General features: G+C 46.0%; 5 protein-coding genes across 6 annotated transcripts; 2 read left to right on the forward strand and 3 right to left on the reverse strand.

Moving 5' to 3' along the window:
* Positions 1–14,149: 14,149 nt before the first annotated feature.
* On the reverse strand, positions 14,150–61,785 carry VAPB (VAMP associated protein B and C). The gene is made up of 6 exons (XM_033094749.1): positions 61,420–61,785; positions 35,543–35,695; positions 22,470–22,573; positions 19,065–19,145; positions 16,986–17,162; positions 14,150–14,411 (listed from the first exon to the last, which is right to left on the reverse strand). Exons 1-6 carry the CDS (start codon positions 61,475–61,477, stop codon positions 14,253–14,255), a joined length of 732 nt encoding a protein of 243 aa, XP_032950640.1. The 5' UTR covers positions 61,478–61,785; the 3' UTR covers positions 14,150–14,252.
* A 13,300-nt stretch (positions 61,786–75,085) lies between these two features.
* On the reverse strand, positions 75,086–119,828 carry RAB22A (RAB22A, member RAS oncogene family). Its single transcript, XM_033094529.1, has 7 exons — positions 119,516–119,828; positions 118,401–118,480; positions 95,321–95,402; positions 86,730–86,801; positions 86,535–86,641; positions 85,811–85,920; positions 75,086–81,441 (listed from the first exon to the last, which is right to left on the reverse strand). The coding sequence occupies exons 1-7, from the start codon at positions 119,549–119,551 to the stop codon at positions 81,344–81,346; spliced, it is 585 nt and encodes a 194-aa protein (XP_032950420.1). The 5' UTR covers positions 119,552–119,828; the 3' UTR covers positions 75,086–81,343.
* Positions 119,829–119,932: 104 nt separating this feature from the next.
* LOC117016146 (serine/threonine-protein phosphatase 4 regulatory subunit 1) lies at positions 119,933–190,558 on the forward strand. Of its 2 annotated transcripts, XM_033095259.1 has the most exons (20): positions 119,933–119,984; positions 120,130–120,174; positions 140,064–140,196; positions 151,137–151,243; positions 152,502–152,644; positions 161,472–161,618; positions 169,977–170,084; positions 170,891–170,956; positions 172,881–173,039; positions 173,514–173,698; positions 174,763–175,190; positions 177,178–177,371; positions 180,028–180,123; positions 180,977–181,162; positions 181,417–181,578; positions 182,422–182,522; positions 184,707–184,827; positions 185,628–185,762; positions 188,044–188,185; positions 189,024–190,541. In XM_033095259.1, the coding sequence occupies exons 1-20, from the start codon at positions 119,978–119,980 to the stop codon at positions 189,179–189,181; spliced, it is 2,823 nt and encodes a 940-aa protein (XP_032951150.1). In that variant the 5' UTR covers positions 119,933–119,977; the 3' UTR covers positions 189,182–190,541. The 2 variants fall into 2 exon arrangements, with proteins under 2 accessions (XP_032951150.1, XP_032951151.1); XM_033095260.1 differs by lacking the exon at positions 172,881–173,039 and having other exon boundaries at positions 189,024–190,558.
* A 1,278-nt stretch (positions 190,559–191,836) lies between these two features.
* On the forward strand, positions 191,837–214,059 carry ANKRD60 (ankyrin repeat domain 60). The gene is made up of 6 exons (XM_033095447.1): positions 191,837–191,841; positions 191,993–192,477; positions 197,450–197,580; positions 199,056–199,221; positions 201,481–201,698; positions 214,003–214,059. The coding sequence occupies exons 1-6, from the start codon at positions 191,837–191,839 to the stop codon at positions 214,057–214,059; spliced, it is 1,062 nt and encodes a 353-aa protein (XP_032951338.1).
* Positions 214,060–242,184: 28,125 nt separating this feature from the next.
* C23H20orf85 (chromosome 23 C20orf85 homolog) lies at positions 242,185–248,593 on the reverse strand. Its single transcript, XM_033095009.1, has 4 exons — positions 248,470–248,593; positions 246,495–246,576; positions 245,017–245,118; positions 242,185–242,574 (listed from the first exon to the last, which is right to left on the reverse strand). The coding sequence occupies exons 1-4, from the start codon at positions 248,535–248,537 to the stop codon at positions 242,413–242,415; spliced, it is 414 nt and encodes a 137-aa protein (XP_032950900.1). The 5' UTR covers positions 248,538–248,593; the 3' UTR covers positions 242,185–242,412.
* Between the last annotated feature and the right edge of the window lie 39,765 nt (positions 248,594–288,358).

Below are 288,358 nucleotides of genomic sequence, written 5' to 3' on the forward strand. Positions count from 1 at the left end.
AAGGCTTCCTGGTCACTGTCTGAAATGATTCCTTCACATTTATTCTCTGCCACGCATGTAAAAGGGAAGGACTGACTCAGTCCCAGTGGTCTTTTCAGCAGGCACACGGCACAACCTCAGGAATGATGGTTGAGTGATCCCCGTTAATCCTCGCCCCACAACCTGTAAAGAGGTCACTGCCATGTCAGGTACAGCGTCCCTCACGGTGGGGGCAACAGTGTGGATGGGGGCTGTGACTCCTTTGTGCACATGAGGAGATTGAGGCTCAGAGCACAGAGGGGGCTCGTCCAGGGTCACCAGCAGAGTCTGAGAGCGAGCTCCGTCTCGGGGTGGCTGTTACGGGGCTCAGGTGCCTGGCGGGGTGAATTCCTTGGCTGCACTTGGGGAAAGCAGTTCAGGGCTGCTCTGTGGGACATGGCAGGAGCCACCTCTAATTAGGAGACTATGTTGAGGAAGAGAAGGCCCCTGGCTCACTGATTAAACTGAGGTCCGTCCCCTCTGGCCTTCTTGGCTCTGAAGCATTTGGTGCCCCTAGAAAATATCACTGCTGGAGAAAGGACAACGGGCCCCATTTCCCAGACACTGGGCTGAAACAAGAAGGAGTCAGTTTGGGGGCCAAGGAGACAGGTGAGAGGCCGGCAGACCCGCCTTCTGGCCCCTTTCTTTGCTCCCTGCTGTTAGTCTGGCCCCTCCACGTAAAAGCCGAGATAGCTTTAATCAAAAGAGGCGAAAGTAAAACCCACAGTTCTCGCTCAAAACAAAACAAAACAAAATTAATGTTCTCCATTGTATGTTCAGTCACGTTTAAAAGGGAAAAAAGCCATGCAGTTTATAATTTCACAGCGCAAGCTCCCAGGAGAGTGAATGAGCTTTTTTTTTTTTTTTTTTTAATAAAAAGTTTAAATTGTATACAGCTCTCAGAGGCCCATTAACTAACAGATGCTGGTTATCAAAAGAAGTTATTTCTTTGCTTTTTCTAAGCGAATGTGTTTAATCTCCCGGTGGTGCTGCTGGCCTGAGGAGCCGCTCACAGCGACAGTGACGGCAGTGACGCACTCGTCCTGGCCTCCTGGGGCCCGTGACTCAGGCTGGAGGGAGGCTGCAGGGGAAGGGGGGCAGCAGCTTCCGGATGGAGGGGGGATCAAATTAGGGCTGTGGCGCGGGCCCTCTTCTGGCCGTTAGTGCAGCCCTGCGGGGAGGGGCCGTTCCCACTTCCAGGGGTGAACTTGGGCAGCAGCGAGCAACCTCCAATGCGCTCTTGATGGCCTTCAGTGACTGAAAGCTGGTTCCGTCTCACACATACACAACCCCCATAAGGTGGACGTGAGGATGGGAGTAAATTACCTGCTATTCTGGAGCACTAACCCTCCTCCCACCTCCGTCCCACCTCCATCCTCCACCCCAGCCAGGGGGCCTCCCAGCTGTTCTGAAATCGCCTTGAACCTGACCCTTCTGAGTCTTTGCGTGGGCTGTGCCCTCTGCCTGGAAGGCGCTGCCCACTCCACTCCCACTCGGCCACTTCCCACCTAGGCACCCTTTTTATGTCTGACACAGCATTCGTCAGCATCGCAATGCCCCTATCTGTTCATTTCCTTATTTCTCATCGGCCTCTCTCCTCTAGGAATAGGAGTTCCTCGACAGCTGGCCCATGTCTGTCTTGTTCCCCACTATGCCCCCCAGTGTGTGGAAGGCACACAGTAGGAGCTCAATAAGGACCGGTCAAATGAATAAACACTCAGTACTGGTTGGAGGCCCTGAACTCGAGCATCAAGATGACAACCACATACTCTAAGTACTGGCTTAGAATGGTGATGTTATTGCTATTTTTTTAATAAGATGGGCAGAACAGAACCTGGAACTGTGAACCTGAGGATACCTGTCTTCTGCTAGCCAGGCCCTCTCTAGGAAAGGGACTGGGGACAATCGCTGTCCTAGAACAGAGGGCCACGGGGCCTGACTCGGGGATCCACAACACATTTCTCAAACCTATGAGGTCAGGGAGACTGGGAGACCCTCCATCCCATGCAGGCACCTAAGACTTTCTATCCTTGGCTGTGGAGCCCCCAGCTTCACATTCCTCACCAGTAAAATGAGCTGACACCTGGTGATTCCTGGAGCCATCCAGCCCCAACACCTGGAAAGAGCGTAACGGGACAGTGGTTCAAGGAGGATCAGTGACGTATTCTACGAGGAATGACTTTACACAAGGAAACTCTCAGCGAGGATGGGTCTTTTTTCCAGTGATGTTATATTTATTTCCTAGGGGCCATTAATTAATAACCTACTACTCTTATTCCTACATTTGGTATTTTTTAATCCCTCCAGAGAAAACAATTACAAAAGATTTAGGTGGTCATTACTTCTGTTAAAAATCAACCATGTCAGTTTAATAAGACCTACATGTATTTACTGAGCACCCAACACGTGCCAAGTTTTGAACTGGGTGCCTTGGAAGGAGGGCTTCTACACTTCTGGCTCAAGTGGCCAGTGAAACGTACACATTTGCCTCTACTTCACTACCTCTGAAGCCCCAATAAATTATGGGCAAAAAATAAAAAAGTACAAAAACACATGGATAAACACAAAAGGAGAAGAGAGCATAGCCAACAAGAGATGTCAGCAAAACTCTGGAATCTGGAAAACTGATGTGCAACGTGTCATTGGCAGAGCACAGAAAGCAGAAAAAAAGCGCTTGTCCAGAGGCAGAGATCAGAAGCAAGTCCATTCATGCCCCAAGGCTTAGGTATTGGTGGCCCACAGCCCTTGAAAGGCAAAACAGCAGAGGGGCTGAAAACAGGGGAACTGGTTGAAAGTCTATAGGACTTTTACCCCAAGACCCTGTCCCTAATCCCTGTTAAGAAACTGGACATTTAAACCAGGGGAATCTTTGGACTTGGAAACTGTCAGGGCAAGGTAGCAAGCTAAAAACAGAGGGCGTAAATAAAACTACACATTCCGCAGTGAGGTTGTACAGCATCTTTGTCCTCGAAAGATGATGGTCATGATTCCTCTCCAGAGAAATGAGCCTAAGCTAAACCAACTCCAGATACTGACAGCTAGAACATCCCTAAGTAGGTGTCTATTAGGGCCAGATCCAGTTAGCTTTCATAGAAACCCACCCTTCAACAAACCCCACTACACAGATGCAGCTGCCCATCAGCTTTTCAGTGCTTCCCTCATAAACACACAAGGACATTCAAGGATCACCAGGCACTGGACGAAAGCCTCCAATATGCTAGACACCAGCCTAGTCCAAAGTATCTAGTAGGTAGGAGATAATGCAGGTGACAGAACAACAACTATATACTACCCACAGTGAAAACAATGACCACCTTTTAAAGACCACAACCATTTTCAGTCCCTGTCATAGAATGACAACAAAAAAGAACTTATAGAACAACAAAAGAACTATAATTTCCTCAGTGAAAACTAGTACATCTAGCAAGTGCTGGTTGCTATAAACAAATAGTAACTGGGAAAGAAAGGCTTCTTGAAAATTATAAACATGATAGAAGAAAACTGAAAATTAAAAAACTTCCCCTAGAAATAAAAAAAGGATAAGGATTTAAAATGGTGTTAGACTTAAGGGCGACTCTAGAAGCTGGTGATCCGTGAACAATGCTTTTGAAATCCTCAGAATGATTTCCAACCTTGGTTTTTATACCCAGTACAATTATCAATCCAGTGGGAGGGCAGAATGGAACATTTTCAGACGTGTAAAAGTCTCAGGACAATTACCTCCCACATACTCCTTTGTTAGAAACCTGCTCAAGGATGTGTTCCACCAAAATGAGGTAGTAAAAGGAGAGGAAACCAGAGATCCAGAAACAGGGGATCCAACCCAGAAGAGAACAAAGGGACTTCCCAAGATGATAGTGAAGGAAGGGTCTAGGGAGCAATCAGTCTCGAGAGTAGCAAGAGAATGCAGAGCTCCAGGAGTGAGTGACCTTTCACAGAAAAACAACATAAAAATCACAGATTACCTGATGTGTGAATGTACTGAAGAGATTTACACTTCTGTCAGAGTCTGGGGCTGAATTTATGATAGATCCATAGGAAAGTAAGCAAACAAAACACTGAGATTTAGTAACTCCAGCCTGGGAGTTAGGTTATGTATAAAACCTATGGGGGAAGGGTTATGTATAAAAGGGAAATGTAATCATAGGACACACACGGCAGAGCTGTGAACAATATTTTAAGTAGTCTTGACCATGCAAAAGGCATACTGACATGGCCAAAAATCATGACACCCCACTGTGAGAGGGGAGGGGGGCTGGTTTTGGGTAGGGGTGGGGATTACTAAAGCTAAATCCTTGTCTTCCTTAGAAGGAAATCAACATAGAATTACCTAGAAGTGAAAAATCAAGAGAAATAGCTACATCAGTCAGAAACAGAGGTTGATTCCAGAAGAAACGGTGTTAAAATGGAAGACCAGGGTGATGGGGATTGGCTGGTTTTCATTGTGAATAAAACTACAGTTGACTCTTGAACAACGTGGGTTTGAACTGCGCAGGTCCACTTATTTGCAACTTTTTTTCAATACGTACGGTAAATGTATTTTCTCTTCCTTACGATTTTTCTTATTTTCTTTTGTCTAACGTACTTTACTGTAAGAATGCAGTATATGTGACATACAAAATATGTGCTAATTGATTGTTTACATTAAGTTTTTGTTGAGTTAAATGATGTGCCGATTTTCAAGTGCACAGGGGTCGCTGCCCCTGACCCCCATGTTGTTCAAGGGTCAGCTGGGTTTGGCTCTTTATATTATGCACATGAAATGCTTCGGTGAAACGTAAAATTAAAAATTATAAAACCAAATCCAACAACAAAACCAACAACTTCTCCTCAAATTGCTTTCAATCCAGTAAAGGGCAGACTATCAGTAAGAGAGATTTCAGGACTGGGGGTGCGGGGGCGGGAGGAGGTGGCACAGGGAGAAGGGAGGGTGCACGTGTCAGAGAACAGGCACCGTGTGGCCCATCAGCTCTGATGTGTCTTTTGGAGCAAAAATTTATGTAAGATCCAGTCTTATATAATACCAGGTCTTATAATATTATATAAGACTGGGTCTTGTATTATAGTAAAATAAGACCCGGTCTTGTATTATCTTATCTTATAATTATACCTGGTCTTATATTGTATTATATTATATAAGACCTACCTAGTCTTATAGTAAAATAAGACCTGGTCTTGTATATTACATTAAAATAAGACCGGGTCTTATATTAATTTTTGCTCCAAAAGACGCATTAGAGCTGATTGTCTGGCTAGGTCTTATTTTCAGGGAAACACGGTAGTGCCAGCTAATGGCGCAAGACAGCATTTCAGAGTCTGTACAAACTGGGCTCACTGTCAATGTCTGAGGCTGAGGGTAACACTGGAGAAAATGCCCAAAGTACGACAAGTGCCAGGGCCACAGCTGAAGGCCACCAGCCCCTCCTCACACAAGGACTGGATGGATTCGCTTTGAAGGTTTTATCTTCACTAATGGGAAGATACCATGTTTCCGAGTCACATTTAGGACTAGCGACACGACCGTCGAGGGGGCCACAATATATGATAACTTTGGGTCTTGGCCTGACTTTAGAAAGCCTCCCTCCTGCCTTCTGTTCACATTTTCCTAACATTTCTGAAGAAGCATAAAGGTACAGTTTTCAAAAAAGTCCCTAACACTAATTTTGTGTTTCTCCAAATTTTTACTCTCCCTTTTCTTTTTTGAAATGATTTTGGCAGTCAAACATTGCTAAGAAAACACAAACAAAAGTTGTTCTTTAAAAAAGAGAAAAAAAAGGAAGTCTAGACTCAAAGTGCAATTTCTGAGGGTTTTCAGTTTCTGACGGGGCATGTCACTCCCATTACAGGACTCTGGCAAATTCTCAGGTAGCAGATTTGTCTTCTAATGCACTAACAAAAGATAATGGCACATTGGTCTGGTTCTTTTTCAGAGCGACTCCTTTTGTTGTCCAGAAAACTCCTCCATTTTACAGCTCAGAGTTTAACCCTTTCAAGATTACCACCATTTTCAGGCCGCCTTATTTATAGAAGCTCCCCATGGTCTGCGATGTTGAAATTTGCCACCTCATTTGTGTCCTCTGGGACATGGTCAGAAGGTCAGTCACCCTAGTCAGATGGACCCCAGGGAATGTGAACGTGACACAACGCGCGTACACTAGTGCAATAGTGAAGCTGCTAGTACACGGCAAGAATCAGAACTCCACTGGTTGGTCACAAAGGGTTATTTCCCCCTGCCAGTCCATTTCTGCACCCTTAGCTGCAATTTTCCTATTAGTAAAATAACACAGATCCCCACGTTCACGTTCGTTGTGTATGGCCTTAGAATCTCGGTTTTTGCTGTTGTCATCAGCCTTTGGCGTGGTGAGCCTTCATTTCCATTTTCACTTTGCTCCCCATCTTCACAAGTGTTCAGTTGGCTTTACACACATGAGAAGCTGCTCGACCTCGTGCAAAGAAAGACGGATGAAAACTAAGAAAGCATGTGCACTTTTCAGGTGAGCAAAGATCCGCAAGGTAGGCCAGGCGGCGAGCTAGAAGGAGGCAGTGCTGGGACCGCGAGCTGGAGCGTTCTCCTGAGGTGACGTGAAAGTCCTCTGACACGTTACATGCAGGCACCCTTTGACTCACCCATTCCTCTCCTAAGAGCTGTCCTGCACTCACTCACAGGGCTGTTTGCTGCAGCTGTGTTTGTAGCAACAAGACTAGAAACTACTTAAATGCAGCTCAGTAGAGGGCTGGTTAAGGAAATTATGGGCACATCCCACAGAGGAAAACTACAGGGCCATTAAGAAGATCTGTGGACATGAAATGATCTCCAAGATGCATCACCAAGTCAAAATGCAACAAACACAACAGGGACGGTAAGTGTGTATTGCGGCTTGTGTGTAAGGAATCACAAGGGCTGAACACACACAGAACATGTGCATACAGGATCTGTAGAAAGAGTCAGACAAGAAATAGGGAATTCAGGCCTGTCTGGAGAAGGGAAGGGGTTTTGGTAGAAAGCTGACTTTGTGCTGTCTACCCTTTGGTTTTGTACGAAGCCTTACCACTTGCATGTAACACTTTGCCAAAAGAAACTAACATTTTTTTCATTAATGTTTTAATAAGATAACATCGTATGATGGAGAACAAACAGTCAACCACTGCCAGAGACAGGAGCCATCCCGCCTTGCAGACTTAGAAGCAACTGCCACCAGAGAGTAATCTGTAAAACAATGACGCATTCCTCCCTCAACAGGAAAGCAAGGAATGCAGGCCTGGCCCCCATGCTGCAGCTCCCTGGGCAGAAGTTTCCCATCAGTCAAATGAGGAAGCTGACCGAGTCATCCCTTTAGTCTGTTTTCTGGCACAAAATGTCTATGATTTTTCATTTAAAGCAATTTTATGTTCCTAAGAAGCGTATCTAAATGCTCTTAAGCCATCCATTCAAAATAAGTTTACACCGAAGCGTCCTTTAAATACATTCAGAGCACAGAATTGATTGAAAAAAATATGGAGACTGCCAGAACCAAAGTTGATGCCTTGGCAGGGCAGGTTTCATCAGCCCACGCGGAACGTGTGAGAACATGCTGTGAATGGCGCTTTCGATCTGGACACTGCAGAAATAACATCTCCTTCCCTCTGGGAAATGTAGAGTCAGCCATAAAACCACGAACTGATTACATATCCGATAACCAGAATGCAGTGATGGCAAGGAGTCCTTTCCTCCACCAACTTTTAAATGAACTCCATGTCAAAACAGGAAATGCAACTTAAAATACATCAAAGAAAAATGATGCCAACTAAAGCGCTCTAAGATATCTCTTAAAATACTCAATTCCCCAAATGTTAAGGTACATCGAAGTAAGAATAAAAACACACTGCAGCGATCTTCTTCAAGACAGAAAGATAGATAGATGTAAAGCAGGAACAGCATTCGTTACTAAAACTACTTCTTTACTCCAAGAGGAGAGAGGAGGCGGTAAAGGGAACATTTAAATAGATCATTTTGAGTTTCTTACAGGAAGTACCAAATGGCAGCAGTTTATAAATTGTCTTTAACAAGGAAACGCTAGCAACAGATATGAGAGCCAAATGTATTTTGCATTTTCCTCTCTACGCATAAGCTTGAATCACCTTACTGCTTACGAATGAAAACCACAGAAACACAATCACTCCCGTGGATTCATTTCTCAGCATCTCATACAGTATCTAACGCAGAAAGAGTGAACTGGTAAATGTTGGCTAAATGAGTGAATGAAAAGCAAGAAGCCGTGCTGTACACGTGGTCTCAAAATCACAGGCAATAAATTCCGACCTTCGAATGCAAGTAAGAGTCAGTGGAAGAAAAGTATTTTTAACTGAATGCTGCCTTAGAAGGATAACAGTTTAGTTTACTTCTAACATCCAAAAGACGGGAACGTAGGCAAACAGTTCACGAAAAGGACCAGAGCTCTTGGTATTACATGGAAAAACCCTCAAGTCAACGTGAGAAATAAGCATGATTTATCATCTGTTTCAATCACAGAAAGCGGGGCGGACTTGTTAGCACAAAGCCTTAATGAAATGGTGTTACGGTATCTGATTTGTCTCCCCTCGTTGGTATGTACTGAAAAGAAAAGCAACAAAAAGTGACCTGTTTTGTTTCAGCCAGAGCCGGCCTGGCGTTCCAGCAAAACCAAGCTCTGAGCCGGGCCGGCCTCTGGCCCCTGATCAGAATGCTAGTGGGGGTACAGAGGACAGGGAGCCAGCACGAGGACGGCAGCCACATCCATTAGCCAAATGATTAAATATACATCAAGCCTGTGGCATAATAAAGTAATCGTGATAGGGCATTGTCAGAGGATCAATGTGTCCTGGTTTAAAAACAAACATTAGCATTTATCTAGCAGCAGAAAACTATTATCCCACGGCACTGTTTTATTCAACTGACATCTTTTAATCAAAGCAATCCATATTGTGGCAGCGTTCCAAGGTATCATAATTGCAAATATTTATGGCAAGTTAGATAATAGCTGTGTTTTTGTTGCTCGCTTTTTCTTCCTCTACTACAGATCTGATGCCGACGTTTCCTAATGAATTAACTCTGTTAAGAACAAAATCTGAAGTAATTATATTAATCGGGACAACCTCTCACCCACCTCCCAGTTTCACTTTTAATTATGATACACAACTATTCCTGCGCGTTCATGTCTTCTAAGTTTTTCACAATCCCTCTGTAATGAAAACAAATGAAAACCAAGCCTTATTTGCTAGTGGTGTCGAGCTAAGCACACGCCTCGGAGGCAGGTCTGGGTTCCTGGACACGGACGGGGGTAGGTGGCCTCGCGCACCCCAGCGACATTCTTGGCACTGAGCCTCGTGTGCTGTGAGCGGCTGATGGGATTTGGATGGAGTGAGAGGGGTTGTGAATCGCGCTGGAGATCCATTTTCACAGCCTCCCAAGTCTGCCCGGTGGATGCTCCAGGGTCTGCGATTACTTCCTCCCTTCAATCATTTCCCGGAGAAATGCAACCTAATTGGGGGGAGAGGTCTGAGGCCAGTCCGCCTGTTTTTAAACCTCGGCAGGCCACTGCTGTGAAATCCGTTCTAATGAAGCGCCCTTGGCTCACATTTCATTTACAAGTTCCGTGAGGCCTCCAAAGCGAGCTTTCTCATCCCCACCTTGCTGAGACAGACCGGTAATCTGCTACCTAAAGCCCCTGAATTCACTCCCCAGGTGCAGCAGGCAGAGCTCTACCGGCAACGGGAAAAGCGAACACGCATGTTTCTTCCCTGTCTGAAGTGTATTGTTTCAAAAGGAAAAAGCATCTGAATGAGCATCCTGATTCTAGCCACGTCATCTTTAAAATAACAGCATAAGGTAAGCAGGCAGCGAACAAAGGTACACTGATCAGAGCGACTCAGATTAGTAGTTCACCGTCACCTTTGGGCGGTTTTTGCAGCTGAAACAGGGGCACAGTTCATGACTCTGGCCCGGGCGGCAGCCTTCGCAGGGACAGGTTTCATTCCAAATGAGGTTCTAAAAAGTTGCCCAATTTAACCTCCTGGAGGCTTCATTGCCTCATGTGCACAAGACAGCCCCCTTTCCTCAGCCGCAGTCGTGAAGATTAAGTTCATGAGAGAATGCACAGGGGACAGCGGCAACTGCCACTTTCTCTAAAAGGCTCCTATCAGAGCAGCTCGGTCTGAGGAAGGTTTTTTTAAAAAAGGCCCCGCCAAATGCAACCTGGCCCGCAAACCTGCGGGACCCCGCTTCACATGGGGTCCCCGAGGGCCTGATCAGATGGGCAGGCCATGAACCAGAGTGACCCATCTACTCGTCAGGGGACTTTCCAAATCCAACTCCATTTCTGCTGAGCTTTGAAAGCGCCCACTTTCAGCCACAGCAAACATGGCCCAGGCTTACTTGAAATGGGACCCTTCAGAGAGAACTTTCGATTCATTCCCCAGTTTTACTTGGTTCTTTCTCCTCCTCCTCTAGCTAGGTGGGCTCAACAGGGAAGGGTCGGGGAGGCTGCTCTGGGACCCAAAACCCCAACACACGCCCTTCCGTCAACTGCCGTTGCCAGCAGGGGAAGCAGTGGCCTCTTAACCCGAGAGGTCTCCAACTTTATGTTATTCGAGTGTTCAAGGTGACGATGCAGCCTGAGTCCCATCTCTTCTTTTTTTCTAAACCAAGAATTTCACAAACAAACCAGAACCAAAAACTTGCAAACGGGCCAATTCTTTAGAGAAGGAACTGAAAACGACAAATGGCATTGTATCTTGGCATGGATTCTAAGTTTGCAAATAGAAAGATTTGTGTGCAAAAAATACAGGCACCATTTGAAAAACGTGAAGCTACTTATATATGGTACATATGACACACACTGGTACATATCACACACACACACACACACACACACACACATACACACACACAGCTTGTTTTCAAATTAATTTGAAAGGCTATTTAAGCTCGGCATGATCACGGCATTCAGTTATATCTGCCTCAACACAGCTCCAAGTCCAGCACTGCTATCTTTCAATAGCAGTTCTCTTCCTGGGATTTGTTTGAAAGCGTTTAGGTTTCCACGAATCACTGGAGGTTCTTCATTTTTTTCCCCCTCCTGTTACGTACATATAAGCCATCTCTCTCGGCATAAACTGTCCACTGGTAAAAATCAATTTTGATTTTATCAGTATTTATTATTGCTGGTGCCAGCAGTTTAGGAAACGAAGAGAGGAAAAACATGCAAACTAGGAGGAGGAAAAAACATTAAAGCCGGGTCCTCACACCTACGAAAAAGATAGCCTGCTGTCATTAAGATGTATTTTGTATCGTGCCGAGAAAGCTTAAATTATCAATTTAAAAATTCAATCAATAAAAATTTACGGGACTCTTATTGCTTACATCTCCTAGTTTTTGCCAGGTCAGTGGCGGGTATTTCTAAAACAAGGGCACCACTCCCAGAGGTGCGGGCATGAGGGCAGCCCGACTGCGGCCGCCCAGGCTCACTTCCTGGCTGGCACCCTAACCAGCTTCTGCCTCACCCGTTCTGTGCCAGGTTATTCCAGTTATCTGACTCTCCCTCTCAGGACAGAACAGCCATGTGACAGGATCGCACAATCTCCTCCATCTTACTCATTTTTTCCTTTTCAGTCCTTCCAGAAAAGACCCTCCAAAACGTGCATGCTTCTCCACGTTCCAGATCTTGGCTCTTAAAGTGGCCCCTGAACCTCAGCCCTTGCGCCATACACTGTCTCTTCTGACACATTCTCTATGGACCAGAATGGCTTCCAGAGTAGCCCATCTTCCCGCCATCACCCTTCTTCTCTCCCTGGGGAGTTCCCTTCTTCCACTCAGTCAAAAAGCCCCACGAACTAACATGATCGCCAAGTCCTAACCTCTAAGAGGGACAGAGATTTTACAGGATGTTTGGATAGAAAGAGACAGCTTAGGATTTAGACTTTTGATTTTGAGCTACAAACAAAATGCCCACATCCTCTGAGAATGTACACAAACAGTAAATTACGCTCCAAGACGCAAAGCAGAGGTTTCCCAGGGGCGCTTGTTAAGCTCTCGCTCACCCCCAGGGCAGGAACCAGCACACTTCAGACGCACAGGCCCAAACCACCAGCTGATAGGAGGCTTTATGGGAACACACAGCCACGATCTCTAAGTGTACGGCCCTCCTAACCGTGGTCCTCTCAAGGCCAAGGTAGTGGAAGCTCCATAAAGATTCGTTTACTGAGGGTCCTACACTGGGAGAACAGTGGTCCGCTGACAGAAATGGAAGGACGGAAGACACGTGCCTCACAGCTCAGTGTTTTCACACGCTTCCATAAGTACCCGGATCCACCTGGGAAAAATACTAGAGACGAATTTACAACCGGGCAGCCTCCCATGTCTGCATGCTCTGAGAAATGTGAGCAGTAGGTATGTGGTGAGAACTCAGTCTGTTCGGTATTTACTGCCAAGTACCCAGATGCAGACATCTTTTCCCAAAGACGGGAAGTTACTCACGACACCAGTTGGAGCTCTAAGTCCTGCCCCATCACCAGAGCCGGCAGCCCAGGCCAGGCTGCCCCAGCCAGGCTCAGGCCAACGTGACTCAGGTGTACGACCTCTACGAACGGTCATCCTCGTGGGGAATTTCCTTACCCCACGCACACTGCGGCCGTGCTCCGCACGCCTGTCTCTCGTCCTTTCTGCGCAGCTCCTGGGCCCAGAGGGCAGCTTTCCTTTCAGGGAAGGGCAAGGGTGAGTAGCTGCTTAAGACTGTCAGCAGTTTTATTTACTCTCAGTGGAAGCCGACCCCGCCTCCTCAAAAAATCTTTATATTATTTAAATAATTAAACACACATATTTTCTCATTTATAGGGCGCATTTTAAAATCAACCTTCCAATGACAAAATAATAATGACAATGATAAAAATAACAATTCCCCCATTTACCAAATGTGAGAAAATGACAAAAGAACTCTTAATTAGGGGGCTTTATTTTAATCTTTTTCTTTTTAAGATGCTACATAGTCAAACATAATTGGATTGGCCTTTTACATCATAAAATTAATTCACAGTCAAACTCTCAATTACGACTGGATAGATTATGTGAGGAGTCTCGCGCATCCCCTGCCCACCCCCACCGGCTGGCTCCCTCTCTGACCACTCTGCCATCTGACTCACTCGCCTCGACCCCAAGCTAGGGCCACATGGAAAAGGTCAGGACCAGACTCAGGGCAAATATGCTGGGAGTATGAGTGGTGGCTGGGGGGCGGGCAGTGAAGAAACAATACAAAGGGTAATACAGACTTGACTGTCGCTACTAAAAATGTCCCTCCCTATGGTAGCTGTTATTTATTTACACAGAAAAATGCTTCCTGGCAGCTGTTCTCCAACATTCCAATAAACCTCCGTGTGTATGCAGAGCCCAGAGCCTCCGGGCAGAGGAGCCCGCGGCCCTCCAGCAGCCATGTCAGCCTCGCCCACCGGCCTCAGGTAGCACAGGTGATTTTAGGCCACAGCATTAATTATAATCTTGTGACAGTAAGAAAACATGAGATGAAATACATTAAATAAGTTAAATATGCATTAAACATCTCTGAAAAACAGTTCAGCCTCACTACATGAACCAACAGTAATTTAGCTTGGTCCCTTTAAGAGAACAAAGCATTGACTTTTATTTCCAAAGTGTCGGGTCAGTCAGTCAACATATGCCTCCCCCTCTTGACAAGCACATCTGACGCTGCCACAGCACAATTCTTTTCTGCTTCTGACTCTGATCATCAGTACCAAGGAACTCATGGCCTGGGCAGAACGTGGAAAGCAGCCTGGGGAGTGAGTGAGCAGCTTGGGGGTTACTCCGTGGAGGCGACGGCACTCCCCAGCGCCGAGGGCCAGCACCAACAGGCAAGGAAGAGTGTCGTGTTTTAAGAGAGGTAATCCAGCAACATGTACCGAGGCTACAAATGTTTAAAATGACATTTACAACATGCCATTATCACTTAATCATGGTTCCCCTTGTCATTAACAAAGATCATTCTTCTCCCCCAATCATTGACTACTCATTTGTAACTTTCTAAGAGATCGTTATATTATGTTCTATTCGTGTGCGCGCACCACTCGCACGCGCAGGGAGGGTAATTTAAAGGCAAGACCTGTGAGATGTCATCATACATTAATTTCTTTGTGTACACGGTTATGATAAATTTAAATCCCACGCCATGGCGGGCCGTCACCCGACCGGTTGGCCCGCGTCTTCGCGGCCTCTACAAAGCGATCTTCCCTATGACCACCCCGACGATGAAGAACAGGACCACCAGCGCCAGGAGCCGGCTGCTCAGGCCCTCCTCCTTGCCAGCCATGGCCAGCGCAGGGCCAGGGCTGTTGCTCTGTGCCGCCTTCCTCATCCGGAGTCCATCTTCTTCCTGCGGGGGAAACGCACGTTTCAGAGCCAATCCGAGGCACCAGGAGCGGCGTCACTTACAGCTCAGCAAGGTAGCCTGCACCCCTGAACTCGGATCCCACGATATGGTCCAACCTCCCCATTCTGAAGCCCATTTACAAGGGGACTGGCTTGGGGCCACTAAGAAATACTGCCAGAAGCCCCTCTTGTCTTCCATCCATTCTCCACGAAGCTGCTAGTTACCTTTTTACACCACAATCCTAAGCAGGCATTCCTCGGTTCCCCACGATTTATAAAAAGCGCCCTAGAGGGTCAAGCCTGGCCCACCCACCTTCCTGGCCAAGCCTCCCAGCTGCTCCTCTTCTCCTACATCCAACCCGACCCCTCTGTCCTTCCTCCCTCTGCTCAACAGGCTTCCCGAATCAAGTCACGGATTTCTGAAATGAGAGGCATCCCAAGGCAGGAATATAAAAATCAAAAGAAACTACAAAGTGGGGGATCTGGAAGCTTTCAAATGTAGAACTCTGTACATAGTTGTTATCTGTTGAGTTACATGTAAACTACTGGATAATGTTCAAGTAACATGATATTTGGAATACTGAAATGTGACTTGACTTGATATATGCATCTCAAATATTTTCTACTTATTGCATGGATTTCCCAACAAAGCAACATTCTTTTTCATCTATGTAAAGATACTTGGCCACATTTCCCCACACACACACACACAGGTGTGTAAGGAACAGTACGTTTTTCTTCCTTCACTGCCCCCAAGGCCAAGTCTACATTCCCAAACAGGGCAGGCGGCAAGGCCTTTCTATTCTGGCCCAGACGCACGGAGCAGCTGGCTAATTACCTGTGTGCTCACCCCTATACCCCACACACCAGCTGCACTTTCTTTTCTTTCCCTTCAATTCCTTCACACCCACCAAATGCCTAATAGGTCCTGGAGACCACAGGCAGGCAGCCCACCGAGCTGAGTCTCCATGCACTTGTGGCCCCCTCTGTGGGACCTCTCATCACACCGGCTGTCAGGTCACGTCAGTGTTTGTGTCTGTCTCCCTGGTACCCCTGGAATGGGGGCTCTCGAGGGCAGGACTGCTCGTGTCTGTGCCCACAGTGCTGGGGACATGGTAGGGCCACCAGAAATTTGTTGGCCAGATAAAAGAATGAAACAACACAAAACAAGAAATCAGTGTTTGGCAGGATAAAGAATCTTCTAGTGTCAAGATTGGTCTGATAACATTTTAAAGATATTCTGCTCATGGGGCATGGCCAATATCGCTGCACAGTGATAAATGACTAGTGTTATTCGATTAACTTCAAAAAAAATGGGCACAGCAAAATACAGCATTTATTTTATTGGGCTTATATAAAAGCTATTTCTACCTATTTATCACTTTAAACAGCACAGAACTCTATTTCTGAAGAGAAATACTCCAAGAAGAAGCTTTAGGCGTATCTCTGATTTTTAGCCCAAAAGTGAAGTGTCAGCCTCTTAATTTACTCTATACTAAAACAAGGTACTGAATGAGGCAAATCAGAAGTCCTGTAAAGACAGACAGTGCCATTCCCGGACACTGTCATTCTCCTGTACCGACCACACTGTCAGAACAAAGAGAAGGGCAAGTCAACGGAAATGAATTTGTTACATGTACCTGGCGCTACAGTAGTTAAAGAGCGAAAACCTATTACATGGTTGGGTGGCACCATCAAGATGAAGAGAACAGATCAGCCTCAGAGTTTAAGCTGCTACCCAAGTTCCTAAGATCAGATGATCAGAAATGTTCTCTTCAGTGCCGTGCCTGAAACAGACATACTGTGAAAGCCGGAAGGCGGCTCAGAGGTAGGTCTCTGCCACGGAGGTCCAGGAGACGCAGTTAACTGACAGTCAGAGCTTCTTCAAGTTGGACAGTCATTTCCATACCACCACAGGCCGCCAAGGCCCACAGAAGTGCACCCTGCCTCCCTCCATCACCCAGTGCAAATTGACCCTCCAACACCAATCGGTGCCTCCTCCACAGAGCGGGACACTCGGGCTTCTCCTGTAATCTGCACCTCTCTACTCTGACAATTTCCCATCTCCAGTCTCATTACCATGTTCACAGTCTGATGAGAGCCTTTTGCCCAGACCTATTTAGAATCTTCAAAAATCAGAATTATACCTGTGTTAAAATATAGAGTGTAGGTCAGTCTTTACCCTCTTAAAAAAAAAGATTCTCATCCAGTGGGGATAGAGTGGGGTTGGAAAATGTGAATTCCAGATAACCACTGCCGCTTTACTTTTAGTCTCAAAATTTATTTTCCATTTACACTAATGGAGAATGGGTGGTTGTTGTTGTTTTTCCCTGGAGGGGACAAGAGTTTAAATAGCTAAGACGCTTCTGCTCAAGGGACACAGATTCTCGAGTGGCAGACGGGGGACGGTTCAAGGACCCTTTTGAGAACCTGACGAAAACTGGCATTTCTCCCCAGGAGAAAAATGTGCAAACACCACACAACCCCACAAATTCAGGGGCTCATCAATGCCCCACCCAAGACCCCAGTGAAAAAGGCCCCGTTTTCTGTAGATGACCAGAAAATAAAACGTAGTTACCTTGAAGTGCTTGTTCTCCTCCCGGAGCCTCTGAAGCTCACCTTGCAGCCTCCTACATTCTTCCATCACCTTCTTCACTTCAGTGTCATCCAAAGAAGAACTCAGAGATTTAGACACCGTAGGTGTTTCTGTCTTTGATGCAGTTGTGGATATAATTTTATTTATTTCTACATCATGCTGTTCAGAAATAAATGAAAGCCCAAGTGTCACCAAGTATGTAATAAAGGACTTTTTTTATGCAAAGTAAAGTAGTTCTCAGCAAACACCACACGTGGTAGCGCTTCATCCACACTGTAATATGTCACATTTATTTTAAAAATGGATCACTTTATCTAGTATCTTAATAATCTAAAGCAATTGGGCCCCAGAAATTATGGATAAGGGCAAATAATGAAGTTTGGCTGAGACTAATACTTCAAAGAAAGAGGCCTGTGCATATTGTACTATCCAATTCCTGCCATGCAAAAATTAGCATACTGTAATTGTGCAAGCTCAGGAATTATTAACCACAAATTACTGTCACCACAAAGATCTGAACATCCCCAGGACTGGCGGGGCGGGGGTGGGAAGACAGGGAGGACACAGAGGGCGATTTATTTCACCAACTTAGAATTTGGAAGCTGGGATGAAGGTGAGACAAGCTAAGCGTCTGCAACATTTCAGTCTGAGGAAGCTGCACCCCATTTTCCCTGCCAAGACTGTATTGTGATACCCTCTTGAGATCGCCTGGAGATGAGCCAGTGGGGGTGGGGGGGCACAGGACGTGGAGGTGCTCAGGTGTGCTGGGGGAATAAAATAACTGGGGACCATTGCCCTGGGAGTTCTATGCAGCACACAGAACTACCCATCTACCTCTCTCCACCTACGTAGCTCCACCCCTTGTTTTCCAGAGAAGACAAGTGAGACCTGAGAGGCAAGGATCCAATCTGCAAAGCTAATGTATCAGAGCTAGGACCAGAATACAGGTCTCACAACCTTCAAAACTGACCTTCCCAGGACACAATGTACAACTCGAAGGAACAGAATAACGACAGCGCTCAATTACTGAGCAGAAAGAATACTAAGCAGCAGTTCTGACACAAATCAGCGGCGTTCCTACAGGTCATTACGGATGGTACTAACACTCGCTCAGAGCATCCCTATGTCCTAATCCAGCTATTAACAGCCAGGGCAGTTAATATTCTGCCTGTATTTCAAACTGCGTTTTTAATACAATTTAAGTTTTTCCGACTAGGTTGAAGGGAGGTCTATATTAGCATTCCAGATACAGTCTTCTGTCTTCAACTGGTCACAAGTGAGGCCATGACAAGCGTAGCCCTGGTTTTACACACCGAGAAAAGTGAGCAGGCAGCTTGGAGGGCGTCGCTCCTTGCCCTCAGCCCCTCGGCACAGGAGGCGATTCCCAATGGGCCCCCCCTCCCCCATCACCCCCCCACTGGCCCCCAGCACATCTGCACATCTGGCTGTGTGTAGAGACACTTCTGTGTGTCACACCAGGGGGTGTGTGGAGGCCAGGCATCCTACAAGGCCCAGGACAGCCCCCATGGCAGAGTATTTGGCCCAAACCCCAAATGTTAAGGTGCTGAGGGTGAGAAATCCTACTCTAAAAGCAGGTTTGACAGGAGGAGGAGGTGGGATTTGGGGGAAGGTGGTGCTGCGGGAAAGACAGGGCTGGAAAACCTCCAGGAAGCACTTTATGAAACAAAACCTAAGTGCTTACCACCTGTCTATCAAGCACCATGATAAACGGCAAATTATTCCCTCGTTTAGTCTTAACCCCATTTAACAGTGACCTATAAGTTTGCCAAGTCAAAGACGCTCTTCGGGATTTATGATATTTCCACAGCCAACAGGGTATACTTTGCAGGGGGAAAAACTGTTTAAATAGTTGTCTTTCCACACGTCTTTCAAAGGCTGACTTCACGAGGGCACACTTATTTGCTGACTTCAGCTTATTTTTGTCTTCATACATCAGAAGGAAAATAATTTGCCAACTTCAGTCTTGGTTTTGTAGGAGATGGTATGCAAATAAGTATCAGCTTGTAACATTCAATTATTGTTAACTAGAAACATACTTACTGGTTTATCATTTTCTGCTGGCAATTCAAACACACATCTAAGTTTTGAATCCATAAGGTCTTCCGGTTTTGCCTCCTTCCACTAAAACAATTTAAATTTAATAATCAGGATATTATAAAGCTGCTAGAAGAATCATTTTCTTCCTACAACTGACAATTTCAGAAAAACACTCTTAATGAGAAACCCTGATGTATATCAAATAAAGAACTTAAGTCTGCGAGAATTCCTTATTTTCAACATGACAAGATTAAACACACTCGCTCTCCTGACTATTTCTCACACTTAGCAAATCCGGGTCTTGCACCTGACTCCTTCAAGACCCAAAGATCCTGCTGTCGTTGGTCTGGGGAGCACCCGGAACAGAGAGGACCACCACTGAACAAAGGGGAACTTTCTGAACGATATCCGGATGGCCAGCGATCACTGGCTCTCCTTCAGAAATGGAACCTGCTGGGCGGGCACATCCTTCTGAGAGCGAGTGCACACTGTCTGGGCGCGGTTGGGAACATGGTGCCAAGACCACGCAGCCCAGTAGCGGGAAGCCCCTCCCTGCGGCCGACCAGCCCTCCGGTTAGCCGATGCGGACATCTTCCTGTCTAAATCCATGTCCTGGGAGGATGCGCTTCTGGTTTACTCCTCCTTTTGGCAGTGGAGGACGGGCGTTCAGGGTGTTCTGAGAACTGCAGGCCAGCACAGGAGGAAGGTTACAATACAGAAAAGGAACAAACTCCCCCACCCTTGCCCCAGGACCATGCAGGAGGCAGCTAGAGCAACACACGTACCAAGAGCCAAAAATGGGAAACAACAAATACGTCGAACAGTAGGGGATTGACTGCCAGATAAACCATGGCAGATCCAGCCAAGGGAATAGCATGTCATTCAAATCATCCTGAAGAGCTTTGAATTACACAGGGAGAATCCACAGACTATTCGGTGAAGAAGCTGCAAACACTATTTTAAGTCTGTCCCTCTGCACGCACTCGCGCGCGCATGCGTGTGTACCCACGTGCACACCTGCGTGCATGTGTCAGCACAGCATCAGGCAAGGCTCAGCACTGATGTAGAACCAGTGGTGACAGACTGCTGGTGGGCAGGATATGCCCATGGTCGCCAAGCACCCGATTTCCTCAATGTCACAGATTACCTCTTAACCACAAAGGGCAAATGTGCTTTGACACTGGAGAGTTGGCCGTCACCATGTTAACCAAGTAATCAAACTTAGTGTCACCAACAGAGGGCCAGCCAGCATTAAATGTCTTCCGATATGATGCATACGTGACATCACCTATGGAGTATTCTTGCCAAAAAACATTTAACCTGAATTTAATTAATCATGAGGAAATAATTGGACAAATCCAGAATGGGGGGCATTCTACAAGTCAACTGATCTAGACTCTAAAAGATTCAGTCATGAAAAACAAGAAAGGTTGAGGATATTCTACCAGAACAAGAACTAAAGGTCATTTCTGAAACAATGCTGTCGATGGCTTTCTCGATTAGCTAGTATTATTAAATTAATGGTAATTTCCTCAGCTGTGTAAGAGACTGTCCTTGTTTGGAAGCATTTAGGGGTGAAGTGTCATGAAGTCTGCGTCTCAAGTCAAGTGATTCAGAAAAAAACAAAGTCTGTGACAGAGATAGAGCAAATGTGGCAAAATGGTAAATGGTAAATCTAGGTAAAGGTTTTATGTGAGTAGTCTTGGTACTACCATTTTTTTCAAATTTCTGTATATCAAAATAAAAAAATATTTTAAAATAAAGAAAAAGCACAAAGCTCTCATTTATTAACAGTGGTTAGGTCAAGTATAAAGATATTACAGGTAACTTTTTAATTCTTGCTCATTTTTATATTTCCAAAAATCATACACTGTACATTTCATATAAAAAAAAATTCTTCAACTGTTATAAAAATGATCATACAAGGAAGTAGGAGCTGCCGTTACTGTGCAGAGCACCTGGCCTGCCAACAGCGCAAGTAAAGCCACGGCCCGACACTGGGCCAGGTGTGCTACACCCTGAATCCCACCACAGCCGTGTGCACCAGGTTTTTACCCCCATTGTACAGGTGACCAAACCCTCCAGAGTTAATGAAAACTGCGCAAGGCCAGTTATGAGGAGGAGGAGGCCTCAGCTTCACCCCCAGACACCCAAGCCCCTGCTCTCTTCAGTAAGCCATGCAGCAAAGCCAAACAGGACATTTTCTCGGGTGTTGCACATTTTGTATTTGCCATACGTTTTGTTTTCATACAAATTAACATGAAATGACACATCATGTTCTAGGAAATAAAAGCGAAAGCAGTGGATGCCTCAATAATTGTTCTTAGGAAAAGGAAGATGGCCTATTATCACTGATCTCTCTCAAACCCCAAAAATATCTGGCTTACCCTTCATTCCCTGCCCAAAAGTTCAACACCCATGAAAATGGTCAGTTATACTTTTCCAAGACTAAAAGAAAAGGCTGTGTGGTGACCCTGGGACACAAAGGTGGGCTGTGCGAGAAACAGGCCTTCATGTAAACTCTGAAAGAGAAAAACTGCAGTGCAGTGTGAGTCAGGCCAACTCAGACTCGCAGGCTTTCCTTGGACGACTTCGGTCTCCTAGTCTGGGCTGGCAGGCTGGCAAGCAATGCACAGGCGGAGGCATTCCTGCCCTTCTTTCCCAAACTGGGAGGAGCAGGCAATCACCCCAGCTGGCACTGCGGCCTGGACTGTTGATCCATATACTGTGATTCTCACTCAGCACCAGAATGTCCCCTGATATATTCAAATGTGTTAACAAGCTAACTTTGGAATTTCCATTATCATCTTTTGCCAGAAAAATCAGTAATATAGTATCACTTATTTATTTTATGAAAATAAAGTCATCCTATTTTTGCCAAAATTGGAGACAGAGTTAAACATGTATTTAAGCAGGGGGAAAAAATGAAGAAATCTAAAGGAAAAAAAGAAAGAAAAAGAACCATGCTTATCAGAACCAAGCCAAAAGAACCCAAAAAAAACTCTTAAGGGGTGAAGGCCATTTAGTATTCCACTCTCACATTCCTCTGGGTTCTGGGGGATGGGAAAGACATGGGAAGAAACATTCCCCATAATGAACAGGAGCACGTGATGGGGGATAAAGGGAGAGAATCCTCAAACCATTCAAGACACAACCCATTAGAACAAGCAACGGCTGAAGCAAATTAAGATATGAAAGTCAGAAAAGAACAGTATTCTGGAAAGTTACATAAAATGTTAAAATCAAAGTTTTAGAAAACCATAAAGGCAGTCAGAGCACAAACCTCCTTGAAAACACCATTCCCCTTTGAAAACAATTCTGAAACATTTTGAAATGCATGCACCCACAATTCTGTACCTAACATTTTTCTTAATTACTGAAAAAAAATAAGAAGCATTCAGTACTTACTACTGCTTCCATATCAGAAGTGTCACTTGGAGCAAACATAGACTGAACCATAAACTTGTGTTTACTTTTCTCATTGGGATCATAATCGAAAGGCTGTAACATCACTGAGAAAGAAAATATTTCATTAGGAGGGTCAGAGCTTGGTTACCAGCAGCCATTTATTAACACTTGTATTTTGGTTGTAAAGCAGTTTACCAGGGTTCTCTCATCTAAGCCTCATGATACCCTGGGGGAAGTGAGCAGGGCAAGATACCAGCAACTTCTCCACTTTTCAGGTCTCTAACCTGAGGGCCAGAAAAGCGAGGGGACTTGCCCAAGGTCACACAGCAGGGAGTGGCAGAGCTGGGACCCAGGTCTTCTGAGCCCCCGTCCTCTGATCACAGGTGTCTCTCACGGGCCTTATAGAACAGGTAAACCAGGCAAACACCACATGCCTGTTTTGCTCAAGAAAACATCCCAACGGTCTCTTCAGGGACTAAAGGAGAATAATCTGAGGCATGCAAGGAACTGTTTTTGTTTCTCTCTGTCCCATTTCCCAAGTCAAGGTAAGGCTTAAAATACAATTTTGCCCATGAAATGTTACCAAGTTCTCACAACCAGCACACTCACAGCTTGGAGCAAACTCCAGCAGCTCACACCCCCCTTTTCTCCTGAAGAACCCAGAGGAACCTCACATAAAGGCCCCCCTTGGATGAGTGACACCCACCGCACGGAGTGAGGTGCCCTCCTGTTCTACCGGGCTTCTTAGGCCCCGCCCATTAAACAACGGCTGCTTTCAACTCTGGTATTTGCGACAGGCTTTGGCTACACCATCTATCTAGTTGAGTTCCCTGAGACCTAACATCTTCGCGTGTGGGAAAAGCCTCCTGTGGTCCTGACCGTGAAAAGAGCGAACGTGGACTGAGCATTTCCCACGTACCAGAAACCAGAGGCCTACTATGATCCCATTTAATCCCATTTGAGGGGTAGAAACTGTTGCAGGTGCGCTTTGGATGCCATTTCCAGATGAAAAACCGGAAGCACAGAAAGGTTAAGTACCGTGCTCGCGGTCACAGCCCGGAGCAGGAGCGAGCACTCCAACGTGGCGGTCTGCCGAGGAGCCCTGCTCACAGCGCCAAGGACTCACATGGGGCCCTGCCAGTGTCAGGCTGTCCTCCTCCACCTGCCAGGCCCCCACACCTGCCTCTGACCGCCTCCGGGCGTCCCCGGCCCTCGCTGAAGCCTCACAAGCCACTCGCCCACAGCAGGCGGAGGGGCAGGCGTCCTAAGCCCTAGTTCACACAGGAAGACTCTGCAGCTCAACCAGGTGAAGTGACTTGCTCAGGGTCACCATGTTAGGAAGAGAAGAGCCACGCGCGGCCCGGCGGCCCTCCTGCCCCACCAGTCACTCCCACAGGAAACGGGTTCACATCTCACGTCCCAGGCCCACCGTCACATCTCTTCTAGAACCACACATGATGGAGAGTAAAAATACAAACATCCCCCATCCATCTGGGGGTGCAGGGCTCCTTTCAATCTTGGGGACAGAGGAAGTCGATTAAAATCTCACAGCACCTCAGATGGCAGTGCCCCAGTGTACGCCATCGCCAGGCAGCGCGGCTGCCCACAGCACCCACCTGAACGCTCTGAGCTGCAGGGGTCCCTGCTGGGAGGCTTCTTCAGTACATAAAGTAATCAATGAGAAGCCTTTTTAAGACTCGGGGCTTGTATACACACAACACCGAGTCTAGCTACCAATAAAGGTTACTAAAATTGGGATGTGCGAGATAAGTACCCAAAATCCAGTGTGACCATCCACAGAGAGAAGACAAGGTCCATTGAAAACACAGGGCCACTCCACTTGGAATTTATTTTTGCAGGTGCAAAGGCCTTGCCGGCAGCTCTGGACCCGGAATGCAGATAACTCTTCCTCTGGCACCAGAGTTGGCAAGGGCACTCCCACAGACAGACCGGGACTGGACACATAGCCTCAGCAGCAGATCAAAACCATGAACTCTTCTTCTGAAAGCTAACTCCCACAGTGCTGCAGTAAGGAAGGTATGAACTAAGGAGCCAATAGTCTTCACAGAGGGCACAGCTCAAGTAGCAAAAACGGCCTCATCCTTGAGACTCTTCCAAGCTGTGAAAGGCCCTGAGAGCTGAGGCAGAACCAGGATTATCTGGGAAGGGCCCTGATGCGCAGGAAATGAGAGCAACAAGAGGTCCTGCTAATTGCCAGCGAAGTTGGCTCTTTAGCTCAAACCACACTGGGTCAGACAGAGAGTGGATGGGTGCAGAGAACCTAAGATCTCCCCACAAAACAGCCCAGGAAGCTCTGCAGCCCCCTTTCCACTCTTCTCCCCTCTGCAAGGCAGTGCAAGTGAGAAAGGGCAGCAAGACACCTCTGCCTGGCTAGAGCCTGTATCTCCAGGAGGAAAGGAAAATGGCCCTCCCCAGCACCTACTATGCGCTAAGCACCACAGAAGGCACACTTCATTAGTTCTCCCATTTAGTCCCCACACCAATCCATCAAAGAAGCCCACGTCTTCCTTTCCAGATGAGAAGACCAGGGCTTAGAAAGGCTACTGGTGTCCCTCAGGTCCCATGGCCAGCACATTAAAATGGAGCCAGTCCGCACTCCATACTGGTTTTGTCTCCAGACTCAGAAGTCCACACCGCAGGTTCTCAAAGCATTATCCCCCAACCCCGAGGGACCCCCATCAGGTGGTCCATTAAGTCAAAACTGCGGTCCCGACAACGCCAAGACTCTCCACGCCTCTTCTACTGTGTTGGCACTCAGTGACGCTGGCGTCGAGCTATGTGGGTAAAACTGCTCCCAGCGAGCACGGCCCGGGCAGGGGCACTGCAGTGCTCGTGTCTTTGCCACACGCTCAGTTTTTTTTTAAAAAGGCTGGTTTCACTTAAGAATATCCTAGATGAAGCAATAAAATCAATTATTTTACTGAATTTCAACATGTGACAACACTCCACACAGTGAAACAGGAAGTATACATAAAGCACTTCTACTCTCTTAGGAAAAGCACCTGTGCAATTGTTTGTCTTACAAGCTGAACTTGACACTTCCTCATGGAACACCACTGACTTGCAAGAACCACCAACAGAAAAACCGTGGTTGTTCAGACCCAGGTATGTGGCAGCTGTTTTCTTAAAAAATGAACAAAATGTCTATCAATTCAAGGACCACAGCTTGTTCCTTGGCCGATGATTAAATCCGGGCTTTCAAGCAAAAATTAGCCTCTTGGAAAACATATATCTGCCACCAAAAGAGCTTCACAGTTTCCCAAACACTTAAAGACTTTTCCAATGAGAGCAATGGAAATTGTAACAAATGTGAATTTTCGATACTGTGTAATGAAGTCAGTCAACATTTGGGAGACCTGTATAATAGCAGCTAACAAAATATTACAAAATCCATTCAAAGTGCAAGAGACACCAACGCATTTTAGTGAAACAAAGTTCAAACAGTTCACTGACGTGGTTCCAAATCCACATCACACTAAACTGTCAGACAGTGTCACCTGTCAAGTTTTGGTGTACTATCAAAGAATACTGTCCATAACTATCTGAAAAGGCTACGAAAAATACTCTTTCCTTCTCCAAATACATGCCTGTGGTAAAGGTGGTTTTTCCTTTATACAGATTCACCAAAACAACGCCTTATAGCAGACTAAGTGCAAAGGCAGACAGGAGACTCCAGCCTGTCTTCCAGCAAGCCACACATCAGAGAGAGTTGCAAAACATGTCAAATAACACATCTCACTACATTTTTTTGAAAAGTTATTTTTCATTAAAAATGTTCCCATTAGCATGTAACTGACCTATTAATGCGATTATAAAATGAATACTTTTTGAATTGCTCAGTTTAATTTGCAATATGATAAAATATTGATACAACCCACAAACAAAAGTGTTCTTTGGGTCTTCAATTGTTCTTTGGGTCTTCAATAAGGATCCTGAGACCACAGGTCGGGGTGTATTATGCTCCACCAAGCTGCCTGGCATGCCCACGCGGGAGGAAGACGATCTGGCTACATAATTCAAGTGAAGGCACTGGCAGCTTTGTGTAGTGCCCTGCTTATGAGAAACTGCAGTTTAAGAGAAATAGCAGTTTCACACACACCACGCCTCGGGTTCTGGTGTGCACTGGGGCCTCCTGTGGAATCAGAAGCATGTGTGTCCCTTCCAGGAAGAGGACTGGGGCTCCCTGCGCCCTCTAACCAGCCCACCTTGTAACTGCTTACTTCGTCTCTGTGGGGGGCGCTGTCGGAGGTCCACGACGGCCCTGGACCTTACAGACGTGCTCAGCACAACTCTGGCCGAGACCACCCTGCCTGCCAAGTCACCACAGCGTGGATGTGGAAGAACTGAGAAAAGATGTACCTTACATTTAGACCTTCGAGGAAGACAGGCACGTCAGCACACAAAGAAGTGGGCGACGGTGGAAACTAGTCACCTTAAGGGAGCACTGGAGACAGCCGGGGGCAGGTCAAATATCCTACTGCAAAGGGGCGCACTCGTGAAACCTAAGCAAGGCGCCCAATGCACAGGTGAGGCTGGTGAGAGCTGAACACAGAACTGTGAGTGTCAGTCATGGTCTGCGAGGACTTCCAGAAGCTGGGGGGGGGGCACTAGGCCCTCCCCTCCCCCAACAACTCTCCTTCCACCTTGAGCAGCAAGTGGGAAAGAAGGTGCTGCCATCTCCCAGCTGGGCTCCTTTCCTTCTGGGCTCCCAAATCAGTGAGCAAGAATGAGGATGTCAAGCAGCCACTGGGACCCTACGAAGCTCCCAAACCCTCTCGTGCCTCCTGTTCTACAGGGCCCCCGGCTCACGTCAAAAAGTTTGTATTTCGGCCGGCCCAGTGGCTCAGGCGGTTGGAGCTCCATGCTCCTAACTCAGAAGGCTGCCAGTTCGATTCCCACATGGGCCAGTGGGCTCTCAACCACAAGGTTGCCAGTTCAACTCCTCAAGTCCCGCAAGGGATGGTGGGCAGCGCCCCCTGCAACTAAGATTGAACACGGCACCTTGAGCTGAGCTGCCCCTGAGCTCCCGGATGGCTCAGTTGGTTGGAGCGCGTCCTCTCAACCACAAGGTTGCCGGTTGGACTCCCACCAGGGATGGTGGGCTGCGCCCCCTGCAACTAGCAACGGCAACTGGACCTGGAGCTGAGCTGCGCCCTCCACAACTAAGACTGAAAGGACAACAACTTGACTTGGAAAAAAGGCCTGGAAGTACACACTGTTCCCCAATAAAGTCCTGTTCCCCTTCCCCAATAAAAATCTTAAAAAAAAAAAAAGGGAAGTTTGTATTTCTCAGCCACAATCATTTCATGTCAAATTCAATTTGCTATACCCTATTAGCTGGAACTTTATGAGAACATGACAGAATAAATGTTGTTAATCGTTTGTTCTTTCAGCTCCACACATGCAAATTGTGACAAAAATTATGTACTTTTTCCATGACAGGCTATAAAAGAGCTTCCCTATTAACTTAATTTATTTCACTTGAATACCAGAGACACTGATGATAAAACTCTCTTAAATGAACTATCTATCCTACTTTTAAAATGTATCTGCTGATACTACATTAAAAAGAAGCCTGTAACCAGGAGACGGCCTGGAGCCCTGGTCACCACTCACCAACTTAACGCTTAGTGATACAATGTCTGTTGTATTAGATCGCAAAGTGGGATCCTGTTAAGAAACGGCCTTTGGGGTCATAAAACATTGGATCAGTAAGACCAGACTTTCTTCAAAAGAGAAGAAATGCAGAATATATGTTACCTCTCTCTCCTTTTCTCTCTCCTCTCTCTCTCTCTCTCACACACACTCACACACACACACACACACACACACACAATGACGACTTGATTAAATGCAGCATAAAAGCTTCCGATGAGAACCCAAGCAAGTCACAGATCATTTTCATCTGCATCATAATGGTAACAGAGCTAATGAATAAAAGTCTAACAAGCACCACAGCACACGCTTTATTACTTTTTTTAATCTCAGAATCTTATCTTTCCGTCTCTCTCCTCGTTTTCCATGACCACGACCTCAGCTCAGGCCTCTACTGACATCTAGATCTCAAACGAGATCTTTCCACTTTCTTCCCCAACCCAGTTACCCTGCATAGGCCCTAGAACCCCTACAAATTTAATATCCCCCTAAACACCCTACTCCCCAGCATGATGTTCTTCAGCTCAAAAACCTCCCCCCGAATCGATGCGCTTCCCAGTTCCACTCTTCACAGCCTGGCTCTCCTCAGACGTCCTGGTGGGACCCCGCAGCAGGCCCCCTTGCTTGTCCTACAGTGTGTCACTTGCCGGCTACACCGCCACACCCGGGGATGTTCTCTTGTCATTACTGAAGTCTCCTCTTATCATGGTGACCCCACCTGGCACGTCCCTTTGGGTCCCCCTGCCCTACTCTCATCTCAATACACCACACCTCTCAAGGTTTAACCCAGTGCTCTGACTCTGTCTGGAAGGAGGGGGCTTCAAGCATCAGCATGCATCAGAATCACGTGGCAGGACGGCACCCCCAGAGTCTGGGCTGGGGTTAAGAGCATGGATTTCTAACACGTCCCCAGCAGAAGCTGCTGCAGAGACTGCACTTGGAGACCGCAGCTCTGACAGGGACGCTGTTTCACACCCTCATTCTTCTCGCGGGACCTATTCTACCAGTGGCTGCTGCTTGATACTAAGACGCCTCAGCGCCTTCCTACATGGTGCCTTTTCTACCCAATTAGACCGAGGCCAAGCCTTCAGGTTCTACTAGCTCTCATTCTGGGCACTAATCTGCAGGTTTTCATTGATTGATGGAAGTTGACCTTCTTCTTTCTCTTCCAACAGCCAAAAGCACTCGTGAATCATGCTCCCTCTAGAAAGCTCCTCGGGGTAGCACAAAGAGAGGAAACCCTCTTGAATCCTAAACCAGCCAGGTTCTCTCCTCTCCTACTTCCCAGAGCCACTCACTGTCCTACCCATGGCTTCAGACAGGGTTTCTAACCTAACCTCTCGTCACCACTGTCCTCATTCTCTCTTTCCCTTCAGACAGCCTGTGTATCAAAACACTCTTCTCTACAGAACTACACTTACGGTGTAATAACGAAACCATGCTCCACTGTTTTAAACTAATCAAAGACAAACCAGAGCTCACGATCAGCTTAAGATAACTCGTGTTACCAGAATGACGTAATGTAATTCTCGTCTACAGCAAAGCAGCTCCACATTTTGATTAGACTGTGTGCCCTCATCATGAGTAAATGTATGATCTCCTTCAGGATTCCAAACTGTTGGCTGCACCACTTCCCTGGGCCTCTGCCTACTCAGCGACCCACAAGTGGGACTATGTCTGAGCCTGGTAGGTAGGTAGGTAATTCTATCTAGTTACAAATAAGTTCACATTGAGTCGTCTTTGTGTTCTCTATAGGGTTTTCCAGTTCAGTACAGCCCCTCTTAGATAACAAACTCCTCATAGTCTAATTAATTTGTACAGAGACTGGTACAAACATACCCCATTGTCGCTGGAAGATGGAGTGTGCCATATACAGACACCGGCCAAAGAACAAGGCTCACTCATTCTTTTTTATAAATATCTTTTAAAATCGACATCTTTTCCAGAACTCCAGCGTATGTCCTGTCTCCCCATACTTCCTAATGGAATACAACACAGCCTTTTCCTGATCACTCGTGTTGCATGAACACCCATTCTGTGCCATCTTAGTACGACCTCCAAGCCAGGTCTCTTAGGGATCTGGAGAATGGTCTGCCCTGAGGCTTAAGGCACTCTAGGTCCCTCCTGTGATTTCCAATTCTCCCTGCTTGTTCTCTGTGCTGTTCTGCCCAGTCCCGCACTGGGGCCGCCTATCACAGCTCTTTCCCTTCTTCTGGCCTGTGACTGATTAACAGTGACTCTAAAGTAAGAGTGAACAGGAGAACAAAGACGGGGGCTCAAGTGTGTACGTGTGAAAAGAACATTACGTTGGATGCCCCACAGCTCTGCTTAGCTTTTCCTCCTGAGTCACACTGTAGACCGGAAGTTACCTTTAGCTACGGGGAGGGTACTGAATGTACTTGATTAGTCCTGTTGAGCTTTGAAAATGTAAAGAATAAATAAATGGTGTCATACTCATAAAAAATGAAACACACAATTCTTCTTAAATTTAAATATTACAGTAAACTTTTAAGAAATCTTTAAAAGCACCATTAAGCTGAATTTTTGCTGGTAATTTCCTTTTAAAAAAAAAAAACAGGATCTCATGTGGTGAAAAAGATTAAAGACATCTTTTAAGTATGAATGTGAGTTGTTCTTATCTGAGAGTAATAAACCTGGTTCATGGAAAACATTTATGAAAAGGTTTCACTTATCAGAGACTTCAGTTCCTAAGCAAATGATCAAACAACGCATGTTGCTGTGAAGGTGCCCAAACGCCCTACATCGAGCTCTACACACCAGCACTTGCCAGACAGACGAATGCCCACCTTTCTTCCTCTAAGGGCAGCGCACTTACACTCTGGTGCGAAGCTCCTAAAAGCTGCAGCCCAAGGTTGGCTGGTCCAGGGCAAGCAAGCAGCTCCATTCAACTGAGCCAGCAAAATCTTAAAAGGATTAATTATCCATTGCAATACTACATTAATTGACCAATTACATTAATTGACCGATATTTCCATCCAACAAGAGTTGTCTATATTCATTGTCTCTCCTCAGGATTTTACTGGAAGAAATTTATGCTTTAAATGTGATTGAAATAAGTGCTGAAAAGGGCTGTATGTCAGGAATAAATACTGCTCCTTAATTCTTTGAATTTTAATTTAAAATACAGACTCAGACACTAGAAGACTGGTGTGTGTGTGTGTCTAATCCTTTTCCAGTTCCCGGGTACTTAGTAAAGTTATCTGTACCTATATATTGGTATCTTTAATGACTCTTTCCAATGCCCCCAACACACAGATGTTTTGCATTTCTAATTTGCTTGGTACACAGGCAACCAATGTGCATAATTGAACTGCAAATGGAAGCGTGCTTGCTACTTCAGTGAAATTAGAATTCAGTGAAGGTTATAAAAATATTAAACTTAATATCATATTACAGGAAGCGTAAGTATTTTTGATGGGCCCATAATTTTACCACTTCACCTGCTGTATCCGCTGGCAAACATGGTTTGGAATATTAATGGAAAACTCCCTCATTATTAAACTGCAGTATTGAAAAAAATCCACAACCACTAACAGCTAACCACAAAGACATTTTCAGAAATTATCTACCTTAAAAATATTTTCCCACCAGACAGTTCAGAAAACAGATTTAATTTTGTAAAGCTAGAACAAATGGGGAGACCCCCCACTGCTTCAAACAATTCATTAATTCAAAAAGTTCTATTTTCCTTGCATTTAAAATCTCAGGGGGGAAAAAATCCAATCTCCTCTTCTCCAGTCTCCATTTAAGTGTGCCTATTTTGCTGAGGTCCAGACTTGAATGATTCAAAACCATTTCTAGTAGATGTTGTGGATCAGGGAGCAAGGGGCCAAAAGCATGGCATTCTGGGCCAATTACTGCACACAGAATGTGCCCGGTGTCCCTCACCTACTGCACTGCCTGACTCACAGGCAGGACCCAGAGGGGACAACCATGAGCAGGAGGTAAGATGAGCACCTACGGAAAGGACAGGACAAGAAAGAACTGAAATCACTGACCCGAGTGACCAGATCCTTTAAATGGTAAGTCCCCACATTTCCACTTACTGACACAAGAAGTTTAGTTACGCCAGTTTCCAACTGTTAGTTACTTTTACCACCTAAGTTTATAACATGGAGTTGCTGGGTTTTCTTAGGGACCCAATATGTGATTTGCCATCTTCTGAAGAAAACAACATGAAAGGTCAGAGTCTGGACTTTCGACAAATCACGTCAGGTCCCTTGAATATAAGGTTAATCTAAAAGCTGAGAAGAGCTTCACAGGGTGTGTCTGAAAGACACGTGACAGCTGGAAAGTCTTGCTCCCACATGTTGTGAGCCTTCAAAACCTCAGTCCCTCTCGCCGGCTCCACGGGTGGGCACCATGCTCCCCACCCCTTCTCTCCCTGCCTACCCCCAACCCCCGGTCAGAGAATGATTTATAACCTTCTCTAATAGCTGGCACATCCCAAGGGCTTTCCGAAATGGGAGAGAAATCATGTACTCGTCATGTCCTTTTCAGGTATGCTGTGACATTCTGTGTGGTAGGCAGGGCAATGTTAGCAGTATTTTTAGATTCAACGGCCACATTTTTATAGATTATATCTCAAAATTTATTAGCGGCTTTTCACTATAAAACAAATGCATGTTATAGAAAGAAGAAAAAGCACAAATATCTTCTTAAAATTAGAAAAAGTTGATAAATTAATGAACTATATGAAAGCAGTTTCTTTCTAAAAAGGCAATTCAAATACGTACAGCCCACCTTCAACAAATACTAGCCAGTTTACGTCAAAGCTAGTGGACGAATAATGCAATCCCTCTCTTGTAGCGTTTTCAGTTACACCAGCATCGGTAAATACTTTGTGACGCAGAGACAATTCTCTCCATTTTACAAATGAGAAAACCAGAACCTAGAGAGGTTAATGGCTTGGCCAAAGATCAGCCAACAAGTGAAACAGCAGGGCTGGGCTTCATTCCTGTTCAGGTTTCCAGACCCCAAACCTAGCGGTCTTTGAATACAGCGGATGAGACCCGCTGGCCACGCACACATCTGGGGAGAAGGCAGGCTGGCCTTCGGACAACCCACAATGCCAGTCTGCTGGTGTCCTCCTCTTCCTGAGCATATTCTCTCCCAGGGTCTCAGGACCCTGAGAACGCTACGGACTCACCGAGATGTCATCATGAAGCTGCATTTTAAGAGCACCTTTGGACAAGTGCAGTGCTTCTGACCCGATATGAATGTCTATAAATGTTACCGCGGCCCCTCAGCACACAAACCTGCAACAAACGGGTGCCAGCCTCCTTTGCCAACTGGGGAGGCTGTGCTGGAAAGGCAATGACAAGTAGCTTCACCAGGGTATACCTCAAGCACTGAGATAAATACACACCAACGGAAAACAAAGGAGCCCTTTTTGATGTGCAAACATGATCTTCTCTCATCTAGGAGGACGGTCTGAAGACACAGGGACATTTCATTCTCTGGCTGCTTTCCCCTGAAGTACATGCCACGCTGAGAGCCATGGTACTTTATGCTCTGCCTCTGTCTGTACGTGGACCAGCCCAAACACTGCCAACGCAGGCTGGAGCGAAGACACCCGGCTCCAAAGCCAGCGCTGCCCGATCACCAGGGGACTCGGAAGACCACGCCCGCACTCGTGCCTTACCTTCTCACCTGCGAGAGGAGGCCACACGTGGGCTTCCTTACGCGGTAATCGTCAATCAAAACAAATGCCCAGGGTTAGTTTTTACTTTAAAAAATATTTCTATGAGAGGAATGAATCTTTCTAAAAGAGATCGACACAGCCAGACAGACACATACACACACATCTAATATCAGAACAGAAAGCACATCTACACTGCACAACTGCCTGTTGAATCTATTTTAGTCAGAAAACCATGTGGCTGCTCCCATATTTGCTGTGAAAATTGGTAATTCTCCTTTACTGACAACCTTGCTCCAATTTGATGTGGACCAGGAAATCGAGAGGAAAAAAGTAAAAGAGAATAAAAGATTGCAGCTGCCCTTGATTTCAACAGAAAAAGGGAAACCCATGTGTTAAACCCCGTGCACCCAAGGGATACAGAAACACCGGGGCCCTTTCCGTTCTCCAGGCTGCTGCAGTTCAGAGCCTGGCTGCAGAGCCAGGAAGAAGAACCCACAGCTTGGCTGTGTCACTTGCTAGCTTCGTGAGCCTACGGCCACTGGTCTCCTAACGCTACAGCCCTCCCCGGGCACACCACAGAAATTACATAAGCTAACACGTGTGCAGGTCCAGCACGCAGGAGACCCCCAGTAAACGCTGGTTCCTACCCTCCTGAGTTCTCCCGGATAATAAGCCAATTCAAGAATCCAGCCTGGGTCTTACAGCCTCAGAGACAAGTGCACAGGGGGATAGCGGGCGTAGGCGCGCCATAATGAGAGAGACCAGTGGATGTAGGGAATAAGAGTTTGCAGAAATGATCAGATAATGAAACACCTTATATTTTTCCAAAGAAGTGAATCATTTTCTTTTAGGTATCAAGTGAATAGCCAAATGTATAGCAATCAAAATCTGTGATGGAAAAAGCCAGCCAGGTACTCATTTCAAATGAGTAGTAGCTTCTAACTATGCAGAACCCTCTGTGATCCTCTCCTGACACTTACAGGACAAACTCCCACGCCCCCAGAGCTGCTCCACAAATACAAAGGCGTTCTTGAATCCAGAAGTTGTAATGAGCTACAAGTTTGTTCCATTTCTAAAATACATTTAAACTCACACCCACCACTTACACCACCTTAATTCTGAAATCCCATTCTCAATTTGGGTACTTTACCAGCATCTTTGCAAAAGTTGGACTCTGGAAAATATATGCACTCTCAGACAGAAGGGGAAAAACCCTCAGACAGGCACAGAGCTTACACCCTTGAATATATTCCCATTTCCTCAGCCCTCATCTCCCTTAGCTTTTCACAATCAGTAAAGTCAGTTACCAATCACTGGAAATGACATGAGCTTAATGTCAGAAATCATTAGCTTAAATAAGAAAATAACTCCATTTAGCTTTCTCCCACAAAGTAAAATTAAGTTTGTTTAGCCCTTTTTTATCTATTGCCAAAGGGCAGATTTAACTTCAAGGGAGTGAAAACCAAACTCATCCTCAAGTACAGTCTGAAGTTACCACTTTCATTTTGCTCTAAACACTGATGCACAAAGCTGTAAGCATGGAAGCAAAGAGGTATTACTTCTGGGAAACCAGCAGGTGCGTGGGCCCACTGAGCGTGGAGGCTGGGGAGGGGTCTACAGCTCATGTGGCTACCCTGCAAGCACAGGCTTCAGGACCCCCCCGGCTCAGGGCCTCCCTGCCCCGCTCCCAACCCCCGAGCCCCCGCTCTCAGCCCCCCTGCTCAGCACTCACCGGAGACATTGATGGCAGCCCCTGCATCGATGACCCCGCTGTTGGGCCTCACGCAGTACCTACGCGGTGCCGTGGTCTTCACTTTAAAGCACACGTTGCGGTCTGTCGGGTTGCCAAGCTTCAGGTTGGTGGTGACAACGTCTGTGAAGGGACCTGTGGGAGGACGGAGACTGATTGGGGACCTCGTGAGGAAAGTAGAGAAGGCTGATTTGTGGTCCGGGGGTCGGGAGGGAGATGGAATATGATTCAGGGAAGATTCAAGACCCACCACTATCTCACCATCAGGGATGAAAGCGAGAAGAGCTGAGGTTAGTGCACTGACAGCAACAGTCAAACCCCCCTGTTCTCACCGCGCCGCCGGGCACCTAGGAAGTGTTCTAACACCAGCATCTCACGGAAACCTCACAATCTTGTGATGATCGCTGTTTCACAGGGGAGAAAACTGAGCTCAGGCAGACACGTTACTTGTCTGAGTTTTCATACTAGTTAGTGGTAGTTAGGCTCTGTAACCGACAGCCTGAATCGAAGGCCAGTTCTTAACCTCCGCAAAATGCCGATTTCACAATAACAAGATGCAATCTAACAGGGAGTATGTGAAGGACAAGACCTGGCTCCAAAATGATTATGGACGGCGTGTGCCGAGAGTGGCACATGTAAGAAATAAGAAAGACTGAGGTCTTCGTGGCCCAGAAACACAGAAAAGTGCTGCTGCCAGAGAAGTCGGTATCATCCCAGGTTACGGCAAGTTCATAGCCCTGCTGGGCAGCCCACACCTGAAACGTCACACTCAGTTTTAACTAGCCAGGCTACTGGGAAGATTGAAACAAAGCTCAGTGCCCTGAGGGTATATTTTATTATTATTATTTATTCATTTTCTATTTTATTAGATTTTTTAATTAAAAAAGTAAAGCATGCCTCTTAAAATAAGCCAACAATAAAAGATGTATAAAGAGGAAGTTAATAAGCTTTCCCTTGTCCCCTGAGGTAACAATATGGGACATCTTTCCCCATCATCTATGCTTATACAACAGTACGTACATAACATGTACAGGGAGGGGACTTCACTAAAACGGGAGCACACTATTCACATTACTGGAAACTTGCTTTTCCATGACCAATCTACCAAGGACACCTGACTACTGGGTTTATTAAGGAGTCAGGCGGGAGGGTTGAACTATCAAGATCTCTTAGATCTTTTTCAAATTTACGTCTTTTCACCATGTAAATAAATCACTGCGTGTGTGTTTCCTCCAAGCAAGCTCCTGACTCCTATCTTTACTTTTACAAGGAAGTAGGACATAGGGTGGGAAGGTGTATATGTCTGTGCACACATGTTCACATACTAAGAAATACATAATGTTGCTTCATCCGTTCCCTAAGAAAACCCAACCAACAAAGACATTCTACTCTACGACTTGAAAACTTTTTGACGAGACTCCAAGCTCCCGAGGACAGGGAGGACACCTTCCCAGTTTCTGTGTCTCCAGCACTATGCCTGGCATCTAGAAAAGGTCTAAGAGGGGAGCAGGGCAAGAGGGAGAGGGAGAGAGACTGATTGATTCATTCACCAAGGAGGAAACTACCTCATAGATTACCACCAGCGACATGAAAATCTCAGGCCGCTTTCTGTCCTCTAGAGGTGCTCTGGGTATGAAAAATCAATCTGATATGGGTTTAACTTAAATATAAATTAAGGAATCAATAATGGTGGAAAGGAAAAAAGGAAAAGAAAGTCAATTCCAAAATCAAATAAACTACAGCCAGTTCTACTATAAAGCTTATTTTGAAACTGTGAATTTGTTCCCATGTGATTGATGTGCATATTAGGGGGACAATCTGAGCACAAAACGAATTTCACATTTGCTTATGCGTGCTTTTGTCTGCAAAAATGCTAGAACACAGAAAACTGCGTCCTGCTGAAGCGTGCTGCACGGAAATACACAAAATACACACCTACAACACACCTCAACCAGCTACCAGCTACCTCAGTCCACCTTGTCGGTTAGGAGCCACGCTCATCTCACCTGCTTACAACTTTCCTGTGGATTTCAGGTAACCCTCCTTCCTTCCCTTCAGGGTAACTCACAAACTGCACTCTCCCGATGCCCACTTTACAGGCAAACGTTAGGTCTTTTCCAAGCTAAAGTGCTACATTTAACTGTAGTATTTGTGTCTGTCCTACCTATTTAATGTGTGTAAAACTGCTACTGTTTTATTAGTTTCCTATCTGTGTGTGTGTGTGTGTGTGTGTGTGTGTGTGTCCAACAAAGCTTTGGAGTGCTGTGCACCTAACTTCGTTTCCCCTCGTAAGTCCTGTGGTTTTCATTGTGCTAGTTTGTGTAGGATGGTGCTTTTTAGCAATGCACGTGTCGCATTAACACAAAACCGACTATACTCCTGGATCACCGAGGGTTTGGGGGTGACTTACATGAAAGCTGTTCAGGACACCTACCTGCCTCCCTTTCCAGTCAGTGCTGCCTTTGGCGCTCTGGGGGTCAGGCTGGCAGCCGCAGCCGGCGCGGGGCACGCGGTCCTTGGCAGTGCATGCCACCTACTGACTCCAGCACAAACAAGACCGGCTCTATCCTCTAAAGCATCTCCTCACTGAGAACTACACACGTCCGCCAGAGGGCAGGGGCGCTGTGGCCCCAGAGGATTTTCTGCTCCAGGGAGGGGAAGCCAGATGCTGACAAGGCTCCCTCCCAGTATCAAGTGTGTGGCCTTCGGGAGAAACAGGACACCTGGTGCTGAGGCAGGGTTTGGGGGATTATGGAGGCAGCTCTCTGTGCCGCTCCCTTTCCACGCTCCAATGCACGCGGTCTGATGCATAACGAAGATGGAGAAAGTCTGATCTCCCATGAAGTGTCTGCTTGCTTAGGGTGTAGATCCCTTCGGCCATGGTCACAGTACCACCAAACACAACTCTAGTCTGGGGCAAACACACACACGCACATGCACACACGGCGCACACGTCACGGGCACAGTCCCTACGTGCATCCACTCCCCGGGCCTCACAGGTACATCACCAACCACAAGAACTCCACAGAAGCATACACGGTTGTGAGCAAACATGACGGTGAATGTTTAAATAAAGAAATGTGTTACAGTAAATGACACTGCCATCGAACCCCTCAAAATGCTCCCCCTCGCTTTGAACACACTTATCCCATCATTCTTGCCACTTTCTGAAGCAGTTCTGGAAGTCCTCTTTCCTGAGTGTCTTTAATTGAGAGAGAGAGAGAGAGAGAGAGAGAGAGAGAGAGAGAGAGAGAGAGAGAGAGAGAGAGAGACCTTTCTAAGGTGGTTTGAAGTATACTGCTAATAGCAGACAATAGGAATGCTGGCAAGATCACTGTGATGAAATTAAAAATACTTACTTTCCTTGTTTCCGACTTAATTCCTAGTGTCCTGTCCTCGCCACCCTGCCTCATGTAGTTGGGTGACCCTAGATTTTTAAAGTTCAGTTAAGTCCTCATTTAACAGGTGAATAGGCCCTGTATCTTTAAGCAAAACGACATATAAAGAAACCAATTTTGCCACAGGCTAACTGATATAAACAAGTTAGTTCCTATGTCATCTCATCAACATTACAGCAAAACTACTTGAACAAAAAAGGCATTATCTGAGGACCTGCTGTATTTGTTTATCCCTTGCACTAACCTTTTCTTCTCGGTATTCTACAAAAAAATAAACCAAATTTAACGGTAAACACTAAGTTGTTTTTGGAAATTCCCCTAGTTAATCTATTATACAGCAATCTAAATAGTGTTTCAACCTATGTGAATCATGTAACAGGTAGCCTAAATTACTAAAAGACAATATTTGTACTAATAAGCAGGATAAAATAAATATCCCACATTTCTCAACACTCTAGTCTGGACTTTTGAGTAGTAAGGATTTCTTGGGCTTACATAGGTTTTAATTTATAAAAATCTGGAGGGAAATATACTGAACATATACGCTAATGAATGATGTCAGTGGTAGAATAGCTAAGTCTCATAAGTAGAAATCAAGACATTTTGTACAAACAGGCCTTCTCTCCCTACCCCCAGCAATTTACTCTAAGAATTTTATTGAAAATAAATTCTATTCGATCTGAGTAATTATAGGAAATAAACCATGTTAGTGTTCTCCTTTTCCTAGTGTTAATGAATTAGAATCCACAAAAAACCTCAATAAAAATGATGTAAGGCCTTGCGAGCATCATTCAGATTTTTACTAGTCACTTTCATTTCATAAAACTGCCATTTCCATTAAAACATTATGTAAAAAATGGGATTTTACTATACCAACATGCATATTTATCACCAATGAATTTAAACATTGCTTATAAAGTACAGAGTCCATTTTACAAGTGAAATCTCTTTCAAAAGTGAGACTTTTTTTTTCTTTTAAGAGATGGAAGAAACGATTTGGTTACGTCTAGAACCACAGCACATACTCTTAATTAATCATTTTTCTTTCTAATCTTCTGTTCCTTATTTCAAGATAAAGTTTATACAAAACTAGGAACGAAGCATCTAAAATGTGAACTGGGAGGTCAAAAAAAATTAAGCAACATGATTTTGGAAGAAATTAGGAATATTCTTTAAATTTGTAATTTTTCGCCTTTTTAACAATTTGAATAATGTTCTTTATGCCCTTTATCACGTACACTCCCCTGGGAAAATTCTTGTGAGTTTGACAGATGCTCATGAATAGCATTAACTAACTTGAATATGAATTCCTTGACATGCTTTAAAGGTATTTAGATAAAGCTACCTAAGCACAGTATAAACTACAGCAGGTCCTCGAAAAACATTGTTTCCTCATAACTTTGATGAGATGCCCTAAGAACTTAACTCTTGTTTATATCAATTAGCCTACGGTAAAACTGGTTTTGTTACACATCTTTTCCCTTCAAGTCTCAGGACCTATTGACTTACAGTATTTCCTACACCCAGTTTTGGCTTATTGTTATTTTAAAGTGTGTATTTTAAGACCATTAGAAGATCTAGAATTGACCTCAGAAAGCAAATAATACAATGCCAGCAGAAATATGCATAGCATTAAAAGTGAATGGAGGAATGGTTGATTTTTCAGTCTTTCGTACAAAAATGGAGCCTTAGAATTACAAAGTGCTAGTTTAAAAGTCATGGAAAGAAGGTCAAAATCTAGCAAAGTTCTCAACAGTAAGAGTTCAGGTTCCAGGTGTTGGAAATTTCATCAAAAATGGCTGGATAAACCTATCAATCAGGAAACATGCATGAGAGGATTTTGTGGAAAAAGTATTGCATCAAATCTTTAAACATTTTACAGATCTATGCATGGTTTAAGTACTTCTCTGTAATCATTCAGAGACCTATGCAGGAAAAAACAAAGCTCAAAGTTCAGAGTTAAGATCCCAACAATTGTAGAAGGTAACGGTGAATACTCCAAGTGAACTCAAAACCCAATGTTGGCCTTACTTACCTGTGCATCCTCAAGCATGTCAATATCACCCCATCTGTAAATAGCAGGACAGAATTTTTTAAGGGGTAAATAATACCCTTTTATTTTCAATAATTCAATTCAACTAGAAAATAAAGACATATATATATAAAACACAAAACCATAAAACTTCTAGCAGATAACATAGAAGAAAATCTAGATAACCTTGGGTTTGGCGATGACTTTTCAGACACACCACCATGAAAGAAATAATTGATAAGCTGGACTTCATTAAAATTAAAAACATCTGCTCTGCAATGGATAATGTCAAGAGAAAGAAGAAAGCCACAGACTGGGAGAAGTATTTCCAAAGACACAGTTGGAAAAAAAACCTGTTTGATAAAGGACTGTCACCTAAAATATACAAAGAACTCTTAAAACTCAACAATAAGAAAACAAACCACCCGATTAAAAAATGGGCAAAAGATCTGAAACAACACCTCACCAAAGATACAGAGATGGAGAATACAATAAACCATACAGATGGAAAAAACACACAAATGAAAGATGTTTGTTCAATACAAGTTCTGACAATTAAGTTAGAGAACTTGATGCAACAATGTTGCTATCCTTTTTTGATATCAGAGGGATTATTCATTATGAATTTGTACCAACTGGATAGTTAACCAAGGTTACATTTGGAAGTGCTAAAAAGGTTGCGTGAAAAAGTTAGGCGACCTGAACTTTTTGCCAACAATTCATGGCTCTTGCATCATGACAATGCCCCAGCTCATACATACGGCACTGTCTGTGAGGGAGTTTGTAGCCAGCAAACAAATAACTGTATTGGTACACCCTCCCTATTCACCTGATCTGGCCCCCAATGACTTCTGTCTTTACCGGAAGATAAAGGAAATATTGAAAGGAAGACATTTGGATGACATTCAGGACATCAAGGGTAATATGACGACAGCTCTGATGGCCATTCCAGAAAAAGAGTTCCAAAATGGCTTTGACGGGTGGACTAAGCACTGGCATCGGTGCATAGCTTCCCAAGGGGAGTACTTCGAAGGGGAGTGACTATAGTGATAGCAATGAGGTGTGTGGCACTTTTTCTAGGATGAGTTCGCGAACTTAATTGTCAGACCTCTGTATGTCATTAATAATTGCAAATTAGAACAGTGAAACAATGAGCTACCAATACATGCTTTTTAAAAAAGCCAAAATCTAAAACACTGACCATTCAATGCTGACAAGACCGAGGAGCAACAGCAGCTCTTGTTCATTGCTGTTGGGAATGCAAGATGGTATGGACACTTAGGAAAACAGTTTGGCTGTTTCTTAAAAAAATAAACATTCTTTTACCATACAATCCAGAAATTGCACTCCATGGTATTTACCCAGAGGACCTGAAAACTCATGTCCACACAAAACCTGCACATAGATGTTTATAGCAGCTTTATTTATATTGCCAAAACTTGGAAGCAAATGAAACGTCCTTCAGTAGGTGAGTGGTTAAACTGTGATCCATCCAGACAATGTAGTATCATTCAGTACTGAAATGAGTTATCATGCCATCAAAATTCAGACATGGAGGAATCTTAAATGCATATTACTAAGTAAAGAAGCCAATCTGAAAAGGCTGCATCCTGTATTATCCCAATTATGTAACATTCTGGAAAAGGCAAAGAACAGTGGTTGTCGGGCTGGGAGGCCGGGGGAGGGATACGAAGATGGGCAATGAAACTACTCTGCGTGACACTCTACTGGTGGGTACGTGTCATTCATCATACATTTGTCAAAACCCATGAAATGTACAGCATGGAGATCAAACCCTCAAGCAGACGAGGAATTTGGGGTTAGCATGATGGGGTGTAGGGTCATCAATTGTAACGACTGCATCGGTCTGGCGCTGACTATGGACCCCTGTGGACCATGGAGGGGGCGGTGCACATGTGGGGCCAGAGGTATATATGGGAGCTCTCTGTCCTTTCTGCTCGACCTCCCTGTGAACCTAAAACTGCCCTAAAAATAAAGCTGCTGCTTTTTTTTTTTTTTTAAGAGGAAGAAAAAGAGTATCTGGCCTTTATATTAACTCACCTTTGGTAGCACCCCAACATTTCCAATATTAACTATTATTGAGATTTTTAAATATATATATTTTATATGTACACAAATGAATAAAAATGTATAAAATGAATAAAGATGCTTTGTTTTGCAAAGAGACTGCTTTTCCTCCTTTTTCTGGAGTTCATGAAATTCTGGTGTTAGAAATACATATTCTTTCTTTGTAATATGTCTCCTGATCTAACTACAATACTTTGAAACTCAAACTATATGTGTTACCGAATAAGTTATATACCAATTTGATATATAATCTATCAGGTCTCAGCTTTCCAGATATAAACTTAAAGTTATTAGCTCCACAACAGTTTTTTTTTCACTCTGCATAAAAAAGAGCTGTATTTTATACTCTTGCAAACACAATTTAGGTACAATATCTCTCCTTTCTTCAACCCTTCCAAAAAACAAGTTACCATATTTCACTTCAACTCTGAAAAGATTACCTTCTGGGAAGGTAATAATCTGTCTCCAAAAGCCTAGGACTGATGATGGATTTTGTTAAGACAATAAAATTATGTTCAGGTTTCAATACAATAGACTCTGTGCATGGGAAAAGTATATTAAAATGGGGGAAATGGACAGTATAAAGTAAAATCTGTTGGGTATCTTATAGATGTCTTTAAAATTTATCCTTTGGTAGGCTGTTTTCATTAAAAGTATCCTACTGCTTCCTGCCCTCCATCTGCAATGCACCCAGCCTCACATTACTTATTCCTTCTCGTTTATGTAAGTCTTCCCTTCCAGAATGAAAACTCCATGAACACAGAGGCTTTTCTGTCCCTCTGATTCACTGCTGATGATCAGCACCCAGAACCCTTCCAAACATCGAGCAGATGCTCGGGAATCTGCGGGATGGATGCTGGGGCGGCTGAAGGAATGAACGGCCACTGCCGTCCCAGCCAGGCTCTGGGTGAATAAGCAAGAGACTCCTGTGCTCCCTCCTCAGCACCAGCACCCTGCTCATCTTCAGCATAGGATTTACCATCAACTGATATTTCATTTGTCCCTTTCCTGACTGTTCCCCATCGAGAGTAAACCTCCACTGGAGAGGAGACTGTTCCTATCCCATTTGTTCATAGCTGGATGCCCTGAGCCCAGAACGGTGCAACATATGAAACCAAAGGACTCAATTAAGTGTGTGCAGCATGAATGAACACCCAACTTCCCGAGAAGCAACTCAACCCAGACTCGGGCACGTTTCCTATAAACAGATGCTTACTTGCATCTAAAGTCATGATGAATTTGTCCTGTTCATATATAGGTTGAAGGTATTAAAAATGTTCACTTGTGTCAATAATGCTTTTATCGTTATTATCCTTTGATAATTTTGTTTAAAGTTGCTCCCTCTAAAAAAATGAAAAAAAATATATATCATAGTAACATATTCAAAGACAGTGAACTCTTAAATAACCATGAATTCCAGAGTAAGGACACTGGGAGAAGTTTTTTTAAAAATCTATTTTCTTGATGGAATTGTTAGCTCACACATTAAATCGATGCTTGAGAAACAAAATAAAGCTTTGTAACCAATGTGTTTTTAATGGCAGACATTGGATTCCAATATTTCAGCAGAAAGCCTAATTGTGTGGCTCTTATTTTGAAATAATCACACCTAAAGATCCCTACACATACACACATAACTTTCCTGAAGAAATCTTAGAAGGCGACGTGTTCTAAATTAATAAAGTAACCTCCCTGATATCGTCGGGAAACACCAGCAACTGAGAAACATCACACCCATTATTACAGCAAGAGAAATCAAGGCCAAGAACACTCATTAATGATGCCATCAAAGGCACACGAGAACCAGCTTGATTGAAACAAACTATACCAACCTTCCAGGCTGCTTATTCAAATCACTTAGTTTCCTAGCTCCTTTGGAGCAGAAAGAAATGAAACTCAGTCGGCCACCAACTCCATGGGTGGGAAAACTAGACCGCAAGGCATTCTATTGTAGTGTAAGAACCCAGCAGATAAAAGCACTATGGAAGACCTAAGATCAAACTCAGGAAAGCTACCTGAAAAAGACACAAAATGGGACAGCAAAACAACAAAGAACAGCCAAGGAAACGGAAAGATACTTGTAGCTTATGTTAACAGATAAGCAATTATTATTCAGAATGCATCAAGAGCTGTTAATAATAAATGTGCTAAATTCTAATGAAGGAATAATATACAACAATTAAAAATAATAAAGTAGAGCTGTATTTCACCAAGAGGTGGGTCTCAAAAACATGTTAAGTGACACACACGCCATGACACTGCATTAAGAAATACAGAAAAAAATGGAAATAGTTCAGCCTAAATTCCTCTGGAGAGTCAAGAAGAGAGAGAAGCATGAATGAGCGGATATGGAGGGCAGACACCTTTAAATTTTTAGTGAAGTTTATTTATTAAAGAAAGATTTAAAACAAGGATAACAAATTATTAACATTTAGTTATTCTGTATATGCATGTTTATTATCTGTTTTTCTGTATTTAAATTGTTTCACATAAAGAAAGTTACCTGTAGTTTATGTAAGATCCAGACAATGTTCTTTTGAGAGAATTTTCTTCTTGCCCAGAATGCCTTGTATGTATAAACATAGTGGAATCCTGAATTATGGAGTTGTTGAAAACCAACATACCTACCTTGAATACAGAGTAGCGATGGTCTCATTAATTCAAGACAAAGACCTAAACCTAAAATTTTGACAAAATCTGTTACAAGAACTTTGAAGACTAGAAGCCTTTACCCACCTAGAGACAAACATTTTTTTCTAACTAGAAAACTGGTTAAAGATGTTACATAAGAGCTGTAGCCAGTAACAAGACGGATTATAGTACACAGTTGAAGATTATTTTAATGTAGCAACACACCTGACTGATATGAATTTTATGTATCAGTTCTAAAAGGACCTTAGACTATTTAATAAACTGAATTTTTTCAATGCACAATTTTTACCCCACTAACAAACATCTAGTCATTTTTCTCTATATAGAAGACCAAAATGTGAGATACAAGTGATCATGAAGATAAACAAAAAAGACAAGCAATATTCTACTCCAAATAATTCTATCAAAAGAGAAGAGTGGCAAAACATGACTCATTTTTTTCACACAAAGCAGGAGTCAAGACAGACATTATGCCCAAGTGAGGGATATGGGTGGTAAGAGAGCAAGGGGTCCCAATTTCTCAAGGTTGTAGCTGTGGTTTTAACTTGACTGAGTTATGAAGAACAGTCCCATCGAGTACATCAAGTCAGTACCAGAAAAACACTTCCTGAAGATGTTCCGTCCTCAGTGGAGATGACAGACAGCATGTGAAAGCCTCCACACCAAAACCAACACATCCCAATTCACAGCAGACACACAGAGTGAAGCAAAACACATTTTGCATTCTGCACCTCTATGGTCCAACTTGAATTTTCAATTTGTGAACAATGAGAAACAGCAGAATGTAGTTTATCAGTTAGTATGTAATCTGTTCTGGTTTCCTTCTCAATAGACAACCGAAGTGGCTATACTGTGAAAAGAGATTATCAACCAGGTCAGCAGCTTCTTAAAAAATTAAACAAAAGGCCAAGGGAAAAGACTGTGAGACTGGGATGAAAAATATCTTCTATCTTCCCTATTCTCTGCCTTTCGAAATCATACTCATTCTTTAAAGTTTTGCTCAAGTATCTTCTCTTTTGAAAAGGCTTACCTCATTTCTCAGTCAGAAAAAATGATTCCTTCCTTGACTGTGTTCTAACAGTAAGCTGACTGCCAAATCCGTATCTGCAGCCTGACGCTGTCCCAATCTCCACTTGCTGGTGTCCTAAGCAGCTCAAGCTTATCGTGTCCAAAGGGCACTAGAGTCCCAAGGCCCTCACAAGCCCACTGCTTCCCATCCCCATCTCAGGAAAAGAAACCACCCTTCATTCATCAGAGGCTTGAGCCAACAGCGGTCACCTTGGTTTCCTCTCCCACCCCACACTAACCCCTCAGCAAGTCCTGCCAGTTCCACCGTCAAAACTGATCTGGAATCGGAGCACTTCTTCCCACATTCTCTCCACCGCCATCACCCCGGCGCATGCCAGACTCTCCTCCTCTCAGCCTGGACTGTCGGAGTAGCCTTCCGGCTTCCACGCACACCAGCACCCACAGGCTGCCCACACCAGCCATGGTCTTTGAAAAGCAGGCTCCTGCTCAGAATCCTCCCTGGCCTCCCATCTCACAACCAAGTCCAAAGCTCGCCTCTGGCCTGCCTAGCAGGGACAGTCCTCCTTCCTCTCTGAGCCCCATATCAGGCCACTGCAGGTCTCCACCGTGGGGCCTTGCACTTGCCTTTCCCTCTGCCTGCAATGCTGTTCCCCCAGTGTGGACATGGCTCACACACTCATTTTATAGAGGTCTCAGTTCACATAGCACCTTCTCAGGGACACGGCCTTCCCCAATCACCCACTTGAAAACACAAGCCACTCTGAAACCCCTCTATCCAGCATCCTCCACCCCATCAGGACCTACCAATTACCCAGCATGTATTATATGTATCCCCTTTTTTAGTTAGTCCCCATCTTCCCCACTAAAGAGCTCCAGAAAGCAAAGGTTTTGTCACTCTTTTCCATCCCGGTCTCTCAAGTATCCAGAACAACACTTAGCACATAGTAGGCATTCAGTAAGCATCGATGAGTGAATGTCCCCAGTACTGCGCTAGGCCCTCAAGTGAAAGAGATGACACTGCTGCTCCCACCCAGAACCCCAGGAAGAGAGTAAACAGACGTGGAGGGCCATTCCCGGACCCATGCACAGCTAACGAATAAGGATCTCTGGGATTGAGACTCTGGAATATTTTGTGAAAAACATTACCAATCGACAGTGACCTTAGTTAACATTTAACAGTGCCAGTCCTATTCTAAACACTTTACATTTAACTTATTTGATTCTCCTAACATACCCCATGGGGAAGAATCTGAGGCACAGAGAAGCTAAATACTTTACCCAAGGTCATGTGACTTTTAGGTGGCAGACCCAGGATTCACATCCAAGCAGTCTGGCCCGAGTTCACGCTCTTAACTGCCAGGCTGATAGTACTTACTGCCTTGAATGCTGTATGAAGTTACATCTCTGAGGTTTTATGCAGACGCAGGAGGTGCAGAAGGTGGAGAGCTGAACACTGAGGGAAGGCACATGCATTCCCTCTGAGCTACAGGCAAAGCCCTAGTGTGGTGTGATCCAAGTGCAAAGGGCCTTCCCGGGTGATGCCACACGGGGAGAGCAAATGGAACTGAGTAATGGGGGGACGGGGGGCGGAGAATCATGTCTGCTTATGCTTTATAAAAGCTTATAGCTTAAGTAAAAATAAACTGTAAAAACTGACTAGTGTACAAGTCTGGCGATGAGCTCTGCCTGAGGAAATGGAAGGCAGAGTATTGGAAATGACTCTAGGTATGGTATGAGGAAGGAAAACGGCTTCCCTTTTCTGATCACGGGATCTAAAAAGTACTTATTGCCTGCACCAGCATTCAGTATAAACCCGAGATAAAAATATGTGTACTCATGGTGTGTGGGTAAGTGTGTGTGTATATCTGTTTGTTATTCTAAACAGCTTGTAAATATTATAGTTATTTAAAATAGAAAATACAAGCTGAGATTGTTTTAAAAAAATAGTATGGCTCAATTTTCAAAGGCTTTGATGCTGGCATAAGAATTTTGACAAATAACCTACCTGTAAGATCTAGGAAGCCAATGAATATTTTAAAGTAAATGACATAATCAAATTTCAATTTTAGAAAAATACCTCTGAAAATTGTATACAGGATAGTTTGTAGGGTAAGGGAGGTAGGGAGAAAAGTAAGAGACAGAAAGTTGGGACATAGGGTAATAATCCTGAAGATTATTTAAGGAGAGAGCCTATTATCAGGTATAGCAGTGGGGATACAAAGAAGCCAGAGGGAACAGGAGCCGCTGCTGACTAAAAGAGACCGACTAAACATGAGAGGCGTGGAAGAAGGGGAGTAAGAGATGAGTTGAGGATTTCTGGCTTATCTAACTGGGTGCAAGGGCCATTCCCAAGATATGGAAACCATTCAACAGGAAAGAGAAACTAAATCCCGATTGCAGTATGAACCACGCTGAGTCTGAGGTCGTTTGGTGACAACCAGGTAGGCAGGGGTGTCCAGTAAAGGGTCAGCCTAGAGATCGCGTGGGGACACAGATTTGGAAGCTTTCTGTGTAGGGGAGAGCGCGGAAGGCATTATTAGTGCGATAACATCCAGAGAAAGTTAAATGGAGCAGACTGAGGCCAGAAGCCTGGGAAAGGACAACACCCAGTGAAGGGATGATAAAGAAGTGAGCAGCTCACCAGAAAAGTCAAGACGAATGTCGCAGAGAGAAATCTGCTGAACTGAGAAGGGTTTCAGTGCAAGGACGAAGTCAGAATTGACAGGGGAGTGAGACGCAGATCAGTGATGGAGATTCACTGCGTCTGCAAATGTACTCGCCCTGGGAGACGGGCATGCACCGAAGTGGCGGGGGAAATGTGGAGGAATGTGATTTCTCTTCTTCTCAGGAAGGGAAAACTTAAGCATGTTTATAGGCACCGGGAAAGACTGAAGTGGAAGAGAAATGTGAGGCACCAGAAACAGAGAAGCTGGCTAATGGAGCGAGATTCCTTAAGGATGGAAAGGACGGGTGAAGAACGGGGTGAGAAGGTGGTTCTGAGTCAGGAATAGGAGGGAGGAGGGGTAGGAACATGTTTGCAGAAGAGAAAAGTGCCCAGCGTTGGCAGAAAAGTCTTTAAACATGTCCTGAGTGAAATGCAGGCCTCATTGACAGGCGGCACCATTCCTTAACCGGTAACACAGCTCTCCCCTTCTTTCTCCGTGTGCTCACACCCAGACACCCTTACCCCCCTAAGAACCTGCCATGTGCCATGCACTGTGCTGGCACTGGGACCCGGGCAGAAGACACAGTTCAGAAAAGGCAAAGGTCCTGTTGATTAATGGCGAAGGAAGTCCAGTCACCAAATACTCATTGTGCTGAGTGTGGGGGCACAGGGGAGGCAGTGTGAGCGGAGAGGGTCGGGAAGTGACCTCGAAGAAGTGAAGCTGTGCGGAGCCTTGCCGCGCAGTGGGAGGGGGCAGGTAGTTACACCGGAGGAGGAATGAACTCATCCTGTGTGGCGGAAACAACCATGCACCAGCCCCGGGACCAGGCCGGCCGACAGGACGGAGCGCAGCGCGAGGAAAGAAGCTGCTGGAGAGCAAGGGCAACAGGCACAAGCGCTTTTCTAGATCTTGGTAAAGAGTTTAAACTTATTCTTTTGGCATCGGGGAGACATTAATGATTTTAAGCAAGCAAGAGATAAGCTCAGATTTGCATATTTGAACGTGCCATGAGTATGGAGAGAAGAGAGGGTTCAGCCAGGAAGATCCCTTAAGGGGCTATTACAGTCACCCAGCGGGGGAAGTAAGGAAGAAGGGACAGATTTGGTCCTGGGCTCTCCGAGTCGGTCAATTGTGTGGATGTGGGTACCCTTCAATGAGATGCGTCCAGCAAGAGGAGGTGGGAGAAAAAAGGAAAAGGGAGTGGTAAGGAGTACAGCGTGGGGCATGCTGCATCTGAGGTCCCTGTGGCCCCATATGTGGGCTAGCGGCAGGCCTGCGACCGCCTGTAAGTGATGTTAGAAGCCAAGGGTACTGGCAGAAGAGCTCCCCAAAGGGGAAAAAGGAACAGGGAGGAGAAGAAGGAACAGGGAGGGAGGGAAGGAAACTAAGAGAGAGAGAGGAAAGGAGCAAGAAGAGGGAAGAAGGAAAACCTGTAACCCTCAGCATTACCAAGAGGACTCCAGAGGAGTGGGCAAAAGTGGCAAATGGGTGGGAGAAAGCCAAAAGGGAGTGACTAGGGGAGTGAAAAGCAGGATGACAACAGGTGTCCAATGCTCCAGAACACACAGAAGGTGAAGAAGAAAACTGCAGCAACAGACGTAGCAGTGAAGCAATAGTTAGGCTCCTGGGCAATGACTTTAGGAGTGGATGGTGGTGAGAAAGTGGAGGTTAAGACGACTACTTCCAGAAACTTGCTAGGATAAGAAGGAAGGGGAAGGGAGCAGAGTGCATATAGCAAACACGACTGAGAAAGCAGTTAATCTCTTTCAAAGGTGGAACAGACAACACTCAAACGTTTACTGAAAGTGACTAATATCCAAGCACTGTGCTCATGTTAGGTACACAAAGGAAAAAGAAGGAATAATCTTGCTTTGAGAAGAAAGGCAACAAAGGCACTCATTTAAAAAATAACAACAACATAAACTTAAAAGACCCAAATGAACTAACCCAGTTGGGTCGGGACTTCTCCAGACGGCCTCTCGTGACTCTCCCCCCTCTGCCATCCTTGGAGCGAAACGAGAGGTCAACCAGGTGCCCACAGTCGGCCTCCCGTTCCTAAATTACACGAGAAGTTTTGAATGAGTGCGTCTGCACATTCTCCAAGGAGTCATTCATGGCTTTCCTTCATCCAATTAGTAAAGCAGTGTCTGACTTTAAAAAGGTCAAAAAGCACGAATTTAGATTTTCAGAGCAGTCCATCAGGATACATTTATATGCCAACAAATCAATTCAACCAACAGAATGAGAATTCAAATCAGCCTCCACAAGGACAAACCTTTGGTTTTTCAGCAAATCCCTCTTTTTATTCTTGTGCATGCTTCTATTTCAAATGGTCAGACTAAACACTAAAAAGAGAACCAGGTCCAGGCTTATATCCCTTTCTTTGGGGGTACTATGAGAAGAAAATGATAAGAAAAGAATATATTGTATTAGTCACTACTGGGAAAAACCAAAGAAACAAAATCTGTAAGTCTGTATTCTAGCAGGGAAGACAAAGCAATGAGTAAATGAAGCACTGAGAGTAAGACATACACTAAGCATACAAGTGATACACAAATTGTACAATTTGAGGAGGTGCAGGAAAATGCTGGATGAGAATATCTCCAAGAATACTCAGGAAAGGCTCATGGTGACCTTCAAACAGGAAAAAGAGGGTTTGTTAATTAAATATTCAGGAGCCGGGCCAGCCCGGTGGCTCAGGCGGTTGGAGCTCCATGCTCCTAACTCCGAAGGCTGCCGGTTCAATACCCACATGGGCCAGTGGGCTCTCAACCACAAGGTTGCCAGTTCAACTCCTTGAGTCCCGCAAGGGAGGGTGGGCTGCGCCCCCTGCAACTAAGATTGAACAGGGCACCTTGAGCTGAGCTGCCGCTGAGCTCCCGGATGGCTGTTGGTTGGAGTGCGTCCTCTCAACCACAAGGTTGCCGGTTCGACTCCCACCAGGGATGGTGGGCTGCGCCCCCTGCAACTAGCAATGGCAACTGGACCTGGAGTGCGCCCTCCACAACTAAGATCGAAAGGACAACTTGACTTGGAAAAAAGGCCTGGAAGTACACACTGTTCCCCAATAAAGTCCTGTTCCCCTTCCCCAATAAAATTTAAAAAAAAAAAAAAAATTCAGGAGCCCACGAGTGCAAAGCACTGTACTATGGGAAATGCAAGCCCCAGTTTCTGCCCTCAAGGGGCTTTCCGTCTTTCTTCTTTGGCTAGAATAAACTTTCATCTCTCCTTCTCAAAGCTAGAACTGGCAGGAACACCAAGAGGGGTAGAGTTCAGGCCTCCTCATCCAGCAGAAGAGGAGATCAAAGCTGAGGAGGTCAGCTGAGTACCTCTAAGCAACAGCAGGGGGAGGAGCCTAAGCCCCCTTTGTAGTGCGAAGCACGTGAGCTCAGAGACTGAAAGACCTGGGTGCAAATTACACATTTCGCCAAGCCCCAGGCCTAGGCTCTCTCCTTCCTCAAGTGAGATGATGATAACACTGAGTCCTTAGGACAATTACCAGCCCTCCCCTTCCCTTTTTCCTACTACACTATAAATGTTGAATGATGTCACAAAAAGGTTAAAATAGTACTCAACTGTCCCAGATCATTTGTGAGGCAGACATCAAGGAAATAAGGGACTTCAAGTAGGGAGTGGGGTGGTAAGGGAAGGCGTCATGTTAATATTAGCACATCGTTTTCAACACAAAGAAATGACACAATCAGAAGTGATCAAGTTAGGACACAAGCTCCTGGGGGAAAACAAAATTGGTAGAAAAATATTGTTTGAATCAGTCAGTCACTGTAATGTTCCAGAACAACTCTGCACTTCATGTGAGCAGTGCCAAGGAAGCCACTACCAGATTACAATTACAATTAAGCACCTTTTCTTCTGTTTCTGTTCCTCTTTCGATCTTCTTTCTCCATTCCCACGGTCCTATTTCCAGTCCTTTCACCTTCCTAACAACACAGTAACTAAGCCATCCGAGGGCCTTCCCGTCAGCCACACTCCCACTCACCTTTTAAGGGAGAAGTACAGCCAACGTACTGATAAAGAACACGGGTTCTGCAGCCAGACGGGTCTTGGTTCAAATCCTAGCTCCACCTCTAATTCAGGTTCATAACTTGGGTTATGAACCTGATGATTATAACTGTATCTACTTCCTAGGCTTGTTGTAAGAATTAAATGAGCACTTACAGGAAAATGCCTAGTGCATTTGGCAAGTATAAGCTTGCCAAGTCACAAATCTCAAATGTCACCTTCCCTGTGAGATCCAAACCATGAAGCAAATTAACACCGCTTTTTCTAAGCTCCCCACGAGGGACAGCCCATCACTGTCCCGTCTCCGTATTCTCCTCTCCCCACACCACCTAGAGGCGGAAAACTTTAAGGGCCAGGACTCCTCCCTAGTCCCCAAGCCAGTGCTTTCAGGACAGGGTGACCAAACCACCCCTGTATCCCAATCACGTTCCACTCCACCAGACAAGATGTGGTCATCTGTCCACAAAGGAAATCTCAAAGGAGTTCTGGAAAAGGTCGAAACTCCAAATATTCCCAACTGGACCATCACTTATGCAGTTATTGTACCCACGCATGTCGGCAAACCCTCTCCAATCTGATTCATACGCTTGGGTGTCACCATTTGGGAGAACGATCTATGATTTCCCAAAGTATAGCTCAGACCGAATAAAGCAGCACCTTTTGTTACTCACCTTGAGTTGATCTTTCTCAGCATTTGAGAAATCTCTAGTTACATATTAACTCACCTTTATTCCTCTGCCTAAGGCAGTGGCCTGTCAGGAGCACTCACTTGTGAAGTTTAAGGTGGCAGCTGTAAGGCCATTTACTTTAGACACTCCTAGCTTAATAAGCACCCTTTCAAAGTTCTCTAATTCCCACCTTACAAATCTGCAAACCTGTGAAATCTCTACCACACATGGTGAGTTTCATTCTACTTTCCAAAGACTCAACGGCAGAACTGCAAATTACTCAGAAAGTTAATGTTTTCTAAATAAACAGAATCATAAACACCAACAAAATCTGATATAAAAAGTGAATATTCACAAGGCAAGTCAAAAAGGAATTTGGAGTCATTAATATGAACTTTTAAAAGTATGGTAAGAAATTCCTCCTAAAATATTCCACAAAGTATAATTCTTAATTAATTAATATCCTTAAGAAATTATCCTGACAGCTACTAACATTTCCTTAATGGTTATAAATTCTGTCTCCCTCCCCCAAGAACGAGCCCCTTTATGAGCTCATTCTAAAGAGCTGATAGTGTCACACTGGTACTAGACAAATCTGGGTAAAGTCCTGCCACCACCATTTACCATTTGTGGCCTCATCCAGGGGCAAGCGACCTAACCACAGAGTAACTCACCTCACAGGACTGTAACACAGATTAACTCATAAAGAACATGAAGCATCCACCACAGCCCCTAGAAGATAGGGGACTACCATCTGGAAATTAAGCATTTTAGTCCCTAGAAATGTTCGTTCTTAGTACCTTTTCTTTCCCTTATATTGCAAAATAAATGTCAGCACCACTATGGCCACTGCTTTAAGTCCAGACCCATCCCGCCGGGGGTCTGGGGGAGCATATTCGCTCCTTACAAATATGCCCTCTGCTCCCAGCCCCCTAGGTTCAGTTTTCTATTCCCCTCCGTTCTCTGCGTCCCCTCCAGCCTTTAAAGATAACCCAAGGAACATAAGAGTCATGAAGGTTCCAAGCCTCATCACAAGCAATTCAAATAGAGGTGAACGGTATGGGGTCCATTGCAGTTTTCAAGCGCAATCAAAAGGCACAAACAGGGCCGGCCCGGTGGCTCAGGTGGTTGGAGCTCCATGCTCCTCACTCCGAAGGCTGCCGGTTCGATTCCCACATGGGCCAGTGGGCTCTCAACCACAAGGTTGCCAGTTCGATTCCTCGAGTCCCGCAAGGGATGGTGGGCTGCGCCCCCTGCAACTAGCAACGGCCACTGGACCTGGAGCTAAGCTGTGCCCTCCACAACTAAGACTGAAAGGACAACAACATGATCAAATATATGATGATGGAAGGAGAACTGTTTCTGGGTGGTAAACACACTGTGGGATTTATAGATGTAATACACAACTGTGAACCTGAAATCTATGTAATTTTACTAACAATTGTCACCCCAATAAATTAAAAAAAAAAAAAAGACAACAACTTGAGTTGAAAAAAAAAGGCACAAACAACAGTCTCAACCTAGCTCTCTCCAACCCCCTTTACCGACAGTCTTTGCTTTACAATGGTTAGACTGTGCGATGGCGTGAAAGTGATACACATCCAGCAGAAACTGTACTTTGAATTGTGATCGTTTGCCAGGCCAGCGATACGCAATCCGATCCTCCTGTGATGCCAGGCTGGGCAGCCGCAGCAAGGCGATTTGCCCCCGGTCGGTCGGCCAACATCAGGGTCCGAGCAGGGGTAAGGCGGCGGGGCTGGGCTAAGCGAGGACGGGCAGCAGGTTAGGTATAGTGAATGCGTTGTTTTCCACTTGGGATATTTTCAGCTCACCATGGGTTTAATTGGGAGGTAACCCCATCGTAAGTTGAGGAGCCTACTGAAACGCCACTGTGTACTAATTCAGACACCTTACTGGCATCAGTAAGAATGTCCGCCCACCAGCAATTCTTTAGGTGCCTACATGGGCGTGTACACACACACACACACACACACACACACCAAAAGCCTGACTGAACACATCGCCTGACACAGATGAGGAGAAATACTAACCTGCTAGTCAAAAACTGACACTAACTCCTATGAAAGGATGAAGGAAAACTCTAGGAAGGCATTCTGTAGCTTCACGGTTTTGTGCAATTAATGCTAAAACGTTATTAAAAGAAAGCACTTCAAGATTTTACCCACGGGACTATGCCATTTTCTCAATGATTTTTTTTTCCATGCAAGGGGGAGGGACCCTAAAGCATACTAAGGCATTGTTTCTAGACATCAACAGCTTCTGTTAAAACAACACATTTAACATTTTGAAAAATAAGATATTCCAGAGATACTATTTTGCTACATTGATAATTTTTTAAAATAATCTTAAAATGACTGTCAAGTTCAGTAACTTTGTTTCCACAACAAAGCTCTTTAAATAACTCTTGTTTTTATAAAGCCAACAGTTAAGTTCTGTTAAGTGAAAACTTCAAAGAATGCACAGACTGACTGAGCAAGGACCAAGCAATTCTGGATATGCTATGCTGATGACAGCCTGAAAGGAGCCTAAAGTGACAGAAAAGGAGGATGCAAGCCTGGAAACCATAATGCAACTTTGTTTTTAACACAATCCCCAGTGCAAAGTAACTGTGCAGAAGCCTCTTATTTTATTTTATTAAAGACACTCAATGGCAACCTCGTCTTGACTAATGGAACTCAGCACTTTTTGTGTTCGTCTTTCTTGCCATCTTGCTGAAAGCTGTGCTCATTTGTTCCAAAGCATGGTCATCCTTCAGATGACAAATTTTTCAAATACAAATGGGGGATAGGTGAGGCAATCTTGGAGATAATTCCTTATGTAAAAATTCAAGTTTCAGAGTCTAAAAATTGAGCCTTAAGGTAATATTTCAGTGATGATCAATATAGTTTACTCCCTTGACTCCTCCCCGAATTTTCAACTACTTACTGGTAATATTGTAGGGTCAAAGTTTTCAGTATTTTGCCTTCAGCATTGGAAGGGAAAGATGCTATATAATTTTAATAAATAAAAGACAGTGTTAATAATATTTAAGAGTTCATCTCTTTAATAAGCATCAATTGACACTAATTATTTTAATAAATCCACACGTGGATGCAAAGTTACCAGGTAATTATGAAGATAACTGTGATGCATGTTACAACCACACAGATCAAGGAACTGTCACCAGTTTCCAAACATAGGCACACTACCAAGAACTAGCCTTTTTTTCCCGAAGGAGTTAACTGTGGAGAAAAGAAGTGGATAAAAAATGTGAACTTCTAGTTCACATTTTTCTCCCAGGAACAGAAACTCAGAAGTAAATAGTATAATCTATGAAGATTTAAGTTTGACTAAAGCTTAGTAAGTTTAGTGCCACTTGCTTTTGATGAGCAAGCTGGCTGATAATTAAATAAATGAAGATAATCTATTCGGGATGGATTTAAACCACTATCATAAAGAATCTTAAGCGTACTGCTGACATTTTGTTGTGCTGTAAAATAGTCTGCTCAACGTGGTCATGAAATGTTAAGGAAATCGGTGCTACACTAAAGAATTAAAACGCTGTACTTAGCTTCTGAAAGATAATCACTGCATTGAATGGACTATATCTTCAGGATTTTATATTTTCTAGATTCCTAAACAATATTAAATTACACATCAATTTAAGGGGTGAACTAATGATTCTAAGCATGCTTTTCCTATACAAACCTATCTACCACCTACAGAGTGCCGACATTCCTATTTGCTCCCAAGTGGTAATCACACCAATCCATTGGTGCTATCCCACCTAATAGCCCTAATGACCAACAGCTCAACTATCTGAGATGTGTTAAAGGCCACTGGTTTAGTCTCAGAATAAAGCAAAGGCAAATGGGTCCACAGTGGGTTTAAACCTTAACTAATCAGCTCATAAAGATGGCTAACAGACCATTCTGACAGTGACATTATCATGCGGGTGAGAAGGGGGGAAGGATGTGCTAGGATGTGAAGAAGGATTAAGAGTCTTGGACAATAACCAAGAAAACAGATGACATACTATTTACTATGGATGGAATCTGATGGAAGGGGAGGGAGAGGAGAGAGGAAAAGAAGAGATTACAAAATGCCCTGAAAGTGACTCATTCAGAAAGCTCTCTTTGGCTGGGCAACAAGTGGGACCTCAGAGTGAGGAAATGGAAAAAAAAGGATTCGGTCTTGGAAGAAATGAGATCAACAGAAAGTGCGACAATACACAGCACACATTTCACAGGTTTACCAAAACGCTTAACTCTTTCAGAAAGGTCCCCCGAGTCCAAAAGAGGTTCTACTATTTCACCATGGCTAATGTCATGGGGTCATGCTTCTTTCAGGAGGCCAGCAGTCTTTCTCCTTCTGATACATGACACAATGCAGCATGGCATTTTCTAGAAGACTGACTGAGGTCATATAAGTCTGTGTTCTCTTTTCTTCTGTAATATCCTTAACTTCAACATAATCACACAAAGCGCCCAAGGTGAAAAAGAACCCAACATATACAATCCCTTATCATCTTAGGCTGCACTTAAAGGATGACTAACTGTTTATTTTGGATGATAGACATTTTAATTATGACTTTCTCATGCAAAGTTAGCTTACATGTTTGATTCATCTAAGAGAACCACGGAAGCCAGTCATCACCCTGAGTAACTTGGGAGAGACCTGTTAAATGTGCTCATTCTCATCCTGCAGTGAATGATCTCTACCCAGCAAGCCAGGGTACGGAGCTTCTACCCTCATTTCCTTGTCGTGGTGCTCAGCTTAAAACAAACAAACAAATCTCATAAAGTGGTTTACACATGACTGCACATGCCTCTTCTGAAGTCAGGAGCCAACAGTCTTCAACAGTTTGACACCGTGACTTCTGGCCCACTGCCCTAGCAAAAATATCCAGTGACTTTGGCCATCATTACTTTGGCCAACCCAGAGCCAGAGAGAGCACTCTTTTCTGCCATAATTTTCAAGTAAAAAAGTTGAGATGATGAAACCAGTTGTCTAAATACAACCACCAATCTCAGTATAATATTGTACATTTTACAAAGCAGCTGAAAAACCATTATCACTCCTTCTAAAAGATGCAACTTTCTCCAGAGAGCAAGGCCAGATATGAGGGCCATCCCCATCACCAGGGAGTTGGTCCTACGCTTTGGAGAGGGAAGTGGCCAGTCCCAAGGTCAATACTGGGGGTGGGGGCCTTGAGGTTGAAGGAATCAAAGGACTGGCTGAGGAGAAGCAGCACAATATGACCTTGGACACTGGCATCTGTGCACAGAAGGCCTTAGATCTGACCCGTCTACTAGCCAGCCTTATCCCTACTTTGCCCTGTGACCCCAACAAATGCTCTTTACCCCTGTCATTTCAAGTACTAGTGGCTTCCCAAAGGAGCCCAGTCAGCTCAGCCTTTACAGGCAATTCCTTCGCCTGACACGCTCCCCACCCAGTCCTTTAGGCCTGCTTCCATTCAACCTTTAAACTCTGTCCAAAGACACTTCTTTCGGGAGCTGACCGTATTGCTCTCGGAACACTCTCGATTACCTCGTCATTGCACTGTCCTGACTGGTTCTGTTGTCTGCTTCCTTCCCTAGACAGGAGGGGGTGGAGGGAGAATGGGACCCATCTTCTCCTGGTACCTGACACAGGCCCTCAGAAAACGTCTGTGGACTAAATGAATGAACGTGCCACTTCCTGAGAGCGGCCACACCAGGCTTCCGTGGTAGGAGACTTCAGACAGCCCGAGTGGAAACCATCGCCCTCCACGTCACCTCGGCGAGGTTCCTTTCCCAGCCTTTCCCCTCTAGGAGGCAATGACAGTCACTTAAGCTAAAGCGCGGTCCATGTTAGGTTTGGGCGGTGTTTTTCTCTTTTCCTTTTACTTGCATTTCATTGGAAAACCTTTGGTTCTTTATACATTCGGAGTCATTTCAAATTGTTAACCTGGGAGGCAAAGTGACAGCCATAGATCTGGAGTACTTCCCAGGAGTGTGAGCTCTGAAGTCTGGGTTCAAATGAGCCAATTGACAACGGGTAACTTTGGCCAAGCTACCCTACTCTCCTCCCTGGCAGGACGTGAAAGCTGGGATGCGGCTGCCCGGCGCGCACTGCACCGGTATCAACCGAGCACCTACTGTGGGCAGGTGCTGGCGACAGTGTGGGGACCTGGCCGTCCAATCTCAAGTGTCCGCTCATCACGTCAGCACTGACCACCACCTGAAATTCTGTGCGCTGTCTTGTCTCCCCTGTTGGAAAGTAAGCTCTGTGAGAGCCAGGGCTTGTCTGGCCGGTGCACTCACGGCCTGTCCCGGGCCACGCTCACGCCCACTCCGCAGGTACTCAGCACGTGGGACAAGCAGCAATGGGTAGGTCAGACGAGGTCCCTACGGTGCCCTGGCGCTCACATTTTGGTGAAGGGAGGAGGGGAGTACCATAAGAACCGTAAAGGGTCCCATTGGGAAGGGCCCTGGTGCCGCTTGTATTTCCCACGTGCCGCACGGGGCTTCCTCCGGCTTCAGCTCCAGGCAGCCCTGGGGAGAAACAGGAGGTCCCCGCCCCGGCACCCCCAGCGCTGCACAGACACAGGAAGACAGCGGGCGAGGTGTCCCGCGTTGCGTCCGTCGCACTGCTGCAGGCGCGCCTTTCGTTCCTTCTGTCGACAGACATCGACTGGACTGCCACCACGCGCTGCGCGGCCCGCGGAGGACGACAAGGGCCTGTCCTCCAGGAGCTTCCCCTCTGGTGCAGACAACAGTAACGAGGGGGAGCGGGCCTCTGGGCGGGGAGCGCCGTGCCGACCCCGCACGCGCTGTGACCCTGTGACCCGACCCGCACTGACTGCAGCTGTCCCCGGGACGTGGCTGGTCGGGCAGCCCCTCTGGGGACGTGACACCTGCCCTAAGACGCGAAGACGTCAACCTTGTGGAGAGAAGCGGAAGAACCTTCTGGCAAAGGCTGCCGCCGACGCCTCCACTCGAGCGGCATCGCACCAACTAGACAGTAACTAGACAGTTAAACTGGAACCTGTGCCGAGCGGCTCGAGGGCGAGGCGCGCACGGGAGGCTCTGGGGAGGCAGAGGGGGCGCTGCCTCCCGCACACGGACGCCGGGCCCCGGCAGGCAGGCAGCCGTCCCCGGTTCTGGGGGCGCGCGGGCCGGGAGCGCCGTCGGGGGCGGTGGGGGCCGCGGGGCTGGCGGGGGCCGACGTCACCGCCGCGCCGGACCGGCCCTCCCGAGCGCGGGCGGGGACGCGGGGCGGCCGGGCCTGGCCCGCGGCCGAAGATGGCGGCCCTGCGGCTTACCTCGGAATTTGAGCTCGTGCTGCGGCTCGAGGCTCAGGACCTGCTCCACCTTCGCCATGTTCCTCCGCGGCCGGACACCTCTGGCGGGGAGACCCCTGGGAGGTCACCTGAGGCGGGAGGCGTTAATGCTGCGCCCCCTTTAAATTTGGAAAGGGGGGGCCGGCCGGGGCGCGGGCGGGGGTCGTTGCGGGCGCGCGCGGGGGGGTTGGCCTACGCGGTGCAGGCGCAGGGGCGGAGGGCGAGGGCGAGGCCGCGGTGCCCGGCGAGCGCACGGCACGCACGCACGCACGCAGCGACGCACGCACGCACGCACGCACGCACCAGGCTGGATGGCTCGACCCTGCGCGCGATCCGGCGGCGGGAAGATACGCGCCAGGAACCCCTCCCGGAGCAGTACGCAAGCGCGGCGCTGGCCTCGGGGGCGGGGCTGCCAGGCGGCCGGGGGGCGGGGCGTCGCGCAGGTCCGGAGGAGGGGCGGGTCCGGGACGCCCAGAAATGACAGTCCCTACAGATTGTGTTTTCAGGGCCCATGGGGACCAGCAGTTGTGTTAAGTACTTTATTCAATAATTAATGAAAATAAACTTCCATTTTCCCTTGCTTTTGTAGTGCCAAGCACTTAGGGACTTTGAATAATAATGAAAGTACTGTTATCGTTATAAACATGTTTATGGGTGAATGATGTGTGCTAGGCACTGTGACGTATGGTAAGCAATAAATATAAATAGCTAGCAATTATTGCTTGCTTATTTTGTACCCCTCTGCTGAACACTTTCAATAACAGCAGCAACGGACTAAAGCAAAAGCTAAGCTACATTACATATTTGCTATGTAACAAGCACTGTGCTGAATCCTTTACCACTAGAGAAAACAAATATTTAGAAATTCAGTGATCAGAAAAGTAGACCGGGTTCCTACCTTCTCACTAGAGCCTATTGGAGAGACAGGCTTTGAATAAATAACCCATAAATAAGTTACGTGATTAAAAATTCCTGGGAACCCAGATCAGCTTGGCCTCAAAAGTGAAAACTACATCATTACTGCCATTTAAATTTTATTTCATTATGTAATGTTTACTACACAAAACATGTGTTTTTAATCTCCTAATAGTTAATGTCGACTCTACATGGCAGGCATATGGGTGTTCTTTGTACTGTTCTTCTCACTTTTCTGTATACTACTTGAAATTTTTCATAATAAAAAATGTGGTTGTTTTAAGATAATCTTTGTCTTTTAACTAGATCATTTGGTCCATTTACACTTATTATATTTACTGATATACCTGGATTTATTTCTTCCATCTCACTTTGTGCTGCTTGTCATGCCTATTTTTGTTTTTCTTTTTCCACTCCTTTCTTGCTTCTTTACGGCTGATTATTTTTTTCTCTTCCATTTTTCTTCCTTTTCATTCTGTTTCTGTTGTTTTAATGATTACCCTGGAAATTATAACATGAGTATTTATAACGTCTAATTTTTAAAATCTTTCCTTTGCTGCCTTGAAACATAAGGACTTTGGAGTACTTTAATCACCCATCCTCTCAATTATATGCTTTAATTGTGTAGTATATTTTAAGTTTAATTTTTTCCTGTTTCACCCCATGAGTAATTACTAAATTATTTTAGACAGTCGACATTAGTTTAGAGTCAAACACACAGTTACCAATTTCTTTTCCTTCTTGCAGCTCAGAACTTACAGCTAGGATCCCTTTGCTTGTGCCTGAAGTACATCTTTAAATTCTGTTTCAGTGAGGGTTAGTTGGAACAATTTAAGCAACAACAGTAAACAGCATAGTATTGGATTATAGCCCACAATAGAAAATAAATGTCCATGAGTCCATACTGATCTAAATAAATGATTGGATAAATACAGAGACTAGAAAAGACAGAAGAATTCCAAATAATTTGTGTTAGCTATTCTCCCTCAAGGAGGAGGTACAGAACTCCCTACTCCTTGAATGAGGGCCACACTTAGCGACTTTCTTCCAAAGAGTACAGTCTAAAACAATTACTAAACTGTTGTCTCTCTCTTGGACCTCGACTTCCATTGGAAAGTAAGAAAACAGCAACTTTAGAAGGAGAGACCAGGCAAACAGTACCTCAGCCATGTTGTGGGCACGGACCTTGCTGTGACGTGATAAGAAGGGAACTTCACCTCTGTGGTTCCCTCCCCAAATAAAAGCCCACAGTACCAGTCTCATTATAAGAAAAACATCAGGAAAAAAAAAAAAAAACTGAAGGACATCCTACAAAACACCTGAGCAGTACTCCTCCAAATGCCAAAGTCATCAAAAACGAGGAAAGTCTGAGAAACTGTCACAGCCCAGAGGAGCCTAAGAGACATGATGACTAAATGCCATGTGGTGTCCTGGGTGGGGTCTTGGAACCAAAAAAAAGGGTATCAGAGGAAAACCAAGAAAATCTGTATAAAATATGGACTTCCGTTAAAAGTAGCATGTTAATATATGAACAGTGGTTCGTTCATTGGTTGTGACAAATGTACTAACGTGAGAAGTGAACAGTAGGGGAAACTGGCAGCTGGGTACACAGATAGTCACTTTACTGTGTTTGCAACTTTTCTGTAACTCCCAAACTATTCTAATTTAAAGGTTTATTTAAAAATGTTTTTATTTGATGTTCAACCTCCTACATTGATGTTCTCTGTAGTTCAAACTATGACATTGCTCTCTGGCCCTCAAAGTCTGTGATAACCAGAATGCACAGCGCTGAGCCACAGTGAGGAAACGGATGGCTCTGTTGAATTGGTGTCATCGTCTCACCGTCCTTCGGAAATGCCGCCATCCCTGGCTGTCCTTCATGGCCTCACTCACTCACTCATTCCCTCTTTCATTCATTCACTCATCCAAAGAGCATTTCCTCAGAATCTCCTATGTGAGCATCCTGCAGGAGATGGATTTAGCCTGAGGACAAAGGACCTCACTGTCTAGTGAGCCGAGTTGAAAAAAATCACCAAGATAATTGCAATCTGTGATAAACACTAAAATAGATGAGGAGAAACCTATGAAGAGATAACGAACTTTACTCTGGGGAGCTGGGAGAAAGCATAAAAGCTCAGAGGGTATTAGAGAGTAGTCTTGGAAAAATAGTAAGATCTTGCCAGACAGAAAAGAGAAGGAAGGGTTCTCCAAGTGGAGGAGTAGCATATGCAAAGGTCCTGGGGCACATGCCCTGCCAAGGCCTATTTGGGGAAAGACAAGGAGTGATTAGATAATAGTTTCTCAAATTGCTTTCACTCTTGCTCTGTGTCAGGCAGTATATTAGCATATGTATCAGTTTCCTATGGGGCTGTAACAAATTACCATAAAATTGTGGCTTCAAACAACACAAATTTATTATAGTTCTGGGGGTTAGAAGTCCGCAATTGGGTCTTATGAGGCTGATGTCCATCTGCGTTCCATCTAGAGGCTCCGTGCCCATTCCAGTTTCTGGAGGTTGGCCACATCCCTTGATTCCTGGCCCCTTCCTCCATCTTCAAAGCCATCAGCACGGCATCTTCAGTTTTCTCTCTCCGACCTGTACTTCTATCGTACTGAATGTGTACCTGTGGGCCAGATACCATACAAATTCATGTCAACTTATTCAATCCCTCTCAACGTCAAGACCAATCATGTATCCCCACTTTACAAGAGACCTAGAAACTGAGACGTGCAGCCAGCAAGGGCCAGGGGATGTAGAATCTTCTGTTACACAATAGAGTCCGGGTATTATCCTTAGCTATCGTTGGCTATCCCAATGTCTTTATACTGAGGAATATCATGACCCAATGTATTGGGTTTTTTCTCTAATTCTTCTATTGTTTCTTGTTTTGTTTTTAAATTAAAATTTCAAATGTATTTTTTTTAAATAAGCTCTTCATTTTGCAACAATTTGAGGGTTACAGAGACGTTGCAAAGGTTGTACAAATTTCCCACTACCTCCTCACAGAGTTTCCCCAGTGTCATTTTACACAACCGTGGTAGCTACTCTGGAACAGTATTTTTTAAAAAACTACATTCTGTTCTGGATGTCACCAGTTTTTCCAGGAATGTCCTTTTCCTGTTCCAGGATCCAGTCCAGGATACCACATGGCATTTACCAATGCATTTTTCAGAGAGGTTCTCGGGAAGCGGACCGGAGGCTGGGCTGGAAACAACTGAGCCACCACTGACCGAGGGCCCGTGCCGGGCAGGCAATCTTCTGAAAGCCTCATGTGCATGGCTCGTACATTCTGACCACAATGAGGTGATAACAGAGGAGGGAATGAGGCGCAAGAAGTCTAGATACCTGCCCAAGAGAAGTGAGAAACTAGCGATGGAGGTGAGGACGTGGATGAAATACACCAGAGGGCCAGGCGAGGAGCACATTTTCTCAGACGTGGGGGCAGTGGTGAGGGAGTGAGGGACACCCTGGAGAATCCCAGTGGCCCTGCCACAGGCCCTTTGCACTCACTGTCCCCTCTCCTGCAGTGACCTCCCCTTGGGTACCTCTACGCTATCACCGTCACTGGACAACTTCTTAAACGCCTGCTGTGTGTCAGGCACTGTGCTAGGTGCTGGGGACGTGTGTAGCCCGCTTCTCGGTGGTGGGGGCACATGAGGTACATCTACACAGGTGAAAACAAACCTCGGGAAGGGAGTTCTGTGAAAAGGTGACTGTGGGTAGCTGTGAGCTGGACTAGACGCTGTTCCGGAAGGCTTCCCTCATGCCACTCTCCAACCCGAGCTTCCACGGCAGTCACAATTTCCTTTCCAGCACTTTCGCCAACGTGGAATTACTTATTGGTTTACTTATCTGTTGTCTGTCTTCGTAACAGGAAGCAAGCTTCGTGAGTGGTCCATTCCTGATTTAACACCCTACCGCCAGCACCTAGCAAGGACTGGACACACAACAATCAATAGAGGAGTGACTGAAGGAATGAACGAATGAATGAGCAGATGAATGAATGAATGAAGATTCAGGGTCCCCAGGCATTGAAGTTTCAGGACTACCTCATATACAGAATTTATTAAACCCCACGCAGACCTAGCAGCTCAGAATCAGCCTGGATGTGGATTCTTGGTCCCCATTTCCGTGCCTGGCACGTAAAAGGTGTTCAATAAATGTTTGATGAATTAAGGAAATAATGTAATTAAGAATTTGAGGGGTGGGGCATGGGGGAGAGAGCCTTTTCAATCCTTAGGACTTGTCCCCAAGCACCCAGAAGGCCACATTTGCATACAAATAATTGATATTCTAATTACAAATCATTGGTATTGATTTATTAAGCAGATCCCCAAAGGATCTCTAGAAGATAATTAGATTGCGTGCTCCTTAGGGGTAAGGATGGCATATTTACCTTATCATCCCCCAGGCAGTGTGAGGCAGAGAGCTGCATGCTAAATGTTTGATGAGGCGTCTTACTGTGGGGAGTGCAGAGGGTCCCCACAGATCATCTCTGTGTGTTGGGGGAGGGGGACAAGGGACGCAGCCATTTGTGTATGTAAAATCCACCCACCTCTTCCCCAGGCCCTACGGATGGGCCACTGTGCGGCCTCCATGAGGGCCCAACTGGCTGAGCTCCGGGGACAAAGATACAAAAGACACACAGCCCCCTCTGTCCCTGTCCAGCCAGGAGACAAAGCAAAGCAAGACAGTCTCCAGTGGCCCCACCAGGGAGTGGCTGTGGGCTGGGGGTGTCAGATGCCTCCCCATCATCTGTCAGCGTCTCCCCAAAACAACGCAATTCAATGACATAGTAGGTAAAATTAAAGAACAAAATAGATTATGCAACAAGGGAGGGAAGGCATGAATGGGAAACTGCTATTTTACTGACCTAATGGAAAGAAGGAAGGAAGGAAGGAAGGGAGGAAGGGAGGAAGGGAGGAAGGGAGGAAGGGAGGAAGGAAGGAAGGAAGGAAGGAAGGAAGGAAGGAAGGAAGGAAGGAAGGAAGGAAGGAAGGAAGGAAGGGACTGTGCTTGCTCTGTGAATGCGGTCCTCCCACCTCTGCTGTCTTTCTGACCCATTGGCCAACGCAGAGTCCCTGGGAGAAGGTAAATCGTGCAGCAGCCGCTGGTTGTCAACATCAGAAGAGAAGGAGAACCCCTGAACGCCTGACATGGGGAGCTCAGAGGCTGTGAAAGAGAGAGGGAGTGAGGGAGGGAGAGGAAGGGAGGGAGAGAAGGAGGGAGAGAGAGAGAAAGAGAGATGTGACCGGGTGGTGATAGTTTAGTTTGTTTCTCCGTTTCCATTTTCCTGCACCCCACTCCCAGGAATACTTAGGGCCACAGCTTCTCAAGTGACCGTCCCGACTTTGCTTTTCTAACTGGTGGAAAACAAAAACAAGCGATTACACTGTGCAAAGCAAACGCGGAGTTCTCACCCAAGGTATGTTGCAGTAGGCCCAGCTGGATCCACAGTGCAGCCTGGTCACACCCTGCCCTAGTAGCCGTGATTTACCCGGCCTGTTACCTTGGCAAATTACTGAACTGTTGGCAAAGCCCTCCAGCCCAAGCCCCAGGGCCACAGCTGTAGTTGAACGTGTTGGGGTTATTTTTCAGCGCAGCAAGGAGGAGGAAGAGGGGAGGGGACACAAGTACACCTGGGGAAGTGATTCGGGGAGGGCTTAAGGAGATGGGGCTTTGCTCTGGGTTAGATGCTGCGAGGCCTGGGATTGTCCCGACCTGCGGGACACTACACGAGGGACCCCGAAGCACCTAGAAGGGAGGAAAATGGGAGACACAAAGACCGGAGACAAGACAGGAGTTCTGATCAAGTCTCTCTTTATTGCAGCTCAATCATGGGTTATATACATTTTTGTGCTGGGTGGAGGGGCACTAACGTAAGCAGGGTTGCCGCAGGCTGATGGTCTTAAGCCATCTGGACATACCCTACAGAATGTGGGTGTTATCTAAAGACCCAAGTAACTTCCTCTATCTCATGCTTCTCAGTCATGTGATGGTGCCTTACAGGCACCCGCCCTCTACATGGGATAATTCTCAGGTTGGGTGGGTAGATAGGGAGGGCTGACTACAGGCAGCCCGCAGCTTTACCTGGCGAAGCAGTAGCCTAACCCTCGCTCAGATTAGCTGGGAGAGGGGGCATCTGGTCAATCCGGGGGCTTTGGACCCTGATCTTGTTTGGTCTGGGCTCAGAATGATAACAGAGGGGCCTTATTTTTGTCCTGACACACCAGAGTCACAGAGTGGCCTCGAGTACCGTAGGTGTCCTGTGTGTTTAACAGGAGAGAGACTGACAAGGGCAGTGGTGAGTAGCAGGCCAACTCAGCTCCTGGCTGCCAAGGGCTGCTTTTCTGTTCTCACTGCCTGTGTCTCAGTTTCCTCATCTGTAAGACGGGGAAGTGGTTGGGGAGGATTCAATGAACCAATGCAAGTTATTTTCTTGGTGCTGTGTGCCTAGCAGGGTAAATCCTCGTTTGGTAAAATATTAGCTAGTATGAGGGCAACACTTCAGAGCTCCCCAAATCTCTTGTATTGCATCTGGGAGGGGGAAAGGGTGTGTGAGCGTGGGAACTCTTATGTTTGGCTTCGATACCTGAGAGGAAATGAGCTCCTTACAGAGTGAAATGCCCCTCACCCCAAATATAACACACCCAGGAAACAAGGCATGAAAAACTGGTTCATCAGCCATTTTCCCTGATTTTTAAATGTTATGAAATAAAAACAAGTGATTCTTAATGTGTAGCAATAAGAAAAAGGGACATGGAGAAAATAAATGCTGTTGCTTCCTCCTAGGGGAGCGTTATTACAAACGAACCATCTTCCCCTGCCTTTATCTCTCAGATTAATTCCCCACTGGGGTCCTAATTTATTTGTGTTTTGATACCGCATGGTGTATGAAAGGAGTCCTGGTTTTTCATTTATTCTTTCCTTCATGTCTGAGATGTAGGGTTTTGCAGTGGCAGGAGTTTTAGCATTGGACGGCGCGAATAATAAATGGTGATGGATCACCCTCCGATAGCTGGTACCTGGGAGGGGAGGGGGTGACATTTGTCTCTTGGTGGCTGTCAGCTGCTGGGCCCATCTGCACTGTTTCCAGGCACTCTGCCTTTTCAGCTGTCCTGTCCATCTCCATCTTTGCTTTGGTCCCGGCTCTCAGCCTTGAATTTCTCCTGTTCAACCCCCTCTGATCCTGTGTTATTCTCTGGTCGCTGGGGCTACAAGGAATCTTCTGTCTTTTTCTCATTTTACTTTGCAATTTAACTAATTTGTCTTCTCTTCATTTTGTGTTTGTGTGTGTACTCACAGGCACATGTGGGTGTTATTATTTTTTTTAAACGACAACATTCTGGAAAATAAAGACAAACTTTTATATTGTTATGCTGTAATATAGAAAGAATAAAGAAGCCCCTAATGGATGCAGGTGAAAAGCAGCAGGCCCTCAGTGTGTGAGGTTTTGTCACAGACAGTTAGATGCTAGGGCTAATAACGGAATTTGATGTCTATTATTGGTGTGATCAACAATATTGATGAATACAGCTTGACTAAGTGTCATCATTCGCTATTTGTAGCAGCCCCATAGCGTCTGCAGCATTATCATGTAGCAAATAAAATCACAGCACCCCCCTACCCCCGTCACAGAGGAGCCAAAGTTGAAGCACAGTCACTGAGCCTGCCAAATACTCCATGTCTTCCGGCTGGCCTGGGAGCCCCCTTTTGAAAAATGAGCTCTGAGTCGTTCATTTCCGAGACTACCCCAGGTAAACGCGTTAGTTCTCTTCTTGAAATGCACTCTTGAAGATTTCTGGGTCACCGAAACCTGCATTTCATTTAGGAGCCTTTCCAGGTTGGTGAAATCCTTCTCCCATCTACCCCCCACCCCAAGGTGGCTGAGCTGGTTTTGGAGGGCAGGGGGGAATCTGATATCCATAATAACCAGCTCCATTTACGACTCTAAGAGGCTTCAAAACTTGTTGTCCTTTCAGCACCAACAAGGTCGTTAACAGGCCATTTATAATAACTGCCACTCGCCACCCACGCTCCAGGCTCCCATTACATTCAGGAGATTTGTTTGGGGAGAAGTAATTTAAGAACCGGGAAAGAAACCCCACAGGGAACCAGCTTCTCTAACATGGGGTTATCACATTGGAAGTATGAAAGATAAAAATAAATTCAAGCATTCTTGGTGGGATATTTTATAAGTGGAAGGCTCGGATATTAATAACTGACTAGTGCAGATTGTACATCAGTAAATTGGTCAAAGAGCCCCCATGTCATTGCTGCAGTGTCTGCTTGGTTTTTTTTTTTTTCATTAAAAACAACAAAAAATCAAAACAAAAAAACTGTGATGTGTTCTCATTTACATATCAAGGAGACATGAGCTGACCCCACAGCACCTGCTTGAAATTCTAATGTTGATGATGGTATACCAGTCGGAGCCCTCATCTTGGCGCTACCCTCACATTTACATTCACAGCCGCACTTTTCTTCTGAAAACGCCCTTTCTCTAAAGAGCGGAGCCCTTGCAGCCTTCCCATTTTCTTCTCCATGTACTTTTACTGAAGGTCATGCTCTGCACTGAGGATGAACAGAGAATTCTGATCCTCTTGTCCTGTTTACATCGTCTGGAAGAGTGATATCTGAGGTTCTATCAACTTTATGCAACTTTCCTAAAAAGTGGTCTCTGCATTCTTCCATTGTTTCCTGGAAGATGCCGGAAGGTTGTGCAGAAAAAAAAAAACAAAACAAAAAGCTAATGTCCAGAGGTCTGAATTAAAATCACAATGAACAAAGTGATGCATTTTGACAAGGCATTAGCTGTAGTCTTTTTAACTGTCTTCTGTCTCACGAGCTCCAGCAGCGGTGCTCAGAAAAGGTATAAAGAGCACGGATGATTTAATACTCCTGGAAGGTAAATTCTAGAAGGCTGATGATGCTTGACTTCCCATCCAACATTTTCCGTGGAGAATCATGCTTTTACCTAGTATTACTGTAAGCAAAACAACTGAACATTTTAAAAGGCTTTGCATTTTATTTCATAATTTACCATCTTAATGGAAATCTTGTTCATAAGTCCTAATGGAAAAAAAAAAATCTGCCATCAACATTAAGGTTGCTTAGAAACCTGGGTCCATGATTTAGTTCTTATCTGTTCTAAGGCAAGCAGCCAGTTGCTGGTGGAAAAATAAAGCAACATTGTTTTGTGTATGCATTTAAAACGTCCCTGTTTGTGCTAATTTGTTCCTTCCTTTTTGTGGAGTCATTCTCTTTTTCGTGGTATCTATAAATGAGACTGGCTTCTGCAATAAGTAGTACTATTTTGAGAGGCTATAAACTAATATTCTTTTTCATAACACATATTTATATATACTCCCTCACCCCCTCTAAGAGGATTTGAAAGGGCAACTTGAAAACATACATATCTACTATCAAAATAAAATAAACGTGTACTGTGAAGTTCTATACACTTGCTCCAAATCTGGCTCTAAGCTTTTTACTGACCAAATTGAAGGTATGTGTGTGTGTGTGTGTGTGTGTGTCAAAAAGGAAAAATAAGACAAATGCAACCAGTATATTTATTGAGCCAGTTTCCATTAAGGATCTAAAGATAGGATTAGGGTGTAGGAGTTTCTGATTTTTCTTTTAATAAAAAATCCACACATATATGGGGTTAAAAATATAAATAGTACATACAAAATAGAAAGTGAAAAAAAGTGATGGTTCTGTCATCTGAGACTCTTTTCCTCAGAAATAACTATTGCTAACAGCTTGGAGTACAGATTTCCAGATTTAAAAGCATGAACACATAAATACGTGTATGTGCATGTTTTATATAAATGGAGTCACACTGTGTATACATACTGAAGAGTTCCCTTCTTTTTTCATTCAGCTATATATTGGGCACACCTTTCCACGTAAATATGTATGTGACCGTTTATGTTCCTTTTCCAGAAGTTCTAAACAAGACTGCGATGACTATCCTTGTCCAGACAGGAGTTCTACAGTAGCTCTGGGGGGGGGGGGAGTGGAGGGGGCCCTTTACCTGTGGACCAAGGTGGGGGGTCCTCTCCAAAAGGCTGGATGTGCTCCACTCTCAGCAAAGAGCTTTTAGATACGAGTTCCTTCCCTTCAGTGTCACCAACAGGCCAAAGATGAGTTCTCTGTTGTTTGGATGCACGTTAGTGTACTGTAGCCTCTCTTATTTGTTAATGTACTATCTCTATTTTCTCTTTCGGGAATTGCCTTTTCATGTAATGACTACTTTTATTTCCCCTTTTGAGCGTTGTTCTTTTTGCTTTGCAGACATTCTTAGTAGACTATAGATAGGAATACGTTCTGTTATCTACGTAGCAAACATTCTCCCCCTCCTGACCCCCCATTTTTGGTTCACGTTTCAACTTTGTTTATAGCCTTTTCTGGTTTACCCAATCAAGAGCAGACTGGGAGTGGACCCTGGGTCCGGGGCTCTGCACCACCGCCCCTTCCATCTCCCCACCCACACAGCTCCAGCTGTGGGTATGCGTAATGTCTATAACACCAGAGATGTGCTAAGAAATATATTCCCTTTCAGGCCCCATTAAAAAGCCCTGCAAAACATACATCAAATAGGAAAATGCAAATCCCACTGGAAGATATCACTGGACACCTGCCAGGGCGGCCAAAAAGGAGTATGCATGTTGGCAAGGATGCTGAACAACTCGAGTTCTCGTACACTGCAGGTGGCAGTGAACTTGAGATGCCACTTTAGAAAACTGTTATCTGTAAAAGCAAAAAACCAAGCAACCCACCCACAGATAGAGATCTCCCAAGACCGAGTCGTTCCACTCCCAGCTATATGTCCAATAGAAATCTCTATACGGGTGCCAAAGACGTGTGTAAGAAGCTTCGCTGTGTTACATTCATGACAGCAAAAGTCGGGAGACAGCCCAATGCCCACCAACTCAGAATGGATAAAGGGCAGTTTGTTCCCACAATGGAATACTGTATCGCAGTGAGAGTGAATGCGAACACTGCATGCCATGATGAGTGAGAGACATAACCTAATTCCATAGGGTGTGTATATGTCAAGTTCAAGAGCAGGCAAAACTAACCTGGGATGTTCGCACTATCCTGAGAAAGGATGTGCCAGGGGGAGGCACCCGCCGGGGCTTCTGGGATGCGTGACATTCTGTTTTTCAAACTGAGGGGAGGTTACACGGGTATGTCTCCTCTGTGAACATTCATTGAAGTGCACATAAGATTCATGGCATTTTTCTGTACATGTTATACTTCAAAAAAAAAAAAGCAAAAATAAACGAAATGCCAAATTCATGACAAACGGTTATTTTACCTGAATCAGGTAAGGATTACATGGTTTTTAAAAAACAAATTACATGAGAGTGCTTACTCTTTATCAATGCCGTGCTGAACGCCAGTTATACAGGTATCTGGCCAAACTACACAGCCACGTGTGGCAGCCTCTTATTTTCTTCCCACTTTACAGATGAAAGTAAGGAAACTCAGAGAGCTCAGGACTTCGTCTAGAACCACACAGCCTAGAAAGGGGCAAAGCTGAGACTCAGACCCAAGTCTGTCTGTCTCAAGCCCTCCCTGGTTCCCTCATTTGAACATGTCGGTCCTCTCAGGACAACCACAGGATACAGACAGACGTTCTTCTCCCTAGGAGGGATACCACAGAGAAAATGGGTGTGATGGACCGTTGCAGGCAATGAATGGCACTGAGGGATTCCAGGGGTAAAGGCAACAGCGGGATGGAAATGCTGACATCTTTGATGAAACCCCAATAACGGATGATGGTGTAAAGCTTTTGTCCCACAAACCAAGGCGCTCACTGCTCCTTACCCGGAGGGAAGCAGAACTCCCTCTGACGCTCCTGGAGACATGGCAGGCCTGCCTCCAGCACCATGCCCCATGGCACCTATGGAAGGACTCACAGAAAGATGAGGGGTGTAGAAGGTAAAGTACAGGAAGCTGGGAGGCGTGATCAACACAGACCTACCTACGCCTTGCAGGAGCTATCGGAGTCTGGGTATTTCGGGTTTTAAAAGTTATTTAAGAATGATTTCATAATATCTGGTTACGAAAAACATCTGATGTACTATCACAAAGAGAAACCATTCGAAAGGCCAATACATGTATTTATAAACATAGCATTTTATTAACAAAATGTTTACATCCTTCTTACAACAAATTTTGTAGTGATTTAGCATGTGATACTCTATAAAAGATTATAGAATATTCAAGCTGAAACAATATAGTTTAAAAGAATGTCAAATCAACCACCATTTGCAAACGACTATCAGCGTAAGTTAAAAAAAAAAAAAAGAAAAGTCTTACAACAAAAATCAAAGATCTAGTCTTCTGTCAGCATCTACAAACAATACAGACATCATATGGTTTATCTATAGACTTAGGTCCAGCCCAAGGTTAAGACTGCAAAAATAAAGTCTCCAAACCTCCACAGAAGCTTGGCAAACTGTCATTACAATATTTCATCACAGGTAGACGTGTCATGCAGCGAAGCCACGGCTATAAATCTGGGCTGTTTATAGTGCAACAAAGCGGCCTAAACTGGAAGCAACTGAATTGTATTTTTTTCATAATAGACGCTATTAGAAAAAGGCACAGATATCTTGCTCCTTGCATCAGGTCTTGAAAAGGCATGACATTCTTAGGAGAAATAAGAATTGCTGGTATGAGGGCTTAGCTTTTTTTTTTTTTTTTTTTTTTTTTTTTAATATCTAGGCTCACCAGCATACTCCATAGCTGTTTCTCTCCAAGACTGTGGACTCAGATTGTTACATACTTTAACAAATGTTCTGTTACAGGGGAAGTGAAGTTCGAACACTTAAACTACCTCCTCACCAATGGTAAAAAAACCATCTGTCACTCAGTCATGTTGCCATGGTGAACTAGTGCCCCCCGCCCCCTCTCTGGAGATACTGGAGTTCTTTACCTCAAATCAGCCTTTGCGTTTTCTGACATAGCTCATTGTGTTCACCTCCCTTTGTGGACATGGTCGGCAATACCTACTTCTGTCACCACGAAGGCAGCACAAGGAAATGTCCCATGCACTAAGCAGGTGGCTGATGCCCTGCGTCGTTAAAGGAGAGCCCACTGCAAAGTGAGAAGAATAAGAGAAATACGGCAAGAAGTCTGCTTCGATCACAGAGAAGGCAAGACTTCAATGCTTAAGAAGGTCAGAGGCATGACTAACAATTATGTGAGGGACTCATAAAGTGACAGGAGTGAAAAAATGACTGAGCTGGATGAGAGTTAAAAAAGAAGACATCTCTTCCAGGGCACTACAGCTCTGTCCACACAACACAACAAATGGTTTAAAAATAGAGCCACCAATCAGTTACTCTGACTAGCTAGTGGCCGATCATTTTTCCCCACAGTGAATCGACCGCTCGCTCTGACATCACATACAGGATCCATATTAAGGAAAAGTTTTATAAATTATATAATAACCTCATATGTAAAGTAAGAAGGACGTACACAAATTCAAACCCTGCTTTCAAAATTTTCAGGTGGTAAAACTAATTATTCAAGGATCAATTTAATGACAAAATAACGGGACAAACGTGGTTAGGACTAAGTCCAGAAGGGAAGTCACACGCTGCTGTGTGCTGACCATGTCTGCAAGTGGGAGTGTGCATGCCGCCCACTCCCCGGGTGGCCAGTGGGCTCTGGACTCGCCTTGGGGCAGAAGGCATGCACGGCTTTTCTACAGCATGACGTGGCGTTGTGGGAGTTTCCTGGACAATTTCAGTTCTTAGTCAAGATTATCGGCCCTCTGTGCAAAATGCTATTTGAAAGATGCTTTTCTCCAAAGTAGCACTAACATGAAACAGTTTGCTTCCGGAAACACCGAGAAGTTCCTGAATCAAGAAGTGGCATCCACCCGAGCATGTCCCGTTTCTGTTCAATGATTAAGAACATTAAGGTCGACAGTTTACAACTGCCAATTAAAGAAGGCGCTTTAAAAAAATCACTACTATCTGAGGACTTCCCATTAATCGGCTGAATTCTTGGCATTTGAATTCTTGCTCGTGGAAAGCTCCCCAGAATTTTGTTTGTTTCCATTATGAAGCATTTTGATGGGGCACTGGGCACCGTACAGATCTGAAAATGAACTGACAATAAATTAAAAAATTTTTTTATTAATTGTAAGACTCCATGGTTTTAATTCAGTTATCTACTGATGACACATCCTCATCTTACTATGTGAAATGTTCAATGTAATAAAAGGAAAAAAATGGAAGGTACAGTACTGAACCCTTTAGTTTTGAAGCCCCAAATATTCTAACATATCTGTAACTGATTATACTCTAAAAGGAAAGAACACAGACATTAGTTATTTCTGATGGTACAGACCATCAAATTCAAGTTGATCTATGCTACTGGAAGTCCTTCTAGATTCGGGAAGTAAATCATTTTCCTATATCTATATGCGAAGAGAATCCTGAAAGACAAACTGAGAAATATGGACATTCTTGGTTCTATTTATTCACTTTCTTCATTATGTCTAATGAAACTTCACCACAACGGGTCTGTCACTTATCATTCTCTGGGATCAAAAAGTGGAGGCGCCTGAAAAATGGAATACCCTTCTAGTATTTTTTACTCTTTCATTTGCACATAAAACAGGACAAATGCCCCAGAATTCCATTAATGTCTATTGCAAACCGGATAATCAAATTGCCTGGATTTCTGTTACTGGAAGTCAAACCAAGTAACTCTGCCTTCAGAAGAAATTGGCAGAGGGTCGTTTCTTTCAGGCCTGGGCTAAGACCCACCCCACCCCCACCTCCCTTTTCTAAAACTAGACTGTATGCTTACCTCCTGGATACATTTGTTGCTTGGACTAATTTTTATCTCCTAAACATACAGCTGGAATCATTGTTCAATGTTTGATGGATGAAGCTAATTGAAAGCAGGTATAAAGTAACAATTTGACCCTTAACCATACCTTCCATTTCTGCCTTTAAAAATATTAACTGTGAAGAGGTGCGCTATCTCTTGACCAGTAAACAGAAATCATGCTGCTGGTCCCTCCAAATTTAAATCACAAAGGTCTTTCACAGGTTCACAATGTCTAACTTATCACTGTCATTTAAGTTTCATTGAAGGGTCAGGAGGAGCATTTACAGCCTAGTGAGTTGAGAGAGGAGAGCCAGACTGAGTTTGTGGGCTGTCATTCCCCCCTCAAATGTTCTAAAGCAGGTACCGAGTACAGATCAGAGTTAAGGGACTTGCGATCGTTTTCCCCTACAAGGAACAGATTCTCTCATCACTTACACAGACAGGTTCTTGCAAAGACACCTGAATGTGTAGGGGCTCTGTCATATACATAACATACTGTGCGCCTGTATCTTATACACTGAGGGCCATGAATCACGATCTCAAACAGTGAAAAACGCTTCTAAGAATTAATATAATAACATCTCTTGCAACTCTCAGAATATAAAAGATGCGTATGACAATGAACAAATGCCTTTTCAAGCTCTGAGGCTGACACGCCAATTAGTGCTGTGTAATCTGAATCAAACTTGCCCGTTTTAACACAATGCTCAAAAAGTGCAGGTATTCTGGTGTGACATCTCCAGTGAAGCCATGGAACAGCTAGCTGGCTAAAGGACATTTTCATTTCTTTATCTCCCAGAGTTGAATTCACAAGGTCTCCCAGACCTACTTTCCTTCTGGAGAATACAAAAGCAAACGAGAAGTTCTGAAATGAAACGTGATTTTCTTTCCCTCTTTATATATTTAAAAATGACAATGGATCAGCTCAGGAAGGACACCAAGCCACGCAGAGGAGGAGACGAAGCCTCTGATAAAAAAGGCTCGATCATTTCAGAGATGGGGAGGCATCCAGGCAGTACATGTACACGGGAGGCAGGCACTTCAAACAGAATCATAAATGGACAACAGGAAGCGTGTTATTTGAAAGGAACACTCTCCCCGTTGCTGAGGAGAGCTCAGCCTGACCGTGGCTGAGAAGCAGGTGATGGAGAGCTCCCTTGCAACCTGAAGGGCCCGCCGTAGGGACTTCTCCCTAGTCACTCCTTAAAGAGAAATTCAAGCGAAGGACACTTAATCACACTCTTCCTTTGTTCCTTTAATCACCCAATGACAGTTAATTAGTTATTAGAGAATCAGAAAAACACTTGTGTGAAAGGAGACTTCTGGTGACCAATGAATGGTTACTAGGAGTGGACACCTGCAAAGAGCTTATTTCAATTTCTCTGAGAGGAATCAATATATACTTGCGGTTAATTAATGATTTTTCTTTTCAGTCCCCAAAGTTTTAAAAAGTGGCCCCGTGTGACAAGGGAACCAAACAGAAGATTTTCATGGCTGGGTTATATCTCGATTCCTTTGAAATCTAGCTTTTTCTCCTGAGAAATAAGACTGAAGGATGTATGAAATGTGTGTTAGAGCATTGCTTAGTCAGGTTCATATCCAAACCGTGTTCCAAGTCAAACCCTGCTCCTGACTTTAACATTCACCTTTGCACTTTATAAGCAAACAAAATAAATGAAAACATTTTTCCTGTTTCATCGAGTATGGATCATGGATCTGAGATAGCCATTTGTTGTTTTGAGGATTAAAAAGATATTGCATGAGAAGTAGTGCCATGTCAATTTCTGAGACCGGTGAAAATGAGGGAAGAGGCCCCAGAAACGCACGAAGGATCGTGCCATATGTCATTCTGTTAATAAAACAGGTGGCTATACCTGAAGAGAATCACTCTCTACCTATAGGAAGGCATATGAGAAATCATGAAGGGAGACCAGCTGCAGAGGGCTGAAGGGATGGACCTGTCTGGGGCTAAATCCAGTAAATGTCACAACAGTATCAGAGGCAGGGGAGCCTTTTGCTTTTCCCTGTGCACCCAGACACCATGAAATCATCAACATGGACTGACAGCTTTGGTGGGAATATTGTGAAGGTCACAGATTTGCGTCATCTTTTGGTAAAATAAGAGAGAAAGGGCCACACATGCATCGCCTCTTCGGTAGTGAGTGAAACAACTTTTGTTTTTATTTTGTTGTCGTGGAGATTGAGGCACAGCTGTGGGAAAGCTAGGGATAAACCCCGGCAGTGGCCAGAGGCCCCAATCTATCTGGATGTATATGAAATAAAGTGAAAGCACCTTCAGGGAGAGCCCACCCCTGGAATCACGGCTTTTCTCTTAAAGGTTGCTAATTTCACACTGGGAAGGAAGCAAGATGCTAGGGGTTAGAGAGTCCACATGGATTTTAAACAAAACGACGTTAGAAATTTCACTAACTATATTCCTCCTGTAGGATTTCAGTAAGAAAATAAACAATTTCAAATGCTTAAGATATTCACCAGGGAAAAGGGAATCGTTTTTTACTTAATCTGAGTTATAATTTTCCCATTCAAATCTACCCATATCAAGTGGGGTGCACAAAGAAATAATTATTTTTAAAAGTTTTGACTGTTCAGTTTAAGGATAGCTCTGAAAACACAATTTAGTTTGAAATTCAAGCTGTTTCATTTCCTATTTAATCTTATAAATTTCCTTCCCTTACAATACTCAGGTTGGAAGGGTGCCAAATTAGACCAGGAACAAATTTTCACCAACTTCACTTCAGTGCTTTATTTTTAGATTATATTAAAAACCTCATTAGGCTCCCTGAGGGAAAAGAGTGTTAACCACTAACAGAGGCAGGGGAAAATAAAGGAAACGGAAAGATAAGCTAAATTGTTAACAAGGAAAGCTCTCTTAAAGCAGTCGGTCTGAGGTTGCTCTAAAGCTGAAAGGAACTTATTACCAAGACCAGGTAAATGGCATGCGCTCGGAGCTTCATTTTTTACCCCAAGGCTAGGAAGGGCCACTCAGGCTTGTCAAAGTGCCATATGTCTGTATTATGATTTCCAGATGGGATTTTGGGGGGGAGGGTACAAGGGAAGGCAGCGAAATCTTTAAAGATTGTAAGCGGAGTGTTCCACGCTCTCGCACAGCATCAGTGAGCTTCAAAGAGTCCCCCGTGGACAGGCTGAAAACTGGGCGGGCACACGCCAGACGGTGCAAGATGAAATGGAGTGTTGGATGAAACATAGAATTTATTAATGTATTTACATAATTAATAATTTTTAAGCAATGGTCTCATAAATATAGACTACGACTTTACATACGCTAAGAAACAGATAACTGTTTTCATCACCAAAATATTTGGGTTAAATAAAAAATTGACAGCATTTACACCACGTTCTTCACTTTCTTTTTCCTCCTTTTTAAACCATTGTTAGTCATTTTAAACATATGCAATTCAATTTATTCCAGGCAGCTTCTCTACCACCACCATCCTGATCATGAGAGCTTATTAAAAAAGGTGCCAATAATGAGTTTGGTGACACGTACATGACAGGTCAGAATGCAAACCTAGGGTTAGCCACGATCTGTTCTTGTTAATTTACTGTGTGTATCCTGGGCTAATGTATTCAATGAAAAGTGCTTTGGAGACGGAGGGGATGAAATCATTTCCATCAGTCCTATAAATAACCCATTTTAGCTTCAAATAATAACTGCCATCCCTCCACTTAGCGATATCCTACCACATTTTAAAGGATAACAGTGGTAACGGGAAACCAAAGAAATTATAATCTCCACAAAGTCTTTTTCCCCCTCAAGAACCACGAAAGTGCTAATTTTCTCTTTACAAATGTTACATAAAATCTTGATTACAAAACTACTCCACAATTTAATCCTACCCTCCATACAATTACATGTTCCTTTTCAGCGAGGTCCAAAGCCGACCGTGTAGTCCCTTTGTACACCAGAGAGTCTTTACATAACAGAAGTCCACAAATATTACTGCTCGGTCTTCAGAGAGGAAACAGAACTGGTGGATTTCTGACTTTGTTTTGCGCAAAGGAGACCCAGCCCGGCTAGGTGAAAGCCTGCGGTGCGCTTTCAGGCCCACCCACTCCAGCGCGCTGGAGCCTGAGGGGGCTCGGTCAGCAGCAGCTCCGCTTTGGCTCTGACGGCTGTCTTCGGAGTTTGAAGCCCTTCCCGCCACACGGCGGGTTGGCGTCAGTGGATGGAATTCTTCGACCTAAACCAAGAGGGAAGGGAATGAGCTTTAACTTCCCAAATCTGCTCCTTCTCAGACACAACCGTTCTGTAGATGCAATCTGACAGGTTTCATTAAAATAGAAACAGTTTAATGAACTTTAAATTTTGGAATGACTTTAGATTTACAGAAAAGTTGCCAAGATAACATGGAGTTGCTGTATACCCCTCACCCGGTTTCCCCTAATGTTCGTATCTCATGTCACCACGGGACATTTGTCAAAATGAAGAATTCAACATTGGCACATGGTTATTAACTGAACTCTCGACTTGTTTTCAGATGCCACCAGTTTTTCCATTAATGTTCTGTTTCCATTTCAGGGCCCAAACAAGGATATTACATAGCATTTATACAAACTTTTTTACTACAAAAAAAAAAAAAATGCATGTTAAAAACGTCCTGTTTTTAGTAGGTACATGGGCATAGGCCTGTCCTGTATGTGGCAGAGGCCACCTTGCAGGGACAAGTGTGCATGGACATGCACGGTACACGCACCTGTACCTGTCCCCTTCTGAAGCCCAGGTAGGAGCAAACATGCGCACTGTTCCCACCTCGCTGCTCTCATTCTATGTCCTGGGGACCTGCCGCCGCTGTGCCTGGAGAGCCGCTGCACTCTTCCTAAGAGCTCTAAGAAGATGCATTATATGGATATACCGTGATTTATTTAACCATTCCCCGTCAATGGGGATATTATCGTGTTAGTTTCTAATATTCTGATGCTATTAAACAACGATGCAAAAAGTATCTCCGTGAACCTGAGTGTTTGTGTCACTTAACGGGAGTGGAGGAGCTGGGGCAGCCGTTCTATTCCTGGGTATTTATCTGACACATACACTGGATTCCCAGGGTCTACCTAGCACACATGCAAGAAAGATGCACAGTTTAAATTTTGACAGATGCTGCCCGATTGCTCTCTGAAGAGTCTGTGCCACTTTATTCTGCCGCCAACGACGTATGAGAATGACCAGGTCTCACTTCCCTGCTCCGTAAAGCATAACGTCAGTTTTGAGAAACTGCAGATGACCCACCACATCCCCACCTGGTGACTTCAGGGCTGTTCCCTACACAGGGCTGTCCTGACGCCCCCGCCCCCCTCGGAACTCTCCAACATCTCACACTGCAATCAATCAGGACGGCACAAGCATGCTGTTATGTATTTGTTTACGCGACTATCCCTTCAAATTTGACCCTTAGCTCTTCAAGGAGAGAGCGCCTGTTTCTCCATCTTTCTGTTTCCAGGATTATCTAGCACAGTACCTGGCACTGAGGTATTTTGAAAACACGGAATGAACTGGCATGCGCATTTTGGCAAGAACAAGGCTGAGATGGACTCTGCCAGCTCTCAGATCCTTGGTCGCCAAGCCGAGAGCTTCCAGCATGGAGCAGCTGCAAACCTGCGTGGGCAGGACACGGTACGGTGTCCGCACGACCAGAAAGTGGCCCCCACTATGTCCTAACACCACTTTTCAAATCCTCCCCATGCTGTTGTGAATAAACTGCCAATTCATTTATAAGCTTTAAAGCTTCTGGTCATTACATATTTCTCAACAAATGGATACTGGAAATACAGCTGGGACAACAGAGCCATCTCTGAAACATTTGCAGAAAAAAGCAGAGAACATCTTTATGACCTAGAAACAGGCAATGATTTCTTAAACTGGAGTCAAAAAATGCTCACCATAAAGGAAACTAAGGACAAACAGGATTCTATTAAGATTAAAAACTCCAGTTCATCAAAGGAGTTTTTTCAAAAATCAAAGTCCAGGGGGCCAGCCCCACACCTGTCAGCTGTCAGGGGCACCAGGGCTTTCTGCCGGCCCCCACGCTCCTAACTCCAAAGGCTGCCGGTTCCATTCCCGCATGGGCCAGTGGGCTCTCAACCACAAGGTTGCTGTTCAATTCCTTGAGTCTCGCAGGGGATGGTGGGCTCCGCCCCCTGCAACTAAGATTGAACACGGCACCTTGAACTGAGCTGCCTCACGGACGGCTCAGTTGGTTGGAGCGTATCCTCTCAACCACAAGGTTGCCAGTTTGATTCCTCGAGTCCCGCAAGGGATGGTGGGCAGCGTCCCCTGCAACTGGCAACAGCGGCTGGACCTGGAGCTGAGCTGCACCCTCCACAACTAAGACTGAAAGGACAACAACTTGGGGCTGAACGGCACCCTCCACAACTAAGATTGAAAGGACAACAACGTGACTGGAGGAAGGACCTGGAAGTGCACGCTGTTCCCCAGTGAAGTCCTGTTCCCCTTCCCCAGTAAAAAAAAAACAAACAAAAAACTCCAAGTCCAGCCACACAGTAGATCTTTCCAGCGCACATAACCAACAACTGGCTCACATTCAAAGTAAACTATGAATGTTAAGAAAAAGGCAGGTAACCTGATGGGAAAACAGGCAAAACGTCCCAGGAGAGGCTACCCTGGTGGTACATAAACGTAAATAAACATTGGAAAGGCGCTCAACATCATTTATGCCATGGAGACAGGTCACTACCCCCACGAGAAGAACAGAGACTGGCATCCCCACACCCCACTGGTGCGAGTGCCAACTGGCACCTCCACGGTGAACCATTTGGCAGTGAACGTGCGCTGAACCCCCTGGGTCCCGACGTGAGTGAGGATGATAGCAGTGCACTTAGTGTGACAAGTCCTTGAGCTTTATACTTCTGATAGGAGCGTTTCGATTTCAGTAAAATGCAAGCAGGAAGGCACGGTGCTAACGCAGTTTTACAACAGCCAGTAAACGATACACTCAATTTACATCTCTAAATTTTTCTAATCTTTGTGAACACATATTTTTTATTTTTCAGCTAAAATGAGTACGTACGTGCTCTTTTTGATATATGAATTTTCACTGTTGGTATAGTTCACTACATTCCCGCTTTCAACACTGAAAAGCGGGAGTAATTCTAGCGCACTCATGACACCACACACAGACTTTTTAGCTGGAGCTGTGAAGAATCTGTGACCGGCCTCACTTTGCCTTGCAAGAAAGCACCTGGGTAACTGCTATTTACAGTCCAGGAAGACAGGAAATAGCATGACTGTACCATGGAAGCGAAGGGGCTGGACTGCAGGCTGGAAAGCAGCAGCCCGCTGGCCACACCTGCCGCAGATGGGCTTGGCAGGGCTGTACAGTACTCTGGAAATATCTGAATTACATTTGGCCACATCGAACCAATGGGACATGTTACATAAAATCCATATCTCTACTTCTCTGAACAAACTAAAATCATCAAAAAATAAAAATAAAACAAAAATAACCCCAGCAATTGGGCAACCAGAGGCTTCAAGTCCAGGGTGGCCCCACTGTGGGAGCTGGGCCCACACCTGTCAGCTGTCAGGGGCACCAGGGCTTTCTGCCGGCCCCCATCCCAGGGGCGCTGCAAGTCATGCCCCCTCCTCCACAGGATGGCCAGGCCCACCCGGCTGCAGCAATCTCACACCCACCCAGACGACAAAGCCTAATGAGTGAGTTCACCAGCCCCGACACGTGCCTGGATGGCTCTCTCCTGTTCTCCGCCCGCAGATCCGACACATTCAGTTAACGTGAAGCCCCAGTCTCTGCACGGCCAGCTCAGGCCAATCTCAGCTCCAATATCTCACCTCCAGAGAGGCCTTTTCCCTGGGCACCTGCAGACGCTCTCACTCCGTCCCATATTATTTTCTTCCTCTCACTGCTCATCATCTGAAAGGATCTGACTTATTTTTGTGTTCACTGTCCCTGCAGGAGCATCAGATCCAGGAGCTTAGGGGCCTTGCCTACCTTGCTCAGCTATCTCCCCCGAGCCTGGAGCAGTCCTCAATAAACATTCTGATGAATTTGAATGAAATGAATAAACATAGATACAATCTGTAGAGGATCCCAAAGGTATGCAGCAGTCTCTCTCCCATCCAGTGTCATCATATTAACACTTCTGGAAAGGGAAGGGGGAGGGGGGGAACGAGGTCTTAACCTTTTACTCGCCTAGTATTAATTTTTGAGGGTTTGCTTATAGTGGAATCCCACATGCATTTCATTTCCCCGTATTTATTTTGCTAATTTGCAATGACTTTGGATGGCTAATTGAAACACATCAAGAGAGAAAGAGGGAGAGATGACCTCGGGGCCCTGGGCATTATTTCCTCAGCGGCAGCATTCTTAATAGAAGGGCCACATCCTCAGGCAGCAGCTCGCCAGCAATTACCACACGATGATGGAAAACCGCTGTCCCTCTGACAGTCTCACATCTCGTTCCACTGACAATACCAGAGACTAGACCAGTCTGCGCACGGAGGGAATTTTATCCCGCAGGATAATTCTGTTTCATGTTGCCCTGCACAGAGGAAAGCCGTAAGGCACAGATACTCACTAATTTCTATAAAGAGTTCATTTATGTTTATCGCATTTTTCGCGCTGGTCTCTACGAAAATCGCATGGATGGAGTCGGCGTAATCCTTGGCGTCTCTCTCCAGGACTTCCCTGGAAGGCGACAGTTGCACATCAGAAATGCTACCCGTCAAGAGCTTAAAGTTACCCCCACCCACCCAGTAATTCCCCAGGCTCATGATGACAAAGGGTGTCAGGAATGGCTGGTGAGGCCCTTCCTCGTGATCCTCCCAACCATACCACATCTGGGGCTAAACAAAGCGAAACTGGACTACTGCAATGCCCCCAGTGGGGTGACTGGGGAGTGGCAGGGCTTTCTCTCCCCCCCCAGAAGTAAAGCCCGCACTTTGGGAATTACGGAAGTGGTCCACGGAAATTGCCACTAAGTGCGCTTTCCTAAAAATACGCTTTCCCCATTAACATTTCCAATGTCAAGGGAGCTGGGGGCTATGCTCATCTCAGAAAACATCAAGTTCAAAGCAACCAAAGTTTAAATAAATCACACACCGGTCTATAGACATAATCTAATTAGCTCCAAATGTCCAAACTCTTAATTTTACTTTGCAACTTCAGGACTCCAACTACAAACGGGAAAGGAATTTTTCAATGTCAGAGATAAAATAAAAGCAAGATTCTTATACTGGATATTGCTCAGTAAGGAAAGGAACACAGAACCAGCATTGTAGTCTCCTGGTCTAATAACTTACCTTACATCGATAAGGTCACACTTATTTCCTGCAATGGCAACTACAATATTAGGTGGGCCGTGCTGTCGAAGCTCTTTTACCCAATTCTTTAATGTTGAAAAAGTCTCCTGTAACACAAAGGAGGAGAGCCACTGCAGAGCTAAGCCACCAGGAGAGTTGCCAAGCAGTCTAAAGAACAGGGTACAGAAGGCTTACTTCTTTCGTGATGTCGTAAACAATTATGGCTGCAGCTGACCCTCGATAGTACATTGGTGCTAAGGCACGGAACTGCAGAGAAGGGGAGAAAGAAACAACAAAATGGGGAAAAGTGGTTAAATATGTTTCTTACTAGACTTTTAAGCCCATTATTCCTGCACAAAAGGTAATCTTTCTCTTAACCCAGAGATGACATGATGCTTTCAAGCAAATGAAGCAGTGATTACCAAAGGCACAACTTTTCAAGTAATACTGAAAAATCTCTCAGAAGATACTTCAGAATACAGTTTTACAGGAATTAAATATGGTGCTGTAAACAACTATTTCAGCTAAAAAGGCTTTTTAATTGAACTCGGTATTCTAATTCCCCAATTCATTTGTTCAATAAATAGTCCTTTAAACTTTGGCTTCCCAAACTATTGAGGAGGTGAAAATCACCCCGTAACGAATTCTCCAGAGAAGTGGCTGCATTTGGGTGTCGTGAAGATAACCTGTAACCCAAATGCCACTGTACTACGGAGACGAGCTCATGGTCACGTGCGTCCATGGTCACATTCGCTACTTGGGTGAGTCTGTGACTCGCTTTTTTGAGGTCTCTGTGCAGGTGGCAACACCAAATGAGGGGCGCATCTCATCTCATTTACATGAATTTAACTTTGTATGCAGAGCTGCTTCCCATCCGCCAGCCTTCCCCCCCACCCCCCCCCACACACAGAGGGAGGAAAGGAAGAGGAACAACAATTTGAACAGCGAGGCTGATTTACTGGAATATGAGCCGGAAAGGATCAGCTCTTCCCCCACTTGCTCTCACTTCCTGGGCGTACGGAATGTGTACGGAATGTGCTGGTGTGTCCTGCTCAGGGAGTGTGATGGCAATGTTTAAAGACAAGAATTTTACCTGTATTTGATCTTCGTCTTACGCGCCAACTTTGGCACCTGATCCCCACCTATAATGTGACCCCACTGGACTCTCACCCTGCTCTCGGTTCTGGTGGCTGAGCCCCCAGCACGGGAAGGAGCTGTCCCCAGAAGTGAGCCCCTGGGCGCAGTACAATTCACATACAGAAGGAGCCTGCAACTTCTTATCCAAGGGGCTTAACCGTTGGCTTTGCAACTTCCTCGTGAATTTGAGTTTTAGGGAAGAAAGTGAAATTAAGACTAACTACATGAGGGAAGACAGCCTGCCTGCCTGGTTAGTACACCGTTTTTCTCTGGGGCCAGCACCCGCACACAGTAGGAAAGCAAGCGTGGTGGACAAGTGGATTAGAACTGTTGAAAGCGGGATGATGCCACACCAAAGCCAGACCCAGATGGCCGGCCACACACATGAAGTCTGAGTAGTCTTTGTGAGAAAGATCCTGCCTCGGGGGTAAAGCCTGCTAGCTTCCAATACAATATACTAGTACATCTTAAAGAGGAAAAAGAACAAAAATAAAGGTTGTAAACAAGAAATTACTACAGAAGAGGAAAGTGCACTGCTGGGTGGAAAGACTGGACTGACTTCCATGGGGGAGGATACTGGGCCCACCGGAAACAAAAGCTACGGACGTTAGCTTTCCTTGCAGGTGTTTCATCCTGGCAACATCCTGAACAAGGCGTTTTTGGAAGGTAACATTCATACAGAGAAGTGCAGAGATCTTAAGTTTGGATGAAATGACATGGGTATGTGTCCATCCACGAAGCCCCATCCCAAGGCAGAAAACGTTTCTATCAACATAACATTCCCCAACGCTCCTCTAATCAGACCCTTCTTTAACCCTGATAATAACGCTGGTCTTCAAATCTAATTTATTGCCACTGATAGAACCACAATGGTTTCCTTTTGCTTATGCTTATGCATTGAATATCCTTTTCCATTCTCTTATTTTTCAAGCCACCCCTGTTTTTATTTAAGATAATCCTCTTTTAAGCAGCACATGGTCTAACCCTGATTTTTGATCCAATCTGACATCCTCTGCCTTTTAAGTGGAACGTTCAGTTCCTTTACGTTTAGTGTACTTATTGATACATTTGGTCTTACTGATATTATGTCTACCATGTTGCCATTTGCTTTATATTGTTCCATTAAAAAAAGGGCTCTTCTTCCTTTACTCCCCTCTTTTGCATTAACTGAATTTTTTTAGTATTTCATTTTAGTATATTAGTTTGTCCTTTGGCTTTTTAGCTATACCTTCTTGTATGACTTTTTAAGTGGTTGCTGTTCTAACTACAATATATTTCTCCAGTCTGCTTAGAGTTTAAAATGTGCTACCTCAGGGAAGACATTAAGAGCGTGGTGGAAGTCTAATTCTTTTATCCCACCGTCCTATGTGCTACTGTTGTCAAATATTTTAAATCTCCACACACTAGAAACTATACAATCCAATGTTATAATTTTTGCATGAAACAGCTAGTCGTCTTTTAAAGAAGCTGAGAAGACAAAAAGATAGACTTCTGTATTCCCCATTTCCAGTGGTTACTACTCTCCCTATGGATCTGAATTGCCATCTGGTGTCATCCGCTTCAGCCTGAGAAACCTGCTGCTGCTGCCGCTGCTGACTTCCCAGCCACTAGTTTTCTAAAAGTGCCATTCCTTTGACCCCATATTTGAAAGGTAATTTTGGCATATTGACAGACTGACTCTTTTTGCTTTCAGTACCTTAGAGATACGGTTCCAAGGTCACCTGGCCTCCAATGCTTCCGTGGGAAGTTAGCCACCACTCACACTCGTATTGCTGTCTCCTGTACATCATGTGTCTGTTACCTCTGGCTGCTTTCAAGACTTTTTCTCTTCAGCTTTGGTTTTCAGCAGTTTTATGGTAACATGTTTCTCCGAAAATAAGACCTAGTCAGACAATCAGCTCTAATGCATCTGTTGGAGTAAAAATTAATATAAGACCCAGTCTTATATTAATTTCTGCTACAACAGACGCATTAGAGCTGATGGCCCGGCTAGGACTTATTTGCAGGGAAACAGGGTATAACAAGATGTGGTTTTCTTTGTCCTTATGGCTTTGCTGAACTTCTTGGATTTGTGAGTTGGTATGTTTCATCAGATTTGGTAAATTTTCAGCCATTATTTCTCAAAATATCTTTTTTTCCTGTCCTGGGTCTCCTTTCACTCCTGGGTCTCCAGTTACACAAACGATAGATTGTTTGAATTTGCCCCTACGGTACAGAGACTATGTTCATTGTTTTCCCACTCTTTCTCCGTTCTTCTGATTGGTTAGTTTTTGTCACCCATCCAGTGGATTTTTCATTTCAGATATTACAGTTTCAGCATTTCCATTTGATTATTAGTTTCCATTCTGTGGGAGATTGCGCATCTGTAGTAAGTAGGTAAGACTTCTTTCCCTTCAATCTGTGTGCCCACTTAAACGATCTTTATCTTCTGAGGGCAGGAAGGTCCGGTTCCTGAGTACTCATCCTGAGGGTGGTGTCGCATGTGGTCAGGGCAGGTTGATCTGGGTCTGCCTTTCATCCTCCGCCACGGTCTCTGCTCCTAAGCACAGTCCTCTGAAGTTCCAGTGGAAGCCCAAGGGGTTTACCAATCCCTCCAACATGGCAGGACTGGACTCCACTTAGTGCTGCCATCCCTCTAGCTGCTGCTTCCTGGTGGGTCCTGTCGTGTCGCCCCTGCGCATTCATTCACAATTTGGGAGTCAGGAAAAGACTCGAAGGGAATTTACAAGCAGATTTGAGGGCATCCCTCCTTTTGGATCCATCTTTTCTGGGATTTGCCTCCTCTTTCTTCAGTTGCTCTGGCAGCCTTAGTCTGTCCTCCAACCCCACAAGCTAAAGGGTGGGCTTTCTGCTGGAGTCCTAGTCACCCTGTGCCGCGTGGACTGGGCAGTGCCCTCTGGGGAAAGGCCACAAAACTGTGAGCATCAGCCAACCGAGTTTCCTTTTCAGTCTCTGACTGTATCCGGCGGCTTGGTAAGGCCTTCAGACAGGTGTTTCGAATGTGTACTCCGGAGTTGATACGTACAACCATTGCCTGTGGGAGGGTGAGTCCGTTACAAGGCATTCCACCTTACAGACACTGAAACTCTTTTTGTGTCCTTTTGTGTGAAGAAAGAAGGTGGCAGCTTAAAAGGAAACTCAAGGGACATCAGCACCAAATCTGCTCTAGATCAGGGATCCTCAAACCTTTCCTGGAAAGGGCCAGATAGTAAATATTTTAGGCTTCGTGGGTCATTTGGTCTTTGTTCCAACTACTCAACTCTGCTATTAAACAGTGAAAGCAGCCATAGATACTATGCAAACAAACAAGAGTGGTGGTTGCGTTCCAATAAAACTTTATTTACAAAAACGGGCAGCAGGCTGGATTTGGCCCACAGGCCACAGTGCTGACCTTAGCTCTAGATGACACTAAGCGACTCTACTTATTCCTGATTTTAGACCCGAGAATGATTCCTCACATGACTGCTGTGACAGTCAACGAGGCCATGCCTTCCCGTTGCTCTCACCTCTGGAAACAGTCATCAAGAGAAACCACGTTATGATTCAGGACCATAAATCTTTAAGGACTGGATGCAGTGTCTACTTGACTTTGGTTAAGCAGCTTTCTTTTATATGATCCCAGACCAACTGTTGAAATTGTTGGTGCCACTTTTACGGCGTCTTTATGACATGTATTTGTGATGCCTATTTGTGCACGGTCCCCATACTATTGTAGGAATCCTTGTTAGTGAAGGGTGATTGGTGGGAAAATGTCCCTTAAAATGAATTTATTAAGGGTAGATAATAGGGAAAAAAGGTCTGACAAAGGCTCTATCTTGAGAAAATAAATTTAAAATTATGAAAACAAGTTTCATTTTATCTGGCATTTGAAAAATCTTAGGTTTGTTGTTGCAACCAGGAGCTAGTTTCCTGAAGGAATACTGAATCAAAGCTGATCAAGAATTTGACTGTGATTCTTCTGATAAAACCATATACTAATGAAATACGAGAGCTTTTATTTCACTTCTGACTCTCCTTGTCAAAAAAAGAGTAAGTTTTACAAAACTATTTGAGGACTCCATCAATTTCCTTAGGCCTCTCCATCCTTTGATACACAAATTGGTATCTTCTGCAGCACGTCTACCACCATCCTGATCAGCACTTTTCTCTTCATTTAACAAGATGCCTACCGTCACTGGCTTTGCATGACATCTGCAATGTTCTCCAAAAATCACTTTCACTGATGCAATGAAATCACTTTGCAGTCAGTTACAACCAGCCTATGAGAAAGACAATCCGTCTGTCAAAACTATATGCAGCAACAGGTGCAAGGGTCAAAATGCGGAAGATATTTGAATGGTCAGTTCATTAAAAGGGTTTTCCTTTTATGACGAGTTTCGGTTCCACAGTGAATCTTATTACTACAGAGAACAGACTAATAAATATGCAAATACCAGAAATTTATAATTCGAGGCATGCAATACTCACATGGTAAAAGTACGCAGAGGATCTGTCCTTCTATGTGCCAAAGTAGGGCTGGCAATCAGTTGACATAAATCCACTGGCATCAACATCGTGTGCCAGGGACTGAGAGCACAGACATGAAGACAGTCTCTGCCCCTAAAGAGCTTACAGTCTAACAGCAGATAAACAAGTAAGGGAATAGGTGATGGTTCAGGACACAAAGAAATATGCCAAAGAGTTTATCTGCTGATTGTCCACCCAACATGTGGGCATCAGCTGTAGGGCAGGCACTCTGCAGGCCCCAGAACACAGCTGGAACCAGACACTGTGGTCCCACAGTCTGCGGCGAGGCTGCCAATACAGGTAAGGAGACCAATGTCTACCGACAACGTCGGATGATGGGGCTGAGGAAGATCAGGGCCAGTGGTGGAGAACGAATGGGGCCCTGCCGAGGTATGGATGGGGCTGGGTACACTCTGAAGATGCACCAGGTAGCCTGAGACCAAAGGCTGGTGAGGAACCACGGGCTGTCACCCAGTGGAGGGAAGAGAAAGTTCCAGCAGAAGAAGCGACGTGTATAAAGGCCTGGTGGGCAGAGTCTGAGGAACTGAACTCAGCAAGGGAGAGGGGACGTGGACCAGGACGACACCGAGGAGAGCCAGCAGAGCAGGCCGTCCAGGCTCTGTAGGCCACTGCCGTGGGGGAGGGGAGCCGTGGGCAGTGACTGAGGGCGGTAAGTACGAAGATCATAAAGCAGCGTCTGATTTATGTTGTCAAGAAATTCCTCTCGGTCTGGTAGGGTGGCGGGGCTGGGAAGAGGGACAGCAGGGAGACCGGCTAAAAGGCTAACAGAACACGTGGGCGAGAGCGAGTAGGGGCTGAGAGCAGAGTGCAGCAGTGGAGATGAAGGGAAGGGAACGCATCTGAGAGACACTGGGAAGATGGAGCTGTCAGGAGGTGCTGATGGAGCAAACGTGGGAGCTGTGGGGAGGAAGAATCAAAGGTGACCCTGGATTCGGGTGTGAGCATCGTGGGCGTAAGGCAATGTGGGTACTTACCGGAGAACAGCGGGATGGTTAGGAAAGCCCCCCTTGAGGTGACATCAGAGGAGGGTTTTGAAGGCTGAGTATGAGTTTTCTAGGCTAACAGTGGGCAGGCGGTGTTCCGAGAAGGGGGAGCAACAGCACACGGAAACGAGGGTATGAAACTGTATGCACACTGGGGATGTAGAAGCAGTTTGGTTTTAGAGGATACCTGGTGGGAGGTGATGCAAATGGAGTGTGGCTGAGGCTGGATGGGTAGGATGTCGAAGGCTTTGCCCAGGACCAGCTAGCAGCCAGAGAAGCTCACAGAGCTGTCCTGGATGATGCTCACAGCATTTCAAATGATCTGTGACTACCTGTGAGGTGCTTAGATTCTTTTAAACATGGTGATCTGGCGACCTCGGCATTTATTCTTGTGGGGCAACAGCTGGCTGGAGGGAGTGCTTACCAGCTGGGGCTGCTCGCTGGTCTCCCAGCACAGACGGGTTCTGCTGGCCAGTTCTCTTGAACCCTGCCTGCTCGTCTCATTTACATTCCCTGTATGAGCCCCCGGCTAAGAGAGGGCTAAGAGATCATGCTTCAGGTAGGGGTGAGGCAGATTTGCATCTTAGAACAACTATTCCTGGTTCAGAATCAATCAGAAGTGGGGAAAGGAAGAAGCAGGCAAACCAGCGAATTACAAAACTTAGCAGAATCCTACTATTATGGCAGCAGTAGGGGAGAGGCATAAACCCTTGTGTTCTTTATGGTCTAGAAAAAGATGCTATACATCATTGTGTTACCAGGCCAGGCTCTGACTCAAAGCATAATGGAATCTACATGATTCTTTAGGATGACGGTTTTGCAGTATCGTCAAATACAAGGGAGGGGATAACTGAAATTTGGGATTCTGTGAAAGGGTCCATATATTACGAGCATGAAGAGCCGCATGCATTCTTGGCTCTTAGGACAGACACCTGAGCCATGTCTCTAGATCTATTCGGGAGGCTCTGTGGGAAGCAACACTTGGGAAGGATGGAAGGGTGAGGGCCAGCATGGACTAGCTGCCCTAAACGCTCCCTTCTAAATGCACACCACCAACAAAAGAGAAGATGGGGAAAGAGGAGACTAAGCAGGTATATCTTACACGAGTAATCGGATACAGGGTGTGACATCAAACATTAAAAAAAACCCAGAAGAAACCAAACAGCAAACGTACGACATTAAATCTGTACAAATGTGTGGTGTCTACGTCTAGGCCAACAGAAATAGCTTGTTTTGTTTTCCCCCATTTGTCTGTGGTGATTCTTGTCGGGTTTTATACCGCACACAGTATCTATGCTGTCTTAGGTAAGCCTGATGACAGACAATCCCTCCTGATTACTTCGGGTATACTTTTAAGAGCTTCAGATAGCACTGCGCATCCATCAGATGTTCTGTTCTGATAGTACTGTTTGCAAACAAAATTAAACAGCAGCTGAATAATGGGTGTCTGCCAGACGCACCTTGACAGGGAAATCAGACTCAGGGCCCACCAGCGGGAAAGGGAGGCAGCGGACAGGTGTCGGTGCCCCTCCCCACCTTCCCACTCTTGTCTGATTTAGGCGGGGCCCCCCCAAATCCCACCCTGCACTGGGATACTGCGGGCCAGGCCCCATTCTGGTCCAGGCTCTTCTGTAAGCAGATAACCATCTTGGACAATTTTATCACCAGGCATTTATTAAGTACCTATTGCAAGGCACTGTGTTAGCTCATCCATTTCACTTACGTCTCCAACTTTACATGCTGTCAAGTTCCCTCTTTAGCTTTTAAAAGGCGGCTATAAATGAGATGTGCTTACCTCTCCCTTTCCACCACTAATTCTTTTATATCTTTGCTAGAGGATGGAGCCCCAAATTACACACAAAGCTCTGAGCGGGATTTTACCAGGCCTGTTAGTCAGCATTTCCTTTAAGACACTAAAAAGTATAAAAATGCCCTTCGTGCCCATTATCACTTTCTCCATCAGTGGACTTTGTGGCTCTAATTGAAAAGAAAAAGGCTGGTCTATGTAAATGGAAACAAATGTGTCTCGGCACGCAGAAGAGACGTGAGTAACGTGAAATGACAAGGGACATGGACAGTTCAATTGGAGCTTTAATTTGGGCCTCAGAAAAACACATAGTAAATGAAAGAGCGACTTACTCGTTCTTGTCCAGCTGTATCCCAGATTAGGAATTTATGTAGCTCATTTTGGTACTGGACAGTCTTGGTCATAAAAGATGCCCTATAAAGAGAGACCTAAATGATCAGAACACAATTATTTAAAGCACGTTGCCAGCCCCAGTTGGAAACATCACTTAGACTTAACATTCAAACTCCTGCTCCACACTTTATCCTAATTGTGGTCCTCTCTGGAGTATTTATGACATGCAGATACTGGCTGCATAGTCTGTGTCAAAATAAAGCATTAGGCACATCTGCCCAACAGAAAGAAAGAGTTCTCTGGCTTGTGATTGCCTAAACTCTATACCCAAAGAACCAAGAGATAATTTGGTAATCCAGACATTATCTGCCCTTGTAAAATATAGAAGTTGTTATTTTAATAGATGGTATCACGAGAAAACTTCCTAAAAACAACCTATGTGTCCAGGAAATGGCGCACTAGTAAAACTATTAGGACATTTGGGTCTGTCCTCGCCCACGCCCAAACCACATGGCCACAGACACAGCCCAACAGAGCCGTGTAACACTAGAGTTACTAACGCTAAGATGCCAAACAGGAGCAGGAAGACGGATGGAGAAGCAGCACCCTGATGGCCACCCGCGTTTCCGCAACGAAACAGCCCTCACTGACCTCAGGGGCTGTATCAAACATCAGGGCCTGGCCCAAGCCCTCGGCAAGAAAGGAGTGATGGTGTACAGGCCACGTCGCTCGTTCTGAGGGACCACTCTGCCCAGGGGCCTTTGCAGGCAGGGCTTCCCACTAATTTTGGAGTCTCATACTTTCGGGAGAAGCTCTGAGCAGCCGTGGTCACCCCGAGCACATGCTGGTCACCCTGGGGGCTCCTGGACACAGGTTTAGAAGCCTCGCCCTGGGCTGGGGCCCGGCTCCATTACCGTCTCCTACTTCCCCCCTCACCCAGAGCGTGTCCTCCTGGGAAGTCCTTTGTCTCCCAGGCTCCTCAATGCACCCAAGAGCCCAGAGATGATTCTGTCTTCTTCTCTACTGGACAACAAGCCTTCTGGGGCCAAGGGCCAAGCTGTACTCTTGGAACCACACCTTAATCATCCGAATCCAATGGCTAGGCATCTTTAATATGCTGATGCCTGACATAGCTGAGATTCAAGAAACAGATACATAAACTTCAAGAAACTGCAAGTTGAAATGGATAGAATGACTCTCTAAAGAGTCACTGAGGTTTCCAGTCAAGATGGCATGGAGTGTGTGTGTGTGTGTGTGTGTGTGTGTGTGTGTGTGTGTGAGAGAGAGAGAGAGAGAGAGAGAAAGAGAGAGAGAGACAGACAGAGAGAGAGACAGAGAGAGAGAGAGAGAGAGAGAGAGAGAGAGAGATTAAACATATTTCTTACTGCGGACTTGAAAACAAATAAAATAGTTAAAATCTGAAAAACAAAGAATCACCGAGCTTAGCTCAGTATCAGAATCCTTGGTTTTAAAAACTTAAACTCTGCTACAATCGAATTCCTCGCGATATTTCTGTAAATGTATGGTTAACAAGCAGCCTCCAAAATAGTGACTGTGAGAAGGAGGGAAAGTGAGTCCGGAAGCGAGAGCACACTTTTGGATAGGTGCTGTTCACCGGTATTTATTTACTGGAAATTTACCCCTTGCTAGTCTTAGTAAATGCTTTATGCATAGAAGGTGCTCAATAAATGGTGACTGTATCAAGAACTTTTGGCAACTCACTATGATTAAATCAGGACGTGCAGCATGATTTCTCACTTAGGAGAGATCTAAGCATTCAAACAGCCTTGTTTATTGTGAAGATTAAATAATATGATGTATGTGAAAGTGCTTTGTAAATTGCAAAGCACTACTCCTATACAAGGTATTATTATTATTATTATTAGTATTTAAAGGCAGCTCCAGGAAATGTTTTAGTTTAGACTTTACAATTAGTTCTAAAAGCTTGCAACTCAACTCTCCATCAATTATGGCCCTGGTGTTCCATTTAAGAGTGACGACAGGCATCCAATAGAGGTCTATTTACAGAGCCAATGCATTCAACACATCCATTTTGGCTGCTCAAAGAACAAGAGAAGAAATAAGTATAGTTGGAGTAGACAAAAAGCTGAGAAAGGTATATGTAACAATTAAAAGGAAATGTTTCATTATAGGATTAGAATTCACTGAAGTTCAACCTACCTGCCAACCACTTCCTTTCAGTGAAAGCACAGGTGGGTTACTCAGGCAGGACAGAGACAAAATGGCTGCTGTCACGTCAGGAAAGTACCTGAAGGGATTAAACCCAGCTTCCTGTCTGTGAGCCGAAGCCATCCCTCCAGCTCTCCCACCTCGGCAATCTCAGCACACCCTTCCTGTCTGCACCAGTTTTCTTGTGCTGAAAGCTCTCTAGTTGGATCTTCACCTGTCAGCTTCCTGTCCTTTATCCCCAGCATCACAAGCGCACACTGCTAGTTCTTCAGGAATCTTGTCTGTCCTTCTGTCTCAAGCACCCAGAAAAGCCCCAAGTGACCTCTCCACTTGCTTCCTCTATCCAGTGGTGGCTGCCGTGCTGCAGGCAGTCGCCAAGCCATGCGGCCAGTGTGAAGACCGCCCTATGTGAGCTGGGCCGCCCTCAGACCGCCCCCCACAGCAATCATCCCACGTTCCTCAGGGTCGTTTGCAGCTCCCCGTCACTTCCTGCCACCCTCCTCTTCAGGGCAACAGCTTATTTCAGCCCTCTCAGAGAAAACAGAGATCGGAAACCCTAAGTCCCCCAACATGTCCCCCTGAACCTTCCCGACTTGAGAATAAACACATTTCCATTCCCACTGGCTGTGATTTCCACTTTTCTGACTCTGGCGGAGTCAGAGATATCTTTTCTTGATTCATCATCACCAAGACCCTGGATCAGGACCCAGCACACCCTGCCTGGGCCACTGCAGTCGTACCTCGGTCGCATCATCCCAGTCCCAAATCCGTCAATTGTTCCTGTTTCTGCCTTTATACCAACTGTCCCTTCCCCTTGAATGCTTTTCCACTGGCTCTCCCGTGGCGAGATGCTCCTCACTCTTTAGGTCTTAGGTCCAAGATCACAGGAAGCTGTGTGGTCCACCCAAACCAGGCAGCTTCCCACCCTGACTTTGCTCTGCAACACACACACCATCCGTTTTGTCTTCAGGGCACCGACAACAATATCTGTACAATGTCTGATTAGCTTATTCATGCTGTTTTTTTTTTTTCTTAATTCACCTGTTCAGTGTCTCACTCACCCATGAGAAATGGACACACTCCAGCAGGGTAGGGACCCTGCTGTACTTCTTCCCCTGTAATAGGGGTGTCTTCCTCATCTCCTTCCGGTGCTCTCCTAGAATTCTGACAAAATATTTATCCCATCGTCCATAAGCCATTTTGCTTTCTTTACTTCAACGGTGAGCCAAGCACTTCCCGAAGTGAGAAGTGCTACTCAAGTGCACACAGAGCTGAGATTAGAGACGACCCTGGGCTTTAAGTGGAGCCCGGTGTGTGGCCTCCAGGGTGAGAGGCATGTGGTTCAATCAGCAGAGGGCGGACCGTGCCAGAGGCGTCCTTCCTGTGCCTGTGCACGCAGCCACCAGCTCTAGCCCCTATGCTAGGCGACAGGCAAAATCCAGGCTTGAGGGAAGAGTCACCATGTCCCTCCATCACTCAGACTTCTGAGCAATCTGCTCTGGCTGGCGTTGCATCAGGTGTTGTTCCCCGTGGCTGGCTAAGGGGAGGGGATCACACCTCCCCCACCGCTCCTCCTTGAGCCCCACCCGTGACTCCTCAGAGCAACAGGTATCTGTGTTGAGTTTTGAGAGTCCGAAATCTTGGCCCATCAGACCATCATTTCCTCCTCCTCAGCACTTGGATTTGGTTCGTCTATGGAGTGGTAACACCTGGACACAAGGTCATACAAGAGACAGGGTGTTGCCTGGCGTCTCTCCCACATGGTCCCTAGGGCGTTGTGGGCTAGCTCCGGGGGCAGAGGGCCTCCTGCTGAGCTCCCTTGAATGAATTCCTTCCCCCAGCTTCATGTTTTTATCTGTTGAAAACAGCACTTTTCTAAATCTGAGTGACTTTAGCTTAATTACACAATCTAAACACCATCTCAACAGGGTAAAGACAGGGCTCATTTCCACCCCATCCCAAGAGTCCCAAATTCCAAGTTCTCCATCAGAACATGAGGTCTGCCTTCCAAAGAACTGAAGCTGGTCTGCAACGATAGTCTATGCCCTTTGGTACTTGCAACCAATTTTGTAGAGCTGTCTGGTTCTTCATTTTATATTTAATCTACACTTGAACCTCAACCCCTGGAATCAATTCATACATCGAACCCTAATCTTCAAACGGGACTACTCCAATTTCCCCCCCACTGTCACTTGGCCTCCAGGATCACTTCTTTAACATTCAAGTTAAATGATGCGGAGGGTATGATAACTTCAATATCTTGCTCCTTGAAAAATGGGCAATGGCTTCCTGCCATCCAAATGATACATTTTTATTTCCCAGCCTGCCATTTACTTGTCTGATAACCTTATTTTTCACCACTAAACCACCTCTCTTCACTCTGCCTAGGCAGATCTTATTACCTCTTTAATCTAAAATCCCTACTAGCATTATTTCCTACAGCTAGAATGCCTTTCATATACGTCTCCATTTTTCATGATATTCTAAAACTATGACTGTCATGCACACCAAGCAGTCATGATCTCTGGTCAGAGGACGTGTTCCCAACGAAAATACTCGTTACAAGCTGTTTTAAAATTTCTTTTCTTTAGGGGCAGTGGACATGTTTAGCTCTTGTAGAACACAGTGTGCCCTGCCATCACATTCCAGTACCTCTCTCGACTGCAAGCCCTTTTCTTGAATGGCACGTGGGATGCTGTCATCCCCATAATGATAGATGGCGCCTTTTCAGGATGAACAGCTCAGCACATTTAAAAATTAACGAAGGACCGTAACTTCTAAACAACTCTAAGTCTCACACAAACAATGCTTGGATCTCTAGGTTACATATACTGATAGAAACACCATTGAATACATCAAAATTGAGACATAAAAAGACTAAAGGTACATGAAATCGGGTAGTTCCTCTACTGGACATACCAAGGGGCCTTCAGGAGAGTTTAGGATGGTGCAAGAATCTGTCGGGTTCTCAGTGAGATGAGCTGAATATGCAGGCACGTCTATCTTATGCTGGAGTGGCTTCCAAAAGCCGGAAGTCTTACGAGTATCCATAAATTCAGTTACTGATGTGGGTTCCATCATCATGCATATTTTTAACCCTTCCTTTAAACTCTACCATCTCCTAAGCTGACAAGATCGAAGAGTTACGGGGTCACTCTGCAGGGTGCTTCCTTCTAAGCAGTCACCGCCCACTCCAACCAGAGGGATGCACAACAGGCGTTTGCTCCACAAGCAAATTCTTTAGCATTTCTTACATTTTTTTGTCATTCTAAAACCTTTTAGGAAAATATTTAAAATCACAAAGCATTTCTTGAAGTATAAAGATAACTAAGTTTAATAACAGAGATTAGTCTCCCTTTTCCTAAGTTTGTCAAGAATAAGTTACATCATTTACAACCTTTCACATCCCAAACAATAAAATCAACAGTAACGATGACGAAACGAGCTGTGGCAACTTTGTGCTCATCCCTGTCAGGTCCTCTCCTCCTGCTGGAGCCCCGTTGGGTCCTCACTGCGAGCCTCTGCCTGCGTCTGACTCTTCAGCACCCAGTGCCGCCTTGCCCTGGGCGATCTGCTCCCTCAGACGTGGCCTCCACCTGACAACAGGAAGCCCAGGCAGGCAAGATGAGTACCACTCTGTCCCTGCCCCCAGGGGATCACAGTGGGAGGACCGGTCAGGGGAACAGATAGTCAGTGAGATACCAAAGGATGGACAGAGTTGTCGGAGCACAGAGGGAAGCCCAGCTCTAAGTCCCCAGAAGAGTGCTGATGCCAGGCCGAGGCCAGTGATGCCCCTCCCTCTACAGGGTGTTCACACCCCCACCCACGAGCCTGGGAAGGTACTCCCTTGCACGGCAAAGGGAGCTTGTGACGTTACTAGGTTAAGAATCTTGCAATGGGCAAGGAGTCGAGTACCCAGGTAGTAATCACAAGAGTTCTGATAAGAGAGACCAGGAGCAGTTGGAGCCAGGAAAGAAGGAATGTGCAGATGGAAGTGGAGATGGGAATGATATGCCCTGAAGACGGATGGAAGGGCCACAAGCTGAGGCAGCCATCAGAAACTGAAAACGGTGAGGTCATGCATTCTCCCCTCAGAGCATCTGGAAGGAACCAGCGCTGCCAACACCTTGACTTTAAGCCAGTGAAACTGACTTCAGACTTCTCATTTCTAGAATTATAAAATAATAAATTTGTATTCTTGTGAGCCACTAAGTTTGCTGTAAGTTGTTACAGCAGTGGTAGGAAACGAATACACTCGGGAGGACTTCAGAGAAGAGGTGAAGTTGGAGCTGAACCCAGAAGTTAAGGAGGGAGCAGATAGGGTAGGACCTGGGTGGGGAGGGTGTCATGCAGGGTTAGACTTCTGGGTGGTGCAGGGTGGTGAGTGCAGTTAGACAGCCACAGAAAAGGGTGCCGCGCAGGCCAGGGTCAGACGTCAGCCAGCCACTGCCCTCCAACACCGATGAGCGTCCACTCTCTGTGACGCCCCATTTCCCGTCAGTCAGCATCTTCCCAAGGGCCAGGGCTGCACTGTCACCGTTTCTGCTGGATCTGTATTCCAACTGAATTGTTTACTTTTGCATATTGTAAAAAAAAAAAAAATCACTTTTTAAACACTTAGCCGTGTCTAAGCAACAGCATTGGTACACCAGTTAAAAACCCACAGGTTTCATGGACTAGTTTTATTTTCCCTAACAGACAATAAACTAGTTAGCAATATACATTTAAAACGTTTACCTGAGCACCATCTAACTGTCATCTCACAGATGATGCTTTGGGAAAGACAGCTGAAAGTGAAGGGGAGCCCCTGAGAGGGGGAAGGGAAGGAAAGGACGATGTTATCAGACCTGCTTTAGAGATGAATTCTGGAAACGGGCAACAGACCTTTGGGGTCCTTCTGCCAGATACCAGGCCCTTAACAACCCATGCGTGAGTGACATTGATCTCTACTTTTAAGGAACAGATAGACAAAAGCTGGGGAACACTAAGGATTGTGAGAGAATGGACAATGGCGGTAACTAGACAGAAAAGGGAAGAAAACGGAAACAAGCTCAGAGGCCCTAAAATGATTCTGGAGAAAGATGGGTAGGCTTGATAACAAGAAGGGACATTTTGAGGCTGACACACAAAGTCACAGGGTATCGACTGGTATGAAGGGGAGGGAGAGTTCGGAGAAGTCTGAGGCAGGCTTCTGTCAGCTCAGGCAGCTATGTGTGTGATGAGCTATTCCAGTCATTTCCAAATTATAATTGTATTCATTAATTTTTCGAATAGGTAATACATTCACCTGCTTCATTACTCAAAATGCACAAAATGGGTCTATAGTGAAATGTCTCCCTCCATCCCTTTCGCCCAGCCATTCAATTCTTCTTTCTGGAAACTGACCTTAACAGTTTCCTAGGTCTCCTTTCAGAAACAGTTGAGGTTAATACAGCACAAATTTATACAGCTTGCCCCCACGTCCTCCTTTATTTTTAATACAGATGGTAGCATATACTACATATCTTTGTTTTTTCCCACTATACACTATATTTGAGGTCATCCAATATAAATCTATCAAGTTTTCTCAAGCTGTTTATTTCCTTTACCGTATTATATTGAATGTTTGCACTATAATTTATATAATCAGACCCCTACTAATCAACAATGCTGCAATCGTGAACTTTGTGCAATTATCAACCTTGTTTGGAACGTATGTGAGTTTATCTGTAGGATAAAGTCCTAGAAGTAGAATTGCTGTCATAGGGTATTGAGAAAGCGTGCCGGTTAAGCACGCAGACTTTCAAGCCGACGACTCGACTCTGCTGATTAGTTTTGCCACCAACAGCATATCATTGGACGAGAACTTTGCCTCAGTTCTCTCATTTGAAAACTAGGAATAACTTCAGTACTTATCACAAAGAATTTTAAAAATTACACCTATTTATTGAAGTAAAATTGAAGTATAATAAAATGCAGGGGGTAGGTTTTCAGTTCAGTAAGTTTTGACATTTCATATTCTTGTGTAACTGGCGCCAAACAAGATAAAGAACATTTCTATAACCCCAGAAAGTTTGCTCACGCCCATTTCCAGTGAACTGTTGTGCCTTCCTCAGGCAAACCATTTTTGACTTCAATCTCATAGATTAGTTTTGATTGTCCTTGGATTTCACATAAGTGAAGCTTCCGTCATGTAACAGTGTTTTTGAAATTTATCTATATTATTTGGTAGTTCTCTTTTATTGCTGTGCTGTATTCACTATATGACTCTATCACACTTTGCCCATTCTTATGTTGAGGGATATTTGGGTACTTTTAAGTTTTTGGCTATTATGAATAAGGCTGTAGTAAACATTTTTGCACAAGTCTTTTCAGAAATATGCATTTTTATTTTTCTTAGCTAAATACCTATGGGTGGAATTGCTGGGTCAGTGGGTTAACTGACTATGAAAAGAGTCCTCCAAAGTAGTCATACCATTTTACACTCTCACCAGAAATGTATCGTTTTAGTTATTTCACATTCTCACCAACATTTTGGTTGTTATTCTTTAATTTTAGCCATGTCCTAAGAACAAAGCGTGGATGTCTACCCTCACCACTTCTATTGAACATTGTATTGGACAGTCTAGCCAATACAATGTGGCAGAAAGAAGACGAACAAACAAAAAACACCCACACAAAAAAATCCCTAAAGACACCACGATTGTAAAAACAGGTTTTGGGGAAAGTTGGCAGGAGGTATTAGTAGAGACTAGTAGATACAGACTTAAACTAAGGAAGGTCATTTAGATTTTGTCCCACGAGTGAGCGATAAGGAGTCCGTGTGGTAGTGGGGACTGGATTTGCGTGTCTGGGGGAAACATGCAGAATGGAGTCAGAGAACTTTTTCTGTAAAGGGCCACATAGTAAATATTTTTAGTTTCAGTTTTGCATGCCGTGGTCCCTGTCATCTTGGCTGCCGTTGTGTCAAAGCAGCCACAGACTACACAAAAATAAACTGGTGTGACTGGACTGGGCTCCTGAGATGCAGGTTTGCTGACTCTGATCTACAGCCTCAAGTTATTTATAAAACGTTAACACACAATATACGGAACACAATAAAAAACTAGGCGCACAAGGAGACAAGTCAAAAATCAAGATAAAAGACATACAGTGAAATGTATGTGATCCAGAGAATGGACTGATTATCAGACATCTTTATTGTAACTTTTATTATGAAATTTCTCACACACGAAAGTAGACTCCGTTACCCAACTCTAATCATCATCCACTTTCCACTGTATTTTTGTCATTAGAAGTGGACTTTAAAATAATTATGCCTAATAAGTTTAAAAAAATAAAAACAAAACTAACAATTTCAGCAGAGAAAATGAAACTAAAACAAACAGAACCTATTGGATCCGCTGGCTTTAGAAAAATAGCTGAAATCAAGAACTTAATGGCGAATTAACCAACAACCAGGATGTTTTAAGAGCTGGCGCGGCGCTTTGGGGGGCTGACGATGGCACCCAACACAAACTGAAAAATAACTACTGTCTTGATCCAAGCAGAACCCTATCGTGCGAGGAGCCTGAGGCATCTTTTCCCCTTCAGTGTCCTGGGAGTGAATCCAAAAGTGAAACGGGCATGGCCGGGGCTTGGCTTTTTGGTCTCACCACCACCTCACCGAAAAATGTGATCATCTAAAATTGTCTTAGTTGGATGAAAGGCAGCAAGGACTTCCAGAAGCTGCCTGGCCACTCAAGTAACCGTAAGACAAATATCACAGTCACATAACCACCATGGATCAGGCAAGTGTCAACCTCTCTTAAAACCTTTATCCACAACCTCCTTCACTTTGAGATTCATTACATTTGACTTGCTGCTCTTATTCTTATTGGTTGTCACCAGGACTTGATGTGGCTTTTGCTTTAAAAAAAAAAAAAAAAAAAAAAAGGAGAAAAAGCTTTCTATCAAAAGAAAAATTTGTACTCACTACAGAAAAATTTGAAGAAATATTATTTTGTGGGGAAAAGAAAAATGAAATAAAAACAAAAACCTCACCCATTAAAAAAAAAAAAAAGAACTTAATGGATAGGTTTGCAATCAGGTTAGAATTAGCTGGGGAAAAAAAAATGATTTAAGAACTGGATGAAGGACCAGAAGAAAATACCCAGACTGAAGCATGGAGGAAAAAAATGATGAAAAATACAGAAAGGAGTGTAAGAGACATGGGAAAAAATATGCAAAAATTCTAAACTACAAGTACCAGTAGCCTGAGAATGTGAGGGGAGAAAAATGGAGCAAAAGCAGTATTGATGAGATAATGGTTAAGAATTTTCCACCTTGAAAGACATCAAACCATAGATTCAAGGAATACTATGAGACCAAGCAGGACAAATACAATGAAAACCTCACTCACCCAAAGGCAAGAAATTCTGAACGCCCTCAGAGGAAAAAAATAACACATTAACATCAAGAGAGCAACGCAACTGACACCTGATTTCAATAAAAATAGATGAAGCCACAAGAAAATGGGATATATATTTTTGAAGGTCTGAAAGACAGTAAGTGAAAACCAAGAATACTATATCCAATGAAAATAGACGGCAAAATGATTACAACCTGCCCAGAACAGCTAAAGTTAAAAACAACTGTTGGTGAAGGTGTGGAACAAATGGCCCAGATGTACTGCTGGTGGGAACGGAAAAGAGTAGGCCAGCACCTCTGGAAAACAGCATTGTTTTAGGAAGTGAAACATGCCTTTATAGCTCTCGGAGCTGCCAGCACCCATGATGGCCCTAATGGATCCCCACGGCTGGTTCTCATGTCCTGTGTAGTCTCTTCCCACAGTGAATGGGGCTGACCCCTGGCATCAACAGGTGACTATGGGAATGAAACAGGAGGTCATAAAGACAGTGTGCCTTCTGTCTTGGGCGCTCATGGGTGACTCGTTATGAGGAAGACGGCTCCCAGGTTGTGAGGACACTTAGGCAGCTCAAGCCAGCCACACTGTTCCTCAATTCCTGACCCACGAAACTGTGTGAGATAATACATGTTCACTGTTGTTTTAAGGCAATCTGTTACACAGAAATAAACAACAAAGATGCCTACTAATCAGAAATTCCACCCTCAGGTATATATTCAATAGTAACATGTATATATCCACAAAAATAATTGCATGCAAATGTTCATAGCAACTTTACACACAATATTTCTAAACTGGACTCCATTTAAATGTCCACCCAAAGGAGACTGGATAAACAAATCATGGTCTATTCATACAATGGAATACTGCTACTTAGCATTTAAAAGGAACAAACCACTAGCATACACAAAAACATGGATGAATCTTAAAAACAGTACTTTAATGAGTAAAAGAAGGCAGCAAAAATGAGTACATGTGATTCCATTTCATGAAATTTAGAAACACATATATCTATTCTATGGTGACAGAGTCGTAACGGTGGTTAGGTAGCTGAGGGTGAATATAGCAGGAAGGAGGCTTTCTGGGGTAAGGGGAACGTTCTTTATCTTGATGGCACTTAAACAAGTACAAGGTAAAAATCCAATGAACTACATATACATTTTATTGTATGTAAATAAAAGCTCAATTTAAAAAAAAAGATGAAATTAAGACATTTTCAGATACACAACTGAGCTCTACAGAGTGTATTAAAGGAAATATGAAATGGTTCAGAATGAAGTAAATAATCCCAGATGGAAAGCCAGAAATGCAGGCAGAATGTAAAGCAATGGAAAGAATAAACGTGGAGGAGATCGACAGGAATGTTCATTGTATAACAATAATAAATGGCCATTGAGGTGTAAGTTATGGAATTAAAATACACTAAAAGAGAATAAAAGGCAGGAAGCAGAGAAATCGATTTGAGCTCCTTGCATTGTTGGAACGTGGCATAAGTAATAATAATTTATATTAGACTCAAATAAGTCAAGGATGCATAAGGTAATTTCTAGAGTAAACAATAATGAAAGAATGTATAATTACCAAGATAATAAAGGGGGAAACATAGCATTAAAAGCAAAACAGAGGGTGGCTGGTTAGCTCAGTTGGTTGGAGCATGGTGCTAATAACACCAGTGTTGCTGGTTCGGTCCCCACACGGGCCACTGTGAGCTGTGCCCTCCTTAAAAAAAAAACACAACAAAAACCAAAAACCAAAATTCAATTAAAAAAAAACAGAACAGACAGCATAAGTAAAAAGCAATGTGTAAAATTGTAGGTTTAAACATAAATAGATCACTAATTATATTAAAAGTGAAATAATTAAATATTCAAATTAAAAGTCAAAGTTGGGGATTTATGAGTCCAGTGATGGTGGCTGAGCTTGTACTGGAACAATCCCCACAAATATGACAAGCAGAAAACCTGTCCTACTGGCTGGAGGGAGAGGTGAAATAAGAGAGGATATGTCCCAGAAATGAAGATGTTGCAGAGGGAGCTGCAAATCTATAACATAAACTCCTTGCAAATCCATGGCTGACTCCCAAATGCCACACACAATGGGGGAGATTCCAAGGGCAGGAATAGCTGGAAGTCTGACAAAAGCTGAGCAGGGATTTAAGCTGCTGCCAACTGCAGGAAAGAAAGACCTGGGAGTTTGAATCCTGCCGTGCTCCAGGGGCTCAGTGAACACCATGAATGAAACCTCAGGTAGGATATACCTTAGAAGTAAAGATCCTAGGAATAAGGATTTGCCATAAGGCTAAAGGCAACATTCCAATAAAAGAACCATCCTAACAAAGTGGTTAAAAGCAAGTTTCCACAAGTTCAAAGTTAAACTGACCAGTCCAATTTAACTTTCTGCTAAAACAAAACTCAGCTCTCCTCAGCAGAAGATAAGACAATCTAAAACTCCTGCAACACATCTTCTGCAGTGTCCAGCATACAAGAAAACATCACTAGATATGTAAAGAAATGTGACCCAAGGTGAAGTGAAAAAAGAGTGAATAGCAACAGATCCTGAGCTGATCCCCATGTCGGCACTGGCAGACATGTACTTTAAAAGTACCTATTATAGATATAATTAGGACTTAAAGCAAGATAGTCATATTGAGTGAACAGATGGGGAATCTAAGCATATGAAATATAAAAGAGAACCAAATGAAAATTCTGGACTTAAGGACAGTATCTGAAGTGAAAAAAAATACACTAGATGTGCTGAACAGACAGTAGAAGAAGGGATCAACTGAACTTAAAAACAGATGAATAGAAATAATGTGATCCTAAGAACAGAGAGAAAAAGATGAAAACAAAACGTATCCTCAGTTACCTGTGAGATAATATCTAACAGTTTAACATGTATAACTGGAATCCCATAGACGGAGCAAGAAAATAAGGTAGCCAAATTATTTTAAGAAATAATAGCTGAAAATGTCCCAAATAATAAATTTCTAACTCAAGAAACTCAGTGAAAACAGAAGATATTATGCACCTAGCACATTACAGTAAATTGCTGAAAACAAAAGCTAAAGAGCAGATCTTAAAAGCAGCCAGGTAATAAAAAGGCACATTACATATATGCTAAAGGAGATGACAGGCCACTCAGCAGAAACCATGATACAGAAATTTAATTTGAGATGGCTCAATCAGATGTAAAGCTAAACTGAAAAAAAACAGGAAAATATCTTTGAGACCTTAGGGCAGGCAGAGCTTACTTAGAGAAGACCAAAAAACTATGAACTAAAAAAGACAAAATCGATAACATGGACTTCATTAAAATGAAAGCTCCTCTTCAACAGAAGACATCATTAAGAAAGGAAAAGGCAAGCCATGGAAGAAAACATTCACAATAAACATACCTGCGAAAATATTCGCACTAAATACACCTGACAAAAGAGCTGTGTTTGTAATATATGAAGAATTTCTATATATCTGTAATAAGACAAAAACCCCAAATAAAAATGGGCAAAAGACTTGAATAGTGAATTCATAAAAGATGTATGAATGATAAATAGGCTCATGCAAAGATGCTTAATGTTATCAGTCATCTGGGAAATGCTGATTAAAAGCACAGCGAAGTACCATTTTACGCCCATAGGATAACTAAGGTGACAAAGACAGACACATACTGGGGAGGATGCAGAGCGACTGGACTATTTCTACTCATTGCTGGTGAGAGAGTAATATGATACAACCACTTTGGACAACCGTTTGGCAACTTATTAGGTTATATATGCACCAACCCTATGAACTAGAAATTCTACTCCAACGTAATTATTTACCCAAAGGAAATGAATGGCTATCTATGGCCACAAAAAGAGTTGTAAAAGTATTTTCACAGCATCTATATTCCTAATAGCTCTAAACTGGAAATGACCTGGATGTCCATAACCAGGAGAATGGATAAACCAATTGTTATCTAGTCATATAGGAGAATATTACTCACCAATTAAAAAAAGGACCACGACACATGCAACAACAATACTGAATCTCCAAAACATTGTTTTAGGGAGAAGAAACCGGACACCAAAGAGTACATTCTGTATTATTTCATTTATGTGAAATTCAAGAACAGACAAATTAATCTATAGGGACCGAGATGACTACAGTGGTTGCTTAAGGGAAGTGGGATTCACATAAGGAACTTTCTGAGGTAGTGGAAATTTCTAGATCTTCATTAGGGTGGTGGTTATATGGAGTATACTGTATGGAAATCAAACCATGAGCTTACAAAACCCACCTAAAACATAAAGATTAAAAACAAAAGGATGAGAAAAAGACGCACTGACCAAAGGAAATACTGTTTTTATATCAATAATAGACAAACTAGATTTCAAGGCAAAATGCATTCCTACAGCTAAAGAGTGTGTATTTTAGAATGTCAGAAGGTTTACAGTATAAGTAAGATATAAAATTCTAAATCTGCAGGTATTTAATGTAGCTGCAAAATTGATAAAGCAAAACTGATAGAATGAGAAAGGATAAACAGACAAATACATAAACATAGTGGGAGACTTTATCCCACTTCTCTTAGTGACTGATGGATTCAGGTAGACCAAAAAACCAGCAAGGAAAACAGAAAATATGAACAAGATGATTAATAAACTTGACCTAATTCTAGTCATAAAACACGGCAGCTAATGGTTCAGAGCATCTAATCTTTTCAAACACATATGGATCACTTACCAAAATCAACAGATGCTGGGCCACACAGAAAACGCTGTGATTTTAAAGGCTTTGAATCACATAAACTATGCTCTCTCATCTCAATATATTGTGCTAGTAATCATTAACGAAGTTAACTAGAAAATTTCCCTATGTTTGGAAATTGAGAAACATGCATCTAAATCACACTTGGATCAAAGATGAAATCATAACAGAAATTGGAAAATATTTTAAACTGAATGATAATGAAATTATGATATATAAGAACTTGTTGGATCTAGCAAAAGCCATAGTTAAGGCTTTAAAATATAAGGAATACAACTGAAAACAACAGACAGTGAAAATCAGTGATATAATCATTTATATCAAAAAGTTAGACAAAGAACAACACATTGAATGGTACAGGAACAATAAATTGGAGCAGAAAGTAACATGAAATAGAGAACAGACGTACCCTAGAGTTGATCAAAAGCAAAACTAATGTCAGGAAGGTAAAAGGCATAGCAGTATAGATTCTTAATATCTGTATGCCAATTAATCGGAAAAAGTATATGAAAGAGTCAATTCCAAAACAACCCAAAACAAAACAAAACAAAAAACCACAATCAAAACCAATACAATAGAAAATCTGAATAGGAATAATCTTACAACTATCAGAGAAACTGACAATCTAAATTCTACTACACAAGAACTCGCAGCCCAGATGGCATCACTGATGAATTTTACTAATTATGTAAAAAGACATAAGAGCAATTTTATACGAACTCTTCCATAAAAGTTTCCCAACTAGTATTATAAGGCAAGCATTACCTTGATAGTAAATCTAACACGTACATTATAGAAAGGAGTAGTACACGACAATCTCACTTATAAATACCCCCAAATCCTGAAAGATAATAGCAGACTAAATCCAGTGATATATATAAAAAACATATATCATGATCTAACTGGATTTGTTCCATGAAAATTCAACAATGTAACTTACCACATTAACAGCATAAAAGAGAATAATTATGTGATTAACCTAACAGATGTAGAAAAAAAAATCTTTTGATAAACCAGTAGTTAAATAAAAAAAGTCCCGGCAAATGATGAAAAGGACAGTTGATAAGGGGTATATACCAAAAAACCTACAAATATATTTAATGGTATGATAGTGAAAACTTTCCTGCTAAGATTCGAATAAGAATGCCCAGTACGTCCATTTCTATTCAACATTGTACTGGAGATCCTACATGATTCAATAAAATAAGAAATAAAATTTAAGGATTAGAAATGAAGATATAGCAAAGCAATAATATTTAGCACATTAACAGCATAAAACGATATTACGACATCAAACTCCTTGGAGTACATCTAATGAAAGATGTCCACTACAAGTCCATTACACAGAGAAGTAGGAAAATAATATTAGAGAAAATAAAGAAGCCTAATGAAGGGAAGAATAATCTATGTTTATATACTAGAAAATTCAATATTATGAAGATGTCACTTCTTTCCAAGTCAATTTATAAATTCTGTGGAATGCCAATCAAAACCACAACGGGGATTAGTGGTTGCTGTGTGTGAAAACAGACAAGATGATTTTTAATGTTTATATGGAAATACTACAGGCCCAGAACAAACAAGATACTCTTGAAGAGTAACATAGAAGAGACTCACATCACTGGACGTTAAGACTTATTACAAAGATGCAAAAGTTAAGAAACTGTGATATTGGCACAAGGGCAGAGGAGAAAAAGAGAAATAGTCTGTTTAAAAGATCACTGACTAAGGCAAAAAAAGTGTATTGCGGGTTTATAAGATGCAGAAGTAATAAGATGTATGACAATAATAGCACAAAGGCCAAGAGAAGGGAAATGAAAGTATACTCTTGTAAGGTGCTTACAGTATATGTGAAATTGTACATTACTTGCAAGTGGAGTGATAAAGAAGTATACTGTACATTCCAGTGCAATCACTAAAATAATAAAACAGAGGTAGAGCTAAGAAGCCAATAGTGGAGACAAAACTGAATCATTAACATGTGGCAAACAAAAATATACCAAGATGGTAGATTTAAACCAAACCATATTGATAGTTATAATGAAAAAAAATGGTCTAAATCAGTACTATACAACAGAGCTTTCTACAGTGAGGACTAAAAGGTAGATAGTGTGGCTGAGGAAACAAGTTTCAAATTTTAACTTCAATGTCAATGAAGCCACATGTGTCTACTGACTACTATATTGAACAGTGAAGGTCTTCTAAACACTCCAACGAAAAGGCAGAGACTGTCAGAGTATATAAAAGCAGGACCCATAATGCTGTCTATAAGAAACCCATTTAAAGTATGTAGCTATAAATAGGACAGATGTAAATGGATGGGAAAAGATATGCAACCACTAATCAGCAGAGAGCTGAAGAGTCTGTATTAATAAATATGAGACAAAATAGAATTCAGAATCAGGACTGTAACCAGGGAAAAAGAAGGACATTTCATGATGATGAAGGGGTCAAGTTATCAAGAAAAACAACAATGCTACATGTAGATACACTCAATAATAAGAGCTTCAAAACACAAGAACAAAACTTGATTGAACTAACATGAGAAAGAGACACATCCTCAATTAGGGCTGGATTTCAAACATGTTTTACTGCAAAAATAAGAGGGTTTCAGTAAGGATACAGAAGACATTGAACAGTGCAATTAACCAAGCTGATTTATTTAACATTTATAGAACACACTACACAACAGCAGCAAAACATGCCTTTTTCTAGCAAACATTCATAAGAACCAAATTCAAGGCCATAAAACAAATGTCAAATGTAAAACATTTGAAATAATAGTGAGAACTTCTCTGACCACAATGGACTTAAACTAGAAACCAATCAAAAAATTTCTGGAAAATCCCCGAATAATTGGAAGTTAGAAAACACACTCTTAAAAAACCAACAGGTCAAACAAGTCAGAAGGGAAATAAATACTTTCAACTAAATGAAAATGAAAACACAACATACGAAAATCTGTGGAATTCACTTAAACCAGTACTTACAGGGAAATTTATAGTTCTAAATGCTTATATAGGGGGAAAAAAGCCTGAAAAAAAATCAACATTCTAAACTGACAGCTTAAAAAAACTAAAAGAACAAACTAAGCCAAAATAAGCAAAGGAAAAAATGAAGATAAAAGCAAAAATCAATGAAATAGAAAACAGAGAAATATGAAATCAAAAACCGGTTCTTTGAGACCATTACAACTGATACACTTACAGTCGAACACATCCTAAAGACATTAAAAGGATCTTAACAGAATATTATGATAGCTTTATGCCAGTAAATTAAAAAAAACATAGATACAATGGACAAATTCCTTGAAAGACACAAACCACCAAAGCATACTCATGAAGAAATGAATAGGCCTGTATTTATTAAAGAAACTGAATCTGTAGTAAAATTCTTCTGACAAAGAAAACTCCTTGCTCACCTGGCATCATTGGTGAATTATACCAACTCTTCAAGGGAGAAATAATACCAACTCTATATAAACTCTTCCAAAAAAGTAGCAGAGGAGAAAACACTTCCCAACTTCTTTTATGAGGCCCTGATACCAAAACTAGAGAAAGATATCACAGAAAACTACAGATCAATATTCATCATGAACATGGAGGCAAAAAGCCGTAGTTAAAAATATTTTAGTAAATCAAATCCAATAATGTATTCAAAATGCATAGTAACCAAGTGAAATTTATCCTAGGACTGCAATATTGGTTTAGTATTTTAGTGTCAATTGTTGTAATTCACTATTTTAAGATTAAAAAAGAAAAAGCATAGTTCAAAAGATGTAAATAGTTCAAAAATAGTTCAAAAGAAAAAAAATAGTTCAAAAGATGTAAATAAAAAAGCCCACCTGACAATTCAACACAATCCTTTATAAAAATCTCATCGACTTAGGGATAGACAAGAACATTCTCCACCTGATAGTGGGTACCTATAAAAAACCGAGCCTAGCTATCCCACCTAATGATAAAAGACTGAATGTTTCCCCCACCCCCGAGATCCAGAATAAGTCAAGGAAGTCTTCTTCCCACTTCTCAACAAAGTATTGGAGGTCGTAGCCAACGTGATGAGGTAAGTAAAAAAAATACAAGGCATACAGATCGCAAAGGAAGAACTGTTGGCGTTTCCCGAACATCTGTCCATCCCAGCACACTTGAGAAACCAACGTTCTCATTGGTGACCGCAACTCACTAGTGATTTGAATGGTGGAGGCCACGTCAGCTCCATGCATGTGTACTGTGGGGGGAGGGGCCAAAGCATGTAAACACCCGAAAAAAGCCTCAGCTTTGAAACTCCCTGCTATGGAGGCAATCTGAAGCCATGATATGAATTAGGTCATCAAGCAACAGTATGAACTAGGAGGGGTCTAGTTGGGAATCATACAGGAAGGGAGGATATCAAAGGAGGAGGAAAGAGAGGAGACTGAAGGGAAGCGCCCATGGAGGTAAGAGGATAAGGGGAGGCAGGAAACTGGGGCAGTTCACACCCCTGAGCCTCAGGTTCTTTCATCTGGGCCAGCTCCCTCATTTACAATCTTGCCTGGCTCCTGCCAGCACTGGAGTTTGCAACTTTTAAAGGGGCGAAAAGCAGTACTTGAATCTTAACAGATAAACTCCTGGAACTTATCAAGGGGACAAAGAAGAGAAACGGCCCCTCCTCCCCAGCACGTGCAATGCACACAGGTGTGGAAAGGGTGTTACTTGGTGTGTGTGGGGGTGGAGCAGGGGAGTGAGAACAGCATGGAGGAAGCTGGGACCAGACTGGGAGAGGTGTCCCCTGCCATAGTCTTGAGCCTGGATATCAGACTTGTTTTCAAAGCTCAGACAGAGAACTGGCTGGGAGTGGGAGAGCAGGTGGCACGACAGTCCAGGCCAGGCAGGACGAGGGCTCTGAGCTGCAGGCTGGGAGGAGGGTCCTGGTCCCAGTGACGGGGCAGAACAGACATGACCATCGGGGCTGGGGAGTGGAATGGGAGGGGAGAGGGGTGTGAGGACAGATGGCTAGGATCCCAGGGCTCCTACGAACAGCAGCGCTCACGGCACACTTCCTGTGCCAATCCAGTGCCACCCAATGCTCCCCACAACCCCAGGAGGCATGCATTCCTGTGACCTCCCCACTCCAACAGCGAGGCTCAGTCAATTGCCTAACAATTCTCCCCGCTGGTGCACGGTCCAGGCTCCGGTTTAAGTCCAGGCGGTATGGTTCTCCTGCACCCACACTCTTCCCCCATCGGGCCCATTCGGGAAGGCCGAGTACGGGAGGAGGGAGCGATGCAGGACCGGAGGAGGGATAGACACCGAGTTCTGCAGGCGACGAGGTCCAAATCATGGGTTGGAAACATGGACCTGGCCCTTAGGAGAAAGGCTGCAGAGTCAACCGGGAGTCTCGTAACACAGGTGAAGCTGAGCTGTGGGAGGGCATGAGAGCACGACAGGGACATGTGGAGCAAGACAGAGCGTGGGGAAGACCAACGTGTGCGAAGTAAGCAGGAGGAGAGGCAGGAGGGAACAGTGAGGCAGCACGTCACGGACATAGGGAAAGAACCAGGGAAGACAGGGGAGCTTCCTTCTAAAATATCGTGTGGTGATGTGGGAGCCACTGGATCTCCAGGGCCTGGCACCCCCTCCAACACGCCCAGTCCCCTCTGCTATTCACTGCCAACCAGTGAACTTGCACGCTTCAAAAACTTTTTTTCCTTAAACGTTGTATTGAAGTACAATCCATCTTTCCATATTTAAATGTCAGGGCCTCCAAGTGCTCTGTACCTTCACTGTTTCCTTAGGAGTCAGTCATTCCCTTAGGCCTGGGTTAGGCCCATTATATGCTCTCACTCACTCCAATTCTCCTCTGTAGCACAGAAAACAGTCAAACAAATAATCTCCTGTGCACTAATTATGGAGTATGTGTCTCCTTCTTGTAGGTCAAGTTCATGAAGGCAGAAACCAAGTTTATCTAAATCAGGGGTTGGCAAATATTTTCTGAAAAGGGCCAAACAGTAAATATTTTCAGCTTTGCGGGCCATAGGATCTTAGTCACGACTACTCAATTCTGCCATTGCAGCCCCAGAGCAGTGGAGACGATATATAAATGAATGGGTGTGACTGTGTTTCAATAAAACTTTATTCGCAAAATAGGAGGTGGGCCAAAAGGCCATCATTTGTTGATCCCTGGTCTAAATCACCAGCACCCAGTCTAGCATCTGGCACAGAGTAGGCACTCAATGAGTGAATCAAGGAAAAACAAGCTACTGGTTTTGGCAGGTGGATGGAAACCCGTACCCAGGGAAGGTGGTTTCAGTGGAATGGTGGGGGTGGAATCGAGACAATGGTGGTTTGAGGAGTGTCCAGCAGTTGAGGAAGTAGGAACTTCTTTTTTAAGAGCTCCACAATTTGAGCAGCGGGTTGGGGAATGGTACTCACTTTACGGAGCAGGATAGGAGCATGTTTGCAGGCTATGACAAGAAGGCAGGGCTGGGGAGGAAAAGGGAGACCTGATCAAGAGGGGGTCACCAGAGCCCAGGTGTGTGGAGAGTTGCTCATGAAGGAGGAAGACACCAGCTGAGGTTGAGGAAAAAGAAACAAGGAAAGGCGGAAGGAAACAAGGGGAAAGTCTTGCGTTCCTCTTTCCTGTGAAATGTGAGCGAAGACAACCTGGTGAAGAGAGCGGGGACCCCCCCAGCATCTGTCAGACTGGGGGAGCTGACAAACAAGGAGGCGGGGATGCCCAGGGTAGGGCGTCAGGCCACACCAACCGCCAGAGCTGTACCCTTCACTTTTCTCGCCCCTTTTGGAGACAGCACTTGGGTGCAGAGTTCTTCTCAGCTCTGACTCAGTGTGAAGTGTGTCACTCACTGAGTCACCACTAGCACTCCTTGCTATCACTTCCTGTCACTTCACTTTCCCATGCAGGTAGCAACAGGCAGGCCCTGAGGAAGGTGAGGTCATGCTTTAAACATGTGCACGTACCCAGCAGTTCTTTCTAGAAGGACCTTCAAAGGCATTTTAATTTCACCCAGTTAGTGGTGGTTTTATCTCCATGCCTTCAAACATGCATGTGTACACTGTAAGGTATTTCTCCTTTAGGCAGGACAGACTTTCTCTTCAAATGGAAGAAACCATTTGTTTGGGGGTTTGCAATATAAATAGCGTAAACCCTATTCAGTTTTACAAGCCTAACATAGTATTAAAACCTATGAAACACAACTTTTTGCAGAGCAAGTATTAACATTACAATATTTAAATACCCAGAAAAGTTTTCTCTATAGTCAATGTCACTTGGCCAAAGAATAAGACACCTGAAAAAAAATCTTACATTTCAACATTAACTTATTAATTTCTTACTAGAGCAGGAATGTGTGAGAAAGGTTCAGGCCCCATCCACTTTTCCGGAAGAACTAAAATCATCTAAATACCTTTTGGTTGACATGCCCGAAAAAACTAGTATCCAGACCTGTTTCCATCTGCCTTATTTTAAGGTGTAACTGCTGTTACTATTTATAGATTGAAGATTCTACGTGTAGTCTAATAACCAAAACTTTAATTTGTATTTTCATTTTGAAGTTTTCACTCCTCACAAAAGATAATTTTCTTTTAAAACACAGCACTCCTCACTGAACTCTTTCAAGTCCTTCCTGAGATGATGGGAACCCCTGTCTCTGAATTCACTAGAGTGTACAATGGTGATGCCCACCGTGCAGCACACTTTTTATTTAGAAGTACTTTCAGCACACCTTTAGATGTATACTCAATAAATTTAATCTCTTACCCTATAGTTGGGTTGATGTTCGGATCAAAACTGTCTTCCACGAACCGCCATACAATACTTGATTTACCTACACCCGTATCCTGAAAGAGAAGGAGATGGGTGAGTAAGAAAAAGTTTACCTGTTAGCAGACCCCGAAAACTACCTTGTGCCCTAAGTCCAGGATTTTGGAAAACTCCTCCCAGATAGGTAAACTTTAGTAGAAGTTTAGGGACACAGAAGAGGTTTGCACAAAAATTCAGCGGTAATTAGCGGATTTCAAACTGCACAGGAGGTGTTTTGCAGTTTTCAAGAGACTTTCGGACTTTCTGAAAGACCCCAAGTTTTTGCTTAGTGTGAAAAGTGACAAACTCACTTGCTTTTTAACATAAGCAAACTATGTAACTATGTAAACTACGAACTCCTAGTTTACGTAAGTAAACTATGAACTCCTGAATTACTTCTGAGTAATCCCTGATCAATCCCAGCCCCCACCCTACTTGGAAAGGGGGAAGACTAGTTATTGGGATCCTCTTCAGTCTTTACAACAGCAGCTGAGTGAGGCAAGGGAGCAACTGCAGGAAGCATGCTTTGAAATGACAAAGATGCCCTAAGATAAGACAGGAAACTGAAGCGTCAGTCTTTGGGGCTTCCTGATCTGAACGTGCCCCCAGGAAAGGAACTCTGCGAAAAAAAGTGTTAGGGGTAGTCCACAAGTTCAAAAACACCAAACAGAAGGGAAAGGAGACTAATGCTGCCTGTAAAACCTAATGACCTGTCATTGGTTTTACTTTGGAAGACCTGGCCAACTCCTAACTAGTACCTTGGTAGGAAACTATTTAACAGCTGCTCTTAACCTAGATGCAACGGAGAGACGCGGCTCTTTTCCCTTTAGGGGGCGGGTAGAGACCTTGGGTTCCAGGAGGCAAAAGGGGGAGGGTCTCTCTGGCCAGCAAGCCCTCCTGGAAGGTGCGGTAAAGTGATCAGGCCGGCACCGGGGCTAGACGGAGGGTCCCGGGGCAGGGAGGCGGCGTCCCGCACGCAGGCTGGGGGAAGGGGCGGACGGGACGTGGGCTCGCCTGGCTCCCCGGCCTGCCCGGCCTCCCGCGGCCCTCCCGGCCGGCCCGCCGCCACTCACCCCCAGCAGACACACTTTGAGCTCCCTCAGCGCCATGGCCCGGCAGCCTGGGCGCGGGCCCGCCGCCGCCCTAAGTTGAGGAGGGAGAGGCCAGGCCCAGCACAAGCATTCCACGGCGCCAACGCTGCACGGTCCGGCTGCGGCCGCGGGGCGCGCAGAGGCGGCGGTCGCCCGTTTGCGGGCCCTTGTTCCGGCCTGTCCGCCGCCAGCCGCGCGGGGCCCACCTCAGCAGCCGGGACGGTACCACGGCCTCCCGGGCGCCGCCGCCGCCGCCATCTTGGGACGCCGGCCGGGTCACCTGACCTCCCCGCCCACCTCGGCAGCCACCTTCGCTCTGAGGGCGGGGCCCAGCTGGCGCCGCGAAGCTCGTGGGTCCTGGGGCGGGGCCGGGGGCGCGGGGCGGGGCCCGGGATTAGATGCCCCGCCCCTTCGCGTCGGCCCCGCCTCCAGGCCCATCCCAAGATGGCGGGTAAGTGGGCCCGGACTCCGGGGGTGCAGGGGCGGCCCCTTCCTCCTTAGCCGCGACCACCCAGCGAGATCCGGGGGCCCCCAACCCGCCCTTGAGCCCCCGTGGCACAGCCCCCTCGTAACTCCTTGTGTCTCTTGGTTTTCAGAGATCCCCCTGTACTTTGTGGACTTGCAAGATGACTTAGACGATTGTAAGTAACAGTTGGGGCGCACCCGCCCTCCCCTGGGAACCTCTCACAGAATTCGAGGTGTACAGAACGCGGAGGGGTGCTACAGGTCAGGACCTCTATGTTGGGACCAGAAGAGCGGGACCCCCAACTGCCTTTATCCATTTGTGGCGGTTCCTCCTCATAGGGCGGACGGCTGAGGAAGGGGGAGCCCTCCCCTCGGGGGAAGGATTTTTGTTGTTGGGAAACTTCTGACTTCCTGTCACTTTCTTTCTCTTCTTCCTCATCCTCCTTCTCTAGCGGCGGCGGAGCAGGGACGGGAGGAGGCGCGGCCACTTTGGGGGCGGGGTGAGGGGTTCCACCCACGGTATCCACTTTTTCCCTGGGACTTTTCAGAGTGGGGGGGAGTTGGGAGCTCCCCTCTCCGTGTGGCCGGCCACACCACAGAGTTGCACAGGCTTTTCAAGTGTCCTGGCCACAAGCTCAGCTCCATCACTTCTCCCAAGTTGCTCATTGACGCCTGCATTTCTGCTGTGGGTCTCCTTCACCTGTCCCTCCCTGCCCCTCTCCTTTTCTTTGGAATTACTTTCAGGACTAATGTCTGGGGGAGATACCCTGGAAATGCCCGGTCGCATTTGTGGTGAATGAAGTATTTCCTTTCCGTTCAACAGGCATTCCTTGAGCACCTCCTTGTTCTAGGGCAGGTCACATGGGGAGTCCTGGACCGACACTGATGAATCAGGGGTACTCTCAGGGAGCTCACAGCCGTGGGGAGACCAGACTTGTAAACGGAACATTTGCATACTCCAGGATGCTTGCTGGTGAAGGAGACCTGCACAAACTATCAAAATAGCTACCATTAATTGAAGTCTTAGTATGCTCTTCCCTTCCCCATCTCTAAGTCGCCTAATAGTAAGAGTTGGTGTGTATTGAAAGCTTTACCATAGGTCAGGCATACTTTTAAGCCCTTTACATGCAGTATCTCTTTTAGAGGATGGCAACTTGATTGAAGTAGAATGACCCTTCAAGGCGCCTTAAAGCTGATGGTTAGGAGCAGGAGTTGTGGAAGTCGGATGGCCAGAGGGTGAAGTCCTGTGCCATTCTGTATAGGCTCTGTGATCCTGGCCAGCTCACGGTACCTTCCTGAGCCTCAGTGGCCTCATGCGTAAAGTGGGCATAATAGTGGTCCACTTCAGAAGGCTTTTATTTATTTATTTTTATACTTTTATTTATTTTAACTGTGTTTTTACAGGACCCATCAGCTCCAAGTTAAGTAGTTGTTTCAATCTAGTTGTGGAGGGTGCAGCTCACAGTGGCCCATGTGGGGATTGAACCCGCAATGTTGTTGTTGTGAGCACTGCGCTCTAACCAACTGAGCTAACCAGCTGCCCCTCAAAAGGCTTTTGTGAAGGTGAAATTAATAAAAAGTTTAGCAGGAAGCATTGTATGCAAGAAACTTGGTAAATACCGAAGTGCCAAAAAATGTATACCCGTCACTTACTTGTATTCATCTTTTGTTATCGGTATATATTATTACAATTTTAATAGTTTTTTCCTTTCTTAAAATGTGTATACATTTTTTTGGCGCCCTCTGTAGTAGCTGCCATTGTTACTGTTATTAATGTGATCATTATTCATATTTATTTAACACTGTTGAACCAGGTACAGTGCAGGCCCTGATTTACAGAGTGGAGTGTGTCAGCCAATAGGCACCCTTGAATGGAAGGATGTGGCTTTTCGATGGATAAACAACAGTGAGCTGCTGTTAACGTACCTGTTACTTGTAGATTTGGTATTTGTCCTGGCTGAAAAAGCTGATTTCTGGCTGTTTCAGTTATCTACCAAACCACCCCAAAACAGTGGCTTAGACTAACATCATTTTATTATTTCTAACAATTCTGTGTGTTGACGGGGTGATGTAGAAGCGTCAGACGTTTCAGTTGAAGGTGAGAAGGTTCAGGATGGCTTCACTCCATGGCGTGGGCCAGGAGATCCCTGGGACTCTTGGCCAGACCCTCAGTTCTCTAGGTGCCTTTTCCACTTAGCTGGGTTGGGCTTCTCAAAGCATGGTGGCCGCAGGCAGTTGGACCCCTTTCCTGATGGCTAGCTTCCTTCAGTCTTTTTTGATTATATGTACAAAAAGGAAGTAAGAGATTATATAGGAAAATATCATTATGATTTTACTTTGGCCCTGTTTGGATAAATATTGGGTGTTGGAGATTTGTAATAAAGATCGCCTAAATATACTTTAGCTGATGGCTGAAAACTTGCCCAATAAGGAAGGAAACCACCATTATGGCTCCAAACATACCTACGCCTTGGGTAGGGCAACTCTGGGAGCTTCTTGGGGCTTCCTGTTTGAGCAGGGGTTTGGGCTGTGGGGTGCTGTATCTTACGACTTTATAAATGATCTAATAGCCATAATAGGAGGGGCCTCCCCCCCCAACAATTTATGCTGCCCTTGGTCCCACCTTTATCCCTTACAGTGGTGGTATTTGGGAGTAATTATCCTGCCATGATTGACAGCAAAAACCCTGAGGTCCTGTGACCCTCTTCCTGCCTTTAGTTGTGTCAGCCTGGGCACATCACCAACTCACTCTGTTCATTTTCTTCATCTGCAAAATGACATGAGAATAGGAGATGCCTCATAGGACTGATATGAGGCTTAAATGAAATAGTATATATAAAACATATGTCCAGCATAATGAGTATTCAGTGATTTTTATTATTAGTTTATTCATATTTAGTTTAATCAGCATCATCATTGCTAGGCTTTCATAGAAGATTTTCTGACTCAGTGTTAACATCTGCTACTCTGTGAGGTAGGTGGGGTTATTCCTATTTTACAGATGATAAAACTGAGCCACTTAAACACGGCACAAGTCATAAACGATAGAACGAGCCACCAACCTCTGTTTCTTCTTTGTATTCCACCACACAGACCTCACGGATATGCTTGACCTAATGGTGGGGCGCGATGTTGATTGAGGTGGCCTTCCTGGGGCATTTTTGTCTAAAGGATGCAGTCTCCTCTCCATTTAGGCTGTCAGTCGCTTTGGGCAGAGACACAGGTCATCCTTTTTATAACTCATGTCCTGCATGATCTAGGTGTTCAATTAATGTTGTTACTGGTGACAATAATGGATTAGAAGGCTTGTCTGATTGACTTTGAGATTCTTGATTAAATTTGGCTAACTTCAAAAAGAAGCCATAATGAATGGATACCTTGTTTTTTTAAATCGTTATGAGTCTTGGGGCCATCACAGCACAGAAAAGATTTAATTGTGGGGAATTAGCTTGCTGAAGCAATCTAAGTTCCTTCTCTTGGGAGCGGACAGTGTGGGCTAGCTTGGCATATCCGTCCTCTCGGTGGACCATTTGTGGAAGGTGGAGCTGTATGAGTCAGTGCCTTAAAGCCGTAAAGGCCTATGAGTGTCTGGCTTTGCTTATGGCACGTGGAGGCTGAAGACGTATTACTATCGGTAAGGTGTGCTTGGCCAATTACAATTTAAGAGTATGAGTATGTCAGTGGTGGGTAAAAAAAAGTGAGGGGGGTCTATTGTAGATGTAAAGAGACCTGTCAACAAAATACAATACGTGGTCATATTTAGATCCCTCATTAAACAAAGCAGGTATAAAAAGACACTACTGAGACAGTTGGGGAAAACTGCATTGAGGCTGGGTATTAGATCATGTTTAGAATTATTAGTAATTTTGTTGGATGTGATAACAGTGTCACAGTCTTGTTCAAAGGAGAAGGGGATTATGCAACAGAAATAAACAAGCATTTATGAGTGAAGTGATTTGATGTGTGAGGTCTGCTTTCAAATACTGCAACAAACAAACAGAAAGCTGGGAAGAAGGATAAATGGGGAAAAATAGCAGAATATTGATGTTGAAGCTAGTTGCTGGGAACACGGGGGTTTATTATACTGTTCTATTTTTGCATGCATTTGAAAATTTCCATAATACAAAGTTTTAAAAAATGATACGAAAGTTTCATATGTGATTGAACATCTGCACAAAAAGTTGGAAAGCTCGATTTCAATTCTGAAGTTGGCTGCAAAGTTATTGTCAGATGCATTTAGCTTCAAAAGACAGACTCAGAATATATTAGTATTTGAAGAACAGTATTTCTTTTCAAATGTTTAGTTTTTAAGAGGTTATCTATGAAAGAAGTTGGAAGAGGGCATACTTCTATTGATGAGAAAAGCTAGGTTCAAACAAATGGTATCTGGACCTTTGTTGAAAATAGGATTAGCTATTAGCTATAGGATGAGTCAGAGGAATATAGATAGACTCTGAATCTTAATGTTGGAAAGAGCAGTGTATGTTAGAGCTTGACTAAAAGACAAAAGCCTTTCTGCCCACTTTGTTCCAGGTTTGTAAAAATCTTCTGCTCAAGGACCACAACCAAGCTGTGTGCCCCCAAAGCAGAGAAACTATATTAATTTGAGCCCCAAACCAAACCATTGAACTTCTCTCATGTAAACTTGAACCAAAGATTGTCAATTTAAAACAAAATAAAGACCTTCCTTCCTCTTAAGTGAAATAGAACAGGAACTTGAGGTGAATCTTGGGAAATAGAACAAAATCCAGACATCACAGTATTTTCTAAATCAGAGCTGGGCAAACTAATTTTCTGTGAAGGTTGGGATAGTAAATATTTTAGGTTTTGCTGGCCAGAAGTCCTGATGGAAGTGCTCAAGCCTCCAAAGCCTGGAAGCACGCACAGGCATAACATAAACGGATGGGCTTGGCTGTTTCCTAATAAAACTTTATTTACAAACACAGGCAGTGGGCTGGGTTTGGCCTGCGGGGCACGGTTTGTCAAGCCCTGTTCTAAATCAAGCTTGATTTCATTCTGTCAGTCTGTTAATTAGCTGAGCCCTCCTGGTCGGCTGCCTTTCCCACTAGGCTCAGTTTGACGAGCTGAGCTTTCCCCACAGCCTGGGCTTTGTGGAATAACCCTTGACCAGTTGCTCAAACTTCAAGCCTCGTTTTTCCTGTTGGTGTGTTGAATGTACCTGTCTCCTCCTAGTAGGATGAGAGTGGTGAGGAGCAAAAGAGTCAGAGCCACGTAAGCAGAATCAACTTTGCTTCCCCTCCCATAATCATAATGGATTTTACTTCGGTTGCTCAGTATTTCTCATTTCCTGTGAGACAAACAGATCGTCAGAGATTCCCTGAAATTGTCTCTGTTTAAAAAGAGAGTTTGAAATGGCTTTTTCATCACAAATTAAGAAAATTTGCAACAAAACCCAACTAATGAGACAGAAAGCGGTTTTGACCTTCAGAACACCACTTAGTCTTAACCCTGATGGGGGAAAAAATCCGAGATGAGGGCAAGTGGTTGCTTTCCCCGTGGAAAGTCAGTCATCCATGTAACAAATGTACCTCCAGGTCCTCCACGGTGCCAGCCCATGGGAGGGAGGTACCGGGGATCTAAGATGAGTAAGACTGGGGCTCCACCCCAGAGACCTTCCTGCTTGAAGGGGCAGTGCCTGCATAGAGATGGTGCAGGACGCAGCCTATCCAGGGCTCAGGCAGAAGAGTGAACAGAGCTGCGTGTTAAGACAGTGATTCCCTCTGCCTGGAGTAGGAGGGGAGGTGGGTAGGCAGAGGGACCTGCATGTGCAAAAGTAGAGTTGTAGTGAGAAGGGTAGAGACTGGGGAACCGAGGGAACCAAGGAGTATGGGAGGGGAGGAGTGGGCTGAGACCGGGAGAGAGGCTGGGGGGCCGTCAGCGGAGCATCTGCCTCACCAGCCACGGGGCTTAGACTTGACCCGAGACGGAGGGCGTCCTTGGCTGTGTTGCTGGGATTTCTGCCGTAGGAAGGTAACCAGACAGTGGTACAAAAACCACCATTTATTTAGCACTAGTAACGTGCCAAGCACTGTTTGAGGGCCTCTAGTATTTTCACTTAACTACAAAACCCGATAAAGCAGGTATTTTTCACTCCGTTCTATTGCCAAGCAGGGGGCAGAGAAAGGCTAAGTAACTTGACTAGGACAACACGATTGGTAGAATTCAAACCAGGGAGTATGACTGTACAGTTTGTGCTCTTAGCCAGTACACGTTGGAGGAGTTGCCGTCCAGCCATCCATCCATGTGACTAATGTTTATTAAGGGCCTGTTAAGTCCCAGGGACTGTGCTAGGCCTATGGACACAGAGGTAACAAGCAAAGCTGGCTTCTGCTCGTATGGAGCTTTCAGTCCAGTGGCACAGACAGCCACTGACATGTCCGTATAAACGAGTGAGGCCCACTCAGCTGTGGCCCGTGCAGTGAAGGGCTGCACGCGGGTGAGTGTGAGCGGAAGTGCCAGGACCACGCTGCAGGACGGATGGAGGTGCTGCTTTACCTCCAGAGGCTGGAGGAGGCTTTTCTGGAGCTCTGAGAAGTGCTCTTGGGTTAACATTTGACTAAAGTGCAGATAGCCTCATGAAGAGCCAGAGAAAGCATCCAGGGTGGAGCGAACAGAAAGGGCCAGGTGAGCTCGTCTTTGTCAAGGACTTGTGGGTCTGGAGTGCGGTGAGTGACGGATGGCTGAGTGAGAAGTCGGTGGGGCCGACACACACGGCTGCCTTAAGTCCATCGCAAGATAAGGAGTTTATCTTTTTCAAGGAGTCATGGGGAGCCACTGGAGAATTTTAACCAGGGGAGTGACTAGTGCTGAGTGGTGTTTTAAAGAAAGGACAGACTGGAGACACAAGCCAGAAAGGGGAAGACCAGTGGGTTCGAGGCTGCCAGGCAGGGGCCCTGAGGACACAGTGACAGAGCGGGTGGACAGCAAGGAATGGCTTTGATGAGGGATTTCCGATGGCAAGGGAAGAGTCAACTCAGAGATAGGTCCTGTGGGCAACACCTCTGCTCCCCTCCACCCAGGCTGGCCTTGGCGCCCCCACCCCGACCCCACCCCCCTTCGTGTTCCTGAGCCCTGGATCTCCTGTGGCAGCACGTAACACTGGCGTGGCCAGATGTCCTGTCCATAGACTGGGTCTTACCCATCTTTGCATCACTGTGATCTAGCCCACAGTGTGCGGCAGGCCCATAACTGACACACAGAAGTACATATCCAGGGAATGAAGCAGGCAGTACCGAGGAGCACGCTTTGGGGATGGGGAGTTCAGGTGGGTGGAGTTCATGTTTCCCATCTGAGACAGTTCCTTTTGACGTGCTTACAGGAGATCCCGGTGGCACAACGTAGGAGACCACTGAAAAGTCCCCTTGCGGGGTTCTGCAGCAGAGTGAGGCCTGAGCATTTGATTTGAGTCATTAGTGGGGGATGGTAGCTGGAGCCAGAGGAATGGAGAGAGCAAGCAGCAGGAAGGGAGCGTTGGAGGGAAAGAAGGTAGATGGCAGGAGCCCTGGAGAGCAAACATCCGGGAGAAGCCAGGAGACCTTTGAAGCCAGGGTTTTGTTGGGGGTGATCATTCCTGCCGTTGCCTCAGAGGGGTCGGGTAAGATGAGGGCTGAAGACAGGCTGTGGGCTTCGGTAGTTAGGGGGTCTTCAGTGACCTCAGTGGGAAAGTTTGCCATGAAGCCAACGACCAGAAGCCAGACCCAAGTTGGTTGGGAAGGCACTGGGAGTTGCGGTAAAGGCACCTGTAGTGCGATAGCTCAGTGGTCATTCATTGAGCACCCACTGTATTCTAGGCACTGGTTGGCCATTGGTCACTTTGGGGAATGTCAGCTCTTGGGAGCTGACAGCCTGGTGGGGGCAAACAGACTCTTTCAAGAAGCAGCTGGAGGAGCTGGAAGGCTTGAGGTCAGTTTCTTCTTAGAAGAGTCCAGAACACATTTGCATTACTTATATCTACTCTGAAAACCTTAAAAAAAAGAAAAGAATTTGAATGGCCCAACAATTCCACTCCTGGTTATATGCCCAACAAAATATAAACATGTGTTCTCAAAAAGACATGGTCATAGTAGCACTATTCTTGAGAGTCGAAACTGGAACCCACCCACATGTCATGAGTACAATGGATTATAAATTGTTGTTATGTTTACACAACGGAAAACTATGCAGCTATAAGAGCGAATGATCTAAACTCTACTCAATAATATGGATGGACTTCACAAACATGATGAGTGAAGGAAGCCAGACACAAAAGGGTACAGACTGAATCAATACTTAGAAATGACTCTCTTTGTACAGAGCACAAGACATACAAAGCTAATCTGAGCAGTTAGAAGGTGGGAGAGTGGCCGCCCTGGGTAAGGTGGAGAGTGGGAGGGAGCAGGAGCGGGTTTCGCAGATGCTGGTGAAAGTTTTTCTTGAGCTGAGTGCTGGTTACACAGGCGTGTTCAGTCTGTGAAAATTCATCAAGTGGAATGCTTATTGTTTGCACACTTTTCTGTATGAAAGTTATACTTCAGGTATTAAAAAAGTATTGATTTTTAAAATCAAGGCCCGGGCGGAGCATAACTGTGGACTGAGGGGAAGGCGTCAGTGAAGAGGGGAGAAGGCAGAAGAAAGAGAAGGCAGATGCCTGCGGCGCTTGGATTGTACGAGACAGGAGTAGCTCTCTGTGCCCAGGGAGGCGTTTGCCGCTGTCCAGAGGAGGCAGACCCTCCTAGCAGTTTGGCCACGGTGGTCAGTAGAGAAGTGACTTTACATTGGTCAGCACTGCTCCATTGTTTCAAATATCTTGGACCGTAGGAAAATAGAGAGCCACACGCACATGCAGTCACCCCAAAGATTGCTGGTTTTCTTTTACAACGTTTTTTTCTTTTTGAATCTGCCTCACAGGCTGACTAGAGAAGTCGCTGCATTTTAAGTAATACTGTTCCATCCATTCATACAGTGTAGACTCCTCTACCTTCACCCTCACCTGCTTCAACTCTGTTCCCAACGGGGCGAGTTGGCAGGAAAATTGAGACGTGTGAAATCAAAATGGAGCCCACGAACTGCTTTGAGCTTCACAGCTCTTTCTTAGCAGGTGACCTGAGCAAATGTTTCCCGTTGACCGTCAGTGTAAAAGTCAGAGTCATAAATAATGACAGGTTTGGGAAGCCGTGACTGAAGCCACAAATCAAAGACGAATTTCCATGTATGCGCGGTGTCGGGAGGACGGCTGCTCGTGAACTAAGTTGGTCTTTTCAGCGGCCCATTGCTTCGTGCTATTCGTGAGCATTAGACACTCGCAGAGATTTGCAGTAGGAAGCATCATGCACTGGATGGACCGCTCACACACGAGCTAGTCAGTCAGCGTGGGTCTCGTTAGAGAACGGCGTTTGGATAGAGAAAGTTGGCCCGTGGAACTTGCTGTTGAAATTTAGATAAGTCAACAAGGACCTGCAGTGTGCGGGGGGGGGGGGTCAGTTCCCCCCCAAAAGCCAGTGGAGAATCAGGCATGCTCCTTATCTTCTCGACGGGTCAGGTTTGTCTCGTCTAGCTGTTAGAAATGGTCCCAATTGGGGCATCTGCATTAGTATTTATAAGCCCGTTAGCAAGACCGATGACAGCACTTTAAACCAGACATTAATGGATGGTTTGCTCTAGTTCCCCGCCAGATCATTTCAGGCCATACACAGATGCAGTTATTGTTCACTGAAGGGTGGCTAATGAGAAGCTCTAAAAAGTTATCAATTATGTAAGTTCTACATTAGTACAGGCTCCTGTTTGTTGTTTTTTTTTTTTTTTAAGTACAGATCTGGCAAATAAAGCTAAACCCCCCTTGGCCACCATAGACCAACCTTCTGACATTTTGAGACAGACATAGACGGAGTGGGCCACATCTGTCATGTTCTCCTAACCCATGTCCCCTAGTGCTGTGTCAGAGACAGAATATTGGATCGAACGGATAATTGGGCTGGCCGAGGGTGGCATATCTCACACAGAGTTATAGTGACAGGATGACATGTTGAATGGAGAGTCGTAAATACGGAATGCCTGGAGAACGGATTCTTAATGAAAACAGTTGCCAGGATAGACGCGCTGTATCATTTTGCCTCCGTCTCTAGCTCCATTCACGTCTGGGCCGATAAACGTATCTCACCAGGTAGGTTTCATTGCGTTTCGTTTTTCTCACTTTTCGACTTGAGACCAATTCCAGCGAGGCTTCTCAGGCAGGGCGTGGAGGCTTCCTGGGAAATCTGTGGCTCCTTCGAGCTCGTGAAAGACAGCAGACACTTGGTGCACTTTCCTCTGCCGTGCTCGTCCCTTCATCTGGAAGGTTCTTTTCCCCTGTCCCGGATCTTCTTTCCCTTCCCACGTGGTGGAATTCTTACTTGATCTTCAAGACCGAACTCAGATGTCCTTCTGTGCTCGGAAAGCGTCTCCCGTTTCCTCCTTCCTTTTCCAAGCAGAGCTCTTTTCCTCCCAGGTTTGTTTATACCTGTATCCTTTGGCTCTTGCCACCGGAGTATTGTTGGTTGTTATGTATCTGGCGATCTTTGTTCCTTTGGGAGCTTTTGGAGTCTGGGGACCGTGTCGTTCTCTTCTCTGAATCACCGGTGCTCTGTTGAATATTGAATTATGGTTTACTGTTGTCACCCGAAGTGAACCAGGCAGGAAGAGAGTATGTTGGAGGTGGGTTTGCTGTTAACTTGCCCTCTGTTTTTGTGCTAGATTCTTTTGATCCTTCTCTTGATGCAAAACGACTTACAGGATTTCTTTTCTTTCTCTCTTTTTCTTAGATGAGGTCTACTGCACTTTGAACCTGTAAACACATTCACTTAACATTATACTTAAGACATTAATTCGTACTTAGCCTGTTTTTCTTTTCTCGTAAACCCTTCATTACAAGTCACACTGTTATAGAAGAATGTGTGCACTTCGGTGAATATACTTAGCCTGTGTTAAGACAGATTGGTGTTTTGTGAAAAGCGCTGACACACGGTCAGGTGCGTACAGGTCCACTGTGTGTTTTCCCTAGAGCAGCTTCACCCAATTAATTTTAAAGCAGGCCCCAGCCTGTTTTAAATGCCGCCTGTACTGACAGTGTTCGTTATTTTTGGTAGATAACCCTGGAGTAACGAGTTAGCATACAGGAGGGTAAGTTCCTTTTTATCCCCGAGTTGTAGTTTTCAGAAATATGTTCTGATGGGACTTTTAATCAGGTACCTGTCCCCACCCCCCCCCGCCCCCGCTTAGTCGCCTAGCATCAGGGGCAACGGACAATAGACTATGTTATTCTTTGCAAACTGATCAGGACCTTCCCGAAGACGATTTAATCTTGTCTGTGGTTATGTGAGTTCAGGCGGCTGCTTCAGAACCGCTCTGCTTTGGGTCGGACGGCGGAGGGGAGCTGTATATCTCTCAGCTAGTTAGCTCGGTTTTTTAATGTGGACCGTCCCCCTGGAGGGCAGGTAGCAGCCACAGCTGCTGAGTGGAGTGTTGCAGAGCCGCTGGGACGTTGGCCATGCAGGGAACGTGGTGGCACATGGGTATGCAGCACGGGTGTGAGCATACGGGGTGACAGGAGAGGTCACCCAGCCCTCCGAATCAAACTAGCATTTCTTCTAAACCCTTCTCCTACTGGTCTTTGCTATCTTTCAGTTATTAATCATTATTGGTAAAGGGTTAGGGATGTTCTGTAAACTTGCCAGTAAGCCTAATGTGTGGCAGAAGCTTAGAAAGCAGCTGCCGGTCAAAAGTTCATCATAGTGTAGAAAGCAAATGATGTCAATCACTGTCAATATATATGTTTTTATATTTTAAACTGAGCCAAATAGGCTTGAAGGTATTATTAGAAACTATTTTCTTAAGAAGGCTTTTCTTTTCTGCATGACGTTAAGCCTTCATGAATGGAGTCGGGAACTTTTTTTTCCCCCCGAAAGTGAGAAAATAAAGTGAAAAAATTTGAACAAGGAATTACTTATATGTCACTTCATGTTTCATTTCTAACTTGAGTGCTGAAGGTTCCTGATGCTTCTGTGTGACCTGGACTCATTGGGTCTCAGAATAATTGACTGCTCATGATGTCTCCATGCAGACCCCAACTTGTTCTTGTGAACCCTTGCCAGATGACATGTTCTCTTAGCATCGGCTGGAAATGTAAATTCTGGAAAATTCTTTTTGAGAGCAGGAGTCGTTTTATGTGCTACTGTCAGGAGGAACAGCAGGCTGGCTCGGCAGACCTTCATCGTCATTCATTCATTCAGCCGCTTGTTCTGAGTGTTTACTGTGTGCCAGGCATAGCAGTGAGTCAGTCACAGATTTTTGCCCTGGGTGCCAGGTGGCAGAGCAGGAGTGGACCAGCTGATAAACAGTAAACATAGGAAGTAAACGTTCTGTGCGTTACAAGGTGGTACGTTCTCTGGAAAAATAGAAATGTAGATCAGTTTCAAAGAAAGGTGGTCCGGGAGGACCTCACTGGGACAATGGATGGGGAAAGATTTTAAAGAGGAGAAGGGAGTTATTAGAGAGAAGATCTTGAAGAGGAGAGTTGTAGGCTGAGGGAACCGCCCTGCAGTGCACCGTCCCTTAGCCGGGGAAACACTGGAGTGTTTGGGAAGTAGCAGGGCATCTGGAGACCAGAGGAGAGGGCAGTGAAGGGAGAAGGAGGAGTGGGGTGAGCTCAGAGAGGCAAAGGTGGGTCCGGTCATTCCTGCTGACCTGAAGCTCCTCCCTTAATGGGACCACCCGCTCGCCAGGCATTGCTCAGGTAACAACACCTGCTACTTCTTTCTCTTCTACAGCAGCTCTGAACTGGGGACATGTGGCAATGTCTGGAGATATTTTCGATTGTCACAGCGTGGGGAGAGGGTGCTCTTGGCATCTCGTGAGCTGAACACCCTACGACAGAGCGATCCCATCAGTAGTGCTGAGGCTGAGAAACCCTGTTCTGGTCTACAGTTCACCAGCTCTTGATGGGTTTAGTTTGTCTTTGAAGACTTGGTAAAAGAAAAACATCAAAATGTCATGGGGAAAAGGTATTCATCACGGTCCCCGGTCAGAACGCCTCCACAGTGGAGCTAGTGCTAGCTGTTTTCACTCCCTCTGTGGGAAAGGGGTCCAAGTGTCGCCTGCATGTGCATTTCAGGAAACTGCTGTTTCTATGGAGTGGTGCAAAAAAATCGAATGTATTGTTTAGAGGTAAACAGCAGAAATCTCACACATAATCCGACCCCAGCAGGATTTTCTGATTTTGAAAGGGGCTTGGATGGTGACTCACACAAGAGAAAATGTTTACAACAAACTGATTTTTCGGTAATTGGATTAAAAGGCATGTTATTTGCATTTGAATGTGATGTTATTTATACCAATCCAGTATTTTTCAGAAGTCAGTCATTTGTGTCCTGCGTTTCTTATTTTTGCTTAATCTATATACCACCTGTATTTTTCTTTATATCAAGTAACTTCTTTTATTTAAACACATTTTAGGAAACTGGTATCAGTTGCTGAACATGAAACTTTCACCAAATATCAGAAGACAAAAATAAAATAACATTAAAATCTAGAGAGACACAGCTGCCTTTAAAAGATTCTGAACCTGAGACCTGCTCTGTATTAAAAAGGAAGATTACCGTGTTTCGCCGAAAATAAGACCTAGCTGGACTATCAGCTCTACTGCGTCTTTTGGAGCAAAAATTAATATGAGACGCGGTATTATATTATACCAGTTATTATATTGTATTATATTTATTATGTTATACCTGGTCTCACATTAAAATAAGACTGGGTCTTATATTAATTTTTGCTCCAAAGGATGCATTAGAGCTGATGGTCCTGCTAGGTCTTATTTTCGGGGAAACACAGTAACTAGTTTTAGGTAAGTATTCAAGACATACTAGTGCCAAAAAAAAAAAAAAAAAAAGAAAAAAGAAAAACCTTTCTTTGATTTAATCAGATAATTGAGAAGGAAATAACTTTCCCACTGTGTGATTGCATGGTATGTAATTTACCTTCCCTGTGTCATATTTAGAGAAATGCTGTCCCAAGCTGTCCATATTCTTGAGGCCAGGTGACCGGATGTGGATTTGCAGCCTGGCTGGCTGGCGGGGGTCAGAGCTGCAGTCTGAGAGTGGAACCGACCAGTGATATGGAGGCAGGTTCTCCTTGGCTCTGAATGACCACCAGCAGGCTATTGCTGCATAACTGTCCCCGAGAGGTGCTAATTAGATAGCCGGGTTCTTTGTTCTGTGTAGACGAAAACTGTAATTCCATTTCTTAAAATAAAAGGAAACAGAAATCCCTATAATTCCGATTTCTTACTATGTCAGATGACATAGTAAGAAATGTCATCCTTTCCTTTTTCTGCCCCTCTTTACAAGCATAATATGAATTACCAAAATTTAATTCTCCTATATTCATTATTTGGGTGGTTGAATATTTTTGATTAAGTCGTGCACTTTATATTGAAATGTTAGGATTCATTTATTTTATTTTAGCAGTTATATGACAGTTTTTGACCTGTTTTCTCTCTTTTCTGAAACTAAGATCTCATCTTTGCAAGCAAAAGTGAATTGATGAATGTGTTGGTTGCTTTATAACTCCTGTTGTGGGTGTGCAGCTCCAGGTAGCTTTAGGCTAGTTGCTGCACCTCATATCTGTCTTTGTGGAAACTAGATTTTCTCAGCTTTCTCAAAGGCTGCTAGACTCTCATGAATTGAGTCCTAGTAATCAAAGTCTCAGGAGACCGATTTCTACAGAAACCAATATTTGTTAAGTGTCTGCTGTGTTCCAGGCTTTATATGACATGGTCCCAGTGTCTAACGGACCTCCAAGTTTAGCTGTGCAGATAGAAAGTCTACTTAGAGTTAATGCTTCACTTTATTTATGTACAATGTTGAAACCTGACAACTGTATAGTTCCATTTATTACCCTCCTACTCCATGTTATACTTTTTATTATATAGTACATCTTCATGTGTTCTAAATTCCACAATACAAAGTTACAATTTTTGCATTGTATTGCTTTAAACCATCATATATATTTTTGAAGAAATTAAGAGGAAACATAGGTTTAAAAAATGTATCCACATATTTGCCATTTCCAATGCTCTCGATTCCTTTTGAAGACAGTTTTCAAACGGTATCATTCTTTTTCAGCCTGCAGAACTTCTTTTGGCATTTCTACAGCCAGTGTACATTGGCTGGCTATGCTAAAAATAAATTATTAGTTTTTTTTCTTGTAATCTGTTAATGTCTTTATTTTATCCTCATTCCTGAAGGATATTTCACTGGATATCAAGGTGTGGATTGACAGTTTTTTCGTTCAGTTTGTTGAAGATGTAGTTCTGGGGTCTTTTGTCTCCATTGTTTGTGGTGAGGAGTCAGAGATCATTTGACTCATTACTCCCTGTCTGTAAAGGTTGTTTTTCTCTGCTGCTTACATCAAAGAGTATCATCTTTGGTTATCAGCAGTTTGACTATGATGGGTCTACTGTGGTTTTCTGTGTATTTGTCATGTTGGGGTTTGCTAAGATCCTAGATTCTGGACATTTATTTCTTTCACCAGATTTGGGGAATTTTTGGCCATTATTTTATCATCTTCATTCTGCTAAGTCCGCTCAATGAATTTTTGAGTTTCAGATATTGTTTCAATTTTAGAGTTTTTATTTGGAGTCTTTTTATAGTTACCATTCTTTGCTGAGATTCCTTTCCTTATCACTTATTATAGGCATATTTTCCTGTACATCCATAAGCATTTTATAATAGTTGTTTTAAAATCCTTGTCTGTAATTCCAACATTTGGGTCCTTTTAGAGTCAATCTATTTTGATTTTTTTTTCCCCATTTATTTTAGCTAGTTCATGTTTTCCTGTTTCTTTGTTTATTGAGGAATTTTGGATTGTGACCTGGATATTGTGAATATCATATGTGTTGTAAAATCTCTGGATTCTGCTAGATGCCTTCAAAGAGTGTTGATTCCTTTTGTTTTGTTTTAGTAGGCACTTAAAGTTGAGTGAGGTTAAACTGTCACCTCGTCTCCCCTGTAGTGGGATAGTATCCCAAATCTCAGTCCAGTTCTCTTAGGTATAGCTATGCTGTGGTGTTTGCCACACAAATGCATGGCTTAGGGGTCACATCAGGGTTTGGGCCAAGTTGAACACAGAGGTATCCCCGCTCTGAAGTTTTTCTTTCTCAGAGACCCCCCCCCCCCACTCCACGCCTTTCCCCCACGCATACTTTCTAGTGGCTGTGGTTGCCCTGAACACTGGAAATAGAAATATAAACAGTGTCAATAGTATACTGTGTGCTCAATGATTTAATAATAATACTGGCTGTATTAATAATAATACTTTGCTAATATTTGCAAAGTGCTCGTGTGTGTCAGATGCTGTATAACTCTGTTTGTGTGACTATCTAACTATCTAATATCATTTAATCCACACTACAACAGTCATCTGAGGTAGGTATCCATTTTAGGGTGAGAACACAGACTCAGAGAGGTGGGATTTACCCAGAGTGACCTTATAAGGAGCAGAGCTGGATTTCGGAATCAGGCATTATGGACTCAAAGCCCCACACTCCTACCGATTCTATGTTATGCTTCTAACATCTTTTAAGTGAGAGAGATCTGAGATTTAATCTTTAGTTTTTCTGTTTCCTTTGGTTTTTTTTTTGTTTGTTTGTTTTGGCCATTGGTGTTCTACAATCTAAGTATAAATTCATTACTAATCATTTAGTTCAGGATTTATAATTCTTAAATTGAATATTCATTTTTCCATTCTGGAAAATTGTTAGCTATGATTTCTTTGAATATCGCCTCTTCCTGTTTTTGCCAATCCCTCCCTCCTTTTATAATTCCTATTGATTTTGTCTTAGACTTTAGCATTCCATTCTTCATGAACTTTAATTGCTGTGCCATGGTTTCCAATTCTTCGTTTCTCTGTGCAAAGTTCTGGGTGATTTGTCAGATCAATCTTCCAGCTTAATAACTCTCTCTTGAGCTGTGTCTAAACTGCTACTTAAGCCAGCACACCAAATTTTTAATTAAATTGTCTCTATTTTTCGTTACCACTTGGTTCTTTCTCAAATGTGCCTGCTCCTCCCACGCCTCACATGCCTCTTTTTTCATTATGATATCTATTTTTTAAATCTTACTCATTCTGTGCATAATTATTTGATAGTTTACTTCAGATCTCTCTAATATTTCTAATCTTGGGATGCAAAATCCTCATTTGGTTGTCTGCTAACTCTTCCTCTTGATGATGTGTAACTATGTATGGTTTGAAAATGTATTGCCTATTTATCTTCAGCAGGGATTGTTTTATGAAGTTCCATGTTTATTGGATTGTGAAAGTCTCTGCAGAACAGCTTCTCGTTTACTTCTGCTGGGGTGCCCGGAATCGGACTAAATCTGGGCAGTGATCTTCTCAGTAGCTCAGTAACTCCTGCACTTTGCAGGTGGTGTGTGACTGGCCTCTGCTGTCATAAGTCAAGCAGGCCTGTGGTTCAGATTTTTCAAGAGTGACTACCCCTCCTCCCACTCCCGTCATAATTGTAGTCCTCTTCCCACAACTGTCTCATGTTGGGGGCTTAGTTTCAAATTCCCCACCCATATCTTTTATCACAAGGGGGCATTAGAAGCCTAGTGCCTTTGACCTGTACCTAAGTCTTAAATATTGACCAGAGGGTTTCAACTTCTGCTAACTGCTTTCACTTTGATTTCTAGCTTTCTTTTTGTCACTGGAGATGTCCTTTCTGCCTTCCTATATTTAAAAATATTTTATCTAAATTTCTCTGGGTTTTTGTTTTGTTTTGTTTTAGTGGGAGGGAGTTCGTTTCTTTTCAGCTTCACCATACGTTGTTGCAAATCCCAGTAACAGGGCTTTAGAAGTAGTGGTCCAAAGCACATGCTGCTCTGGTAATCTGTACTGGGTTAGGGTAGTAATAATGGGGATGGGCGAGGGCGGTAATGGTGGGGATGGGAAAGGGGACTGATGTTAGAATGGAAATGAGGGTGTTAGTTTATTATTTGTTATAATGAGATGTCTGTTTGCCTGGAGGGCTAAGATACACCCAGGTTGACACAAGTTCAGTAGCTTCCCACTGGACGGTCTGGAGTAAGAACTTTCAGCCCATTCAGGTGCTTTTTTATATTTCCATTTTTCTCAACATTATCACATCTTTCTGGAATATGGGCATTCTTTGAATTGCTGTTTTAAGATCATTTTTCTATTCCATATCTCTGACATTTTTCAGACCTTTTCTGTTTATTTATTTTTCCTGGTTATGGTCATATTATTTGGCTTCTTTTCATGCTTGGTGATATTTGATTAGATGCCAGGCATTAAGAATTTGGGGTGCTTAGATTTTACTGTACAAATTATATAAATCTAATAATACTGGAGTTTGTTATAATGTGTAGATAACTTTCTTGGATTGGGCTGGACCCCACTAAGGCTTGATTTAAAACTCGAGTTCTCTGATAAACAGAGGTTTTTGAAGAGTGCCTGGGTATTTTCAGTTACTTTAAAACAGCGGCTCTTAACCCATCAAGCACACAGCTACGCCCCGAGAGTCTTCTGACCCCCGGCTCCTGTATGAGAAGTCTTGAGTAGACATGTCTGTGGGCTCCATCAGGCTCCAAACCTGTGTGTGGCCCCAAAGGTTTAGGAGCCGCTGCTTTGAGCTTAACGTTGTAACGTCCATCCAGGCCGGGTGTGCGGTGCCCTGTACACATGTGGGGTGGAGGGTGCAGGTCCCCGGGCCTGGCTCACATGTGGTGACTATGGTCGGGCGTGGCTGTGGCCCAGGGTGGACCCAGTCGTCCCGGGCAGGGACCCTGCCGAGAAAAGACACGTGACTACGTCACACATTTTCTCTACAAATGTATAATTCTTTATTACAATTCTCCGAGTCACTGTTACACAGTGTAAATTTTTAATAGGCTCTAATTACTAGCCTGAAAGAATTAGCTGAGAAAAAATGTGGTTAGTGTTTCAAAGAAAAGCAGGCAGCTAGGCACAAACTTGTCCTCTCTTCTTTTAAACTCGTACCAGTTCCGTTGCCTGAAGTAGCCACGGTTTTCTGCTCTGCCAGGTAGGAAGCCTCTGCTTTTTCACACCAGTAGTGCTTCTCGCCCAGTGATTTCAGTGTGCGGGATAGTAAGGAGGCATTTACACCCCTGAGGCGTGGGTACGTGAAGGCGGGGGGGGGGCAGACCACAAGGGGCCAGCTCCCCTGGGTGTTGACATACATGAGCTCACTTTTTCCAGCATTCTGATGAGGCAAGGGTGGGGTTTTATAGCCACTCTACACATGGAAGCGTAGACAGGTTAGGTCACCTGCTCTGGTCACACAGCTGGTGGGTAGTCGTAGCAGGCGTCATTCCATTCCAGAGCCATGGGCTCAGCCACGCACTACCCTGGAGGGAGGGAGATACCGGCCCTCAGGCAGGGAGGCCGGGGGAGCAGGCTTAGGGCGACGAGTCCGTGTGACTCACAACTCACGGTGGCTCTCTTTGGGCCCGTGTGAGTTGGGGGAACCTGTGAGACATCCCCGTTGGGGGTCTGCTTGTGTGTGGGTGGATGGGGATTGATGTCACCCAGGGGATGAAGCTGCGTGACAAGGACATTTATGACAAGATACGGAGTGAGCTTTCTGTTAGACTCTTGCGTACGCGGTCAGATTTATTTCTTTGTCTTTCGACCCTTTTAAACCTGTTTGCATAGAATTCCATGGCCATTTTCCTAAGGGTGTGCTTCCTTGTCCACTTGTCCCATTACACGGGAGAGGCGCCCAACCATATTGGTTAGAGGTGACTGGCGCATCAGCAGACCACGGCAAAGAGGAGGGCATTCAGCTTTTCTTAAGGACTCTGATAATCTCCCCTTTGGATGATAAACCTGCTCACTTCGTTTTAGGTGACTTGGCAAGTGTGCAGTACTCAGAGGCTGCAGCCGGTAAGGGCTGTGACAGTGGGAAGCACGCTACAAGGCCGTGCCTTTGCCCAAGTGTCATGTGTCACAGTTGATGCACACTCACGAGTGTGTTTTTTCCCCTTCCCCCGTTTAGATGGATTTGAAGACTACGGCCCACATTGTGACAGCATGAGAGTAACAGCGTTCTTGGATATTCCAGGCCAAGATAACCTGCCACCCCTCACTCGCCTGGAAAAGTATGCTTTCAGCGAGAACGTCTTCAACCGGTAAGCTCAGCTAGTCCTTTGCACCTTACAGACCTCTGTTGCGTCTGCTTTAAGCCGACACTGGTGGCCACTTCTCTGTGACAGCTTTGAGGGGACTCATGGATGGGGGTGAAAACAGACTGTCTCCAGGATGCTGGCATTCTGTTTGAATGGCACCATTATATTAGGCTTTCCCATTATTCGTGCTGCTGTTTTAGTGACCACCTGGTAAGCCAGGAAGGAAATGGTGATGAAATTTAATGGTGTTTCAATAATTAGGATTGCTAACTGGTTTCTTTCACATGTGCAAGGCTCAGAAAATAAAGTGCGCTCTGTAATCGAGAAGCCTCCATTAGCACTGCTCGCTCGTTCTGTTTCTTGACTTCACTGTGCTCCCGGGACTTTTATGGAGCTTGTCCTGCCATGTTCTGTTGTCACTCCTTATGGTGCTGGCAGGAAATTACTCCAGGCTCTGAGTATGCCCCTTACTTTCAGCAGATGACCTTGACTCCTGCTTCGTAAGGAAAGCAGAAACGGAGGCATCTTTTTCCATTTATGATGGACCCAAACTTGGATCTGAAAGCATTCTTCGCTCCTGTCTCAGAGACGGAAGTGTCTTCCTGTCCATTCAGGCTTCTTGGCTCCATCCCTCCATCAGCGATGCCATCTGTCTTCTGTATCTTCCTTCTCACCCGCTACACACACCCTGTCCTTCCACTTACAGACCCTTGCATATCTCTTGTCCTCTGGACTTCTCCACCTGTGGCCTTCCATCATACGCCCCCACGTAAACCGTTCTTCTGTAGAGCCTGCATGATACTCATTGGGTCTCTTTTCTTACCTTCCATTTAGTCTTAAAGAAATTCTTATATGCCTTTACATTTATTAAATCATAGCGGGCTCACAGTAATTGCTACTGAGTGAGTCCAGTTATTATCCCAATTTTACAGACAGGGAAAATGATGGCACTCTGAACGGTGGTGTCTTTTGATGAGCAATTTTTAATTTAAATGTAGTTCACGATCTATCTTTTTTTTTTTTTTTTATGGTTAGTGCTTTTCATGTCGTGTATAAGAAACGTTTGCCTCCCCCAAGGCCACCAAGATATTTCCCTATATTGTCTTCTTGCACTTGTATTTGTTTGACCTTTCACATTTGGAATTGCTTTTTCTGTTTGTGTATGATGTGAGGTAGGAGTCGGGTTTCATTTCCTTCCGTATGGTGTGCAAGTGACCCAGTGCCATTTATTGAAAATTCTGTCTTTTATCTGTGCTCTGTGTTGCCACCTCTGTCTTAAATTGAGTGTCCACTTCTGGGCCCGCTAGTCTTGCTCCATTGGTCTGTTTATCTGCCATTGCCCTCGGGCCATACTCTCTTCATCACTGCAACTTTATCATCAAAGTAAGTTCTTCAACTTTGTTCTTTTTCAAGATTGTCCTGGCTGTTCTTGGTCCTTTTCTAGATGCCTTTTAGCACCAGTTCATCCCTTTCCGGAGCAAAACCTGTTGGGATTTTGATGGGAATTGCATTGCATCTATACATCAATTTAGTCTAAAGAATTGAGATAGTTACGATAGTTAGTTTTCTAATCTTTCCATTTTTAAAGATTTTCTTCAATTTCTCTCTCTCTGTATATGTATAATGCACACATCAATCACTGTAAAACTATACTACATAGTTTTCTGTTGTAGAGATCTTCTGTATCTTGTTAGGTTTGTTTAGTTCTAGGTATTTGATCTTTTATGCTAATTTAAATTGTATCATTTCTTAAAATTTATATTCTAATTGTTGCTGATATGTGAAAATCAAATTAATTTTTAGAGTTTGACTGTTGTCTCCATTGATGAGCCAAGTTTACTTGTTAATTTTAATTACTTTCCTGTGGATTCTTTGGGTTTTCTACATGCTTGCAATGGTATCTGAAAAATGATAGTTTTATTTCTTCCTTTTCTATCTTGTTTGATATTTTTAGTAGCTACCTCTTACAAGCTTAAGACAATTTATATTTCTGGTTTATATTTTTTTTTGCTAAGAGATTATTTTTAAACTTTTAGAAATAATTTCACACAGAAAACTTTCAAGAATAGAAAGAATTCTTGTATATCTTTTACTCAGGTTCAGTGTTTTGCCACATTTGATTTATCACTCTCTATCGTTATTTGTGCTTTTTTCTCCAAACCATTGGAGAGTAAGTTGTAGACATCATGTTGTTTTTCCTCTAATTACTTCAGTGTGCATTTTGCTAAGAACAGACATTCACCATTCACTTGTATAATCACAGTCCAGTTATCAACATCAGGAAATTTAACGTTGATACAATACTGTTATCTAATATATAGATTTTAATCAAATTTTGCCAATTGTCCTAATAGTGTCCTTTATGTTAGGATTTTTTTGTTTGTTTTTTAGATCCAGAGTATGTTTCTTTAGTCTCCCTTAATATCTAACAGTTTCTCAACCTTTCTTTGCCTTTCATGATATTGTTGACATTTTTGAAGAATATAGGTCAATTATTTTATAGAATAAACTTACTAAGAGTTTTTAAAAATCCTCAACAAGGTCTGAATTTTATATAATGCTTTTTTTTCACATCTATTGAGATTACCAGATGGATTTTCTTCTTTGAGATCTCTCTTTTTTTTCAACTTTCTGTAAAACTTTTTTCATTGTGATATATAACACATACAGATAATTGGATAAAACATACCTGTAAAGTCTAAGGAATTTTCATGAAGCAAATGCCCAGGTAGCCATTACTAAGGCATCTCAGAAGTCTGCCCTCCACCCATTCCTGTTTACCACTTCTTCTCCACCATCTGAGTTTTATATTCATCACATCTTTAATTTTCCTTCTACTTTTAGCACCTAAGGATCTGCATCCAAGTAATATCATTGTATTGTTTCTGAAATATGTGAAATCATATAGGAGATATTACTTTGTGGTTTTGCAAGTAGTTTGAGTTTGTTCTTTTGTAACAGTGTTCTGTTGTCGAAATACTGACCTTTCTCCATCTACTACTGTTAGAGTAGCTCCGGGATTCTCACTATTATGAACAGTTTTGCTGTGAACAGTCTTGTATGTGTCTGAGTGCACGTAAGTGTGCATTTCTGTGGGGCATATGCCCGGGAGAGAATTACTGTGTGGTGGGGGGCACTTACCTTCTACTTTAGTGACAGTGCCACTTCCAAAGTGGGTGCATGGGTTTACAGTCCTACCTTTGTCCTACAATTTATCTGCCAATTGGTATTGTCAGCTTTAAAATTTTTAGCCAATCTGGTAGTGTGCTCATGTATATAATGATATTGCTTTGTGATTTTAATTTACATTTTCCTTACTTAATGAGTTTAAACACCTTTTCGTACGTTGGTTGGACACCTGGATTTTCTTACCATTTTTCTTTTTGTGCAGTGCCTGTTTAAATCTTTCGCTGGGGTGGGGGAGATAGATTGTCTTTTTCCTATTGATTTATAGGAGTTCTTTGTATATTCTTTATTTCACACCTTTGTCAGTTATGTTTGGTAAACATCTTCCCTTATGCTGTGGTTTGTGTTTTAGCTCTCCTCATGGTGTTCTTTCGGTGACTAGAAGCTACTCATTTTAATGTGGCTAAATTGATCAACATTTGCCTTTACCTTGGTGTATTTTGAAGCTTTTAAAAAATATTTTCTACCCCAAAATCATAAACACGTTCTTCTGTATTGCCTTAAAGGCTTTAGTTTTTGTTTTTCTTTCACATTTAGGCCTGTAAGTTATCTGATTTTAATTTTGGTTCATTGTGTGAGAGAGGGGTCCAGCTTCATTTTTCTAATTGTCCCAATACCACTTATCAACAATACATTCTTTCCCCAGTGCCCTGGGGTGCCACCTGTGTTATAACAGGTATCTGTTGATGGCCGGCAGCCTTTGCTGTCTGCTCCTGCAGTGGTCTGTCTCCCTCTCAAGCCCATACCACATTGTCATGTTTACTTTAGATTTGTAATTAGGTCTTGATATTTGACCGAGCAAGACTTCCCACCTTGTGTTTCTTCTCTGATGTGACTTGTTATTCTTGGTCCTTTGCATTTTCATATACATTTTCCAAATCAACTCATCAGATTCTAATAAGACAAGACAAAACACCTATTAGGAGTTTGATTGGGTTTGCATTGAATCTATAGGTCAATTTGGAGAGAATGGCCCTCTTTACAACATTTAGATTTCTAATCCATAAGCATGGTATATCTTTCCATTTATTTAGGTTTTCTTTAATACCCCAATAAAATATGATCATTTTGTCTGTAGAAGTTTTGTGCTTTTATGCTGGTGTATTATGAAGGAAATCAGAGATGTATCATTTTATCCAGTTAAAGACTGAAATCTAACTGCAGTATCATGATCACACTCAACAAAATTAGCAATAATGCCTTCCGTTTTACCAACCTATGTTCAGTTTTCCCTGGCTGTCTCAAAAATGCCTTTTTATGGTTGGTTTGTATGAGTCATATCCCAGTGAGGTCCACACATTTCATTAGGTAGATGTGTCTCTTAAGTCTTTTCTTGCTTACAGTTTTTTTCCTCTTGATCTTAAATTTCTAATTGACTTTCCCTCTCCTCTTCCCCCTACATCGTTTATTTGTTGAAGGGGTCATTAGTCTTGTAGAATTTTCCACATTCTGGATTTGGTGGTCATTATTCTCATGGTGTCATTTAACATGTTCCTTTGTTTTCTGTATTTTCTGTAAACAGAAAATTACACTTGGAGACTTGATTAGATTCTGTGTCAAATTTTTTTTTTTAAACAATACTTCATATGTTGTTTTGTGTACTTCTTGTTATAAAACATCAGGAAACAATATATGGGTATCCCACTTTTTGAGGCAGGTGTTAAATGCTTTCATTATAAAAATTCCTCACCAGTCTTTCTTCTAATGATTTTGGTTGTCACAAATAATCAGTGTTTACATCTGTTATTTCATTATGTGTTGGAAAATGGTAATTTTCTTCTTATTGTCGGTGAAATCTGTAGTATCGCCCCATTTTCCATCCTGTTATTGTTGCCTGTTCTGTTTTTCCCCTGGATAGTTCTTGACAAAATTTTATTCGTTATTTCAAAGAATCAAGTTTGGCTTTGATATTCTCTACTGTCTGTTTACTTTCTAGTTCAGTAATTTCTGCTCTAACGTGCATTATTTTCTTCCGTGGAGATTTTTTGGGGTAATTTAATTGCTGTTCTTTTTCTTACTTGTGAAAGATACTTACCTCTATTTTTTGGTCTCTCCTTTATAATATCTTCATTTTACATTGTAAGTTCGGTATTAAGTACTATTAAGTACTTAAGTATTATATTAGCTGCATCTTCAAGTTCTGATATGTCATATTTTCATTACCTTTCAGTATAAAGTATTTTTAATGTCCATAATAATTTTTCCTTTGACCAGTGAGTTATTTAGAATTGTTTTGTTTAACTTCCAAATATTCGAGGATTTTCCAGGTATCTTTCTGTTACTTGATTCTTAGTTTAAGTCTTTTTTTTTTTCAGAGAATGTACTTTGTATTATTTTTTCTTTCTAAATTTGTTTTATGGTTCAGAATCTGCTCTAACTTGGTGAACATTCCGTGTGCACTTGAAAAGAATGTGAATCCCAATGTTTTGGAGTAGAGTGTTTTATATCACTTAGAACAAGTTGGTTGAAAACGTTGTTCAGGGCCTCTGTATTCTGAGTCATGTTCTGTCAGTTAACTGAGAAGAATGTTGGAATCTGCAACTATGATTGTGGATATATCTCTTTTTAGTTCTAATAGTTTTTATTTTGTGTATTTGGAAGCCCTGTTCTTGGGCGCGTACATGTTTAGTATTGTTCTGTTTTCCCGAATAAATTGACTTCTTCATCACTGACTAATGTCTCCTTTATCCCTAGAAATACTCCTTTTTCTGATGCCTGCTGTGTTTGATAGGGATACACACACTCCAGCTTGCGTTAGTGTTTGTGTGGTATATTTCTGTCCATTTCTTTTTTTAACCTATCTATGTCTTATATTTTAAATGTGGTTATTGTAGAAGGCATATAGTTGGGTCTTACTCTTTTTTTAAAAGTCTAAGTTAACCATTTCTGCCTTTTAATTTGAATGTTTGTATCATTTACCTGTGATGTTACTCCTGGTATGCCTTGGTTTAAATCTATCATCTTGCTATTTGTTTTCTATTTGCCTCAACTCTCCTTGCTATTTTCCATTTTTCCTGCCTTTTTAAGAAAAACTAATTTAAAAAATATAATTCCAGTTTACCTCCACTATTGGCTTATCAGTCATACCTCTTTTAAAAATTATCACTGGGTGTTCTAGGGTTATAGTACACGTGTTTAACTTATCACAATGTATGTTCAGATAAAATGATACCACTTTGCAGACAGTGCGAGACCCAGAGCCGTGCACTCTTATTTCCTCTCCCCATTTTCTTTTCTGCTAGTGTTTTCCTACATTTTGCTTGTACACATGTTACCAACTCTATAATACCTTGTTCCTACATTTGCTTTAGGTAGTCAGCTATCTTTCAAAACAATTAAAATGAGAAACATGTTTTCTGTCATTATTTTTACCACTTCTGTGGTTTTCATTTCTTTTTGTAAAATGCCCATTTCCATCAGGTATCCTTTTACCTCAAGAACTTTCTTTAACAATTCTTGTTAGTACAAGGCTGCTCTCAATGAATGCTCACAGCTTTTGTTTGTCTGAAAAAGTCTTTATTTCACTTTCCTTTTTTTGTTTGTTCTAAATAAGACTGTATTTTTGTGAGCAGTTTTAGGGTTCCAGAAAAATTGGGCAGGAAGTACAGAGTTCCCGTATTCCTGAACCGTCCCGGCATGTCTGACTCTTGCAGTAGAACTTCAGCCTATTGATCACACTTATTTTAAAGTCCTTGTCTGATTGGTCCGACATGTGGGCCCAGTGTCCTCACCCCTCCTCGTCTCTGCCTGGCCCTGGCTCATTCTCACACTCAGCTCCCGGCTTGCTCCTCCCTGGTTCTTCTGTCTGAAGAATCTTGTCACAGTTCAGCGTCATTGATGTCCTTGCCTGTTTATGGGCCCGGTCTGGGAGTACGTTCAAGGCAGGGCTTGGAACTTGCACATCTCTATACCCCAAGCTTCTTGCCCTGAGTCGAGAACTAGTTGAGCTACACTCATGATTGTAACTGCGTGTTTGGGTGAGGGAGAGAAGGGACAAAGACGGGAAGGGTTACTTCCATGGTTACATTTCCAGGAAACTATGCAAAGCTGAGCCATCCTCTTTCTTTATATTTTAGAAAATCCACAAAAAGAATACCTGCTTGTTGAAACGTTTAGCAAGTTTAGGTGTTAGATAGTGAGAGTCCCCCTACAATCTTTGGTAATGACTACGAGCAATTCAGTGCACATATCCTTCCAGACTTGACCCCTAAATGTATGCATATAAGTGTGCTATGTGTACATGTATTGCACACATATACATAAACATAATTTGTGTTGAGAAACGGGCTCATACTATATGTAAAATTCTTCACCTTGTTTATTCCTGTAATGTATCGTGGGCATCTTTCTAAGTCAGTGCATGTCTACAGGTACCTTTAGAAACGGTTGGATAGCACGCCGGTGTATAGATCATGATTCATTGAAGCCTCCCTCTTTGGATAGACATCTTGATGGCAATTCTTGGCTTATGTGGTAATACATACAAAGGCTGACACACCAAGTCCTGTGCTAGGAGCTTCCCATGTGAGCTCACTTACTCTTCAGAACCCTTTTCCGAGGCACGTGTGCTCGTCCTCTCCTTGTTCATCTCGTTCGCATAGCCACATGGGAACGACTGAGGCCGATGCTGGTCCAGTCTGACCTCTCCAGGTCACACAACATAAAGGAGCGGGGTTTCCAAAGTGTTGGTGCCAACGCACCGATGTGAGGCTGCAACTCTCTCCCGTCTGCACTCACTGCGGTGGATTTGTCCCTGCTTTAGGGCCCTCACTTTCCTTAGGAGGGCAGGTCCCTTGTGACCTCTTGAGGCTGGAGGCAGATCTGTCTATCTGTTCTATAGCCCTGTTAGGAGATTGGGGACCTTATTTGCTTGATTTCCCAGGGGAGGCTGACATGGAGGTGGGCCAGTGAAATGTCATCAGGGACTTTATGGAGTCTGTTTCGACTTTCCCAAACCCCCTTGCTGCCAGATCGCGACCTTTCATCCCAGGGGTGGTGTAAGTCTCTCTATGAACAGGCCTGAGTTGATGGATTCCTTCCTGTAGTATTCTGGGCCAAAAGACTGCCCCTTTGAATTCCACATTGCTAGTCTTCCTTTCCTGAAAACCCACTTGGGTTTTTGACTTCCGCTAATTCTCCAGGTGCATGGCCAGAAATGACATGTATTGTTCCCAGACCGTCAGGCTCTCAGGGGAGCAGACAGACGCAGGCAGGGGCTCAGAGGAAACTTTCTGGAGTGCCACTCCCTGTTCTTGCACATCGAGGCCTCCAGGCCACCACAAGCCACTGCTGATCGCACTGAATTTTTCCCTCCTCAATGTCTTTGTTTAAAATAGCTTTATCGATGGACAGCGTAGTGGTTAGACATCTAATACACCTTATGGAGTGGTCCCCCCATTAGTCTGGTACCCACCTGGCACCGTACGTAGTTATTACAGTAGTGTTCACTATACTCCCTAGGCCGTACTTGACCTCCCCGTGACTATTTCATAACTACCAATTGTAGTTCTTACTCCCTTCACCTTTTTCACCCAGTATCCACCCCTTCCCATCTGGCAACCATCAGTTCTCTGTATCTATGAGTCTGTTGCTGTTTTGTTTGTTCATTTATTTTGTTCTTTAGATTCCACACATAAGTGAAATCATATGGTATTTGTCTTTCCCTGTCTGACTTATTTCACTTAGCATCATTCCCTCTAGGTCCGTTCATGGTGTTGCAAATGGTAAGATTTCATTCTTTTTTATGGCTGAGTAATACTCCGTTGTATATCTGTACCACCTCTTTATCCATTCATCCATTCATGGATACCCAGGCTGCCTCCATATCTTGGCTATTGTGTAATAAATAATGCTGCAACGAACATAGGGATGCATATATCTATGCTGTACACCTGAAACTAATATCAAATAATATTGAATGTGAAAAAAAACACAGCTTTATTGAGGCACATTTTTCATGCATGAAATTCAGCCACTCACAGCCTCCAGTAAGGTGAGTTTGGGTAAATGTATCTGTCACACAAACCATGCCCGGAATTGAGTTGGAACGTCCCCATCACCCCCTCGTTTCCCTGCTTGCCCCTTTGCTGTCAGCATCCCCCCTCACCACCGCTGGCCCACGCAACCACTGATCTGTTTTTTGTGGGTTTTTTTTAAAGATTTTATTGGGGAAGGGGAACAGGACTTTTTATTGGGGAACAGTGTGTACTTCCAGGACTTTTTTCCACGTCAAGTTGTTGTCCTTTCAGTCTTAGTTGTGGAGGGCGCAGCTCAGCTCCAGGTCCAGTTGCCATTGCTAGTTGCAGGGGGCGCAGCCCACCATCCCTTGCGGGAGTCGAACCGGCAACCTTGTGGTTGAGAGGACGCAATCCAACCAACTGAGCCATCCGGGAGCTCAGCGGCAGCTCAGCTCAAGGTGCTGTGTTCAATCTTAGTTGCAGGGGGCAGAGCCCACCATCCCTTGCGGGACTTGAGGAATTGAACCGGCAACCTTGTGGTTAAGAGCCTACTGGCCCATGTGGGAATCGAACCGGCAGCCTTCGGAGTTAGGAGCATGGAGCTCCAACCGCCTGAGCCACCAGGCCAGCCCCCTGATCTGTTTTTTGATGCTCAAGTTTTGCCTTTTTTAGAATCTCATGTAAATGAAATCACGTGATATTTAGTCTTTTCTGTTTGGCTGCTTTTACAAGCAAAGTGCATTTGAAATGTGTGCCCGTTGCTGCCAGGACCTGGTGTGTTCGTTTTCATTGCTGAGTCGAATGCCATTGTGAGGATATCCTGTGTTTTGCGTCCACGGGCAAACACTGGGATTGGCTTCATTTTGTGGGTATTGGAAGAATGCTGATAGGAACATTTGGGTACCAATTTTGTGTGTACATCCTTTTTCATGTCATTTGGGTAGATACCCAAGGGGGAATTGTTGGGTTTAGTGATAAGTGTATACTTAACATTTTGAGAAACTGTCAAATTGCTTTCCATATCACCTGTGCAGTGTGGATTCCCACTGATCATGTCTGTGCATTCCTGTTGCTTTATATTTTTGCCAGCACTAGGTACTCTTTTTATAATCTTTCTTCTAATGGGTTTAGTGTTACCTCCTTGTGGCTTAAAAAAACAAAACAAAACAACTCTGTGTTTTGTTTTGTCTTTAAACTTTATTTTGAAATAATTTTAGATTTACAGAAGAGCTGCAAAGATAGTAGAGTCAGTCCATTCCCTTGTAGCTTTTGCCCAGCTTCCTCTAATGTGGTGGCTCTCAGCTGGGGTGATTTTGCCCCCAGGGGACATTTGCAGTGTCTGGGACAATTTCGGTTGCCACCTCATGGGGCGGGGGCGGGCAGGGGATGCTGCTGGCACCGAGTGGGCAGAGGCCATTTGAGATTGACATGGCCCTGGCTGCCTCTGGGGCCTTTCCTTCTGTGTTCATGGTCACTTAATTCCCTGCCACTGGCATGTACCTCTCCTGCACGTCTGTCTAGGCCTGGAAATCAGTTAGAAAAGGAGAAATGGTTTTCCCTTATCCCAAGCAGACAATGTCGACCTCCTGTGACCTCCAGCCTGGAGGATACAGTCCTGTGCCTGTAGGATGTCGACCCCCATTGCAGTGGTCGCTTTTGGCCATTCCTGGACGCTCGCTCCTCCCTCTGGATGGAGGTCGCTGACTTTCCTTTCTCCCTGCTTGTACGACCTGCTTGTAGCCCTTACCTGGCAGTCCATGTTGCCCATGTAACTGTGTGGGTCATTTCTTGTCTCTACAGTCAGATTATCGCCAGAGGGCTACTTGATATCTTCCGGGACTTCGGTAATGATGAAGAAGACTTCTTAACAGTCATGGCGATCGTGGTCAGATTGTCAGAAGATGCAGGTTTGTACAAGGAGTGTACACCTTTACTTGTTATTTGTGCGTTTCCTATAACCAATGATAGCCAATATAAAAAATTATTCATCAACACATTTTATGCATACATTTTATAAATGGGCTTTGTCATGAAGAGCGGGTGTCTTGTTTGGCGTTAAATGATCCTTATTTTTAGGGGATTAGAATGACGAATGGTGATGAATGCTCTTTGCTCTGGCAGTTACTCCTTTTGTTTTCCATGAGTTTTGCCAGAGTACTGGTTGCTAAGAAATACCAAATCGAAAGGAGTCCTTTGCATTAGAACAATCCCAGTCATTGGTTTCCCTCACCTGTGATCTTTGTAGACTGAGCTTGATTTTTCTTTTCTCTTTCTACCTCTCCATGATTGCTCTCCTGGAAGAAAAACAGTGCTGCAGGGCAGACACTAAGCTGCTACCCCCTCCCCCCAAATAAAATGAGTAAGATGAGTGAGTAGTGGGGTTGCCAGTACCGACAGCAGCTCTGCACCCCCGACCCCTCCCCCCGCATTTATAATGACTGGTGAACAGCCTCAGAAAGTTTCAGAAATCTTAGGCTTGCTTTAGAGTTTGAGGATTTTAACTGAAAATAGAAAAAAATAAGTCTTCCATATAGCTCCCCTATTAGCTTAAAATATTCATAAGAATATGACACAACACTTTTAAAAAGTCCCAAGTGGATGTTTTGAGTCCTTAAATGGATTCTCTTTATAAATGAGTCACCATTTACAGTGCTGAAGCAATTATATATTTGTGTTAAATTTAATGCGGTCTATTGGCCCTAGAGCCGCTCTTTTGTTTAATGCTTTGCCTTAGAAATCATTGGGATGCGTGCATTGCGGGGGAGTGCATTTATGAAAGAATTACTTATAATGTATACATTCTGGCTGGAATTTAAATAAGCACAACCCATAGGTCTGGCGTGTCTGCCATTAGTTGTAATGGCTTTTGGACTCTGGCCCAGCACGCAGGCTTCTCGCTCCCTCCTCGGTTTATATATGGCTTGTTATAATAGAGTCGTCATTCTCTCTTCTTTTTATGTTTTTAAATTGCTGTGTAGCTTATTAGCTTTTTAAGCCTGTCTGTAGCATAAATACTCTAAATGGGAAATGATTTTTAAACTGTATTTGTCTAATTTTTTTTGATGAAGTATTTTAGTAAGAAAAGCTAGAAACTATCAGTATGTACTATATAAGACGCGTGGCTTATTCTTGTATAATTTTTTTCTCTGCTTCTTATCGCTGCAGAGCCCACAGTGCGGACTGAGCTGATGGAGCAGATTCCTCCTATCGCCATTTTTCTACAGGAAAACAGATCAGATTGCCCGGTGGTGCTCTCCGACTATCTCATCCCCATCGTGGTGAGGTACCTCACAGATCCAAACAATCAGGTGTGAAACACTCACCTTGCAGACCTCTGGAGCACATTCTCTGTAGTTTTATTTCACTGCTCTTCGTAATTCAGAAAACAGCTTAGATTTCGGTGATTCAGGAACCGAAGGTCGATTGGTGCCCCGTGCCCCCAATCCCGTAGGAAGAGAGACAGCGCTCATTCTTATTATCAGGGGCCAGTTCTGTTTTTTTCTTCAGCTTTTTATTATGGAAATTTTCATACACACTCAGCAGTAGAGAGAATATTCAAATGAATACCCGTGTACTCTTCCCCCAGCTTCAGCTATCTATCGTTTGACCAGTCTTCTTTTCATTTCTTTTACCGACATAAATCCACCCGAGGTAAAAGCATTTCCCAGACACCATCTCATTTCAGCTGTGAATCCTTTAGTATTGTACTCTAAGAAATATAGACACTTTAAAAACATAATGACAGTACCATTATCACAAGTGTAAGAATGAGCAGTAGTTCCTTAGTATCATCTAATATCTAATCATTGTTCAAATTTTCCCAGTTTTCTCATAAGTGTCTTTCTTCTCAGATGGTCTCTCCCAGTCAGAAGACACACAAGGTCCACACATTGCATTTGGCTGACGGGTCTTTAAATCCCTTCATTTCTGAAGTTCTCCCTCCTTTTCCCCACTGCTATTTATTTGTTGAGGAAATGAGCTCGTTAGTCCTGTTGGGTTTCCTGCATTTGGGACCCGGCTCATGTGTCCCCATAGTGTCGTCTGAGATGGTCCTCCATTCTCAGTATGTCCTACAAACCGGAAGTGAAGTTAGTCTTTGTCGCACTCCGGTTTGTTGGGTAGTACGGTGACAGGATGTTGGAGGTGCTGTGCTATTGCGTTTTCCTGCTGCATCAGATCAGGAAGCAGAAAGCGGTGTGGTCACGGAATCCAGGTTTGGTCAGTCTCGTCTGTGCGTTACGGCGTTTCCCATCAACCGAGTAGCAGCCATGGCGGTCACTGCCTAGATCCCAGCTTTCGTTAGAGACTGCAAAACCACGATGCTCTCATTCCGTCATTCCTTCTTCATTTCAGAGCTGGGATTCTTCTGTGAAGAACTTCCCCTCAGCTGTGGGTAACCCTGAAAATCCGTTTGTCGAGGGAAGACAGGAGAAATGCTTTTTTCACCCCCTTTGTTTACCAGTTTCTAGAATAATTAGTTGGTGTCTTAACAATCTATAGAGGTTACTATAGAGCTTTTTAAAATGTGTTTATTTTGAGTATTAGTATGAACTTGTGAATTTTACACCAGTTAGATGTTTTCATCCTTGGTAATCATTCTTTTTGACGATCAAAGTATCCGAGCTCTGACCAGTGGGAAGCCTTCAAGTGGGCTCCTGAATCCTGACGTGACCCAGGAGACTTTGATGGCTCGCTGCTGCCTGGCACTGGCCATGTCTCCAAGGAGTCCTGGCTCCTATGAGAGAGAGATGATAACAGCAATTCAGAGGGTGGGTCCTGGGGGTGCTCATTGCTGCGAGATTAGTCGTTGCTTCTAGTGACAGAGCAATTGATTTTCTCAAAAAAATAAAAATTCCTCATGAGTGTATACGGGTATTTCCAACTCAAATTTGGGGTTATAGGGCTTTTACTTATTTGATTATATGTATGTATTTTTACTCAGTACAAATGTTGCTGCTTAGCGGCGTTAACGCCTGCGCGCGCGTATGTGTGTGTTCAGAATAAAAATGCCAGTGTTATTACTAACAACATGGCAGAATTACTGGACAGAATTTAAGATTCCTTTGCAGTTCTTTCTGGTTTTAGGCCCCCTCCCCCTAGAGATGCATAGTCACCACATGACCGCGTGTTCGAGTCACTTGCATTAACCTTGTCTTTGTGGATAAGCTGACAACTTAATATGCAGTTAGGCTCATTTGTTTTCGTTTACTTCTTATTTTTAGGAATTACTTTAGCTTTTACATTTTGATTTCATTTAGACTTATAATTATTTAAACTGTTTTTACATGATTTCACAGGCAAACTGTAAAATAGTACATTCAGAGAAATCTGACTTCCTTCCCCATCCGATCCTGTCTCTCCCTCTCCCTCCCATACAGGTTTTTTAGGGGTGCCTAAGACACCACTTTTATTAAGTTTTGGTTTATTCTTACCTTTAGAAAAATACTCACACATGCAAATAACTGAGCACACATGCGTATGTCCTCATTCCTTTCCCAGATGCAAGGTGGCTACTATGCCTGATGGCGTGTCCCTCGCTTTCCCCACTGCCTCGGGTGTCGTGGAGATCGGTCCATAGCAAGCTAAGGAAAGCTGCCACGTTCCTTTTTCCCGGCAGTGTAGTACTCCACCGGGCACATGTAGACTAGACGTTTGGGTTATCTCGACTTCTTTTTGCTGCTTTAAAACTGTTGCAACAAATAGCCCTGCATCGTTTCTACCTGTGTCAGTTTCTTTGGGGGTGGATTTCCACAAAGGCTAACCACATTTGTAACTTTTTATAGTATGCCAAGTTTTTATCACTGTTAGTTTCAAGAACTTCTGCAATTTTAAGGTTTATATTTCTACCTTGATCCAAGAATTTTTAAAAGAGCAAATGCTCACCTTTGAGTGTTAAAGCAGTGTGACAGGATTAAATGTAGTTTTCAAATGAGGAAAAAGTCATCCTGTTTCCACTCTCCTAGTATTTTGATTACTTTTCCGTTTTCTTCTCTAGGTGCTTACATTTCCCCCACGTTGGTCTAATCAGAATGTGATGCCGTTTCTTCCCTTCGTTCCTTTATTCAGACAGGTTAGAGTGCGTGTTGTGAGCCAAGCATGGGGCTTCGTGCTGCAGATAAAGAGATGATAGGACAGATTTTCTACCCCAGAAAGCTCATCCACGTGTCACAGACACTGTCCATCTTCATAATCTTCACATTCCTAATTGTGTTGAACCTTTTTATAGCATGGCTGCAGCGGGCATCATGAAGGATGCCGTTTTATTCTTCTGTGGGCTTTACTCGTTCCTCTGGATACATTCTTGAAAATGAGATTATCCTGGGTCGGGGTTTGACACTCCTTGACCTTTGTCATATATCATCACCATATATTCGATTCTAGGAGGGTAGGGGCCGCACTGTGGCTCGAGCGTGGTGCCTGACGCAGTCTGTTTGCTGAAGAGTTGTATCGGGGGCCAAGAGCAGGCCTCCTGACGGGCAGCCTCGCTGCTTCTGCCCTGTAACAGCCACCCACCACCCGCACTTGTGGTCACTCTTTCTCCTCTGTTATCTCCAGAGCTGCCTTTCCTGTGAAGTCCCAAAGGTGGACTCCCACTCTGTCACCACGCTTGCCCTCCTTTCTCCTCTCCCACCGCCCTGAGCCTTCGTGCCCTGGAGGCCTCTGGCTCCGTCTCCACTGTCCTCCTGCCTTTACTTGCTGTTCTGCCTCAGCTGCTCCCTCTCTCCTCCCACCCTTTCAGGCCTGTGCCCACCATTACCCCATTTTTTTGTCCTTTTGGTAGAGCTCTGGCCACCTGTCTGCCCACCAACCCCCAGTCTGCCTGCTTCCTCCACTCTGGTTGCTGAGCTGGGGGGGAGGGTCCCGTCCTGCACTAATTGGTGCCACTGCAAACTGATGGGTTCCAGTCACAGCTGGACCTGCAGCGTGCTTGGAAATCCTTTCCTTGTCCCTCATCAGCAGCTTTTCACATTATCCTTGGCAGTTCTTTCAGACCTTTGCCACTGTCATCAAGCCTCTGCACCTCGCCCTGCCTGGCACCAAACAGGTGACCTTGCCTTTCACTTTGCAGGGAAAATAGAAGCTTTCCATCTTCTCCCTGTCTCGGTGAATGGAACCACCATCTGCATTACTCAGTCCCCCAGATCCACAGCCTGGGGACCATCGAAATCCTCCTCTGACTTCCTACCTTCAGTGAGACCCATGCCACGTCTCCTTTCTTTCTGTAATAAATACATGACCCCTCAAGTACACGCTCTCTTCTCCATCCCGGTCATCTTTAAACAGAAATACGATGAAGTCACATCTTACTGAACATTCTTCAAGCTCTTTAATGCCCTCAGGCACAGCCCAGACTTCTTTGTGGGCTGTCCCCCTCCTGCCATTGATGCCACAGGTATCCTGCCCAGTCCCTTTCATTTGCTGATGCCGACCTCCTTGCTCCTTCCGGATGCCCCGCCCCCTGACTCCCATCAGTCTCCACCTCCCTGTAACAGAAGCCCACGTTGCGGGTCACTGGTAGTGCCTGAAGGTCCCTGTTGAGTTACGATTCTTACTTGGGCAAAGGCACACACGTTTTCGCACATGGGAGTGAGCGTGCCAGGCCCCACCTGCATCTCAGTCCAGCCTGTCCCTCTGTTCATTGTCAAGTACTTTTCATGGCCACTGAACATGCAGTGACTCATATCAGGTATGAAATGCGCAACGTTGGGCACGATACTAACATTATTCCTTTGGCTGCTGCTGCTGCCGACAGCTGCCATTTCTGGCGCCCTCACTGTGTGACATACCATGCGCCAGGATCAGTGAGGTAAGGACATGCTTGTCACTTCGTCCTTGTCTTAGAGGTGTGGAACCTGAGGTGCAGAGAAGTGTGGTGGTGTGTGCTGGGGAGCAGCCGAGCTGGAGAAGGAGCGCGGGATGTTGGGCCCGGTCTCACAAGGCCCGTCTGGTGTGTGTTTTAGGGTTGTCCAGGTGCTACTGGATGTTGTAAATGGTAGTTTCTCTCCCATTCTAGACTCGGAGCCCCTAACTGTAGGGACTGGTCTTACTTTACTTATCTCTGTGACCTAGCGTGGAGTCTGGTATCTGGTAGATTTTTAGTAACGATATGTAGAATGGATTCATGTGTAAAAGCTCCACATTTCAGTTGTGGTGAGCTCTGTGTCTCAGGCGTGGCCGTCCTATCCCCCTTTTAGGGCAGATGTCTTCATTTCCCTCTTTGGTGCCATCTTCTCGTCTCATAGCTTGCTTGTTTTTCCAATCTCTGCCATTGGCTTTTCTCTTCAGATTATAATTGTGCCTAAGTCTCCCTCGTCTTTCCATGCCCTGGCCTTGACCCTGAGTGCACCCCACTCTTTTCCCTTCTGCCAAGCTTCCCGAAAGCGGCGCCTCGCAGGCTCTACCCCTCACGGGGCTCCCACTTGGGCGGCTGCTCACTGCTGCTGCTGAGGCCCCCGAAAGGTTGAGAGCGATCTTGCCACGGACTCAACTAGTCTCATCGTGAAATCCAGTGTTTTGGTTTTTTCAGAAATAGTCTCAGTGTCTAAAATATCATGAACTATTTTAATCACCCAAGAGAATTGTGTAATAAACACCCATATACCTACTGCTCTTATTCCACAAATGTAAACGTTGTGTAATTTTATTTCCAACCTTTTGATTTGGAGGTTACAGATACAGCTAGAGCTGCTCTGTGCCCCTCCTCCATCCCGTTTTTCTCCCGTCCTGCCCCTTCCGTAGGAAGCTTGGTGTATCCTGCCCCACCCAGAGTTCTGTAGTCACCACTGTGTCAGTGGCCCTGAATAAGATGGTGACTTGTTTGGGTGCTTTAAAGCCTCACTTAAATGACATCAGACTGTACTTTCCATTCTGCTGCTTGCTTTCCTTCCCCTGTTTTTCCGCTCTGTCCACACTAATCCAGAGAGCTCTTGGTCATTCATTTGAACTGTTTTATGGTGTTGCTTTTATATTTTTCCCACAATTGATTTATCCAGTGACTTCTCTTTTCCCTTGGCTTGATCTATTTGCATTGTTTGTCACTCTTAGCTACTTTGGGGTTTTGAAGACCCCTTTCTTGGATGCCCACCTGGCATTTTGTGGAGCCCTACCCGCCAGTGGGATGGACAGGTCACCAGGACACGCTCGCTGCTCCCTGGGGCGCATCAGCAGGCACCTCTGCCCTGGTGTCGTCCTCACACTTCCCTCTCTTGGCTGCTAAGACTGTGATGTCTGTGACCAGCACCCATTGGTCATACTGTGCCCCAGACCGCTGTCCAACCCCCCTGTCTGTTAGGTCATTCGTTCCACAGCCACCCTGCAAGACAGGTACCATTCCCATCCACGTTCACAGAGGCAGAAGCCGAGGTTCCAAGGGGCTAAGTCCCTTGCCCAGGATGGCCCAGCTAATAACTGCAGGACGCAGATTGGGGCGCAGCGTTCAGACCACTTCCGTGCCACCTGTTGGGCTCTCAAGTGTCCTCCCTGCCTCCTCCTTCTTGCTTCTCCCGCAGTCTCTGTCCCCTGCCCTGGTCCTCACCTGCCTTTCAGGGTGTCGTCGCCTTTTTCTCACAGTGCCAGGGTTGCCTTGGGGGGGCTCATCTACTTCCATGGGCCGGGGAGACCCACCTGTATGTGGACACCAGGCTGCTGTCCCTCACCCACGTCCCTGGAGTGCGTGAGTCCCTCCCTCTCCCAGCCCCCGGATGGCTCTCCCTGGAGATCCATTGCACCACACACAGCTCACAACTCCACACCCAAACCTTTCTCTTCACCCTCCGTCCTACTTCTCCATCCATTTTCTCCATTTTGGTTACTGGTGGCCTGAGGCAAGGACCCGAGTCATCTTTGATTTTCTGTGATCATCTTCAGTGATTTGCTCAGCTCTCTTCGGCAATGTCTGTCAAACCCACCCTCCTTTCTGTCCCCCACCCCACCAAATTCATGCCTGAGTCTGAGCCAGAGGCATCTCTGCTCGGGAGCCCCTCGCCTGTTCTCTCAGCCTTCACAACCACTCGAGGTTTCTAAACTGTCATGCTCACTGAAGCTGAATCTGATCTTGTCACTCCTCTGCCAACCGTTGGGGTCCCCCATGGTCCCAAAGGTCTTCGTGGGATACTGAGACCTTTCGTACCCTGCCTTCAGCTGGCCCTTCAGCCTCCCGCTCTGCCACCCCACGCGGGCCACCTCGCTCCTTTCATCAGGACATTCATGCATCAGCAGAGTTCTTCTCTCTTGTACCTCTGAACACGCTGTCCTCTCCCCTGCCCTTGCTTGTCTGGTGTTTCAGTGTCCTGGGCTGGCCGGAACGAAGTACCACAGACTGGGTAGCTTCAAACAACAGAAATTTATTCTCTGGAGACCGGAAGTCCAAAACCAAGCTGTCCCACGGGTTGCGCTCGCTTTGCGGTCTCCAGAGGAGAATCTGTTCCTTGCCTCTTGCAGCTTCTGGGAGCTGCAGCTTCCTCGGCTTCTGGTCACATCCATCCAGTCTCTGCCTCCACCTTTACATGGCCGTCTTCTGTCTTCTGCCTTCTCCTTGTGCCTTTCTCTTGTAAGGACACTTGGGATAGCATTTAGGACCCTCCCTGATAATTCTGGGCATCTCGAGATCCTGAACTTAGCCACATCTGCAAAGAACCTTTCAAAAGTCACATTCAGAGCTTCCAGGGATTTAATGTGGGCATAACTTTTGCGGGCCACCCTTCACTCTCAGCAGGCTTCTAACTGCCTCTGACGTCTGACTTCTCGTCTGCTCAGGGGTCCCCTCACCCTGCTGCCTGGAGCGTCCTGCCAGCTGCTCTCTGGCATCCTGAGGCATCACCTGGAATGAGTCACGTAGTGAGGTGGCCGGCAGGTCTGGCTCGTCTGCTCTGTGGGCCTCATGTTCTGTTCCTGGCATGTGCCAGACACTCAATAAGTGTTTGACACCTCAGAGTTAGTGGGGGCTTTGGCTGCTTCCCGCTTAACACCCAGGCCTGTCACCCAGGCCTGCGATATTGCCTTTCCTCTCTCACCGCCCCACCAGGATTGTGGCAATAGCTCCCTTGCTGATCTTTCTGCCCTCAGTCTTTGATCGTCTCCGATTTCCTCAGTCCCCCACCTTCCATCACACCAGTGCTGGAATGATCTTTCTAAAATATGGTTTTCATCCTGTCTCCTGTTCAGAAGCTTTCATGTTGGACTGCCTCCGGGGTTTCAGGCTCCCAGACTAGCTCTCTTCTATAACGGGCTCTTGCTGCTCTTCTGTGACCCTCTCTACACACTTCTGGTCCCCTTGCTGTTTTCCTGCTTTACCATCGCTGCGATGAGCTGCATATTTTGTGACTTGCTGTATAATTTGGGATTTTCCGTGCTTTCATTTCCCCCAGAATGTTCTCTCTTCAGCGTCCTAGGATCCCTGTAGGTTCTCGTGCGTGCTCGCCCCGGGCGGACTGCGGAGAACAAACAGCCCCCCACCTTCCTCTGCACTGAGGAGTCCATGCTGTCTGTGTCCCGCCACGTAGCGCTCTTCCCTGGGCCCTGCGCTGTGGCCTCCGTCACAGCAGACAGAATTCATGCCCCGGGCATGGTGTGCTGGGGTTTTACAAAATGGGGGCAGGACGGTGCTGTGTGTTCCTGTGCCTTTGCTACGGAGGGGAACGTGCACTCCATGTATCAGCATGCTTCCTGAGGGTGCACTGAAGGACGAAGGACAAGTCACCGTGGTACCCACCCTCCACGTTCACTCTCTGCAACGGGAAAGACAGGCGGCAATGTGTAGTCATGGAGAAAAAGTGTGTATGCATGTGTGTGTGTGCGTGCGTGTGTGCATGTGCGTGTGTGTGTGTGTGTGTGTGTGTGTGTGCAGAGATGTGGGGCACGAGTTGTAAAAGCAGAGTGCCGAGCACTGTTAGGGCACAGATGGGGCCTGACTTGATAGGGCTCAAGGGGCAGGGACATTGGCCCGAGCGCAGAGCAGTGGCAGCGGGAACGTGTATTCTAAGGCCTGGGGAAGGAGGGGTGACCGTGACCGAAGGGCTGCAGCCCTGTGTGGTTCACGCCACGGGGAGGGAGGCGTTCGGCTAGGGATTTTGGCCTTGACCCTAAGAGCTCTTTGGTGTGTTCTGTGTTTAACCTTTTTCCTTCTTCCTCTTCTAGGTTAGAAAATCAAGTCAGGAAGTACTCTTGATTCTTCTGGAACAAGATCTAATTTTCCAGCACGATATTGAAAACAAAGTGTGTCCAATCCTGCTAGCGCTCTCTGCCCCAGACAGTGACAACGAATATAAAGCAGAAGCCGTGAACGTAAGTCTGTCCTGGGACGACAGCCCCACGCCTTGGTGAACTGTCCCGTAACTGGGCGTATGCAGGACTCGAAGGGTCACATGACTTCGATGCTGGCCCATACAACAAGGTAGCTGCTGATTTGGCCCCAGTCACAGAAGTTCACAGTTCAGATCTGAGTATGTTTTAAAAGTGATTGTCCCTACGTCAGCAGTTGTTTTATGAAGGCAAAGCTTGGGCGGAGTTGAGGCAGCTGGTTAGAATTCTGCTGGGCAAGATGCTGAGATTTGTCGGTGGATCATGGCCTTGTTTCCCAAAGTAAGGAACCCAGGAGGTGTGGGAGGCGACCTCAGGCGCTGCTAGGACAACTGAAAGAAAATCTAATAGACGCATGTGTTTTACAGATTTGGACAGACTAAAGTAGGGATGTCAGCAAGTAAGAAAGAGGCACTCTGAAGAACGCAGATGTGGCCAAAACGTTTACAGCAGTTTGGGAAATGCTCTGCTAAAGTATTTTTACTTATATCAGTTAAAGGAATAGTCTAAATACTAAATTTCTTGTGCTTTTAACAGTTAATTTTATGGTATGCTTGGGTTTGTTAGACTCTGGACCCATTTTGAAGCGATTGTACAATCAAGGACTTTCTACTTGGTTCTGGAATCCTTGTTCATAGACTAGTTATGGAGGAGCCAGTGCTGGCTTTTACGTATCGCTCTGAGACCAAGACTCCCCAGCTTGTCCTTTGTGGCTCAGGGGAGGGTCATCCAAGGCCATCGTCTTCTGTAGCTGCTATTCTCATGGGTCTCTACTAACCCTCGTAGGTGGTGCTGGGCAGGTGGTCCTTTCTGTTTGTGTTTTAGAAGTAAACAGCTCCAGGATTATTTCAGCATTTTAGGAAAATGTGTACCTAAGGATATAAAAAATCATAAGCCTTAATTATGAGTACAATGAGATACAGAAGATAGTTGTTTTCTTGGTTGGAAAAGAGTGACGTTACAGAAAGGAATTCTTTTTCGAAGTGTGGAAACATTATACACACACCATGGAGCTAACAATTGTGTTACAGCATCAGAACATTCGGCAATTATTCTTCGTTTATGTAAAAGTTCTCCTCAACTATGAGTTAGAGGTCTGGCTTTTTAAACTAATTTAATATTTTGCATATCCCATGTTTATAAGATGAATCAAGCTGAAGAGTAATTGATTATTAAAATTCAAATTCTCCAGGGTTCTTTTATAAATTCCAAGTGTCTCTGTAAGAAATTAAATTTATTTTGCAAAATGAACCTGGATAATATCATTTAGTTGGGGTGTTTGGCAGTCGAGCAGTGGACTTTGCCAACTAGATCGTCTTTTTTGTTTGAAAGTTGGTTAGGCAAGTTTCCAAGGTTACAACTGACAACCAAATATCTGATCCCTAAAGACTGATAATACCATGAAAAATAATGCTAAAGGCATTTTTGCATGATTTTTATTTTGTTTTGTTTCCAACCACTCCATTCTTGTCAGCAATATTCTTCTTCTTCTTTTTTTTTTTGTGGTGAAAATATTTGGAAAATATAACAAGCCTTCGAAAAGCTATCACCACAAATCACTTGCAGAACAAATTAGTTCACATAAATTGTATTTTTCATTTAAAGTGAGTTGCTGACATCATTCTTCGAATGTATAAGCTTTCAAATGTGGCTGCGGAGAACAAAAGCAGTCTTGAACCCTCCCCAGGCCAAGACGCATCTGGGATTCAGCGTGTTTTTGGAGGAGCCCCACTTCTCTTCCCATGGAGGCCTGACGGAAACAGATCTGGGGTGTCTTGTCTGGCCCATGCCTGCTTTGGCCAGATTCAGAAACTGTTCTGTCTTCCTTCCCTGGAGCCTGAGGCCCAAGGTTTTGGAAGGGACTCTCTTTGGGCACCCAGAGTTGTGGAGCCTGTTGGACACTGTTTTCTTTTTAGCTAGGAGATGACACGTTGAAAACAAAGTGTGTCCAGTCTTTGAACATTTGGGTAGAGAGTAGATTTCATTCTTCAAGGGAAAGAAGGCCGTGGGTGATTCACAGTGCCCCCAAGGAGGGCAGGGCTCCCTGGAGCTGGCCTGTGAGTAACGCCTCCTGCACACTGTGGGCACTGACGTGTGCTTGTGAGGAGCTGAGACGTGAGGGGAGCAGCACATTGGGCTGCTGTCACGCCCTTGTGTTTGGGGCTCTCTTTGCAGCCATATGGTGTTGATGTGGCGTCCACATGTACATAAATATGCATTCTCAGAACAGTGCTCTTCTGAAGGAATTACTTCTCCCTCTGAGGAAACGGCCGGCCTCCGTTCACAAAGTATACTTCTCTGCATTAGACTTGCATTCTCGTCAGAAGTTACAACCAGCTGATTCTGATGCCAGCAACCCCCGTGCGGACACGGGTAGCAACATCAAAGAACCACTGAAACATGTCCTGGGCAGTTTTAAGCGGCTCTGTGCAGAACAAAGCACATCCTGGTTTCTTACATACACACGCATTATGTTTTGTGAAGTCTTTTTAGATGTGCCAGGCAGCGTTAGTGACTCCCTCCTTCCTGCATTCAGGAGGTGTGGTTCATATCTGTCTTCTGCTGTTGAGCAACCGAATTGCGAGCTTCATTTGTTTGTTTGTTTCTCCTTCCAAATGGTGAGCTTCTTAAACACAGGTGTCTTTCCCCCATCAGCACCCAAGCACAGGGCCAGGCCCAGAGCCAGCACTCAATGAATGTTCCCTGTTGATGGCATGGATCGGCAGAAACTAGAGGCGCCGTATCTTGTAATTACATCCAGACGGCATGAACAGGCCACCGGGGACCAATTCCAGCTCCTCCTGCTTGCAGGAGGGCCGTGCGCATTCTGAGATTACAACTAATTGTCAGAAGCCCATTTTTCTCTCCCAACATGTTTTCACATTAAGGCTTCCTCATTTTTTTGTCGTCATTCCTGTTTTTCAGCTCATTTTTTATCTGTGCATTTCTTTAAAAAGAATGTTGGGGTTTCGTGCTATGAAGAATAGTTGGCTCCAAGCAACTTAGTGAAGATCGTCATTCCATACAAGTGGTTCCCAGGGCCACGGGAATACCATTTCTTGTCACTTGGTATGCTGACTTTTAATGGTTCTGGATTTGTTTTATACCGGTGGCAATAAGGTCATGTGGATGTGGCAGATGGCAAGGGGTGGGTGGACATGCTTGGTCCCCTTGCCCGTTACTCTGGACACAGAAGCCTGGCTGCCACTCGGTGCGTCTCTGCCGAGCATCAGATCAGAAGTTATGTCTCCTCTGAGTTTGGATGACACAAGCCTTTTCCTCACTCGTGTGGTGGGGACAGCTCTCCACACTCTCCTGTCTGCTGTGTGCAGACTGCAAGACGAATGAATAGTGGCTGGGCTGCTAAGCCAGGACCTTTTCATGAAGCAGGAAGAGTAGGCTTCAGAGACAGGAAGTCCTCCCCCTTTCTCCCTTCCTTCCTGCCTTCTTCCCTTCCTTCTCCTTTTTCTTGGGAGAGTGGGAATGTTCTTAAAAATTTGGGGGGAGTCATTTTTCATTTTGTTTTAATTTCAAACTTGTACAAAACTTGCAGGAATGAACTCCTGTATACCGTTGCTCCTTAGTTTATATTTAGTGCCATTTGTTTTATCACGTTCTCTCTCTTCACACACGTGCACATGTGCATACACACACGTGAATATATACAGACACATGTATGTGTGTTTTTTGGCACTATTTGAGAGTAAGTGGGAGACATTGTGCCCTTTACTCGTAAATGCTTCAGTGCATTTTTCCTAAACACAAGGAAATTCTCTCTTAAACAACCATAGCACATTGATGAAAATCAGGAAATTTAGCACTGAAGCTATGCCACTGTCCCATCCACAGTTCACGTTCAAATGTTGTCATTTCTCCAGGACCCTGTCCAGGATCACACTTGGCACTGAATTGTCACATTTCTTTGGTCTCCTTTAGTCTGGAACAGATCCTGAGTCTGTCTTTGAATTTTGTAACGCTAACATGTGGGAGGATTACAGGCTAGTTCTTTGGTAGAAAGTCTCCCCGTTTGTGTTTGTCTGATGTTTCCTCATGATTAAGATTCAGGCCCCGCAGGTCTGGCAGGATGTCACAGAAGTGACGTTGTGTTCTCGTGCCACGTCAGGAGGCCCGAGACTTCAGAGCACCCTGGTATTGGTGATATTAACTCTGGTGACTTGGTCCATCGAGGTGACATCTGCCAAGCTTTGCCAATGTACTGCTTTCCACTCTGGAAGTAATAAGGGGGGTTACTTTCAAAATGTGTAAGTGTGCTTTTCATCACACTGGCACCCACTAGGATTAGCGTCTGTTGATGGTTCTAGTTGACATTCTATTCTGAAGAGTGTTCCTTTCTCCATTATTTGCTAACGTTTTGTTGAGGATTTTCCCATCTATATTCAAGAAGACTATTGTAGGCAATTTTCTTTTTCTATTATGTTTTTGTCAAGTTTTAGAATCAGGGTTATTGTGGCCTCAAAAATTGAGTTGGGAAGTATTCCTTGTTTTTCTATTTTCTGAAAGATTTTGTTTAAGATTGATGTTATTTTTCCCTTAAATATTTGTTTGAATTCACCAGTAAAACTTCTGGTTCTAGGGTTTTCTTTGTGAGATGGTTTTTGATAACAAATTCAATTCATACATGGGACTATTGAGATTTGTTATTTCATCTGTGTATTGGGTTAAGTTGTGCATTTTAGAGAATTTATTAATTTCATTAAGTTATTAAATTTATTGGGATAAAGTTGTTGACAGTATTCCTTTTTCCCTTTAATGCCTGTAAGGTTTGTAGTGTTACTCCTTTCATTTATATTGGTAATTTGAGTTTTTTCTCTTAATTCTTTTTTTCTTTCTTGATCAGTCTTGCTAGGGATTTATCAATTTTATTAATATTTTCAAAGAACCAATGTTTGGCTTTGTCAATTTTCTTATTGCTTGTTTTGTTTTCAGTTGGTTTCTACTGTTTATTTCCTTCCTTCTAATTACTTGAGGTCAATTTGCTTGTGTTTTTGTAGCTTCTTAAGGAGGAAACAGTATTTTTAAGTCTACCTTCTTTTCCATTTTAAGCATTTAAAGCTACACATTTAATGTTTAAATCTTTGTGAGGTATTGACCCTTTTATTAAGAAATGACTTTTTAAAAATCTCTCATAGTAGCCTGTATCTTGTAGTCTGCTGTGATACTACGATCCCCTGTCCAGCATTCTTACGCTTAACCGTTTGTCATAGTATACTTGTTTATATTGTTTTACTCTCAACCTTGCATAGTTTACATTTAAAGTATTCCTGTTTTCGTTAGCATATAGTTGGGTCTTGCTTTTATATTCAGTCTGACAGTTTCTGTCTTCTCATTGGAGTGTTTAGTCCATTTATGTTTAATGTAATTATTGATTATATTTGGATTTAATTTTGCAATTTGTTATTTGTTTTCTATTTATCTCATCTGTTTTTGTTCCTTTGTTAATTCTTTTCTGCCTTCTTTTGGGCTAATTGAGTATTTTTGTAGTACTGCATTTTAATTCCTCTACTGAGGATTTTCAAAAAACATCACACCTTGTAATAATGTAGTTCCACTCACCCCCTCTCCTCCTTTTGCTATTGTTTTCATATATATTATGACACATACATTATATTATGAACCTGGTAATATGGTGTTATAATTTTTGATTTAAACAATTGTGTCTTTTGAAGAAATTACAAAAAGAGAAAATACATATATCCTTTTTTACCCACATTTTTACCATTTTTTGGTGCTCTTTCTTCCTTTTCTGGACCTGAGTTTCCATCTGGTATCATTTCCCTTCAGCCTAAAGAACTTCCCCCAGTACATTTTTTTCAGTTTGGTTGGCTGTTGATGAGATCTCTCCATTTTTATCTGGAAATGTCTTTATTTTCCTTCATATTTGAACAATAGTTTTAATGGGTATAGAGTTGTGGGTTGACGGGGTTTTTTTTTTTTATTGTTTTTTCTTACAACACTTTAAAGATATGCTGTTCTCTTCTGGAGAAGTCAGCTGTCATTCAAACTATATTCTTATATATGAAGTATCCTTTTTTCTCTGGCTGCTCAGATTTTTCTCTTTCTCTACATAGATAAAGAGTGAATGTAGAATGAATGCTCATCCTGCTTTGTGTTTATTGAACTCCTTAGATTTGTGTGTTGATACCCTTCACCTAATTTGGGAAGTTTTTGACTATTGTTCCTTCAAGTACTTTTTTCCTGTGCCATTTGCATGTTCTCCTTTCAGTCTGGGGTTTAGATTACACAAAGTTGGGTGCTTGATATTGTCCCACAGATCTTTAAGGTTCTAGGTTTTTTGTTATTGTTGTTTCGTTTTGTTTTTTAAGTCATTTTTCTGCCTGATGTTCAGATTTGATCATTTTTCTTGATCTGTCTTTAAATTTAGTGACTCTTTTTGTCATCTCCAATCTGCTGTTAGGCCATCTATTAATTTTTTTATTTCAGTTATTGTGCTTTTCAGCTCTAGAATCTCCATTTTGACCTTTTTTTCTAGTTTCTAATTCTATGTGATATAGCGATTTTTATATGTTCTTCTTTATACATGTATTTTCCTTTTAATCTTTGAATATATTATAATAGCTCCTTTAAAGTCCTTGTCTGGTAGTTGTGACATTTGGATAATCTTGATGTTGATTTCCATTGACTGCTTTTTAAAAAAATTATGGGTCATTTTTTTTCTGTCAACACATAGGTAGTTATTTTTAAATTGAAAACCAAACATTATAAATGATACTCTGCAGAGACTTTGGATTCTGTTTTACTTCTCTAAAGTGATTTTTAATGTAGCAGGCAGTTATCATGTCTAATTCCAATTCCCAACTGTCTCCTTTGCGGTGAGCAGCCGAACTCTGCTCAGTTTGTTTAGTTTCTGGCTGCTGCTTTTCTGCTGGGTCCTCTGTGAGCTCCCCCCACACATGTTTTAGTTTAGCAGTTAGCCAAAGATCTCCACAAATTGTATACACAGATTTTGGACCATACTTGTAAGTCTATCTCATTGCAGTTCACCTTTTATGAATAGCCTCCCCTCCATTTTCTGCCTTTTGTTTGCTCTCCAGTGGTTGTTTATTATGTTTTTTCAAGATTCTGTAATTGTTATCTGCAAGAGGGGTAAGTCTGATCAAGCTACTCTGTTATGACCAGAAATCTTGATTCCTTTTTATTGTTTCCATTTCTTGGATGAGACTTCCTATCTGTTCGTTCATTATGGCCATACTTTCCTTTTAGTCTGTGCACAAATATTCAATAGCTGTTTTAAAGACCCTTTGAAGTCTGCTAGTTCTAACACCTGTGTCTTCCTCGGATTTGTTTCTACTGATATTTATCTTGAATACAGGTCACATTTTCCTATTTCTTCTCATATCTGTGAATTTTTTATTGTCTACTATATCTTCTTGATGAAACATTATAGAAACTCTGGGTTTTGTTATTTTCCTTGAAGAATGTTTGGCTTTGTTCTGGCAGATTCTGTTTTCCCCTGCAGTAGTCAGCAACTGAAACCACTCAGTTCCTTTTACCTTCAAGCTGTTACATTTCTGTATGAACCTCATCATCTCCTCTGTACATGCATGATTTTGAGATCAGCCAAGGATTAGAATAGGATTTAATCATAGACTTGGGGGCTCTCCCTTTTTTATCTCCCTCATTCCTTCCTTCCCAGGAAGGAATCTCTACCCTCACTTGCCAGCTGCTCTGGCAACCTGTGTCTTAAAGCAGTAATATCGTATGTAAACTTTGCCTGATGTCCAGCTACCCTGCATAGCCATGCAGAATGGAGGGTGCCCCCAGGCAGAAAAGAAATAGCAACCCAGTGTCGTTCCTTTAGTTTGGGTCTGTTCTCCTTTAGTTTCCACCAGCATTTGATCACTCTCCAGTGCCTACAAGTCAGTTTTTATACTTTGTCCAGCTATTACTGTATGTCTCACCTCACTACTATTTGGTTTGGGCCAGATTACTTAACCTTTTTGAATGTTAGTTTCCTCATATGGAAAAATGAGGATAAATAATATGCATGTCGTAGGGTTTGGGGAAGGCAAAATGAGTTAATGCATGTAAATTGTTCATTTGTGCATTGGGTCCATGGTGGGTACCTGGCAAATGATAACCCTTGAGCCTCAGACAAAATCCTTATCTGAGTAAAACTTGAGAAATATTTGGCCTTGTAATGATCATATAACTTGACAAAACTCAAAAGAAAGTGTTCTCTGTTTTTGTTTCTTGGATATCTTGGCAATCTTTTGAATATTAGCTTTTGGAATCTAGTTAGTGATACGTGAGACACATAAGCGTTGGTATGTCAGGTGACCCTACTTTTCTTCTTATTTGCAGATCATCTGCAAACTGGCTTCCATGCTGAGCAAGAACACAGTTGAACGCCTGCTGCTCCCGCGATTCTGTGAATTGTGTGGTGATGGGAAGCTCTTTCAAGTTCGGAAGGTGGGAACATATAGTTTCAAAACTCAAAAAATTCAAAATCGATTCCTGTCAAGTTTTCGGACTTCCTCAGTAGACACAGTCTGGAAGGAAAATGTGGCCAGTGTGAACTGTGTTAGGAAAACCTCTGAACAGTGTTGCCAGTTTTTACTGCAATTAGGGACTGCGTAGGTAGGACCTGGAGATGAGATTGTGTGGGAGTTAACCTGTTGCTCTCAGGCCCGGGGGCGGGTGAGGGGGCCTTGCTGGCTGTGGTTAGGTGCCATTACCCAGACGCCAAGGTCTGTCATTCTCTGGGGTGATTTGCTCCAGAACCCACTTATCTTTTCTGTAGCTCCTGACTCCAGCCCCGCCCCCTTCCCTTTTAGTCGCTTGTCACTTAGTTGTCAAATTCTTCCTTTTGAAGGCCGTGCTGCCCCTTCCTGAACAGCCTCACCTCCCACCTGCTGCATAAGGGGCCATGTCCCTCTGACCTGTCCTCACGGTGTGTCAGCAAGAAGAGAGCTGTCATTTACCATGCAGAAAGCATGAAGGGTCTTTCTTGCTCTATCACTAACCAGATGCATTATGTGCTGAGATCAGTTAGGAGCCAGAAAGTCCTGGAATTGGGTCCTCTGTTGTAAATCTGCTGTTTCCGTGCGTCAGAGGCACCTGGGGGGTGCTGTGTGGGCGCTGGGATTGGGAATGGGATTCTTAGCTGCCTGACGAGAGGAGTGATCGCCCTCAAGGCTCCTGCTTGTTAGTTTTCACCATTTGCGAAGACAAAAAGCAAGCTGAGAATAATGGGTATGCCTTTTGCCTTTTTTAAGGTATGTGCTACAAATTTCGGTGATATTTGCCACGCCGTTGGACAAGAAGCCACAGAGAAGTTTTTGGTATGTGAAGTTTTGCCACTTGTAATTGCTGATGCCCTTGTTGGGGCACTTTTGAAATCAGTTGTAAAGTTTTGTGTTCACGAGTCTGTTGCTTTGGAATGGCAGCTCAATTTCGCATTCATCACTTTCAAATTTCTTGGCTTCTGAAGCTAATGTTTCTCATAAACATGAGGCAGCTGGTCTGTGGAACGGAGCAGAAGCCACCCAGTCCTCCTTCCTGGGGACTTTTGCTGTTGCTTCCCCACTGCTCACTTTCCCCCAGTCTCTTCTGTCTAAGCCACTCTCTCTAACCCTTCTCAACTGCTTTTTCTAGAACCCTGTCCTGCCACCTCACTCCTGGGCTTCAAAACCGATGGGATTGTTCCCTGGTTTCCAGGGTAACACCCAGACCCTATGGGCCGTTCGGGTCCCTTCAGAAGTAGCCTTCCTGCCTCACCTCCAGTCACCTTCCTCAAGCCTGAGCCTTCACTGCCCTGGCCTGAGCGGGTCTGCCCTTTGGCCATGTATCTGAATGATGGGGCGGGCAGGAGGGGGCAGGGTCCAGGAGCCTGCATTTATGGTACATTTCCTCGAGATTCAGAGGCATAGCAGGGAGGGCACCACCTCCTCGCCAGCAGGTGACTCTTAGCTCCCTTGAGGCTCTCTGCTCCCTCACCTCCACGCCTCTGCTCACGACTGCCCCTCCCTCCAGTGTCGACCCTACTCACATGTCAGACCCAGCTTGTCTAGACTCAACATACCCACCGTGTCAGCGCACATTCGGTTCTTCCTTTTTAGCACGCCCACGACAGTTGTTCAGAGTGCTTGGATGTCCCTTATCACACCTTATTCTTTTCTGGCTGATGTGGGCTTTTCGTGCCATTATGTTCACCTTACCTGCCCGTTACCTGGCACCTACAGAATGATGCTCACAGTCCATGCCTGCAGCTTTCATTTGACGGGATGTACTACCTAAGTGGTTGGAACTTAACCTCAGAAAGTACAATCGTTAAATTGATTTTTAAATTTAAGTTCAGAAGCTCATTTTATTTTATTTCAAGTATAAGCCATGTCAACATAGTTCTAACCCCAAAATAATTTTTGGTGGACTGTCGCTTTTAATATACAGTCAGTGTTATCTTCCACTTAATGTATATGAATGAAGAACAGCAGTGGCCAACATACTAATCTTTCTGTAGCTGGATATACCCATGGTCACATATTCCCATTTGTGGGGCATTTTGGCTGATTATTTTACATTAGGATATTAAAAACAAGGCCTTATGTTTAAAGGATACATTTTAAAAGAGGATATAGCCATGACCTTTATACAGATATGAAATGAAGATGTGTGAACGATTTTATTTAACTCATTTATTAATGAGGGAACCAGTAAGATAAGATAGTCGGTTTAACGGAGAGATCTGAGTATCACATTTATGGTCAGACCAAGGAATCCTGAAGTGAGCTTACAAACAGGTTCAAAGCTGGTGGTATCCAGGGTGGTAATGTTTGCATTTCTGTGGACAGGAATTATTTGCATTACTGTCAGTTTTGAACAGTTTACCTTCTATCACTAAAATACCCTATTCAGAGACCATGACCTGGGTGGGTGAGCTCACAGGGATATCCACTAAATTTTAAACTCATTCACAATATTTTTCTATAATCACAGCAACAAGTTCCAGTCATTCTGCCTTTTGGGTGTTTTCCTCTGTTATCTTGTTCAATTTAACGAAGTCATTTACTAGAATTAAGGTAAAGGAAATGTTGCTTTATTCTACTTGTCATAATTTCTATTTGTTTCAAATGATTCCTTTTAGGTTAGTGTATATTTCTCTTTTCTTTGTCATTTATGGGTACGCCTTAACTACATCATTGAACAGGCTCTGCCCTTCCTCAGGGTAAGCAGATGTGAGTAGCACGATTTTATTTGCTTTGGTAGATCCCAAAGTTTTTTGAGCTTTGCTCGGATAACGTCTGGGGGATGCGAAAAGCCTGTGCAGAGTGCTTCATGGCGGTGTCGTACAACACGTCCCCCGAGGTCCGCAGAAGCACGCTCTCCCCGCTCTTCATCAGACTGGTCAGCGATCCCTGTCGGTGGGTAAGTGCAGGCAGCCCGGCCCCACGAGTCACGCCCTGCGTGGGCTCCTGAGCTTGGGCCTCGGTTTTGTCTTTTCAGTAAGACAGTGGCACACACCTTAACGTTTGTAGTGAGAATAGCATAGAAATGGGAATTGAGAAGGAGAAAAGCATAACTGAATTTTTACATTTTCTGTTACCATCATACACATGCCAGGAATGATCCGTGAGGTCTGTTCAGAGGCCTTGGAAAGTCGGCAATTATTTGATGTGGAATTAATACTCCGGAAGACTGAAAACTGCATGATGGTGCTAAATTTTTCCTTATTTTCTGTTGAAAAATAGTTTCTTTGGAATTGAGGGAATGACTTAGCAGGAAATCTGCTTAGACGTAATTTGATGGACAGTGACGGGCGTGCGGAGCCGCCATCTGTTGAGCCTGGGGTCAGGCCTGGCAGACGCCGCGTTCACCGGGCTGTTCTCTCTCTGGTTTCAGGTGCGCCAGGCTGCCTTCCAGTCCCTGGGCCCCTTCATTTCCACCTTTGCAAACCCCTCCAGGGCTGGCCTGTACATTCGAGAAGATGGCACCCTCAGCATCCGGCCTCCGGCTCAGGACGCAGAGTCCGATTTCACCTGCGGGTCACCCGGTGCTGGCAGCTGCGGTAACACTTCCGTAGCCCGGTAAGCTCCGACCAGGATAATTACCAGGATCCCCGCCTCACCTCGAGCGTCCACCTGAAAGTCTAGCAATTATCTTGTCTGGTGTTTTAGTAACAGTGACCTGCTGGGCAAGATGGAATATTAGAGCTTTAATTATGTAAAGAAGCAAAAAGTAATTGCAATAATGATTTTGAAACATGACTACTGGGTTATAAATAATGAAGCTACTGTGTCTCCTAAATTTAGATAAAATATTCATTGAGAGTAGTGATTAAATAACCGATAAAAAAATTTTTCTCTTACTTTTTGATTAATGAAGTTCTTTGGATAATTGACATAGGAAAAATGTGAAGTCTCCCAAACATACTTTTGTGCCATAGGGTAGTCTGCATGTACACATAACAGTGACATTCCTGAGCCACCATTGGTAGACCGTACACTGGTTTTCTAGCAAGTTCTAGAGATTGATCTTGGGTTTTTTATATCTTCTCTCTGAGGATGATGGGTACGCAATAACCAGACCATTTGAGGTAGTTCACAAGCGTCTCCCCATTGTTAATATTCTACGGGAGCGTGAGAGTTGGTCATTCACAGCCCACACAGTGCCGGTCCTTTCTGAGGTTGGTGCGTCCTTCTCTCCATCCTTCGCCACCAAGACTCACTGAGTTCCTGCTAGATGTCAGGCCCATGTGTAGCGTCTTCCTCACCAAGACTTTCTGACTGGTTAACTACTAGCCCACACCTCCCAGCTCCCGCCCCTTTTATTTTCTAGTGGCTGCCCCTTGATGGAGATGCTAAGGGGCCGCTGCTGAAGGTGTATCAGCAAAGCCAGGGCTCATTCACCACCTGAGCATAATGGAGGGATTGGCTGAACTTCCGTGTGGCGCTTTCACAGCACATCATACTCCCAGGGGGGCACAGGGGACCTCTTCTACTCTCGTGAGGTTACTACCTCTGGCACAGCAGGCCAGGTGGCCCAGTGGTGGGGGAGGAGCGGGCCTGTGAGGACGTGAAGCTCATGTTTTCCCGTTTGACTCCAGTCTATTATACGGTGCTAACAGTGTGCTTCCCTCCATTTAACCTAGTTCAACAAAGCCGGTGCAGATAGAGCCAGCTCTGCCCACGGAAACCAGCAGTCTCCTGTGTGTCAGGAGCTCCTCTCATGGCCCAATGGAAAACCCAATGGAAGACTCCGTCTTTGCTGGAGCTGAGTTGGCCAGGCTTTCTCCAGAGGCCGGTGATATTCACACCCTTCCCATCAACAGCGACCCTGGACCCGGATCCTGGGCCTGCTCAGGGAATCCCGACGATGTATTCAGTCATTTCCTTTACTGGCGAACTCCCCTCCCCGACATCAGCAAGGACATAGAGCTGCTTCTGAGTGAGGCGGGGCCGCAGGAAGAAGACAGCAGCAGACCTGAGACTGTGCACAATGGCTGTGTGGCCCGCAGCGACATTCAGAAAGTCCTGGACAGTTTGCAGGAGCATCTGATGAGTGACCCTGATGTTCAAGGTAAGTGCTGTCATCGTAGCTACAGAGCACACGGGTGTCCCTGGGTGTGCGTCTGCCAGGCCGGCCGTGCTGCATACGTGCACATGTGCTCTCGCACGTGCTTCCCGTGGTTTGCCCCGTGCACACGTTGTGCCAGACCCTCAGGATCTCTCTGTGCAGGTACCTGCAAGGGTTTTGCCTCCTTGTTTTGCAGCCGAGCAGGTGTGAAGTCAGTTCTGATACAAAAGCAGACCGCTCTTGGGCTTCTGTGTCACAGTGGAAATTTCATTAGCTCCTCGGACAGTTTGAAACCCTCTGGCCCGTTGTAACGCCTTTCTAGTTAGGAACTGCTGAGGACTGCTACTTGTGGAGCCTATTAACTCGGCCCTGAGCTGAACTTCAAGGTTTTGGTCTTTCCGCAGCCAGGAAAAAAAGTCCATCTTCTTCTTGGGGGTATTTTTCATTTTCTGACTAGTGAGCCCTCCGAGCGTCTGATCTGGGAGCCAGGCCCTGCAATCCGTACCCGTTATTACGCCTCTTCTTTCTCTACACAGCGCTCTATTTGTCGTCTTCCTTGAGTTGGGGAAATGGGAAAAAGCAAAACAAAACACTTTCTTCTGTTGTGGGGTAAAGATTTGTGAAGCTTTCAGGAAAGGAAATGTGAAAATCCAGTTAGCCCTGTGATTCTTCTCTGTCTTTAAATGTATAAAGGAAATTAAGTCACTGTTTGCTGAAGGAATGAGCCCAGGTTACATACATATCGCTTCTAATACCTACAGACGAAGGTCCACTTTGGGAAAACGTATTTCTGAAGCTGCATTCATTTCCATGCTGGGACCCAGGCTGGGTGCTGGGGCCGCACGTGAGGCTTTGTGGTCTGGTGGTGGGGATTGTGTGGACAGCTGCGCGGCCTGGAGTGTGACGGGCTGGGTCAGGAGTGGGCGTGCATGCTGTGGAAGTACAGGGCAGGACGCCAGTCATTCCTGGGGACAGGAAGTGTCTGCGAGGAGACCTTGGAGAGCAGGTGACATGTGATGTGGGCTTCAAAGGACAGCTGGGAATCTACTGTCTAGAGAAGTTGAGGGATGAGTCTCAGAGGTTCTTTCAGTTTGCAAAATCTTGCGTGTATCTGCGTTACTTCATTTCTTTATAAGAAAGGACCCACAGCTTACATTAGCGCTCGGGGGATCTGTGACCCCAAGAGGTTCAGAAATAAATGACGCCTTAGGTATTTGTGAGCTGGAAATGTTGCTTAGGCTGTTGGGAAGGGCCTGGTGGTCTGCACTGAGATCCTTACCCCGGGCACAGTGGGGAGCTGGCTCCAAGCTCCAAGCATTTTAATCAATCTTGGGGGTCTCAGATTCAACCAATAGAAAATAGAATGCAGGAAGGGGTGTGTGCATATGTGTGTGTGTGTGTGTGTGTGTGTGTGTGTGTGTTTGGAGGTTGGGGACATGGAAACATGTCTGGTTTTGTAGAAAGGTATGTGAAGTATGTCTTCTTTACTGTTTGGAGGGTCTCAAACAGAAAGCGTGAGCGGTCCTGGAGGATGTGTTGAGCGAGCCCTTTACTCACTTGTGTGTATGTAGCTGCATTGATTTGTGTGTGTGTGTGTGTATGGTGGAGATGGCAGTCACCCTGCTTTATCACTGAGTCGGTGGAGCTCCTGGACATCAGCGTTCAGTAACATTGTGTTGTCTTTCTGTGAAAAATGATGGCGTTGAACTCTGATTTTCCCACCTGAGGCGTTTCTAGCTCAGCTCTGAGGCACTGTGCGTGGCCGGCATTGAGTCCGAATGGTTAAGGTTAGTGGCCGTAAGCGTCACCACCTCACTGAGAGCTCGCTTTGGAAGCCCAGAGCACAGCTGCTGTGGGGACGGCCGTGGGCAAGGTGACAGCTTCCGCAGTGCACCCACATGCAGGTCACCTTGTTGTGAAGGCTCCTCTGAAGCGAATCCCTGCAAACCAGATAAAGTGATTACAATTCTCGAAACTTCTCTTCCTGCAGCTCAAGTTCAGGTCTTATCCGCTGCACTCAGAGTCGTGCAGCTTGAGTCTGTGAGCGAGCCTGAGCACAAGGCGACAGAGGGGCTGAGTGAAGTGTCCGTCTCAGCCCCCAGTGCTGCCTGTGACAGCCAGCAGGCTCTGTCAGCCGTGTCACCGCAGAGGCAGCTGTCCGTGGCCGGGATATTACACAGCACAGTAAGTATCTACCCTCCCCACAGCCATGAGGGTGTGACAGAAATCACAAAGCTGCATTCTCTCTTATTAATATATCCTGGCAGAGATGATAAATGGCAAATTTAATTTCATTCTTAAGGTCATGTTTTGGATAACCAGACAACCAATCAATCAGGTGATTGATAACCCTGACTGTTCTCCACAAACACAAGGGTGGGAGACCCAAAGGTACCTTCCCTCTTCTCCAGAAACGAAAGACCTGCTTCTTTGGGGGCTTAACCAAATGCTAAGTGACGTTTGCATCTCTGAATAACAGTGGAAGGTGGATTCATGCAGCTCCTAGAGTTTCAAGTTGACTGACGCCTTGGCGACTCACCCTCACTTCCAGCCTTCGTCTTATAGGCGCCTTGTTAACACACGGTGCCCCTGTAGTGGTGCCGGCATTGTTTCTGGGGAGAGGTGGTGGATCACCGACAGCTCCCCACGTTCCCCCTGTAGCCTGGAACCAGCTCTGGGAGGCTGGGACTCCACATCCTGGGTGCGGGGGAGCCCGTGGCTTGTTTCTGACTTCGAGTCTCCAGAAGCGTTCTAGCTCACTTGTGGTTGGAGGCCCTGATGACTTCCTATTTCCTGCTAAACTTGCACTTGGACCACTTGAGCTGGGGTCCTTCACAGGCCGTGAAAACAGGGAGGGCTCTGTGATCACAGTCATGGGTATGTTGGCACCTTCTCATTTTCATGTGCCTGACAGGTAATCTCTTCCAACTCATGGTCTCCTGGGGCCAGAATACCAACTTTTTCCCATTCACACAGTTTGTACTTTGATTTTAGCGATTCAACTAACTTACCTCCCTTATCCCCTAGTTCTGCTCCAGTAAAGCAAAACAAGACAAATTTAAAAAGCCTGAATATAAAATATTTAAGAATTTGTTAAGGTTACCTTTGATTAGTAAGAAATGAGGTGACACCCGAGTTTTACTGGTTTGTTTTGAAAAATAGACTAGAAAATTCATGTTGTTAGCCTTGTTAAAATCCCACATGTGAAGTAGAAAGGTGCGGCCCCATTTACCTCGGTGGGAGTTGTGAGAGTGTTCAGTTTTCTCTGTCATACACAGAAATGCAAAACAAAGAACAGGACAGATTCCTCCGGCTCGGCCTACTGAGTGAGGTTTTAAAGAGCCTGTCCGATCAGGCCTTGGTTTGTGGTGTGGGACGTCAGGGCTCCTGAATTTGCAGCTTGGCGCTTAGGTTCCAGTGGGATCAGCTGGGATGCTTCCAGTTGTAAAAGAAGGAAAAGGAAATGAAAAACGCCAAAAGCTCAAACAGTGAGGAGAATATTCTCTCGCACAGATGACACAAGAGGTGCTGAGGCTGGGGGCTCATCACCTCCCCTCCTTGACGGTGACCCCATTCTATGCGTCCACTCTGCCATCTTAGCTCGCCAGCTTCGTCCCGAAATGCCCAGCGGGAGGAGCGGGCCTCGTTTGTCTCACTTGTCTCTTTTAACAGCCAGGTGGTTGTCTGGGGAAATGACCTCACAGTACCTTTGGGGCTTGCCTTGACTGGGGGTGCTTTACTGAAACCTTAGCCTGGTTCCGGGACTAAGTATATCTAATAATTGCAGTGAAGACCCTGGAATAAAATTAACTCCTGAAAGAAGAATAATGATTTATTATTTATTAATATATGTGAGTTTATTAACTTGAAGAAATTGAGGTCTTAGGTTATCACACCATGGTGTTTCTGTTTTATCATGCCCTCTATTAAAGTAAGCAGTACATTTCACTGGAAACTTTGGAAATTGAAAGTTCTGGTAGCATGCCTCAGAGCCAACGAAGCATCTATCGGTGTATTAATCGACTTTCCTGGATCATATATTGAGCTGATTTGTCAGAACGCATTAAGCTGGTAGACAGTATGACATTTCAAGTACAAGTAGGAAATCCATGTTACGGTTGGAGGAGAAGGTCAGGTCCATCTCAGTTAATGCTAATCAATGATCAGAGACCAATATGTCACTGCTGAATGTTCTTGCTCATTTTAATTGTTAACCTAATGTAAAGGTTCGTCAGCAAACATTAGAAGTGTTTGTACATGTGCAAATCGAGAACAGTTTTCTAAGTAAATACTCCTCTATCAGCCACATCTTTTCACTCAAATGCAATGACTCCTTCCCCTCGTCTCTGCAGCCTTTCTGTCCGGCGTTGCTGCAATCTCCAGTTGCCAGGAAACGCTGGACGTGCGTGCTTCACCATTTGTTGCAAACCTCAGCCTTCCTTCTGGAGAGGCCCATGCCTTCAACATGGGACTCTTACTGGGGGGGGCCTTAACCACACTGGGGACCCTGGGGCTGGAAGCGCAGTGAATGCAGGCTCAGGCTGTTGGGACTCGCCAGCGTGAGTCTGTCTTCTGGAAGCACCTCAAACAGTCTTGACATTTAAACGCATTTGAAATCCATCTGCCTTGGCACTTAAAATAACTGGCCGGTACACTATCAAACATAACTGCGCAAAAGTACTTTGTAACATCTGGAGAGGTACCACCGAGCTGAAGAGAAGCTCTGGTCTTGGTTTGCGGACGTTTTTTCTGTCATTGAAAGAGGGTTCTTTGAAGGGGGAGTGATAGGACAGCTTTCCCCTGTAGACTAAGATGATAACATGCCCAATCCACTCTGCAGAATCCAGGCGGACCCTGCAAGGGAACCAGTGACCGACCAGAGCCCGAGCGGAGGCAGGACCCCATCCCACTTGAGGAGAATAAATCTAAATTACAGGTTTGTTCCTTGAAAAGAAAAGCAGCTCAAAACTTTACATTTTCTGGAAGTCAAATTTATGAATGGCCACTGGAAGCAAATATTTTTCTTCCATCAATATTAATGACATATCTTAGTTTACAATCTATGGTGCTAATATTTCCTCTCTAACTTAAAAAAAGTAAATTCTAAAATAGTGTTTAAAGTCTTCTGAACAATCTAGAATAGTATTTTAATAATACGAGAAAAAATTTAACATCTATACACTAATAGTTGGTGTCTATTTATATAAGTCATGTTGCTTTTGTGTGTGTGTGTGTGTGTGTATGTGTGTGTGTGTGTGTCTGAGAAGCTTTCCTTGGCTTCTTTTGTTGAATCATTTTTGCCTTTGTTGTGTCTCGTGGATTGGCTTCTTGTGCTATGTAAGTTTTCTCTTAAATGCTTCTAAGTTTTGTATCTCATTGCCCTTCCAGGGATAAAGGTAAGTGGGTGATGTCTCGTGAGAGCAGTGTCCCATCATTTGGAATAAATTAGGGGTGCAGGCCCTAGGTGCGGGGGGCACTTAGAAGGCAAGAGAAGATGGTTTCCATCCTCAGGAGCCCTGTGCACCAGACTTAGCCGGCACTGGTGTCTACACCGTTCTCTACGATAGCAAATGTTGGATGAGTTTAGAAAAGATGAGTGTGGGTGCTGCCTTCACCCTAGTCCGAGTTGGAAATTCGCTGCCTGCACAGGTTTGCCTGAGGAAGTCCTCTTGTGCCTCTCAAACCTCTGCTTTTCTGTTTTCACCTCCAGATTCCAAACTTCTTGTTTTTCACGTGTTTTCTCCTTCTCTCCCGCAAGAGTGATGGCTTCCTTTCTCTCTCCTTCCCAGGATATAATTCCTCAGCCCCTGCTAGACGAGTACGTGTCGATGACAGACCCAGCGCGAGCCCAGACTGTTGACACCGATATAGCCAAGCACTGTGCCTACAGCCTCCCAGGGGTGGCGCTCACCCTGGGCAGACAGAATTGGCACTGCCTGAAGGACACGTACGAAGCACTGGCTTCCGACATGCAGGTAAAAGTCCCTTTTCAGAGACACTCATGAAAACGGGGGAGGGGCGTCATCTAATGAGGAGGAGAAGGGAGGCTCCAGCAGGGCCTGTGTTTACATGGCTGCACTTGGCATGTCTGCTGGTCTCTGATGAAATAAAGCTTTAAGTGGCGCACACCTGGCAGTATCAGTTTTGCTCCAGAAATGCCACTTATGCTCTTGATCACATGGAACTGTGCTTGCTTTTTGTGGCTTGTGTGTCTGCTGTGCACCCCCAGTGGAAGGTACGTCGGACCCTGGCCTTCTCCATTCATGAGCTGGCTGTGATTCTTGGGGATCAGCTAACGGCAGCTGACCTGGTACCCATCTTCAATGGATTTTTAAAAGACCTGGATGAAGTACGAATAGGAGTTCTGAAACACCTGTATGATTTTCTAAAGGTAGGAAGGAGGATTAAAAACAAAAAAGAAACTTCCCTTCTCCAAAACAGTTTTTCAAACCCTAGATATATATAATTAAAGTATCAGTGGAAAAAAACAAATCTAGGTTTTTTTCAGTTGAAACATACCATCCAAAATCTTAAAAAGTGGGCAGTCTTTCCGTGATGGGCAGATGTGTTTATACCTTTCCTCCTGATCTCCTGGCCCTGGGAGTCTCATTCTGTAGGGGATGCTAGCTAGACACAGCCCAACGCGTTCCCTGAGCAAGAAGGAGTGCAGGCCCGGCGAAGGGCGAGCTTGCCCGGCTCTGAGCCCAGCTGAAACCCCATCTCACGTCTGCACGAAGGGCTTTGCCAGCAAGATGCTGCTGCTTCCCTTCATGCCTAAAGGAATGATGACTAGAAATAAGAGCTTAAGAATGAGCCAGAGAGACGAATCACTCGCAGCCGCCCGAGCGCGAGCTGCCCTTGCCGGGTGGTGCACACGACGCCCAGCCTAGTCTCCCGTCGTGGTTGCAGGAGCAGGGGAGCGCTGCGCTGCCCGGAAACAGCAGTGGGTCACCTTCTGAACATACACGGGGTTCTCTAGGCAGGAAATTATGACAGGAGGAAGAGCGAGGGCCTCTGAGAAACACACGAGCATGGCCACAGGCCCTGCGGGAGGCTGGGAGCAGTAAGGGGTGCGCATGTGAGTCCGTTCACAGCGACCCTGGGTCCGGGGGCGGCAGGGTGCATAATTCTTGCCGGTGACAAATGTAGAATCTGAAGTGTAATAAGACAGTACGTTGGGGGTCATTGGGAGGGATTATATAGTTTTATTTATATATACATTTTTAAAAACTAGTTGCTTCATGAAGACAAGAGGAGAGAATATCTTTATCAGCTTCAAGAATTTGTGGTGACCGATAACAGCAGAAATTGGAGGTTTCGATATGAACTAGCAGAGTAAGTAAAACCTGTTTGGGGCTCCGAAAGGCAAATGCAATGGAAGAATTCTTCATTTTCCTACCTTATAATTGATTTCTACACTCGCAGTAATAGGGTTCTTTTGGGTAAGGAGATTATGTTTTTATTAAGGGATAAACTGAACTCCAACGCTCTGAGTTAGAAATCCCACAGTCTCTGGGGAGACATTCATTTTCAGATGAAGACATGGCTCGAGTCACTTTGGAATTAGAGTGTTCTGCTGTTCTATAAAGCAATTTATTCGAACCAAATAAAAGATGAATCACCCACTCTTCAATATTTTCCTATTAATCGGAGCAGTTTTTTGCTAAAGCTTTCTTGAACATTCTGAGTGTAGCCCTCTCTGCAGGGCACAGCGTGGTTTATGCACTTCCGTCGCTGAAGAGAATCATGCTACAGTGAGAGCTATGAAAAGGTCTAACCCAGATGAGACAATTATTAAATAAAAATGTCCCCCAAGGTGGCTCCTATCTGTACATCATCGTGTGTGTGAAGGAGTTACTTAATTTCATCTGTGCCGGCAAGAGGGATGGTAAAGGTGTTAGCGATTCTAAAAGTGAACGCCTCACTTTAAATAATTACCCTTCCCAAGGTGTATAGTGTGCCTTCCGCAGTCTGGAATGGATTTGTTTGTGGTGGTGGTGGTTTGGGTTTTAGTTTTCACCTTGTCGAGATTTATTTCAGTATCTTTAGTTTTCATTTTTCCTACACTCAACTAGAAATCTCTCAGGTAATCGTCTTCCTTGTAGAAATCCATCAAGCTTTTGCAGCAGTTGAGGATATGATTTGGCCGATGCCAGGGGCAAACTAAAAGATTTTCTCTTTGCTGTGATCTTTAATCATTATGCTTAATTTGAGAGATTGAGGTTTTAGTCATTATGCCATGTTCCCAGCGTATATACATTCTAAGAGAACAGAGAAAAACAGGCCCACGTTTTCCATGAAAGCATTGCGCCCTCTAGCGGCAGTGTGCGGGAACTCGGTCAGGTCCGTCTCGGGGCCGGGCTGACCGGCTTTCCCGGGCTGGGGATGGGGCCCGGGCCGGGGGAGCGGGGACCGGGGATGGAGATGGGGATGGGGCCTGGGATGAGAACGGGACTGGGGAAGGGGACGGGGACGAGATCACTTGCTGCCCAGGGACGGGGCCGGGGTCAAGGGACTTGGGACGAGCTGACCAGCTTCCCGGGGATCGGAGCTGGGGACGGGGACAGGGACCAGTTTGGGGACGGAGCCGGAGACCGGCCGGCTCGGCTAGCATCGCCCGACAGCGTTATCTCCGAGCGCTGGCTATCTCCCATCTCTGCCGTGGTTATTGAAGCCAAAGCCACTGATATGAATTCTGTGCTCCCGTGCCCATGATATTGGCATCATTTTTTCTGCAAACAGTGCTTTTTGATATGAGAGTATTCACCGGCACTCCTGGCTTCTGGTTCTAACTTCCTTCCCATCTCGTTTTCATTTCCTTTCCTTGCCAGTGTGGAAAGAATGCCATTTATTTTCATGCCCTTCTCCCCATCCCCATGTAGAAAACTGTGAAAGCTTCGGTAGTAGGTTTTCCCAACCAGCCAGCGTATGAATTTTCCTCCTTGGAGTAAAGAGCCACCGCTCCCACTTCTCTCCAAGCGGACCTGGCTGGATTTGAAAAGCTCATGCACGGTGCCCTGAGCCGGCCAGCAAAAGCGGAAAATTTAATTTGCAGCTTCAGGAACACTGCAGAGGCAGGGAAATCTCATTTGAGTGTTCCCTTGATCTGTTGATCTTTGGGAACTTCAACGTTCTGGCTATTTTTATGTTATCTGATTTTTAAAGTTTTATGTGCTTTCCAACTGATAACCTAAAATTAAAATATTAAATCCCTCTTCATAAATTTCTCAGCCTCTGTTTTACAAAGTTTAATTTATTTCCTTTTTGCTTGATTTATTTGTGTGTGAGATGAAGAATTACATTTTTTTTCTCCTTTTTTTTTTTCTATTTTTCTTTGAGTGGCCATTTTCACTCAGCTTTCTGCTTCTGGCATTTCCCCGACTGCAAGCCTCTCTAGGTCTTCAGAAGGCTGATTTCCCAGCCTGGTTATTTTTATCTGTAAGGTGAAATGAGAATAAAGAGAAATGAATAAGATGTTTTTCACCCCCAAAAACAATTTCTTTTTTTTTTTAATTTCAGACAGCTGATACTGATTTTGGAACTGTACAGCCCCAGTGATGTTTATGATTATTTGATGCACATTGCCTTAAAGTTGTGTGCAGACAGAGTCTCGGAAGTTCGATGGATCTCCTTCAAACTAGTAAGGCAGCATGGCCTTTCCTGCTTATGGTTTTTGGAAATAGGAATATTTATGTTTCTTCCCTTTTTAACTCCTTAATTTTTCTGGGCTTAATTCTTCAGTTTACCGATGAAACCAGCTTTTATAGTTTGGAATGAGGACCTGTGTGGTAGTTTTATCAATATGTAAGATAGCTTTTTATGTTAAGCCTTATGCTTCAGTGATGGAAATTGTGGGTAAATCATTTTACAGATGAAACCCTTCAAACAATGGCTTAGTGTTTTTTTTTTTAAACACGGGTTGGGTTTCTCTGCAGCATGGTTTTATAGAAAAGTAGTTAGTGAGCAAAAACTCCAGCATTGAAAAGCCGATCCTGTTCTCTGTGGGCTTATACGAGCTGAATACGGAGGGGGAAAAAAATCTCATTTGAAAATATAAATTTACTAAGGTACTCTGATGGTATTAAATTTTATAAAAATGACATGTTCTGAAAGGTAATGATTTAGTTATTATGCAAGGGACATTTTCTCAAATTTGGAGTCTTAAGATTAATAACGTATTTTTTCAATGTCAGTCCCTTGTTACATTTCATTTTAATGAGGGGTTTTGTGAGTGTGTGCGGATGCGTCCTGCCATATATGTAACAGCTTTTTCCTCTGTGTTCTAATGATTACCATGACAGAAATTATTTTCTCCTGTGCTTATACATTCATTTTAAAGGTGGAAGGGTGCATAAAAATGTCTAGTTTCTATGTAGAGTAGTAGTCATAATTCAAATAGATGGCAGCATTTTAAATTTGCTCTTCTGATATTTTTCACAGGTTGTGGCAATTCTGCAGAAGTTCTATTCGAGCAGTGAAAGTGCACTGGGGTTAAATTTCATCAATGAGCTCATCGTAAGATTCCGGCACTGTTCTAAGTGGGTCGGAAGGCAAGCTTTCGCTTTCATTTGTCAGGTTAGCATGGCCTGCAGGGAGTCTCCCCTGGGCACACGTGTGCCATGTGTTGATATCGGTACCCCAGATGAAGAATCCAGCCCTGGAGAACTAGCCAGTAACTTGGGGGTCAGTGGACCAAACCCCCTCATCCCACAGGAGATAGTAAGCTACCTAGTCAGACAGAGTGACTTGCCCAGGGTTACCCAGCCTGTACCTGCATTCATCCTATGTTGATTGAGCGCCTGCTGTATGCCAGGCATACTCTCAGATGCTAGGGACAGAGAGGAAACAAGCTCCTGCCCTGCCAGCACCTTCCATGTGTGAGGTGCGGGCCAGGCCCAGAGCCCTGCTTCTGTCACATCCATCCAGGGCTGTGTTCGTCACTGCCCCTCACCTTAGCCTGCTGCCGTGGACAGAACAGCGCGGGGGTGGGTGGGTGGGTGGGCGGTGAAGAACAGAGCACAAGATTAGGGTAGAGGCTTTCATCTCTATAAAGTGCAATTCATGTCCACCTGTCCAGCTCCTCAGGTCACCCTCTCTCCTTAGCATCTTGGAAATGAAGGTACAGTATGTGTTGGGCTGTGGAGGATGGCTGCCAGTTCTTGAACACCTCCATGTGTCAGGCGAGTCCTGGATGATGAGATCTCCATGTGTTGAGCATGGTGTACCTGTATACTTTTAGACCAGGTTTTCTAGATGAAGCTGTTGAAGCCCAGAGAGGTTAAGTAACTTGTGCAAGATCACACAGTAGGTGTAAAGCCTTAATTTTTTTTTTTGCTAAAGTGCTATTTTAAGTCTTAACTTTTCCTCATGCACATTTTCAAGCATATACAAGGGTAGAGGGAATAGTGTAATGAATCTCGTGACCTTATCACCCAGCTTTGTCAATAGTACAATAAAGCCATGACTTTATTGTACCTGACCCCAGACCTCAAAGCCCCTTTTCTCTCTCTCATAACCCCCACCCCGAAGGACTCAACAGGGCCCCCTGTTGGGCCGGAGGGGCATGACAGCGGTGCTTTGGCTATCCTTTTTGACAAGTGCAGTGGGTGGAAGAGAAAGTGCCAAACTCACAAACCACAGGCCTGACACCACAGGCTTTTGCAAACAAGTCTGTGCCCCAAGTCGTTTTGTGACTAAAGGGTAAATGAGATCTTTTTGCATTTATTTTTATATTCTTTGTCTCAGATTTAGAAAACACATGATGAAGCGAAAGGAAAAGATACCAACCACTTTCGTTCAAGAACAATTGAATGTTTTGTGCTCTCGCTAATTAATGATTAAAGGTTTAGAAGACCCACAGTTACACCAAGAGAGGGAATGGGCTCTCAGCCCAGACCCCCCTAAGGGTCATACTGATTGTTACTTAAATGCAGCCCTAGAGACAGGGCACCACTGCAGGTCGTGAGGGCCGAAGCTGACGAGTCCTCGGCCAAGCACCCTGTCAGCACTGCCTTTTCACCTGGGAGGTGGGGCCAGCAGTGCCTACCTGCCTGCCTTGTGGTCCTCAGGCTTCCGAGTTACCTACACGATGCCTGGCGCCTGGAGAACACTTAGCGGTTACTCTGTAGTGGGAAGTTCTGTAGGACTGAGAATCCACATGCCTGTTGCTGTCTGTGGGTCATGAGACCTCTGGGTGTCAGCACCACATTGGACCCGCGTTTTCTCACCTGTGAAGCTAGGCTGGTTCTGACTTGCAAGCTGGCTGGGAGACTTACATGAGGCAGTACCCGTAAGACTTTGGAAGGAGAGAAGCAGGGAGCAGAGGCTGGTCTTACCACAGGCGCAGTGGTTCTCAGAGGGCCGGGCCCTGGATTGGGGTTCGGGGGTTGCCTTTCACTTGGCAGGCGTGGCCCCTGCCCTCGAGAGCCGGGGTCCTGTGAGCAGCAGAGGTGAGGGTTCTTAACCCTTGTTGGCAGGCACTACACTAGACTCTGCAAACATGATCTGCTCTCCCCACCACCTGTCCATTGTACAGATGAGGAAACAGGCTTAGGAAGGTAAAGCCAGTAAGTGCTCAAGTCAGGGTTTAAACGTAGACCTGTGTGACTCAGAAGCCTTTGTTTTCACCAAATGTTGTACCACTTGTAACCCAATGCTTAGGGATGAATCATGAAATGTGCACTGTGTTTCTAGCCGAATTCAGTGGTTGAGTACTTTACATTCAGACACACGCATACCCCCTCAGCCCAACAGAAATGACTTCTTTGCGATTACAGAAGTGTATGTTGTTAGAAGAACCATGCTGATCTGTCCTGACACATAACAGTGCTTTGGCCGTGGCTTTCCTTTATCACAGGCGGTGGTGAGCGCAGAGTGTGTCCCCGTGGACCAGTTTGTGGAGCACTTACTCCCCAGCCTGTTAAGCCTTGCATCGGATCCTGTGCCCAACGTAAGGGTTTTGCTGGCCAAAGCTCTAAGGCAGACGCTGTTGGAAAAGGGTGTGTGGACCATTTTTCTGAACTTGTCCATTTTCAACGTCATTGGGCAGCAGCTAGATGTCCACCATAGGAAACTGTAGCCATTATGTGATAGCATGCTTCAGATTTATTATCTAAATTCATGTATTAACTTTTATGTATATTTTATGGTATGTATAAAGTACGGAAATCAATGTGGTTCAGTTTTTACATTTGATAAACGTATGCTGAGATGCAAAATATTATATCGTCTTCTAGAAGTGGGGGAACTTTTGCCAATTTTGAGTTGTGATATAGAGATTATGGAAGGTAGCAAATGTAAGCCTTAAGTACAATTAGGTTTTAATGCTATGATTTTGTGGTCAATAAGAAAAAATACACTGTCCAACCTAGTCAGTTATTTTTAACCTGAACAGGACTTAATGTAAGATGGAGTCCCTTGGATAGTTCGCTTCTATACCACACATACAGGAGAGTGTCTCTAACCTGCCCTGCCACTTCCCTCCCGTCCCCCACCGTCTGTATCCCCACCCCACCCTGCCAGCAACCTTCTTCTCTTCCTGCATTCCACACATTGCTAATTCTTTTGTATTGGAAGGAAGGAAAGATAATATATTAAAACTTTTTTAGTTATAATTTTTTTAAATATGCCTATTCTTGGGAGTCCACCTTTAAAATTTAGGAAAAACATTTTAATTAAAGCCATGTTATCATTTTAATGGACTTACATGTATGATGATTCTTTGAAAACTGATTTATTGTCTTGTGATGTGGTTTAAAAGACCCCCAAAACGAGTGTGTTTTAGAACACAGTTCATGGCACACGCGATTCGAACTCATGTTCTCTCTCTCTCTCTAGCGTACTTTAGAAATGCCGGTCACCCTCATCTTGAAGTCGTGGAAGAGACTGTGTTAGCTTTGCAGTCAGACCAGGACCAGGATGTCTCCTTTTTTGCCACCCAAGCACCAAAGCGGCGGAATCTTACCGACACTACCACGCTGGAGAAACAGAACTGACCACTGTGGTCACTCACAACCTGGTCATTTCATGCTTGGCACATACTGCTCCCCATAATCGTACCTGTTAAGGGAGGGTAGGCTTCTCCAACTTGGAGACCAGGCACTCAAATGACCCCTTTCCCACCTGCACTTTCCACCCAAGGGACTGCACTGGGGATGGGCGCTAGTTGCAGGCAGCACTTCTTCGCCCTACCTGCCTCGTGTGGAGTCTGAAAAGGTTGTAGAACCAGGGGGCTAACTGGGTGTGGGGGCTTCCATAGCATCAGACTACCTGCGAGTGGTTTGTTTTCTCTGTTACAGACTGTATTATTGAAAGCCCCCCCGAATAGTTTATTAGAAGCTTTTCAGTCTTAAAAGACTTGCACATTCGGCTTCCCTTATGCTTTTCTATAAAATATAGTTTATAGCATTATATTTTATTTTTAACTGAAATACTGTACATATGTGAATAACTTGACAGGAAGAAAATATATTAATGTAATATTAGCCTCCTATCAGTGAACAGAAGAAATACGTCATTTAAATTTATGCTCCACTTTGAGTTGCTGCAAATATAGCCCAATTTGTTTACTTTGAAAAATGTGATAAAGAAATCTACTAAAGAATGATTTATGGCAGTCTTTCTAATGTACGTTCGTTAAAAAATCTCCTTGGAACTTTTCCTCAAGCCCTCATCCCCTCCCCTTCTTGCAGGAACTGTAGCCATAAAGATAGGTGTTGGCCTTTGATAGAGGCATAAAGCAGAAAGAGTTTTCGTTGTTATGTGGATGTATTATCATATGCTTAAGAACTCGGGAGGGAAATTGATCCTTGAGATACATGGATATTGATTTTATAGCTAATGCTCTAGAATCTTAACAAAAAGCAGGAAACAGCCATAGTCCTGATCAGTCCATATACTTGCCCACAAATACCAGTGATTCAGAGTATTAAATTATGATACTTCTTGAAACTGACTTACGTATACAGAACTTAAATCTCATGCTTTTAAATGTTAGACTAAGAACAAGATGCTATGGAATTTAAACAGATTTTTCATTAATAATTCAAGGTTTTATATACATTGATTAAATTCTGCATACATGTCTACTCATGTTATTTTTCTTGTTCTGTATTTATCTTGTCCAAGGTTAGCGTAAGGGAAGGAAGGAATGGTCCTTTGGGCTCCAAGATCTGCTGCCAAGGGCATGTCAGCTGTTTCCATTCTTCCCTTGCATCTTTTCCTTGCCTTGTCTTTTCTTTCTTTTGGTTTAAATAAAATTTCTGGAGCTATGTAATCAATTTCCACTCAGTTCTGTCCCCTAAATTCCATGGAGCTGCTGCTTTAAACAGAAAGGAAGGCAGTCTACCATGGCAAAAAAAATAAGGTGTATGTATGAGAGTTTCAGAGTATGACCCAGTTCAGGGTCACATTTTGACAACTTCAGCAAAGAATGAGTTAATACATTGGAGGCTACATATTAAGAAAAAAAGAAAACTCAGTCCTCTTGTTTTCAGTACTTCACTGTAGTAAGAGACGGGGGTGGTGTTTTGCCTCAGTAACAAGCAATTAAAAATTTTTTTTATTGCCTAGAAATTAAGATTGTCATGTTGTTAAAATCTGTTGATTCAGCAGCACAAGTAGAATTTTTCAACTGCAATCTTGTATTCTGTGCAGAGCTTAATCTTCCATTAAGAAAAAAAGATTAGCTTCTGTTCATGTTGTGATAGGTAGCATTTGCGCGCCCAATCAAACGTACTTGCAGACATTCTAAAGACTGGTAAATAACCTTTAGAGTTCCCGTTTATACATTGAAAGTGTTCTATGCTATGAATGCCTTTCCAATGCAAAGATTTTTTTTTTTTTACACTAAAGATTTTTTTACAACTGTAATTTCTCTGCAAAAGTTATGTTTAATATCACATTTTATTCTCCTTCATGGTAACAATGGAGGTTTTTCTAAGACTGTTTTTCATGGGAACCAGGCTGAGTGTTCACGATTTGACCATCACATTTGACCATCTGACAGAGCTTCCTGTTTTATTCCAACACCCTCCTCTTGGGTGGATTAATGCAAAAGCACCAGATGGGTTGTTTCTCGTGGTTGAAGCTCCCGTGGAGGGTATCTTAACAGTAGAACCCTCCCAGCCGGTCACCATGGGACAGGCCCCCTTGTTAAGTGTTTTTATGGCATCTTTCTCACTCTAAGAATTCGAGAGCATTTTCAAAATCGATGGACTTTTATACAGCTTTGCAAATTTTCAAGGTCTGTCTGTCTCCCACTTGCCGAGTGGCCAAGTGCAACTGCCGAGGTTTTTTTCACCAGGTCGGCCCAGATCTGCTGAAAGGAGTAATATTTTTGCAATGTTTTTTTTTTTTTTTTTTTCATTCATGCTAGAAATGCGATTTTTAAACATGACTAAAGACTGCACTTTACAACTCTGCAGTCGAAGCTTGCAGTGATGATTTAGAGCGTTATTCACGCATAATTCCTCCAGGTAGTTGGCTCCGAATTATACAAAGATTGTATTTTAAACAGACAGGGAGAAGAGGTCAGTGTTACTTAACAGTGGCCAGAAGGCACCTCGTTTTCCAGGTTAAAGGAACTAACGTTATGAGTAGTTTGGAAGCTGCGAGGTGGGACGTGGTGGGAGCTGGGCCAGCGGAGCGCAATGGGGTACGGGGTGGGGCGCGAGGCGCGCAGCCTCTAGATGACCCCTCTGTATTGATCTCAATAAAGCTTCCGATTATTTTAGGAAGCGCCTGTGTCCTTTCCCCCAATTTAAGACCCTTCCTTTGTTAATTGTGGGGCCTCTCCGCCCCCTTAGGGGCTCGGCCGGCCGTCTGGGAGGGGGCGCCGAAGGCGGGGGCGGTGATGACGCGCGGCCACCGCGTGTAGCAGGGATGACGCGCGCCGGGGACCGGCGGTGGGCCATGCGGCAGGCGGTGGAGGATGCGGCGGGCGCCGGCGGGGGGCGGGCGGCGAGGTCGCCCGCGGGAGCCCTTCGTCCGGACCCCGCGGCTGGGCGGCGGGGCGGGCGTGGGGCGGGTTCGGCGGGCCCGCGGCCGCTTGCCGCGCAGCCCTCGGCCCGCACCCACAGCCGGCCCCGCGTCGGGGACCCGCAGTCCGCGAGCTTAGCGCTCGACTTGGCCCCAGACGTCTTCGTCATGCGGGTGTTGCTGGAGGAGACCAGTGAGGTGTTCCGAGTGACAAACTGCCGCGGCGACATGACTGTGCTCGAGCTCAAAGAGGAGTTGGACCTGATAGCCGGCATCCCCTTGAACCTCCAGCGGCTCCAGTACCTGGACCAAGGTGGCCCCTGCCCTACCCTTCCTTCGCCATGTGTACTCCGTCGCGCTAGGGCGCCCAGTCTCCTTCTGAGCCTGCGTCCCCGAAGGGGACCTTGCCCCATGAGGACCCCAGATGTCAAAACAAACTCCAAGCCCCCTGGGGACCCCAGAGGGAAAAGCAAACCCTGGCCACGTAGGTACTTCCTGGTCCTAGACTGATGGGTTCACATCAGGCCTCAAGTCTCAAGACAGAACCCCACTCCACAACCAACCCTGCCTGCATTAGGGCTCCAATCCCAAAGCAGCTGTCTAGTCTGACCTGCCAACCTGAGCAAATCCCGCTCATGTCAGGACCTCGGACTCCAAAACAGATGCTGCCACAGCAGGACCCCTCGAAGCCCAGACCCTCAAGCACCCCATGTCTCCACCAGGGCCCCGAGTCCCAAAGCCAAGAGTGTCCACACAAGACTGTAAGCCTGAAACAGAGCCTGTCCTTACTGGGACCCCACAACCCAGGGCAAACCTGCTCCCACCAGGACCCCAAACTCAAAGCAAACTTCAGGTCCCCACGCTGGACATGTGGACATCAAAACCCCCAATGCTCTGGCCAGCCACATCCACACAAGGGCACCAAAGACAGAAACAAACCTGCCCACTTCAGAACCCCAAACCCAGAACAAACCTTCCCAAGGCTGAACTCCAAATCTCCAGGGTAACCATGACTGTCTCAGAACCCCAAATCCTCTGGTGACTGTGTCCATACAAGGACGCTAAAGCTCAGAACAAATTGTGCCCACTTAAGGACCCCCAAACCCAGAACATACCTGCCCAAGATTGAACCCCAAATCTCCACGGTAACCACAACTATCTCAGAACCCTGAATCTTTTGGCAATAGTCCATGCAAGGACGCTAAAGACCGAAACAAACCCTGCTCACGTCAGGACCCCCAAACCCAGAACAAACCTGCCCAAGACTGAACCCCAAATCTCCAGGGTAACCATGACTACCTCAGAACCCCAAATCCTCTGGTAACTGTCCACACAAGGATGCTAAAGCTCAGAACAAACCGTGCCTACATAAGGACCCCCAAATCCAGAACATACCTGCCCAAGACTGAACCCCAACTCTCCAGGGTAACCATGACCACTTCAGAACCCCGAATCTTCCGGCAACTCTGTCCATGCAAGAGGCTAAAGCTCAGAACAAACCCTGCCCACCTCAGGACCCCCAAAACCAAGAATAAACTTGGCCAAGACTGAACCCCAGATCCCTATGCTATCCATATGACCATCAGAACCCCGAATCCCCCAGCAAACGTTTCCACCGATGAACACTAAAGCCTGAGACAAACTGAAGACCCCGTATTTCTATGCAAACCATGCCCGCATTTGAACCTCAAAACCCCCAAGCTACTCCTGCCTACAACAGAAACCTGAATCCCAGAGCAGACTCTACCCAGATCGTGACCCTAAATCCAGAGCAGACGCGCCCAGTTCTGAGCCTTCCAATCTCTAAATAACCACTTGTGCATCCGAACCCCAAACCATCAGCTATCTGTGTACATAAGGATGCCAGAGACCAAGCCGAACTCTGCCCACATGTGAAAGCCAGACTGCAAGCTCACCATGACCACCTCCACCAGAACCCCAACCCCAAGCAGAGGGTCCTCATAAGGGCTCCAAAGCATGAGACAAACTGCCCACAACAGGACCCTAAAACTCAGACCTACCCACATCTGCACCCCAAATCTCCATGGAAACCATGTCTACAACAGCACTCCAAGGTTTAAGCCAACCCTAACTATGTAAGGAAGCCAAAGTTCAAAACAAGCCTTGCCTACATGAGGACCCCAAAACTCAGAGCAAACTCTGCTTCTATTTGAAACCCAAACTCCTCAGTCAACCATATCCCCATCAGAACCCCAAATTCTAGACCAAACCCTGTCTAAGCTAGGATCCCAAATTTCAAAGCAGAACCTGTCGCCATCAAGACCCCCACATTCCGGGGCAGGCCTATCTGATTCCTCACCCCCAGTTACCACAGTACTCAGGTTTACATCAGAGCCCCAAATCTTGAAAGAAGTCCTGTCCACGCAAGGACTCCACATCCCAGAACAGACCCTTCCCATAGCAGGACTCCCAAACAGAAAGTAAACCTTGCCTTCATCAGACCCCAAATCCATAGCAAACTCTGCCCTCGTCAGGACCCCAAATTTCAAAGCAAACTCTGTCCACGTTTGAACCCAAATTCTGGCACTAACCCAAGTCCGTATCAGAACCCCGAATCCACATCAGGAGCTCAAAACTAGCCCAACCGGAATCGGAACCCAGCACCCAAAGCTCACTGGCTAACTCAAGACCCCAAGGCCCCCTATCCAGATGAACCCCATGTGGGAGGCACTCAGTGGGGTCAAGGACCCTAGAGCCCAGTTTCTCCCTCCATCAATCTTCTTCCATCAGCCTGAGGACCTGGCCATCCCTGTCCCGATCCCTACAATATTTAGGATATGAGAACAGGGTCAAATACCCTGGGCTCCATCATCTCCCCACCCGATTGAAATCAACGCAAAAACACTTCAAGAAAATGAAGATGTAAAAACCTGTGTGGGCTGCTGCACAGAGAATGTGAACAGCCGATACTGCAGACTCACTGCAGTTATACTGCAGGGGCAGGAGCGATGGAGATAGACCGGAAAGCAGCCTGTCTCCACAGCTCCGCGCTCCCAGACGCTGCCCTTTGGGGGCTCAGTTTCCTAATCTGTAAGGCTGAGCCCTTTGAGCTCGAGAATTCTCAGTGCCTTTTCCTCCCTAGACAGAAATGACTAGGGAAACTCAAAATGTATACGGAAGGCCGAAGTACTTTCCTTTCCTCTCTTTGACCCAGACGAAGCGTTTTTCGCGACGTATTTATTTTGCTAGAGGATTATTTGGAAGATGCTTTGGGGACATTTCTGGGGCTTTATTTGGAAAGACATAGATCTCAAACCCAGTCTGTATTTAATACGTTAAAAATGGTGTGAGCTCTTGAAGGACTCAGAGTCCCAAAACAAGTCATTTGAAAGTTACGTATCCTGAACTACAAATGTCTGGCACCCTTTCTGTTCATTTATTTTCGCTGGTGAGCTATGCCGAGCTATAAATTCAAGAAAGCTACGAAGGAATGAAAGCGATGGAGTGACTTAACACTGATGTCACAATCCTGTCAGTCAGCAAGCACTTAGCAACTGTTAGAAGCTTGACCTCCTTGCTGTTGGAATCCTTACTGTTTGATGTCCAACGAGAGAGAGAGAAGGTGTAACTCTGATGAAGGAAGAAATTTGGGCTTCTGCCTATAAATAATGGGCTGATGCCTCTGTACCCACCTCAGAGGTTGCCGGGGGAGATCAAATGAGATAATGTGTGTGAAAACCTTGAGAGAGACAAATCTAAAAGGAGTGAGCAAATTCATGGGGGCGGTCGCCCTCACACGTCTGTTGTCAACTCTAATAATTTATTTAGCTGGTGATAATTAGTATTTGTCTAAGCCCAAGGCGGTGGCTGCCTGCCTGTTAAAAAAGAATGCTCTGATTTCTCTAAGAGCTGTTCAGTATGTGTGAATCACGCTCTTGTCTTTCTCAGGGAAACACAGCTTTACTCAATTTTTTCCAAGTTGAGAGGAAGACAAGTTGTCTTGCTTAGACTAATTACTCATTATCCTCTGTGTTGGAACCACAAATAAACCCTAATTAACAGATTTGCTAGTCACTACTTCCTGTTTACATCTACCATCTGGAGTTTCTGGTAACCAAAGGTGCCAATGGAGCCTAGAGTGACAAGCGACGGCCTGGCCATTTACTAGGGGACCTGAGATTGCTCATCAGCAAATGGAGATGACAGACCTCGCTTGTCACGAGGATTAAAGAATGTAGGTAATTAGTACAGGCACTTAGTAATCGCTTGATCATGGAACCAAAAAAACCTCATGAATTCCACTCAGAATAAATGATCATCCAACCTGGGCAGAGGGGAGATTTGACATTTGTGGCATTGCTTATGACAAAATCAAATTATTCTATTACGCAAGATTATAGGTAGCCATGTAAGAAAATGTGTATTTAAAAAGGTAAACTAAATACAACTCTCCTTTCTTATAATGTTCTTCAATCCTCTGCTACTTCTGATGGTCTTCCCCAGAGTCTGAATTTATGAAGTGTGAGTCGCTCCACCCCATTCTTTCACGAGCGGGGGGCTGTTCCGGGTGAAACCACAGAGTTCTAACGTCCCCGATCCGAATTATGGGGAATGTCACCATTACGATTCTTACGTAACCATAGGTTCTCAGCTGGGCCATTTTGTCCCCCGGGGGCCATTTGGCAATGTCTGGAGACATTTGTTGATGGTCACGACTAGGTGATTGTGGGTAGAGCCCAGGGATGCTGCTAAACACCCTGCGAGGCACAGATGGCCCCACAACAGAGAAGGACGCAGCCCAACACGTCTGAGGTTGACAAATGCTACTGTAGACTATCATTTGAAAGACCCAACAAGTTTTTGTCGTTACTTCTTTAGCCAACGAATGATGCTAACCCGAGTATTTCAGCTTAACATCTGTAACTTGTGTCACTACATCGGGCCGTGTCTGTGCACAGTTACTTCAACTTGTAACTGTGCACAGTTACTTGCAAGTTGTTCTGTTTGTAGAGTTTGCCTCATAAAAAGACTTTACTAACTCATGTGTTTTTTCCGCAATAGAATGAGTTATAATTACAGAATTTTATAAATTGTTACCTTTTTTTTTTTTTTTTGGCTTCTCTTTGAGCTGAGCCACATTAATTTGCTAAAAGATTAACGACCACAAACAGATGCATGTGGAGTCATCAAATGAGATTAGTGCTCAAGCTTCTAAAATGATCTTTGTGATACCGGAGGTCAGATAATCTCTTAACTTAACCGACGTAATAGTTTATTTTTAATACCCAATTTCTTTTTAAAAAGAAAAAAATGATTCCCTGTAGGCATTTTGATGGATGACACCACACTGAAGTTCCATGATGTCGTTCCCGGTGGAATTATTTCATTACATGTCTGGCCTTATGATGGATGGACGGAACTGGTTTTGGCAGCTGCAGAAGGGGATCCCAGTAAGGTGTTTTCATGATTCTTTAAATGGATTTCATACCTCATGAAGCAATTGTGTGTGTGTGTGTGTGTGTGTGTGTTAGGGGGTAGGGGCAGAGGATCACTGCATCTTCAATGGGAATATCTGAGGAAAAGTTTCAGAGTAGGGAAGGACAACAGGACTTATGCCCTAGTGACCAAATACTGTATTGAGTGTTTTACTCGCTGGGGTTGTGACTTCACTGTGCTCCTTTCTTTGTGATTGATAACCTGCTCCTGCCCCCAAAAGGAATCAGGGCATCACATTTTCTAGTCACGTGTGTATTTTGTCAAGTTGAAAACCTAATTTAACCCTGAGTGAAGCATGCCAGGTACACTCAGAGATGTGCGCCCCACCAATGGGACAGTGCAACCATCCCAGCTGGGGTCGGCTCCCCACCGGGGTTCAAGATCACGCACTGCTTGGGTACACAGCAGGTGCCTACTTTTTGCCTTGCAGACCTTGCACTCTGTTGCCAGTTGGGCTCTGTGCTGGGCAGTGGCGGGGGTAAGAGGGAGGAAACCAGGTTTTCTACCCAACAGTGAAGATGAACCACTCAGACACAGGGGGCAAGTGTACGTTCTTCCTGGAAAGTAAATTTGACAAAGAGATGAGCTTGTGGAGAAGAGGAGACAGTTTACTTCTGGCTGGGAAAGGGGTCAGGGGAGGCTGGGCGCAGGAGAGGTGTTGGGATCAGGTCTGGGGAGGCAGGGACAGAAAGGAGGGAGGCCCTATGTCGGCTGTCTGCAAATCCCTGCCAGGTCCTTCCCTGGGCTCCCCTGTCACCACCGATTGGGTCCAGGCCTGGGCATTCTGGCTCTTGCTCTGGGGTTCTTCTCTCCCATCTTGAGCAGAACTGTCATCACCTCTGCCTTGTGCCCTGTCACATTTTGCCCCTCCTGCTGCCCCACACCGGATGTGGCATCAGGGATAGTGTCCCTCCCGTGCTTGGAGGCTTAATTCACCACGCAATGATTCCAGTCTGGTTATTCTTTACCCAATAGCCAAGTTCAGAATGTTCCAAAAGTGAACAGAGACAATGGGCCCGAAAATAGATCGGAAGGTCAGAGTTCCTCAGGTCTCTGGAGAAGTTTGTTCCCCTCTGGGGAGGCCACTTCGTGTTGGCTGGGGTCTTCCTTAATAGTTACAACCACCTTCCTCTGGACACCCAGAAAATCTATTTTTCTCTCTTCAAAACATTGACAGGAAGAATTTCCTGCCTTCTGAGCCTGACTGATGGTCAATTCGTATTTCCGGGACATGTTTAGAACGTCAAACAATGTCCTCTTCTGGGTGCCTTCCAACTTCTCCGTTGGGGTTTGCCCCTCTCTGCCCCATCATCAGCCTTACCGTGGCATGTGAGCAAACCTTCCCTCAGGAGTGTCCTGTCACCCACCCGGACAGGGGCAGCTGCACGTCTGAAACAACCTGACTCACTGTGTGTCACTCTGTGTCTTGCCCAGCTATCTTGCCTTGGTGTCACTGAAGATTCTTTCTACCAAACCGCAAATTCACAACATCTTAAAGAGAAGCAGTGGAAGAAATGGATATCTCAGAGAGCGTTCGTGGCACTGTATATTGCTTCACACAGAGGTCACCTGGAGGCGATGCACTACCTTCTAGAACACGGTGATTCTGATGGGCCGCTGAGTATGGTCAAGAGTTGGGGTCCTTTGCAGGTGGAGAGGACAGACTGGCTTGTTTTCCTGGTCCCTTCAGCAATGGTTTCCGGGACCTCAGTCTCATCAACCACCAATCCTGGGCCACATTGGGCCCCTCAGTCCCTGTCCGAGGTGTCCTAAGGGACATGTTGATTAGAGGCTCTGTCCCCTCTCTTGGCCAGGTCTCAAGAAGATTCTTTCTGCTGTGGGGAGATGAAACTTTCAGGACACCAGGCACAGGCACAGCTGAAAGGGCTTCCTGGCTTCCAGGTCAAACCAGACACACTGCTGGGGGTGTCCCCAAAATGTCTGCCTGGTGTCCAACCAGCTGAAGTTGGGTTTCTACGATGGTGCAGGGGCTAGCCCCAAGCGGGCATCATTCTGTTGGTGGTTGGCAGGCGGGCCAGTCTTCTTTCTCTAAGCCTTTGAATGACTTCCCTCAGGACACAGTCACCCCAAATCCTCTTTTCATCTCTCCTCCACCAAAGTGCAAGTTCCCCCCCACACCCGGCCCGACTCTCTGTCTCTCGCTGTCAGCCTTAGCCTGCATTGTCTCCAAATTGAAGGGCTTTACCTGATATTCTGCAGGAGTACACTTTATCTTCCCTGGATATAGGATATTTTGGGGAGAAGAGGCCCACTGATTGAAATGTAGACAATTCAAGAACAATAGACAATAGTTGCCAGGCAGCCCTGGCCCTGGCTTCCTCGGGAAAAGGAAGAACGTGTGCCTGTCTTTGGTCAACGGTTTGAGGCTCAGAAGGGGGCCTCGTCTGAAGCTCTCCCATGTCAACTTGCCTCCAAATTAGACCCCTTTCTTTCCTGCCTGTGGCCTTCACCCCAGCCTCTCTCTGCTCAGTCTTCACTTTTTTTTTTTTTTTTTCTCCCACTTCCACCCAGCAAGATGGGCGAACGTGTCCTGCTTGGGCAGGATGATTGGGCCGTGCATCTGTGGTGGACACAGGTGTTCCTGACTGTTCTCTACTGCCTCGGCACGTCACCTGTGGTGAGAGGAAACACAGGCATTGCACAGCCCAGCAGTCCTTTCAGCTCATAAAAAGTCATTTTCACTCTGATGGAACCGTGATATATTTGAAAGCACCAGTTAAAAAATTACAGCCAGCTTTGCAAAGTTTTCTGTCCTTTGCAGACAGCAGTTACAGAGAGGCAGAGCGGCCAGGGCTGGGCCTTCCGAGAGCCTGTTTACCACTTTACCCCCCCGGCCGCCATAGCTCACAAAAACGGGTTCCCGGAATGTCAGCTGCATGGAATTGAATTGCCTTGTTTTCTGTGTCATGATATTTGTTACCCAGAATTTGATTCGATTCAACAAGTCCATATTGGACACCTGTCATTAACCCATCCATCTGCGGGGGCCAGTGAGGGATTCAACTGCAGTGAAATCTGTCCATGAGTCAGGCCGTCCCGTCGTCTGTCATTTCCCGAGCGCCTGTCGGCTCAGGCATCGTGCTACGTGCCGGGGGCGAGGACGGCAAGGATCAAAACAACTGTGCTCTCTGCCCTTGTGCAGTTTATGAAGGGAAGTCAGCAAATGATCACAAATAATTAAGTCCATGGTCAGTCGTGCACGTCAAGTTCTGAAGACGCAGAATGTCTACTGAGCATATACAGAGGAATTCCTGGGGAGGGGCTGGGGGAGTTTCCTGAGGAAGTGAATGAAACCTAAAGCCGGACAGAGTTAGCCCAGGGATAAAACAAACAAACAAAGAGAAGATGAGAGTGTTTTTATCCAAGGGCACAACATGTGCCAAGGGCTGGAGGCAAGAGGAGGGAGCAGGGTATATGCAAGGGAGAAATCTAGAAGGCTGGTACAATCGAAGCATGGAGGGAGGGCAGGAAGAGGTTTGGTAGGGGTACTGCTGGGTGATAAGGGGGCGGGGGTGCCATAGATCAGTGAAGACCTAGACCGTTACCCCCAGGGCAGGGGATGTCAGCAGTGGGATTGGAGGGGAGGTGATGTGGGCATTTTAGAAAGATCTCTGGCTGCCATGCAGGAGCGGCCTGGAGGTGAGGCATGCTGAATGCTGCAGGACACAATGCCCCGTCCCTTCCACTCCGTGCTGGGGACGGGGACACTCATTCATTCTGCCACGCATCCTTCTCATAGCCTCAGCCCCTCCCATGCTGCTCTTCTCCAATGGGTTCCCGAAAGTGCAACTCATGGCCAGCGCTGTGGCCTCCCTCAGCCACCTTTCTTATTTTACAGGAGCCAACTGTCTCGGCAGAACCCCCGTGGGCAGGACACCCCTGCATGTGGCTGCAGCCATGGGCCGGTGGGACTGTATAAAACTCCTGCTCAAGTACGGGGCCTCCATCAACCACAAGGACGCCAAAGGGATGACCCCCATGGCCATCTCCTTCCACCTGAACTCCAAGCAAAGTGCACAACAGTATAAGATGTACAAGATGTTCCCCTTGCACTGGGTGAGGAAGTCAGGGAGAAAGGGTCTGACGGGCATGAATGCGACCAAGGCTTTTCCGAGCGTAACGTCTGGGTCTGGCTCCAAGAAGAGCAAAGCTGAGCTCCCATTGGGACCATCGTCTCGTCAGAGCTGATTTGGGTAACTTTTCAAGAGTTCAGATCCATGGTGGCCCTTGGCGAGCAGGAGGGCAGGAAAACATGGCAATAAATCTGGATCAGGCATTGAATTATCTGTCCTGTTTGAGGATGAATTGGGGAGGGGGTTGACGGAAGCAGGTGAGTTGTGTTCGTTTTGGAATCCATTACGGACCGAAGAGGCTCGAGGCCAGCCTTTAATTTTAAGCTATTTGTACACCCCCAACAAGGCTGCTTGGGGTGACGGGAACCAATTACCTCCTCCCCCATCTGGAGACCATCTAATGCACCGGCATAATAGAAGTAATAGCAATAATGAGAATAGAGCTGTGGTTATTGTACAAAAACTCTAGCGCTGATAAATGTCAGGAGGGCGTGTGCAGTGTGGGCTGTGAATTTTGGTTTGCAAGACTCATGGAACCCAATGCTTCTGCAACTAGTAACATTCCAGAATTTTTCCTGAGCCACCTCGGAGGGGTCTGCTGTTTGAGTGGGGGGTGGGTTGGGGTTGGGGGAGAAGTGAGCCTCGGAGAGTTTGGTTCTCCAAACACATTCTCCACGGGAAGTCTGATTACACTTGTTGAAAGGTGACACACTGGCATTGAATTCAGAGGAAGTGGTTGAACAATGATGGATGGTGAGCTCTCAAGGAGAGACTGAGAGCTGGCACTTTCTTTCCTTTTGTCACATCCCCGGTGGTCCAAGCACCCCTCCCCTCACCCCTGGCCAGCTTTCTCCTTCCTGCTGGACCCAGCGTAACTCCACCCTCTTTCTATGCAGCGCTTTCTATGCTTAATTCTAAGCTCCATATCTCACAAAAGTTATAGACCTGCAGGGGCCCAGACTGCCATGTGGGTGAGTGAGCTGGGTGTGGGAGACGAGAGGGAGAGGTGAGGGCTGGGGCAAACTGACATGCACACCCCTGTCTGAAGAGGGCACGTGACTCAGCTCCAGGCAAAATGTGAGCCAAATGCTGCTAGGTCTTTCCAGAGCTTTCTAGAGCTGGGAATCTGGCTTTTGGATATGATTAAGTCCTGATTTTTTAGTGGTTGGTTTGAAAAGTTTTAAGTTGCAGCACACCAATAGGGCTGCCCACCATTGTCAAACTCTTAACTGTTGCACAGGGGACAGTGATGGACCTTAGGCTCATTGGAACATTCCTTAGCTCCATGGCGGGAACGGCCATGGGTCCTGCCATGTATGTTTCTCCAAAGCCCTGTATCCTGATGGCACTTCCAGAATCAGTCGGAAGTCAGGTGTGGTAACCGCCTCTCGACTGCTGAAATTACTTCTGTTTTAAAGTGATGGAAAATGGCCGTGAATCCTGGCGCTGTTCTTTCCTACTTCGATCCCAATAACTGGATGCAGCTTCTAAATTAAGTGGCCGCATTTCCTGCTGTCATAGCAAGTAAGATCTGTGTTGATGATGTGGCTTTACATTCAGTAGACGTGGCTGTACCCAGCTCAGCAACCTGTTTGACAAATAATAGTCAGGAGAAAAATATAGTTTAGCATCAACTATGTCAAAACTGAGATCTTGTTTTTGGCAGGCATTCTCCACAGTCAATAGGCAGATATTAAATAACACTATCCAGTGGGTCAATTCATTTCGCTAATGAGGTGTGTTGAGGAAGGGGGGATCTTGGGCACCCTTTTAACTTAACAAGTGGCATTCCTCAAAGTCACGTGTCTGCCTGGAGGATTGCTCTGCCGTCTTTGCTGTGAGAGCCAGCCGCCGGACGCTTGTCCACACAACTCTGCAGGCAAGCACTCTATCTTCCTATGCCCCCAATTCAATTAAACACTTGGCCAGAAATTGGGCAAGTTCCAAACTCTCTGCGGTGACATTTGCTCAATCTGTGGCAGGGCCATCTGAACACTCCTGTAGATCCCCGGGGCTCTTCAATTCAGACGATCTCAGTATCCTATCTATTACGTTCAGACAAGCCTGCATCACGTATTCCATAAAATATATCCAGAGCCATAAAAGTGTTGGTTTGCAATTGGTCACAATCATGTTAACATTTTGTAGATATTTCATTAAACATTTATTTTGAAGGATTTTTTTGGTCATACTTTGGAGCCAACAGAAAAAAAAATTTCAAGGGGGCAATCTCACGCATTTTTGTAGGATCCTAAAATCCTTTTAGGCCCAAGGTACTGAGGATGGTCTTTAGTGGTGAAACAGCTGTGGTCTGCGGCTGTCCACGGACGGGATGGGCTTCCTCTGGGAACAGAGCTTCGGTCAGTCTCCTGGGTATGCTGTCCAGCTGCCCTCTCCTTGTCTTGTATTTCCCATGAGGCTGGGCTCCCAATCACCGAGTTAGGAGCTGCTGAGTTTGGGGTCAGTGTGGACCTCAGATCACATCTGTGGCCTGGGGCAGGGGGTTCCTTACTGCTCTGAGCAAAGCCTTTCTATAGAAGAGGATGGAAGGTACTTGTGCCTAGTCCCTGAGGGTATTGGGAGGGCCTGGGAGGTAGGAAGCACTCAAGCAAGACAAGCTGACTGTTGGCATCTGACAGCTGGGTTGGAAAACCTTACCGAGGTCGTGGGCTAAATTGTTGATGTCTGAGCAAGAGGGAAGATGAGAGAACCATTTGTTGCCTTTCTTGGGCTCTCTTAAGTTCTTATCACCAAAAACTGGTGAACTAACCCGTTGGGCTCAGTGCCCCCCATGAAAATGCCATGGAACATTCTTGGATTTCTCGGTGGCCACGTGGAGGAGGAGGACTTCTCAGCATCTCTTTGTCAGCCCGGAAAACAGTCCTTGGAACGGGGGAGCCCCTTGGAGAGATGGAGCCCTCGCTATAAGCAGAGGACAGCTCCCATGTTTCCACTCGCCTTGGCTCAGAGCCAAGGTTAGGACCCACCTGGAGCAAACAGCCACCCCCACTCCCCTTGCCTTTTATCTCCCCCTGAATGAGTTATAATGAGGCGCCCTGTCTTGTGCATATATTTAATTGTAAGTTGCCTCAAATCCTTTCTGGAAGTCAGTGCAGTATAAATTAGAAAGAGGTAACATACACTGTGTGGTTCAGAGGGCGATTTGAACGTCTTGCCCAGGCCTAGCTTGGCTGACCCAGCCTCTGGTCCCTCCACCTGCCTCCATTGTTTCAGGGGTGGCTAAACAAAGATGCTGAGTCTTATTTTGCATCTGGTCTGTTGGCCTGGGGTCCAACATCCTCCAGACCCTGGCTGTGGGTACCTGGGTTGCCTCTCTTGACCTCTGGACACCCCCCGGGTCTCTTAGCTCTACCCCAGTCTTTGGTACTTTGCCTTCTCGCTCCAAAGACTCGTCCACGAGGTTTCAGCTGTGTGCCTGGACTCTGGCTCCGATCCCTTGCTCCGTCTCAGAACTGGATCCTCCCTTACCTAAAGCATATCCACCAATCAGAATTTCCCAGAGAGGTGGACGGGCATCCCAGTGGTGGCACCTCAGGGGACTTTAGGTGGCCCCTGACACGGCATTAAGTGATACTGAAACCTGGGGTGAAACTTACTGCCTTTTCAAGTTGCTCTCCTTTTAATTCCAAAAAGGACAAAGTCTCCATTTGGTGCTTATATATCTTAGACTTCTCTCTGACCCTCACTAATCTCCTTTTAAAAATACGCAAATTGAGCAGGCTTCCACAGGCAATGGTATTTTGCTAGGATTTAATAGCATTGTCGTGTTCAGTATATTTGTGGGCCAGGATTCTATTCCTTTCTCCACTCCCAACTCGTGTGCGACCTTGGGGGCAAATGGTCACCTCCCAAGGGCCTTAGTTTCTTCGTCTTAGCTTCATGGGGCCCCATCATCTCCAGCCCAACCTGATGGTGTTGGTGAAACGTGATAACCAACATGAATCAGGCACTCAGGACTCCAAACCCTGTCAGGGTGGCCCCACCATGCCACGGGAAGGGCCTGGGCTCACAGTCTGGCAGATCTGATTTAGAATTTTTCTTTGCCACTGGCTGTGTACATTGGGCCAAATAATTGCATGTCTCAGAGCCTCAGTTTCTTTGTCTGTAACATTCGGGCAATAAAACCTGCCCCTGTCATCACTGGAGGGATGAAATGCCTGGCACAGAGCAGAGACTTGAAACATAGTAGCCATTATTATTATGATTATTATTACCATCACTTAATTTGCTTAAAATGTTTACTCACCGGGAATCAATAGCCTCCCGGTTTCCAGAGAGCCTCATAAATTTTCAGCCAACCTTATACAAGAAGAGTCTCCATCCAGAACTAATAATTCCCAAAGTGGGAGATAAATATTTCCCTGAAACTTGCTGATTTGGGTATTAAGTACAGGGCTTCCTCAGCAACTGCCAGAAAGTCGTTTTGAACTTCAAACTCCAGAGTCAGTTCTGCAGGAGAAAGAAAAAAAAAAAAAAAAAAAAGCTCTGAGGAGAGAGGAAAATTCCAGTCACCAGGTTCTGCCTCTGCAGTGCGCACTGACGATGCAAGCATCCAGCAGAGGGCACAGAAACCCATTAACATTTAGAAAAACGCCGGTGTTTGTGTTCATCAGAAATGTCAGAGATGCAGCGGTCTGCGCCACATCCAAATCTCAAGGGCAGGGCTCTGCGAGTAGGGCCACAGACAGGCTTTTCTGCCTGAACCCCTGAAATTGTCCGCAAAACGTGCATGTCTGCACACACACTTTTTCTGGGGTGACGTTCACAGCTCTCGTCACATCCTGAAAAGGTCTGTGGACCCCCTGCTCAAAGCTTCCAAAACCTGGGTACAAAACAAGGAGGCTAACCACAGCAGGTGTCAAATCAAATCTACATCAGTATGATGTCATCTGCTCATTTGGTTGATGTGCACCGTCCATTTAAAATTGGAAAAATGGTAAATACTGATAACATCTGGTGCTGTGATGTGCATGTGTACACGTGTGTGTGTACCTGGGTGTCTGGGAAAAGGCTCGCTCTCACACCGCAGAGGGATGCACAGGTCCTTAGAGCCTTGCAGGATGACAACCCCACAATAGGTATTCAGATGCCCCTGACTTGGCCCAGCTGCCCCACTTTGTAAATCCATCCTGCAGAGACAAAACCCCAGGACACAATGAGACGTGTGTGTGAATGTTCACGACAGCTGTTTATGGTGGCAAGAGCCTGGGAACTCTCCAAATGCCCACCAGTGGGAATGATGGGGCACATTTTGCAGCTATTAAAAAATGACTTGATTTGTATGTATAGGCCAAGGGACAGCCACCAGGGGTGTCTGTGATGCGTCATTAAGTGAAAAGCAGCAAGTTGCCCAGGAAATGTGTATGAGCTCATTGAATTACAATTTTAAAAAGGAGGCAAATCCAATAAATGTGCACATACGTTTATTTGAGCAAAAAGAATGTTGTCAAACACCCTCAAACTCAGCATTGCTGACTTTAGAGCCGCGGGTTGCTTCAGACGTCTCTGAATGGTCACCACCAGCGTGCCTTCTCTTTTATTATTGTGGTAAAATACACATAACAATAAAACTGGCCATGAAGGACATTTAGTACATTCACAGTGCTGTGCCACCAGAACCGCTATCTAGTGCCAGGGCATTTCTTCACCCTGAAAAGAAACCCTGGACAAATGGACAGTCCCTCTGCCCAATCTGTGCCTCCTAACCCTAGCTACCCATTAATCTACTTTCTGTCTCTCTGGATCTGCCCATTCTGGACATTTCGTAGAAACAGAGTCATACAATATGTGGCCTTTTGTATCTGGCTTCTTGGCATAACGTTTTCAGGCTTCATCCATGTTGTAGCATATGCCATTACTTCATTTCTTTTCGTGGCTGAATAATATTCCACTGTTTATCCATTCATCACATCAGTTGGTGGACATGTGGGTTGTTCCCACCTTTTGACTATTGTGAATAATGCTTGCTAAGATCATGAGTGTATAAAAATTTTTTTTGAGTGTCTGTTTTCAATCTTTTGGGTATATACCTAGGAGGAGAATTGCTGGGTTGTAGGTAATCCTATGTTTGACATCATGTCTTATATTTGTAATTAAAATATACAAAAAAAAAAAAAAAGGAAAGAGAAGCCCCCCAGCTAAGTTCTCCAAAGTTTGAGAATTATGTGAATTACTGAGCATGTGACCTAGGACAGACAATTGGCTTATTGAGTCTTTGCGATGCCCCTGACAGCCAGAGTTCAGAGTTCTCCCACCTTGAGCACACACCAGTGCAGGGAGGGCACAACGCCGGGTATCATTCCCCAGAGATCCTGGATTCAGTAGGTGGCAGAGCCTGAGATTTCTAAGAAACTCCCCGAGGTGCTGGTCCTCGGTGGCTCTGAGCGTGTGCTAGTCCACGCCCACTTTTCATTAAGCAAACTGAAGCTCAGAGAAGTCAGCAACTTGCCCGGAGTCACACAGCATGAAAAAACGGCCGAGCGAGGCTGCCTAACCTGAGCCCATGCTTTTCACGAGCACCTGACGGTATTGAGCTTGCCTGCTCACAGACCATGCTTCTGCTCTAGGGGTGAACCCGTCTGCTTGGGAGGACTTCCTGGCGGCTGTGACCTCAGTTACTCTCCAAGGCCACCTTTTCCTGCTCATTACACGCAGAACACACTGGCACTCATCCTCAAAGCGCTGTGGAGGTGCTCACCCAGAGCCCCACCGGGACAGGCCAATGGGCACCACCGGGCAGGGCAGAAAGCAGGGCACAGGAGCAGGTACTCAACCCCCACCGACACCGCCTCTTTTGTCCTTTCACAGCCCCAGTGACCATCAGGACAGGCCCCAGGGGGTCCTGAGCAATTTTCCACCTCCCTACCCCCGAACTCCCGATACCCCACCGCCACCCCGACCCCCACTCTCAGTCAGATTCAGAAGGGAAACCCTCCCAGAAACCCTCCCCAGGCCTCTCAGGGTCGGTCCGGTGGCTCCCGCCAGGTGGCGCTGCTGCGCGCGGCTGATTCAGGTGGGCAGGAGAGGCAGCCACCAGGTGTCGCAGCGAGACCGCGGATCAAGTCTCGGGGCCTGAAACTTCAATCCAGACTTGGGGACACTCTGTGCTAGCTTGAGGTAAATTCCATTTATTTTAATCCCCCAAAGGGAGGGAAAATCTTGGACCTTCCTTGCAGTTGTAATGAACATTTTAATTAATGACTCGATCACCCAGGAGGGACTGCAAGAGAACAGCAAGAAGGAATTTTGCCCATTTAGGTATTTTGAAACTCAACATCCTCTACGTTATTGTCATTGAGCAAAGTATCAACCACAGCCCACCGGGAAGGGCTGAGATTTAAAATGAGCATGCATTGGGATTATTATGTTTGCCAACTTACACCTTCAAAGAACGTCATGACTTATCTCCACCTTTCAGCAAACTGCAGTATGTTTCGTACCTGGTTCATCTGACACATGGTTTAGAAATTATACAGAGGATGCTCCAAAAATATATACACATTTTAATAAAGGAAAAAGACTATATTAAAATTAAACTAATGGGAACCACTTTGAGCACCTCTTGTAATTGCAGAAATCAAACGTGACTTGTATTCATCTTTTGTGAGTGGTATATATCGAGTATTACAATTTTAATATGGTTTTTCCCTTCTTAAAATGTGTATACCTTGTTTTGGACACCCTCTGCATTTAAATAATGAAAAATGTATCAGATCTGATTTCAGTTCCTTAAAAGGACTTGCCACTGGATTTGGGGCCACCCGGCCACCCTAATGCAGGATCTCCTTTCAAGATCCTTAATCACATTGTCAAATACCCTTTTCCCAAATAAGATTACAGTCACAGGCGGACTTATTCTTTGAGGGGCTACCGTTCCACCCCCTCCAGTGGTTATGTTTGCAGTGTCAGTGTGGGGACAGAGTCCCAGAGAGCAGTTTCCAGGCTCTCGGCCTCACATGGAAAGGTGCTGGCTCGGGTATTAGATGGCCGTCAGCTGTAATCAGATGACCATCCTCTGTGGCTGAGTGGCCATCAGCTCAGCTGTTTCCGGTTAGCTATTAGCCACTAATACAACTGCCCGTAGCTGCGCTCGCAAGGGGGTTGGTTGGTTGGCAGAGAAGCGGCAGATCGTGTTGATCCTACTTCCTGTGTCTCGCGCGGCCACCAGTGAGATGGGGGTGCAGGAAGACCCCTCATTGGGGTACTGGCAGATGTTTGCTTTTGTGTCTTGACCAGCCGCCATTGAGAATATAGTGGTCTGACTCCCCTATCTATGGCTCCGTGGGTGTTCCTTTCTGGCCTCACCATCTCGTGCGTCCTCATGTGGGGAGCGGGAGCTGAGTCCCTGCATGACAGTCAACCACTCGCCTGCAGGCTTGTTGAGGGTCTCACAGGAGTGGGACTCACTGGACATGCATATCTGTTGTTGTCAGCAAGTGGGTGGAGCTAAGAGGCAACTCCTGAGGGAGAGAGCTTTGGCTAGAACAGAGAAGGCGGCCCAGCACCCAGCCCAAGGGTCTCCAGTATTTTGACCTCAGCAAAGAAGGATGAGGGAGGCCCTCAGAGGGAGGCGGGGCCTCTGAGAGCTATAGGGGTGTGGTCATCAGAGAAAGGGACTCAAGCCAGTTGAGGGTAGAGAGAGAACATCCAAATTGGCAGCACCACTGTCCTTGACAAGGCCCGTTTCAGTGGCTCATTGGGGACAGGAGTCCTTCTTGGGGGGTTGAAGAGCCAGGGGCAGACTGGAGTGGAGGAGTGGAGACTGCAGGTGTGGACCACCTCTCCGGGAAGTCTGGCCCCATGAAACCCAGGGGGGCTGTTGTTTTAAAGATGGGAAAAGGCAGCCGGTCGATGGAAAGGGTCCAGCAGAAGGGGAGGAACTAATGACGCAGCAGGGCTAGAGGCCAGCTCCAGGGAAGGGCCTGTGGAGGGAAGGCTCCTTCTGAGAGACCCAGGGGTGGAGGGGTGCCGCTGATGGGTTTGGTGCTCACGGGCCTCTTCCATAGGCAAAAAGATCCAAGTGTCCCACCTCTCCCCTTTCCCAGGCCTAAATCCCCAAATCTGGTGAAATCTTCTCTACACTGAGACTTAAAAAACTTTTTATTATGGAAAAGCTTAACATGTATGAAAATAGAACCAGTACATCTGATAGTTGCTAACTTTTGCTATTTCTGCTTCCTCTGGAGAGCCTTTTGCCAGAGTTACGGATACTTCGCCCTCGAACCTTCAGTCTGCCTCTTCTCCTACCACATCCAGAGCCATTACCACACCCTAACAAATGAACAATCATTTCCAGATAGCGTCTGTATACGTTTCCTATGGATGCTTAAACAAACGACCATAGATTTAGTGGCTTAAAATAACACAGATTTATCCTCTTATGGCTCTGGAGTTCAGAAGCCTGAACTGGGTCATACAGGCTAAAATCAAGGTGTCAGCAGGGCCGGTCCCTTCTGGAGGCTCCAGGGGACAATCTGTTTCCTTGCCTTCTCCAGCTCCTAGAAGCACCCTCATTCCTTGGCCCATGGCACCTTTCCAGATCTCTAGAAAAAAACCAGTATCTCTCTGACCCCGTTTCTGTGTTCACATCTCTCGCTCTCTCGCTCTCTCTCTCTCTCTCTCTCTCTCTCGCACCCTCCTACCTCCCTCTCACAAGCATCCTTGTAATTAGATTGGACCAGGATAGTCTTCCTTCGAGGATCCTTAATCAACCTGCAAAATCACTTCTGCGTGTCAGGTCCCAGGCATTAGGACACAGACATCTTTGGGCGCCATTTCCTGGCCGACCACAGCATCTAGCAGCCGGTCTGAATTCAAATCTCCCCACTTGTTGCAAATGTCTGGTAGAGCTACCTGTTTCACACTGAAGTCCCTTCATTTGGTCCTGGCATTTGGTTGTAATGTTTCGAGTCTCTTTAGACATTGAGCTGCGATTCGTCCCACTCTCTAGAGAAGCCTGGTGTCCTGTGGAAGGTCCTGCACCCCGAGTGTGGCTGGGCTTCCACATGCTGTCTTTAATGTGTTCCCCTGTCTCCTGACTTCCTGTGAACTGGATGTGGGACCCCCCCAGTAGGATCAGATTCTGCTTGACCATTTTTGCCAGACCACTTTCTGGGTGACCTCGTGTACTTCCCACGGCATATGTGCAGGGACACCAACTGCCAGGTGGCCGCACGGTCAGGGTGTGAAGTTTGAGCCTGGAGTTAAGGCACTGAGAACCGCCCGTCTCTGTTGGGAACTTATATGCATATTTCCTCCTTTGGACTAGCAAGTAATCTGGGGTTGGTCCTTTCATGCCTTACGAATACACTGTTCCCCATCTACCTTTTATTATTACTGTAAAACACACATAACCTAAAATGTACTATTGTAACCATTTTTCAGTGTACAGGTCAGTGGCAGTAAGTACACTCACACTGTGCAACCTTCACGGCCATCCATCTCCAGAACTTCCTCACCTTCCGAAAAGGACACTCTGTCCCCATTAAACACTCACGCCCCACCTCCTCCCCCAGCCCCGGGCACCACCATCTACTTTCTGTCTCTAGGAGTCTGACTACTGGAGGTGCCTCACGTAAGTGGGATCATCCAGTATTTGTCCTCCCTTCTGCCGTTTGCAAAAGTAGCTTTATCAAGGTGTAATTCATGTGGCATGCAATTCACCATTTAAAGGATACAATTCAGCGGTTTGTAGTGTATTCACAGAGTTGTGCAACCATCACCTCTATCTAGGTCCAAAACGTGGTCATCATTCCCGAGGGAGACCCCGTACCCACTAGACAGTCACTCCCCGTCCCCCAGCTCCTGGCAGCCACTCATCTACTTTCTGTCGCTATGGATTTGCCTGTGCTGGACATTTCGTATCAGTGGAATCGCACACTATGTGTCTTTTTGCGCCGGGCTTCTTCACTTACCAACATGTATTCAAGGTCCATCCATGCTGTAGCGTGTATCGCTACGTCATTCCTTTCTATGGCCGAAGAATGTTCCTCCGTGTGCATGAACCACATGTTGTTTACCCAGTTGTCTTTGGAACGGTCATTTCCCCCTTCCTTCTTTTTGGCTATTATGAATAATGCTGCTGTGAACATTTGTGTCCAAGTTTTTGTGTGGACGTATGTTTTCAGTTCTCCTGGGTCTATACCTCAGAGTGGGACTGCTGGGTCATATGGACTCTGTTTAATCCTGTACAGAACCGCCAGACCTTCCCAGAGTGGCCACACCATTCTGCATTCCCACCCGCAGTGCATGAGGGTTCTGATTTCTCCTCTACTGCGTGTCGTTTTGATTAGAGCCATCTTTGTGGGTGTGGAGTCACAGCTCGTGTGGTTTTGTCGCCACCCACCCTTTATTAAATTGACACTCCCTGATGGAGCCAGTTATTTCCTGGGGGGTTGCAAAGTGCTGATTTCCCAATTCTGTCATTCCTTCTACGTTTCACTAGCTGGCATCCTTCTGTAAAAAAGGAGAGTGACGCCTCCTCTGGGGCTGTTTGGTTTCCCAAAAGGCAGTCCCAACGGAAGGGGCGGGGTGGACGCTGAGGTCATTGTGGAAGCCGGGGATTTATACATATATTCAGTGTGTTCCAACCAGCCACTTGTCCTTCCTCTTCTTCACGCTCAGGTAATCTCAAATTTGACCACTGGATGTGACACATTTAAAAAAAACAAACAGGTTTACGGAGATACCATTTACATAACTCTAAATCAGAACCGGTTTAAGCGTACGATGTAATGATTTTTAGTACATTTCCAGACGTGTGCAGGCTTCACCACAATCCAGTGTGAGAACATGTGACTCACTTTTGAAAATGGTGGTTTTGTGCTTTTCAGTTAACTTTTATTCCCAGGTAAAGAGAGCACCAGAAGCCCCCAGGGAGGCGGCATTTGCCCTTTGGCAGGCACTCAGGCCTGCAGACAAAGGCGGCGCTTCCACCACTGTATTCTGGGCCTTCCTTTACTGTCGTCTAGAACCTCGCTACTCAGAGTGGACACCCTGAGTTCTTGGGTTCACCTGGGAGTTTGTTAGAAATGCAAACCTCAGCCCCCGCTCCAGACCTGCTACATCAGAATGTGCATTTTAACATGACCCCCAGGGGATTTGCAGGCACTTTCAAGTCTGGGCACTGCTGTTCTATGGACACCATCCAGTTCACACATGTGGCGCCTTCCTAAGGAAACCTCGGCTCCAGCCTTGGTGGCCATGTGCTCCATGCTCTCCAGCTAAATGCCATGCAGGCGTGACTTCACTTTTTGTTTCTGTTCCAGGGCATTTGTGGCGTGCCTGGGCAGCTGTCCTCTGCTGAGACATGTGGTCCTGTCTGACCCTCAGCCTCTGGTCCATGGAGAGGACTGCGAAATCCTTCCTCATGTCTGCAGGGTCCTGCCTCACCCGGCTCTCTCGGCTACTTCCCTTCTAGTCTCAGGAACAGTGAGCTCATTGAGCTGCTCCTATACCTCTTGGAACAACTTGGGGGCCCAGGAAGCTGTAAGCCCCCTCCCTGCTATTCCCATGACATCCTGGGGCTACCCCCCTGGCAGGGCTCCGACACCCCTCTCCTCTTCCTTCTTCTTGTTGCTGTAGCTCCAGGAAGCTGACTCATGTCCTCTCTGCCTTAATACTCTGGGCAGCCATATCCTCATGGGGTCTTGTCCCCTCCCAAGGGGGCTCTTCCTGGAAAGAAGGCTCCCTCCCCCTGCCTCTGCTTGTGGAGAAACTTTGCCCGTCACAGGGATGGGTGAGTGAGGTGGGAGGCCAAGTTTTCTAGGAAGCTTTTCCCTCCATCAAAACTGCTCCCAGCTCTGCTTTCCCCAAATTTTCTTCCCCCCTTGAAAGACGAGACTTTTGAAACCCAAAAGCCGAGGACCAACTCTGGTTTTCCTCTGCTTCCTGGAGCAGCCCTCTTTCTCAGGGACAGTGGCACCAAATGCTTGGTTCCCACACTAGGTGAGTCCTGAGGGGGATTAAATGCAAATTTAAGTTTGACTCAGAGCGTCATCTCTTAGAGCTGGTAGTAAACTGAGCGTTGGTCAGTCTTCTGGAGTCTGCTGCTCTGGAGGTGGGGTTGTAGTCATTGATCAGACACCAGTGGTCCCAGGACACTTGGTCCTCACACGGCCTGATGGCACAGAATGTATGTGCCTATTTTGGTGGACACGACAGTCTTGGCCAGGCCAAGAACCCTCGTATCGGGCGTTCTGCTTCCCAGGCAAAGACCAACTGCCGTAAGGTCGCCGCTGCCTCTTCCTAAGTTTGTCCCAGGCCCCACCACTCTCTATTGCCCTTCCAGGCAGCCCTGCCACCTATTTACGGACTTGCCGGCTCCCTGCAAGCATTTAGCACTAGATGAATGGTTTAGGCCTTCTTCTTCCCTGCCTATAAGCATTTAAAGTCAGCTTAAAAAGAGGGGAAGCGAAAAACATGGAGATGCCAAATAATGTACTATTTGAATAACGACTGCTGCCATGACCCGCTGTGATTTATTTTGAGAAAGGCTATAGATTGAGCAAGTCCTCCTGCTCTGCCTTCTCCGGGAAGTTTAGAATTAGAACCAGAGGATGTGATTCTATTGAACTTTTGCCAGAGCAAGGTCAAGAGGGAAGACCTTAACCTCTTCTGTTCTGCTTCAGACCCCATGACCCTACTTTTGGAAGGAAAAAAAAAAATCTTTCTGGCATCTTTTTCTATTTTTTTTTTGTTGTTGTTCAGCATAAGTTTTGCTAAATCCTTGGGAACAAGAACTCCTAACATCCTGTTTTCATATGTCCACAGCGAAAGATAAGGATCTAACTTAGATCCAGATACTAGTGCAATAAGAAACAATTTATACAGGGCACACAGGTCTTCCCTCTTCCCACAGCCTGCCTCTGCCCAGATGAATGCAAAGCCTTCATAGTTTGTGGAACTTTCCTTTCCCAGGGAGGCTGAGGTCAAGGCCAGCCCAAGGCAGTTCAGGGCCAAAGACTGCAGGCCCTTGTGGGGGGGCAGAGCTGCCTGAGGCAGGCAGAGGGTCCGGCAGATCTCGGCTTGCTCGTTTGGATGCTGATGCTGGTTTGCCCTGCAGTGAGGTAGACCCATTAATTTGGGGATGGGGGAGGCACCACAGTGCAGGAGAGGAATCTTCAAGTATCCCGGGAGCGTCTGCGTGCATAAGTCAGATGCCTCTGCAGGCTGAATCCCAGCCAGTATCGATTGCATCAAGCCCCGGTAATAAATTGGGGAGATAAATCAGCTGGGAATTAAAGCAGGCACAGGGTAGGCTGGTTATAGAAAACATTGAAGTGTAATACGTTGACTGGGAGTGGAGCATCATTTCACAACGGCACCAGTTTGCTGATGACATAAAATAGCAAGGTGGCCGCCACTTGGAGGAGGCGGCCAGATGCCTTCCAAATTATCGGGCAATGTGGACAGGCTGATGAGCGCTCTGGGCAAGTTCATGGCCAAGCTGTGTTAGGGAACGAGGTTGGGGCCTGAAAGCCACCAGCTGCTCCGGCCAAACATGGTGCGGAATACTGATCAGCTGGTGGCCAGCCCCGGACGTCCCCTGGCTGCTGCAGCTCTGTCCTGCCCGTCTCAGAATGGAACCCCATTCACCCCTACGTCCACCCCACCTGTGGCAAATCTTCCCACCCGTTCCACCACCGCCGAGCCTTCCACCCTGCTCTGCCGTGTGCCCCCTGCAGCCCTCCGTTCTCCCCCCAGCCTTCAGAACGATCTTTCAAAGCAAAACTGGGATGACATCTCTCCTGTGTTGCAAACTTTCAGTGGCTCCACACTGCTCTTCAGAGAAAGTCAAAACTCCTGACCCACGGCTTTGAGGTGCCCCACTGACCTCTTGTGGGTCTCCATCTGAGCCACTTTCCTCCAGCCTCAGGCACACGGCCTTCTTTCGTTTCCTTCCTGCCTTAGGCCCTTTGCACATGCTGTTCCCTCTGCTGGGGGTGCTGTTCCTGCCTCCCCTGTCTGGCTAACCCCACTCACCTCCCATCTGCAGCCTCACCATCGCTCTCCCCAGCCTGCTCGCCATCCTTCGCCTGGCACGTTCCTCAGAGCACCCCTTCCTTCTAACCAAAATTGTAACGAATTATTTGTGCTGTCATTGTTGGTCCATGTCTGCCTCACTCACTGAGGGGAGCTGCCTCCTGAGGGAAGGGACAAAATCCCATCTAGTTTAACACTGTGTCTTCATGGGTGGCTGCAAAAAGGCAGTACCTCAAAAACTCGAAGCTGAGGAAAGGAGCTGGTCACAAAAGGCCACCGTTCGTAGGGTTCCATTAATAGGAGGGGGGCAGCTTAGGCAAATCCAGACATAGAACATAGATTAGTGGTTGCGTAGGACTGTGGGGTGGGGGACGGAGGGATGGAGAGTGACCGCTACTGAGTGTGCAGTTTCTTTTTGGGGTGATGAAAACGCTCTAAAATGGGTGATGGTCGTGCAATTCTGTAAAAAAAATATTAACACCCAGTGAATTTTGTACTTTATACGGGTGATCTTTATGGTCTGTGAATTATATCTCGATAAAGCTGTGTTGTTTTTTATTTTTAAAGGCATTCGGCAGATGTGTAACAAATGAAAGGTTGTGGAGTGCAAGGGAAAGGGAAATCCTCCTCTGAAGAAAAGCAGTCGAATTGATCTGTGAATACGATTTATGACAATGGGCTGGCAGAAGCAATGCCCATGAGGTCCGTGGTTGGCTGTGTCCTCACCGACCAGCTGACCCAACAGGGGAGAAGAGAGAAGGGTGGGCAAAGGACGGCGGGGGATGGGGTGAGTGGGGTGCTGCTGACGAGACTGGACGCAGTGGGGTGGGCAGCTGGCCGGTGGGACAGGGAGCACGAAGGTGACAAGTTCCGTGTGGGTGTGCTGCTGAATTTCAGGCCAGTGGGACACTCAGGAGGCAGCACCCAGGTTGGGGCTGGAAGCCTCGGCCTGGGTCTCTGAGGCACATGGGTGTCGGGAAATCCCGCAGGGAACTCTGGAAAGTGAGGACGAAGAGGGCCAAGGAGAGACCGAGGCAGCACCCTGGAGAGTGACACGGAGAGCCAGGCGCCGGGGAGACTGGGGCCCTGGGGAGCAGGTGGCCTGCTCCCCGTTCCTTCTCACCCTGTCCTCTTGGACCCTTGGGGTCAGCGCTGGGGTGGGATCAGGAGGAAGAGGGCCAAGGCCTTTTCCATGGCTGGTACCTTTGTGCAGCAGAAAAGGGTTAGCATCGAAAAATGTTTGTGGCATTTTTGGGAGTCTCCCCTCCCAACCTGATGCCTCTCGAGGTCCCATTTTTTTCTTCTGCAACTAGGAATAATGAATGCTGCTGATGGGACCCACACTCTCCATCTCTGACCAGCTTGTGGGTACAAATGGGGCCACACCGATACTCCAGATATCACTGAGATTTGCCCTTGTCACCTGGGGCCCCAGGAAAGCCCCGGTCCCCTCTCCACTCCAGACATTTCTGGAGAGTTCCAGGTTGTCCCATATGAGCTCATGGGTCTATCTGTTGGCCGTCACTGCCCTCTGCTGGTGTTCCTGGGCGCTGCCACAGCGGCCACCTTCTCTGTGCTATGGGCCAGGGGAGAAAAGACCCCGACCCTCGGTGATGCTTTTGGGGTCCTCATGCTTTAAGGGAGGCCACCATGTCCGATGGGACCATGCAGCTCGCCTGTTCTCTCTGATTCAGGCATGGAATTTCTTTCTCATATTAATCGCTGAGTCTTCTTCATATCCCACGTACCCCTCCTTGCTCCATGCCTGGTGCTGCACTAAAACCTCCATGTCCCACATTTCACGGAGTGCCCACGACACCCTAGACGTGGTATTGTCATCGCTGCTCTTTACAGGAAGACCCCTTGGAGGCCCAGGGGGCTCAGGGAGGAGCTGGAACTTGAATCTAATTTGACCCAAGCATCGAGAGGTGGCTGAGTCCTGGTCTAGTCCAAGCTGGGGTCCAGTCCCCTCACCCCACTGTGGGGAGCAGCTGTGACGCTCAAATGCTGGTGGCCGTCATGTCCCATCTTCATCTCAAATCTGCGCCCCGTCTTTGCTTTCCTCACACTCCCGCCTCCTCACCCTGTGTGGCCCCCTCTGCTGTGTGTACGCATGTGTGTGTGCACGCATAGCTGGGTGTCTATGCATATGTGTGTCTGTGTATCTGTGTGCGTCTGTGTGTCCACATGTGTGTCTATGATTGCACATGTCTCTCTGTGCGTGTGCATGCGTTTCCATGTCTGAGCACTGCATCTGTGCGCACCTGTGTGCATACGTCTGGGTGCATGCGTGTTTTCCCTGTGTGTATGTGTGTGTCTGCTTGTGTGTACACATGTGACCACTAGTGAGACTGCGGTGTGGCTGGAGGAGGGGGAGAGAATTTGGCTAGACAGTGGCTTCCTCCCAGCAGGCCTGGCAGGCCTCAGTGGAAGAGCCCTCTGTTAAGGAGATGTGCCCACCAGGGGGCCAGGTAGCTGCTCTGGGGCAAGAAGGCAACCCTGTGCACGTGGCCGAGACCCCGGCACTGGGCTGGCCCCCCACCCACAACCCTGTGCACTTGGTCGAGACCCCGGGCACTGGGCTGGGCTCTCCACCCACAACCCTGTGCTCTTGGCTGAGACCCCGGGCGCTGGGCTGGGCCCCCCACCCTCTAAGGCCGGTGCCTACTCTCCAATCCTCAGGCACATTTTCAAGCCTCTGCGGCTCTTGGACGCCAACTCCATTGGAAGCAGGCCTTCTCCAGGAGGTTTTCTGCCTGTGACCCCAGGTGGCGTGGGGGGACTTTTAAGTCATAACGGGAAGCTGTCCACATGCCTGCAGACCAGCGTGTCTCCCTTGCGTCCTGGACACGCACAGAGGTCTGTGCTGGGGAGTGGGGGAGGGGCGAGGAGCTCGGAGCTCACGAATCCCTCCAAACATGGTTTCAAGTGGCTGGTGTGTGGCCCTGGGTCCTGTGTCAGCGAGAATGGTGTTTATCTCTGTACCAGAGGACGCAGAGGTTTCTCTCTCAAGAGAAGAATGACGGTTTGTTTCTCCCAAGTAGTATCCCTGATGACTTTAGAACTCAAAAAAGAACATCCTACGAGACAAAAACAGGGTATTCTCCTGCGTCATTTCTGGGGGAAACACCCCTAAGTTCCCCAGTCGGGGGAGTCCTGAAGACCCCGTATTCTCCTTGGTCACCCCTGTTAGTGATAAACTCTCTGGGTCACTATTTGTGTAATGGCTGCTGCCTCTGCTCAGCTCCACTCCGCATGGATCAGGTGCTGTGTCTTGCTTGTCTGAGTAAGTGAATGTATGACAGAAATTCTCTGTATTACTCAGGACACTTTTGAGTGTAACTGTTGGAAAATCAACTCAAACTGGCGTTAGCCCCAACTGGACACTGTTGGCTTGTGATATGGAAAAATTCAGGAATACCATTGGGTTTAGGTATGGTCCGTATTGGTCCAGGCAGTCAAATGATATCACCAAATCATTCTCTTTCTTTCCTATCTCTACTAATCTCTGCTTTTCCTTATATGTTTGTGTCACTCTCTTTGCCTTCACTTGGGTCCCTCCAGGTATCAGAAGATGATGGTGGCAGGAAGCTCCAGCTTATGAGGTCTTCCTACCTCAAAAAGGAAACCGTCTCTTAGCATCAGGTCTCCTGAAACTAATCAGGAAGTACCTGATTAGTCTGTTTGGGTCACATGCCCAGTAGAATGCAGTCTTCTAATTGGCCAGCCTGGTTCACGGCCCCGCCCCCCTGTACCTGTGTTAGGGGTGGGGTACCATGATTGACACATGATTATAGATACACGGACCACTAGAGGTGGTTTCCTGAAGGAAAGAGTGTTGAGCAGAAAGAATGTATTTTTCTATTCATTAAATTCTTTTATAATTAAAAAAAGGCAATATCTCTTTCTTTTCCTAGATTGACCTAGTTTGAAAATCAAACTTCATGTGTGGCTTTTTATCTAACTTTGAGAACTTTCACAACTCCTGTGACATACGGAACTTAAAATAAAATTAAGGTAAAAACAGAATTTGACAGTAATTTTCTAGCTGCTGCATTTTAGCTTTTAGCTGTCGGTACACTGAATGAGGATATATCATGAACTCAAAATGTGGTCCCCAAATGGGTTTTCTCTGCCATTATGGCGTGACAATTAGGTACCTGGGACACATTACCCCAAATGTCACTGGGGACAGTAAATGGACAAGATCCATTCCCCACGGGCTGGGGAATGAGAACTATATGGCTGGCCATTGAAAACCTTAGTTCAGGGTATTTATTTTTTTCCATTAACACAACTGAAATTGTACTGAAAGCTAAGTTGTCATCTCTGGGAGGTGAGGGAATTTCAGGTAGAAGTTGGGGAAGAGGTGTGATTTTAGCACCTGAAGTGGGATGTCTGTGGCCTGGCTGTCTGTGGCCACCTGCAATCCCAGTGAAGGGGTCCCGGCCAACTCCTCCAGCCTTCGCAGTACCCAGGGCCACTGCCATGCCCCTGTCATCTGCAGACTCCTGGATTTCTTCCCTCCAGGTTTGTCTAGGAGAAAAGGGTGGTCTTTGAGTTGAATGTGGTTGTGTTCCAGCTCCTCTATTCCAAGCTCTGTGACCCTCCCCCCATCTGGGACACGGACACCCAAGAATTCGTTTACAACAAATACCGTATATTCCTGAATATATGGATGGGGTCCCGAAACACAAGGGGATTCTCCCCACTTTCCCAATAGGATCTAAAAACAAAGACAGCATGTTGGCTGAGATGGAGATGACGTCATCAAATGCCCACTTATAATGTTTCTAGAACTAACTATAGATGCATAGTTAAAGTCACCTAATTCATGAGCAGTTCCTATGGAAATCCAGCTAGTTCCCTTCTTTTTGTGAATCAGTTTTCACACCAACTCTTCACTTGGGTCTCCTCCAGGGTCATCACCAGGCCTTTGGAGGGTTTCACCTTTTCCAGAACTCAGCATCTTCACTCCCACCCGAGCTCGTGAGACCCGGCACTTCTCAGGTTCCCTCCGTGCGGCTGTGACAACACGGAAGCATGTCTGGTTATGTGAGGACATCACCAAATGCTCTCCATTTGTGCCGTAGGTGCAATCACTTACCTTAGTGCATTTTAAAGGGACCTCAATAGGCTCATCATGTTAGGTTTTTAATGCTGTGTGACAAATTAGCGCAAAATTAGTGGCTTAAAACAATAGCCATTTATTATCTCATAGTTCTTAGGTCAAAAGTCTGGGCGCAGCTTAGCTGGCTTTTCGAATCTCACAAGGCTGAGATAGTGCCAGGCTGTTCTGCAAGGTCAACAGGAGAAAGAAAGATGAGAGAGAGACAGAGACCGAGAGAGAGAGGAGAAGAGGGCAAGGGAGGGAGGGGGAGAGAGAGAGAGACTCTCACCTCTAAATCTTCTTTCAAAGGATAATCTCCCTTTTGAGTAATTTGGAGTTAACTGATTAGGGACCTTAATCACACCTGCGAATCCCCGTCACCTCCTAACAACGGAATCATGAGAGTGATATTCTCTCACCTTTGCCTTATTCTGTTGGTTAGAAGCAAGTCACAGGTCCTGCCACAAGTCACAGGTCCCTCCAGGGAAGGGACCATCCAAACGTGTGCACCCCAGGGGCAGGAGCACGGGTCACCTGGGAATTCTGCCTTCCATGCTTGTTTAAAACGAGAACAGTAATTGCCTCTGTGGAGACACTTTCTGGGTAATGAGCAAATCAATGGTGGGTTTCTCTCTCCTCTCTTGTTGATAACATCGAGGTGAGGCTCCCCAAGTAGCATTTATTGCGACTCCACTTTCCTTTTTTTTTTTAAGGTAACATGTCTTTCTCAAACACAACTTTGTTGTTAAAAATAAAATATTTGCGAGGGCAGCTGATGCTATGAACAGCTCAATACAGGACTCCCACACCCGCAGCTCCCTCTGTTGTGAGGAATTCATCTCTGCAAGTTTTCCTCCCCAAAGCAGAGGGCCTGGGGCGTCTGCAAAGTGGGAGCGGACTTCTCTGCCCCAGCTGGTGTTTACTGGGCCCTGGTCCCACGCTGAGGTAAGTGTGCCGGGGAGAAATGTACTGATGTGATCAGCAGCTCACCTCTCCAAGCTCTGTGCTCCTGAGAGCAGTGGGGGGCATGAGCCTGTTCGCTTGCCCTGCATGCCCCAGCGCTGGGTCATGGAAAGTCCACGAACCAGGACTTTCACCTGTAAGGTGGGGTGGGTTCGGGACAGACCCTCTGATGCTTCAGAGCAGCGAAGGCAGCTTGGGCCTTCCTGGGTGGTCTCAAGGGGTCCACACCCTCTCTGAGCCTCAGTTTTTCCACAGATGGGCTAAGGATTTTGAAGATGCTGGTCAAAGAATCAAAGTCCCTGTTCCAAGGGTCACCATGAGTGAGGGTGGAGCAGGGGTGGCACGCAGGTCTGTGGGACTCCTGCCCCCTACGCCAGGAGGAGGGGATTCAGAAGGCACTCAGTGGGAAAGACCCCGATATTTTGCCCCAGCTATTGGATTCTCCATGAGCTTCCTCAGCAAATGGAACGTTGCTCTTCCTGCTGATGGCCTGCACATGTGACAAACCATTGCAAGGTTCTGAATGGTGTTCAGGAAAGCAAAGGCTGTCACCAGGCTGCTACAAAGGTGCCCGCTTAAGGCTGACTGCTTCGCAACCATTATCAGCTCATTTAATCCTTCCAGCAACCTGTGGGGAAGAAACAATTGTGATCCACTCAGCGTAGCAGAGAAGGAAACTGAGGGTAGAGAGTGTGAGTAATTTACTCCAAGTGGCACAGATGGTACGAAGCCACGTGGGGACCCACCCAGGTGTGCCTGCCTCCTGAGCCCCTGGGGAGAAGCACAGGCCCCAGGAGAAAGGATGGGGGGAGGACCACAGCCTGGCCAGCCTCCCCTGGGGAGCAAAATTTAAGGGGATGACGGAAACACTCAGTAATCAAAATAAATGATATCTTAATGCAATTAAAAAAAAAATTCAAAATTAATGCAAAAAATCCCTGATGAACAAAATAGCAAAGCCTTAAATAAAGACAGATAAGTAACAGGGCTGTGCTGCTCGGTGTTGGAACCTCAGGCAAAGGGAAAAAATCAGTAATACGGATGCTGGATTCAGTTACAAGCTCCAGGTTTTTGTTCATCTTGGATATGTTGGCGCTGATCCTGAATTTTTAAAACAAGATTTATCTTGAACACTGTTGCTCCCACCGCTTGAATTCTGCACCCCATGTCATCCACTCCTGGCCTTGGGGGAGCAGCTCTCGGAGGTCAGTTAACTTGAAAGGAACGGACGTTGATATTTCCAGCGGCCACCTGCGCAGGGCAGGCTTGCCGCGCGGGTGCCACACCGCCTCTCTGGGCCGTGTCCGTTCTGGTTTGGGGCGGTCCTTAGCCAGGATCCCTCCATCAGAGCTCCGCAAACTGTCAGGCCTTCCCCCTCTTCCTGAAGGCAGGAGGTGGTCCTTGTAAGACCCCAGTGCTGAGCACAGGGAAACCCCAGAGCAGCCGGAGACCCCAGAACAGCGCCTCCCTCCGCAGGGACCCCTCCTCTGCTCTTGCAACTCCGCGGCTGCCCAGCAGGGGGCAACCTGGGCGCGTGCATTCTCAGCCTGCGACCTGCGGACCTTTTTCTTCCCTCTTTTGCTACTCTTCCTTGTTTTTTGCGAACAGCCCCAAACAAGTGACAGCCTGACAAGGCTGCTCTGTAACCCCCTGCTGCCAGTCCCTACTCCCGGGGAGAGAGGAGCATCTGAGTTCTGTTTTGGTGAGCAGTACTTTTTTTCTTAGAATTGAACTGAGAAAAGTTCACACATTCACACATACCAAATATGTATGGATGTTTCCTATGTGCCAGGCTCTTCACAGTCCCCTCTGTCGCCCTGTCTTCTGCACCATGGCTGATGTGGACCTGGTTGTGTGCAGTTTCCCCTGAGCTCAGGCGGGTTTGCCCAGGTCGGAGCCATAACCAGGGGCAGGGTTTGCCCGGTATCCCTGCCCCCAAGACCTGCCTGGTTTGTGGGCCACCACCTCCCAGCAGGGACCCAGCATGGAACAGCACTGGCAGGGAGTCCTGCCCAGTTCCCCTAGGCCCTCATTCTAGTCCCTGCCCAAGGGCCAGGGTCTAGTGTCCCTCCAGAGCAGCCCCCAGTCAATGATGACGGGAGTTCTGGGAGATGGGAGATGGCAGCACAGACTTTACAAATGCGCAGCTGCCTCGTCCTGCAGGTGAGATGGCTGGGGCGTGTTGGCACCTCTCTCCCAGGTCCCAGGCAGACGTGAGCCTCGGGCCAGCATGGTGGTGGGTCTCGACAACACCCCCGTCCCACCATCACTCCTCCAGCAATAAATTTATTGAGGATGTTTATTGAGCACCTACTGTATGTCAGGTGCTGTGTAAAAGGCTTTGCAGGATTTACCTTACTGGATCCTTACAGCAGGTGAGGAGGGGCCAGGATGGCAGGGTGGTTGGGGGAGGGGCAGAGTTGTCAGCTGTGGCCAGCTAAGGTTCTTCTTTCTCATTGAAGATGACTGTGTCCCCCAGCCCTGAGACCCCCTCCCCAGTTCTCACTGCCTCAGCTACACCCCTCCAAGGCAGCCTCCTTTTGAAACTAGAAACCAGGAGCGGGGCTGTCCTTAGGCAAATTCTGTTCCCTGCTCCCTGCTCCCAAATCCTGACTAAGGACAGGAATGTGAAGTCCTGTTATCTTCTGAAAAGGGGAGGAAGGAAAAAACCCAGGAAGAATAAGTGACAAATTACTGTCCGAACACACCGGGAGGTCACATGCGTGTTTCCTAGGGCTGGAGCCTATCAGGTCTCAAACAGCCCGTGGTGTGCGGGATGCACTTCTCGCTTCCCACTGACAGCGGGGGCCTGACATTTAAGTTGGAGGATGTCTCTGAACTGGGCCTCGACAAATAGCAGTCACTTCTGAATCCATCCCTGCAAAAGGTCACCAGCCAGACACCCACAGAAAACCCAGGCATCACTGCCTCCTGCCCAGCAGGCCCCTGCCGTCCCTGGCGTCTCTCAGTCCCCTCCTCCTCCCCCATCTGTCTGGCTTGTAGAGCCCAGCACAGGCGGGAGGGCACCAGGCAGGGCCCCTTCCCGCCAGGATTGTCACCCTCCTGTGTCCTGGCATCCCCTCCTTGCCCTCCAGGAGGGGCCATTGGGAGGTGCTCAGGCCTCTGTCCTTACCTCTGGGGGACCAGGAGGCTCCTGGGACAGCCCCTGCTGTTGGGGTCTGTCAGGATGGGCTTGCCTACAAGGCGCTCCCCCTGCACCTGGGGGAACCGGAGCCCCACAGCCAGGGGAAGGGACCCATTCCCGAAGTGCATACCTTCCCCAGCCGGGCTCTTCCTCTGTCCCCCCATTGCTTTGGCCTGTGACACTCCTGGCAGGGAAGCACAGCCTTGGCCCCGGTCTGGGCCGGCCTGGGCTTTTCCTGCTGTGCTGTCAAAATGAAGAAGGGTTGTGAGCCAACACGAGTACACTGTCCTTGACCGTCCCCACTGCCTCAGGCCAGGCACCTCTGATCCCCTCCTGCCCACATCACATCAGTAAGTGGCGGAGCGAGGGCTTGAATCCACGCTGACCCCAACTGGTGACAGGGGCATGGAGCCAGTGATCGAACCAGGCTGCTTCTGTCTGGGACAAATGCTAAACTAGACAATGAATGTCAGCTGAGTCTGTGGTCCCTTCGTGGTAAGGGGCGGCTGGTGGAGGAATGGGGACACGGTGTGTGCTTGCTGTGTGTACAAACACGGGGTCAGTTCACTGTCTCCCAGAACTGCTGGGCGGTGACAGAGGGTGACCTGGGTCCCAGGGCACCCCGGCCGCTGCATTGGGGAGCTAGCTGTTGCTTTTCTGGGAATGCAAAGAAAGAAAAGAAGGAAGGAAGGAAGGAAGGAAGGAAGGAAGGAAGGAAGGAAGGAAGGAAGGAAGGAAGGAAAGAAGAAAGGAAGGAAAGAAGGAAGGAAGGAAGGAAAGAAGAAAGAAAGAACGGAGGGAGGGAGAGAGGGAGGGAGAGAGGGAAGGAGGGAGGGAAATAGGGAAGGAGGGAGGAGAAGGAAGGAAGAGAAAGAAAACCTGACTCCTCTGCACACCCTCCTTCCCTCCCTCCTGTTTCTATCCCTCTATCTCCTCCATTTCTTTGTACATCTCCCTCCCTTTTTGGTCTTTTTCTGTCTTTTGCTCCCCCCACCAAACCCCTGGGGTGGGTGCTGGAGGTGGGGTTGCACTTGTGCTCTGTGCCCACCACGGGGACTTGACTTCTTCTGTATTAAGGGGAAGGAACAGGGTCATTAGCTTGTGTAATCCCCAGCCCGCTGTTTGCCACAAGACACTGACAAACTCCGTGAAAACATGGCCTTCTGAGCGGACGCCATGGGACCCACCTGTGTGAGGGCCAGGTGTGCTGGGAGCTCTGGAAGGCCATTTTGGGCAAGGTCTCAGGCCTTTCACAGCCTGCCTGGGCTCCCTTCTAGGTGTCTGTGACCCCGTGGAGGGGAGGTGGGGGTGGGGGGCGCAGCTTCTCCAAAGCCTCAGTAACAGACCAGTACACTCGGATTCTTTCCAGAAAAACCCAGAGAGGTGTTTGCCTCTGTAATCCATGTCTTCTTTTCCTAATGAAGCCTGAGAATAGCTTTGATTGGGGTTGCTAACAGTTCAGTCCTCTGCCTTCTTCCTCAGGCTCTCAGTGTCTCAGTGGACCCTCTGCGGCCTGTGCTAGGCGGGGCTGGAGTGACAGATGGCACCCACACCCTGCTTTAGATCTTGGGCTCCAGACGGGATCCTGAATGGGGATAAGGCAATTTCTGTTTACACAAGAAAGAAACTGTAATAAGCATTTGAGATGCACCTCCCGTGTGTTCCGTTTCCTTAAACAGCGTCTACACAACCTAGGGACTGGAGGCTGGGGTCCACACACTCACCCATCTGGAGGCTTGCAACATGAAACCCAGGCCTGGGACTGCGTTTCAAAGGTTCAGCAGGAAATGAAATGTATCCGGTGGGTTTGTACGTTTATTATTTATTTTTAAACTTTTCTAAAACCGAAGTGGAGCATAATACAGGGAAGTGCACACCTCCCAAGTGTCTGGCTTGAGGCATTTTCACACACTGAACGTCCCCATGTCACCATCATCTGGACGAAGACACAGAATGTGACGAGCTCTCCTACCCCCTGGACTCTGTGCATCCCCACCCCCAGTCCCCGCTCCTGCAAAGATCCCGCCTCCTCCCAGCACCGACTGGTTTTGTCTGTGTTTGCATTTTATATAAAAGGAATCATACAGCACGTTCTCTTTTCTGTCTGGCTTTTTTGGCCCAGTGTTCTGTGGATGTATTTTTATAAATAAATCCCACCCGAGCCGTGTTCCCGGGGATGAGAACGATTCTGCTAAGCAGGTCCACTGCGTGATGATGGCTGGCACAAGCAATGACCAAATGGATGACCCAAATCCGACGTGGCAAACGGTGGCCCAAGGGCCTACCGTGGCTCTTCCGTCGTGTTTATTTGACCTCTGCGGTGGGTAATATGTATTTTAATATATCTGTCAGGAGTTGAAAAAATACATAAAAGAATAATTTCATGCACAGCACCCAGAACGGACAACTTAAAAACTTCCATTTTTAAAAACGGAGATGAAATTCACATTGCATATCAAGAACCGTTTTAAAGTGTTCGGTTCAGTGTCGTTTAGTACGTGCACAATGTTGTGTAACCATCACCTCTATCTGATTCCAAAACATTGTCATCACCCCAAAAGGAAACCCACACCCGTTAGCAGTCACTCCCCATGCCCCACCCCACCCCCTGCCCCAGCCCCTGGTAACAACTAAAATCTGCTCATTTCTGTCTCTGTGGCTTGCTCTATTCTGGACATTTCATATAAATGGCACCATACAATACAGAACCTTTTGTGTCTGGCTTCTGTCACTTAGCATAATGTTTTTGAGGTTCATCCATGTTGTGGTAGGTATCAGTACGTCATTCCTTTTTATGGCTTCTCGTCATCTTTGCTCCAAGTCATTTTCTTTTTTTTCATGACACATTGCTGATAAGATGGAAGAATCCTTTTTTTTTTTTCCCTGGTAGAACTTCTATTTCCTCTTCCCCCATCCCTGTCATGAGATTTATCCTTCACAGTGCCGTTTTAAAACTGGGGATTGATGGACAACATGAGGTCTGTAGTGTCAGCCTCTTTTGCCCAATCAGAAGGTCCGGCGGCACTGGGCCCCGCCCATGGTGCACTGGCTTCCGCTGCATGGTATGGTTCCCTCCCCTGCCGCGCGCCCCCAGATGGGTCTGAGTTCTGCAGTCTGCAGTCTATATTACATCCCCGTTCATTTATAGAGACGATGGTGGTGGCAGAAGGTGACATAGAGCGTTGCACTGACCCATTTGCTGAAGGATTGTTGGGGTGAGGGGCGGGGGCGAGGAAGACAACACTTCAGATTGCGGTGGTCACTGACACTGGACGGGGGCAGAGGTTTATTTGGCCAGTGGGGGAGGCGACTGCTGGAATCAAGAATTTTATTTTTCCCCCACGATTTTATTAAAAATATAGCTAACATACCATTATTAGTTTCGGGGGCACACCATAGTTATTCAACATTTATATACCTAATGAAGTGATCACCATGAGAAGTCCAGCAACCAGCTGACACCGTACTATGCGGTCACAATATTACTGACTATATTCCCTGTGCTGTCCATTACATCCCATGACTTATTTGTTTTATACTGGAAATCTGGACCTCTTACTCCCCTTCATGTCCCCTCCTTTTTAAAAGTTTCAATTTCAGTTGACATTCAGTATTAGTCTATATTAATTTAAGGTGTACAGCATAGTGGTTAGACATTTATATAATTTAAGAAGTGACACCCTGGACTAGTCTACTACCCACCTGGCACTATATACATAGTTATTACCATATCATTGGCTATATTCCCTATGCTTTACTTTACATCCCCATGACTATTTTGTAACTACCAATTTGTACTTCCTGATCCTTTCACCTTTTTCATTCTGCCTGCAAATCCCCTCCCATCTATCACCCCAACAAATCTAGTACCTATCTGGCAGTGCTCTGCTGTGGTCTGAAGTCAACCTCCAAGTATGTTGGTTCTATGGCTCCTTAGGAGGGGCTCTGGTGCAGACCCAGGTCACTGACTATTTGTGACCGGCTGTGGACTACCTGGCAGGAGCTACAAAACGATCAACAGTTGTTCACTGCTTGTGCTAAACCTGGAGGTATATGGGAGAGGCCACCCATACCATATCTGGGAAAGCTCCGCAAAAAGCTGGGACACCCCAAGGCCTGCTGCCACCTTCTGGCTCCCTTGAAAATAAAGGGATAAAGCCTTGTGTGATACACAAGTTGGTTGAGGCAGGGTCTCAGGGAGTCACTAGAGTGGGAAGTCACCTTGTGGTCACCAGGTAAATGTAGACTCTGGTTTGGTGCCAGTGCTGAGCCTGAAGCTACTCAGCGAGAGTCTCAGAGCTCACTGAGGATAGTCCTCATCCACCTGGGGCCCAGTGGAGTCTGATAGTTTTCCAAGACAGAGTGCAATGTGGGATGGGCTGGCTGGTCATGGAGAAAGTGCCTCCAACGTTGGGTGAGTTGGGTGGGGCCAGGTCCCAGCTGAGTCAGCAGGGTGGAGCGAGCGGAGCGCACTGGACCAATCAGATTCAGATTGGGACGTAAGCGTAGGGGGCGGGCTCAACACAGGAAAGATGGCGTCAGCCTGCCTCCTCCCGGTGAGGAGTTCTCCTCACCGGGAAAATGGTGACTGTCTTCCAACCTGTGCTCTAAGACAACACACCTCAGTCTGCACGCCCGTATGCCCCAGACACCCCATGAGTCACCGTCCCGCCGCTGGAGCCCAAGGTGAGTGCCTGCGAGCGAGTGAGTCTGTGCGACGGCCATTTAAGAATGTCTGGATTTCCCGCTGCCTTCCGTCCCACCTGGATGGTTGGAATCCCCACTTTTTCACAGCCAGGTGTTGTGGGGGCTCCTCTTCCCGGCACCAGTACTCTGGGCTGGGGATTTTGGTGTGAGGCTGGGGTTCCTTGCTCCTTTGCGGAGAACCTCTGGCGGGTGAGATATCCCTCCTGGTTCTCAACCGCTACACTCAGGTGTGGGGCGAACTGTTCCACGTCTCTGCTCCTCCTACCAGTCTCAAGGTGGCATCTTCTTTATATCCTTAGTGTAAGACTTCTGTTCAGCTAGACTTCAGATGGTTCTCCAGGTTGATAGTTCTATAATTTAGTTGTAACATCAATGTCTTCACCGAAGGAAGCAGGCCCAGTGTTTGTCTGCTCCGCCATCTTGGATCTCTCCAAGAACTTCATTTTTGACAGGTCAACTTTGAGATGCGTTTTAGACAGCCCAATGGAGATGTCAGAAAAGCAGTCAGGACTATGAGTTTATTTTAGAAATTGTAAACTGGGGATGCTGGCATATTTGATTTAACTTGCATAGTATTTAACAGAAATTTAAACATAAACATTTAAAAACATGTAGAAATTGGGGAGAGTTTACATTTATAAAATCCAAATTGTCCAGCCTCCTTTGAATAATTGGAAGACATGACCATCCTGCGCTCCGAATTCCCCAGGTGGTGACTGCAGGAGCTGAGGAGCAACTGTCCCTTTCAGCAGGACGTGAGCTCTGCCCTACACTCTCCTTGATCCCAAATTTGTGTGTCAGTTACCATTTATTGTTTTGCTCAGGATGTTGTTCCCTGTAGTAGGGAGGAAATTGACCTGTTTCTCCATAATCATGTCTCTGTTGAATTGGGAAAACATAAGGTAGTGCAAGAGAGTCATGTTTCAAAGAAATTAGAAATCAGGATACAGCTTTTTCTGACACGTGGTGCATTTTCTTGTGTGTCAGAGATAACCTTTGCTGTTTTCAGCCAGCAGATGGCTTTGAGCTGCCACCTGGTGGTGCAGCTGGCACACCTGGGATCAGGCTGGGCCCTGGCGCCATCTTGGTAGCTCCCTTGGCTCTCGTTGGTGCAAGTGTTTGAATATGCTGTTATATTTCAGTATGGTTATTTCGTAAAAATGAGTGGGGAAACATGAAAATTGCTGAAACCAGGGCTGAGAAGTGGACGTCTCATGCAGTAATGCCATTGTACCCAAGAGGAGTGTTGCATTAGTTAGGGTTCTCCAGAGAAACAGGACCAATAGGGGAGATACAGGTTTATTATAGGAATTGGCTTATGTGATTATGTAGGCTGAGAAGTCCCACTATGTGCCATCTGCAAGCTGGAGAACCAAGAGAGCTGGTGGTATAATTTACCCTGAGTCTGAAAGCCTGAGAACCAGGAGAGTTGATGGTGTAAATCCAATCCAAGGAGAAGTTGAGATGAGACGTGCCAGCTCAAGTAGGCAGGAAGCAGGAAATAAAAGGGGTGAATTCCTCCTTCCTCCACTTTTTGTTCTATTCAGGCCCTCAGTGGGTTGGGCGATGCCCACACACGTTGGGGAGGGACATCTTCTTTACTGAGTCCACCGATTCAAATGCCATCTCATCCAGAATCACCCTCATAGACGGTTGCAGAAATAATGCTGAATCGGGGCACCCCTGTAGCCGGGTCAAGCTAACAGAAAATTAACCATCACAAGTGTCATTAGATACATGGAACATCCTTTGTCCACGTGGTGCTCACAGGAGATAAACCTGATGGCTTTCTGTTCAGTCTTGAAAAAAACCCATACAAAAAAGCAGGTATTGGGGGCCGGCCCGGTGGCTCAGGCGGTTGGAGCTCCGTACTCCTAACTCCGAAGGCTGCCGGTTCGATTCCCACATGGGCCAGTGGGTTCTCAACCATAGGGTTGCCAGTTCTATTTCTTGAGTCCCGCAAGGGCTCCGCCCCCTGCAACTAAAATTGAACAGGGCACCTTGAGCTGAGCTGCCGCTGAGCTCCCGGATGGCTCAGTTGGTTGGAGCGTGTCCTCTCAACCACAAGGTTGCCGGTTCGACTCCCGCAAGGGATGGTGGGCTGCGCCCCCTGCAACTAGCAATGGCAACTGGACCTGGAGCTGAGCTGCGTCCTCCACAACTAAGACTGAAAGGACAACAACTTGAAGCTGAACGGCACCCTCCACAACTAAGATTGAAAGGACAACAACTTGACTTGGAAAAAAAAAAAAAGTCCTGGAAGTACACACTGTTCCCCAATAAAGTCCTGTTCCCTTCTCCAATTAAAAAAAAAAAAAAAAAAGAAAAGAAAAAAACAAAAAAGCAGGTATCAAGTTTGAAACATGGCACTAAATAGCACTTCTTTAAAGACAAAGGGTAATTAGGGACTTTGTAAAATTGTGTTCACTTTCTGAGAGGAGAACTTTCCTCATGACATTAAAGTGACTGCTGGGATTTTAAACATTTAACTTTCACACATGTGCTTAGGAAAGCCTTACATGTGAACTTTAGAGGTACCTGCCATTTTATTCTATTGCTGTGTTGTGAAGATGAAATTGGACTGTGAACATCTCAAGGGCTGGATGGCTCTGACTCCATCACCAGCAGTGGCTTCCTTCTTTCAGCAATCTTAAGCACCTACTATGTGCTTAATTGTTCTGGACACTGTGTGGGTCATGGTGAGAAGAGCCAGGCATGATTCCTGGTCTGCCAGGGATACCAGGCTATCATTGGTGTAAGATATTAGTAAAAATATTCCAGAAGTAAATGTAGGATGGCTGAGTGATGTGCTGTCATGGAAGAGTGGCCCATGTTGTTCTGATGGCATGGAGGATGGGGCTGGCGGGGAACGCTGCTCTCAGGCAGAGCTGCCAGCTGAAAGCCAGACGTGGGTTGGAATTTTATAGTGAAAAGGAGAAAGAGGTACTGTCGGGCCTGGGGTTTGATTCGACTCTCCTCACAAGCTACAAAGTTAGCACGCTACTGATCCATGTTGCTGACGCTGGCAGGAGACCAGAGTCCCCTGGGTCAGAGGGGAAGGACTTTATTGCTCGTGGCACAGTAAGCAGCGCGAGCCTCAGTGTGTGTGCCACTTGCCCTCAGGCCCCATGGGGGTGATCCGGTGGGTCTGTGTCACAGCCGAGGAAGGCTGAGCTTGGGAGCAGCCACTTTATAGAAGCAGTAAATAGGCCTGTATACCTACCTGCATTTCAACAGAATTGTCACTCAAAGGTTGCTTGCTGCAAACACAACCCTGAGAAAGGGCCTGGGTGAAGATTATCAGGGACTAGTATTTGTGGCACACCCGGTGTATTAGCTTTTTATTGCTGCTGTAATGAAAAACCCCTCAGTTTTAGGGGTTTAAAACAGCACCCATTTGGGGTGGCCGGTTAGCTCAGTTGGTTAGCGCGTGTGCTGGTAGCACCAAGGTTGCTGATTCGATCCCTGAATAGGCCACTGTGAGTTGTGCCCTCCTTAAAAAAAAAACACACAAAAAACCCAAAAAGCAGCACCCATTTATCATTTCATGGCTCTGTAGGTCAGAAATCCAGATGTGCCCTCTGTCCTCTGCTGGGGGTCTCACAAGGCCAAAATCAAAGTGCTGGCCAGCTCGAGCTCTTATCTGGAACCTCTTGGGGTGACTCCTCTTCTAGGCGAATTCAGGTTTTTAGCAGAATACGGTTTCATGTGGCTTTAAGACTGGGGTCCCCATTTCCTTGCTGGCTATTGTCCAGAAGTTGTTTTCAGCTTCCAGAGGCTGCTACCTTCCTTCTCCTCCATCTTCAAAGCAAGGATACCATGGAATCTTTCTAGGGCTTCAAATCTCCCAACCTCCCCTCTGCCTCCAACTGAGGAACACGCTCTACTTCTAAGGCCTCCTGTGGTTACGTTGGGCCCACCTGGATAACGCAGTTACTCTTAAGGTCACAGATGCCATGAAACGTAACATCTTCAGGGTGTCTCTTCTGAGGCACAGGTTCTGGGGGTGAGGCGTGGACTCCTGGGGTGGGGAGGGAATTGTTAGAATCCTAGCACAGGTGTGCTCTGGACAGACGAGCCCCTGCCTGCCACGTGGTAGGTTCTCAGTGGGACTTCCCACTGGTGCCAAAGGAGCGAGGACCTAGGCTTTCTTACCAGTGTGCCCAGATGTGGGCCGAAGGGGGACGGAGGGAGAGTCTTAAAAGGTGTCAGCGTCAAACATTGAAAAGTGAGGTCACACGATTACAGTAACACTGAGCAGAGACCCAATAAATGCACTAAATGTGACCCATTGTTTTATCCCCCCAGCCCCACCCCAGTGGCTGTCCATCCTCTCTTTTCCTGTAAGGGGCACCTGCCTGGCTCATCCCTGGCTGAGGGTACCCCACACCCCAGCCCTGCGCTCACCGCGTGGCACGAGTAGCGTTTCCTCACCCAGTGTACCCAAATCAACATTCCATGTGTACCCTCGGGGGAATCTTCTAGTCAGACATGGAGAAGCCAGATTTATTTCCTAATTAAAAGAGAGCTTCCTGCACAGTAAATCAGTCATACCCACACACAAACGCACAGAAAACCGTTGCTTCCACTCGTGCCTGATTTCTCTGGGGGACACAGAGCTCTCCCTGGGCGCTTGGGATGTCAAGGCTGCAGCTTATATCCAGGCGTCATCATTTGCATTTCATCTCATCAGAATCATTACCCACCCATGCAGAACACAGCTTGTTAACCGCACGATCAGCTCCTGAATCTAAAGCCCGGCCAGGTTGCCTCCAAGTAATGCAATTACACGCAGCAAGTGTGACATCCAGAATGGTTCTGGGCTCCATTTTTAAAGTTTTAATGAATAGCCCCAGAAAGACAATCAAGTTTATTGTTTAATGGGGGCATGGGGAGGGAGTTTAATTTATTTGTGGAGTTTTGAAGGGGCACCCAGCTTTCTCTTGAGCAACAGTTAGCTCTTAAACACGGTAGGTGCTGAATAAATGTTGTACCCTTAATCGAAAAGCCTCAGGACAGACTAACTTTATGAAGGCAGAATGACTTTCATTAACAACAACAATAACGGCACTAAAAGTAGCACCAGCTGCCCTTGGCTGAATCCCTTGGCCTGGCCAGACAGTTTACTAGGTACTTTATCACCAGTGTCTTGTTTCATCTTCACCTTGCTTATGAAGAGTCTATTCCTTTGCTGCAAGTGATGGAACTAACTTTTTTTTTTCTAGAATCTATCCTCTGGCAAGCCCTTTCCGTCCTAATTCCTATTTATCCTTATACCACCCTTGTGAGACTGAGTTTGTGTCCCCATGTCACAGCTGAGGAAGCAGGGGTCTGAGAGGTCCAGCCAGCTGCTCAAGTCCCCACGGTCTGAAAGGGTAGTGTCCGGATTTGAACAGAGGTTGGCCTGACTCCTGAGCCCTGCTCTTTGTCTGGCCCACTCTGCCCAGCTGCCCCACCTGTCCACTGACCCACAGGAAGATATCCTAGCCCCTGTGGAATTCTAAGGACAGTTTTTCAATGATAAGGTGGGGTTAGAAGGATTGTTAATTATTTTTTCAGCTTTGTCCCCCAAACTTAAAGTGACAAGTGTCACCTGTGTCAAAAAAAAAAAAAAAAGCCACTTTAGAATGGAGCTGGGGCTGCCATGCCAGAGGAACTGTCTTGCATGTCTTATGCCTCAAACCTTGGGATGTTAAAACAGGACAAAATAACCTTTGGATTTGGCATAAAGCAACACTGTGCCCCAAAGAGCTGTTTGCAAATATAACAAGAAAGCAGCTATGATTATGGGACTGATGATTACTGACCTGAAAATTAAAAACGTTGTTTGGAATAAGTGTCACTATGTTGTATTATCTGCACCGATAGAAATGCCTTCCTTCTATGGATGTAATGGGTCCCTTTCCCTTCGTCATAAATACCCATTGTCTTTGTTTCCTAATTAGAGCACCATTTGGGCTTCTGCCAGAGTCAGTGCTTCCTGAATAGCTATTCTTGTTGATCTCAAATAAATGCTGTTGCCTCTCACTTTGAAAGGCCCTTTTGATTTTAGGTTAGTACCTGGAATGCTGATCCAGCTTCTGCAATTTGAAGGCAGAGCCTCCTGGAGGGCATTTCAGTGTATTTCCCTGGAAAGGGGCTCTGCTCCTTATGGGGAAGCCAGTGAGGCTGAATGTCCCCGAATCCTGGAGCTGTTCAGAGCCTGTGGGGAATCTTCTGGGCTCTCCTGAAACTGCCGGTGCTTGGGTGGGTCCATTTGGAAATAACCCGGGTTTGTTATCTATCGCTGAGTAACAAATTACCCTAGAACGTAGGGGCCTAGAACCCTCTTTGTGCTCTCACAGCTTCTGTGGGTCAGCAATCCAGGTGCAGCTCAGCTGGGTCGTGTGGGCCAGGGTCTCTGACGCTGTGGCCGTCTGGGGCTCCACTGGGAAGGGTCCGCTTCTTGGCTCGTCCACGGGCTTTCTCGTGGGATTCCGTGACGTGCAGGCTATCGGATTCAGGCCTCACTCAGGTCCTCGTGAGCTGTTGGACCTGGTTTCCCTCAGTTCCTTGTCACGTGGGCATTTCCATAGAGCATCTCACGACACAACCACTGGCTTCATCAGAGAGAGTGGGCAAGAGAGTGAGAGAAAGGGAGAGGGAGGAGGACGGGAGAGGAGAGAGTCACAAGATGGAAGTCTCAGTCTTTTGTAACCTAGTGTGGGACGCGGCCTCGGCCTCTGGTCACTTTTGCCACATCCTGTTCTTTGGAAGAGTCACTAGGTCCCGCCCACCCTCAAGGGGCGGGGACTACACAGTCACACATTTGGTGGCAAAATCCAAACCAAACAGATAAGTGGCTCCTTAGAGTCTTCATTCCAGTTAGTGTGAATATTCACACGTTTTGCTACAAAGATATTAATGGATTTAATTTTGTGGGGCTGCCCCAGACCTTGCCAGAAGGGTTATGTAGTATACAGTAGACGTACTTTCTAAAATCTACGAAGTTCTAAATTCTCAGACACATCTGGTCCCGGGCTTTGGACACTTGAAGTCCAGTGTCCGTTCCCACAGCTATCCTCGGGTGTGTGTGAATGTGTAGGGGCAAGACTTGTGTTTTCCAATAGAAATAATCCTGTCTTTTTCTTAGAATTCATCTCAGGAGTGTCTAATTTGTCTTGGGCTGAGATATGCTCGTGACCGAATCTGTTCTGAGTCCCCAACGCGATGACGCTTTGCATCATTTCAGAGGCCTCTCGCTGACACCGAGGCCCACTTGGAGGGCATTGCTGTGATGTGTTTCAGCACTGTGGACACAGGTGCACCAGCCTCGTCTCGACCTTGGAAATGTGGTATTTTTCAGTGTGTGGTGACATTTATGAGCCCATTTAAACACCCACAAAGAGGTTGATTTCCATAGATTAAATGTCAAGTTTGAAACCATCCAGGGTAATTGAATCGTCGAGATTGTCTACTTTGATTCTCAAGTGAGGCCATCGACTGGACACTTGTGCTTTGTTATCAGCCCCCGAGTGCCGCCCAAATTACTGAGGTCAGACTCCGTCCCGGGGGACCGGCGGCGGTGGGGAGGATCACGGCAGTGTAATTTGATGCCTGCAGAAATGTGGCTTCATTTTTATTTATTTTTTTAAATAAAGGCACATATGTGGTTAGTGGGTGAATAAATTATTGGAGGCAGAAAAAACCCACCAACTGAAATTTCTGCGATGTTGGTGAGTTTCTAAAACCTGACCATCTTATGTATGGACAAGAGCAAAAGTGTGAAAAGGAAGCTGTGCTTTAATGTTTTAAGTAGAAGTTGTTTTAAGGGGCATTAAACACATGCATAAACTTGGAGTAAATTTCTTTCAAGTTAAAGGGTAGCAAAAAGCATCAAATAGTTTCCTAGAAATCCAAATGTGTGTGCGCGCGCTCACTGTCCAAAGGACGTGTGGGACTCCAGACTTTGATCTGAGTCTCTTAGTTTTTTTTTAAAGAAATTTTGAAACTTGTAGTCACCATGCTATACATCGCATCCCCAGAGCTCATTGCTCTTAGAACTGGAAATGTGTGCCTTTTGACCACCTTCATCCGATTCTCCCACCCCGCAACCCCACCCCCTGCTTTGGCAACCACAATCTGTTCTCTGTTTCTATGAGTTCATGTTTTGTTTTGTTTTGTTTTCAGATGCCAGGTATAAGTGAGATCATTCTGTATTTGTCTTTCTCTGTCTGACTCGTTTCACTTAGCATAATGCCTGCAAGGTCCATCCATACTGCCGCAAAGGGCAGGATTTGTTTCTTTGTAATGGCTGAATAGTATTCCATTTTATATATATATATATATATATATATATATATATATATATATATATATATATATATATATATATATATCGCATTTACTTTATCCATTCATCTGTTGATGGACATTTAGGTTGTTTCCATATCTTGACTATTGTAAATAATACAACAACGAACACGGGGGTGCAGATACCTCTTTGAGATAGAGATCTCATTTCCTTTGGATATATACCCAGAAGTGGAATTGCTGGGTCACACGGTAGTCCTGTTTTTAATGTTTTGAAGAACCTCCATACTGTTTCCCGTAGTGGCGGCACCAGTTTGTACTCCCACCAACAGTGCAGAATTTATCTGATTCTTAAATTTTTATTCTCCCAAGGCACTGGAGTTAAGTGGATCTAACATGGATGTGGGCGTGCCCGTTTCCTCCACTGGCACACAGTGGACACGAGGGGCAGGACGGCTCGAGAGCCTTTACAGCCAGGACTTCCTGAAGGTTCAGCTGTTCCCGCCGTGGTGTGGCCTGCTCAGCTCCACCCCGGTCACATCCGGTAATAGTATCTGCTGACCAGTTTCCCTAAAGGCAGGGCTGCTGGCCACACTGGACCCGTAAGTTAGAATAAGAATGAAAGTCAACCCACACTCAAGTTTCGGGAGCGTCCGATTGGACATGTCGAATTCCTAGCCAGACTTGGGGTTAAGACAGGTCAAGGGAGGCCGTCTTTTTTTCTAGGCTTTTTTGCTGCCCAACGGCTGTGGGCACACAGATAATGGATGATGGTTCTCAGATTCACCTCCTGACCAGGAATTAGAACCAAAAGCAACCCCCGGCGTCGGAAGCTCATTCCAGACCACAGGTGTGTGCTGCCTCACCCATTGCCGTCGGATGGAAAGTCAATCACGGTGGGGCTAAGATGAAGATGGTACCTGGCTATTGCCCTGTGGCTGCTCTGCTCAACTGTGGTGGGAGCCTCTGATCACAATAAGGGACGTTTCTTCACGGGTAGAAACCTCGCCTGCAGCGATGACCCAGATGCCTACACATTAGGATTTGAAAGCGATGGGCTTGGCCAAGTGTCCATTGTTTAGTCTACATCAGGCTAAACATCTGGGCGACTGGGAACATCTTTGGCGTCGCAGGGGCCATGTGACCTGGTCTCGTGTTGACGCAGCCTGAGTCAAGGCCAAGGAAAGACACATGCTCAGAGGAGGGTTATCTGAGCAGGGGAGGAGAAGAAGAAAAATGTGTTTAATACTCTACTAGTCTCCTGCGCGGCTGCACCGACGGACCGCAAGCTGGTGGCTTAAAGCAACAGCAGTTTGTTCTCCCCCGGTTCCAGATTCCAGAAGTCCAAAAGCAAGGTGTCGGCAGGGCCATGCTCCCTCTGCAGCCTGGAGGGTAGTGTCCTTCCTGGCCCCTTCCCGGCTTCTGGTGGTGTGGCAGCAAATTCTTGGTGTTCCTTGGCTTACAGATGCAACACTCCAATGTCTGCCTCCATCACTCATGGCTGAGTCCCTGTGTGTCCGTATCTGTGTGTGTCTCTCTCCTCTTCTTATAAGGACACCGGTCCTATTGGTCATACTCTGGTAGACCTCATCTTAATTTCAGTAATTATATCTGCAATGACCCTATTTCTAAATCAGGTCACAGATACTGGAGGTTAGAGCTTCAACATATCTTTTTGGGGGCACAATGCAGACTATAATACCTGACATTTCTATTTCTTACAACCTAGAGCTGTGACATTTCTCCGTTAAATGGGTGGCAGGTGGGATGTCAGCCATGACAACCGTGGGATTTCCTGGTGTCCATCGCCTGTGTGGCCTGCATGGCTGGTACGTGATGAGTGCGGGCATCACGCTTAGAGAGAATGACAAAGCTCCTCAAAGGGATGCTTCTCGTCTGTTCTGACTCTTCCAGGCTGGGAAGCCCGTGAGAACCTGAGTTTTCCACTCTGGGTTGGAGAAGGGCTGTGAGGGGACAGAGAACCAACTAGGTGACTGGGAGAAGACTTTGCTATGTGGCTCCGTTCTCAGTGCCCAGGTAGCTGGCTCTGAAGGTGCCTGCAGCCAGCCCCCCAGAATAGGGCTGGTCGAGTGATGCACCACGTCCTGCATACTTGACAGAGATCAGTGTCCCAGAACCAGAGCAGCTCAGCCGCGGGGGGCCTCCTTGAGGGAGAGATTCTGAGCCCCGAGCTCGCAAGGGGTGGCCACATTCAGGGGGACTTCTGTCCCCTGGTGTTTGGTGTCCATAGAGTCATGGAGTCCCTTTAGAAGTGTGCTAGAGGAGGCCAGTGTGCAGGGTCAGGGGAAGGTTCTAGATAAGAAATTCATGGATTGGCAAAGCATGTCCACCTATACCTAGACAGGAATGTGAGCAGGACAGGTTTGGGCAGATGGGCCTTGTAAGTGGATTCCACCAGATAGAAGCCCCCTCCGACCACAGTGACGCCAACACAGGGAAGAATCCATCCCATGAACAGTGACACTTGGCCAGCCAAAGGGAGGAAGGAACCTGTCTCTGGAGGGCAGGTAACTGAGCACGCTCCCCACCCCCATCCAGGTGTGAAGAAGGCTTCTCCCTCTGCTACTCAGAAACAAACACAAACCAGTTTCCACAGGCCCCTGCGCTCCTACTCTGTGCTCTCCTACTATTTGGGGACCAGTTGGAGGGCCTGTGGGCATGCTGGCTTTGCCTCTGCCATTCTTTGACCAGCCGGACGCCCCACTCCCTTCCTCTCCCCTTTGTTGGACTTGCAGCAAAAGCTCAGGGTCAGGCACGGACCAAGAGGTTAATATCAGATATCCGAGGGGGAAGGAGAATGGCCTGGCTGGCCAGCTCGGCTGCTGTAGGTGCTGTGATGCATTGGCTGCGACAGGTAAGTGGGAGGCTCTGCCTAGAGCCCGTGGGGGACCCCTCCTCTCCTGGAAATCTGTACTCCTGGGCAAATCGGGCAAATCTTGGGTTCCTTTCTGCCTTTAAAGCTGTTGACATTGCAGATACCCTGGAAAGGAGAGACCAGGAGTCCTCAAAGAGCTTTTTGCTCCTGAAAAGCAGGCCCAGGGATATTTGGGCCCAGAAACACCTGGTTGGCAATCTCATCATAAACAGGAATGGTGAGAGGTGGGATTGAAAGTGACACTGAAGGGCCTAGACAAATATTTTTAAAAGGAAATCACATTTTTTTTAAAGCCATCCCTAGAAATTCCCAAGGTATCAAAATAAAAAATTCAGAGAATCAATTTTGCCTTATTTATTACATTAACCAAGAATGAATGTGTTACAAGAATGTTCCGGAAGGGAGATATTGATGAACTGGAAATGTCAAAGGGCTGTTCTATGTTATTTGCAATATCTCATGAACAAGTGAGGAGGGGAACTATGTCCTCAGAGGGACGCTGGGTGCTCTTCCTGTCCGGGGCATGAGTGCCAGGTGTCTGGTCCTCCCCTCACTACCCAGGGCAGAGCCCCTGTCTGGACTCAGTATATGCCTTCTTTTGGCCAGTTTAGCTCTTTGGCATACGCCCCTTTGCAGCTCCTGATCTCATAATCATGCTCCAGACACTTGTTCAAGCTGGGCACTGCGGATCTCCAGCCGATGAAGCCCTGGGTCGTCTTTGGGACCGGGGGGGATGGAAGGACCTGGAACAGAGGTGCAGGGGGTTTGGTCACCTTGGATCACAGCTACATGAGGCGTGTCCACAGAGGTGTCATGCTTAGCCCGTGAGGCCTGGTGTGGAAAACACAGAAAGCAAAGCCAGGGTCCCTTTGTAAGGCATACGTTCCAGCCAGCGCTACCCTGAGACTCACATCGTCTCTGAAAGTAACGCTCACTGAACACGTTCCTTTACCTCATAATGCTTAGCCCATTTGATTTGTGACCTCCAGTAAAATGCTTTTTATTTGGCAAACGAGTGAAAAGGGAACAAAAAGTAAGGTCCAGAAATTTCAAATGCGACAGTTCACCTGCCCTTTATAAAATGTGACAATATTGTCAGATGGTATCCCAGCAGTGATAAATCTGGTTTTGATCAGAAGGCTTTCTGATACATACACCACACACACACACACACACACACACACACACACACCCCAAACTGTAGAGACCACAGGAATGAAAAGCAATTGAATTTAATTAAAAACCAAAAGGAAAACAGGATTCTATCTGAAATGAAAAAGCACAATTTCATTTGTCAGTTCCTTGGACTTACTTGAAATTTTTGGAAAATGAGGGTAAATGTTTAGGAGTTTCCCCCTTTCCATGTGAAATAATCATCTGTTCTGCCCTTCCATGGCAATTTGAATGAAGACGACAGTGAGGAATACTTGTTCTAACAGAAGAACTGAGATAGAGAGGTTTAATATGCTTGGGGTTACGAGTCCACGCTTGGCTAGAGAGAACTTCGAGCGAGGCAGTGGCAGGAGGGGACGGTCCTGCTAGGCTGGCTGCCACTGGTGGACAAAGCCCCTTAACATATGTTCTTGATGAAGCGTTAAAATTAGTCTCCTGAGGGCACATGCAGGGAGGGTCGTCAGTCAATGCCAGAGGGGCCACACGGGTGGAATTGCCCAGAAAGCAAGTTGTCTCCACCCGGCTGGCCTAGACGGTCCCCGAGGGAACACACAGACCAGCTTCAAGTCTCTCTACAACTTGTAAGAGAAATGCGTAGAAAACCACCCAGAGGTGCCACATTTCACCCACCAGACTGGCAAAAATGGAAACACCACCGTTAACAAGGGTGTTATGTGAGAGCTGATCTGTTCCTTCTCTGTGAAGGGCAATATTGCTGTTATCTAGAAAAAACGGAGGGTAATTCCCTCCACTGCAGGCCATGGTCATCCTAAGTTTTCATCCCCTCTTCCCATCAGGACACAGAAGTGCTCTCTCCATAGCTGGGCAGGGGATAGAAACCCACGACCAAAATGAGAGACCCATGAGCGGCGGCCCTGGGATGTACAGAGCTCAGCAGTTTCTAGCCTCTGAGCCATGTCCACAGCTGACTTGTCTCAGGTGGGAACAGCACCTAAGTGTTCTCCCCTCTGGGACTGCCCTGTCACTCAGCAACCAGAGTGGCCTTTCAAACAGGCAGTTCTCAACATGCCACAGCCCTGCTTCCATCGCAGATGGGGCTCACGTCCCAACTGCTTCCTCTGGCCCAAGGCCCTGCCCCCTTCCCCATCCACATCCCCTCCCTTCACACCCCCGCCTCACCCCAGCTCACCAAGCGCCAGCCCCATCACTGTCCTCCGCCGCTCCAGAAACATACCAACCTTTGTTCTGCCTCAGGGCTTTCGTGCATGTTGTTCCCTCTGCCGGGAATGCTTTTCTCAGGCTGGCTCCTTGTCCTCCTTCAGACCTGAGCGCCACAGGGGCCCTTCCCTGCCCACCCCATCCTCTGGATCCTCTAACATCACTTGCCTATTTCCCCCACAGCATCTAGCATTGCGTATCACGATTTTAATGATTTTCTTGTTTCACGTTGGTGCCCCCAGCCCCACACGTGTGGGCTGGAGTCTTGTCTTCTTCTGGTTCATCACTGTTTGCCCCACTAAACACCTAACAGTCACTGGCATGCTCTAAAAGTGCTGGGCACTGTTTTAAGTCCTTCACAGATATCATCCCACCGAACCCCACTCCCTGAAGTAGGTGCTTCCAGTAACCTCCATTGTACAAGGGGGAATGGAGACAGAGAGGTCAAGCCACTTGCCCAAAACCACACAGGACGTGAGCACCTGAATGATCTGAATCTAGAGGCCCGTCCTTTCCCGCCCTGCTGTCCTGCCTACTCCCTGAAGTGTTTGCTGAACCAATGGATGGAGCCCCTGACTTCTTTGGCGTCCCGCTGCTTCTGCGGAACCCCACCCCGCGACTCTGCTCTGTGGCTCTTGAAAGCATACAGATAGGAACCTGACGTGTCCCCCGCGTGTGGGCGTGGAAAGGGCGTGGAAACGGGACTCCCCGCGCGCCGGCACCGCGGAGTTCTTACCTCTGGCGGTTGGCTATGTGCACCTGCAGCAAACACAATTTCCAGTGGGACTTATGTTTTACTTATGAAAATAAGTATTTAAAAGGGCTTTGCGAACCTTGATGTATTTCTCCACCGGGGTCACTGGCCGGACGTGGAACCACGGGGGAAGCTCAATTTTGGGCTTCGGGGTAGGAGGTTCTTCTTCATCCTGGATCAACTGAAACACAGTCCCCAGAGACGGGAAACCCCAGGCTGAGACGGTGGACATGCCCTCCTCATCATCCCCCAGAGTGCCGAATTTGGCAGATGACAAAGCAGGGCTCAGGGACGTTAGGGAGCTGGTCCCAGTGCACAGTTAGAAGGGGGACTTGTCCACAATGAACTGCTATGGCCGCCTGCTCATTTATATTCACGAGCAGCAATTTGAGAAAACTTGACAGGTTATGGCTTCAAATTTAAAAATGCCAACAAGGTTCCAGGACCAATCTTTAAAGTATTAGAGGAGAGCCCCCATTCCTCCCTTTTAATTTTTAAAGTAATTTCGAACTCTTCAAAAAACCACATTAATTACATATATAGACTATTAATATAGGCTCTTTATGCATATTGTATCCATAAGGGCTCATGCATAAAATTTCAAATTGTCTAAGCATTAAAAAAAGTCTAAGAATGGCACGATTTCAAAGTAAGTGGGATGGGGTGAGTTACAAATGGGGTTTACACTGCCTTGAATCACCAGTGTTTTGAATGAGGCGCCTCTTAGGCGGTTCTGCTCCCCTCCAAAAAAATGTGACTTCCTCGTGTTGTGTCTGGAGATAGTCTGAAAGGTTCCAGACCTGCGGCCACGATCCCGTTGAGCCCCACACCACCGTTTCGCAGGCCTGAATGGTGTTTTATATACCGGAACCCCTATTCTAGGCTCAGAAGACTTAGCCACATATCTTGAACAGCTGGAATATGCATTTGGCCGCACTGAACGGCCGCACTCAGCTGGGCTGATGGGGGCTGCGTCTGGACGTGGCCAGTGGTCTGTTTGCTGGTATCCTCATTAATTATCATGTCCAGCCCTTTTCCTTGTTTCTGTGACCTATCTTGTTTAGGAAATACCCAGGTATTTTCCTAATAATTTTTCCTATGTTAACCCTGTCTCACCATCTCATCCCATCGGATCTGTCACTCAGTGAGGCAGGTGAGGACTATTAACCCATTTTACAGATGGAAAGTCTGAGGCCAAGTGGCCTGGGAATCAGACAGAGTAGCTTCTGCTCTTGGTGCCTCTCTTTATTAACTGTGTAACTTGGCACTTCTTTGAGCTTAATTTCCCAATTTGTAAAATGGGCATAAAACTGTATCCCCTTCTACACAGGGATTGTTGTGTGGATTAAATGAGCTGGTTCAATGAAGCACCTAGGACGTGCCTGGCACACAGTAAGGGCTCAATAAATTCCTGAGAGGAAGGAAGCGTCAGGTCCAGAGTGGGCAGCCTTTGCCTGTAACACAGTCTTAAATTTTATTCTTGTAAATTATACACAACTGTCTATTCTTGGAAATGATCGATTCTACCACCTCTGGGCTTACGAAATTCACATTTACCTCCTGGAGGGGGGTGGTTAAAAATCCCCAGTTCTGGGCCCAGTTTTTCCATGCGTCCGTTTCAGCCTTTAAGCGGTATCTCCTGAAAAAGGAAGTTCTTAGGTATTGCGTGACATTTGAAAAAGGTGAAAGTAGCAAGCCCCAAAAGGTCCACTGGGGAATTTTACATTCTTCGATGCATAGTCACTGAAGGATGACTCTGCCAGGGAGGGACGAGCTGCCAGCGGAGCAAGAATCCCTGTCGCTGTGAGAAGCTCACCTGTCTAAGGGACTAGAGATGCCGGTGGGACGGTGCATCGGGCACAGATAGGACCGGACTGACTGCCCGAGGGGCCGCCTGGGTACAACACGCCTTACTTTGGAGGCCTTGTGACCCACAGTGATGAGTGTGTGCGAAATCGTTATGAAGGTGCATATGAAATACTGTTGTTCTCAGGGCAAGGACCAGGTGGGGTACGTGAGGAACCTGGGGTGCCAAATTGAAGGAGGCACCCACTGGCAGGTTCCTGCAAGGACAGAGCCAGCACGTACATGACATGAGCCTGAAACCTCCTTAAATATTGCACCCAGGTGCCTCACTCACCTCACCCTAGTCCCAACCCTGCTTTTGCCTCAAAGTAAATATCATTTATACATCATCACCTACGAGCTGAATTGAGCTGCCGTTGAAGAGTGGGCATGTCAGAGTTTGCAAATGCCTTATTCAGTGTTTGTTGATATTGATTTTCAAGTTTCTTTTCCCATTTTGAAATCAATATCTGCATGCCCCCCCACCCCCCCGCCATGTCTCAACAGTTTCGGACGCCCTGGCCAAGCTCTTTGCCTTGGGCAGCGAGCATCTGTCCATAGCAGTCTATTTCTAATGGAGATAGAACATGAGCCAGAAATATGAGCCACACATGTCATTTTAAATGTTCTAGTAGCCACATTTTAAAAAGTAAAAATAAGCAGGTGAACTTAATTTTAATATCCTTTTCTTGGGTATGAAATCTTCAAAATCTGGTATTTTACATTTACAGCTCCTCCCAGTTTGATAGTCACATTTCAGGTGCTCAGCAGCCACTGTGGATGTTGGACAGAATAGTCTAAGGGCTTAACTGGCTCTGTTTACAGAGGAAGGGCCATCTGATTTGGGTCTTGAAGGATGAGTAGGAGTTGGTCTAGTGGAGAAGGGAGGAAAGGGCATTCTAGGCAGAGGGAATAGACCCTGCTATGGCGGTATATCCTATTGGGGGCCCTTACATAAAGGTAAAGATATAAACAAAATAATCGTTTATTTTATGCCAAATAATACCGGCTTTCCATTTTCAAGAATGATATGAAGTTTCCTATAAAAATAACATCATTAAGTGAAACAAAGCCAGTTTAAAGAAAAATATAAAGTGACTACTATAGGTTTTACAAGAAATGGTGAAAGTCATAGAGATGACAAACGGGATAACTGAAGTTTAAGAGGCAAGCAATTATGGTTTGTTGTTACTAACATTTGCTTATTGGCATCTAAACTAGTAACGTCCCATATTGGTTAAAACTTCAGAAAGATGGGATACTTAGCAATCAGAGAGAATGCTAAATAAAAACAACCGTTACAAATGTCTGCTGAACATAAATCTGATAGAAACTTAAATTTCTTATTACATAAAAAACCAGGAAAAGCAAGAGAGAATATAAAGTGCACATGTATCACTCATTCAAATTGAACAAATATCAAGATCCTTTTTAAAAAAATTTAGTAATACATTAGTCACTCTCAACAAGCAAAGCTTTGCAGATGGTTTTAAAGCCAGATGCAAACTCTTCCCCACCTTTGTGGCGTGGTGTGATTCTCCCATTGCCCTCGAGCTGCTATCATCGCCCCCTTCCCTCAAGGCCCCCGACCACCTCCAGGACTTGGGGGGGAAACTGAGGTCGCCAGGTGTGCCCACTTCAGGTGGCAACAGCCCAGTCCATCGGGTTACCGGATCCCTGGCGTTACCAGATCCGGTCCTGAGTCACGAAGTTCATGCGCTCGGCCGCCGCCGTGCTGATCGGTTTCTGAGCCATGGGACCTGGGATCTCGGTTAGCCCCGTAGGTTGTGGCCTTTGGCTCAGCGTCTCGCGTCGCCCAGGAGACCAGTTGCCAAGCAACGTAGGACGCCGAGGCGGAGGCGGCGCCACATCTGGCGCGGGTGGGGCCGCTGGGCTGCAGCATTCGCGCCCACTGCCAGCCTCTGCCCGTCTCTGCGCACTTCACCCCACCTACCTGACCACCTGCTTGGCCCGCAGCAGCAGCCCTCCTCCTCTGCGGAAAGTTTTGGGGGAACCTCAAGACCTAACACCCCAGCCTCCTGTAAAATCTAGACCTGTAATGCAAGTATCCACACCGACAAGAGTACCAAATCCTGTGCGCCAGGCTTAATGACTTCTGGCACAGAGAAGGCACCCTTGTAACCACCGCCTGGATTACGAAAGGGGGCATTGCAGCCCACCCACCTTGTGCACTTCTCTCGGCAGAGCTTCGTTTCATCACTGTTGGAACTTTGTGTAAGGGTTCAGCCCGGTGTCCCGGGTGCCGGGCTCCCTTCCTGGGCCTTACATCACGTTTGAGAGGTTTGTCCGCATTGCTGTGGGCAGCCCCCGCGTGTTCATATCCATTCCTGAAGTGTCCCCTCAGCGGCTGAAGGCCCTGTGGCTGAGTTTTCGGCCCCCGTGGTGGTGCTGCAGTGGCTTCTGGAGAATATCCGTATGCATGTCTGCCGGCATCCACTCTTTATAACAACCCCCAAAGGAAACCACAGATACTGTGTCCAGACCGCACACCCCACACTCTCTTTTCATGCCCATCAACACGCACCCCTCGTCATTGGGGTGCTCGATCCGTGTTTGTCGGCTGACTTGTTGACTCTCAGGACTTCCACCGCACCACGGTGTCACAGGCCTGGAACTGGAAGATGGGTGTAAGGGACAACAGTAAGTGGGTCATGCACAGGGTGGGGGACATTTTCCTGCCTGAGCAGCCACAGGACACGCAGGGGTCCAGATCCTTAAGGGGCAGCGACACCAAGGCAGCGTTCTTCTGACGCTTGGCAGGTCATCTCCTATAATTCCCAAGGGCACTCTTTGGGGATATGGGTGTTTTTCTCTTCCAACTGGGTATCTGTGATTCTCCCTGGCATGGCTCCCTCCCGCCCTTTCCCTGACCTCCTCTCTTATCCACAGATTTGTGCTTTGATGAGGTGTTTGGGGGGCTGTTTTCGTCCCGTAACATGTTCCCCACACCCAAGGCATGTGATGCTCTTCTTGGCTATTGGAAAAGCTGGGTGCAGGCCCAGAATGGGGGCGGTCCCAACTGCCCACTCAGCAAAAATAGTGCGGGGGCAGGCAGGGGCAGCGGCTGGGGCTGTATGGCTGAATGAATGAATGAATGTGTAACGTACCAGGCCTAGCGCTGAGCAAGTCGTTGGCCAGGCCGGACTGCCGGGGGATGCACGGGTGTCCAGGCAGGCCAGAGTTTTCTTCCTCGTCTTTTCTTTGAGGTCGCCATCCCTCCTACAGGAGAGAGGACGTTCTAGGGAGAAATGTGAAGAGAGGGTGGCTTGGAAGAGAGGAGGATCCATCCGGTGGGGAGGCAAGGTCTGCTTCTGCCTTGGGAGGCTTCAAAGGTGATTCTGTTCAAGTGATTAAGAATAACCTTATTTACTGAATGTCTCTATATATCATTCGTCCTACAAATGTTTTCATGCCTGGATATCTAGGAGGGAACAAAGCAACAGTTGTTCTCCTGGGGCTGACATGTCTGGAGGGAAGGCAGACAAGGAAACACGGAATCAGGATAATGCCAGGGAGAGCTGTGCACTTCGGAGACAGTTACATTGGGGAGGGAGGCTCATGGTGACAGTCAGGTGAAGGGACTTTTTTAAGGAAGGCCTCTCGGAGGAGGGGACATTTGAGCACAGAGCTGGTAAGGGAGGGACCCATGCCAAGAGACTGGAAGAGTTTTCCATGGAGGAAGGACAGGCAGAACAAAGGACCTGGGCTAGAACCAACCTGGGGTGTTTTAAGAACGCTAAGGAGGCCAGCGCAGGTATGGTTGGTGCAGAAATGGAAAAGCAGCACATGCTTCCCAGAGTTCAGCCGCATAGGGACACAGATGTGAATGCAACCAGGTGACAATGCAGCCTGGTGTATGCAATTACAGTAGGATGACTGTGATTCAGAGCGAGCCCCAGAGGAGGCAGAAGAGTGCGGAGGAGGGGATGAGTTTTGAAGGATGACTAAGAGCTTGCTAGTTCTGCCCATTTGCCTCGGAAATATCTGCAGGGGGCACCCTGGGAGACAGTTCCAGGACAATACATGGGTAGAGTGTTCCGGTTAAGTGCACAGGACGTGGGTTCAAGTCCTGGCTCTGCTGAGTACCATCTCAGTGACCTTGGGGGAACTGGTCAGCCTCTCTGAGCCCGTGTCCTCATCTGTGAAATGAGCTTCCAGGGATCCTAGGAGGCTGGAGCTGTGGGTGCTCACGAATAGTGGAGAGCATCCCCCAAAGAACGGCATGTTGGTAGCCCAGACTCCCGGGGTCCTCCGCCTAGGGTGTCAAAGTTTGGGGGACAGTGTGGGGAAATGGAGCTTCGAGTGGAACTGCGGTTTGCTTCTTAAAGATGTTGGTTTTGAAGATGAGGCTGTTGCTGGCCTGTTGCCGGAAGGCCGAGTCCTTCTTTCCCGAGAAGTGAGAGAGGAACAGTGCTGCATCCCCGGGGGCCCTCCCTGAGTGCCCGTCATGGCCCCGCGTCCCCGGCCCTGGCTGGCTATTTCCTTACATTCTCATTTCATGGCGGAGGGATTCATTTTGCAGAAGGGAAAACTGGCTCAAACAACAGGTGGAGGAGAAAGGAGTACAGCCAAACCCCACGGCATCCCGTCTTACCATAAACTGGGGCTCTCTCCCTACCTAGGGGTGACACCCTGCAGAAAGATGGGGTCAATAGGCCTGGCCTCCCCCTCTCTCTCAACTACTGGGGTGCCCTTTTCCCTCTGGATAATTTCCAAGTGCCTGGAGCTTGAGTTTGGCTGTGGGGTGGAATCTGCACAGCAGGTAATGGTGGGGGAAGATGCTGAGTTCTGGCTTCTCCGAGGTGATGTCTGCACAAGGCCAAGAGTTTTCTCCTCGTGGCACTTGTGAGCGGTGCTTTCCGGCAGCTGAGGCTGCTAGAGGATGGAGATCACGCAGAGACCCCGAGAGGCCAGCTCCCCAACCTCCCCGAAAACTCCCTCCTGACCCACAGGCACGCACTTGCTGCAACCTGCTGTGCCCAGCGCCCAGGCCTCACTGTCCTACCAGGCTGTGTATTATCAAACCTTAATTCGCATAAGCTCCAGAAGCTTCTATCAGTAGTCCTGCCAGGTTCAGCAAATAGAAATGCAGGAGGTCCAGTGAAATATGAGTTTCATGGTGCACACTCAGACTGTACTATACTTATGCTGAGAAATGATTGGTTGTTTATTGTCAGTTGGTGTCCTGCCTCTTACCTGACCACCCTGCCCTCAGTGGATTTCTCTCACTGGTGTAAATACCACACACAGCAAATTAATACATTCGTGTATATGAAACTATAGTTTTTATTTCTGGGGTCTCTTTTTTTCCCCCGTTGTTTTATATATACCCTTCTTCTCTCCTGCTTCCCGGGGTTGAAACCTCCTCCCTATGATATTCAAATCCAGAAATTCATGGACCTCTGACAGACACAGTTTCTTCCCCACACACTTTTATTTCGTGTGGAAAAGTGTTGTGCCGCATAGAGTTCAAACAGGAAGAGCTGAGGGAGAGAAAGGACTGCCATCCTTGCTGATTGGACGTGAGAAATGAGGCAAATATTTACAGCTTGCAGAAGGTTCGCCGTGTCCCTGTATATTCATATTTTTGGCCCTCTCTCTGCGTTCTGGGACAGTTTTTTATTTTTTATTTTTCATCTTGCTGTTGCTTTATAAAACATTTCGACGACGGGAGCCAACTGTTTCTTTTTAGTTTTTAAGCTTAAACAGTTTTCTTTTTTATTTCATGACTTTTTTCCCCTCTCACCAAAGAAGGCTTTGTGCTGCGTGCCGCCCCTGCCTGCCCGTGTGCCTTTCTCGCAGCCGGGGATTATTGCCTCGGCTGCCGATAAAGGCGCGGGGGCTTCAGCTCAAAGTGCCAATTTCCACGGAAGGCATTTGATGGCTTCACCGAGCTGCAGCTTCAGGAACTCAGAAGTTCTAGTCTTTCACACCATTATGCTCTTCAGTCACAGCAAAAGATCTCTTTTGCTTCATAAATTGTCTGCACTCCACATACCTGAAGGAACAATTAACTTCATTCTCTGGGTCTCATTGAGAAGAAAAGAGCTGACCCCCCCACCCCCACCCCACAGCACCCCAGAAGCCGCCCTCTTGGGAACTTGTTCTCCATTTGGCCTAATTACCAATTATTGCCCCAATTAGAGGCCCCCATGAGGTTGGGGGTGCCGTATGTCCCGCTCTTTCTCTCTCCCCCACTCCTTCCTCCCCAGCCTCTCCTGTGTCAGCTCTAGGATGTGAGAAAAGCCCAACATCTGTGTGAGAAGAAAAGTCAGCTTGGTGGCGCCTAGCTTTGATTTCTGAGAGTGGATAACAATTCCCAGCCTTGGTAAACAGTTTGCATTGCAGGGGAAGCCAAGGCTTTGAGAAGGGGCCTGGTGAGAAATGTACATGCTCTGACTGCCGAGGTGCCACCTCTGAAGGGTGTGGCTGGAGCTCGAAGTCACAAATCCTGAACTCGAGTGGGAACTTCAGTGTGTGGTCATGTTTATCCCAGAGACGTTGCATTGAGTTGCACTGGCAATACGGAGGACTTCGCTGCCCGGGGTGGGCCAGCTGCTCCCAGTGCTGCAGGGAAACGGGATCACGGGGTACGAAGGGGACGAGTGGGCTGGTTTCCGTGTTCTGCTCCATAACACGACTCACCTGGTGGCACTAGGCAAACTTCTCCCATCTCCCATTTGCTGAGGCTTAAGGCAGGATGGCTTTGAATGGCTATTCATTCATTCATTCATTCATTCATTCATTCATTCATTCATTTGACGAACAACTATTTGTTGAGTCTCTTCTGTGTGCTAGGCTGGCCGGGAGAAGACAGGCCTAGTTCTTACCTCAGGAAGCGTCCAGCCCAGTACACAATCAAACCAGGAGATTTTCAGGTAGGGGACATGTTATAAAAACATGTAATTGTAGAGTGTGGTGTGGGGTCAGGGAGCTCTCTTAGCAGGGTGGTCGCCGAAGGTGGCATTTGATGAGTAGGGACCAAGTAATGCTAGGAGGTCATCCCTGGGGACAGCAGAGGATATCCACAGGGCTGGGGACTTTGGACTTTATTCCAAGTTCAGTGGGAGGCCCTTAGTGTGTTTTGGTACCGTGCGTCCCCGAAAATCAGACCTACCCCGAAAATAAGCCCCAGTTAAGATCGCGTCAACCAGACGAACGAATTTAGTATGTTATGACGATGTTCCAGAAGAAGATGACATGACTGTTTTTGAATAAATGTAGATTGTTGTACATGGAAAAATAAGACATCCCCTGAAAATACACCCTAATGTGTCTTTTGGAGCAAAAATTAATATAAGACCGGGTCTTATTTTTCAGGGAAATACGGTATAAGACCCGGTCTTATTTTCAGGGAAACACGGTAACTCTGTCCAGTCAACACACAGGGTCTCCAGCCTTGGGAATAGGCTGCGTCCTGCATCCCTGCATCCCCTCCGAGATCGTTGTCTGATATTGCTGATTTCCAGGGTTGGCCAGAGGCACCAAGGAATTTAGGACAGAGACCTCATGAGCGAGAGGAGGAAGGTTGTACTACCGAAATCTTTTGCGAACCATCCCCTTCCATGCTTGAAGTGATTCTGGGTAGCAGCTAATTTTACTGCCCCTATTTCAGCAGACCCCGGACTTGGCTAATCACCAGGCTTCATTCTCCTGGCTGCAGTGATTGGTTCGGCAGGAGGACATGTGACTCAAGCAGGGCCAGTCAGAGTCCTTCCCTGGGATTTTGCCACGCTGGGATGACAGCTCCCTTTTAGACCCTAGGCTGGGATAAGGAAAGCTGAGAGCTGTCTGTGGCCAAATCCCCTCTCTCCCTGCTCGTACAACTGCAGCCCCTCCTACTGTATGGAAGAAGCTCAAATGCTGTAGTAAAAATTGAGGCCAGTGTATGAAAAGTAGAGAGGGGAGGGGAGGGGAGGGAAAAGGTAGGTGTGTGTGTGTGTGTGTGTGTGTGTGTGTGTGAGAGAGAGAGAGAGAGAGAGAGAGAGAGAGAGAGAGAGAGAGAGAGAGAGAGAGAGAGAGACAGAGAGACAGAGAGAGAGAGAGACAGAGAGAGAGAGAGCTAGTGATTATTTGAATGTCTGCAGCCTCCTGACGCAGCCCCCAGTCACTTGGGTTTCCCAGTTACTTGAACCAATAAATCCCACTTCAATTTTGTTTGTGATGGATTTTCACCACTTAAAACAAAACAGATCAGACCACTTCACTCTTGAATGTCATCTAACTTTCCTGCCCTGGGGAAGGTCGTGTGGCTGGAATATCCTAAGATCTTTCTAGTCAAATGATCTTTGTCTTAATTTTCCTTGATCCTGCCCCCTACACACCCATGGCCCCAGATGCTTCTAGGGGCTGGTCCACTCTAGCCACAGCTCATTCGTTCACTCTGCAAGCATTTGCTGAGTCGCTGCTCTAGGCTGGGGCCTGTGTGAGGTCCTGGGGTGCCCTGTGGATCAGGCTCATCCCACAGCCCACAGTGGCTAGGAGAAAAAGTCGCTCTGGATGGTTAAGGAGACAGCACCAGGGAGCCACAGTGGTAGCTCATGGGACCAGAACTGCAATTTTACAGCTCTGGGGACACCTCATGTCTCCCCATGACTCCAGTTGGCACCTGGCACTGCTCTGCGGCTGTTCCTTTACAGAGTTTCATTTTCTCTACTGTGCTGGGAGTAGGGTTTCCTGCTGTGTCTCCTGCTTAGCTGTCAATCAGATGAGGATGATGAGAGCTGAGATTTATTAAGCGCTTACTATAACAAGTACTTCCTAAGCATCAATGCATTTCCACCGCACAACAGCCCTGTCATGTACGAATGATGATCTTTCTCCTGTTTGAGAGGCAAACACAGAACAGAGAAGTTAAGCCACTTGTCCATGGTCACACAGCTATAAAGACAGAAAGCCAAGATCCAGATGCAGTTAGTCATCATGTGGCAAATCATAGGGAGAAGGATCACCTACAATGTCGGTTTAGGCCTCAGATGGATAACAGGGATGATGTCGTTTTCCATGTTACGCTTTGAGCAATCCTAATAAGTAGAAAGGACGTAAATAACATTGCTCTTTTCTGTCCACCTACCCCCACCCAAGGCTTTAGTGAGAGGCCCTCCAGATGAGACTCTGTTGGGTGTTACGGACTTTCTACATGCCGAGCTCCCAATGTGGGTGGTCGAGGGTCTGTCTCATTCCTCCCCCCAGACCCAGCCTCTGGCCAGTGTCTGGCACATAGTAGGCCCTCAGCAGATACTTATTTGTTTGAATGAAGGCTGTTAGCCGCTCTGCAGCTCGAAGCCTCATCCAAGACATGAATGGCGACACACATGACTAAGAGACATGGTCCCCAACTCTGTGTCAAGGAGAGGGCTTGTCCTGTCACAGACGTGGGGCCAGGACCCGGTGGGGCTCTGCACATTTGATCTAAAAGGCAAATTGATTTTGTGGATTGATCTCTTTCAGCATCCTTCACAGTGCTGTCTGGGGAGATGTCTCTGAGGCTCTGATTGTTCGTTTTCAGATAACTTCATACAAAATGGATTTTAAATGAAAGCTTGGGGGCTCTATGAACCCCAGAAGGCTCAGTTGGGAGTATCTACTTTTTCAGAGATTTGCTAGCACTGTGATTATTGAGGAGCTATGGACGGGCCCGGTCTTTTAAAGCTGGTTAATAAGAATAGCAGCTGCAATGGCTCCCAGCTCCTGACCATCCGTCTGTCTAATCATGGAAGAGGCTTCACAGGGAGCATTACCATATTTCCCCCAAAAGAAGACCTCACCGGAAAACAAGCCCTAGCGTGATTTTTCAGGATGACATCTCCTGAACATAAGCCCTAATGCGTCCTTTGGAGCAAACCTTAATATAACACCCTGTCTTATTTTCGGGGAAACACAGTAGGATAGGAAGACCCCCCAGCACACAGCCAAGGGGCTGCTATCTGCAGCCAAGCACACTGTCCTTCGCTTCATTTCCTGTGATGGGAGAGGGGAGAGCCAAGGTTGAGTTCGTGAAACGTTTGTGGCCCCCTGATCCTGCACTCTCAGATTTAGGGTCTCCCAGGCTCACAGGGAAGCTACAGGTCCTCCTAGGTGAGAGGCTGCTTGGAGAGTCCAACAAGGAAGGGAGGCCCATTGCTGAAGAACCCCAAAGCCCCACTGAGAATATGAGACCCCTGAACGTCCTGTGACCAGCGTGAACTTTGTCCTAGCAGGGCAGGCTTTGAAAGTGTAAACGGCTGCCTGGCGGGACCAACACGCTCAGTAACTGAATGTGACCACACGGGATGTTCTAAGCGTGAAAATTCCTAACTGAACAGGTCATAACGAGAAGTCAAGTCCTAAGGCCCATGTGATAGATTAATCTTGACCTTGAGCAAGCCCTGTCGTTTCGTGCATCTAGAATAACGTACTAAAAATGTCAGAATGAGCTCCTCTCTAGACCTCCAGAGATGAACACGCGGGATTGGGATAAGACACCATTCCTCTTTGTTTCCTTTCACCCACGCAGCTCTGTAAACCATGTATATTACATGTTAACTACCCTGTGCCCACCAATGTAAAACAAATATGTGTGTCTCCATTTTACTTTGTATCCATCCCAGACATTTCCCCACTTTGCTTTCTCCCGCCCCCTTAACCGCCCAACAATGGATTTCATGGAACCCTCCTTACGTCTCCTCCTTTGATTCTAATATATAAAACAAGCTATAAAACTGCATTTTCTCAGTCCTTTGAGGTTTTTGCTCCCGGGTCTGGCCCCCAGCTCTGGATCAAACTGTTTAAACCCTTGGGTTTGGAATTTCTATTGTTGACAAAAGTTTTTGCTCTGGGGAAGGGCACTCCACACCCTATTTAGTTTAGGCTGCTCTGTCCTGAGAATGGGCTGTGAAGCCGACTGGGGACCAGGGGACCAGTTGAGAGGTTAATGATACCTCAACAAGTGGTGAGAAATCCTGGGCCCAGAGAAGTGGCATTTGGGTGGGAAGGAAGAGTCAGAAATGATGGAATGTGGGAGAAATTAGGAGGTTGTATTAGCAATGAATTTACTTGAAAGTATTAGATATTCAGCTCAAATCAGCTAAAATAAAAAAAGGAAATTGTTTAGCTCCTGTATTTGAAGAGTTTGGAGGCTTCAGGTCAGGCTGTATCCAGGAGTTTGAGCGATATCCTTGGGACCTGGTCTCCTGCCCCCCTTGGCTCTCTGTTCCCCTCCCTGCTGGCTTATCTCAAACACGTTCTCTCTGCAGGGAGGGGGGCTACCAGCAGCTCCAGGATCCAGGTTGGGGGAAGGCTCCTTCTTTCTCCATTGCTCCCACACAAATCCCAGGATTCTCTGTGACTGGCCAGTCACAGGTTGTGTGCCCACCTCTGACAGGATTACCATGGAATGTGGGAGAAATTAGGAGGCTGTATTAGCCAGGATTTTACTTGAAAGTGTTAGATATTCAGCTCACATCAGCTGGAATAAAAAAGGGAATTGTCCCCTGTGCAGGACGTGGGGTCCTTGGACATGGGGAAGAAATGGATGTCACAGGTGACTCTGAGCATCGTGGGGAGGTGTGACCAGGGACTGGGCGTGCCATGAACTGAGCCTGCTGACAAGGGGTGGGATGGCAAAGAGACGCCGGTGACATTTGCACCATGTGAAGCCAAGTAACCTTCCAGCTCTGCCCGACTGAGTTGTTCCTGATTTATAGATTTGTAATGATCTGGCCTTCGTATGCCTGTAACTCAGCTGTCGCTTCTACTTTATCACTTACTGAAGATCTCGTCACACTGCTACCGTGTTTCCCTGAAAAGAAGACCTAGCTGCACAATCAGCTCTAATACATCTTTTGGAGCAAAAATTAATATAAGACCCAGTCCTTTTTCACTATAAGACCAGGAATATAATATAATATAATATAATATAATATAATATAATATAATATAATATAATATAATATAATATAATACCTGGTCTTATATTAATTTTTGCTCCAAAAGTTGTATTACAGCTGATTATCCGGCTAGGTCTTATTTTCTGGGAAACACGGTATGTGTTCATCACCCCTCGTTCAGGGGAAAAGGATGAACCAGCGCAATTTTGCTTTTTTATCTCCCGGGGCAATCAGCTTATCACACTGTCAATAATCAGGACAGGTTTTACAGGAAACAATTTTTTTTTTTTAGTCCAACACAAAAAACGTTTTGCCAGTGAGTCAGTTGTGGGGCTGGTGGAGCTGGGGTTCAGGGATATCGTCCGGTGTGTCAGGGAGGCTCTAGCCACGTGGTCAAGTTGTGAGGCTCCCTCCCACCCAGCGTGGGGGGCTCCAATCCACCTCTGGCCCTTTGCTGGATCTTCTACCAAAAGTGCATCTTTCCAGCCACGTGTTCCTCACCCTTCAAGACTACCTTGAGTCCTTTGGGTTGTCCTGGAGGCCCGTCTGCTCACAGCGGGTCCCTGTGTCTCAGTGACCACGTGCCCAGGTCCCCTCTCTCAACTGTGGTTCAAAACGAGTGAAGGGCATGGGCTCAAAGGACCCCTGGGTTCCGCCGCACCTGGATCCTGCTCCCTAATAATAATCACTCAAACACAGAAGCCCTGGTAAGAGTCCTTCCACAGAGCCAGACAGGGTCATGTATTTCCACTCGTGACCTGGTAGAATCAAGGGGAATGTGCTGCCACGATGCCACTTACTCACGGTAGATCCTATGGCCACGCAAACACCACCCGTGACATTGCCGTTAGTGACATGGTCTTGTGAAACAACTCTTGATCTGATTTGGGTACACCCCGCAGTTTCATTCTGAAACAGACGTTGAGGGAGAGCGTGCAGGGCTTTGTCCAGGCCCCGCGGAGTCCCGGCTGGTCAAGGGGAAGCTCTGCTGCAGCCCAGGCACAAAGGACAAGCGGCAGCTAGGAGGAAGTGTTTGCAGAAACAGGGAGGAGGCAGGAGAGGGCCAGGCCGTCTTTGCACGCTGCTTCCTCCCTCCTTTGGGACTTCAGGCTCCCTCCCAGGCCTAGTGCTGCAGGCTGAGGGAAGACGCACACCCTCGCGGCCTTCCCACGCCCCCACTGACTGTGCTGGGTCGGCCTCGCACGCGAAGGCAGAAAAGCAAAGACCCAACTTGAGTTGCTTGGCTCCTGTGGATTTAAGTCAAGTTCTTAGTGTAATTTCAAAGTTTTTTTTTTTTTTTTTTTTTTTTTTTAGTGGGTATATTTTATACAGAGCAGATTTCAAATCAAAGAGAGAACATTTCCCCCCCTTCTTTTTCCCATGAAAGGCAGGGGGTCTAAGACATTTTAATAGCTTTCATATTCCTCGCTCCAAATATATTATTTCAGCACAATAGTTTCTTTGCGGGAGAATTGCTTAAATGATCCAAAATGGATTTAAAAATATATTTCAAGTTTTAATTTTATGCACAGAACATTAATGAGTGGCGTGCCTTAGAGACGGCCTGTCAGTTTAACATATTCACAATATTCTCAACACAGATGTTATTCATATAAATCCTTTTAGAGGGAAGAAACCAGTAATTTTTTCCTTGGGGGAAGTCAGGAAATATATTATTTTTTTGAAATTGTATTTTGATCCCAGGATTCCGTGCAAAATGCCATGGGTGGGTCTGGGTTTGTCAAGTCACTTGGACACTAAACTTTTAAAAAGTCAAGAAAGGAGAAGCAGTCTAGAACCTCTGATTCCTTTCGCGTTTTTCATGTTCTCTCACGAGGACTCTGAGCGGCGAAGACAGAAGGTGAAAAAATGACGACATTACCGAGCTGTGCATTTGAAGGGTTCCACATCTTTTCAACAACAGCCAGGGGTTGACCAGATATTGGGTTTGAGGCAAAAACATTCAGAAACAGCGACTGTCGTTATTTATTTATTTTCATTTTTGTGTCTCGTCTGTTCGAAGACGCTGGCTCTCAGCCTCAATGCTGCTGGATCGCCTTCGCTTCTTAAACGATGAGTCAGGCTCAGACACTTCCGTGTGTGTGTGTGTGTGTGTGTGTGTGTGTGTGTGTGTGTGTGCCGGCTTGGGTTCATGTGTTCATAAACATATGTATGTAAGATGAGTATTTTCCTCCAGGGTGGTACCAGCCGCTCATTCCTTTCCTTCTCACCTCGAAGTGTCTCGAGCTGCAGGAACACAAGTGCAAGAATCCAGCTCGCTGACTGAGATGCTTATCTGGGAAACATGACAATGGGCATTTGCAAGGATTCAGACACAGCCCAGTGAACTTGACCCCTGATTTTCATCTGTTGTCCATGTTTTCCGCCTTCTGTCCTTTGTGAGGGCTATTGCCCAATGGCAGTCTTGCACACAAAGGGGATGGGGTGGAGGGAGAGAGAGAGAGAGAGAGAGAGAGAGAGAGAGAGAGAGAGAGAGAGAGAGAGAGAGGGAGAACGAGCATTCCATCTCAGGTTCTCTGCAGCTAGAACTGATTTTCATTCAAGCCAGCACCTTTTCCACAGGGCTCTAGCAAGAGCGTCTGGCTCCCAGCCAGGAAAATAGTCGTGAAGGGTCCACTTCACAACCCCCTCCCCACAGTGTGCCCCCTTATCGGAAGGGGCTGCAGTGCCAGATGTTGGGCTCCTGGAGTTGTGGCCTCCATCTTGCTGTCCCCCTCCCTCCCCGCGCAGTTCAGAGAGTTTCCCAGGGGACAGGGTCCAGTGCCAGATGTACCCTCAGCCACTTTCTCTTTAGGATGTTGGCATATCTTAGTTCTCAGAATATAAGAAAGAGTTGTTAAAAGGCCCCTTTCCCCTTTAGAATAATAAAAGAAATTTACTTTGAGAATTATTGAGGTAATACATGCTCACATAAAAATGTGACCCTAGAGTTCGTAGAGAGGAATAAATGGCCCCTGGATAGCTAGGAAGGAACCTGTGAAAAATAAGGACCGTGATGGGGGATTTGCCCTCCCAGATGTTAGTTTGTGCTTTACTGGCCTTGTACACCAGCCGGTATTGGTGGAGGAACAGGCACCTTGGTGAGTGAAGCCGTAACTGCCGGTCTAACTCAGAAGGTGTCTACAGACAAAGCCAATGTCACAGTTCAGTCTAGAAGGGGAAGGACAGACCCTTTGACACACGGGAGAAAGTAAAAATGGAACCCCTTGTCCACCTTCCAGAAAGAAATTCTACAAGGTTTAAAGACTTACAAGCAATAAAATAATAGTATTGCAAGAAATTTATGATAATCCACGAACAATCTAGGGGTTGGGGAGACCTTCCTAACCAAAACGGGAAACACACCCAGAAGCTGATTTGCTTTGACTTTATAAAATTAAAAAGTTTTGCATGCCAAAGAAATCTCAGGGGTAGTACACACATGACCAATCTGGAAAAAATGTCTGTAACCAAGATGCCAGACAAAGGGTTAATTTCTATGCAACACAAAATTTCAAATAATCCAGATGTGTTTAAAGTAAAAAGTGAACGTTTTTTCCCTGCCCCCAAACCCCTTCCCTAGGGGGAATCGCTTTTAACAGTTTGGTAAATTTCCTTCTGGATGCTCTTTCTTCTCCATCACGCTGCAAAAGGAATTCATTTTAGTTTTCTGTTGAGCCGCAGTGGTGGGAAAGCAGAAGAGCCAAGTGGGATTTTATTATTATTGATTGCATGCTTTCCCAAAGCTATCATTGGCACCCACTTACCGTCTCTGCTGGCACGACTTAATTTTTTTTTTTTTTTTAAAGAGGGCACAGATCAAAGTGACCCATGCGGGGATTGAACCGGCAAGCTGGGTGTCAGCAGCAAAGTGCTCTAACGAACTGAGCTAACTGGCCACCCCAATTTTTTCTTTTAAATGTATACACTTTTAAACATATACATTTATTTGAAAAGGAAACTTTAAATCATTACCATACATGGCAAACCAGTACTATTTGCCATACGTAGAAGGCGGTCGGTCATAAATGGAATGAAAGCCAATGTTAATACATTCCAGTTGGATGTCAGAGCTGCTCACTCTCTTTATCAAAAAGGGTGGTGGCAGCTTTAGGGTGCGGTTAGGATTCGGCTGGTTCCCACTGGGGATCCCCCTTGGCCGAGTCAGAAGGATGGCAGAGGAATAACTTAGTGCATTTCTGTGCTTTGTGACACCGCTGCTCCTCCCAGATCCCTGGGTAACCTTCCCTCTGAGATGTGTCCCCCTCCAACAGCAGCTGGTTGGATGGCATTGGATGGAAGGAGAAGGCGGCACTCCTTGGAGTCAGCACAGTTTGCAGATCGTTTTCTGTCTCCCCCAAACCCAAGAGGACTCGAGGGGAAGGAAACCATGCAGACCCCGACCACTATGTTTTCCAGAACTCCCCATGCAGCCTTTTTTATGACTTGAACTTGTCAATGCAGTATTTTGATATGTACTGAAATACTTAGAGAAATTGGGTTGTAACCAAGGACAACCAAGGACAACCAAGGGCCAATAGCCTTGCCCCCACTTTTATATATATATATATATATATATATATATGTATATATATATATATATATATATATATATATAAAGGAAGGAGTAATAATTTGGTGAAGTGTTTCAGAGAGGTTGCCAGTCACTGGTGGAAAAGGTATTGTTTGTTTCTTGCAAGTTAGAAAAGAGTGCAGAAGCTGATCTTGAGATTTCTTTTCTTTCATCTTTTTTTCATCTCGGTACCTTTCTTCCCGACACTGAAAGGGTTGTCTTTTTGACCAGTTGAGGTAGAAACCAGCACATTCTGTGACCCCAGGAGAAACTAGAAATTACGTCTAATCACAGGGAGTCCAGATTTTGTAGCATGAGCGTGAAGTTTAGAAGCGATCTGGCTGAAATACGCCTCTTCTGAATGTGTCTGTGACCAGCTCAGGCTGGCGTCGCGGAGCAGAGGATGTGGTCTGTGGGCAAAAGGCCTATTGACCACGGTGGGGAATGGATTTGATTCCAAGCAGAATATTTCAAAAGCAGCACTTCCTCTTGGCCTTAAACGTGTGCTCCCCAAGCACTCCAGAGAGAAGGCAGTATTTCAAAGTACTGTTTCTCTGTGGCATTCTTCACCCTCTGTAATTACTTGTTTCTGTGTGTTGCTATTTGTTAATATCTGTGCTCCCAGCTGCTCTGCATAAAGGAGGGCTCATCTCGGGCCCCCTAGCGTCTAGATCATTGCGTGGCACAAATGGCAAAACTAAAGAAAATGGAAGTGAAGGCTTACATCCCAAGATATAAATATATATGACTAGTGAGTGTGTTCTGAGTGATTAACTCCATAATTGCAGGCAGAGAGCGTCGGACTTTCCACTGGTTTCCTGAGGAGTCTGCAATATCTAAATACCTCCAAGCATTGTCAAAAGCAAGTGCCCTAATTAAGTTAATTCAACTAAGGCAAAGAAGGGGGGAAAAATAAGACGGCTGCTGCTTGTTGGAAAGGAATCAGGGAGGATGAAAACAAGAAAAGAATTCGCTACAGGGACAAAACCACAAACTCATCTGAAGGAGGTTCTCATGTTCTCACACAAGCTTTCCCCTGAGAGGCCAAGTTCAAAGCCATCAGCAAAGTGGTTACTCAGCATTCACTGGACAGATTGGGGGCTGGGGCGGGGGGCGGGGGAGAAGTGAATTGACAAACACTAGTGCCCGCTCACTCACTCACTCACTCACTCACTCACTCACTCACTCACTCACTATTTGACATGCCCAGAAGGGTTTGGTTTCTCGGTATGAAGCCATAGAGGGAGTTTGAAAGGCCTCAGAAATGTTTAGAAACTTCCCTAAGCCTGAATTTTTCAGTTAATTATTTTTATTTTCATAAAATATCGTATTTTAGAGTTGGTCTATACCACTCATACCCTCTGTCTCCTGGGGGGCTCCCCACAGACTCCAGCTTAGCGCGGTTTTGTCTGCTATCAGCAGCGCAGTGACCCTTAGGTGTGTTCTCTCATTGTTTTGGGCCTCAGTGTGCTCAGCTGTAACGTGGGCTCCTGCAGGATCCCGAGTGATGTTTGCTCAGAGCCGAGGACATGCCATTCCTTAGCTGAGAGGCGGCAGCTGGTAACTTCCGGTGACTGCTGACAAAAGGGGTGTAGGACAGAGCCAGGAGTGGAGTTTCCAGGCTCTCGGCCTCACGTGGAAAGATGCTGGCTTGGGTAGTAGATGGCCCTCAGCTGTGGCTAGTTGGCCGTCAGCTGTAACCAGTGAGCCATTGGCCACTAATATAACTGCCGTGGCTACGCTAGCAGCAGATGGTGGCTGAGCTAGCAAGCGTGGATTTCAGTTAGCAAGTGGGGTGGGTTGGTTGGCAGAAAGCGGACGGCAGGTTGCAGATCGTGTGGCTCCTGCTTCCTGTGTCTCCAACCCAGCCTCCAGCAAGAATATAGTGGTGTGACTCCCCTATGTACGGCTCTGTGGGTGTTCCTTTTTGGCCTCACCATTTTCTGCGTTCTTATGTGGGGAGCGGGACTAGAGACCCCGCATGACGTCCCGCCTGACACCCCGCATGACACATGGCGCAGCGAGCAGGGTACGGTGCCGGCCAAAGCTCCGAAGGGCGGTGGAGCAGTTTGTGCATATGAACACTCAGTCTCAGGAAGACCAGGAGGAGCAGCTGCCGGAGAGCTGGACCCCCGTGGAGGGCTCTCCAACCAGCAGAGGCCGGAGAAAGGAGAAAGCGAAGGTCGTTGCGGCCCTGTGGGCTGGGAAGTGCTTGCTGAGGCAGCCCGGATGCAGGACTTGTGGTCCCAGGAGGAAACGCTTGCTGAGTCCTCGGTGGGAGATGCGGGTGAGGTCAAGGTCGTCCCTCACCCCCGGGTTGGGGAGGACTTGGAGCCCTCGCCCTGCGGAGAGGGCACACATTGTGAGGCTAACACACAGCCCTGGCGAATGACTGTGGACTATGGGGAATTGCCTTCCACCCCTGATTTGATGGACCTCTTGACTGTTTGCTTGGGATCGTACCACCATGCAGTGGAACCGGCAGGCGTTTGCTTCCTGTGTCTTGACCAGCGCCGTCGAGAATATGTAAGCACTTTAGCTGTGAGCCACCATTGTTCCAGCACAGTACCCTGAGAGGCCCAGAGAGAGTGGCACTGCCCTGAGTAGCCTGGCCGAGCCCGGGGAGACTGGCTATGCCCGGAAGGACTGGTGGTGCCCTGAGAAACCCTGGCTGTGCCCAGAGAGCCTGGCTGTGTGCAGGATATTGCATTCACCTCCAGGCTCCTCGTACAGGGCCCCTCGCGGAAGACACTTGTTGCGTAGATTGTGAGGCGAGAGCCTGGAGGGGTAGAGGGTGGGGACAGAGCCAGGAGTGCAGTTTCCAGGCTCTCGGCCTCACATGGAAAGGTACTGGCTCAGGTAGTAAGTGGCCATCAACTGTGATCGGATGGCCATCAGCTGTGGCTAGTTGGCCGTCAGCTGTAACCAGTGAGCCATTATTGGCCACTAATATAACTGCTGTGGCTATGCCAGAACCCTGGCTGTGCTCAGGAAGTCGGGCTGTGCCCAGAAAGACTGGTGGTGCCCTGAGAAACCATGGCTGTGCCCAGAAAGACTGGTGGTACCCTGAGAAACCATGGCTGTGCCCAGAAACAGTGGCGGTGCCCTGAGAGCCCTGGCTGTGCCTGGGGAAACTGATGGTACCCTAAGAAACCCAGGAAGTCTACTGTGCCCAGAAGGACTGGTGGTTCCCTGAGAAACTCTGGCTGTGCCCAGAAAGACTGGTGGTACCCTGAGAAACCCTGGCTGTGCCCAGGAAGTGTGGCTGTGCCCAGAGAGAGTGGCAGTGCCCTGAGAGCCCTGGCTGTGCCCAGAGAGCCTTGCTGTGTCCAGGATATTGCATTCACCTCCAGGCTCCTCGCACAGGGCCCCTCGCGGAAGACGCTTGTCGCGTAGATTGTGAGGTGAGAGCCTGGAGGGGTGGAAAGTGAGGACAGAGCCAGGAGTGCAGTTTCCAGACTCTCGGCCTCATGTGGAAGTTTGCTGGCTCAGGTAGTAAATGGCCATCAACTGTGATCGGCTGGCCATCAGCTGTAACCAGTGAGCCATTGGCCACTAATATAACTGCCATGGCTATGCCATAACTCTGGCTGTGCCCAGGAAGTCAGGCTGTTCCCAGAAAGACTGATGGTACCCTGAGAAACACTGGCTGTGTCCAGAAAGAGTGGCGGTGCCCTGAGAGCCCTGGGTGGGCTTGGGGAAACTGGTGGCACCCTAAGAAGTCCAGGAAGTCTGGCTGTGCCCAGAAGGACCGGTGATGCCCTGAGAAACCCTGGCTGGGCCCAGAGAACCTGGCTGTGTCCAGGATATTGCATTCACCTCCAGGCTCCTCGCACAGGGCCCCTCACGGAAGACACTTGTCGCGTAGATTGTGAGGTAAGAGCCTGGAGGGATGGAAAGTGAGGACAGAGCCAGGAGTGCAGTTTCCAGGCTCTCACTCTCATGTGGAAAGGTACTGGCTCAGGTAGTAAATGGCCATCAACTGTGATTGGATGGCCGTCAGCTGTAACCAGTGAGCCATTGGCCACTAATATAACTGCCGTGGCTACGCTAGCAGCAAATGGGGGGCTAGCAGGAAGATGGTGGCTGAGCTAGCAAGCGCGGATTGCGGTTAGTAAGTGGGGTTGGTTGGTTGACAGAGAAGCGGACGGCAGGTTGTGGATTGTGTGGCTCCTGCTTCCTGTGTCTCCAACCCAGCTGCCTGCGAGACTACAGTGGTGTGATTCCCCTACCTATGGCTCCGTGGGTGTTCCTTTTCGGCCTCACCATATCCTGCGTTCTTATGTGGGGAGCGGGACCAGAGACCCCACATGACACCCCCATGACAAGGGGCCCCTGTGTAGGAAGTTGTTGGGAGGGAGGAGTCCAGAGGAGACACAGACCCAAACAGAAAAAGGTGAAAATACTCCTTGGTTTTCTGTTGCAATTAATAGCACTGGTGGGTCATACCTATACTCTGTCTTGGATAACAGAGCTGTATCCCGTTAACAGGGTATGCTGTGTGTGCCCGCAATCTCTCCTGCTTTATACACCAGGGCACCCAAGCTCAGAGCAGTTAAGCTCCTTGCCTGAGGCCCCACAACTAGTGAGTGACAGTGTGCCCTAGACCAGCTTTCCTGGCTCTCACTCCTGCCAGCCCCTAGCTGCCCAGCACAAGGCTGATGATCCAGTTTCCTGAAGAGGGGAGCACAAAGGGGAATTTAGTTGCTTTAAACAAAAAATGGAAAAGGCACCCCATTATTTGGGGGCCCCAGAGTTTGTGGTTGTGGATGCATAATTGCTATACACACTTTTAGACAATTGGCTTACAAATCCAGGGAGTGGGGGAAAAAAAAATGTTGAGGGCCATTTGAAAAAAACAAGGAAAAAAAAAATCTTCCTCCCGGCTCAGGTGATAGGGGAAGGGTGACGGCCTTCATGGAGACAACAGGGCCGTCAGGTGCGGTGCTGGGAGATGAGGCTTTTTGAGAATGTGGCCAGGTGATAAATGCTAGTGGGAACCCATGGAGGGCAGGCCCTCTGCTGCTGAAAGCGCAACGTGAGGACCTGAGCACGGGGGAGGAGAGGGCCCTGGAAAGAGGGGAGCATCTCTGCGCATGGGTTGCTGTGGAACTTCCGTGGCGACCTTCTGAGTCTGCGCAGGATGCCCTGTGAGTGCCACGGAAAAACTTCAGGGACTTCTGGCTTCAGGAGTTCCTCATTAGCAACAGCTCCAAAGTCAAAACTTGAGTCTTGAAAGGAAGAGCTGCGTTTTTAAACGCACGTCCTCTTACCCCGAGTTTCCTCAATGCTCGGCTTGGAGAGGCCATAGGATCGTTCTGACCTGATAGGTGCCTGCCTGGAAGAAGCCTGCCTGGAAAGCAACCACTTCCGCAGCAATGCGCCTGGACCGGGGGAGGAGCAAGTCTGAAACAGGGTTGATGGCGTGGAATGCTTTTTGGCTGGAATCCATTAGTTTTCGCTCCCACCAATTAAATGGGAAATAATATTGTTGAGCAGGTTCCAGTCCTCCCCTCCGTGCAGCTGCTCCCTACATGCATGGGAACACTCAGTATTGGAGCCATTCTATTGTGACACAGGTGGAATTTGGAGAGCTTTGGTGTTTCAGCTTTTAAAAACAAGAATGGATTTATGGCAGCGGGTCTGGCCTGGCTTTTCTGGAGATTCGTATTCCACTTCCGGGCTGGCTTGGACTTGGATTCGGTTTGGGCGGGTCTAATCACTGACCGCACGTCGTGTGCCGTGTACCTGCCGAGGTGTGTACATATGGAAGGAAGGGGCTTGCTGAAGCAGACGAGGCACACATGACAGGGGTGCCATGCTGCTATACAGGGCATACAGGCTGAAGACAGGCATGCACAGCCAGCGGGGTGCAGAGGCTGAAATGGGGTGACTGATGAGATGGACACTGTGCGGTTGGGTCCACCTGCCCTGAAAGTGTAAAGCAGAGTGATCCCCCTGAAGCCAGGGGGCAGCGTGAAGGTTCCAGGTCTGGCTGTACCTTCGTTAAAGTGGCTGGTGCCGGTTCCCACTCCAGTGGCCCCGCTGGCCCTGTGATCATCCCCAGTAAGGATGCTCCTGGCTAATAGTTTCTGTGAGGTGGGAGGATGGGCACTGCTTCTCCTATTGGGCTTGAGGGGGTCGAAGCCTTCCCCCAAATGCTCTGCGTAAAAGATCCCAGCTGGATGACGCCTCTCTCTCCTTCCCTCTCTTCCTGCTGCTTCTCTTCCCTCCTAGCACTCAAGCAGAATATAGGGTGACATGAGCAGTCTTACTAGAGAGTGGACTTCTTTGGGATGGCAACTGTGTCTTGTTTCTCAGCCTTTACCCTTCTGTATGGGGCCTGTTCCACTCATCTATTCACCCATTGATCCACCCATCATCCATCCACGCATCCACCGATCATCCATCCATCCAACAAACACAGTGCCAGCACCTACCATATGCCATGGACTGGGTGTGGCTCTGGCAGTAAAACAGCAAAAGTTACTATGTACCCCAGTGCCTGGTACATAGCTGATGCTTAATAATGTTTGTTGATTAAATGTATGATAAGATAAATGATACAATGTTTAGAACGTCCCCACGTTCTCAGGCTAGGTATGGCTCATGAAGAATTGGTGAAAGATGTGCTTTAGAATTTTGGGGGTAGTCACACATCCAGCTCACCTGACCTGACCTGAGGAGGACCCACCCTTGGTGGATGCAACAGGGCGGAGGGGGCCGCACCTCTGAGACTGTGATCAAGTTCTGGGGAACAGCAGAGACTGCAGTGAGGCACTTCCCGCCCCGCCCGCCCAACTGCCAGTGCGCGGCTGCAACTCGAGGGTTTGGAATAATGAATTCCATTCCGACTGCGCTGGTGACAGAACAGAGGTAGAGATTTCAGAAAAGCACATGTGAGGGCTGGGAACAGAGGTGGGCAGATTGCCAGGGGGGGGATGAGACAAAGGGGAGGTCTGTGGGGGGGGGTGTTATTTGGGGGAAATGAATAACATCCTTGGTGGTGATTAGCTAACCACAACAAGCAGGGAGGAAGAAGCAGAGCAGGGAGGTCTTCTGCCTGTGGGCAGAGTGGCCCTCAGTTTCCACCTATGGTGAGCCCAATGGCATTGTTTTCAGAACCAGAAAAAAGCTGGAATGTTTCCTTAATGAATGTAGTTTTGCTGCATGCATATACGAGGTCGGACAATTAAGTTCGCAAACTCATCCTAGAAAAAGTGCTACACACCTCATTGCTGAATACCACTACAGTCACCTTCGAAGTACTCCCCTTGGGAAGCTATGTACCGATGCCAGAGCCTAGTCCACACTTCAAAGCAACTTTGGAACTCTTTTTCTGGAATGGCCATCAGAGCTGTCGTCGTATTACCCTTGATGTCCTGGATGTCATCAAAATGTCTTCCTTTCAATATTTCCTTTATCTTTAGGTAAAGAAAGAAGTCATTGGGGGCCAGATCAGGTGAGTAGGGAGGGTGTTCCAATACAGTTCTTTGTTTACTGGCTAAAAACTCCCTCACAGACAGTGCCGTGTGAGCTGGTGCATTGTCATGATGCAAGAGCCATAAATTGTTGGTGAAAAGTTCAGGTCGTCTAACTTTTTCATGCAGACTTTTCAGCACTTCCAAATAGTAAACTTGGTTAACTGTCCAGTTGGTACAAATTCATAATGAATAATCCCTCTGATATCAAAAAAGGTTAGCAACCTCATTGCAACAAGTTCGCAAACTTAATTGTCAGAATTCGAGCGTGTGCGTGCGCATGTCCCCGACTCTGTGTGTATGTGCACGTGTGTGGCAGTGTGGCAGTACACATGCAGCTAAACATCTGTGTGTGTGAACACTGTGTGTTTGGATGTGTGTGTGTAGGTTTGAGCACGTGATGTATATCTATGTCACAATGCCTATGTGCAGTGCATCTCAAGAAGTAATGTGAGGTAGGGTCTAAAAGCTTGAATGCCAGAGCGACCTGGGTTCAAATGCAGCTCTAACACTTACCAGCTGCGGAATCTTGGCACACGGCTAAACAATTATTTGCCTTAGCTTCCATTTCTGCAAGTAGGCTAATAGTAGTACCAACTCCGCAGAGTTACTGTCAGGATGGAATGAGGTACTCTATGTCAGGTGCCTAGAACCGTACGTGGCACATAGAATAACAGATGTCTTCGGTGCCCTGACTTATAACCTCTCGCTTCCCCTATAAATTTAGCTGTGTCCCCTGTGGGGGTCCATGAAAGCTTTGACTCACCTCTCCATCATAGCATCTAGCCTCAAGCTGTGCCACATATCTTTAGTTAATGCCCCTGCCCTGGAGATTTGATGTCCTAGCCCCTGGTGTGAACCCGCTTATCAAGCACACATTCAGCCTGAAAGTGCAGGAGAGTTAACACTCCAGTGGAAACCCTCAAGCAATGGGGAATGGGAGTTAATGATTAAATGATTCTCCAGGTAGACCCTTGGGTAGACAACTCTGAGAGGTGGTCTTTCTCAGCACTTTCAGGCTGTCATTCCATTGTCCTCTAGCCTCCATTGTTTCCAAGTGAGATGTCAGAAGTGACTTATCCTTGTTCTCAACAGAAAGCATCATTTTTCTCTGGTTACTTTCAGATTTTTTTCTCTTTGTCTTTGGTTATCAGCAGTTTGACTATGATGTGTCAAAGTGAATTCTCTTTGTATTGTTTTGGGTTTCCAGAGCTCCTTGGATCTGTAAGTCTATGGTTTCACTCAAATCTGGGGAGTTTTTAAGTCAATATTTATTCAAATATGTTTTCTGCTCCAGTCTCACTTTCTTCTCCTTCAGGGACACCCAATACACATATCCTTTAATTATTTTAGCATATTTATAAAAGCTGCCTTACAGTCTTTGTCTGCCACGTCTAACGTGGTAAAGGTGGGCTCTGATCATACAAGATTTAGTGTTCTTATAGGAGAGACATCAGAAAGTTCATTCTGGCTCTTTCCCCATGCAAAGGTACCAAGGAAAGGCCATGTAAGGACAAAACAAAATGACTGTCTGCAAGCCTTCACCTGAAACCAAACTGATTGGAAACTTGATCTTGAAATTTCTAGCCACCAGAACTCTGAGAAAATAAATGTCTGTTGTCTAAGCCCTCCAATTAGTGGTATTTTGTTATGGCGATCTGAGCAGACCAAGAAACTATTCCTACTTTAAATAGTTATCTTTTAGATTAAATACACATAAGGACGATAAAAGATACTATTTTCATTTATGTCTTCTCTGATACTTTTTATTTTTCTTTTTAAATATAAATCCAAGTTTCTTACCTCTATCATTTTCCTTCTGCCTGAAGAAAATCTTTCAACATTCCTTGCACAGCGTGTCTGCTGATAACACATTCTCTTAGGTTTTGTTTGATGAGAAAATCTTTATTTCTCTTTAAGTTTAAAAGAGTAATTTATCTGGATATAGAATTCTAAGTTGGTCCTTTTTTTTTCTCACTCAACATTTTAAATATTTTGCTCTACTCTAGCTTGCATAGTTTCTGATGAGAAATTGGCTGTATTCCTTGTTCCTTTAGAGGGAAGGTTTTTCCACCCCCTCTGGCTTCATTTAAAATTGTCTCTATCTTTGGTTTTGTGCAGTTTGAATATGATATGCCCAGGTGTAGCTTTTTGGTATTTTCTACGCTTCCGGGATGTTTAGTTTGATATCTGTCATTAATTTTGGAAAGTTCTCAGCCATTATTTCTTCCAATACTCTCTCTTCATTCTAGCATTCTAATAAAATGTATGTCACATCTTTTGAAAATTTCCCATACTTCTTGGGTGTTCTGTTCTGTTGTTATCATCTTTTTTTTTTCTTCTCTTCATTTCAGTTTGAGAACTTTCTATTGATGTATCTTCAAGCTCACTAATGCTTTCCTCACCTGTGTCCACTCTGCTGATGAGCCCATCAAAGGCTTTCTTTATTTCTGTTAGTGTTTTTGATCTCTAGCATTTCCTTTTGATTATTTTCAGAATTTTTATTTCTCTGGTTACATTACTCATCTGTATTGCATGTTTGCTACTTTGTTCTATTAAAGTCCTTAATATGTTAATCATAGTTATTTTAAATTCTCTGTCTGATGATTTCAACATCTGTGTCATATCTGAGTCTGGTTCTGATGCTTGCTCTGTCTCATCAGACTGTTCCCTGCCCCCCCTTTTGGTGTACCTTGTAACTTTTTTGTTTCAAGTCAGACATGTTACATCAAGTAATGGCTATTGAAAAATAGGCCTGCAGTGTGAGGATTTGTGTTAGTCTGGTTCAGCACTGGGCTGTTTCATGTTTTCTGTACCTACAGGTGCAGAGGCTTCAAATTCCTCTAGTATCCTTGTTTCTTAATTCCTTCTTGACTTTGAACTCGTCTAAATCCTCCTCCTTAGAGAGATCCTGTGTCTTAGAGCTTTTAGCTGTAATCCAGCTGTTATCCTGGAGCCCTGTTGGCGTGCTGGTAAGGAGTGGGGGATGAAGAGTGTTCTATTATCTTTGGGTGAAATCTGTCTTTCAGTGGGCCACGTGTCTGGCCTGTGACCTTCACAAGTGCTTCTCACCCATAACCCCATCCTTAGTTGAGACAGGGAGACTAGAGGGGGTTGAAGTGAGAACAATGCCCTCCCCCAGCTGGGTTAAGGCTCTGGTGGTGTATTTTCCCCATAGTGTCGGCCTTTGTTATGGAGAAGGCTCTGAACGTATTTCACAGGGACTACTTTCTCCTCCCCCTGCCAGAGTCAAGAGATCTTTCTGGGATCTTCACAGTAAGAACCTGGTAGAGTTCCTGGAGCCAAAGCCCATGACATTGTGACCTCCACCTCCCCCAAGGAGTTTCTCGCTCTCAACTAGTTCATTCGCAATTCATGCACATTCCCATTTAATGGTTCCTCCTAGCTGTGGTTCCTGCAGTGTCAGTTCCAGCAGAGCACAGCCCGCTGGGACTCTGGATTCTTCAGCCTTTCCCGAGTTCAGAGAGGCAGTTTATCTTGAAAAGCTGGGTCTAAGGAAAGTCATTACTTCTCAGTTTGTTCAGCACTTTTGTTGTTGTCATAGGTGGGCAGTGACACCTTGCAAGCTCTTTACATATTGGAGCTGAAACTGGGAGCCCATGGCATTTCTCATAGCCTTGTTTTTCTCTTTTGGTACGTTTTCTTTCTGGCAGACCACAAAGACAAACTTCGAAAGGAGGGAGTCAACACCTTTCATTCACTGGCAGGGCATCTAATCCACTTCACTTGTCATGGCGACCCTGTTCCAAAGGGATTGGTACCCCAATTTACAGTAGAGAACTTAGGTTAGTCACCAGTCCAATGTCACATAGCCTGAGGGTGGCAAAGCTGGGTTTCCAACAGCTCCAATGCCAGTGTCCTTCCCATGAATCCAAGCCACTAGCCTCTCTTAGTATTGTCTTCGGTTGAGATGTAACTGAACTAACAAAATGTCTGTCTTTCTAGTTGCTTCTTTTCATATCCATCCTAGTAGATCAGGTCTTGGGGTTTTTCAACATCGACAGTGAGATTGGGGCAAGACTTCCAAAGATGATGAGTTTATTCCCTTGAACAAGCGTCGGCAGACTTTCCATAAGGGATATATGGCAAATATTGGCAGCTTTATGGGTCACATGTCTCTGTTGCAATGTACTCAGCTCTGCCGTTCTAGCACAAAGCGTACACAAGATGTAAATGAGTGGGTGTTTCAAAATCAAACTTTATTTGCGGACACTGGAACTTGAATTTCATTTAATTTCCACACATTACATGATAATGTTCTCCTTTTGATTTTTCTCTGTCCCTTAAAAAATGTGAAAACTGTAATTTAGCTCAACAGGTGTACAAAAAACAGGTGGCAAGCAGGATTTGGCCCACAGGCTGTCATTTGCCCTACGTCTCACAGACATCAGCACCAAATTTAGAATGAGGGCTGGGGGGCTGCACTTGAAAGGGTAACGTAAGCTTGAAAGTATCTCATACCATAGTCACAGAGTAATGGTGATGATAGGTATTTATGAGACGGGCTGCATGCCCAGTGCTCTGTGTATAGTATCTCCCGCTATTCTCGCCACAGCACTAAGAAGGAACTATTATTGTCATGCCCATTTAATGGATGAGAAACCTGAGGCTCAGAGAGCCACCTACTTACCAAGTGACAGGCTGTCTGAATGCTTCCAGTCAGTTCTACTTTGCAGGGCAAGTAGGGTTGGGCTGGGAATAGAATTGGTATGTGAAATCTGGTATCTGGGGCAGTTTCTCTATCACACATTAAAATGATAATGGAAATAAAGGCTTTCCTCTGGATTCAGAAGCTGGGCCCCCCATTTTTCAGATTTCATAAACTCACTCCCTCTTTTCTTGGTGATCCCAGGGCTGTGTGCATCTCTCGCCATCCCCTGGGCAGTCTGTTTTCTCTGAATGACTGTCCTGGAGCCTACCATCTTGGGGACCCCTAGACGTGTGTTACCATGACAGGCAAAATGCTGAGCCTCCGAACATGGCTGTGAACGTGGCCTAACATGTCTCACTACTGTGAAATGGTGATTAAGGCACCAGTGCTGGCAACCTCTCATTTAACTTACAGCTTAACGAGAGCATGAATCTTGGCTCTTTAACCTGTGTAAGTTTCCTTCCTGTGGACGGGGCACTTTGCACATTAAAGGAATTGCAAAAACTTATGAGGACGACAGGAAAGTTTACTCTTCCTCTTTATGGAGAAAACAAATGTGTTTTTCTGCAGACTCTGCCAAGCCTCCGTTTTAATGATTTAGCAGATGGAGCTGGCACATGTGAGCCTGCAGGGCGCAACTGTCTACTTTCCCCAGTCTGAGGGGTCTGAGACTGCACCCATAGCACAGACGTCAGCCAAACAGCATCTCTCCCAGAATCTCTGCAAATCCACAGTGTCACTTAGGGTGGGGGTGAGGGATTTGTTGGGGGACTAGGGGTTAGGACTGAGGTCCCTTTGATGCGTGCTGCTCCTGCTGGAGTGGGGTGCCCCTGGACAGCCCAAAAGCTAGGTGGGAAGGTCAAGACAACGCCATTGCTTTTCTCCAGCATCCCATTGTCACATGCTCCATCATAGAAGCCATCTGAGCGCAGGGGACAGCACGAGAAAGGATGGGGAATTTGCTTTGGAAGATTCATGAGGCTGGGAGGTTTTCGTTCTTTCCAGTAATTGTTTTTGTTTTGAAATCAATCAGAGTTTAAAACTTGGGTGCATTCTTTGACCCATCTCTAGGATGAATAGTTTAGGGGTAAAGAAAACAAGAATTAAACAAGTTCAGGGCTTGGGCTAGTGACGAATACATGATTCAAAGTTGTATTTGTTTCCTGTTACTGCCCTAACAAATGAATACAAACTTAGTGACTTCAAACAACATCCATTTATCACTGTTCTGGTGGCTAAAATCAAGGTGTGGGCAGGGCTGGTTCCTTCTGGGGTTTCTAGGGTCACGTCCGTTTCTGAGCCTTTTCCAGCTTCTGGAGGCTGCTGCACTCCTTGGCTCGTGGCCCCCTCGTCCATCTATAAAGCCAGCAGCACGGCCTCTGCCAATCTCTGTCTCTGACTCTTCTGACTCCCTCTTTGTCTCATAAGACCTTTGCGATTATGTCCATTGGTTTTACCTAGATAATCCAAAACAATTCAGCATAATGGCCCCATCTCAAGATCTTCCCACAGTCACCTCTCGAAGTCCCTTTTGCCATGTAAGGTGGCATAATCACAGGCTTGTGGATTAGGATGGGCTCATCTTTGGGGCCATTGTTCTGTCTACCGCAAAAGTGTCTGCATTGAATGTCCCTGTTATCATAATGGGCTAAGGACATTCGCAGGAATAAGGCCTGGTGGTAATGGTTGGAATCACAGAACCAGATTATGTGGTTAAGGCTTTGATTGGTGGCGAGGAACAGACACTCATGGGACTAGTTTAATGAAAAGAGAAGACTTTGTTATCCCCCAGATCTAAAGACCAAGAGGTACAGTCAGAGCCTGTTGAAGGCTCAGAACCAGGAACCAGGAAGCTTCCATGAGTCAGGAAAGCTTCTCTCTCTCTCTTTCTGGACACAAGACTCCTATCCGCCCACCTTCACACCCCTCTTCCCTGCTGAGCGGTTATAATAACTTGGGCCACCAAAACAAAGGACCACAGACTACGGCTTGAACAAGAGAAGACAATTTTCTCACAATTCTGAGTCTAGATGTTCCAACTCCAGGTGCTGGCAGGGTTGGTGTCCTCTGTGAGTGTCTGTGTCCTGATCTCCTCTTCTTATTAGGACGTCTGTCATATTGGACCAGGGCTCACCCTAATGAACTCATTTTAACCTAGTTACCTCTGTAAAGAAGCTGTCTCCACATACAGTCACATTCTGAGATACTGGGGGTTAGGATTTCAACAGACAAATTTTGGGGAGTAGGGGACAACTCAGCCCCTAACACCAACTTTCTCTCGTCTGAGCGTCTGACTAGCCCGTGGCTCCTGCTCATATTTTCATTTTCCAGCAGCCGGTAAAGCCCATTTAGGCCCTTGAGCACTAACCCAGACTCCTCAGGGAGGAAATCTGCTGGGTCTGTCTCACCCTTATGCCAGGTGCTGCTGGCCAGAAAAGTAAGGGGCCCAAAGTTTGTCATTTGGGGCAGGACAAATGCTGTGACAAACAACCCTGAAATCTCAGTGGCTTCATAATCGAACTGTGTCCTCTTTTGTGGCACAGCTCAGTGTGGGTGGCAGGGAGGTTGTTCAGCGTTGTCTCTTGGGCACGCAGGCTCTCACAGCAATTCTTTGTAGACACCTGGGAGGCTGGACAGGCTCTGTCTGAGGCACAGCTGTGCTCGACTTAGATTCCACGAGGGAAAGTTCAGAAGGAAAGATGTTTGACCTGGAATCTGAGCCCACAGTCCCCACTGCTGGCCATAGTTGTTCCCCAAAGGGTCTGTTTCCCTTTCAAGCTCATGAGCTCCCAAGTGGGCACCACCAAGTGGCTCACCAAGTGTTTCTTTATCAGGATGACCAACTGTCCTAGTTTTCCTGGGCCTGAAGGGGTCCATGGGCTGCAGGACGTTCAGTTTGAAAACTGGGACAGTCCCCGGGAAACGAGGAGGAGTTAGTCACTTGACTATTTGTTCAAATACCTATTTTCAGTCACTGAGACAGTAACTCTGATTCACCATCCTGGGATTATTGAGAAACAGAGGGAACCCTACACACAACCACGACCAGCCACCCTGCTGACAAATGCCTGCTTTCCAAATTTCGTTGATCAAGCTCTTTTGTTGAACACCTGGCCTGAGGGCAGAATTCAGTCTGAGACTCAGTGGACCAGGCGTCTGCATAAAGTGTGGCTAGGTTTCCTGGTTGGGAGATTTGAATTTAAAATACAGATACGTAACCTCGAATGACAAATCAAGAGGCCTGGGCTGAGAATCCACGTGGCACCAGGTGTCTGCAGCTGTGTGGAGGGCCCCATGTGGGATGGAGCCTGGTCTTCTGGTTCCCCGTAATTGTCCCATTCTCCCTTTGATGTCCAGCCCGACTGTGAGATCACCGGCCTGGCGGCTAAGGTGGTGGAGTTTGCAATAGGTGGTGTTTTGTTTCTTAACGTTGACCCAGCCAATCTTGGAAGAAGAAATCTCAGCCTGGATTTCTCATGACACTGATCTCTTTGGGGTCCTTGTAAACTTCAACCCCCATCTCAATTCTTAAGATCGATTTTATTTTCCTGGGGAGAAACAGGTCAGGAAAAAGGCAGCTAGCTGGATAAAAGTTTAGAAACCATTTCCCCCCTAGTGACTTTGAGTCAATCAAAGCCACAGCCTGCTTCTGCCAGAATCCTAACCTTCCTGCTATAATACCCAGACATGCAGCCAGCCCTGGGGAGCCTTGGTATTTTGGGGCACTCAAAGCATTTTTCTTAGCAATGGGGCCTCCACCGCCGTTGGGACTTGTCTTAGAGAGTCAGAAGTTTCTATTTATCTGCCAAAAAGGAAGCTGAAGGGTTTGATGCTTGCTTTGAAATCAGTACCTGGGGTTTGGATTGTGTTCTAAGTTTCCTAACGTGTCCGCTTTTCTCTGAGTCAAAAGCAAGAGGGAAAATGGACAGACGGTGGTAAAAAAATATCGGAGAAATTCTAAGAAAATGGTGTCCTAGTTTATTTCTAAAGGATGTTGACTCTGTCCTTCCGATAGTGCAGAAAACTGCTGCAACCACCCCTCACTCCAACTGACCCTTAAAAAATTAGGGGACAATGACAGTAAAGGGGGCTCTGTGACATGTTGATTGACTGGGTGTGGGGTCAGTAGCAGCCAGGGTCCCATTCAGTGGGGTGGAAGGTGGCTTTCTAGAAATATTTACTTACTGACCAAATGTTTCAGAAGGTCTACATGTCCCTGGTCCTGTGTGGGACTTGGGGTGCAGTGGTGTCCCAGAGCAGGTCCTCTCCCAAGCGACTGTGTAACTCAGGGTTCTCCAGAGAAACAGAAGCAATAGTGGAGATGTAGAATGTATATATAAAAAAAATATGGAAAGAGATTTATTACAAGGTATTGACTCTTGCCATCACAGAGGCTGTGAAGTCCCATGGTCTGCGGTGCACAAAGCAGACCCAGCAGAGGCAGCAGTGTATTTTGAAGGCCTGGGAGCCAGAGAGCCGTAGGTGTGGATTCCAGTCCAAGGTGAAGGCCTGAGAACCAGGAGCTCCGGGGGCAGGAGAAGATCTACATTCCACCCAAACAGGCAGGCAGAGCGCCAGCTCAGCCTTTCTTGGTCTTCTCATTCTGCTCCAGCCCTCAGGCTGGCTGATGCCCACCCACATTGGGAAGGACGATCTGCTTTACTTAGTCTACGGATTCGCACACTAATCCCACCCAGAAACGTACTCACAGACGTGCGCAGAAGCGTGTTTGACCAAACCTCTATGCACCCTGTAGCCCAGTCAGGTTGACACATAAAAGGAACCATCACAGATGAGAAGGGATGAGTCCCCGTCTCACCCCAGGAAGACCAGGCATCTTTCACCGGAGGGACAACGGGTATGTGGAAGTGCCGAGGACCTGGCTATGCCGTGTGGCGCAGGCCAGGGGAGTGACATCACTTGGGAGCTGCTGAGAAATGCAGAATCTTGGGCTGACCCCAACCCAGCTGAAGGAGCATCTGTCCATTAGCACAGACCCCAGGGCGTTGTTATGCGGGTTAAAATTAGAGCACATTGGTCTACCACGTTAGCTACATAAAGACCACCTCCTGGCAGACGCCTGAAGGTGAGGGACCCCACTCTTCACGATCCAGAGCCACCAGTTATTGAGCATAAATAGACTCGTAACTAATGTTGTCACCTGTCGCCACGCCCCCTCTCTCACTACGCAGCTACCAACAGTGGAGGGAATGCAGACATCTCTGTGGCCAGAAGCCAGGAATGAATGCATGCAGGAATGAATGAATGGATATAAAGTTCTTACCAAGCACCCACCTTTTCCCAAACAAGGTGCTAAGCTATGAGGATGCAGAGATGAATTAACAAACGAGTCTGCCCTCAGTGAAGTCCTAGTCTCCTAGAGGAAACTGAGGCACAGACACAAAATTGTAATTCAGTGGGTGAGTGAAGTGCTTAGCACTGTCCACAGGGACTTCCGGGCAGTGAAGGAACAGAAATCTTGGCTAGTCAGGCTAGGGGAAGTTATGGGGGGCTTCCTAGAGGAGGAGACAATTCTTGCTGAGTTTAAAAAGATGAGCAGGATTTGGGCAAAGAGGAGAAGGAAGAAATTCCAGGCAACGGAAATGGTACAAAGAGAAGCAAGGGGTCGGGAGCATCAGGCAGATGGCCGTTCTAATAATTTTCAATTTGGTTGCCAAGCATCTGTAAGCCATTGACTAGAGAAGGCCCTTCCTGTAGGGGAGGACTGCCTCGTATGCTGGAAAGGCTGAGGCTTTGCCTCAGAAAGCCTGGAACAGGAAAGCTGGAAACAACCTTGATAGCCAACAGTGGGGGATGGGTTAAATAAATGACTAAGTAGCCTCACAAGGAAACACGATACCACCATTGAAACAGAAAAGTTAGAAAACAGTATTTGCAATAGGATCCAATTTCGATAAGAAAAGTCATCTGGATGGGTATTACACTAGAAAACAACATTGGTTGAGAGCAGTGAGTTTTAGCAGTACTATTACGATTCGTACCATGAACTTGTGGAATTAAGACTAGATATCAGTCTCAGTGTCAACATTTCGTAGATGGTTGATCTTAGATAAATCAACTTTGAGAGTCTCAGTTTCCTCATCTGTAGCATAAGGATAAAAGCAATATGTCCTGAACTCATAGGCTTAAGTGAGGCACATGAAATAAAAGTGCTTTTTAAAATATAAGACACAATATAAATGTTCCTTATTATTAATTTATCTTAGGACGGTGATCCATTTTCTGCTGTGACAAAGGAGGGTATGGAGGCCAGAGAAAAAGATCAACTGAAAAAGATGCCTGGGCGCTGACCGTAGCCTTTGGCCCAAATCTATCCTTTTCCACAGCAGTTTGGAAGTGGCAGACCTCCAGTCTTTGTAAAGGAAGGATTGGGGAATGGATTTCCTGACATGAATACTCCCTGAGCCTGGTTTTCTAGGACAGCTTGTCTTTTCTGAGGCTGTTTTGAAATGATCAGTGGCCATGCAGTGGTTTCACTAGCAACACGGTCCCGCCTTCCCCTCTCATGTGCCCCTGGCAGGGCTTTTGCTTACAGCCACCTTTGGGGTAGACACAGCTGCGATCCCAATGTGACTGCAGGACGAAGGAGGGGCGGGGCGGGGGGGGGGGCTGCCTTTGATACCGGACACCCAGCCGCCATAGCTGGCCTTGGATGCACAGTGCAATCGGAATAGCTACAAAGCACCTCCAGAAAGAACCAGGAAGACGAGATTATATTCTCCATTCTTTTGAAATTAGGCAGGGCTCTGATGGTCTCCAGAAGGTTTGCTCGAACAATGAGAAGGGGAAAATTCCTGGAAAGGGAGGAGGTGGGTGGAGAGAAAAGGAAGAGTCCGCTCCACAAGTTACATGTTTCCGTGAAGACTTCAGGCCGGAGCTCCTTGGCTGTGGCTGTCTCAGAGGGTCACAGATGCCTGGAGGACGATGACAGTGAAGATGGCAATGACCGCGAAGCAGCAGCAGCCAAAACAGCCACAAACAGCAAGTGCCCTTGGCGGGGGCCTGCGTGGACCCCAGCGCTGCCCCCAGGGCCTCCGGCCTGATGCACAGGACGAGCTCTGAGGGGAGCACCAGTGACCTGATGGCTCCCACACAGGAAATGGAGGCTCAGGAAGTTGGGTAGCTTGTCCCAAGGCACCTGGCTCCTAGTGAAAGATGACCTGTCCCAAAGCCCGAGGTCACAGTGTGCATTTCTCTCCTGAGAAGCCATGGGCTTTCCCCCCTATCATTACCATCTGTTTTGTTTGCTCCCAGGAGGCAGAGCTGAGGTTGGAGGCCAGACTCTGGCTCAGGACCCTTTGTCTCGACTCTTCCACCATCCTGCTGCTAACACACCCATTCTTAGGAAAAAGCCACTTCTGCATAAGATTATCGGCAGAAAGCTAAGAGAAAGTATGGTCTTCATTCAGCTACAGAAGGGTAACGCGAGGCCCCTGGGGGTGATCTGGGCTTGGCATGGACACACAGCACATTTATGGCTGAAGACAGCAGATGTCTGCGTGCCGTCTCATTCCTCCCTCCCTTCTTCTCTCCTCTCTTTTTCCTTCCTCTTTGCCTTCCCTTCCTCCTTTCCTTCCTTCCTCCTACAAACATTTGTGGGGCACCTACTGCTCCCACGCTCTGTGTCGGGCACTGGAGTAGTTAGTTCCAAGGGGAACGAGACGTGACTCATTTTCTTGTGGGGGTCAAAGCTGGTGGGGAGACAGACTTCACCCCCCAATACAGACCAAGCACCGTGCCCTAAATGAAGTATGTGTGAGGTTGCCTGGAACGCAGAGCAACACCTGCCTCTTGTTATTTGCTGACTGCCTGGCAGGTTCTGTGCCAGACGACACCGTGTGTGTACCCATCTCCCTTGAACATTTGATTTGTTCCAATAAAATCCTATTCATCTGAGTGCCAGTTGATGAAAATTCATCAATTAAGCACATTCAGATGGAGCCCCTCACAGCCAACATTTTGGCCGCAGGTTGAGGCACGCTCTGCCACCTTCTGGGGTGAGAACTTGTTCTGTCCCTCTCCTGATGTACCCCACCCTTAGCCAGCTGGGTGCCATGCTTCAGAAGCACGTGGTTCAGCTCCCAAACAGCCCCTGCATGGTCTGAAGAAAACCCTCATTGTCAGGGCCACTCAGACTTCCTCGGCGCACTTGGCTTTGTCCATGAACTCTCGTCATGTACCTGGTGGGCAGGACACGGAGGGCTCTCCCAGGTGGGCTCTTGTCACCGTCCCTGGGGCTCTCCGTCAGGCGAGGGCTGTGGGGTCAGGGCCTGCCTTCATGGGGGGCCCTCTGTGCAGGCGGGTGGGTCATCAGAGCAGCATTGCCCAAACTGCGCTGAGTGGTGTTCTTTTCAATGAATCCCAGTGAAAGATGACCTGTCCCAAAGCCCAAGGTCACACCGTGCATTTCTCTCCTGAGAGAAGCCATGGACATTTTTTCCCCTATCATTTACATCTGTTTTGTTTGCCGACCCAAAACACACTTGATTCTTCTTGAGGTCCCCGTGTGTCGCGTCCTGCGCAACAAAGGCTGTAGGGAGGCGAGAAGGGGCGGCTTTGGGTTCAGCTATAATAAAGAGACAGAGACCCAATACAGTTAAATTACAGAGGACCAGGGGGCTCGCAGTCTCAAGAGACTGGAGCGCAGAATCAGGCCGACTGGTGGCCTTCATTGATAATCATACAAACAAGTGGCATTGTTTTTCACACGGTCTGTGAGACTCACCCATCATGTCACAGAAGTGAATCAAGCCAATTACCCCTGTCCCCTAGCAGCCAGAGCAGAAAGTCCTATGATGACTTAGGTGAGGTATGCACCTCCCTGGGGACAAGTCTCTCATGTTGAAACTGTTCCGTTGAGCTAAGTGGAGAGAGCTGATCTTTATTGCTCTCATGACTTCCTTCACAATCAGGTGAGAGAGGAAAGCCAGAGTCAGCAGTGGCTTTTCCCAGGCAGGGGAAGGGGAGGCAGGGCCCCTTCCCAGATCTTCCAAGGCAGCTCATTGGGGGTCCCCACATGGTTCCGCCTGGCTTGAATTGTCCCCCCTGTGGGGAATCTTACTCGTCATTGGCTGCAAACCATCTTTTGGGGACCAGACAGACATGAGGTGTAAACATCATGATAAAACAAAGTCCAAAAAAGGCACAGTCTCCCAGACTCTTCTTTCCTCAAGGAAAGACACGGGGGTAGGGGTGGGGGACAGTTGGCTAGGCTGCTGTGTGGCAACACCCGTGGTCAGTGTGGAGTTGACATCACCCATCTTCGTGCACGGTAGGAAACCCTGGTCTAAATCCATCTGTGGGGTCCATTTCCTCACCCACTGTGATTGGCTCAGGGATGTGCATGTGACCAAGTTCTGGCCAATGAGCTCAAAACCTGGACTTTTCCCGGGACCAATGGGAAATAATATCTCTTTTCTCGGGTGGACACGAGAACATTTCTTTTCACTCTAAGCATCCTGGAATTCTTATTTCGGAACTTTTGATATGTCAATCAAGTATAGATTCAAAAACTTCCCTTAAACTTCATGTGGTCAGTAATTTCTCATCAGTCATTCAGTATTTTCCATCTTGGTTGTGAAGACTTCCATGCTTTCAACCTGTCTCATTGCATTGGAAATGACTTTGCCCAATTCTTTTGGTCTCCATTTGTAAAACATGCAGCAAACTGAGTACTTTCTTCAGTTTTTTTCACTCCTTCAATTGTCACAGGCTGCTGCTTAAGTTCAGCACCGACAGTCACATCACCCCTTTTCTGGTGCCCACTGGACTAACTGACGTTCTCCAACTTTCCTTGGCCATGAAACATGTCCCTGTGGTGAGCACACGGCATGCCGTACAAGGTGGTACCACCCCAGTCTCTTCCTTTGTGTTGACACTCATGTCCTGAGCAAGTTTGGCGTCAATATTTAGCTGTTTGTCCTTGAAATCAGTTGATTTCGTAAGGGTCATACCATCTTTTAGTACTTTGGGGCTGCCCCAACTTTGTTTAATTACTTTTCTTCTCTTTGGCCCATTGTGACAGTTACAGCACCACACCTAGAATTAGGACTCAGACATCTGCTCCAAATTTTAAATCTTTGGTGTAATTCCAAGTGAGGTGGGGGCAGGGAAGAGATGCTGGCCTCATCTGGTGAAGGAGCCCGGGTAGTCACAGTGTCTTGTGGGGCTCTCAGCGGGGTGTTGGCCTGGCCAGGCAGACTGTCAGCATGAGTGAGGGACAGGGCACAGGGTGCCCAGGACAGTGGGTCCTGTCCACTCACCTGTCCACTCACTCCTCCATCTCCACTCCCGTACCACATACGTGGAGGCCCTCCATCCATTTCATCCAGCTTTCCTCATTACTCTAGTTTTCAAAACTGTTTGTTTTTCCAGAAAAAAAAATGTATACCCACTTGTCAAAACCTGCTTCTCTCTGACCCCTACACCCCCTTGTGGTTGGAAATATATTAAATTCACTTATTCATTCAGGAAGGGGTGGTAGGTTTGCAAATATTGCGTCTCCTCACCCAGGAGCATTGTTTGTCTCTCTGTGTTTTTAGGTCTTCTAGAATGTTCTTTAGTAAGATGTTGTGGTTTTCTTCCTATCGGTTTTGCAGTTATTCCTTAGTTTACCCCTAGAGATTTTATAGTATTTTTTTTTTAAAAAACTTGTAAGGAGACTACATGTTATATGTTAAATTTTCTATATGTTTATATGTTAAATTTTCCATATATATGTTTATTATGGAAAGAATGCCTTGCAAAGAACATGTTCTTGAACATGTTTATAAATTCTGTGTTTTGTTCTGTTTTCTAATTTCTTAATTTTTATTTTATCTTTATTAATTCCATCCTTCTGCTGCCCTTGGGTTTATTTTGTTCTTTTTCAGTTCTTTGCTTTGACTGCTTTCTTCATTTAGTTTAGTTATTTCTTGTTCAAATGTGAAAACATTTCAATCTCTCATTTTTTTCTCTGAGTGCAGACTTGGCCAGATTCCGTACACTTTTATGTGGATTGTTATTGGTTATATTTTATAAGTAACTTTTAATTTCAGTTTTGATTTCTTCTTTGATTGGAGTCATTTGACAAAGTGATTTTTAATTTCGGGCAGGTTAGAAGTTTTCATTTGTTTCTTTATTGTTATTTATTCCTTTGCTATAAGGTCAAAGAATGTTATCTGTACTGTTTCTACATTTTGAAATTTACTAAAGTTTTGTTTTGGCCAACTATGTGTCATGGATTTTTATAAACATCCATAAACACTTGAAAAAAAATATGTGTTCTCTGTCTTAGGGATTCAGAATTGAATGTGCATTTATTTGTTATGCATTTAACAAATATTTATTGAATGCTCAGTAGCTGGTAAGCATAAGGCTGGGCATTGAAAACGTGGAAAATGAACAAGAGAGATGTTGTCTGAAACACCTAGGGCTTAAATTCTTGTGGGAGTGGGGGAGGGGCAGTTAACTAGGTAATTACAAATACTGACCAGAAATGTTCTGATGAGACAGAGTGTCCTGCAGAGGCCCTGGGGCACCCTGGGAGGTTTCCTGGAGGAAGGAACATCTAAGCTTAATGACATCACAAATCTGTTTACTTCACATATTTTAGTCCTGTGCTATTTGGTGCATAAAGGTTCATGACTATTACATTGTTATTGTGGATGCCAGCTTTCCTATAGATAAAGACAAAATCAACCTCTTTGTCATGCTTAATGCCTTGAATCCTATTGCTTAATATTTCCAATAGTCCTTTTCATGATGTTGTTTGGGTTTGCTATATGTATATATATACACACATGGACATACATACATACTTTCCGTGTGTGTGTGTGTGCGTGCGCACATTTACATATCACTTGCCCATCTCTTTAGTCTTGGGGAGGGTAGTTTTAGGTGTGTCTCTTGTAAGCAATGTAGTACCATGTTTCCCCGAAAAGAAGACCGGGTCTTCTATTAAGTTGTGCTCCAAAAGACACACTGGGGATTTTGTTCAGGAGACGGCATCCTGAAAAATCATGCCAGGGCTTATTTTCCGGTTAGGTCTTATTTTCGGGGAAACATGGTAGCAGATGTTTTTTTTGAATGCAACTGGTTCAAATGAGTTCATTATGTCCTTTATTCTCTTTGTAGGCAAAATGAGGGCACTGGCCATTTAGGTGATGATTTAAATGAATACTTCATTGTATAATAGCCAATGGCTCACTTGTCCTGTGCCAGTCACTGTTTTAAGCGCTTTATATAAAGTAAATCAGTTGATACCAGAAGCAACCCACTGAGGTTGGAACTATGATGACCCCCATTTTGCTGGTGACCAAGGCACAGAGACGCCAGGCAGACTGGACCTAGTACAGAGGGGATTTGATCCCAGGCACCCTGGCTCCACAGCGCACGTGGGTAGACTCTGCACTTCACCCCCTCTCTGTTCCCACTTTCTGGCCAAGACACAGCAATCACTTGGGAAGTGGGAACAACCAGATAGGGTGGCGATAGTCCCAGTTTCCCCAGGGTTCTAGGTGGTAAGGGAGGGGCTTCAGTACTAAGACTCATGTGCCCTAGAGTGAGTACCCTGCCTCCTGCTCGATGCCCTCTTCCCACTGACCTTGGATGCCCGCCTCCTCCTGCTGTCATCCCACACAGTCCTGTAAAGCCATCGGGACATGGGGGAGGAGGTAATCTGGGGGAACCATTTGGAATTTAGGGGACATGCTATGATTTTTATGCCAAAGGGAGGGACTAGTCAGTTTACAACTGCTTTCCTGCTTCCCTCTGCGCCTTCTCCGCCACACAAAGAAGTCCTGTGAGCAGCAGAGGACCACAGGGCTCTTCAGGGTGGGACAAAGAACTGTTTCTCGCCTGCCCAGGACTTCCGTCCTTTAAGGGACCTTCCTTGTCCTGGGGCATCGGATGCTGTGGGACAATCAGAGCTGTGAGAAGGACAGGCTTGGGGTGGCCATCAG

Source organism: Rhinolophus ferrumequinum, chromosome 23 (assembly GCF_004115265.2).
Source record: "Rhinolophus ferrumequinum isolate MPI-CBG mRhiFer1 chromosome 23, mRhiFer1_v1.p, whole genome shotgun sequence".
NCBI classification, from domain to species: Eukaryota; Metazoa; Chordata; class Mammalia; order Chiroptera; family Rhinolophidae; genus Rhinolophus; species Rhinolophus ferrumequinum.

Excerpts from the sequence above, each read along its gene's own strand:
- VAPB (XM_033094749.1), bottom strand. The coding sequence starts at position 61,477 with ATGGCGAAGGTGGAGCAGGTCCTGAGCCTCGAGCCGCAGCACGAGCTC. Across the intron at positions 19,146-22,469 it reads CTTCTGATATGGAAGCAGTA|TGGAAGGAGGCAAAACCGGA; the intron begins GTAAGTACTGAA and ends AAATTGTTTTAG. Across the intron at positions 17,163-19,064 it reads CAGCAGAAAATGATAAACCA|CATGATGTAGAAATAAATAA; the intron begins GTAAGTATGTTT and ends ATTTCTGAACAG.
- RAB22A (XM_033094529.1), bottom strand. The coding sequence starts at position 119,551 with ATGGCGCTGAGGGAGCTCAAAGTGTGTCTGCTGGGG. Across the intron at positions 118,481-119,515 it reads TCAAAGTGTGTCTGCTGGGG|GATACGGGTGTAGGTAAATC; the intron begins GTGAGTGGCGGC and ends CTTCTCTTTCAG. Across the intron at positions 81,442-85,810 it reads TGAACTCTTTATAGAAATTA|GTCGAAGAATTCCATCCACT; the intron begins GTGAGTATCTGT and ends CTCTTGGTTTAG.
- LOC117016146 (XM_033095259.1), top strand. Across the intron at positions 120,175-140,063 it reads GCAAGATGACTTAGACGATT|ATGGATTTGAAGACTACGGC; the intron begins GTAAGTAACAGT and ends TCCCCCGTTTAG. Across the intron at positions 188,186-189,023 it reads GCAGACGCTGTTGGAAAAGG|CGTACTTTAGAAATGCCGGT; the intron begins GTGTGTGGACCA and ends CTCTCTCTCTAG.
- ANKRD60 (XM_033095447.1), top strand. Across the intron at positions 192,478-197,449 it reads GCTCCAGTACCTGGACCAAG|GCATTTTGATGGATGACACC; the intron begins GTGGCCCCTGCC and ends GATTCCCTGTAG. Across the intron at positions 199,222-201,480 it reads GCACTACCTTCTAGAACACG|GAGCCAACTGTCTCGGCAGA; the intron begins GTGATTCTGATG and ends CTTATTTTACAG.
- C23H20orf85 (XM_033095009.1), bottom strand. The coding sequence starts at position 248,537 with ATGGCTCAGAAACCGATCAGCACGGCGGCGGCCGAGCGCATGAACTTC. Across the intron at positions 245,119-246,494 it reads TAACCACCCCCCTCCAGGAG|TTGATCCAGGATGAAGAAGA; the intron begins GTAAATGTGAAT and ends ACTGTGTTTCAG. Across the intron at positions 242,575-245,016 it reads CGGTGGAGAAATACATCAAG|GTCCTTCCATCCCCCCCGGT; the intron begins GTTCGCAAAGCC and ends CCTCTGTTCCAG.